The following is a 253,591-nucleotide window of genomic DNA, read 5'->3' as shown; positions in this document are numbered from 1 at the left end:
CTTCAAGCTCCATCCATACTGTAGAATGTATCAAGACTTCATTTCTCCTACTGGCTGAGTAGTATTCCATTGAACGTATGCACCACATTCTGTTTATCCGTTCAGCTCTTAATGGGCATTTAGGTTGTTTCCACCTTTTGGCTCTTATGAATAGCACTGCAGTGAACACTGGTGTACAGGTCTCTTTTGGAGTCTCTGCTTTCACATCTTTTGGGTATACCCAGGAGTGGAATTGCCAGATTATATGGTAGTTATATGTATAAGTTTTTTGGGGAACTGCCACACTGTTTTCCACAACGGCTGTACCATTTTGCATTCCCACCAGCAGTGGATAAGGGTTCCAATTTCCCCACATCCTCACCAACACTTGTTATTTTCTGTTTTTCTTATCTTAGCCATCCTCGTGGGTGTGAAATGGTATCTCACTGTGGTTTTCATTTGCACCTCTCTGATGGCTAGTGATGCTGAACATCTTTTCATGTGTTTGGGGGCCATTTGAATGTCCTCTTCAGTGAAATGTCTATTCAAGTCCTTTGCCCATTTTATATTGGGTTATTTGTCTTTTTGTTGTCAAGTTGTTGAAATTTTATATATATTTTGGTTATTAGATTCTTGTCAGATACATGGTTTCCAAAGATATTCTTCTAGTTAGTAGCTTGTCTTTACACTTTTTTGTAAAGTCTTTTGATGAACAAAAGTTTTTAATTTTTATGAGGTCCCATTTATTTATTTTGTCTTTTACTGTTTGTGCTTCTGTTATTATATTAGAAACCATATTTTTACACAAATAATGTCTGCCTCCTATGTTTATTTGCCAGCCATACCCTCCCCCTGTGAGGTATTTTCTTAAGCACGCTATGCTAATTGTTTTATAGCAATATGTGAAAAAAAAGTTGGCATAGCTGTGCTTATGAAAATACCTTGAGGGGAGGGCACGGCACACAGTAGGAGGCACTCATTATTTGCGTAAAATATGGTAATCCATTTTGAAAGCTAGGCCTGACTGAATTTCCCCTGCTTGTTCTTCTAAGAGTTTTATGGTTTTAGTTTGCACATTTAGGTCCTTAAGCCATCTTGAATTTGTTTTTGTGTATGGTGTGAGGCATGAACCCTGTTTCATTTTTCTGCACGTAGGAATCCACTTTTCCCAGCACCATTCATTAAAGAGACTCTTCTTCCCCCATCTAATGGACTTAGAACCTTGTCAAAATTATTTGACCATGGATGTGTGGGTTTATTTCTGGGCTCTAAATTCTATTTCATTGGTTTATATGTCTACTGTGCCAGTACCAGGCTGTTTTGATTACTATAGCTGTATTAAAAAAAAAAAAAAAAAACCCATTGCAGCTGAGTCGATTGTGACTCATAGTGACCCTATAAGACAAGGTAGAACTGCCCCATAGGGTTTCTAAGGCACGCCTGGTGTATTCAAACTGCTGACCTTTTGGTTAGCAGCTGTAGCTCTTAACCACTATGCCACAGTATGTTTTAAAATCAGGAAGTGTGAGTTTTTCTACTCTGTTCTTCTCTTTCAACATTGTTTTAGCTATTTGGGGCCTCTTGCCATTCCATATAAAGTTGAAGATTGATTTTTCTATTTCTGTAAAGATGGCTATTGGAATTTTGATCGGGATGGCGTTGATTCTACAGATCGATTTGAGTAGTATTGACATCTTAACAATGTTAAGTCTTCCAATCCATGAACATGGAACATATTTCCATTTATTTAAGTCTTCTTTAATCTCTTTCAGTAGTGTTTTATAGTTTTTATTTTATAAGTCCTTCGCATACCTGGTTAGATTTATTCCTTGGTGTTTTGTTGTCTTATATGCTATTATAAATGGAATTGTTTCTCTAATTTCCTTTTCAGATTTCTCATTGCTGGTGTATAGAAACCCAACTGATTTTGTTTGTTGACCGTGTACCCTGCAACTTTGCTAAATTCCTCTATTAGCTCTAGTAGTTTTCTTGTGGACTCTTTGGGGTTTTCTATACACAGGATCATATCATCCACCAATAGAGAAAATTTTACTTCTTCTTTTCCAATCTGCATACCTTTTCTTTCTTTTTCTTGTCTTATTGCTCTGGCTAGGACTTGTAATACAATATTGAATAGAAGTGGTAAGAGTGTGCACCCTTGTCTTGTTCTCAATTTCAAGGGGAAAGCTCTCAGTCTGTCTCCATTAAGTGTAACATTGGCTGTTGGCTTTTCATGTATTCCCTGAATCATATTGAGGAATTCCCCTTCTATGCCAATCTTCTTCAGGGTTTTCATCAAGAAAGGGCTTTGGATTTTATCAAATGCTTTTTCTGCATCCATAGAGATGATCACGTGGTTCTTTTCCTTTGTTCTATTGATGTGGTGTATCATGCTGCTTTATATTCTAATTTTGAACCATCCCTGTATTCCTGGAATAAATCCCATTTGTTCATGGTGTATGACTCTCTTAATATGCTGTTGGATTCTGTTCACCAGTATTTTGTTGAGGATTTTTGCATCTATATTCATGAGAGATATTGGCCTGTAGTTTTCTTTTCTTGTGGTGTCTTTGTCTGGTTTGGGTATCAGGGTTATGTTTACTTCATAGAATGAATTAAGGACTATTCCTTCCTTCTCTATCTTTTGAAAGAGTTTAAACAGTATTGGTGTCGGTTCTACTCTAAATGTTTGGTAGAATTCCCCAGTGAAGCCATCTGGTCCAGGACTTTCTTTTTTTGTTGGGGGGTTTTTGATCACTGATTTGATCTCTTCACTTGTTATGGGTCTGTTAAGACTTTCTATTTCCCCTTGAGTCAGTTTGGGTGGGTCGTGTGCTTCTAAGAATTTGTCCATTTCATCTAGGTTATCCAGTTTATTGCCATACACTTGGTCATAATATTCTGTCATAATTCTCTTCATTTCTTTTGGGTCAATTGTAATGTTCCCTCTTTCATTTTTTATGGTGGCTATTCACATCTCTTCTTTGTCAGTCTAGCTAAATGTTTTTCAGTTTTATTGATCTTTTCAAAGAACCAACTTCTGGTTTTATTGATTCTTTCTATCGTTTTTCTGTTTTTGATTTTATTTATTTTGGCTCTAATCTTTTATTTCCTTTCTTCTGGTAGGTTTAGGCTTAGCTTGTTCTTCTCTTTCTATCTCCTGGAGTTGTTGAGCTAGGCTGTCGGCTGGCATTTTTGGACAGACTGTCGTAATCACAACATGTCTTGACTTGTCAATCCTCACCGCCCCTAGAGATTGGAGAAGTGTTTTGTGAGTCATGTTAAGTTGTTTCCTTCTGGAGAAGTCATTTAACCTGTTCCTTGTTCAGTTTTCCCATTTACATGCATATGGGTTATAGAGATGGTTGTAAGATTTTTTTGACATTATTGGTTGAAGGGTGATCATTTATAATAATTAGAAATTTTCATTGGAAAATACAAAAAAACATGATTTGCTCTTATCTTCTTGGGTGATGTGTATTATTTCTCCCTGTCTTACCCATTAATTTTCCACAAAAAGCAAAAGATGACAGATGTATTCTACTCATTTCTGTATATTTAATAGGAGTCCCTGGGTGGCGTGAAAAGTTAAGCAGCATGCTACTAACCAAAAAGTTGGCAGTTTGAGCCCACCTGGAGATGTCTTGGAAGAAAGGCCTGGTGATCTGCTTCTGAAAGGTCATGGCCTTGAAAACCCTATGGAGCGGTTCTATTCCGAAACACATGGGCCTGCTGTGAGCTGGAATCCGCCATGAGTTGGAATCGAGTATATGGCAACTTTTTCTTTGGATATATCTGATGCTTGGCACATATGAGGTCTCAGTGTATGTGGAAGTGCATTTTTAAGTTGTAGCCTAGAAATTGTGGTTTGTGAACTGCAAACCATTTTATGACTTCTTTCTGGCAATTTAATAAAAAGGAAAAGAAAACAAACCCATGATTTCTTTTCAACAACAGTACATTCATTTCAGGACGAAGAAAATAATTTTAAAAAAGAAGTACAGAATGTTCATCTTCTTTCCCATTCTGACTATGGCCTGAGAAATTCAGTCCCTTAAGGGACATATTTTCAACCAGAATTTACTGTTGTTAGTAGTTTAAAAAATAATTTAGTCTTTTAAACATCTGCTTTGCTAAAAATAGTATTCCGTAGTTATTGAAAAGACGATGCAAAAGTTAGAGATTTTTTTCCCTCCTCTATCAACTAAGCAAAAGAAGTGATTATCTTTAGTTCTATTTTTGATCATTTTATGGGATGTAAAATTTATTATAGAATATTTTTATGAATTATGTCCCCCCAAAAATGTGTTTCAACTCTACGAGGCCATGATTCCCAGTATTATGAGATTTTATCAGGTGATGTGATTTTCCTATGTGTTGCGAATCCTACCTTTATGATGATAATGAGGCAGGATTAGAGGTAGTTATGTTAATGAGGCAGGACTCAATCTACAAGATTAGATTGTGTTTTAAGCCAATCTCTTTTGAGATATAAAAGAGAAAAGTAAACAGAGAGACAGGGGGACCTCGTTCCACCAAGAAACAAGAGCAGGAGACTAGCTTGTCCTTTGGACCCAGGGTTCCTGTGCTGAGAAGCTCTTTAACTGGAGAAGGTTGATGACAAGGACCTTCCCCCAGAGCCGACAGAGAGAGAAAGCCTTCCCCTGGACCTGGAACCCTGAATTTGGACTTCTAGCCTCCTAGACTGTGAGAGAATGAACTTCTCTTTGTTAAAGCCGCCCACTTGTGGTATTTCTGTTAGAGCTGCCCTAGATGACTAAGACAAATATCATTCATTCATTCACTGTTTCAAAAAGGAATATATCATACCCGTGCTGTGTCTCTGGGCACTCTCACCATGACCTTATAGAGAGCAGGCTGTTCCTGTGCCACCTTCGTGATTGCTGGTATGTCTGAGTTCACTGTTATGGCTATTGTGCCAATCCATCTCATCGAGGGTTTCCTTTGGCCCTCTACTTTACCAAACATGATGTCCTTTCCTAGTAATTGGTCTTTCCTGATGACATGTTCAGAGTAAGCTAGTCAAAGTCTCTCCATCCTTCCATCTAAGGAACATTCTGGTCATGCTTTTTCTAAGACTGATTTCTTCATTTTTTGGAAGTCCATGGTATATTCAGTATTCTCCACCAACACCATATTTCAAATGCATCAATTCTTCCGTCTTCCCTTTTCACTATCCAAATTTTGCATGCATATGAGGCAATTGAAAAGATCATGGTTGGGCCAGATGTACCTTAGCCATCAAAGTGACATCTTTGCTTTTTAAAACCTTAAAGAGGTCTTTTACAGCATATTCATCCAATGCAATATGTCGTTTGATTTCTTAAACACCCTATGCATCATAACAGATATATAAATATGTATTTCTGAAACCATGAGAGAGGCACAATGATAGAGATATGCACAGGGCATTATTGGGACATGCATGTGGAGAAAGCATCTAATTCAGCCTGGAATAGTGAGGGGAGGCTTCCTGGAGTTGGTCTTGAGCTTGGTCTTAGAGGATGAGTATGAACTGATCAAACAAATGGAAATAAAGTTGAGTGAGGTAGGCATTCCAGATAGAGGAGACAGCAGGAACAATGGAGTTGTTGTTGTTAGGTGCCGTCAACTTGTTTCTGACTTGTAGCAACCCTATGTACGACAGAATGAAGCACTGGCTGGTCCTGTACCATCTTTATAATCGTTGCTGTGGTTGAGCCCATTGTTGTAGCCACCGTGTCAGTTCATCTCATTGAGGGTCCTCCTCTTTTTCTTTGACCCTCTACTTTACCAAACATGATGTCTTTCTCCAGGGACAGGCCCCCTCCTGATAACATATTCAAAACACACGAGACGAAGTCTTGCCAGGCTTGCCTCTAAGGAACATTCTGGCTACATGTATTTCTTCCAGGCCAGATTTGTTTGTTCTTCTGGTATATTCAGTAATCTTTGCCAACACCATAATTCAAATTCATTAATTCTTCTTCAGTCTTCCTTATTCATTGTCCAGGTTCCACATACATAGGAGGCGATTGAAAATACCATGGCTTGGGTGAGGTGCACCTCAATCCTCAAAGTGACATCTTTGCTTTTTAACACTTTAAAGAGGCCTTTTGCAGCAGATTTGCCCAATGCAACGCGTCTTTTGATTTCTTGACTGCTGCTTCCCTAAGTGTTGATTGTGGATCCAAGTAAAATGAAATCCTTTACAACTTCAATATTTTCTTTGTTTATCATGATGTTGCTTACTGGTCCAGTTGTGAGAATTTTTGTTTTCTTTATGTTGAGGTGTAATCCATACTGAAGGCTGTGGTCTTTGATCTTCATCAGTAAGTGCTTCAAGTCCTCTTCACTTTTAGCGAGGAAGGTTGTGTCATCTGCATATCACAGGTTATTAATGAGTCTTCCTCCCATTCTGATGCCCTGTTCTTCTTCATATAGTCCAGCTTCTTGGATTATTTGCACAGCATACAGATTGAATAGGTATGGTGAAAGAATGCAACCCTGATGCACACCTTTCCTGACTTTAAAACACACAGTATCCCCTTGTTCTCTTCGAATGACTGTCTCTTAGCCCGTGTACAGGTTCCTCATGAGCACAGTGGGGTCGAGGAAAGGAACAGAATGGGTGTGGTGTTGTCAATGAACAGAACGAAAGGCAGGAAGTGAGGAAAGTTGGAGCTAGAGAGGTAGGCAGGGGCCAGATTGCAGAGGGCTCTGCCTGCCTTGTTAGAACTCTTGGGCTTGCTCTGAAGTGATGGAAGCCGTGAAGAGCTGTAAGCAGGGGAATGACATGGTGACATTGTGCTGTAGGTAGACATCTCTCAGGGAGTGGATAGATGGATGGCAGAAGGCAGAAGACAAGTTAGGAGGATGCTGTGGTTTTCAGGTAGGAGGTAATGGACACAGGACTAGGAGAGTGAGAGCTGGGATGGTGAGGAGGGGATGGATTTGAGACTTGTTTGGGAGGCAGGCACTGCAGGACTTGGCTATCGATTGTTAGATGGATGCAAGAGATGAGCAAGGGAAGCCCCAAGAAGGATTTTCAAGGTCCTAGTTTAGGTGAATGAAGCAATGAATATCTGATTGAATGGCTGAGGACTAGAATCTCTTTGTTCCAAGGCAAGCCTTGCTTTCACTGGTTTTAGGACCAAGAACAGAACAAACTCTGTTTCCCCTGACCCCGGGAAGATTGCCCATATTGCTGGAAGGACTTCTTCCCAATTGCCCAGGCCTGCCCAGCGGAAGAGGCAAGAACTCTAATTAGAAAAACATTCAGAAGGGATTTTCTCTTCTTGCCCTCACCTATCTGATCCATCTTGAATAAGATGGGTTTTCTCTGCCGGTGGTTATAGCACCCTGAAACACAGCCCTGCACATGCTCATTTTCACATGCCTTAAAAAAGCTATGTATTACATGTATTTATGAGTAGTATATCTCACTATGAATAAGATGTAACAAACTTTCTTTTAAACAAATAACCAAAGGGCACAATTACCTAAAACTAACAGGTGAACGAACGTGTGTTGAAATTGGTGATCGCATATAATAATATAAATATTACTTTTTTTTTAACCATCCGGTTAGTACCCCCTTCCTGTTAGCCCCCGATCTGGAAGAATGCCTCACTGTGTACAGCCTTGGTGGAAGGTAGTGCTCACTTCCCAATAATACAGGACCTAAAAGGGCCAGATCTTCTCACTTGCTCCCTGGTCCATCCAGGAGCAGCTGTGTGTCTTAGGTTGGATGGAGCACACACTCCCCTTGGGAGCAATGGAAGGAGGTTGGTGATTCAGTGTTGGAGGGTCAGCCTCAGTGGAGGGGTGCTGAGCCAATGGTTCCTACTGTGCTAGCTTTGCTATGGTCCTTGCGCCTGATCCTCTAGGGCTTTCTCAGTTCCTGCCTGTTTTCTAAGCCTGTTTCTTCAACCTCTTGTTGCTGGTGTGGACCCTGCTCAAAACAAAACAAAACAAAACTTGTTGTCACAGAGTTGATTCTGATTCGTGGTAACCCCGTGTGTTAGGGAATAGAACTGCTCCATAGGATTTTCTTGGCTGCAATCTTTATGGAAACAGATCGCCAGGCCTTTCTTCCATGGCACCACTGGGTGAGTTTGAACCACCAACCTTTAGGCTAGTAGTTGAGTGCAAACCAGTTGCACCACCCATGGACCCTGATAGTTGCCCGATAAGATCTTTGTGCTTAAGAAAGCCAGGGTTGATTTCTGTTGCTTGCAAACAATAAGCCTGCCGGTACAGAACTTCCATGCAGGAGAGGTGTTCAGAGATGGAGTTGCACACAAAAGTAAACCCTCTGCTCCCCCATAACTCCTCTACCCCACTCCAGGCTTAAGTGCTTATGCATGTACCTGGGCCAAGGGTTGAATTAGGCCAGAGGGGATGTTTTGTAAGTGTGAAGATTCACCAAAAGAAATCATCTGCTGAAAAAACTGGACTCAAGCCCAGAGAAGGAATTGTGGCGTGCGTAAAACTGGCAGATTTAGAAATATTGGAAAAGAGAAGGAGAATGTTGAGCAGTCCATGCGTGAAAGTAAAAGACGGGGACCGAAAAGCATAGAGCTGTAGATTTTTCTTATAAATTCATGGCGTGAACACTGTCAGGGCAGCAAGGCTGAGTCCAGAGAAATTCCATCTGGTGAAATTTTTAAAATTTGCCTAAGGTACCTGTTTTGTTACAAACATTTTCTAAAATGCTTCAGATGTGGAATTTTGCTTGAAGGCAGGAGGAAGGGAGTGATATTTTTTGTGTGCCTGACTCTTTAGCTGTAATGCTAACATTGGTTTATTTAATTCACCCAAAGCCTCTAAAAGTAGGTATTATTATCCCTATTTTATTCATAAGGAGACTGTGTGTTAGGTGCCTTGCTCAGGATCGTACAGCAAAATCTGCGAGTGCCAGAGCTGGGATTTGAATTCAGGACTTTTTGACGCCAAAGCTCATGAGCCTCCTATAACACCATTCTGCCCCCAGAGGTTGCATGAGGACTGCTGGACCTTAGAAGGAAATTCCTTCTCCACAAGAACTAGAATCAAGGCAGAAGACACAGCTGACTGGTTTTTAACACTGGCTGCCATTGTGTTGGAGCCTCTGGTTGGTTGGGTGATGCAAATGGTTAACAAGCTCGGCTACTAATCGAAAGGTTGGAGGTTGGAGTCCACCCAGAGGAGCCTTTGGAGAAAGGCCGGGAAATCTACTTCTGAAAAACCAGCCATTGAAAACCCCGTGGTACACAGCTCTACTCTGACGCGTATGGAGTCTCCGTAAGTGAACTGACTCATTGGCAACTGGTACTGGTGAGTGTTACGTTACATGAAGGGACCTTGATTGTCTTGGTCTCCTGTGAAATGTCACCTCTAGATAGCCAAGGAAGTTTTTGTGGCAAAATAAGTGAGCCAATGGGCCTTTATTGACAACATTGACTGATATTACTGTGTAACCAATCGCATCGAAACTTGATAGAACCAGAGAATAGCCTTCTAAAGACCAGCTGAAAATAACACCCTGAAAGTTTGGGAGTACTGTCCTACAGGGTGTGGTAAGTACAGTGTTTTCTCCCTATCCAGAAAGCATGGTCCTGGAACCAAGGTGGGGAATTGGGACTAAACCCATCACACTTTTAGACTGTTAAATCTATTCACATAAAAAAAAAAAAAAAAATACAGCATTTTGACTTCCTATTCCCACACACACACAAAAAAAAATTATTATTATTTTTTATATTCCCACAACATTGGGTTGGTAGGTTTGGAGGTCCTGGTTTTTACCAGAGAACACAGACAAATTTCCATCAGATTGGAAACTAACCCCCACCACAGCCATTTGAGTCTCCTCGTGCCACTGAACCAACAGGCAGAGAAGAGAGTCACTGTAATGACTGGTGTGATGGATCCTCATTGTCAAGGGAAATTAGGTTACCAATACCCAAACAAAGACAAGAAAAACCATATCCAGAGCCTAGTAGATTCAGCGGGTTACATCTTAGCATTTCCATATTGAATAATAATGTTTTGTGGAAAACTGTCACAGCCCAATAAATACAGGATTGGTCAGGCCTCGGATCCTGTGGAAATGAAGGTTGCCTTTTCACTGGTTTCTGTCCTTTGCAACCAAACCCCTCCTGACTAACCAGACATGGACAGTTTAGGAGACAGGAGCATTTGTGTGGCTTGGACTAGGGCACTAAAGCCTTCCAGTCCTGCTTGGTTTTCCCATCTTTAAAATCAGGTCTTGGAACCAGAAGGGGCGGGTGGAAACAAACCCATCTCACTTTTAGACTATGCCACCTCTTAACACGATTTTCACATTCTCTTTCAGCCCCATAAAGTGTATATGAATGTGCATTGGTCCAGTCTTGACAATTTCCCTTCTCTCTTTATGTCATTGAAAAAAAAGAAAAAGGAAAAGCCGGCTGTACCGGGCATTCCAAGATGTAAGCAGTGTGCTTGAGCTGATGTTATCGTCTCTGAGCACAGCTTTACCCAGATGAAACCAGGGACTATTAAAATTTCTGCTTGTGACTTTTATGTGAGAGGGGAGCTGGAACACTAGGCATGAAATGCTATTTATTGTACTCATGATACTAGGCAGCCAGGGAGTCTTCAGGAATCAGGCAAGTTGCTCCATCCACAGCCCTGGGGGTTGAGCTTCCATTGGGCGACCAGCAGCAGGTGTTTTAAAGTCACAGCTCTCCAGAGCAGAAGGGAGCTTGTCTGGTAGTCAGGATTCCTGGGTCCCCTGGAGAAGAGCATGTGTGCTCAGTGCTTTAGAGTTGATGATGCATTTTAAAGGATATTGTCTCCTCTGAGGTATACTGTTTGCCTCAGGGGGTGGTGGTTCTGTTAGCTGCTGTCGAGTCAGTGCCCCGACTCATGGCGACCCCATGTACAGATAGAACCATTGTGACCCATAGGGTTTTCATTGGCTGATTTTCGGATATAGATTGCCAGGACTTTCTTCTTAGTCTGTCTTAGTCTGGAAGCTCTGCTGAAATCTGTCCAGCATCACAGCAACACACAAGCCTCCAGTGACAGACAGTTGGCTGTGCGTGAGGTGCACTGGCCGGGAGTGGAAGCCAGGTCTCCCACATGGAAGGTGAGAACTCTACACTGAAACACCAATGCTCCCGCTTCCTCAAGTACAGGGTTTCATTTCACTAGCTTCTACTTATTCTCCAGGTCTTACCTTAAATATCCTTGGGGAGGTTTTTCTGCTGCCTCTAGAAAGGACTTGGTTTCTGTAGTGATCTTGGTGAATTGAAATAGATAGTCGTTTCGCAGAATATTTTGTCATCCCTCCTTTTTGGTACAGCCCCCTTCTTTCTTTGGGGAGAGGGTGTCCCCTTTCCATGTGGTTCTGGCGGGGCTGTTAATCACAGTGCCCTCCTCCCTACCCATAGGGGTTGCCAGGTAACCAAGCTGAGCCAATCAGTGTCCCTACTCTCTGGCACAGTGATTGGTCCATAGACGAGCATATGACCTAAGCAGGGCCAATCAGAATCTTCCCTGGAACGGCCTCAGGAGACCTCCAGAGATATAGGGCCTCTAATGATGAGGCTACTAAACCAGAAGGGGGTGCGTCCAGGGATACCAGAGGCTATCTTTCTTAGCAGCATTGAGGAAAACCATCAGAGAAGCAGTGATGAGAAATGGAGTAAGAGTAAGAGCCCTGAATTTCATTGTATCTTGTACTTTTTCATAGAACTTTTGTTTGAGATACAATCCACACACCATAAAAATTCACCCTTTAAAAGGTACAGTTCAGTGGTTTGTAGTATATTCACAGGTTTGAGCAACCACTAATTCCAGAACATTGTCATCAACCCCAAAAGAAATCCTATTCTCTTTATCTGTCACTCCCCACTTTTCCCCTCCCCCAACTTTTGGCAGCCACTAATCTCCTTTCTGTCTCTATAGAGTTTCCTATTCCGGACATTTCATATAGATGAAATCATGCAAGATGTGGCCTTTTATGTCTGGCTTCTCACTTAGCATAATGCTTTCAAAGTTCATCCATGTTGCAGCCTGTGTCAGTACTTCATTCCTTTTTATGATTGGATAATATTCCATTGCATGTATGTACAACATTTGGCTTATCCATTCATCAGTTGATGGGCATTTGGGTTGTTTTTGGCTATTATAAATAATGTTGCTATGAATTTTTCATAGAACTTTACACAATTTTAATGGATTATTTCTGTGATGATTTGTTTAATGTCTACGAGTGCAGGAGGCAGTAGACAATATGTAGCACCCAGCAGGTGTTCAGTGATACATATTTGTTAAATAAATAAATGAAAGACATAGAGTACGATCCCCATTTTACAGACAAGAAAGTTGATGTCAGAGAGATTAAGTCATTTGCTCTAGACACAAATAGTACATCCATCAGATTCACAGATCATAAGCAACAGAAACCAACTCTGCCTGACTTAAGAGGGAAAGGGATTAATTGAAAGACTATGGGGTTGCTCACAGAATCACCAGGAAGACCCAGGCTTGGAGAATGAGCCGGACCAAGAGAGGCAAGATGGCAGCCAGGACCAAGGCCAAAAGAGTACCTGAGAAGCAGTCTAGTGGGGACATTACAGAGTGCACTCTGTCGCCATCACTGCCCCTGTGGTCCCTGCTGCCCTGGACATCAGACATGGCTGCTGCTTCTACTGGCCTCACCCAGAATGCCTTTTCCCTTGGCCCTGCTTCTTTGGATCATTGGCTTCTGATTAAAAATCAGGAACGAATGTTGTGTGATCCCACTTACGTGAAATATCTAGAATAGGCATCCGTCTTTTTATTGCACTGCGGTGGCTTGCGTGTTGCTTTGCTGCTGGAAGCTGTCACCAGTATTTCAAGTACCATCAGGGTCACCCACGGTAGACAGGTTTTAGTGGAGCTTCCAGATCAAGACAGACCAGGAAGAAGGACCTGGTGGTCTACTGTTGAAAAAATTGGCCAGTGAAAACCTTATGAATAGCAGTGGAACATTGTCTGGTATAGCGTGAGAAGATAAGCCCCTCAGGTTGGAAGGCAACAATGGACTCAAGCATGCCAGTGATCATGCGAGTGTCACAGGACTGGGAGCATGTTCTATTTTACATGGGGTTGCCTTGAGTTGAAGGTGACTAGACGGCAACTAATAACAACAACAGACTAGGCAAAGATATAGAGGCCAAAGTTTATTAGTGGTTCCCCGGAGTAAAAGGGCCCGGGCGGGGGAAGAAGGAGTCGGTCCTTACGAAGCACTGAGTTTCTGTTAAGGGCGATGGAAAAATTTGGAGATGGGTAGCGGTGATGGTTGCACAACACGATGAAAGTAATTAATGTCACTGAATTGTACATGTAAAAAATGTTGAAACAGCAAATGTTTTGTTATAAATACTTTTATTACTATTAAAACTAAACAAAAAAAAGTCAGGGATGGGTCCATGTGATTAACAGTACCTAGCTGCAAGGGAAGCCGGGGAATTGAGTACCTAGCCTTTGAGGCTTCTTTAGCAGAGGTCACCTCTGCCTTACCCCAGGACTCATATGGGGGAATTCTCTAAAGCAGAAAGGTTTAGTGCTGGGAAGAAAGATAGTGTTCACTCAACCAGCAGGTGAAAAGCCATGGCTCAGACCTGGGTCTTCTGGCTCCATATTTAATACATCGTCATTGTTTGATAGCTTCTGATGAAATGCCCAGTTTTCTGAACCTTTGGAGCACTCAAAGCTTCACGCCTTATTTACTCCCCATTCTCCATCATGTACTCAAGAGGACTATTAATTTCTTATCTATCCCCTACCTTTTATTTAAAAAACAAATCCTGCCAGAACACCGTGCCCTTTTCAATGTGAGCAGAATTGATTGCCTTAAAAAAAAAGAAAGAAAACCTACAAAAAAAAAAAAAATAAGAGAGGGCCCTAAGCTGTGATCTCCATGCATGTGTGATTGGGGAGTTTCCCTGCTGCTTTGAGCTTTGAGACGAGAGGATGATGGCTGTGCCCATCTCCTGTCCTCTGTGTTGTTGTTGTTAGGTGCTGTCAAGCTGACTCTGACTCATAGTGACCCCATGTACAACAGAACGAAATGTTGCCTGGTCTTGCGCCACCCTCACAATAGTTTGAGCCCGTCGTTGCAACCACTGTGTCAGTCCATCTTGTTGAGGCCTTCCCCTTTTTCGCCAACCCTCTACTTTACCAAGCATGATGTCTTTCTCCAGGGATTGATCCCTCCTGATAACGTGTCCAGAGTAAGCGAGACCAAATCTCACCATCCTCCTTTCTAAGGAGCGTTCTGGCTGCACTTCCTCCAAGACAGATTTGCTCATTCTTCTGGCAGTCCATGGTATATTCAGTATTCTTCGCCAACACCATAATTCAAATACGTCAGTTCTCCTTTGGTCTTCCTTATTTATTGTCCAGCTTTCACATGCATATGAGGTAATGGAAAAGACCATCCATCTCTGTACTAAAAGGGGATGATGTATTGAGAGACACTGGCCTTTTCCTTAGTGCTCCCAGAGTTTTTCACAAGTAGACTCCCTGTGTCACTTCCTCAACATCAACCTAAGGGAAGCCTTCCTGGGACCATCTACCCAATGCTGGTGGAAACAGAGATGTTGCACCATTTTGAAGCTTTATCCTGAACTGAGTAGTCTTTGATTAGATCAGTGTAAAAATACACCCACTCTCTCTGCCCTCAGGCACATGGATAATTAAGCCACAAAATCATTCACAACCAGCAAGGATATGCCAAATCCCCTGTATTTAAGCCAAGAGATCTCAGGTTTGCCAGGCCATAGAGGAAGGACATTCCAGAGAAGAAGGCACCTCTCTTTATTATCTTGGGTATTTGAGCTGGAGGGATCTTAGAGGGAATCTAGTTTCCACCCTCCCATTCTACAGAATTGGAAATTGCTTAGTAAATCGCCTGCTCAAGGTTAACCAGTTGCCGTTGAGTTGACGCTGACTCGTGGCGACCCCATGTGTGTCAGAGTGGAACTGTGCTCCATGGGGTTTTCGATGGCTGATTTTTCAGAAGTAGATCTCCAGGCCTTTCTTCCAAGGTGCCTCTGGGTGGACATAAGCCTCCAACCTTTTGGTTAGCAGTCAAGTGCATTAACCCGTTTGAACCACTCAGGCTCCTCTCAAGGTTACAGAGCTCACTAGTGGCAGGGCCAAGGCGAAACTTTGATTCTACATCTCTGAAATGGAGTTGATAAAATCTTAAAATATTCACCCGTGAATCACAAGCTTGTTATGATACCAAATGCCAAAGTATTTGTGTAAGCACTGTCTATATAAACATTAAGTAAATTTACCAGAGCTTGGGCAAGTGCTTAATCTCTCAGTGCCTCGATTTCATCATCTGTGAAACGGGAATAACAGTCCACCTTCATCAGTTGTGTCAGGATTAAATCAGTTAAAATGTGTAAATTCCTTGGGACAGACAGGACTTGGCATATTGTGTGCGTTCAATGAACGTTAGCTATTATTGTCGGTCAACTGAACCCAATACTCAAAGGAACCTTCGATTAGGTCCTGCTACTTAAAGGATTCATTAAAAAGTTAAGTGATTAACTTACTCTCTTCCAAATTTTCTTGCTGGAAATCTCTCCAAAATATAAAGTGTCATAGTCTGTTCTTAATGAGGCCCCCGGAACAGCAGGGAAGGCCGCTGCAGAGATTAAGGGGCTTAGTAGAGTTGCCTTTCTGAACACGCAGCCTCTGAGTACAGCCCTGCAGGGACTGTTTCAGATAAATCATTTCCAATCCTGGCTGCACTGGTTGCTGGCTGTGTGCTTGCCAAGGTGGACCCCTTCCTGTCTTTGGGCATCCACTCCCTCGACTGTAAAAAGAGGCAAATAGGATCCGTTCAGCTCTGGATCTGCAGAAGGTGTAGGCATTGGACCTGAAATGATCAATTTCTTGGAACAGTACAAGGTAAGCGTGTGGGCTCTGGAGTCAGAGCCCTGGGTTCAAGGGCTGTCTTCTGTGACCCCAGGACATTTATTTAACCACTCTAAGCCTCAGTTTTGTCATGTTGGAAATGGGGATGCCAACAGTAGTTCTATCAAGGGTTGTTGCAAGGATTAAATGAGATAGTGCATATAAGTTACTTAGCCTGGTATCTGGCTCCTAGTAAGTTTTGGCATAATAATCACAACCCCTGGAAAGTTTTCGTTTCTAAAGCTAAAGCTAAAAACACCAGCTGCCATCAAGTTGATTCTGAGTCATGGCGACCCCATGTGTGTCAGAGTAGAACTGTGCTGCATAGAGTTTTCAAAGCTGGTTTTTCACAAGCGGATCACCAGCCCTTTCTTCTGAGGTGCCTCTGGGTAGATTCAAACCGCCAACCTTTTGCTTAACCATTTGCATACCCTAATCTCCCGATATTAGCTCCTTTGTTCTATGTTCTTAGTCTTTTTTCTGAAGCCAAGAACACATTTTTGGTAACCGAGAATCCTGGTTGGTTGAATGCTGGTTAATCAAGTGTTGGCTCCTCTCCCATTTCATCATTCACGTATGTTTATGGACAGAGTTTGCGAGGGCCTGCTGGGCATCAGGTGGCGCTTGTCTTGGAGCACATTCGTTCTGAGGGAAGGGGATAGATGTAGGTTCCCACGCAATGGCTACCACCCTGAAACCGTGAAGGCAAGCCAGCCGCTGGGAGTTCCCGGCTAGATGGTATCTTACCAGAAGTAGAAGCAACTTCTTCAGAAAAAGACAGGCATATCTGATATCACATTTTGTCCGAGTACATCAGAGAAGATATTTTTCTTGGAGATAAATAAAAAAGAAGCAAGCTCCCTGTCCACACACCAGTAATAAATAGTAATAAAATCTCCTGTAAACAGTCACTTTTTAGTAACCTGGGCCCAGAGGATATGGGTTCAAAGTCACGGGTAGAATGATATTGGATGTATCACATAAAAACTAAAAGAACGTGGAGAACATGGTTATAGTTTATGACATGTTTACGAGGCTGAATATTTGCTTTTTAAGAGCCTCCTTCCCATGACTATGCAAGGAAGCCAGCTCTTGGGAGTGTTCCTACCCAGCATCCTGGAAAGCAATGGCGGGAGGGGCGGGTAGGAGGCAGAGGGGCTGTTTATCTGCAGAAGGTTGTGCACGTGAACTTGCTCAGGGGTCTCCTCCCCTTTGCATAAGACATTAACTCAAGGGTCTTGGTGTCAGGCAAGCATCTGGGCAAGTGGCCCTACTGGAAGGGAGGCTGTAGAGGAGGTTCTGTCTGCAGCTAGCTCTTGGGTTCTAGGCAGGGACAGGCTGACCAGTAAGCAAGGTACGCACAGGTTTACAGTAAGCAAGGTCCACTCGGGATTAACTGTGTTTACTTACTAAAATCTGTAGTGCACAGTTCCAGAGGTCAAAGATGTGGTGACACCCATGTGAAACTGTGCACTCCAGATTAGTAAGTAAGCACAAGTAAGCCTGTGCCTACCTCGCTTACTGGATAATCAGTCCCTGGTTCTAGGCCTTGGAGTCCTTAGTGTGATTTGTCTTGTTGGCTCTTTGTTCTCCTTTCATAGCCCCGGCCCATTCTGTAACCTCCCTGCACTCAAACCTCGATGGCTGGTGACCTCTGCCCTTGCTGGCCATTCAGCCCCCTTACAACACCCTTCCCCAGGCCTTCTTTCAGTGGGTTCTCTGTCCACATGATCCTCCTCCCATTTGTTGAGCCTGTTGCTGTGTCCCGGATCAACCAGTTATAATAAACTTGCTACTGATAATGCCATGTGTGAGCACTTACTACCTACTCACTGCTAGCTTCTTTACAAATAGTGTCTAAAATCCTTACAGAACTCCAGAGATGTGGGGATTCCTTGCTCTATTTTTTGTGTGAGAACACTGAAACTCACCTTGGCTAATTGATCCAATGTTGCACAGCTAGTTAGAGACAGAGACAGAATTTAATGCCATGCCCTCCCTCTCCAAGATATGGGCTCTTTCTACAACCCCAGGGGTCCACAAACTATGTGAACAACATGACCACATGAATACAGTCATATAGAAGATAAATAAAGGTGTGTGCTGGGGTGGGGGATCTCTATTGTATGTTTGCAATTAGTCATTCGTTTTGAGTTAACTGCTAGGTAAATTTTGTCAATTAATTCGATGGGATTGAGTTGTTCTTGAGCCCTTAGCTTAGCTTCTTGTTGTGAGACCCTGGGCAACTAACGTATCCTTTCTGGATTTATAAAATGGTGCTGCTGACCCCAGAGGGCATCTTTGTTTTAATTGTACTTTAGATGAAAGCTTACAGAACAAACGAGTTTCTCATTGAACAGTTAGTACACATATTGTTTTGTGACATTGGTTAACAACCCTACAACATGTCAACGCTATTCCTTCTCTACCTTGAGTTCCCTATTAGCAGCTTTCCTATCCTCTCCTGCCTTCTAGTCCTTGCCCCTGGACTGGTATGCCCCTTTAGTCCTGTTTTGTTTTATGGGCCTGTCTAATCTTTGGATGAGGGGTGAACCTCAGAGGTGACTTCATTACTAAGCTAAAAGGGTGTACGGGGGCCACGCTCTTGGGGTTTCTCCAGTCTATTTCAGGCCAGTAAGTCTGGTCTATTTTGTGAGTTAGAATTTTGTTCCACATTTTTCTCCAGCTCTGTCCAGGACCCTCTATTGTGATCCCTGTCAGAGCAGTCAGTGGCATTAGCCAGGCACCATGTAATTGCACTGGACTCAGTCTGGTGGAGGCTGGGGTAGTTGTGGTCCTTTAGTCCTTTGGACTAATCTTTCTCTTGTATCTTTAGTTTTCTTCATTCTCTCTTGCTCCTGAAGGGGTGAGACCAGTGGAATATCTTAGATGGCCACTCACAGGCTTTTAAGACCCCAGATGCTACTCACCAAAGTAGAATATAGAACTTTTTCTTTATAAACTATGTTATGCCAATTGATCTAGATGTTCCCCGAGACCATGGTCCCCACAGCCCAGAGGGCACGTTTTACAGGTTTGGCTACACAACCCACGACTACTACCACAATGTGGATCCCAAGGAGAGGTGGGCTGGTTCCTTGGTAGGAGTCCCCAGGCAGTCAAATGATTAACATACTCAGCTGCTAACTGAAAAACTGGGGGTTCGAGTCCACCCAGAGGCACCTCAGAAGAAAGGTCTGGTGATCAGCCACTGAACACCTAATGGAGCACAGTTCTACTCTGACACACATGTGGTCACCTGGAGTTGACTTGATGGCAACTGGAAAAAGCCTTTCTGGTAGGTTGTTGTAAGGTTTAGAGGAAGAACTAGTGTGAAGTGCCTGGAACATTGCAGACACTCCATAAATGGCAGTTATTATTATTTCACTCTTGTTTTTAGTCAAAATACCAAGATTATAAGGCAGAATTTCCCAGTTAACGACTGGTCTTAAGAAGTTATCGGTTTCCTTAAAGCCATCAGAATCCAGGTGGGCCTTCTAGGTTCTCCAGCTCTCTACTGGAGGTGTCTAGAGCACAAGGCTCCCGCCCCGGTGGGCCTTCTAGGTTCTCCAGCTCTCTACTGGAGGTGTCTAGAGCACAAGGCTCCCGCCCCGGTGGGCCTTCTAGGTTCTCCAGCTCTCTACTGGAGGTGTCTAGAGCACAAGGCTCCCGCCCCGGTGGGCCTTCTAGGTTCTCCAGCTCTCTACTGGAGGTGTCTAGAGCACAAGGCTCCCGCCCCGGTGGGCCTTCTAGGTTCTCCAGCTCTCTACTGGAGGTGTCTAGAGGACAAGGCTCCCGCCCCGGTGGGCCTTCTAGGTTCTCCAGCTCTCTACTGGAGGTGTCTAGAGCACAAGGCTCCCGCCCCGGTGGGCCTTCTAGGTTCTCCAGCTCTCTACTGGAGGTGTCTAGAGCACAAGGCTCCCGCCCTGGTGGGCCTTCTAGGTTCTCCAGCTCTCTACTGGAGGTGTCTAGAGGACAAGGCTCCCGCCCCTGGAGAAAGGACAGCGTGCTGCTGGAGGTTTAGCAATCAGGAAGCGACCAACACATTGGCTGTCAGGAACCAGGCACACCACTAGCAGAAATCTGAAACGGGACTCTTACATGAGAAAAGCAGCTTCCCAGGTGCTTTGTAAAATTCTCCAGTTCTGTTGTCTTTCGTGACAGCTCAGAGGGACTCTGATTCTGACACCCACCTGGTCAGTGGACAGCTTGGTATTGCTCATCTCCCCTAACTTTCTTCCTCAATGGCTGAATTCCCTGAAGGTAATACCCCAATCTTGTTTCAAGCTACATTTCAAGGAGTGTCTTTCACCTGGAACAGAGCCAAGAGCTGGGCTGCAGAGAGGGACTCAGCCTGGACAAGCCGTGCTAGGGGTGGGGGTGGGGGAGCAGAGAAACACTGCACTCTCTTGCAGCTGCTGCAGTTCTGTCCTTAGATCTTCTCCTTCTCCAGCTGCCACTGGTGTCCATTTGGAAGTCCTGCCAGAGCCATGGAGGTCTCCAGTGACCCCAGAGTATGTGTAGTGTTTCAAGCAGATGCATAAGGAGAAGAGAAGTCTAGTTGTCAGGAAGAGCCTCTGGTTACAGGAGGCATTTTCCGTGCAGAGTAAGTGACTTGGGGAAGAAGGCATATGCCTTTGGGCTGAGCTGGGCCAAGTGAGGCCAAGGATGTTTAAATGTATTGTTGTTGTTAGCTGCTGTCGAGTTGGCCCCAGGCCCATGGCTACCCCATGCAAAATTGAAGGAAGTGTCGCCTAGTCCTATGCATATCCATGATTTGTTTTTGGATCAGACCGTTGTGGTCCATCGGGTTTTTATTGGCTAATTTTCACAAGTAGATGGCCAAGCCTTTATTCCTTGCTCATCTCTTAGCTCTGCTGAAACCTGTTCAGCACCACAACAACACGTAAGCCTCCCCTGACAGGTGAGTGGTTGCTGCACATGAGATGCATTGGCCAGGAATCGAACCTTGGTCTTTTGCATGGAAGGTGAGAATTCTATCAGTGAACCACCAATGCGCCCATAAACGTCTGTTAAATCAAAACCAAACCTATTGCTTTTGAGTTGATTCCAACTCTCATGGTGACCCCATGTGTTACAGAATAGAACTGAGCTCCACAGGGTTTCCTTGGTTGTAATCTTTATGGAAGCAGATGGCCAGGTCCTTTCTTCTGTGGTGCTGCTGGGTGGGTTTGAACCACCAACCTTTAGGTTCGTAGATGAGCACAAACCATTTGTGCCACCCAGAGACTTTATAAATATCTATTGGGGCATATAAAAACAGGAAGAGTCTCGAGGGTCCTGATCACTGATTTAGAATTGGAGCATTTTAGAGCTGGAATTTAGGAGACACTCCAGGGCTCAGGGAGGTTATGACTTGCTCCAACAGGTATTTCTTGAGTGTACTAGTCAAGGAACTTGGCTTCAAGTGCAAGAAACTCAAATTAATTTAAGGAAAAATAAAAGGGTGGCGAGAACTTATTGGCACATGCTCTTGAAAAGCCCAGGAGTGGATCTTGGAGATCTCTGGCTGTCTGTCTGCAGCTGTATTTCTTTCTCTCTCCTGTATTTCTTTCTCTCTCCTGTATCTCTGCACTGGCCTCCACTCCACAGGCTTCTCTCAGTGGTGACAAAATGCCACTGGCCCCTCTCAGCTTACCTCGTCCTCAGAACTGAGGATTCTAGAAAAAAGGGAGTGTATCATTTCTGAAATTTCAGCCCAAGTACCAGGAATGACACAATTGCCTGGTTTGGGTCACATACCTGTTTCCTGAAGCAATTGCTCTGTGCAAGAGAATTCTGATAAGCACCAGCTGAAGCTGAGAGGGTGGGCCACGTGGCACCTGAATCACTTGGACTGCACACGGTTGAGGGGATCCCTCAGCAACACTGGGCAGACAAGGGGCAGACCCCCTTTACAAAGAGCATCTCCCACTCCATCTGCACAGCAGAGCTGGAGAGGTCGTGCCACTTGCTGAGAGATCAGAGCCACACTGAGGAGTGTGGTGTGTGTCCTTCTGCCCCTTCTTCTACAGTGATGGAATTTTTAGCCTTAACAGAATCATGACCCCAAAAGATGTCCATGTTCTCATTCCTGGAACCTGTGGATGTGTTAGGTTACATGGTAAAAAGGAATTAACTTTGCAGATAGAATTAAAGTTACTAGTCAGCTGACTTGATTGTTGTTAGGTGCCGTTGACTTGATTCCAACCCACAGCGATGCTGTAAGACAAGTAGAACTGCCCCATAAAGCTTCCTAGACTGTAAATCTTCTTCTTCTTTTTTTTACAAGTAAAAACAAACAAAACCCGTTGCCATCAAGTCGATTCTGACTCATAGCTACCCTATAGGACAGAGTATAACCTCCCCATAGGGTTTCCAAGGAGCGGCTGGTGGATTTGAACTGCTGACATTTTGGTTAGCAGCTGAGCTCTTAACCACTGCGCCACTAGGACTCCTTTTTACAAATAAGTATCTTTAATGATAAACTTAGGACATATATTCCAAACACACTATTTCCATAGGGATACAGTCCAAAGAACTGGTAATAATCATGAACTGTTAACAGTCTAAGAATCAGAGGTATTTATGTTCCAAGTCTACAAAGATGTTCCAGTTTGTCATTTTAGGTATTTTCTTTCTTTTTTTGACAGGATGCAGTCTTACCACTTTTCTAACACTTGTTTCATTAAAATATTTTATTGTGCTTTGGGTGAAGGTTTACAGAGCAAGAGTTACCCATTCAACCATTTGTGCATAGAATGTTCCAAGACATTGGTCTCAGTCCCCTCAATGTGACAGCATTCTCTCCATTCCTGTCCTGGGTTCCCAGTTACCTTTCGTCCAGTTTTCCTACCCCTCCCTGCCTTCTAGTCTTTGCTTTTGGGCAGATTTTGCCCTTTTGGGCTCATGTAATTAATCTTTCTAAGGAGCTCGTTCCTGTCAGATGTTATTGTTTATTTTGTAGGCCTGCCTATTGTTTGGCTGAAAAGCGGTCTCCGGGAATGGAAGTAGTTCCATGTTAGAAGGGTGTCTTAGGGCCATAGTCTCGGGGGTTTCTCCAGTCTCCAACAGACCAGTAAGTCTGGTCTTTTTTATGGACTTGATTTTTGTTCTATGTTTTTTCCCCCACTCTAACTGGAACCCTCTATTGTGATCCCAGTCAGAGTGGTTGGTAGTGGTAGCCAGGCACTATCTAGTTCTTCTGGTCTTGGGGTCATGTAAACTGTGATCCATGTGGTCCATTGGTTCTTTAGACTAATTGTTTCCTTGAGTCTTTGGTTTTCCCCACTCGTCTTTGCTCTGGATGGGAAGAGACCAATAGCTGCATTTTAGATGGCTGCTTGCAAGCTTTTGAGACCCCAGACGCTATTCACCAAAGCAGGATTTAGAACATTGCCTCTATGAACTATGTTATGCGAATTGATGTAGTTGTTCCCTGAGTCTATGGTCCTCAGCCTTCAAGCCTAGTAACTTCACCGCTTGAGGTGTTTGGTTATGTCTAGAAAGTTTCCATGACTACACCCCTTGTGTGTTCTATTGTCTATATTAATATACATGTAGCATCTACAAATGTGTATGTAGTAATGTCCACAACCAAACCTGTATCTGCAGGTAAGTGTGTTCCTTTGCACCCTCTAACTCCTCTTTAGCATTCTTTTCTCCCTATATATCCATTCACGGATTATTATTTATTAACACTATTGTTGTAGGGTTGTCTATGTTATGGTAATTACCGTGATTAACCTTTATTCTTATATTCCTCTGAGCGTCTTCCTTTGCTTTGGTCCTGTTGTGCTGATTTCCCCCTATTGTCTAATGTCTTTCCCTTCACCAATAGTAACATGTGTCTTCTTTTTTGTTGGTGATTTTCCCTCCCTCCCCCTCCATCTCTGGTAACCATCAAAGAATTTTTTTTGCGTGTGTAGGTAACTCTTTTCTTGATTTTTTTTTTATAGTAGTGGTCTCATATAATATTTATCTTTTTGTAATTGACTTATTTCACTCAGCATAATGTCTTCCAAGTTCATCCATGTTGTGAGTTCCATAGATTCATCATTGTTCTTTATCATTACATAGTATTCCATTGTGTGTATGTACCACAGTATAGGTGTGCATGTGTCTATTCATGTCACGGCTCTTATTTGCCTGGGGTCTATACCTAGGGGTGGGATTGCTGGATCATATGGTATTTCTAGTTCTAACTTTTTAAGGAAGCGCCACACTGTTTTCCATTGTGGTTGTACCATTTTACATTCCTACCAGTGGTGTATAAGAGTTCCAATCTCTCCACAGCCTCGCCAATATTTGTTGTTTTCTGTCTTCTTGATTAGTGCCATTTTTGTCCGGGTAAGATGATATCTCATTGTACTTTTGATTTGCATCTCTCTGATGGCTAATGATTGTGAGCATTTCTTTATGTGTTTGTTTGCCACCTGAATGTCTTCTTCGGTGAAGTACCTATTCATATCTTTCGCTCACTTCCTAATTGGATTGTTTGTCTTTTTGATGTTGAGGTGTTGAAGTTTTCTATACATTTTAGAGATTAGACCCTTGTTGGATATATCATAGATAAATTTTTTTTCCCCATAGACTATAAATCTTTACCTGAGCAGATTGCCAGGTTTTCTCTTCCTTGGAGTTACTGGGTGGGTTCAAACCACCAACCTTTCAGTCAGCAGCCAAGCACTTAACCATTATGCCACCAGGGCTCCTTCACTGACTTAAAGATTTGGAAATTATCCTGTATTATCCAGGTGGGTCCACTATAATCACAAGGATCCTTAAATGGGGAAGAAGGAGACAGAAGAGTGAGAACCAGAGAGATGACATCATGAGATGGTGAGAAAGACTCAACTGGCCACTGCTGGCTTTGAAGATGGAAGAGGAGAGCAAGCCCAGGACTGTAGGCAGTCTCCATGAGCTGGAAAAGAAAAAGAAAGTGATTTTCCACTAGACCCTTCAGAAGGGAATGCAGCTCTGCCAACACCTTGATTTTAGCCCTGTGAGACCCACTTCAGACTTCTGACCTCCAGGACTGATAATGGATTTGTGTTGTTTCAGCGACTACATTTGTGATAATTAGTTACAGCAACAATGGGAAACTGGTAGCTAGATAGCTGCCATTAAGTTGGCTCCGATTCATGGTGACATTATATACAACGGAACAAAATATTGCCAGTCCTGTGTCATCCTCGTGATCACCAACATGTTCAAGTCCATCGTTGCAACTATTGTGCTAATCCACCTCTCCAAGGGTCTCCCTCAATCTCACTGGCCCTCTATTTCACCAAATACAGTGTCCTCCTTCAGCTATTGATCTCTCCTGATGACATGTCCAAAGCAAGTGAGTTGGATAATACTCTGTTGTGATCTGTAGAGGTTTTATTGGCTAATTTTTGGAAGTAGATTACCAGGCCTTTCTTCCTAATCTGTCGTAGTCTGGAAGCTCTGCTGAAACCTGCCCACCATGGTGACCCTGCTGGTATTTGAAATACTGGTGGCATAGCTTCCAGCATCACAGCAACACGCAAGCCACCACACTATAACAGACTGACAGACAGGTGGCGGAGGAAATTAGTACACTGTCTCAAATAAAAAGAACATTGCTGAGTCTTCCTTGGATCCAGGTGTGGCCATGATTAAGCTCTGGACAGGTGGAACGCTTGTGCGACAGCTCCTGGGAATCTTAGATGCCACCCTTCTTCATCCCACGGATGCCAACTGGGCCATGGGGATAAGGGCCTTACCTTTTGGATGGCAGAGGCGTGAGCTGGAAGGAGCTGAGGTCCTTGATGGTTCATGGAATAGAGCCACAAGCCCAGCCTTGGAATTCCTGCATCCGTGCTTTGACTTGAGAGAGAAATAAACTCCTATCTTGTTTAAGCCACTGTTATTTTTTATGTTTTCATAACTCACAGCTGGAGCCAATCCTAATTATCATAGACAGAAAAGGCTTTAACACTGGCCTTTAAGGTGACTCAAGGCACCCGGTCTCCACACACCCCTGAGAGCATCCTGAGAGTGTCCCAGGGCTGGTTCAGGAGCTCCTCCTGGATCCTTGACTCTCCATCCTTTGGATGCTGCAGTTTGGGCTTCGCAGCTTCATGCCACTGTCTCTCGTCTTTGCTGCTGCTGTTGTTAGGTGCCATTGAGTTGATTTTGACTCATTTGCCTTTGCAGTTGGTGTCTATTCGTGGGCAGCAACCTAACATCCCCCATTCAGTGGGACCCTCTGGTTTTGTGAATCCGAGCATCCTGATCTAGGTCTGGCCTTGTGGAACTTGCCCCCACCCTGGCTGCTTGCCCCCCACATCACACCCAGAGAAAGCCAAATACAAATATGAGAGATAATTAGCAATCTGCGACCTTGTCTTTCGGGCTCTGTGGGTGCCTTCGGAGGAAACCATAGTTATAATACCAGATGCTGTCGAGTCGATTCCAGCTCATGGTGACCACCTGTGTTACAGAGTAGAACTGTATTCCATGAGGTTTTCTTGACTGTAATCTTTACAGAAGCTAATTTCCAGGTCTTTCATCTGCAGCGCTGCTGGATGGGTTCTAGCCACCCACCTTTTAGGTTAGTAGTTGGGTGCTAACCATCTATTCTACCCAGGGACCATATAATTATAATAGCTAATACTATCGGGGAAACCCTGGTGGTGTAGTGGTTAAGTGCTATGGCTGCTAACCAATGGGTCGGCAGTTCAAATCTGCCACGTGCTCCTTGGAAACTCTATGGGGCAGCTCTACCCTGTCCTATAGGGTCGCTATGAGTTGGAATCGACTCGACGGCCCTGGGTTTGGTTTTTTTGGTTTAATACTATTGAGCAGTTAACATGGGACAGAAACTTGAATAAGTGCTTTTGTTTTTTACCTTCATTTAATCCTCACAAGACTAGGAGATAGGGACTAGTGTTATCCCACTTTACGGGTGAGGAAACTGTAAGGAGTTAAATAATTTGCCCAAGGTCACTCAGCTGCTAAGTGGCAAAGCCAGTGTGTAAACCAGATAGCCCTATTCCAGAGTTCACGCTGTGAGTTATTATGGTACTGCCTCCCAAACTCAGTGACCTTCATCTTTTGAGTAACACTTCAACCAACAAAATGTTTAGACTATCATGACAATGGCTGAAGGCACCAGATAGGGCTGCCATGAACGGTTGTGTGGACTGCACACTGCGTAACTCAGGGGTTGCCATTCACATTGTCCTCTATGCTAATTGTATCCCTTGGAGTTGTGCGGTACACAACCTGCCCAACTATATGTGGCTACTCCCAGGCCTTGGGGAGTAGTGGGAGGTCACATGAAAATGCCAAGAGCTCAGTTGGTGAGCTATTAAAAACTGTGGTTGGGAGTTGGTGTTGAAGATTAGGAGTCAGGGAAACAAGCCAAGGTAATGGGAGACCGGAACACAGAGGCTGCTTGCTGGGGCAATCTGACAAAACCTGTGGATGCTGTCTTCTATACCCAGACCTGCATTAGATGACTCTTTAAAAAACATGGGGGGTGGAGGGGGACTCTAATAGAGACTTGTACACCAGTGCTCACTGCAGCACTATTCATAATAGCCAAAAAGTGGAAACAATCTAAATGCACATTGACAGCTGAATGGATAAACAAAATGTGGCACAATATATACAATGGAATACTACTCAGCCAGCAGGAGAAATGAAGTCTTGATACCTGCTACAGTATGGATGGAGCTTGGAGGCATTATGCTGAGTGAAATAAGTCAATCACAAAAGGACAAATATTGTATGACCTCACTTATGTAAAAAGACAAGGAAAGGTAAATGTACAGAGAACAAAGTTTATTAGTGGTTACCAGGGGTGGGAGGGAGGGAAAAAGAGAGGTTAACAATGATGGAGATATCGCATTGATTAAGGGTAGGGTTGCACAGCCGATTGTTATAATTGCTGTCAATAAGTTGTACACCTGTAAAAAGTTGAATTGACAAAAGTCATGTGATAGGTATATTAACAACAAAAAAGCAGCTGTGGAGCCTGCTTATGTACAACCAAAAACCTCATGGGATTTGGTTTCTTGGTTTGAAGGTTTAACATCATGGTTTCATGGGACATTCCAGTTAATTGGCCTAATAACATGTTTAGTGCTTCTGTTCCATCTCCTAGTTCGTTGCATAGTGCCTGGGGTCTTAAAAACTTGCAAGCGACCATCCAAGGCACAAGTATTGGTCTCTATTCACCTGGAGCAACAGAGGAAGGAGAGCCAGGAATAGGAGGAAGCTATGGAATGTGTGACTAATTGCCTCCATGAACAACTGCCTCCTTTCCCATGAGACCAGAAGAACTGGATGGTGCCCGGCTACCATTACTGAACATTTCAATCAAAGATTCTATAGAAGAATCCTGATCAAAAGGGAGAAAATGCAGAACAGAATTTCAAATTCTTACGGATGCCAGACTGCCTGGAACCGTGGAGGGTAGATGAACTCCTGAAACTATTGCCCTGAGATAATCTTTAAACCTTAAACCAAAAATATCCCCGAAGTCTTTTTAAAACCAAACGATAGTTTAGCTTAACTAGTAAAAAATGCTTGCCTTCAGCTTATGCTCTTTTAAGAACTATCTGTGTGGTATCGCATTGACAATAGCAACCCGAAAGATTGGATAGGAGCCTGGGGGAGGGGGAGTGAATTTATGTTAATGGAGGAGGAACAACTCAGAAAAAGAAGATGAGAATGGTTACACAACTTAAAGAATGTAATCAATGTTACTAAATGGCACGTGTAGAAACTGTTGAATTGGTGTACGTTTCAACAACAAAAACAAAATAAATAAAATTTAAAAAAGAGGGGGCATAGTTTTGTTTTTGTATCATAAAAGTAATACATGTTTATCAGAGGTCATTTAGGAAATATAGAAAAGTTTAGGAAAATAGCAGTCACCCATTGTCCCATGACCCAGAGAAAACCACTGCTAGTATTTTATTGTATTTCTTTCGGGCTATATATTTAAAGTGTTAAAAAGCAAAGATATCACTTGATTTCTAGGGTGTGCCTGACCTAAGCCATGGTGTTTTCAATCACCTCATAGGCATACGGAAGCTGGACAATGAATAAGGATGGCCGAAGATTTGATGCATTTGAATTATGGTGTTGGCAAAGAATACTGAATATACCACGTACTACCAGGAGAACAAACAAATCTGTCTTGGAAGAAGTACAGCCAGAATGCTTCTTAGAAGTGAGAACGAGACTTTGCCTCATGTACTTTGGACATGTTATCAGGGGACTAGTCCTTGGAGAAGGACATCATGCTTAGTAAAGTAGAGGGTGAGTGAAAAAAAGGAAGACCCTTAACGAGATGGATTGACACAGTGGCTGCAACAATGGGCTCAAACATAGCAATGATTGTGAGGATGGTGCAGGACCAGGCAGTGTTTCGTTCTGTTGTACATAGGGTCGCTATGAGCTGGAACCGATGGCACCTAACAACATCAACAATATATTTATATATCTATGTCCCTGAGTGGTACAAGTGGTTAACATACTTGGCTGCTAACTGAAAGGTTGGAGGTTTGAGTTCATCCAGAGGCACCTTGGAGGAAAGGCCTGGTGATCTACTACTGAAAAATCAGCCACTAGAAGCCTGCAGAGTGCAGTTCTAACTCTGACACACATGGGGTTGCCATGAGCCAGAGTCAACTCAAGGGCAACTATATTTGTCTTCTTCATTTATGTATATTCCCATTTCCATCTATCTGTCTATCATCTCTCTCTCTCTATTGTTGATTGTGTTAAAAATATTAGCTTATGTTATTTGTACAGTTTCCGCCCAGCCCTTTAGAAATGGCCAGGTGGGTTTGTGTTGACTCTTCCTGCTCTGGAGCATCCTGAAGGCTTTACCTGGCCACTAACACAGGCTACTGAGATTCTTTCAAGAACTCGTAGGGTGTAGAATGGAAGGACTGTTAATAGGACTGAAGGAGAGGAGTGGGATTGAGAATGCATCACGGCCGTCCTAGGGACCTTGGTGTGTTGAGAGGTCACTGAAACGTGTGGGCAGCGCAGACAGCCAGGACCTTGCTGATGAACCAGGGTGCAGGGTGACCTCATAGATGATAAAACAACCTGCCTGAGAAAGACCTTTGAGATGAAGTAGTCCAGGTTCTTCTGGCCTCTTGTTGCCTTCCTGCCCCACCTTGACAGCACAGACACATTTTCTAGATGAGGGAACTAAGACCTAGGGAAGTAACCTGACCTGCTTAAGGTCATGCAGTAAGCTAGTGATATATGGGAGCTGAACTCGGGATTCCTGACTTCTTACCAAGAATGCAGCATGTCCAGAAATGTGTTCTGTGGAAGGTGAGACTTAGGATATGCTCTGGAATATTGTACTGTTCCATGGTCAGAGACACGTAGTGTCTTAGTCATCTAGTGCTGCTGTTAATAGAAATACCACAAGTGGATGGCTTTAACAAACAGAAATTTATTCTTTCACAGTTTAGGAAGCTAGAAGTCCGAATTCAGGGTGCCAGCTCCAGGGGAAGGCCTTCTCTCTCTGTCAGCCCTGGGGGAATGTCCTTGTCATCAACCTTCCCCTGGTCTACATGCGTCTCAGCGCAGGGACCCTGGGTCTAAAGGACGCGCTCTGCTCCTGGCCCTTCTTTCTTGGTGATAGGAGGTCCGTCTCCTCTCTGCTCGCTTCTCTCTTTTACATCTCAAAAGAGATTGACTCAAGATACAATTGAATCCTGTAGATTGAGTCCTGCCTCAATATAACTGCCCCTAATCCTGCCTCATTAACCTCATAGAGGTTAGGATTTATAACACATAGGATAATCACATCAGATCACAAAATGGTGGACAACCACACAATACTGGGAATCATAGCCTAGCCAAATTGGAACTCATTTTTGGGGGACACCATTCAATCCATAACACATGAGGAGGGCTGCACACTGTGCTCCTCTGTTGGAGACTTACAAGCACTTTAGCTTACTGAAGGCTTTGAGAAGTCCTGCAGAAAAGAAACCTATTTTATGTGGTTCAATCCATTGTTTCATGAATTTATGTGGACCCTTTTCTCTCTGATCATCCAGTCACGTCCTGAGGAACATCCTTTGGGAAAAACAGGCTGTGTTATGCCATGCCACCTCTCTAGTTTAGCTGGAAAGGATACCTGAGGACATAAGAAATGTCACACTGGGTCAGAGCCACAGTATTCTAGCCCAGGAATTTGCTGTCTGAAATGGCCACCAAGAAGAGTGTCGCAAGAGCTGGTAGCTGCCCTCTGCTGAGGCCAAGCTTCAAGACTAAAGACCTGGTTTTCCTTAATGACGAATAGTTAATATGAAAACTTTGTCCCCAAATGGATTTAAACTTTTGAAAATTTCAAGTAGCTTGCACTAAAATAAACTCCATGAGGGCAGATTCTTGTGTGTCTTTTTATCCTTGTATCCTCAGTGCCTAGACCAGTGCCTGGTAGAGAGTAAAAAAACAGAAGACCAAATCCATTGGCATTGAGTTGATTTCAACCATCGTGACCCCACATGTTTCAAAGTAGAGTTGTGCTCCATAGGGTTTGCAGTGGCTATGATCTTACAGAAGTAGGTTGCCAGGGTTTCCTTCTGCAGCACTGCTGGGTGGGTTTGAACTGCCAATCTTTTGGTTAGTCGTTGAGCGCAAGCTGTTTGCACCATAGGCAATGGGTAAAGACTTATTGAATGAATGCAATTAAATTTTCAATTACTTTTGGAAATTTAAAGAGTTCAAGGTTTTGGGGTTAAAGAGTTTCAAAAGTAATTTTCCTCTGGGTGACATAAAATCTGTAACTTCTCTCTTCCAGGCTCTGAGATTTACAAATTAGGATTGGGATTTAACAAATGTTTATTGAGGGCTTAATGTGTGCCAAGCCCTGTGCTAGACAGGTTCCATGTGCTCTTTTAGTCCCACTGACCCTATAAAGTGCTATAATCCCAATTTTCTGGGTAAGGAGGCCGAGGCTTAGAGGTGTTAGGTGATTTGCCCAAGGTCATGGTCTTAATAAGCGGCAAAGCCGAGATTTCGGCCCAGGCTTCCTGACCTCACCGCCGAAGACAAATGAAATTTATTAATGGAGCTTGAGTGCTCACCTGGGATGATAAAAGCAGACTAGAGATGAATCATGGGGGCAGTGGTCATTCAGTGGTAGAATTCTCACCTTCTGTCTGGGAGACCTGGGTTCAATTCCTGGCTAACGCACCTCACGGGCCGCCACCACCCATTGGTCACTGGTGGCTTGTGGGTTGCTATGATGCTGAATAGGTTTCAGCAGAGCTTCCAGACAAAGATGGACCAGGCAGAAAGGCCTGGTGATCTGCTTTCGAAAATCAGTCAGCGAAAACTCTATGGCTCACAGAGGTCCAACCTGCAGCCAATCACGGTGATGGCACGGGACTGGGCAGCGTTTCCTCCCATTGCCTTTGGGTTACCATGATTCGGGGGCTGACGCAAAGGCAGGTAACAACAACAACAAAGACATGAAGCAATGGGAGGCAGGCCCCAGACAGTGTCTCTTCCACGTTATAAAGGAAGACATTTCCTCGTCTGAAAAGTTGTCTGCAGCAAGGACTGATCATTTTGGCTGAATGGGGACCCTAGGCCGCCTGTCATGTGTCTTTGTGGAAACTAATTCGGCCTAAGACATGGTTACTCTGCGAACTGAGAAACAGGAATAGCTCGCAGCCAAAGAACAGCTGAGGCACTAAGCCTTGGTTACAGCAACACAGAGCAAACACAACAGTGAGACTTCAAATGCCCCATCCCCTCAGCAGATTGACGTTTTTATTTTTCACCCAGCCCTTTGAATGCCAGGCGTTGATCTCATTAGTGGTAAAGTAACTCACACCTGGCTGCTCCCTGAAACAGTGTCTGTTCCTTTGAGCCAGTACACAGAGTGCTGCTAATTACCCCGTGTTCAAGAGAGTGTTTGGCTGGCAGGACTCATTGATGGAAGGTTATATTTCACTAGATTCCCAGGATGTTGGAGTTAGGAGGAGCTCTGAGATTATCCGGTCTCCTGTCTTACAGAGGAGGAAACCGAGGCTCTGAGAAGTGACTTGCCCAGGGTCACACAGCTAGTGGCTGGCAAAGCTGGGCTTCAAACCCAAGTCTCTTGATTCTTAGCACAGTTTTCTTTAATCTACAAACCCCTGCTGTATTGAATACAATCTTGCTTCATCCCTCATGCTGTGTGACCTTTCGGGAAGTATTTAACCTCTCTGTTCTTTGCTCATCTGTAAAATGCAGGCAATCATAGTTACCTACCTTCTAGAGTTATGGTAAGGAATAAAAAAAATTGCCTATAAAGTGCTTTCCTGAGTACCTGGCGTACATAATTACACAGTCAATTAGAGTTTTAAAAATTCTTTGACATTATTCTTTTCTCTCTACATTCCAGGACAGTATAATCTCCCTAGTTGGGAGAAAGGGCTGATGGGAAGGACAAAGCCCCTGTGTCAGCCTGCCCCTTGTACCTTGGGGATGTGGCGAGGGCACACCAGTGATGTTTAAATTTGGGCTTTCCTGCATGCTTCTTTCCATGCTTTGCTGGGCGTATGTTCTTGTGAGACCCTGGGCATTGAGAAAAGTAATCTGATAAACCAACTCACATTAAGGTGACAATGGTAATGTTTTACTCCTCTCAGATAGACTGGAAGATGATAATGTAAAGTAATTCATTCCTGATGACAGAAATTTACATAAATCGAAGTGTGTACTCAAAATCTTTTCAGTCGTAAGGGTGTATAAACAAAATGTTTAGAGGCTGCTGCTCCTTGCTGCACTCAGGGAACCCTCTTCAACTCGCAAACATGGTCACGTCCCTCAGAGATGCGTACCCTTCAACGGATTCCCGTTGCTCTCCTGGAAAGCTCTACAAGGCCCCACCCATGGCTCTTGCCTCACTCTCCCTCTTGCTTTCTCTGCTCTGGACCCAGTGCAAACTTATAGGGCAAGATGCCCGAGTTCTCCCTATCCCAAGGCCTTTGTATATTCTCTCTCCTCTGCTTCCCATCTGAGCTCCAGCTCTACTCCCTTAGAGAAGCCTCTGCTTTTTTCTAGACCAGGCTGGATTTCCTGAATGTCACCTATTCTCATGGAATTGAGTTCTTTTCTCTTAGTGCACGTGTCTCAGTCTGTAAGTATAGACTCATTTGAGTGATGGCTAATGTCTTTCACTCTAGACTGTGATCTTCAAGAAAGCTACCTCCCCAAGGTCTCATGCAGTGCTCAGCACATAGCAGGCATTCAACAAATTATAGACTAAATGAAAGCCAAATGATGGTACAACCAGTTGCCAGTGAGTCGATTCCAACTCATATGGTACAAATAGTTAAGGCACTTGGCTGCTAACCAAAAGGTTGGAGGTTTGAGTCCACCCAGAGGTGCCTTGGAAGAAAGGCCTGGTGATCTACTTCTAAAGAATCAGCCATTAAAAATCCTATGGAGCACAGTTCTGCTCTGACACACGTAGAGTTGTCATAAGTCTGAGCTGACTTGATGGCAACTGGTTTGGTTTTTTATATTATAGTCCAAGGTTAAAAGAGCAGAAGGGTAAGATGTGATCCCTGTCAACCAGTTGGTAGATGAATCATCATTGCACGAGAAGGTCAACGTTGGAAGAGATAAAGAACAATACAAAGCAAGAATTCAAGTTCATGGGCGGTGTGTGGTTAATTGCCAAACAAGCACAGTGAATGTCAGTCAGGTTCAAAGAGATAACATTCCCTGTGGGGTGGGCCGGACTGTTTCACACTATATTATTTTTTGCAATATAAAAGCCACACATGCACATGTGAGCAAACACCTAGTGATGTCTTGAAATTATACTGAAAGTATAATTTAATTTTGTTTTATAAGAGTCTCCAATTCAACCCTGAAGTCATAATGATAATGTCTTCTTCTCAGATCCTTCCAGCATGAATAAAAGCTGCCTCTTTCTCAGGCCCTGCACCCATTACAGCCCTGATGACGGAGCTGCAGTTTATCAGCAATAACATCTTTCCTTAGGTCTTGTTGCAGTTCTTCCCAGTTCGACTTCTGCCTGGGCTTATCCTGTGCTGGTTGTTTTTTTTTTTTTTCCTGTGGTTTTGTAATAAAGGGACTTGTTTTTATATGACCTGGTAAATAGAGAACCAACTCTTGGTATTAGTGTAGAAGGTGGTAGGCTGATTTGTGAAGATCAGTCTGCCATTAATATGATCTGAGCTTGTTTTTGCTGTTTGCATCTGGTTTAGTTTCAACGCACACCTGTTTATTTTACTGGTTTATTACTTGTCTCCCTCCATTAGAATCTAAGCTTCATGAGAGCAAGGGTTTTAACCGTCTTGTTCTTCATAACTTTGGCACCGAGGACCTGGCACCGAGGACCTGGCACCGAGCAGGTGTGCAATCAATATTTGCTGAATGAATGATGTGCAGGGTAACATTCAGAAGGAACGTGGAGCTCACGGTTGTGTTTCCAGGCACATGGGCCAGAAGGTCCTGAACCATTATTTCAAGATCTCTCAGGGTGGTAAGTAACTTGAAGGCAGATGACAAGTTTTATTTTCTTAAAAAAAAAAAATCTCCGGGTTTTCTATGATATTGCCTAGCACCAGATACTTGTTCATAGTAGGTGCTGAGAGGACATTGATTAAATGGAATTGAGAATTCTGGATAGCCATTTAAGTCAGAAGCGACTCAGTAGCAACGAACAATAACATCAGCAACAATGGAGAAGAAGGAGAAGCAGGTGGGGGAGGATTGGCTTGATAATGAGAGGACCTAGAGCGGGGTCCCAGTTCTCATTCACTGAGCAACCTTGGGTGAATCACTGGACTTCTCAGCCTCGGTTTATACATCTGTATAATGGGGATGTGAACAACAATAGTTCTCAGCCAAGGGCTCTTGCCAGACATCCTGTCTGGGAAGGGCTCTGTAAACAGGGAAATGTCAAGGGATGTGAATCGTGGTGGACTCAGGCCAAGGCAGTTAGGAAGTGCTGGGGATTTCCATAGGGCTGTTGGCAGTGTCCTTGGCCTTCAGATGGACACTGAGCTCAGACGCTGAACTTACTGGGTTCCAGATTTCCAGGTCTTTGCCTCCATAAGCCTCTCTTGTCATCACCTGCCTCTTTCCCCTCCCCCTCCTGTAACTTTGCCCCCCTCCCTCCTCCTAGTTTCTCTTTATGCTGGCTCATCCAGCCCATTGGGATTGCCAGATGAAATGCAACTCAATACCCTGAGTAATCAAGAATTACATTCCAAAAACAACTCTGCATTTCCTCTGGGGAGGAAGGAAAACAGGGACAGGGGCACAAGAGGGCACAGAGGACACACCAGCCACATTCTACCTTTTCCTTTGTACAATTTGCCATATACTTTTCTAAACAATTTTCTCCCACCAGTGCCAGACCTGAATGTAGAATAAGGAGGCTCCTATTGGGTGTGATTTAAGGGGGATTAGAAAACCCCACCCCAACCTCTCTCTCTCTCTGTTTTTGTGTTATATGTACATATATTTTTAAGGACTCCTGCTGGTGCAGTGGTTAAAGTGAATGACTGCTAAACAAAGGTTGGTAGTTCAAAACCACCAGCTGTTCCGTGGAAGGAAGATGTGGCAATCAGCCTCCATAGAGATTTACAGGCTTGGAAACCCTATGGAGTCTCTATGACTCAGAATCAACTCAATGGCAGTGGGTTATATATATTTTTTACAACAACGGAGATAATTAAAAAGAAACAGTCTCGGGGGCATCTAGCTCACTTGGCATAACATAGTTTATAAAGAAAATGTTCTACATCCTACTGTGGCGAATAGCATCTGGAGTCTTAAAAGCTTGTGAACAGCTATCTAAGATACTCCACTGGTCCTACCCCAGCAAGGGAGAATGAAGAAAACCAAAGAAAAAAGGGAAAGATTAGTTCAAAGGACTAATGGACCACAAGTACCACAGCCTCCTCCAGATTGAGTCTAGCACAACTAGATAATGACCGGCTACCACCACCGACTGCTCTAACAGGGATCACAATAGAGAGTCTTGGACAGAGCTGGAGAAAAACATAGAACAAAATTCAAATTAACAAAAAAGGACCATACTTACTGGCCTGAGAGAGACTGGAGAAATCCTGAGAGTATGGCCACCAGACACTCTTTCAACTCAGTACTGAGGTCACTCCTGAGGTTCACCTTTCAGCCTAAGATTAGACAGGCCCATAAAATAAACAATACTACAAGTAACCCAACCACGTATGCAAGGCTAAATGGGCACAGCAGCCCTGGGGCAAGGACAAGAAGGCAGGAGGGGACAGGAAAGCTGGACAAGTGGAAATGGTTGAGAAGAAGAGAGTGTTGACATATCACGGGGCTGGCAACCAATGTCATAAAACAATATGTGTATTAATTGTTTAATAAGAAACTAATTTGCTCTGTAAACCTTCATCTAAAGCACACACACACACACAAAATTAAAAAGAAACAGGTGGGGAAAAAAGTTTCTTCATCTTTGCTTTAAAGTAATAATTGACTATTTGGTCTCATATAGGTGATTTTATATACGTGTGTGGGAAAGAAGTCTAAGCTGCACTGAAGGCATTGGCAAGAAGGAGTTGTTGGAATACCAATTGAGATGTTTCGACAAAGAGGTGCAGCGTTGGAAGTGCTCACTCGTCTATGCCAAGAAAATTGGAAGGCAGCTTCCTGGCCAACTGATTGGAAGAGTTCCATATTTATGCCTATTCCAAAGAAAGGTGATCCACCAAATGAGAAAATAATCAAACAATATCTTTAATATCACACACAAGTAAAATTTTGCTGAAGATCATTCAGAAGCAGTTGCAGCAGTACATTGACAGGGAACTGCCAGAAGTTCAAGCTGGATTCAGAAAATGACGTGGAACCATGGATATCATTATTGATGTCAGATGGATCTTGGCTGAAAGCAGGGAATACCAGAAAGATGTTTACCTGTGTTTTATTGACTATGCAAAGGCATTTTACCGTGTGGATCATAACAGATTATAGATAACGTTGTGAAGAATGAGAATTCCAGAGCACTTAATTGTGCTTATGAGGAACCTGTACATTCATCAAGAGGCAGTTGTTCGAACAGAACAAAGGGATACATGTATTAAAGTCAAGAAAGGTGTGCGTCAGGTTTGTATTCTTTCACTACTCCTATTTAATCTGTATGCTGAGCAAATAATCTGAGAAGCTGGACTGTATGAAGAAGAACGGGGCGTCCAGATTGGAGGAAGACTCATTAACAACCTGTGGTATGCTGATGACACAACCTTGCTTGTTGAAAGTGAAGAGGACTTGAAGCACATACTGATGAAGATTAAAGACTACAGCCTACAGTATGGATTACATCTCAACATAAAGTAAACAAAAACCCTTACAACTGGACCAATGAGCAACATCATGATAAACAGGGAAAAGACTGAAGTTATCAAGGATTTCATTTTACTCAAATCTACAATCAACTGCCATGGAAGCAACAGTCAAGAAATCAAACAATGCATCGCATTGGGCAAGTCAGCTGCAAAAGAGCTCTTTAAAGTGTTAAAAAGCAAAGCTGTCACTTTAAGGACTAAGGTGTGCCTGACTCAAGCCATGGTGTTTTCAATAGCCTCATATGTGTGTGAAAACTGGAGAGTGTATAAGGAAGACCGAAGAAGAATTGACATACTTGAATTATGGTGTTGGTGGAGAGAATATTGAATATACCATGAATTGCCAGAAGGATGAACAAATCTGTCTTGGAGGAAGTCCTGCCAGAATGCTCCTTAGAAGCAAGGATGGCGAGACTTCATCTTACTTTGGACGTGTTATCAGGAGGGATCAATCCCTGGAGAAGGACATCATGCTTAGTAGAGAGTCATCGAAGAAGAGGAAGATCCTCAATGAGATGGATTGACAGTGGCTGCAACAATGGGCTCAAGCATAAGGATTGTGAGGATGGCAGAGGACCACGTAGTGTTTTCTTTCCGCATAGGGTCACTATGAGTAGAAATCAACTTGACGGCATCTAACAACAACAGCAACAACAACAAACTTTAGGTGAAAGTTTACAGTGCAAATTAGTTTCTCATTCAAAAATTTACACACAAATCGTTTTGTGACATTGGTTGCATTCCTGCAATGTGTCAGCACTCTCCCTATTTCTCTTTCAACCCTGGGTTCCCTGTGTCCATTTGTCTAGGTTTCCTATCCCTTCCTGCCTTCTCGTCTTTTTTTGGTCTCGTATACTTGATTGAACTAAGAAGCACATTCCTCATGTGTGTTATTGTTTGTATTATAGGCCTGTCTAATCTTTGGCTGAAAGGTCGACTTCAGGAGTGGCTTCAGTTCTGAGTTAGCAGGGTGTCTGGGGGCCATAGTCTTGGGGCAGTTTCTATCAGAGCAGTAAGTCTGGTCTTTTTTGTGAATTTGAATTTTGTTCTACATTTTTCTCCTGCTCTGTCCAGGACCCTCTATTGTGATCCCTGTCAGAGCAATTGGTGGTGGTAGCCAGCCACTATCTAGTTCTTTTGGGTTCAGGCTGGTGGAGGCTGAATCTCTTCTGCTGGCCTGAAATTCTCATGCTACCTGCACCTTTGGCTTCAAAGACAATGCTTTACCACTGACAATCATTTTTAACCATTATCATCTGAGATCCAGTTAGGTTAATCTCAGACTGTGGACCTGAAAAGCAGAAGAGGTAAGCCTTGATAGCAATGACAGAGTCAGGAAAGTATCACCTTGAAAACACATCATGGGAGGGAATACAGGGTGGTTGTGTGCTGTCAAGTAATTCCAGCTCATAGCGACTCCATGTGATAGAGCAGAAACTGCTCCGTAGGGTTTTGTAGGCTATAATCTTTACAGGAGCAGAGTGCCGGCTCTTTTCTCCCTTGGAGCTACTGTTGGCTTCAAACTACCGACCTTTCGGATGGCAGCTGGGCTCTTAACTATGGCGGGACCAGGGAGTCCCGGTTAGCTTGGGGCATATGGATACTCAAGAATTGAGCTAGGGAAAAAGGACAGAAAAATTGAGATGGGGCAGTTGGAGAAAGGGGTGGAGGTACTTATAAAATTAACTGATGTCTTCACAGACCTGCACAGAGTAACTCTATTCTGCCTTTAAAATTTTAAGCCTCAATTAACCAATTAATTATTAATTGTTATTGTTAGTTGCCTTTGAGTTGGCTCCTACTCATGGTGACCCCACGTACAACAGAACAAAACCTTACTTGGTGCTGGGCCATCTTCACACAATCGATGGTATGCCCAGGTCCATTGCTGAGTGTCTTCCAGCCTAGGGAGCTCATCTTCTAGCACTATATTGGACAATATTCTGTCATGATTCATGGAGTTTTCATTGGCTAATTTTCTGAAGTAGATAACCAGGCCTTTCTTCCGACTCTGTATTAGTCTGGAAGCTCTGCTAAAATCTGCCCATCATGGTGACCCTGGTGGTATTTGAAAAACCAGTGGCATAACTTCCAGCATCATAGTTACATGCAAGTTACCACAGTATGACAAATTGACCGATTGGTGGTGGAATTACCAATTAAGTAGTTATTATTAATTAAGGTTGGTGGCTGTTGATTGATGTTGACCGTGGATCCAAGTAAAATGAAGTCCTTGACAACTAAGGTGCGCCTGACCCAAGCCATGGTGTTTTCAATTGCCTCATATGCATGTGAAAGCTGAAGGATGAATAAGGAAGACCGAAGAAGAAATGACGCCTTTGAATTGCAGTGTTGGTGAAGAATATTGAATATATCATGGACTGCCAAAAGAACAAATGAATGTGTCTTGAAAGAAGTACAGCCAGAATGCTCCATCTCATGTACTTTGGACGGGTTATCAGGATGGACCCCGCCACAGAGAAGGACACCATGCTTGGTGAAGTAGACAGTCAGTGAAGAAGAAGACCCTCAACTAGAGGAACTGACACAGTGGCTGCAACAATGGGTTCAAGCATAACAACAATTGTGAGGATGGCGCAGGACCGGGCAATGTCTCGTTTTGTAGTACTTAGAGTTGCTATGAGTCGGAACTGACTGGACGGCACCTAACAGCAACAACAACAACAATTTGTGGAAGACCCAATGTCCTCCCTGTTGACTGTTGGTTTTGCATTCCTGTGGTCACATCTGCCCCTGAAATCCTGCCTCTGCTTCATTGGTTTATTTAGGAATCATTGTCCCATCCCATGGATGCATCTGTTTCATAACTTCATGCAGTGGCACTGCCTTGGGGAAGCTTTCCTTGATTTTGCAGGCAAGGTCAGGTCCCCCTGTTATATGATTTTTAGCACCCTTTACTTTTTGTCGTAGCACTTAAATCAGTTTGTGGTTATATATTTACTTTTGTGCTTATTTGATTAATTGAATTGTATGATCTATGAAAGCAAGGATAATGTCTGTTTTTTTCCCATCACTTTGACTAATCACCTAGACCCTGGTGCATGGAAGTAACAGGTGCTCAAGGGGTAATTGTTGAATTTTGAAGAAGTGTCTCTGGGAAAAAATGAGGCTGGGTCTCAGGAAGGGGGTGTGACCTTCTCTCTTAGCTGACCAGCTTCCTGGTCTGCTTGTAGGTAGGAGTAGGCCACCATAACCCAGTGCCGTCAAGTCAATTCTGACTCATAGCGACCCTATAGGACAGAGTAGAACTGCCCCATAGAGTTTCCAAGGACCACCATACAACTCCTTAATTCACATCACCTCCATTTAAGGGGCTAATTCAGACTGAACTAGACTATCTTGGTTCTAATTCCTAGGTGAGAGAATATTGGCTGAAGTTGGTTCAGGCGTTCAATCCTGGTCCAGTCAACACTGACCAAGGGGCAGGGCCATGAGGTAAAAATATGGATGCCAGGAGCCCACCTTTGTGGGTAAGAGGTACACCTAAGGTGTCATAGTAAACTTGGTAGATGCTCCCGAAGATGTTCACTGTAGCCTACACACAGAGTCACTGTTTAGAATGGAAACTCATCTACATATGGTGATAAAGGACTGAGAGAATGGGAGTGAGGAGACAGGTGGGCCCATTGCAAGGTGAAAGCAAAGAACCCACCTATCCAGAGAGGAATGGGTTGTTAGCTGTCTCTCTGGGTTAGATTTTTACATTTTAATCCCAAGGGCCTGGAAGGCCAAACATTCCCAAGACTGATTTCCTGGCTGCCTTTGGACCTCTTGAGCCAGTGGAGGGGAGAAAGTCAGATGGACCGGTGCCCAGTCTGCAGAGAGAATCTGGCTGGCTCAAAAGGAATGGGTTGGCATCATCCAGACTCAAGCAACTAACATGGAGTTGTTGACAGTGGAGGAGGGTAGAAATCCCTAAGAGAGAGCGCCATAAGAGGCCTGGAGCTCTTGGAGTGAGTCTGCTGCGAAATAAACATCCTAGGCAGTGAGCTTCTCTACCACAACTGGAGCCCTGAGAAGGCAGAATCTGGACCTATTTATGATTCTGTAAAATAACAGTTTATTCAGTGTGTGTTCAGGCCAGGGGGAAAATGGTGGTTCAGGGTAGAATTCTTGCCTTCCACTTGGGAGACCCATGTTCAATTTCTGAAAAATCTACCTCATGCATAGCCACCAGCGCCTGTCAGTGGTGGATTGCATGTTGCCATGATGCTGAACAGACTAGGAAGAAAGGCTTGGCAATTTACTTCTGAAAATCAACCAGTGAAAACCCTATGGATCACAATGGTTTGATCCCCAACCCATCGTGGCATGGCACAGGACTGGGCAGCATTTTGTTCCTCGTGCATGGGGTTGCCATGAGTTGGGGGCCAACTCGATGGCAACTAACAACAACAACAACAACAACATTCAGGCCAGAGGATATAACAGCAAATAAACCATAGCCTCTGCCATCATGGAACATAGTCTAATGGGGGAGACAGAAACACAATCAGGTGATTATAGGGTAACGTGATTGCTGAGTGCTGTAAGAGAGGCATCAAGTGCCAAAGAGCCACATGGATGGGGCATCAACCCATGGGTGTCAGAGAAGGCTTCTTGGAGGAGGTGATATTTAAGTTGGGACAAAAGAAATAGGACTTAGCAAGGTAGGGAGAGGAATGAGGAGTAGGATCTCAGGTAGAGGGAATGGTATTTACAAATGTCTACAGATGAAAAAGAGCATGTTGTAGTCCAGAACTTACAACTTGTTCAAAAGGCTAGAGCATTGACAGCCAGTCCTAGTGGGGATGCTGGGCATGTTGTTTCATGGATAAGAATCTTGTGTTCCCCACAAATGGAAGGCCTCCCCAAATTCATGGACTTACTTCATGGACTTCATGAGAGCAGGACATGAGGGAATCACAACATATGTTTTAGCCTCTTTGGGCTTTGGTCATTTCCTCTGTAGACTGTAGTCTAGATTAGGAATGGGAAAGCAATTTGCAAATGGAAGGTGGTATCACCACTAATCTTGGGTCCCCCATAGGTCTGCATTTGCGGCTATAACATCAAAACTTATGATGGTTAATTTTATATGTCAACTTGGCTATGGTGCCCAGTTGTTTGGTAAAACAGCAGTCTAGATGTTGCTCTGAAGGTATTTTATAGATGTGATTAACACTTATAATCAGTTAACTTTAAACTGTAGAGGAGATTACCCTCAATAATGTGGGTGGACCTCATCCAATCAGTTGAAAGCCTTAAGATAAAACACACACACACACACACACACACACACACGTATACATTTATTGAGCCCTGGTGGCACAGTGTTAAGAGCTTGGCTGCTAACCAGAAGGTCAGCAGTTTGAATTCACCAGCTGCGACTTGGAAACCCTATGGGCAGTTCCACTCTGTCCTCTAGAGTCGCTCTGAGTTGGAACTGACTTGATGACAATGTTTTTTTTTTTTTTTTATATACATAACACACATATATACATATACATACATGTAGTTGTTGTGTGCTGTCGAGCTGATTCCAGTTCATAGCAACCCTATAGGACAGAGCAAAACTGCCCCATAGGGTTTCCAAGGCTGTAATCTTTACAGAAGCAGACTGCCACATCTTTCTCTCGCAGAGTGGCTAGTGGGTTCAAACTGCCCCTTTTGGTTAGCAGCTGAGTGCTTAACCACTGTGCCACATACAAAAATGGCTAAAATGACAAATGTTTTGTTACATATATTTTACTACAATAAAATAAAAAAATAAGAAGAAGGTTTGAAGGAAAAGAGATGGGAGCAAGAAAATAATGTAGGGTTCCAAAAGATATTGAAACGAGATTTATGAAATCCTCCCTGAAACCTCAGAAGTGTTTGTGGTAGATTGAATTAGTCTCAGAAATTTCTAGGCTTATTCCAGCACCTGGGATTCCACTAATTTCACAAAACTGACAAGTGCAGCTCAGAATTTCTTGAGTTCTTCCACTCCAACCCATGTTTTTGCTTTCTCTTATGCTTCCATAAGTCCGCTGCATCTTACAATTGTCATTCTTGATAAATGCTTTAAATAGGTCATTATTGAAACGTACTTCTATATTTAAAATTTCTCCCAACATTGAAAAAGGAAATCTCTTAAACAAGAGAAGATAAAATCCCAAGGAAGTCTGATTCAGAAATAGAAACTCCCATGCTTTTTTTTTTTTGGTCCTTATTTCTTTCCCGGTAAGAGAAATTTCTTTTAAAAAATCTCAGGAGCCTATATTGCTTGAAATCAAAACAAACACCTCATCGCCTTAACTGGAATTCTGCTGAGGAGACAGCTAACGTGTTGTTCATCATTCCCTTGTTGATGTTGTCTCCTGAGTTTATTGTTGTCAGCTGGCGTCGAGCGGGCCCCTGACTCACGGCCCCCATGCACAGTAGGATCTGACCACTATGATCCATAGGATTTACATTGGCTGATTTTTGGGAAGTAGAAAGACAGGCCTTTCTTCTTAGTCCCTCTTAGTCTGGAAGCTCTGCCGAAACCTGTTCAGCACCACAGCAACACGCAAGCCTCCACAGCTGAGTGGTGGCTGCACATAAGGTGTGTTGGCCAGGAATCAAACCTAGGTCTGCCACGTGACAGAGGAGCATTCTACCACTGACCCACCAGTGACCTCACTATTGTGTGTGTTAGCCATTATTATTACTGAGACAATGAACACCAGCAGTATAATTTATATACAATTCAGAACAAGCTGGAGCAGACCTGGGGATTATTTGAACTTGGCTGGATAGCTGTTTAGTGACAAGAGTATTTAGATTATTTACTTCAATTTTAGATTATTTATTTGAACTTCACTCAAACACTTACCATTATGTTTATTTATGAGGTTGATGGAAGAAGAAACTGAGATTAATAAAGAAGTTGCACTATTTACTTAGTAAGGACAACTCTATATTTGGCTAGACCATGCGTTAATCCAGCGACAGAACGCATATAGTGTGTCTGTGTTAGACGTGCTAAGGTGCTGGAACAATTCACAGGTACCACTGTTCACCTGGTGAGCAAAGTTCAGACACAGAACCTAGACACAGAGTCTCAGTAAGTCATGGATTGTCATCCCAAACTTTTCAAACACGTCCCACATATTCTGTTCACTGGGTATGAATTATTTTGTCATGTCCCTTCTAGATGATGCGGCCACCTAAGAGTAGCTCCTTGAAAGAATTAGCACCTATGGTTCAAGTGTGATGAGTCTAGGCTAGGAGGTGGTAGAGGATTTGGGGTGAGGTGGGGGAAAGGTGGGAACCCATGGGGGAAAGGAAGAGTCCTCGAAGCCTGGGGGCAGAGGGGAGCAGAACCTGCATTTCTAATCCCACCTGGGAAGGAAGGAGGCAGGTGAAAGGCAAAGTGACTGCAGCCGGAAAGGAGCCTCAGACTCAACCAAAAGGGCTGTAGGTTCAAAAACAAAACACGGGAGCTCCTATGCTAGCTGGCATCCATTAGCCAATTTGCATTGTTGCATTTTCGTTTTCTTGATCAACAAAGTAATACTGACTCACTGTAGAAAGTCATAGAAAAGTTACAGAAACAGAAAAAAAAATAAAATCTCATAATCCTACCATGTAGAGATTATGTGTTTACCCCTGTTAACACTTTGATACTTCTTTCCAACCTCTGTTCTAATCTAGATTTTTAAAATTTGTTTGAGCTCAAGCTCTGTACACATGGTTTTGTGTGTACCTTGTCTTTTTGGCATGACAATAAAAAAAAAAAAAAAACCCGTTGCTGTTGAGTCGATTCTGACTCAAAGCGACCCTATATGACAGGGTAGAACTGCCCCATAGAGTTTCCAAGGAGTGCCACTACACAACCAGGGTTTCCTGCATGACATTACATCACCTCATTTCCCCCTAACGTTACGACTTCTTGGTGAACACTAGTTTTGATGGGTGTGTAATATTCTATTGTATCATTGAGCCATGTTTTACTTAGTAATTTTTTGAATGTTGGACATTTAAGTTGTTTCCTGTTTTTTTCTGGTCATAAATAACACTATCATGACTATTTTACACAGAAACAATTGTCCATATTTCTGATGGCTTTTATAACATAGATGCTTAGAGGAGGAATTACTAAGTTCAGAAGGAAGGCCAGAGCGATTTTGGAGAACTTAAACTTATATATACTCTCAGCTGCCTTTTATAAGCATGGGAGTTTCGCAGGCTCCATTACTGTGCCTTCCCAAACCCTCCGCTCATTATTTCATCTCTCCCTCCATAACCACTCAGACTCTATGTCTTAGTTATCTAGTGCTGCTAAAACAGAAATACCGCAAATGAGTGGCTTTAACAAACAGAAATTAATTTTCTCACAGTTTAGAAGGCTAGAAGTCCGAATTCAGGGTACCAGCTCTAGGGGCAGGCTTTCTTTCTCCTGTGGGCTCTGGAGGAAAGTCTTTCTGTCTTTGGTATCTCAAGAGACTGACTGGAGATACACCCTGCACTAATCCTGTCTCATTAACATAACAAAGACAACCCATTTCCAAAAAGGATTTTAACCACAAGAATAGAGGTTAGGATTTACAACACATACGTATATATATTTTTAATTTAAAAATTTTTTGTTTTACTTTAGATGAAGGTTTACAGAGCAAAGTTGCTTCTCATTAAGCAGTTAATACACATATTGTTTTTTGACAATGGTTGCCAACCCCACGACATGTCAACACTCTCCCTTTCTGTTCCCCATTACCAGCTTTCCTATCCCTTCCTGCTTTCTCGTCCTTGTCCCTGAGCTGGTGTGCCCATTTAGTCTCATTTTGTTTTATGGGCCTGTCTAATCTTTGGCTGAAAGGTGAACCTCAGGAACGACTTCATTACGGAGCTGAAAGGGTGTCTGGGGGCCATACTCTTGGGATTTCTCCAGTCTCTGTCAGATCAGTAAGTCTCATGTTTTTCTTTTTTTGTGAGTTAGAATTTTGTTTTACGTTTTTCTCCATCTCTGTCCGGGACCCTCTGTTGTGATCCCAGTCAGATCAGTTGGTGGTGGCGGTGGGGCACCATTGAGGTGTGCTGGACTCAGTCTGGTGGAGGCCATGGTTGTTATGGTCCATTAGTCCTTTGGACTAATCTTTCCCTTGTGTCTTTGGTTTTCTTCATTCTTCCTTGCTCCAGATAGGGCGAGACCGATGGAGTATCTTTGATGGCCACCCACAAGCTTTGAAGACCCCAGACGCTATTCACCGAAGTAGAATGTAGAACATTTTCTTTATGAACTATGTTATGCCAATTGATCTAGATGTTCCCCAAGACCATGGTTTCTACAGCCCTCAGCCCAGGAATTTGGTCCCTCAGGGAATTTGGATGTATCTGTGGAGCTTCCATGGCCTTGCCTTGGACAAGTTGTGTTGGCTTCCCCAGTATTGTGTTCTCTCTTACACTTCACCAAACTTACCACTTATCTATTGTCTATTTAGTGTTTGGGGGACATAATTCAATCCATAATACCCTGCTCCTTTCTTCCCTCACTTTTCCTAGTCATGACTGGAAGTCTTGGAGTAATGTCAGCCTGGAAAACAAAGCTTGCTCATCAATTACTGCCTGCAGAGTATTGAATACTAGTGATTTCTAAGGGCTGGGGAAAGCACATTTTCTCACCCTCCTCAAGGACTCCAAGACGCAGCCAGTGAAGAAGGAGGTGGTTCCTAGTACTAAAAAAGACCTGATGCCCACCTGCATACCATGGATTTGATTCTGACTCATGGCGACCCCATGTGTGCCAGAGTAGAACAGTCTTTTATAGGGTTTGCAATGGCTGATTTTTCAGAAGGAGATTGCCAGGCTTTTCTTCTGGGGTTCCCTTGGGTGGACTCAAACCTCCAACCTTTCGGTTAGCAGCCAAATGCCTTAACTGTTTACACCACCCAAGGATTCTGTTGTGTTAAAGTAGAGGCACAAGAAGGTCCTAGGGGCCTCCAGGGACCAGCTGGTGTGGAGCAGGCTCTTTCAAGTCACTGTGTTCCTCGAATGGATGTGAATACCAGGCTATTCCCTGCTGCCCTCCCTCCTTTCTCCTCTTCCCAGAATTGTGTTTTTAGAGATGGTCTTCTGGTCTCCTCTGCAGCAGATGCTCTGTGATGTAGCAACACCTCATCAATCTGCTGTGAAGAATGACTTCCTGCCTCTGGGATGACGACATCGTAACACGGTGAGAAGCTGGTACATCCTGACAGAGCTGGTCAAGCTGGTGGAATGTGAAGCTGTCTCCAGCGCTGAGGCATAACCATCCATTTTTGATTTCCACTTGGCTGTGTTCTTATCAATTTATCTCTCTCCATACCCCACAGTACTTGGTGTACCACTTCTGGAACTACTGGTATTTATTGCTGTGTGAGCAGGCTCATTGCACAAGTCTTCTTGAAAGAGGACATTGTCCTGTCCACTTTGGCAGCTCTGCCACGAGGAGCTGCAGGCTGAGAAATGGGCCTTACCTTCTCCTCTGCTGCCATTCAGACTCTTGGCACCTTAGAACTGGAAAGGAGCTTGGGGGACATCTAGTCCAGCCCCCTGTGGGTCCAGGGAGGCCCAGACACTTGGCTAGCATCATTCAGCAATTTAGTGGTAGGCCAGCATGAAAAGCAAGTCTCCCGGCTCCAGCCCTGTGTTCTTTCCATTTCACCACTCACTGGAGTATCTCTCCATTGGGAATGGGCAGAAACCTAGCACGTGGTGAGATTGTTCATTGCTTTGGTACCAAATAAAGGTGAGTCCCACCACAGCATCACTGAGATGTGTTGGACCGGTTTGCCGATAAAGCTGCAGCGTACCTTTCAGAGGAGTACTCTGTTGGGAAGACGGATGTGTCTTTCTGGATCCTCCAGCTTGGTAGCTCAGTTAGAATTTCAGGAAAGTGAGAAGCTGAAACCCGAGAATGTTTTCCTGGAATGCATGCCTTTAATCAAGCCATAAATCCCACTGCAGTATGTATCACATTGTGTCCCTTGTCCCCAAGGGGAATTTTACAGATGGGTATAGCACCTGACATGTACCTCAATAAATACCTGTTGGATGATGAAGAATATAAAACTTGTGTTGACTCTTAAAACAGGTTGGGAAAGTAGGGTGTGATTCTTTACCATGGCCTTGACTCATCTTCTGAATGGTCAGTCTAAGTACTGCCTCTTTTTCCACTCAACCTATTCAGACACCTGCTCACCTACAAAAACATGCTTCTTGACCTGCTACCAGGTCAGAAAGAATCCTAATCTCTTAAGTCACAAAGGGTGAGTGGGCTTAGAAGTACAGGGCCTTTCTGTTCTTTTGTGGTACAGCTGAATTTAGAAGTGACAGTAACTGTGTTATATAATGATTATGATCATAATGATACTAATAAAAAAACCCATTGCTATTGAGTCGATTCTGACTCATAGTGATCCTATAGGACAGAGCAGAGCTGTCCCATAGGGTTTCCAAGGAGTGGCTGGTGGATTTGAACTGCTGACCTTTTGGTTAACAGCCATATCTCTTAACTACTGTGCCACTAGGCACCAGCCACTGTGCTAAGTGTTTTCTATGCATTTAACCTCATGTTCAGATCCCTCCTCTGCCCTCATGGGCAAGTGTGAAACCTGGTTTTCAGAATCAGGGGAAGTTTTCCCACTGAAGCACAGCAGAATGTCCTGGAAACAACCTGGAATGGTGTTAATACAACATATGGGATGTGACATGTCGGGCTGGCCAAGGTGGCTATAAATACGGTGTTGTACTGTTATCTCCAAGATGCATTTTGTGAACCCTGCAGGGCTAAGGGACTCTCATTTGCTGAGGGCCCTTTGTAGAGGAGGCCTTCATAGAAAATCATAGAGGGGTTGGACTTTACAGTGAACGGCTGGTGGAGACTAATGCCCTTCACAAAGCCCCTTTCAGTACTCACAGATGTTGTTCCCTGCTCCAAGTCATGGAAGGAGCAGCGATGGAAGCTTGGTGTGAACAATAATGATAGATAACATCAGTGAATCAGTTAAGGATGCTTTGGGCTGTGAGTGATGGAAAACCTGATTAACAGTGGCTGACACACTCAAATATTTATTATCTCACTTAAAAACTCTGGAGGTTGGTTCGTCAGGATCAAGGATCCTGGGCCATTCTTCATTTCTGCTTCTTTATCCCTACCTTTAACTTATTGCCCTCGTGCTTCCACTTCATGGTCACAGTATGGCTACTGCAGCTCCGTACACTGCATCTGAATTCAAAGAAGAAAGATGAGAGAAAGGATGTGTGTGTGTGTGTGTGTGTGCAGGACCTCTTATATGTATCATCTCATGCCCCTCTTCTTTACAGGGAATCAAAACACTTCCCAGAAGCTTCCTAACCACTTTCCCTAACCTCTTCCTTTAACCCAGCCAGAGCAAGGTCAAATGGCTATCCTTAGCCTTAAAGGAGGCTGGGCAAGCGAGTATCTGATGGAGAGGAATAGGGTTGTCATGACTCTATCAGATACATCTTAATTCATAGTGTAGGGCAGGGGTGTGGTGTTTTCCTGAATGAATTGGGGTTCTGATACCAAGGAAGAAGGGTGTCTATGTGGTGGTGTCTTAAATAATTGCATGTAATATTATGTGATTAAATCCTCCCAATAATTCATGCATTGGGAATTATTATCATCCCCATTTCACACTGAGGAAATGGAGGCTGAGAATGGTGAAGTGACTTGCCTGGGGTCACACAGGCTATTGAGATGTGGAGATGGACGGCCAGGCCACATATTTCTGTGTGCTCCCCCTTAGTGCCTATGTAACTTGGCAAACTCTCCTTCAAAACTTGCCGGTTGAAGGAATGAATGATGGTGCATCTATTTAAGCAGAGGGTCACGTATCGGACCCTCTTTTGGGAATAAGGGATCAGCAGATCCTTGTTTCACTGGGTAGAGAAGTTGCTTCCCTGAAGGAAGATTCCCAGCCCCCCATGGAAATAGCATTAGAGGAAAAGACCTCCCTTAGGCAGAGGCTTCAGCGGTAAGGAGACTCCAGGACAGGCTCAATGGACCAGGGCTATTCTGGATTAGCCTGCTGCTGACACCCCACAGTCCCAGTGAGGTGAAGAGGGGATGGTCTCCTGTGGTGACTGATGACTCCAGAGCAGGGTCCTGTACAACTGGGAGGAAACTGTTACATGGCAGGGGGAGGGGACTTCCTCAGGGTCCTTCCCAAGAGCAGAACCAGAACAAATGATTGACTTTATCAGGAAGAAGAGTGCTTTACTGGGTAAAATGTAGAGATTTGGAGGCAGAAAGATCTGGTTTCAATTTCTGTTATTGTGAAGATTAAGTGAAATAACACACATAAGGTGCTTAGAACAGTGCCAAGAACATAAATGCTTCCTGGCTGGACTCAAATTAAGATTATCCCACTGTGGACTAGAACGCCAATGAGTTTAAGACTTCTTATCACTGCCGTATTCAACCATTTAACCTGTTTTTCGGGGTTGAATAACTCAACGGCAATTGTACCATCACCACCAATCGAAAACAGCAAATGCTTACAGAACATTTACTCTAAATGGCTATTAGAAACAAAAACAAAAACAAACCTGTTGCAGTCGAGTTGATTCTGACTCATAACGACCCTTTAGGACAGGGTAGAACTGCCCCATAAGGTTTCCAAGGAGGGACAGGTGGATTCGAACTGCCGACCTTTTGGTTAGCAGCCAAGCTCTTAACCACTGTGCCAGCAGGGCTCCTTAAGTGGCTATAATGATCTTTTACTAAGCGTGTATTACGTTGTCAGGTACCTTGCTAATATTTTACACAAATATTCTTATTTAATCCTTACAGGTACTGTAGAAGGTAGGTGCTATTGTTACCACTATTATATGGGTGAGAAAACTGAGGTCAAAAGAAGCTGAGAAACCTGGCCAAAGTCAGTGATGATGGAGATCGGGTTTGAGACCAGGTCTGTCTCTCGCCTTGGCCTGTGTTGTGAATTGCCATCACACATGGTTCCTGTGAAATGTGTCCCTACTTGGGGGAAGATTGCATGAGATTAGTGGTTCCCAGGCTTTCCCATGTCTTATCAGTTATTCTGTCAAGAAACCAGGGGCTCATTATCACAGATTCGAAAAGCCCACTTTTCCCAAGGACTTTTATATCTTTATAGGCATTAAAAAAATAAGTTCTAAAAGCAGATAAAATACTAAGTCTCGGTCATTTCATCTTGTCCCATGGCTTGAGATACCTTCCATGACTCTCAGATTTAATCTCCAATTCCAACATCGCCCTAAACTCTAGACTCACTTACCCAACTGTCTACTCGATATCTCTATGTGGAGGTCTAAAGACACTGTTATAGCCAAAATGGACTCTTGATATCCTTCCCAACCCCTCAAAGCTGTTCTTTTCCTGTATTCCGTATCTTAGTAATGGAACCACCTTGTAATGGATTGAATTGTGTCCCCCCAAAATATGTGTCAACTTGGTTAGGCCATGTGTGGTTGTCCTTCACTTTGTGATTTTCCTATGTGTTAAGAATCATGATCTCTACCAGTGGTTAAAGAGGATTAGAGTGGGATGAACACCCTTGCTCAGGCCATGTCACTGATTCAATGTAAAGGGAGTTTTCCTGGGGTGTGGTCTGAACCACCATTTATCTTACAAGAGATAAAAGGAAAGGGAGGTAAGCAGAGAGTTGGGGACCTCATACCACCAAGAAAGCAGTGCCGGGAGCAGAGCACATCCTTTGGACCTGAGGTTCCTTTGCTGAGATGCTCCCAGACCAAGGGAAGACTGATAACAAGGACCTTCCTCCGGAGCCAACAGAGAAAGGCTTCCCCTGGAGCCAGCGCCCTGAATTTGGACTTCTAGCCTACTGGACTGTGATAGAATAAACTTCTCTTTGTTAAAGCCATCCACTTCTGTTATAGCAGCACTAGGTGACTAAGACACCACCATTCAGGCTAAAGAAATGTTTCACGTCACTTTCTCATATACCCAACATTGAACCCATATGCAAATCCCATTTGGTCTAAATTCAAAATATATCCAGAATCTAACCATGCTCACCAATCCACCACTATGACCTCGATCCAAGCCACCATCATTTTTCATCTGTAATATGGCAGCAGCCTCCTACCTCTCCTCCCAGCTTCCCCTCTTGCATCCCTACCAACTATTTCACATACCAGCGAAAGTAATCTTTTAAAAACATAAGTCAGTTCAGTTACATCAATACTCCAAGCTGCCTAACACCTTCCCATCTTACTCAGAATAAAATCCAAAGTCTCTGCCACGGCCTTCCAGGTCCTATCTGATGTGGTCCTTCTGATCTCTCTCAGATTTCGTCTCCTGCAGCCATCTCCTCACATAAAGTGACCACCTGTGAACTCCCTTTGTGGATCCAGCCTCTTTGCTCCTTCTAGACTTGCTTGCACACTACCACCTCAGGCCCTTTGCACCGGCTGTTCCTTTGCCTGGAATGCTTCCCCCCCAGATGTTTGTATGGCTCACTCCCTCTTTTCATTCAGGTCTCTGATCAAATGTTACCTTCACAGAGATGCTTCCCATCTAATAGAACCTCCCGTCCAAGTCCCATTACTATCCTTTTATCTTGCATCATAGCATGACCTGAAAAACTATATATACATATTATTTTTTCTTGCATGATTGTTTATCGTCTGCCTCTTGTCCATGAGGTCAGGGTCTTTGATTTGTTCGCCATTGTATCCCCAAGGTCTAGCACAGTGTTTGGCACATAGTGGACAATAAATACTTGTTGAATGAAGGGAGTGAATGAACCATTTGTGAACCATATAACATGCATTTTAAAAGTAATTTTAGTATTATAGCCTAGGGGTTAGAAGCTTGGCATCTGGGGCAGACAGACTTGGGTTTGAATTTATGTTCTACTTTCTTAACAGCGTGATCTCGGGTAAGTTATTCAGCTTCTGCCATCTAAGGTATTACACTAGATACACATGCAAAGTGCTTAGCTTGGTGCCTGGTTTGGACTAATAGTGAACAAATGGTCTTGACCATCAGTTTGAATGTATTAGCAAGTTAGGCTGGTAGGCAGAGGCTGGTGTGCAGGTGGACTGGGCGACTGAGGGGGGTGACTGCTGGCGAAAACCAGCTTAGGTACCTGCTATGCGCGCACGGAGGCAGTGTGTTCCTTTGGAAAGAGCGTGAGCTGTGGATGTAGAGACCAGCCTCCTGATTTTACTCCATCGCTCAGGGGTGACCTTGGACAAATTACTTCAAATGTATTCAATTTACTCCTTTTCCTCATAGGAGTCCCTGGGTGGCGCAAATAGTTAAGCACTCGACTACTAGCCAAAAAGTTGGTGGGTCAAACCCACCCCAGAGGTCCCTCACAAGGAAGACCTGACAGTCTGTTTCTGAAGGGCCACAGCCACCAAAACCCTATGGATCAGTGCTACCCTGCACACATGGGGTCGCCATGAGTTGAAATTGACTTTCTACTCTGCACACGTGGGGTCGCCATGAGTTGAAATTGACTCGACAGCAACTAACAACAAGGAGACGTACCTCATAGGACTACTTTGATGATCAAAAGAAATACTGCATTTTATTTTATTGAAAAGCGTTGCATTGTATAAAGTGTCAAATAAAAGGAAATTCGTATATAGTACTTAGGATCCACCAGGCACTGTGCAAAGTGCTTTCCCTATATTGGCTCACAGTAACCCAGGAGATAAGTGCTATGATGTCCCCATTTTGTAGATGCAGAAACTAAGACATAGAGACCGGAGCCAGGGTTCAAATCCAAGCTGCCTGACTCCAAAATCTGTGCCCTTCACTGTTACAGATTGTCGCCTTTCTAATGCTGCGGGAACGTCAAGTATTAGTACTCATCGGGCTGAGAGGGAAAGAAAACAGCCAGGAGCAGACGGATGAAAAGATCCACTGTGAGGAACAAAGCACGTTTTTCCTGACTTCACAGAAGATAAACATTAAGACATTTTCGAAAGCACCTATGCTGAGTTCCAGGTGGCTCTTTATTCTCTTAGTTGAAGAAAGTAAAAAGGTTAAGTGAGAGCGATCAAGATGGTCAGAACTGGGCAGCGTGTTGGGAGTCACAGTGAAAAGTGTGCGCTGAGGTCGTCTAGATATCTCCCTATTTGTTCCAGCATCGATGTTGTGTGAGTCTGTGGCTGTGGTCATAGAAAGGCTGCCAAGGGAGAATCTCAGCCCGACAGCAGTGACTCAGCACTCCTAGCTCTCTCTCCCGGCCTCCACTGGCACCCTGCCCCCACCAAAAATGACACTAAAATACAAAACAGCTTCAGATGGGAAAAGAGTGGAGATGCAGGGATCCTGAGGAGGGAGGCATTGGCATCAGAGGAAGTAACTTAACAAGAACCCTTTTGGAAAGTATTTCACTCCAAATAATGTAATAAACCTTAATATCTCCCAAAGGAGCCCTGGTGGTGCAATGGTTAAGCATTCAGCTACTAACTGAAAGGTTGGCAGTTTGAACCCACCCAGCAGCTCTGCCGGAGAAAGATCTGGGTTCTGCTCGTGTAAAGATTACAGCCCAGAAACCCCTAAGGGGCAGTTCTACGCTGAGTCTGAACTGACTTGACAGCACCTAACAACAACATCTCCCGGAGCATAAACTTGCCTGCTTCACAATGATGGATTAGTGCAATGGAAATGTTGCTGGGAAATCTAAAAAAAAAAAAGCATGCCGTGGGTTCAGAAGGACAGCCCTGAGACACAATCACGGATAGTAAACTCAGGCCCCATCAGGCTGCTCAGAGGCTCATGGTAGGGCTCTAGCTAGCTGTGTTCTTGCTGGTTAAGAATCTTTCTTTTCTCCTTCCAAAGCTTGTTACTGTTAAAAAAAAAAAACTGCTGTCAAGTCAGCCTGGACTCTTGGAGACCCCATGCACAATGGAATACAGTGCTGCCTGTTCCAGTACCATCCCCAAGGTTGGTTGTTGGTCGGACCATCATGATCCAGAGGGTTTTCGTTAGCTGATTTTTGGAGGTACATCACCAGGCCTTTCTTCCTGGTCCATCTTAGTCTGGAAACCCGTTTGCCGTTGAGTCAATTCAGACTCATAGTGACCCTACAGCGACCTTATAGGACAGAGTAGAACTGCCCCATAGGGTTTCCAAGGAGCGCCTGGTGGATTCGAACTGCTGACCTTTTGGTTAACAGCTGAGCTCTTAACCACTATGCTACCAGGGCCCTCTTAATCTGGAAGCTTCACTGAAACCTGTTCAGCATGACAGCAAAATGCAAGCTTCCACTGACAGATGGGTGGTGGCTGTGCATAGGTGCATTGGCCAGGAATTGAACCTGGGTCTCCTACGTGAGAGCAGAGAATTCTACCGCTCAACCACCATTGCCCTCAGTTTTCAAAGCCTACCACTCCTGTATTCTCTTCCTCTAGGTCGTGTTCTTTGTTCATGTCATAATAGATGCATTTAGTCATTCGATCATTTATTTACAAAATACACAGAGTGCCTGTAATGTGCCAGGCACTGTCCTAGATGCCAGGAATAAAAAGGTGAATCAGACGTAGACCCCACACACAAAGAAAGCACAGTCCAATGAGAAGACAGACATACGCACCTGCCATTTTGTTGCAGTGTGATAAATGCCAGGACAGTGACATGCACATGACAGCCTTTGCATACGGAGGAGGGGGGCAGGTGTCACAGAGGGTTTTCTAGAAGAGGTCAACCCCTAGCTGAGACTTAAAAGATGACAAAGACTCAGTAAGGCAGAATGCGTGGCAGAGGGAGGCAGATGAGACCGAGTGCAGGAATAGCCAAGAAGTTAGAAACTGCAGAGACAGTCTGGGGTTACTGGATCTTGAAAGTTCAAGGCAGGTGGTAAAGGCAAGAGAGGAGGGTGGAGCTGTGGTAGATGCCAGAGGCCAGACAGCCTGGCTTACCACGTTAAGGAGCTTGACTTTATGTGGTAGATCAGAGCACCAGGTGTGTCATGTAAATTGGTGAAGACCGAGGGCACTTGGGCACACCTGCCTTGCCTAAGGGGCCCTCCTGCCCGATCTAATACTTCCTTGCTATTCTTTAGACAACTATGGAGGTGGTGGTTCTAGCTTGAAGGTGTAAGCTGTGTTTTCTGTTAATTGTAGACATGTCTGGCCTTGTCCACAGATCAGTAAGGCCAGCCTTCCAGGGGCCTGTGAGCAGGCAGGGCTGAGGAGCCCCTTGGGAATAACTGAGAATGGAGGTGGAGGTACCTAAACAGTTGGTCCAAAGGCCATGGGTTGCTGTTAGAAGGAAGGAGGCTTTTGAGTGCAGCAGAAGTGAGCGGCACTGGAGCTTTCTCTCTCTGTCTCTCCTCTCTATCTTGGTCCTTTGACCCAGGGGAGAGGGGGTGGCTACACTGACCACCAGAATCAAACTCCGTGAAGGACACCGAGTACAAAAGCCATAACACTCCGTGAAGGAGGACTCCACGGAGCATGGACAGAGGTATGGGTGAGAGGACGTTATGCATCTGAGATACAACAGGTGAGGGACACATGGCCTGAGCAGGGAGCCCGACCAGCCTGTGTCAGGAAGGAGTAAGAGCTGTGGGGCCATCACTGTGGCAGGAGACAGACTCCATGCGAGAGCCCAGAAGACAGCGTTCTCTAGCACATGTGAGCATCCTTTTGGGAACAGCCTGAAAGAGGTGGGGGGAGCTGGTGGTATTAGGGTGGTCACAAGTTCCCAGAAAAATTCTGTGTCATTGCTGTCATTGGGATTCTGTTGTACCCTCAGGCAGATATGGTTGGGCAAATACAAGTGACACTTGTGTGTTGGGCTCTGGACATAATGTTGGTAAATATGGTTGACTCCTGGCCTACTATTCTATGATGTGAGGAGAAGTCACCTGTAGCCAGGACTCAAAGAGATGGCTGTTATCTTGGCCTGGGCTCCTGAAAAATGCTAGTTGCCCACTTGAGACAATTGGGTACCTAAGGGACATTAGTAGACACCAACAGGCTGACCCCAAGGCTCTCAGGCTCAGAAAAAGGGCTTTCATGCAGGAAAGGAGAGCCTAGGCGTTGGCATGTTTGGTGAGTGCCCCCTCAGGAATGAAAGCAGATCACCGGAGCTTAAAGGGGTTTCCAGAGTCCTTGGGGAGTGCAAATGGATAATGCTCTTGGCGATTAACCAAAAGGTTGGTGGTTCAAGTCCACCCAGAGGCACCTTAGAAGAAAGGCCTCACGATCTACTTCCGAAAAATCAGCCACTGAAAGCCCTATGGAGCACAGTTTTTCTCTGACTCACACGGGGTTGCCATGAGTTGGAACTGACTTGATGACAAATGTTTTTTTTTAAAGGGGCTTCTAGGGGCAATCTCAGAGAGGAGTTAGGATGAGATGTCAAGAGCTTTGTGGCATGCTGTATAGTTTGGAAGATTATCTGTTATGATTATCTGTTACTGTCTGTCGCTTAGTAAGGCTGTGGGCTTGTCCTTGGGGCAGCATGGGGTTGGGACACAAAGTCACACTCAGGAGGAGTGTCTAAAGTTTGCTGTGTAGCAGCAGCCTGGAAGAAGGAAGCCTCTGGGTCTGGGGAGGAAACACTAGGTCAGGCAAAGAACTGAACGTGAGGCTTCTTCTTTGCAGAAGAAGGGCTGTGTGGGTCTGTAACAACTCGATTAGGTTTGGAGCCCCCATATCTGCTCCCAGCCTATTAATTCCAATTATTTATGCCATCTTGGTCAAAGACATCACCATCTCCTGGTATCTTGGGCTAGGAAGCTGAGCCACTTTTTTGATGTGCCCTTCATGTGCTGTGCCAGAGTGAAGAAACTTGTACTGAGGGTCAAATGTGCTATGCACTGTGTTGGGTGCTTCACAGATACATTTGCATTAAATCCTCACAATGATTCTGCCAAACGGGTGTTATACTCTTATTTTACAAAGGGCAAAACTGAGATTAAGGAACTGATTCAAACTCAGAACGGGGATGTCTGATGTCAGAAGTCACATTCTCTCCCCAACCCTGTGTTGCCACTGCTTAGCGTTCTTGGTCTTTATCATCCTACGAGATCAAAATACCTGCGTCAGAATCACCTGGGCAGCTTGCTAGGCTGAGTCCTGGACCCAACCCCAAAGCCCAGATGCACTCAATTGAGCCCTCTGGGTGTGGAGCCCACCTTTGCACCTGTATCAAGCTTTGCAGGAGATTCTGATGTCATTCATGTTTAAGATGCGTTCCTGTAGCTAGTGGGCATCTCTAAGTGAGGTCCAGTTTCTAGAATTGATCATCTTGAAGTTATAGCCACCAGCTCTGTACCCTGTTGAATGAAACATGAGAAGATGAGCCCTGAGCAACACTTCATGGAAGAATAGTCAGAACTGGACCTGCAGGGTCCAGTAATAGTGCAGAAACACCAGGGCGGTGGGCCCTGTGCCCTCTGGAGACCATTCTTGTTAACCATTGTCACTATTTGGAACCCTGGTGGCGCAGTGGTAAAGAGCTCAGCTGCTAACCAAAAGATCAGCCAGTTCAAATCCACCAGCTACTCCTTGGAAACCCTATGGGACACTTCTACTCTGTCCTATAGGGTCACTATGAGTCAGAATCGACTTGACAACAAGAAGTTTTTTTTTGGTTTGTTCACTATTTAGAAAAGATATTACTCATGCTCAGGTTGGACCTTGGGGCCATTTCAGAGTACACCCTGGGCCACAGATTGGGCAATTAAAAGCGGTCACCATTTATTGTCTCCTCTTTGTCAGGTGCTGTGTGATCACAAAGTGTTTGGTGTGTATTATTGAACAGTCCTGTGAGGAAGTGTTGATATTATTCCCATTTGGCTGATACAGAAATCGAGGCTTAGAGAAAAGATTGAGTCTCTTGCTTAAGGTCACATAGCTAGTAAGATTGGAGCCAGAATTCAAACCCAGCCCATGGTCCAAGGTAACTAACTGTCTTCTGATATTTTTGACTGAATGTATCGACCAATCCTTCAATCAATCTGCAATTATATTTGATTGAGCTTGAGACTGCTAGAATCTGTGGGGACTCCCACAGGGAGAGAGGACGTACCTGTCCCCAGAAAATCATGGTGTAACTGTGAATACAACTTATATGCAAGAAACTGTAAGAACTCAAATGAGCTTGCCGGGATTTTTGTTCCATGGGCCTGGGCGAATGTGAATGTGCGTGCTGAGTGTGTGAGTGTCAGTGTCAGGGTATGAGTGTGAGTGAGTGTGAGTGAGCGTAAGAGTGTGTGAGTGACTGTGTATGAGTGTGAGAGTGTGTGCATGCGATTGCTTGTGTGTGCATGTGAGAGTGTACATGTGAGAGGATGTGAGTGTGTGTGTGTTGTGTGTATGTGTGAGTGTGTACATGTGAGAGTATTACGTGAGAGTGTTGTGTGTGTGTATGTGTGAGTATGTGCATGTGAGAGGATGTGAGTGTGTGTGTTGTGTGTATGTGTGAGTGTGTACATGTGAGAGTATTACGTGAGTGTGTCGTGTGTGTGTGTGTGAGTGTGTGCATGTGAGAGTATGTGTGTGTGTGAGTGTGTGCTGTGTGTGTGTAATGGAGGAAAGGATGAGGGAAAAGAAGAAGGCAGCATCAAGTGGACGGGGGTCGGGGGAGCTGATGTGGCTTCCAGGACCAGGTTCTCAGGCCTGGGGAACTCAGATGTTGGTTCTCATAGGGAGTCAGGGTCCTGCCTGGCTGGTGGGGTAAGAGGATTCCATGTGGAAGGTGATGCTTGGTCAAGTGGGCGTCACATTAGACCATCTGGGGACATTTGAAAAACACCCATGCCTGGGCCTTAGCTAGAGATACTGAGCCAGGCTGGGGCTGGGTATAGGGGAGTATTTTTAGAAGCACTCTGTGGAATTCTAATGGGTGTCGGGACTGAGAACCACTGGGCAAATGTATGTTTTTTCAGCATCTCCCTCAGCCCCACCGTCTTGAATCCCAGCCACAGATCTTTCAACAGACTTCTTGGTCTTGGGCCTCTTTGTTGTCTTTTCCATGTGACTGAGAGGCTGGATGACCACCTACATGCCTGCTCAGAGAGGCGACCACCTGTTGCTGTAAATCTGGTGCAGTTTCGTCATCTCTTTGCCCCACATATTTTCAGTATCTTATAACTACATCCAGATGAGCTGTTGTTTTCTGCTCTGTAGCCACCTGCATGGTCACAAGGAAACATGTGCTACGATGCCTTTGAGGTTTTTGCCCTGTAAATATAGGCAGGGTGTGTTTATTTATAGGCAATTGGGATGGTTACCTTTGATTGTTATTGACCAGGGCAGGTTTTCACATGGCCCATCTTTCCTTCATTTGTGGTTGGAGGAATACTTGCAAACAAATCACTTTTGAATTGGCAAATGTTGTGTCTTCTATATTTTTGCAACAATTAAAAAAAAAAAAAGGGAAAGAAAAAAATCACTTTTGTAAAGGCCAAGTGAATCTGAACCACTTCAGAGAAATTCTCCCTACGTGGGGCTTCTGTGAGGCCCAGACTAGAGGAGTGATCAGGCATCGCCCCACAGGAATTAGAAAGATGGAAAACCTGAGAGAGAAGAGCTCTGTAGATGTATTCAGTGATGTGTTAAGGCAGTACTTCTCAAACTTGGCTACATATTCGAATCTTCTGGGGAGCTTGTGCGTGCACATGTAACCAGATCCCAGACTGCACCTTGGAATAATTAAATAAGAGTCTCTGGGGGCGTCGGACCGAGCATCAGTATTTTGAAAGCTCCTCTGATGATTCTGGTGTGCAGCCAAGGTCAAGGGCCACTGCATTAAGAGATAAGAGAAGCTTTAAAGATGAGAAAGCTTCCCAATACGTTGCAAGGAAGAAAGCAGAACAGGAAGGCAAGGTTCAGGGACAGTAATGGACAGCAGCTTTGGAACGTAATAGTTAAGTCTAGCCAGTTCCAAGAACTCTGCTTAGCCTTAAACCGATGGCTGATCTCCAAACATCCTCGCAATGCCCAGCTCTGAAGCCATTTGCATCACGCGGCCCAGGGTGCATGTGAGGGCTGATAAGGACAGCAGGACGCTCCGCTTCTTCTGGTCTTCTCAGCCCAGGAGGTAGGGAGAGGGGGCTTCAAGATCACCCTGGCTCTCCACACAGTCAGTGATCCAAACGAAGAACCGCCAAGGAGGATTAGGGACATTCTGGGGGTGAGGAGGTTGGGGTAGTTCTCCAGGGGACAGGCTAAGAGAGCCCAGCTTCTGCACTTGTGGTTCTCCAAGGGGAGCACACAGATAAAGGACAAGACAGAAGTCCACCAGCCGAGATTTGGGTGAACAGGTATGGGCTGTTTTGTTGGGATGTCAACAATCAGCTGGGGAAACTTTTAAAACACCTTTTATTTTGCAATAATTTTAAACTTGCTGAAGAGTCAAGAACAGTACAAAGAACACTCATATCATTTGCCAAGATCTCGCTGTTGATCGTGACCTTCTTACCACGTGTGCTTAATTACTCCCTCCCTCTTTCCATATGTTGTTGTTAGGTGCCATTGAGTCAATTTCGACTCATGGTGACCCAGTGTGACCAAGGAGAACTGCCCCATAGTGTTCCCTAGGCTGTAATCTTTATGGGAGCAGATCGCCAGGTCTTTTTCCCTCAGAGCCACTGGATGGGTTCAAACCACCAACCTTTCGTTAGCAGCTGAGCACTTAACCATTGTGCCACCAGGGCTCTTTTCTTTCCTTATGTGTTTATATTTTTTCCAGGACCATCTGAGAGTTAAAGGCAGACGTCTTGCCCTTTTACTCCCAAACAAGTCAATGTGTATTTCCTATGAACAACACCGTCTCTTACATGACCGTAGTACAAGGATCACATTCAGATGTAACTTTGATATAACGTTATTATTTGATATGCACTCCGTATTCAAATTTTGCCAAATGCCCCAGTGATTTCCCTTATGGAATTTTTTTTTTTTTTTGCCTGGCCCAAGATGCAATCCAAGTCATGCATTGCGTTTACTGGTCATGTCTCTTGAATCCGGAACATTCTCCAGCCTTCGTTTATCTTTCTCGACACTGATGTTTTTGAAGGGAACGGGCCAGTTGTTTGTGGCGGGTGACCTCTTGAAGACACACATATATCCTAGCCGACTGTGGAAATGTGTTCAGTGGGAGAGCCCCTCAGGCCTTGCCTTACACCCTGTCCCAGGGACTCTGGGAATTGTTTGGGTTTATGCAGCTCAGGTAACCGGATAACTGGCCCTTCATCGAGGACATGGAAAGTCACACCCACATGTAGGGCAAGGAGAGGTCTGGGAACAGAATGTGGTACCCACGGTCATGTCCTTTAGCAGCTAATCCTTCACAAGCCCAAGGCAGTTTGTGAAATATGTTTTGGTTCCATTCGTGGAAATATGTTCTCTCAGCAGCTCAGCCTCTCTCTGCCTTTTACATATACGGACACTGGTTTTTGTTTTTCCTCCTCCTTACTGCTCCTCTCTGCCTCCTCCCCACTCCAGTTCCCTGTCTTTACAAAGATGACAGAAACATCTTCCGGGCACTGAGTGGAGAGGGCCGGGTGTCGTTCCCATAGGACATGGGGCAGCGGTAGCCATTTGTCCCAGATGATTGAAATTGCCCTGTTCTTTAAGAATGTCAGGGAACCTGAGAAAGTTTCTTTTGGGGTTTGAATGGCTTTTGGGGCAGGCTTAGTGCACTAAAAACCCTACATCCCTCAGCAACTCTGAGCCACTGTCGAAGAGCAATTTCTGGATCTGTCAACAGCCTGGTTTGAAGTTAATATCCTCTCTATCCTCATCCCTCTTAATACCCTGAGCAATACCAAGTTTTATTTATGGGGGATTGAGCTAAAATAAGTTTGCTGTGAGCAGTGGTTAAGATTATGGGCTTTGGAGTCAGATTACCTGGCTTAAATCTCATCTTTGCTATTTAACCCTGGGTCCCTGGGCAAACTGCTTTACCTCAGGTTCCTCAGCAGTGAAATGGAGACACTATTAGCTGTTTTGTAGGGTTTTAGTGAGGATTAAATGCCATGATAAGTGATGGCATTTAACAAGGTACGTGGCAAATAATAAGCCCACACTTAATGTTAAGAAAGTTAAAACTCTTTTGCTAAGCCTCATTTTTTTGGTGGCCACGGTGGAAAGAGTGTGGGTTTTGATGTCACCCAGAAGTGGACTTGAATTCTGGCTTTGCTCCTCACTGGCTGGGTGAGGCTGAGCAAGTGACATACCTTCTTGGAGCCTCAATGCCCCTCCTCTGTCAAATGGAAATGGTAATACCTTCTTTGCAAATTTGTCATGAGAACCAGACTTGAAAATCCAAATCATGCACCTAACACAGTGCCCCGTGTAAAGTGGATGCCTAATCAACAGTGCCAGCGTTAGTTGCAGTCAGTTCGCATTATTCACGGTAGTTATGTTCTATGAAGGAGCCCTGGTGGCGCAGTGGTTAAGTGCTCAGCTGATAACTGAAAGTTCAGCAGTTCGAACCTACCAGCTGCTCTGCAGGAGAAAGATGTGGCAATTTGACTTCCTTAAGGATTATAGCCTTGGAAACCCTATGTGGCAATTGTACTCTGTCCTATAAAAACAAAACAAAACAAACTCGTGCCCACTGAGTGGATTCCAACTCATAGAGACCCTATAGGACGGAGTAGAACTGCCCCATAGAGTTTCCAAGGAGCGCCTGGTGGATTTGATCTGCTGACCCTTTCGTTAGCAACTGTAGCACTTAACCACTACGCCACCAGGTTTCCATAGGATCACTGTAAGTCAGAATCAGCTCAACGGCAACAGCTTATGTTCTATGAAGTTGCTGCAATCACTGAATTAGTGAATACTGAACCACTGCTCCTTAGGGAAATACAGGGTTAGGTTCCTGCGAGCCTCTGGTCACAACATTTTTATCATCGGATCCCAATACGTAACCTCGTTTTATGTGTGTTTCTATTTAAAGACACCTTATTAAATCTGTATTGTCGATTAACATTAAACTCACAACCAACAGCACTATAACTCCTGTGTGAGCAAAGCTTATCTAGCACACATATTTTCTCCATGAGGCACATCACAGCTTTCTTGCACTTAGGAACACTAGACAGCACTTTAGCACTACGCTTGGGGGCCATTATAAGCAGCAAACTCTTCAACAAAACACAGAAAAATGTGAAAAACATGGCACTAAATAGAGCGTGGAAAGGACACCTATGTGCTGTATGAGAGCTGCAACAAGAAGGCAGAGCGTCATCGTCTTCTAGCTCAGCTGGGAACCTGTGCACTGGGCAACTTGAACTTTCCACCACTCTGCGAATGGCCAAGAATGATTGTAATGATTTTGGGATCACAGACACATTTTTGTGAGTAGAAGAATTTGCAGATACAGGATCCACAAATAATGAGGATCAGCTGTACTATTTCCTTCTTGCATCCCTCTCCCCACACCAGCCCCTCCTGGCCCCACATCAGTTGAGTCTCATTTCTCCAACAGGAGAGCAGCTATGGTGCCGTGTGTCAGGGCGCTGCTGAGTTTGCTGTTGAGCTCCTCATGGAATCAGAATTTCTTAGGATTGTTATCACTGTAGTGGTTTACCATTTAAGGAGCTCTCACCAGGGCAGGCTCCTTGCAGTTTCTCTTTAGGCTCAGCCAAGGAAAAAGTGAAATGGAAAAAATTAGTTTTTAATGCTTTGTCCCTTCTGCTCTTTCCTTTTGGTGCCTCCAAACTTGGGGTCCGGGGCCTTGTGCTTCCTCCTGGTCTATCAGGGTCCCCGCCAGATTCCTCTTCTCCCTTGGGAGTGCCTCATCCTCCAGCTCTCCCCCCTCCATAGCACCCCATTTAAGTTTCTGATCTTCAGTGGCATCTTTCAGGACATATATTGTGTTTTCAATAGAGGCCTTCAGTCTTGGAATCTTAGATATCCTAGGGTGAAGAGAATTTCTGAGGTTTCCACTTCTCATTTTCCAGCTAAGGACACTGAGGCTCAAGCACCCATGGTTAGCAGTAGAACCTGGGTTAGAAGTCTGGTTTTCTGACTTTCAGCCCAGATTTCTTCCTGTGAAAACAATGAGTAGTGATGGGAATGTCAGGTTCCAAGGTGGATGAGTTGGGAAAACAGCTTTGGTCAGATGGACAAACTTAGTACCTTATTCTCTGGAATGAGCCTGGGGCAAAGTCTGTGGGTCTTTTTTGTAAACCACTCACCCAGATGTGCCACAGAAACAGATAGTCATGGCTTGGGAGGGTGAGTTCCAGATTTCCATTTCTGACTTTATTTTTGAAGTGGTTTTACTTCCCAGGTGTCGTGGATTGAATTGTGTCCCTCCAAAATATCTGTCAACTTGGTTGAGCCATGATTCCCAGTTTTGTGTGATTGTCCACCATTCTGTCATCTGATGTGATTTTCCCATGTGTTGTAAATCCTATCTCTATAATGCTGATGAGATAGGATTAGTGGTAGTTGTATTAACGAGGCAGGACTCAATCTACAAGATTGGGTTGCGTCTTGAGCCAATCTTTTTTGAGATATAAAAAGGAGAAGCCAGCAGAGAGACATGGGGACCTCATACCACCAAAAAACAAGATCCAGGAGAATAGCATGTCCTTTGGACCCAGGGTTCCTGTGTTGAGAAGCTCCTCGACCTGGGGAAGATTGAGAACAAGGACCTTCCTCCAGAGCCCTCAGAAAGAGAAAGCCTTCCCCTGGAGCTGACACCCTGAATTTGGATTTGTAGCCTACTAGATTGTGAAAGAATAAAATTCTCTTTGTTAAAGCCATCCACTTGTGATATTTCTGCTGTGGCAGCATTAGAAAACTAAGATACCAGGCTAAACAAAAAAACCAAACCCAGTGCCGTCGAGTCGATTCCGACTCATAGCGATCCTATAAAAAAGCTGTGTTAATTTGGACAGGGAAGAATAAATCCATGCTAAGTTACAGGAGAAAACCCTGGTGTTGTAGTGGTTAAGTGCTATGGCTGCTAACCAAAAGGTCAGCAGTTCAAATCCACCAGGTGCTCCTTGGAAACTCTATGGGGCAGTTCTACTCTGTCCTATAGGGTCATTGAGTCAGAACTGACTCGACGGCAATGGGTTTGGTTTTTTGGTTTAAGTTACAGAAGGGGTCCCTGCATGGTGCCTTGGAAGAAAGGCCTTGTGATCTACTATGGAAAAATCAGCTGCTGAAAATCTTATGGACCACAGTTCTACTCTGAGACACATGGGGTCACCATGAGTTGGAGTTGAATGCATGGCAACTGGTTTACCAGTTTTAAGTTACAAGAAAGGTCATTTTAATTCCCAAATCCTGAGCTATTCAATTACACCTGCATTAAGAACTAGCTCTCAGCTCCTCTCAGGTACTGGAGAGAGAGTGCCTGGGCTACTCTGGGCCTCTAAGGATGCCTGGTGACAAGAAGGGGTCATGCATCACTTTAAATGCTCCCATCTCATGCCAGCGTGCATTGGGCTTCCACTACGAGTCAGGATGAGAAATGGCCTCTGTGAGGCCCCTATTAAATTGTTAACATGGGACCTGAACGAAAATAATCAAATTATCACCTGTTAGTGCTACGGAAAGAGTTAGTCATCAGATTGGTTAGGTGTGAGAAGATTTCAGAGAGAATAGGACTTGGGAAGGGTATGCGTTGATGGACGGAGTGTGTGTGTTGATTACACAAAAATTGAGGAGAGGGGAGAAAACATTTCCCAGTGCTAAGTTAAAAATGGAGCCCTGGTGGTACAGTGGTTAAGAGCTTGGCTGCTAACCAAAAGGTTGGCAGTTCAAATTCACCAGCCGCTCCTTGAAACCCTATGGGGGCAGCTCTACTCTTTCCTGTGGGTCGAAATCAACTTGATGACAATGAGTTTTGTTTTTTAAGTCAAAAACCAGTTGCCGTTGAGTGGACTCTGACTTATGGCGACTCCATATGTGTCAGAACAGAACTATGCTCCGTAGGTTTTCAATAGCTGATTTTTTGGAAGTAGGTCTTCAGGCCTTTCTCCAGAGTTGCCTCTGGGTAGATTTGAACCTCCTAACTTTCAGATGGCAGCTAAGCCAGTTAACCATTTGTGCCACCCAGAAACACCAAGTTACGTCCCAAGTAAGCCACCTCTAGGTGGGGAACAACTGATGAACAGAATGGTAATATGACAATAGAAGGCAAATCCAGGAGAGAGGTGTTACTAAAATCAGAGTTGAGAGGCAGGTTGCTGAAGTGCATTTCACGTACTTTATGAGTTTGCTAGCGTTGCCTCCACATCTGATGACTTCAGTGCGTGACTTTGAGACTTATGAAACGTCCACTTCAGAAGTGATTGCCTCTTTGGACTGGCCGTGGAAAGAGGTGAAAAGTTCACCAGCTCGTTTTCATAGTTTTTTTTTTTTTTCTCCTTTTCTTTTTGTCGTTCTCAAATAAACCTTCAAACAGGAAAGAACACACAGACCCTGAGCCGATTCATGTCTGATGAAAGCAGGACTGTGGGATCCAGGGTCTGTAAATCAGGTTTCCTATCTGAGCGCCACAAAGAATATCTTTCCCAAAGGCAATTGGCCTCAGCCAGAGTCCACACACACTGACCTGCCCCTTGAAATTTGGCCTGCAGATAATGGCAGAGTTACAGCTGGCCTGTCTTATTGAGAGAATCCTGTCATCTGTGATGTAATCCAGAAGAATCCCCAAGGTGTCTGATGAGATTTGCCTTTTGGAAGAGAAAATATAACAAGGATTATAATATATTTGTTTTTTCCAAGATTAGGAAGGTGATCAAGTCTTCAAGTTTAATTTAGAGTGAGCTGTAAGTTAATGGGAGCCCTGGTGGCACACTGGTTAAGAGCTTGGCTCATAGTTGTAAGGCCAGCAGTTTGAATCCACCAGCCACTCCTTAGAAACCCTAGGGGGCAGTTCTCCTCTGTCCTATAGGGTTGCTTTGAATCAGAATCGACTCGAAGGCAATGCATTTGGCTTTTGGTTTTGGTGGGTTAATGAGGACTCAGCTACCACCACTTCATTTGCTGAGTTTTTCATTGATCCAGGCTTTTCTTAAACATGAGGTTGAACCAGATTTTAGGATGCAGATAGCTGAGACTGGACTGTCAGGGATTCAAGTCAAGACTAGTCTGGGGATACAGGTGAGGGAAAGCCTGAATGTTTGTGTGTTGGTTTGTTAAGTTGTGTTTTCAACTCATAGTTTTAGTCCATGATGTCAGAATCATCTGGAATGCTTCCTTAAAATATTCCTGGGCTCTACCCTCATCTGACTGGATCAGCGATTCTAGGGGTGGGAGCTTAGAACTTCACATTTTAATCAATTTTCTCATGTGATCCTAATACACACCAAGGGTTGCTTTTCATAAGTCTCAGCTACTAAAATTTCCAGTATTTGGTTGTTTCTCTCTAACCCAAATTTCAAATTCTTGGGATAGAAAGGCTCTCTGACTGGCTTCATGTTCCAAATGCCCATTGCTGAAAAACAAACTACCCCAACATGTAGTCGCTTAAAACAACAATTTTATTGCATCTCATGATTTATGGGCCAGGAATTTGGGCAGGGCTCAGCTGGATGGCTCATCACTGCTTCATACAACATCAGCTGGGACTGTTAAACTGGAACTGCAGGATCTACTTCCAAGGTGGTGTGCTCACATGACTGGTAAATTGGTGCTGGCTGTCAGCTGGGAGCTCAGCCGGGCCATCAGTAGGGGAGCTTCAACTGCTCTCCATATGAACTTCTACATGCTTGAGTTTCCTTATATCACAGCATCTGGATTCCAAAAGTTAGTGGTCCAAGAGACTAAGATGGAAGCTGCAAAGCTTCTTCTGATCTAGCCTCAGAAGTCATGCAGCCTCACTTCTGCCACATTCCATTCATCAAGAAAATCACTAAACCAGCCCAGATTCAAGGGTAAGCAAAATAGGCTTCACTTCTTGAAGGGAGGAGTAGCATGTGCATAGAGGAGGAAAGGAATCGATGGGGGACATTTTTGGAAGCTTTCTACCTCTACCTTCTTTGGGTCAGCTGTCTACCCCTGGGAACAGGGATGGGAATATAGTACATGTTTAGCCACTGGAGGCTCAAATCTGGCATATTGGAGAGGGCACCCATTGAAGGAAGAGTTGTTGTAAATCTTGCAGGCACCCCAGGAGTTCTTTAATGATTATAGAATTTTCTAGATCATCTGCTCAGAGCTCTTATCAATTTAGAAACTGCCCTGGGGAATTGGTTATCCATCTTTGCTGGATAAACTTTGCTTTTCTAGCCTTTTCATGAGGCAGCTTGCTCCATTTTCAGACAGTTAACCAAAACCAAACCAAGCCCATTGCCATAGAGTTGATTCTGACTCATAGTGACCCTATAGGACAGAGCAGAATTGCCCCATAGGGTTTCTAAGGAGAGGCTGGTGAATTCGAACTGTCAACTTTTTGGTTAGCAGCCGTAGCTCTTAACCACTGTGCCACCAGGGCTCCTTCAGACAATTACAACTGTTCAAATCTGATTCCGTCTCTCTGTAACACCCACTTATCCATTACAGTAATGCTCAACTATGGGCTGTTTTTCTAGACTATAAGTTTTTCACCAGGCATAAACTCTTTGTGTATCCAGTCTCAGTCCCTGGCACTTAATAGGTGCTAAGCAAATTGACTCAACGACAACAGGCTTTTTATATATACCAAATGTATGTATGTAGGTTGTTGTTGTGTGCTGTCAAGTTGGTTCCAACTCATAGTGACCCCATGTGACAGAGTAGAAGTTCCCTCATAGAGTTACCTACGCTGTAATCATTACAGTAGAAGATCACCAGGTCTTTCCTTCTTTGGAGTGGCTGGTAGGTTTGAACCATCAACCTTTAGGTTAGCAGCCAAGTGCTTAACCACTGCACCACCAGGGGTCATTTATATAATGTATAAATACATGTAAATACATATATTTTAAATACAAGAATATATATACGTATTCTTCCATTGGATGGAAGAAAGAATAGATGACTAGGAGTGGAAGGCATGGTCTCTCAGTCAGGGTTCTTAGTCTGCAAGCAATAGAAACCAACTCTGGCCAACTTACATACAAAAAAGGAATTTGTTGGAAGGATTAGGGTAACTCCTAGACCCTATGGGCAAGATGTAGATCCAGACCTCAGAAAGTACCAGGACAGGGCAGCTGTCATCAATGAGCTTCTTCAGGGGACCACCACTGGCACCCCTCAGCTCTAACTGTTGTCGGTCCTTGGGCAATTCATCCCTGTACCCAATTTCAAGGGAGATTAAGAGTCTGGTTAGCTTACCTCAGGCCATGTGCCCTCCCCTTGCCCAGGGCAAGTGGACGCACCGAGACTGTAAGCAGTATGTTAGGAGTGGGTTTTCAAAGAAAAACAGGCGCTGTTACAAAAAGACAGGGACGTGGTTGGCCAAAGAGTGGCTGTCCTGGGTTATAGTTCTAGTTTTAAACTATTTACCTATGTGGACTCAAGTCATTTAACTTCTTCTCTGAGCCTCTGCTTATTCATTTGTTAAACGGCAACAATACTGCTTGCCCTAGGTTGTTGTGAAGATATAGTAAGATAAGTGAAGAATTATAGGTTCACCGTCCTTATTTGAAATCTTAGGGGCAAGGTGTGTTTTGAAATTAAGAATTTTCCAACTTTTATAAAAGCAATAGGCTGCATAACATGCTGTATATTATGTAATACATCATTGGGGGGCTGAGTCAGCAAGCCCTTCATAATCAGACATTAATACTCCTGCGTCAGCTGTATAAGTATTCACGCGAAGTGGGATAAACAAAGACTACAAGTAGCCTCATGTCAGCTTTTGCTGTCAGGCTTAGCTGCCAAAAGAATTTGCTGCATGTATACAAAAACAAACAAAAAACTTGGTTTTCAAAGCTTTTTGAATTTCGAGATTTTGATAGGGAGCTGTGGATCTGTGTGGTTTTTATCATCCCACGTTGGCAATTTCTTACCGAACACTAGCTTCCTGTCATATCTAGTTGATCTCTGGTTTTCTCTTTCCATTTTTTTGAATTGATCAGGAAGAAGGCAACATAGCCTCTATCATTCTTTGCAAACCCAAAGAGAAATAGGTTGATGGACTAGAGAAGCCAGATTTCCAACTAGAGAATTTCTCCCCTTATGAATTTCGTTCTTATTTCTGGGTCAGCACCTGACAGTCATGACCCCAGAGGAGACCAGTGAATCATCCAGTCATGGGGTTTGGAGATGATTCAGCAAGATCGAAGTGGTGTCAGGAGTACTTTTGGCCGAAGTTCTCTAGTGTACCGATTACACATTCAATTATGCAACTGGCCCTGAGGCTTGTATTGTGGTACAACCTGATTTTCACCCAAACTAATCATGGGAGATAGAGCCCTCACCTGGTAGGCCATGATCTCCTGGTAGATCGTGGGCTCTTGGAATCTAGGGAACTTGTTCCTGCCAAAATGGTTCCCCATCCTCTATTTCTGTATTCAGAGGAGCCAACCTTGTCCATATTTACCTTCTCAGCATTGTCCCCTTTCTCTGAACCAAAGTCAGGGACCATAAGGGGAAACTGGAAGCAATTTCCAGTTAGGAAAAGGTGGAGTTCCCCATGCCGTATCCTCTTGGTATGTTGGCTCTCTTCATGGTATGATGGGGGATTTCTCCAGGATGATTCAATTCCTAATGTCCAACATTCAACAATTAGAAATTCATTCTGCTGAAATTAAATTTTGTCCCCTGTTCTTGTAGGTAGTGTAGTATACTAGGGCTACAAATCATTGGCTTGGCTTCAAATCCCATTTCTGCTGCTGATCATGAACTTGCCCAAGTCACTGCATCTTTCTGAACTTTATTTTTTTTATCATTGGAAGGGGGCAAAAAAATGGAGGGTAATCCGCTAGTTTTAAATATTCTACAATTAGCTTTGAGAAGGCTAATGATGAATCTCTTCCCCTTAGCTGTCCCTTTATTCAGCAAATATGTATTGAATCCTTACTGTCTGCACTGTTCTAGGCACTGAAGATATAGACATGGCCTCTGCTTTTAAGGAGCTTATATTCTAGTATGGTGAGGCAGGAAATAAATAAGTACATTTTCAAAAAGGAGAGGGAGGCTGTGGTAAGTGCTAAAAGGAAAATAAAGCAAGATAAAGGTCTGGAGAGTGAATGTGGGGTAATGAAGATGGAGTCAGCATGACTACACCTCGTGGTCAGGGTAGTATCCTCTGAGGGAGGTGATGTTTAAGATGAAACACGATAACCCCTCAATAATATTTGTCGAGTGTATGAATGAACAAGGAGTCAGTCATGGGAGTATCTGCAGGAAGGGCATGCCAGGCAGAGGAAAAAGCAAATGTAAAGGTCCTGAATAGGGAACAAGTTGGTTGTATTTGAAGACTATAAAGAAGGCCAGTGTGGCTGAAGCATGGTGAGTAGTGGAGAGAGTGGTCAGAGAGAAAGTCAGAGACGATCAAGACCTTGTAGGTCAGGTTAATGAGTTGGGTTTTATTCTAAGTGGCCAGGGAAATCATTGACAGAGTAATATAATCTGATTTACCCTTTAGAAATATCATTCTGCAATGTGATACTACTTCCCACTCACCAATTGGCTAAAATGAAAATACCAAGGTAATATCAAGTATTGTGAATGTGGAGCAACTGGAACTCTCATGCGCTGCTGGTGGGAGTAGAGATTAGTCCAAACACTTTGGGAAACTGATGGAGAGTATTTATAAAGCTGAACTTACAAGCACCCTATGATCCAGCAACACCATTCTTAGGCATATAACCAACAGATATGCATATATATGTTCACCAAATGATATGCGCAAGAATATTCATAATAGCATCAAAGGGGAAACAATACAAATGACCATTAAGAGTAGAACAGATACATGAATTGTGGTATAGTTATATAGTTGAATACTGTAATATTTTACAAGAATGACAAGAATGAACAAACTTCAGCTACACGCAACGTGGATGAATTTCCCAAACTTAGTGTTGAGCAAAAGAAGCCAGGCAGAAGAGTTCAAACTAGCTAGCTCTATTTATACGAAGTTCATAAATATGTACACCTAATCTAAAGTGTTGGAGGTTAGCATAGTGGTTACCTTTAGAAAGTCTAAAAGGTGATGTGAAGGGGCCTTGTGGGATGCTATAATATCCCTTTTCTTGATCTGGATGCTATTGACATGAGTGTGTTGAGTGAAGTTCATCCATTTACCCTTGCCTCCCCAGGCCAAATGGGCCTTGAGCCTGGAGAGATGGGGTGAAGAATGTGGGAGAATGCTTATCCCTGGCCACCACAGAGCACAGTTGACTCTCTGATTGCACTTTTACTATCTCAATTCCCTGGAGTGTGTTGGCAGATGAGATGAATCCCACTTTACAGACAACAGCATCGTCATAGCTCAGTGACCTGCCCAAGGTCCCATGCCGGAACAAGGAGACCCAGAGCTCACATGAAGGTGCTTCCATTTGTCCATGCTGTCTCTCTGGTCTCTCATGTCTTCTAGCTCCATGACTTGGAAATGCCACATTTGCATTTGAGAACTTGAGCCTTGAACTAATCTAAGAAACTACAGTGCTTTGACAATTGTTTTCATTTATACAGTCTTATCTCTAATTATATGTATTTTAAAAGCCATGTTTTTGATTAAGGTGATAAAAATATTATAAGTTAAAGAAAACAGGTTGGAGGGCCATTTAACTCTGTGGGGGAAGGGGATAGTGGTTTTCATCGTCAGACTTTCTCAGCCCCATTTCATGGACAAATGGAATTGCGTGTCACACATTTTTGCTATAACCGCGAAATTTCATGGATTTTTAGGCACTGAATAATGAAAGAAATCATCATTCCAGATGAAAAGAAGGGGGCAATTTTGACGGCAAAAGCTTTTCTTTAGAAACCTTTTGAGAAAATAAGTCCTTAGCCACATTCCCTGGGGTCTGAGCTGTAATGGGTTGGATGTCTTGTACCTTTGGGGTGGGAGAGCGGGCCACTGTGTCTCTAGAGTGCGAGGAGCTGGTGGCCAAGTTCTGAGATCTACTTAGTCTCTGTTTCTGTATATTCACAGCAATGATAATTGGAGCCCTGCTGACACAATGGTTAAGAACTTGGCTGCTAACCAAAAGGTTGGCAGTTCGAATCCACCAGCCCCTCCTTGGGAACCCTATAGGGCAATTCTACTCTGTCCTATAGGGTTGCTATGAGTCAGAAGTAACTTGGCAGCAATGAGTTTTTTGGGTTTTATAACTAACGAATAGCTAGGTGTCCCTGGGTTGTACAGTTAAGCAGTGACCTATTAACTGGAAGATTGGTGGTTCAAGCCCACCCAGGGGCTCCTCGGGAGAAAGCCTGGTGATCTGCTTCCAAAAGGTCACAGTCATGAAATCCCTGTGGAGTGCAGTTCTACCCTGAAACACATGGGGCTGCCATGAGTTGGAATAGACTCCACGGCACTGAAAAACCCCAACTAGGCCTGTCGCTGTAGAATCAGTTGTGACTCGTGGCAATCCCCACGTTTCAGGGTAGATCTGCTCCATAGGATTTTCTTGGCTGTAAAGCAGATCATCGGGCCTTTTCTTCAAGGTGCCTCTGGCGGGGGGTTTGAACCACCAACCTTTAGTAGTCCAGGGCAAACGTTTGCACTCTCCAGGGACCTCCTACTGAAACACAAAAAAACACAGAATAACTAATAGCTAAGCATTGTTTGTTAATAGGCAAACAAGAGAGTTCTCTTTGGCCAGTTCAAGAGCACAGGCAGTGTGGAGGCAACAGGGAAAGCAGCATTCGCTGAGCGCCTGTTGGGGGCCCTTGGCTAGCATTTTATTTGTTATCTGATCAAGTGGAGGCCGTTTATTCTTCTGCACGTAAAAGATCCCAGGGATCTGGAAGTGGAGCCAAAATCCTTCCAGGTGGGAAACCATTAAGGGGATTTAAGCAAGGAAGAGATCTGGCCAGATTCGTCTTTTAGAAAAATGTTGTCATTATTAGTTGTCATCAGGTTAGCTCCAGCTTGTGGCAACTTTACATATAACAGAAGGAAAACTTGCTGGGTCCTGCTCCATCGTCATGTTCGTTGGTATGCTTAAGTCCATTCCTCTACATGCCAGCCCATAAATATACCTTCTCTCACATTTTTGCTACATCCTAGATGCCTGGAATGCCATTCATGCATGCATTCACTCATTCAAGAAATATTTGTTGATTGCCTACTCTGTGTCAAAAAAAAAAAAAAAAAACCATCGCCATTGAGTCAACTTTGACTTACAGCAACCCTATAGGACAGAGTAGAGCTGCCCCACAGAGTTTCCAAGGAGTGCCTGGTGGATTTGAACCGCCAACCTTTTGGTTAGTAGCCATAACTCTTAACCACTGTGACAGTCAGGTACCTGGGAAACAGGTGCAAAAAAGGCAGGCACGTTCTTAGTCCTTGCGGAGCTTCCATTCTGGTGAGAGTGCCAACTAAATAAACTCAAGTAACTACACAAACAGGTTAAAATTCACCCAGAGGGGCCTCAAAAGAAAGGCCTGGCAATCTACTTCTGCAAAATCAGCCACTGAAAACCCTATGGAGTCCAGTTCTACTCTGACACGAAGGAGTCTTTGTGAGTAGGAATGGACTCAACAGCAACGGGTTTTGTTTTGTTTTGTTTTAAACTACATAAAACAACAAATAAATTTGATAAAATGCATGAGGGGAAGAGACAAGAGGTAAGAGAATAATACAACGGATGGGGTGGGGGCTACATTAGACAACGTGGTCAGGAAAGGGTGTTGGGGAGGTTCGAGAAGTTTCTGTGATAACTGAGCGATGTAACATAGGTAAGCACTTAGCATGATGCCTGACGCAGAGTGGACGGGGAATACATCTTAGCCATTATCATTCATTGATTCATTCATTCAGCAAACTTTTTGGAGGGCTAATTGATACACCCTTGTGCATCTCTGTCTCAGTGGAGAATTTTCTGGGCCCCAAAAGCCCGTTAGCATTATTAGGTTTGCCCTTCAGATAAGTAAGCCAAATAAATCCATACCCAAAGTGGGAATTAATTCTGTTTTCTTTTTGAAATGCCAAAAAGATAAACCTCTCAGAGGCCCTGTGAATGAAGTCCACTCTTTTTTTCCCTGGTCTTATCTCGAGCACTAATGTGGCCACATGGCTTCCCTTACAGCCCCTTTCAGAGGGTTTTCACTTTGCAGTTGCCCTGAGGTGGCCTTCTTGCCTATGAATGTGGGTAGGGCTGACACAAAGACAGCTCCGGTTTTGAGTAGGACAGACCTCTCTGTGTCCGTGTCTTCGTAACTGGTAAACACTTCGGGGTTTTGAATCCACGTCTGTGCCCTGAAAGCACCATTTTCTGGACCATTGTTGGCTTGTTATGGGGTGGTTACTGGGGAATTTTGAATCACAAGCCCTGGCATCCTAATTAAATGAAACAAGTGAAATGAAGAGGAAAAAAGACTCTTGATATCTTTAGGGAAAACAAAACCCAAATCCCCCACATGTAGAGAATGACGTGACATTTGAACGGGAGCCGAGAATTCCTGTAAGATTACACGAGAGCTGACATTTCAGAAAACAGGCCCCCCACCTCCCATCACCCTCCGCATTGGATTCTGCTTTAATATGTGGCCTCTCCTGACGTCACCCCAAAGCTTATGTTGGCAGGATGGAGAAGAGGACATTGCCGGTGACCCTGTGCTAACAGATTAGCTCTCTTAGAGAAGTTCTCATGCCCGATCCTGAGCATTTCCTTGAGGACCCTAATTCCTTCTCGTTGGCGTTTGGCAAGTGTTGCTCACCTTGGTCTTTCGGGAAGCTGTTCGTAAGCTGTGCTTGTACACGCTCGCCTTTTAGTCCTCCGGGTCCATTGAAATATTCCTCCACAAAAAACCCACTGCTTGAAATATTCCTAGTCCTTGTAAAATAATTTGTTGAAATATTCCTAGTCCTTGTAAAATGATTTGTTGTTGTTGTTAGCTGCCATCAGCCTCCAACTCATGGTGACCTGATGCACAATGGAACAAAACGCTGCCTGGTTCTGCACCGTCCCCAAGATGGACTGGGAATTGGACCACCATGACTTATGAGGTTTTCATTGGCTGATTTTTGGAAGTAGATCGCCAGGCCTTTCTTCCTAGTCTGTCCTAGTCTGAAAGCTCCACTGAAACCTGTTCAGCATCATAGCGATATGCAAATCTCAACTGATAGACTGATGGTGGCTGTGATGAGGTGCATTGGCTAGGAGTCAAACCTGGGCCTCCTGCATGGGAGGTGAGAATTCTACCACTGAGCCATCGGTGCCAGACCCTGTGCTAGGAGTAGAGGATACAGAGATGAAAAGACATTATTCCTGCCCATGAGATGCCCTGAAGAGGCACAAGGCAGGGCCATGGTGACTGGCCTGGGGCAGACTGGGGTGAGGAAGGGTCATCAAGGATGCCTTCTTGGGGGAGGTGACATCTGAGCTGAGTTCCTAAAAACAGCTCTCAGAGTCTTGCCACTTGACTCCCCACCCCCTTTCCTGTTTGAACACCCCAAGATGGAAACTCCGCTGGCCTGCAAAACCCTTGAAGGCGGAGCCTCATTCTCCTCCTCACTCACTGTGTAACCCCCACACCTAGCACAACGCCTGGCACATAGGAGTTCTGGTCAATATTTGTTGAATGAATGAATGAGTGTCAGAATAAATGAATGAAGAGAACAGCAGTGCTATCCAAGGTGGACTAGTCAGCAAGCTGCAGGAAGTGGATCCTAGTGCTCAAAGCCATGGCAGCTGAAGTGGAGGTGGGCCATTCCTTGGAAAGAGCTAGAAACAACCCAAATGTCCACCAATAGATGAAGGATAAACAAAATGTGGTCTATCCATACAATGGAAAAACATTCAGCCACAAAGAGAAATGAAGTTCTGATATATTCTACTACATGGATGAACCTTGAAAACATTATGCCGAGTCAGAAATTGTTGTTGTTGTTGTTAGGTGCCGTCGAGTTGGTTCCAACTCATAGCAACCCTATGTACCACAGGACAAAACACTGCCTGGTCCTGAGCCATCCTTATAATACTTGTCATGCTTGAGCCCGTTGTTGCAGCCACTGTGTCAATCCATCTCATTGAGGGTCTTCTTCTTTTCCGCTGACCCTGTGTTTTACCAAACATGATGTCCTTCTCCAGGGACTGATCCCTCCTGACAATATGTCCAAAGTAGGTAAGACGCAGTATCGCCATCCTTGCTTCTAAGGAGCATTCTGGTTGTACTTCTTCCAAGACAGATTTGTTCCTTCTTTTGGCAGTCCATGGTATATTCAATATTCTTCGCCAACACCACAATTCAAAGGTGTCACTTCTTCAGTGTTCCTTATTCGTTGTCCAGCTTTCACATGCATATGATGCAATTGACAGCGCCATGGCTTGGGTCACCTTAGTCTTCAAGGTGACATCTTTGCTTTTCAATACTTTAAAGATGTCCTCTGCAGCAAATTTGCCCAGTGCAATGCATCTTTTGATTTCTTGACTGCTGCTTCCATGGGTATTTGTCCTTTTGTGTCTGACTTTTCTGACTCAATGTTCCAATGAATAGCAGTGGAACACTGAGTCAGAAAATCAGACACAAATGGACAAATATATGAAATATCTAGAATGGGCACATGCATAGAGATCAACATTTATTAGTGGTTACTAGAGGCTGGGGGGAGGAGGGAAGAAGGAATTATTGCTTAAGGGGTACTGAGTTTCTGTTTAGGGCAATGGAAAACATTCGGAAAGAGTGGTGATGGTTATACACATGGAGAATGTAATTAACGCCAGTGAATTGTACATTTCAAAATGGTTCAGATGACAAATATTTTGTTATATATATTCTACCACAGTAACAAAAAGTTGGTATTTTGGACAGTTTTTCACTGGGTATATGCAGGTTAGCCAGTAATAGAGACAGGGAGAAGGACTGTATAGGGAGGAGGAGCAGAGAATGTGGCTGTGTCCATTGCCCACTCTGTGCCAGGCAGCGTGCTGAGTACATTTATGTCCATTATCCTTCTTGGCCTCCTCAAAACAACCCCTCAGGTAGATAAGCATTCCCCAGTTTTCCAGATGTGGAAACTGAGGCTCAGAGAGGTGGAGTAATTGTCTAAACTGCCAGTTAGTGAGCAAACTGGAATTCGACTGCAGGTCTCTTCTGCTCCCAAGTTTGTGTTCCTTGCAGTTCAATGTGCTGCTTTACTAATAAGCACTTGGTGGGAAGGGAAGGTAGTTGGTGTCTCCCAGGAAGGCCCCTGAGGCTGAAAAAGGCTTTAATGCTTTCCACGTTCAGACAATGGAGGGGACCATGGCCTGGAAAACGGTCCAAGAAGGTAGAGTGCTAAGGAGCTCTGGGATTCGGATCACCTGATGGCAGGCATGCATGGTTTTCTGGCTGGCAGTAGGTAGGGCCTCAGGGTAGATATCAGTGTCATCCTCTTCCTTCCCTGCATTTTCTACTACTCCAGGCTAGAGTTGTTCTTTGTTCTCAGATCTTCAGTAACACCCAATTTTAAAGGTTAGATACCATCTGGTTACCTACCTGACTTCAACCACAATTTGTCTGAACAAATAATTGTTTTCACCAAGAGCAGCCTTAACTCTCAAATGGCGAATAAGATCGATTCACTATGCATCCTCTCCTTCGTTGCACAAACGTGGTAGCATTGGCTGTGTGCCAAGTACTGACTGAGCTGTGGCTGGGGCTCAAAGGACACCAAGACTCTGTCTCTGCCTCCTTGAAGAGCTCCTGTTCCAGCTCGATTAAACAAGTCCCTATGGTGTTATGAGGAGTCCCTGGGTGGCGCAAATGGCTAACACACTTGGCTGCTAACTGAAAGGTTGGAGTTCACATCTACCCGGAGGTGCCTTGGAAGAAAGTCCTGATTATCTACTTCTCTGAAATCAGCCACTGAAAACTCTAAGGAGCACAGTTCTACTCCGACACATGTGGGGTTTCCATGAATTGGAATCTACTTGACAGCAATTAGTATTTGTTTTTACGGTGTTATGATGTGATCCAACAGTATGAGAAAATTATCAAATAATACCATTAATATTAAACACAAGTAAAATTTTACTGAAGATCATTTGAAAGTGAGTGCAGCAGTACATTGACAGGGAGCTGCCAGAAATTCAAGCCAGATCCTGAAGAGGATGTGGAATGAGGGATATCATTGCTGATGTCAGGTGGATCTTGGCTGAAAGTAGAGACTACAAGAAAGATGTTTACCTGTGTTTTATTGACTATGCAAAGACATTTAATTGTGTGAATCATAACAAATTATGGATAACATTGTGAAGAATTGGAAGTCCAGAGCACTTAATTGTGTTCATGAGGAACCCGTACTTAGACCAAGAGACAGTTGTTCGAACAGAACAAGGGGATACTGATTGGTTTAAAGTCAGGAAAGGTGTGTGTCAGGGTTGTATTCTTCTGCCATTCCTATTTAATCTGTATGCTGAGCAAATAATTCAGGAAGCTGGACTATATGAAGAAGAAAGGGGTTTCAAGATTGGAGGAAGACTCATCAACAACCTGTGTTATTCTGATGACACAACCTTGCTTTCTGAAAGTGAAGAGAACTTGAAGTACTTACTGTATGGATTACATCTTCAGCATAAAGAAAACAAAAATCCTTACAACTGGACCAATGAGCAACATCATGATAAATGGAGAAAATATTGAAGTTGTCAAGGATTTAGTTTTACTTGGATCCACAATCAATGTCCATGGAAGCAGTAGTTAAGAAATCAGATGACACATGGCATTGGACAAATCTGCTGCAAAAGATCTTTTTAAAGTGTTAAAAAGCAAAGATGTCACTTTGAGGACTAAGGTAAGCCTGGCTCAAGTCGTGATATTTTCAATCACCTCATATGCATGCGAAAGCTGGACAATGAATTAGGAAGACCAAAGAAGAATTGTTGTCTATGAATTATGGTGTTGGTGAAGAATACCGAATATACCCTGGACTGCAGAAGAATAAGGGAGTCTGTCTTGGAAGAAGTACAGCCAGAGTGAACCTTGGAAGCGAGGATGGCGAGACTTTGTCTCTTATACTGTGGACATGTTATCAGGAGGGGCTAGTTCCCTGGAGAAGGACATCATGCTTGATAAACTAGAAAACAAAACAAAACCGAACCTGTTGCCATCGAGTTGATTCCAACTCATAGGACAGAGTAGAACTGCCCCATAGGGTTTCCAAGGAGCACCTGGTGGATTCGAATTGCTGACCTTTTGGTTAGCAGCAGTAGCACTTCACCACTATGCCACTAGGGTCAGCAAAAAAAAGGAAGACCTTCAATGAGATGGCTTGACACAGTGGCTGCAACAATGGGCTCAAGCATAACAATGATTGTGAGGATGGGGCAGGACCAGGCAGGATTTTGTTCTGTTGTACATGGGTCACTATGAGTCCGAACCAACTTGACAGTACGTAACAACAACGACATGATATGAAAGATGCTGGAATAAAGGGAGAAGAGGGGAGCGAACCTGTTTAGAAAGGTTGGAGAAGGTTCCACAGAGGAGGTGAAGTCAGAGTAAGAGTTTACTGGGAAGGGTGGAGAAAGGCATCACAGCAGAGGGAATAGCATGTGAAAAGGCACAGAGACATGGAAGTGCATGGCTTGTTGAAGACTGAGGAAGGGTCAGGTATCCTGAGAAGAATGAAGACTTTGAGTAACACCAGTCTTAGTCCTTGCCCTCTGGGCTGTTACAGATTTTCATTATATGTGTCTGTCTTAGTTATCTAGTGCTGCTATAACAGAAATACCACAAATGGGTGGCTTTAACAAACAGAAATTTATTTTCTCACAGTTTGGGAGACTAAAAGTCCAAATTCAGGGGGCTGGCTCTAAGGAAAGGCTTTCTTTTTCTGTGGCTCTGGAGGAAGTTCCTTGTCTCTTTGAGCCTGTGCTCCGGGGCAATCTTGACGGGGGTTGGCATCTCTCTTCCCCTGTCTCTCCTCTTCTTGCTTGCTTAATCTGTTTTATACCTCAAAAGAGATTGACTCAAAATATAAGCTACACTAATCTTGTCTCATTAGGAAAAACAAAGACAACCCATTCCCAAATGGGATTATAATCACAGGCAGAGAAGTTAGGAATTACAACACATATTTTGGGGGGATACAATCCAGAGCAGTGGAGAAGGTAAATTCAGCCAACTTTGGGACTTTGGTTTTGAGATGTGCATACTCAGACATTTCTGTTGTTTAGCAGAGAAAGTGGCTGCGGGAGAGGCTAAGGCAGATATTAAGGAGGGGATCACTTGAAAGAGGAAGTGGTTGTCCCAGGCCAGGACTGGTTCACCTTTGGAGCCACCACTGCCTACGGGGAGAGAGTCAGGAAGAGTCTGAGTGAGGTGGAGCCAGGATGCCAGTGGCTCCACCCTGCTGGGATCATGTTGCTCTCTTGGGGCACTGCCCAATGCAGTGTCTGGCTTGGCCATGTCCTGGTCAGCATATGGTCTAATGGTGGCCTTAGTAGAACCAGGCCTTCTTTCAAGATGCCTTCTGCACATTTGGGCTGGGGTGGGTTTTTTCAGTGCTGAAGACATGCAGCCTCCCCTGGGCACCCTGCTCCCCACATCCAATTCTTCCTGCTCTAGTTTCTTCCCTCCATTGCTATTTTCTCTGCTGGCTCCTTCTCTTTCTCCCTACCCACTGTTTTATGTTAGAATGGGGTGTTTGATATTTTGTTAATGTTTTTTTGTTTAGGCCTTGCTCCAGTTCATGTTTTCCTTCGCCTTATTGCCTGCTGAGATGACTAGTCAGACGATTTCACATTTTTTTACTTGAAACTTTTCAGTTTAACTGCTGTTAGCTAAATATATTTTGACCTCAGCTATGGGCTGTGACTCTTTGCTCAGCCAGCGAGGCCAAGGAAGCCTTGTGCCAAAACCATCTCTCTCTTTCTTTTTGGACTGGAATTATCCTAAACAGATTGGAAAGAAGCCCTCTTATTTGGAGGGTTGTTTGCAACCCCATTAAGATACGGAGTTTGGCCACGGGGATGTCCAGGTGTGTGAGTTCATCTGCCACAGAGGCATCTCATTTCACACACAGAGTTGGCTTGCGAGGTGTGTACAAATGTGCTTGGCCCTGGTGCCACCTTTCTATATAAATCCCCAGGGGCAATTTACATAGTTCTTCAGGGCCTCCAGGGAGACTTGGATAAGCTTTGAGTAGCCACAAACCCTGACAGGTAATTAATTACAGGACTGAGAGGAAAGAAAAAGAAAGGCAGGGTGTTAGCTAGTCTAGGACATAAGGATTTTTGGAGGCCACATGAGTTTATAGATGGCAATGCTCCCACTTCTAATTCTAAGCAAATAGGGTCCTCCAGACAAAGCCCTTCACCCTTGAGGCTTGGCCAAGGTAGGCCATGCCGCTTCTTACCTCACATAGACTTTCCAAATTCTATCTAGGGCAGAGAAGGGGAAGGGAAAGAGGCAAAGACAGAGCGACTTGAGAAACTGAATGAAAGGTGTTGCCCCTTTCCAGAATGGAGAAGCTTATGGGAAGAGTAGTTTGGTGCATTGAAGAAAGATTTTTTTTTTTTAAAGAAACTGAAGTTTATTTAATAACAATTTGTAAATCAGGGCAACATTTCCAAATGTAGAAAGTCAAAATGTTCCCAAAGAAAGGGAGGTTTTGAACATGCTTAGTTTGAGATATCGTTTTAACATCAAATTGGAGATGTAGAGCAAGCAGTTGGATATATGAGTCTGGAATCAGAGAAAATTTGAAAGTCATCAGCATTTGGATGGTATTTAAAGCCATGGGGCTGAGTGAGCTCCCTCACCTAGGGAGTGAGAGGAGAAACAAAAAAGACCTAAGGACTGAGCCTGGGGCTCACCAGTATTCCATCTGTCAGGAAAATGAGGAGGCAAGAATGGACTGCAGGGAGGAAGAAGGAGAACCATTAGGAGTGGTGTTCTAGAGACTAAGTAAGGAAGGCATTTCAAGATGAGGGGGGGATTTTTGGATTATTTGCTGCTGATAGGTCGGGGAAGATGAGAAATTAAAATTTATTGCCAATTTTGGCATCTTATGAATAATTGGCTACCTTTACTAGCACAGTTTCAGGGAGAGGTGGGAGCGAGTGCCTGAACAGAAAGGTTCAAAGAAAGTAGACTGGAGTAAGATGCCAGCTAACAGATGAAGGGGCAGTGTCCAGGCCCAGGAGGAGGGGCTAACAATCTGGGCAGCATCCTTGGACCACAGCCGAGTGGTCTAGGGAGCAGGGCAGAGATTTAGGCTCCAGCAGGAGAAGCTGAAGTCCAAAAAATATGAACTAGGCAGAAAGGCAAGTCCAAAACATGAACCTGCAAAGCCATATGGGCAGGAAGGCTATACAGCTCAGGGGCACTTTGGCGCCAGGCTCCAGGCAGCAAGCCTCATTCCAGAGGCTTCCATTGGTAGGGAGACGATTTTGTATAGATACACTATGGGGCTTGGGCAGAACTGGCCCCAGACTGGATGGAGCCAATATATGCAGGTGCCCACTGCTGAGCAGCGCAGGAGTGGGAAGAGAATGAAGAGAAAAATCTTTAGACTGGTGGTGCTTGGCTCTGCATATTATATTCATCTTAGAAGCTTTTCAGAAATACAGAGCTCTGGGCCCCACCTCTGAGAATTCATGTCAACCTTTCTGGAATGGGGCTCAGCCCTGTTTTAAAACATCTTCCTAGGTAATTCTTACTGCTGTACGCTTCAGTTTATTCCTGAGCTTGCGACTGAGCTGGGGTGAGGGACACTGAATAGGAATAGTCAACACTGGCATCAGAAAGGCAACGATTGCTACAATCACTGAAGAAATTCGTCGATTTCCCCTCTGATGGTTAAGGTTGTGTGTCAGCTTGGCTGGGCCATGGTTTTCAGGGGTTTGGCAGTTGTATGATGTTGTGATCACTTCCACGATGAGATTTGATATAAGGTGATCACTTCCACGATAGGATCTGCTGTGAGTAGCCAATCAGTTGAAAGGGAGTTTCCTCGGACATGTGGCCTGCATCGAATATAAGTGGACATTCTGGCAAGGCTCTCAGGCCTTTGCTTGCTCTGGATCCTGCAGCTGGCTCCTGTTTGTCTTCTAGTTCTTGGGTCTTGAGCTAGCAGTTTACCTGTGGTGTTGCCTGCTGATCTTGGGGTTCGTCCATCTTTGCAGACTGTGAGCAAGAGCCCTGCTCTCTGATCTGCCAATCTTGGGTTCACCAGCCCCTGAGGGTATGTGAATCAGGAGAAGGCTCTACTCTGACCCATGGACTTGGGACATTCCAGCCTCTACAACTGCGTGAGCCATTTCCTTGATATAAAGCTCTCTCTATATATTTATAAGCTTTACTGGTTTTGCATCTCTGGAGAACCCGGCCTAAGACACCCTCCAAAAAGCAGCTCTCATAACATTTACCAAAATGAAAATCCTGATTAATTCTGCAGATTTAAAGCTCCCCAGGGGCTGGAGAAAAAACATCATTGGCACCAGAAACAAACTTTATTCTGGCAGCACAGGATACTTTTCAAACACCAGATACTGAATTGCATGTACTTTCCTGTAATTTCAATGTACTCCATCCACAGAGTACAGAGACGGACAGTAATGGCACATTTCTGCTGCTGCCACAGGGACCAGGTTCTCCCAGGACCCTTCTGGGTCTCTTAGTCCTTTTGTTCTGATTTCAGTAGTATCCTAGGCAGATGCAGTTTGTGTCAGCCCAGCATTTCTTCCTTTGAGGGAATTGTTTTTATTCTATTATGTGCAGTTTGAAGAGCTGTCATTCAAAATAGTTAATCCCATCTCTGCCCATATGGACATGATCCAGGACTACTCAATTATAGTACCCAATCCCTGGCAACAGAGTCCCTGAGTGGTAGAAACAGTTAACACACTTGGCTGCTAACTGAAGGGCAGGAGGTTCAGTCCACCCAGAGGCACCTTGAAAGAAAGGCCTAGTGATCTGCTCCCCAAAAACCAGTCACTGAAAACTCTACGGAGCACAGTTCTGCTCTGACAAATATGGGGTCACCATGAGTCAGAATTGAATTGATGGCAACTAGCTAATTAGTTAATCCCTGGGAACAGTGATTAGTTCAAGAGGTAGGTGTGGGATCAAAAAGGGCCAATCACTGTCAGTTTTTGGGATTCATCTGTGGACAATGGTACCGAAAGCTGACTCCTGAAGATGCAAAGCAGGAGAAAGAGGAATCTGGGTTCATCGGTTGCAATGGTTTTTTTTTTTTTTTTTGCAGAATGAAACCTAATATAGATGAGTCTGGGGGGGGAGGGGACAGGCAGAGGGAAAGAGAGAAAGAGAGATTTCTGGCAACAATATACCTGGTTCCAGGACTCTAGGCTCTGGTACCTCATCTTGTGAGCTCTCCGTGAATCCTTTTAAATCTCAGCTATTTGTAGTTGGGTTTCTGTCACTTAACGTCCCTGGGTGGCACAAATGGTTTGCTCTCAGCTACAAACCTAAAGGTTGGCAGTTCAAACCCACCCAGCGGCACCATGAAAGAAAGTCTTTGGAATCCGCTCTGTAAAGATTACAGCCAAGAAAATTCTATGGAGCACAGTTCTACTCTGTAACACGTGGGGTCGTCATGAGTCAGAATCGACTTGATGGCAACGGGTTTGGTTTCTTTTTTTGGTTTTCTGTTACTTGCAACAGCAAACATTTTGACTAAGATGGAAGGGTTTGCGTCCACCTCAGGGGAAGGCAGACCTGTGGGGTATGCACTGCAGAGTGAGGCAGGCATGGTCAAAGAGTTTGTGAGGCAGCTGTCCCTGGGATGTCCATGTGTCTGTCTCGGGGTCGTAGCAGTCAAAGGCGTCCGAGTCCTCAATGCTGCAGTCCACGGTCAGCCTCCGCCCACCTGTCACGTAGAGCTTGTTCCCAATCACCGTGGCCCCGTGGTGCATCCTCCGGTCTTTCATGTCCGCACACTTGACAAACTTGTTGGACTGAGGGTCGTAAGCAAGAATCCTCCGTGTGTAACCTGGAAACCAAGCGGTACATTGGCAGGCTCAGCCTTGTTCATTTGGGCTGGAGGGCAGTGGTCCTGGGTACTGTCCGATCCTGCCATTGCCTAACCCTGAGGCTGGAACTCAGAGGAAATGAAAGCTTAGTGTTTAAGCACTTGCCCAAGGTCACACAGCTGGTACTTGTCAGAGCTGAGGTTCGAACCTAGGTCTGTGTGCTCTGGCCCCTGTGTACTCAACTCCAAATTAAGGCAGCATGTAAACCCTTCTTAAATTGGAGTGCAGCCTCCTCATTCCAGTAGCTTCCTTAGCCTTGTTAGCTTTTTCATCTCTGTCATATGCCCGTCTAGGAACTATAACCATCCAAGAAAGTGTTTTTGGGAGCTGAGGGCTGAGGTAGGTACTTTTATGATCCCCACTTTCCAGATAAGGAAACTAGGCAACAGAGATTAAGAATTTGCCAGAGTATACAGCCAGTTAGTGGCAGAGCTGAGATTTGAACTCAGGTCTAACTGAACCCCCAAACCAGTCCTCTTAACTGTGACACTATGCTTCTCTGACTGAGAATTGACCACTTAATAGCTAAAATTATTCACAGTAGCAAATATTTTATTAATACTACCAAACAATTTTTGAGCATTTACCATGTGTCTGGGACAGTGCTAAGTGTTTTAGATACACGAGTGTATTTAATTGCCACAACGTATCTTTGAAATAGGTATTATTTTATCCTTTGTTTACAGATAGAGGCACAGAGAAACTTCAGGACGAGGAAAGAGCTTTGCCAGGTTGTTCACATTCCCCTGGTTGGATGGATGTGCTTTTTCAAAAAGACCAACTTGTAGGACAACATCTGTCTGTTATTGACCCTTTTTCCACAGGAGATGCCAAGTTTGTGTCCAGCCTAGCGATACTCTGTTTAAACTCACCTCCCACGATGACAATCCGTTCCCCAAGCACCACTGCAGGGGCACACACATTCTTGATCATTCTTGTCTCCATTTTGAACCATGTGTTTCTGGAAATGTGATAAACCTGAGGGAGAAATATTATAATCACCCAGGGCCCCATTATAATCATGGCTATAATCACCCAGGGCCCCATTATAATCATGGCACTGCATTTTAAAGTTAGCTAGATGATAGATAAATACATAGATACCTATAGATAGACAGTAATAATAATTAGGATGCTGAAATTTGAGTGATTTTTTTTTTTTTTACTTTTTTCCACTTTTTAATATTGCAGGTATATTACTTTCACTAAACAATACACTATTCAATAACAGAAAGGAGATTATTAGCAACTGGTCTTTATGTGACCCCATGCGACCAGTGGCTGGATTTCTATAGAACGGGCCAAGGGCTCTGCACTGTAGAATGCATTTGTTTTTCTTCCTTGGGACATTTTCTATTTTAGTGAGAAATGGAGCAACTTGGGTATTGATAAGACAAATGAGTTTTCAATTGCTTTGCTCTCTAAGCTCATGTTTAAGTTTCTCAATGTTCCAATGTGTCCTGGGTTTGAGAGGGTCCTAGAATCATGAGTCAGTCTGGAGTTGGATGGGGTAGGTTTTTGAACAGTTCATGCCTGACAGTCAACAGAGTCCCAGAAAAAAGAAAGAATAAGAAAAGGAAGAAAGGAGAAAGAGGAGGGGGCAGGGCGGAGGGGGATCTTCTATCCCCAGGCTGTCCTTTGATGTGCTCTGAAATAGTGAAGCAAATCGTGGTTCCCTACATCATGACTCCCTCCTGTTAATTCCCTCAGCTTGAAATCCAAATGTCAAACGTAAATTAGTTCCTTACAGGCAAAATTATCACAAACATATAGGATGGACTTCATAGATAAGAAAAGAAGGAAGGAAAACACTTATTTACAGACGAAAATGGGGCAGTCCCCTTCACTGGAAGTTCTTTCAGTATGAAATATAATTTCCAACATTATTAACGGCCACCACACATCTGTCAGTTTGTCATACCATGGTGGCTTGCATGTTGCTGTGATGGTGGAAGCTAAGCCCCCGCTGTTTCAAATACTAGCAGGGTTACCTATGGTGGACAGGTTTCAGCAGAGCTTCCAGACTGGGACAGACTAGGAAGAAGGACGTAGCAGTCTACTTCTGAAAAAATTGACCCGTGAAAACCTTATGAATAGCAGTGGAACATTGTCTGATATAGTGCTGAAAGATGAGCCCCTCAGGTTGGAAGGCACTCAAAATACGGCTATGGAACAGCTGCCTCCTCAAAGTGGAGCCGACCTTGATGACATGGATGAAATCAAGCTTTTGAGACCTTCATTTGCTGATGTGGCATGATTCAAAATGAGAAAAAAGAGCTGCAAATATCCATTAATAATCAGAACGTGGAATGTATGAAGTATCAATCTAGGAAAATTGGAAGTTGTCAAAAATGAAATGGAATGCATAAAGATCAATATCCTAAGCTTTATCTGTTGCCTTAGAGTTGATTCCCACTCATAGCGACCCTCTAGGACAGGGTAGAACTGCCCTGTAGGGTTTCCAAGGAGCAGCTGGTGGATTTGAACTGCTGACCTTTTGGCTATCAGTTGGTCTATTAACTGCTGTGCCACTAGGGCCCCATCCTAGGCATTAGTGAGCTGAAATGGACAGGTATTGGCCATTTTGAACCAGACAATCATATGCTCTACTATGCTGGGAGGAACAAATTGAAGAGGAATGATGTCACATTTCTTGTCAAAAAGAACATTTCAAGAATCTATCCTGAAATATGCTAAGGAAATAATCCGAGATGCTGGGCTATATGAAGAACAAGGCGTCAGGATTGGTGGAAGACTCATTAACAACCTGCATTATGCAGATGACGTACCCTTGCTTGCTGAAAGCAAAGAGGACTTGAAGTACTTACTGATGAAGATCAAAGACCATAGCTTTCAGTATGGATTGCACCTCAACATAAAAAAAAAAAAAAAACCTCATAACTGGACCAGTAATCAACATCATGATAAATGGAGAAAATATTGAAGTTGTCAAGGATTTCATTTTATTTGGGTCCACAATCAATGCCCATAGAAGCAGCAGTAAAGAAATCAAAAGACCATTACATTGTGCAAATCTGCAGCAAAAGGCCTCTTTAAAGGGTTAAAAAGTAAAGATATCACTTTGAGGACTAAGGTACATCTGACCCAAGCCAAAGTATTGATTATACCATGGACTGCCAAAAGAAGGAACAAAACCATCTTGGAGGAGGTACACCCAGAATGCTCCTTAGAAGCAAGGATGGCAAGATTTTGTCTTATGTACTTTGGACATGTTATCAGGAGGGACCAGTCCTTGGAGAAGGACATCATTCTTGGTAAGGTAGAGGGTCTCGAAAAAGAGGAAGACCTCAATGAGATGGATTGACACAGTGGCTGCAACAATGGGCTCAAAGACACCAACGATTGTGAGAATGGCGCAGGACCAGGCGGTGTTTTGTTCTGCAGTACCTAGGGTTGCTATGAGTTGGAACTGAGTCTACAGCACCTAGCAACAACAACAACAACAATATTATTAAGGGCTTTAGGTTGTTCATTTTATTGGACTTAATCATCATAACCATCCTATTAGGTACTTACTATTACTTCTTCCCATTTTTCAGATTAGACCATTGAGGCTTAGAGAGGTTAAGCACATACCCGAGGTCTCACAGCTAGAGTGAGTGGAAGAGCTAGTCTGGTTGAGCCTAGAGTTCGTGCTCTCAACTACCACACCCATGGCTCTGTCTGGGACCATGTCAGTGTGGCTTTTCCTGAGGGAGGTTTTTGAGACTGGAGACCACTTGAGGTCTCTGCGAGTCCCTCGAGTTGGTGAAGCACAGAAGTTCTAGAGACAGGGGGAACCAGACAACTATGAAGCCTCACGGTTTCATCTGCACATAAGTAGATGGCAAAACTCCTTGGAAAAATGCAGTGGACTCCTTGGAAGAAAAGCAAACACTGGTTGCATTTTACTCAAGTGAGTAATTACCTCCTGGCCTTCTGTTTTCTATCAGCTTTGCGTATGGTATCAAAAACAGATTAAACATTTGTTCACAATCCTCATAATACCCCAGAGAGGCTGGGGCCAGGATAACAAGGGAGGATCTTTGACCAATGGAGCAAGGGACACTTCGCTATGGTGAAGGATTTTCCAGAAATAGAGGTAGAAAGAAGGCCAGGTAGCAAGGTACACGTACACACACAATTTGCTCAGTAGCCCTGCTGCAGTATAAATTCTTGAAAGAATGCATGCAGATGAACCATCCTAGGAAGAAAACTCAGAGCCCATGTCTAAAAACCCATCAAGTAACCCCAAGCATTCATTTTAAACTATAATTGAATGAGTGAAATTTCCATTTCAATGCTAGTCCTAAATGGGTAAGAAAAACATCCAAATTAATGTTTTTACCCAATGTCAAGGGTCATACTATCTGTTTAAAAAAAAAATTTTTTTTTGGCTCTGCAAGGAGCTCATTTGATTGCACTACGCATTTCTTGATATGCTAATTTAGAGCTTTGCGTTTTTGTCTTAGGAAGTTGGTGACAATTTTGCAGTGTGAAATCCTCCGTATATTTGTTGACCTGAGTTTGAAAAATAGTCAAGAAAGAAGAAGGGGCTCTAGCTTTACATAGAGGCCCTTCATTATATCTGCATCCTGTGGTCAGAGCTTGAAGGGAAGCAGAGAGCATCACTGGAAAGATTAAGAATCCACCTTGATAGTCTGAGAGGAGCAACCAAAAATATGGGCTGCAGAAGTGAAGATGAGAAAAAACGGAAAAAGACTTAAGTCACTTTTCTCCAGCCCCACTGACACTGACCTAGTCCAAGCCATCATCATCCCTTGCCTGGACCTCAAGAAGAGCCCTCCCCCAACCCACCTCCCTTTGCCCACTGAACCCCCCTTCAACCCATTCTCCACAGGCACCTAGAGGAAAATTCTGGAAATGCAAATTAGAATTCCTCACCCTTTAATGATGTCCCATTACTCTCAGGCTATAGGCCCAATTCCTTGTCAAGGCCTACAAAGCCCTGCCAGACCATCCTCATCTCCCAACACACCCCTTTCCAGAATTTCTACCTAGGAGGGGCTTAGGGGCAGCAGCCTGGGCGGAGGGGGTTGCTCTGGTAGCTTGGGAAGGGGGCTGATGGAGATTATTTAGGAAACTAACACCCCTGCCCTCGGTGGTGCAAAGGGTTAATGCAGTCACTTGCTAACCAAAAGGTTGGAGATTCAACTTCACTCAGAAGTACCTTGGAAGAAAGGCCTGGGGATCAACTTCCAAAAAATCAGCTACTGTAAGCCCTGTGGAGCCCAGTTCTCCTGTGACACACATGGGGTCGCCATGAGTCAGAATCAATTTGATGGCGACTGGTGGTTACTGGTTAACAGCCCCTGCCCCAGCTACTCCTTGGCACAATACCTTTCTCCTTGCTCTGTGTTGCGACCACATTGCTCATTCTTTCAGCTCCTCAAGGCAATGGGCTGTGCCCCTTTCTGCTTCAGAGCCTTTGTACAAGCTGTTCCCTTACCCAGGAACACTCCTCCTCCCTCAGTAGATAACTCGACTCCTCCTTCAGATGGCAGATTCAACATCTGCTCAGAGGAGCTTCCTTGCCTCCTTCCATATGTCAGATCCTTCTATTCTGGGCTCTCTTGACATCCACTCTACATGTCCACAGGCATCCAGAGGGAAATTCTGGAAATGCAAAGCTTCTTTGCTCCTCATCTTTACCTGCCATTTATCCTCTGTACCTCTCTGGTGGTGCGGTGGTTAAAGCTCTTGGCTGCTAACAGAAAGGTCGGCGGTTCAAACCCACCAGCTGCTCTGCAGGAGAAAGACGTGGCAGTCTGCTTCTGTAAAAATTTGCAACCTTGGAAACCCTATGGGGTCACTATGATTCATAATCCACTCAATTGTAGTAGGTATTGGGGTTGACCTCTCTGTTCAAGTCAGCTTAAGCCGACCTCACAGGGTTCCGTCCAAAGTTCCTGAAACTTAAAGCCCCCTGACTCCCACTAAACTGGTTTTGGGCACCCCCTTATGCTCTTAGAACACCCCTGTATTGCAGCATCTGAACTGTAATTGTCTCGTAAGCTCCTTGAGGGCAACTGGAATTTGCTGCACATGCTTGTGTCTTCAGGGCCCTCACAGTGGTTGGCACTCAACATAACTCTTCCTTAGAAAGGAACAAAGCAAATCTCATGTGGTCTCCCTCAGGATCTTTAAAGATAGGCTTGTTACTCAGGTTTTCCACATCATTAGATGAGCTGCAGATGACCAGAACTTGCATAAAACTGGAAAATATCATACTATTCTGAAATTTTGATCTTTTATGAATCCTACTTTTCTGAGAGCTTCTGAGTGAAAATAATATCTACCTGTCATTTAAGGCAGGGGTTCCCCAACCTGGCTGCACCTTATAATCTTCCGGAAATAGTAAATGTCTGGACCCTACACAAAGAGACTGTGATTGCGTAGCGCTGAGATGGAGTTGAGGGGATTAGGTAATAAGCAGTCTGTGAATCAGTGCTTGGGAATCTTCTTCTAAGCCCATACTTATTTGGGTTAGAAACATCTGCTAAACTCCTGTAGAACTTCAGCATCTGATATTAAGTGTGTTCTAGCTTGAATTGTTAGATTTTTTTCTCAAATAAACTCTTTGTGGAAAGGGATTGTATCTCATGTGCTTTTGTGTGTATTGAATTTACACAAAAAGGACACATAAATTGATGAAATCTTGCTGAAAAATTCCTTCCTTCCTTCCTTCCTTCCTTCCTTCCTTCCTTCCTTCCTTCCTTCCTTCCTTCCTTCCTTCCTTCCTTCCTTCCTTCCTTCCTTCCTTCCTTCCTTCCTTCCTTCCTTCCTTCCTTCCTTCCTTCCTTCCCTCCCTCCCTCCCTCCCTCCCTCCCTCCCTCCCTCCCTCCCTCCCTCCCTCCCTCCCTCCCTCCCTCCCTCCCTCCCTCCCTCCCTTCCATCCATCCTGCATAAATGAGAAATGGGTGGGTGGGTGTGTGTAGGGGGTACATTCATGCGCTTACAAGACGTAAGGACCAGCCATTTACCTGAATAAGGCGCACAGGGTTCTGCATGATGTCCTCTCCCCCAAAGAGGTAGAGTCTTTGGTCTTTCACAGCAACTGCAGGGTGGAGAACACCCACTGGCATTCTGGCCATACTCTCCCAGACATTGCAGATGCTGTCATATCTCTCCATGGAGCCTATGACCTCCTGCCTGTCTCCAAGCCCCCCGATGGAGAAGATGAAGTTCTTATGGGCAGCGCTTCTGTGAGAGTAGCGGGCCACCAGCATAGGTTCCCCTAGCCGCCACTGATTGAGTTTTAGGGAGAAGATGTAAACGTTGGGGCTGGCTAGACTCTTCTGTGACCTGATGGCCATGCCCCCGATGACGTAGACACTGCGGTGCAAGGTGACGGCTGAGGCCTTGTACAGCCGGGTCGGGAGTTTGGCAAGGTCCTGCCATTGGTCGGTCTGTCCGTTGTAGAGCAGAACATCCCTGGTGGTCTGCTGGTTGTCCTTCCTTCCACCCAAGAGGATGAGGAAATCTTGGTAAGACTTTCTTGGAGGGACATGACACAGGGGTTTGAGGTCTGGGGCAGTGGTGCCATACAAAGAAAACACCTGCCTCTTGGCTGTCTCCAAGATGGCCTGGCATGCAGGTGAGGTTTGAAGGAGGGCGTCGCTGGCTATGAAATGGTAGAAGAAGGCCGGGTGGACATACTGAAGCCTGACCTGCTTGAACAGTTCCTGCACATAGCGTTTCCGGGCCTCGAGGTCATGCTTGATCCAAACCATGAGAGCCTCAAACACCTTTTCCTCCTCCCCACAGAGCCCATCGTCTCCGAGGTAATCTTTCAACTCCAAAGCACAGAGCTCTTTCAGGTCGGCCGATGAGGCCACCTCTGGGAAATACTTTAGGGCCACCTCCCTCGCTTTCTTCTTGAGGGTCTCACAACTTAAGATTTCAGAGAGTCTGATCATGCCCAGGCAATTGCTGGGGGTCAGCTGGCTCTGGAGGTACGAAGAGCAGGCCTCAAAGAGCTTGGGATATTGCAACATGGAAGCTGCCTCCATCAAGGGGAGAGCTCTCTCAGCTGTGATGTGCACCTTGCCGGTATAGACATACAGGATGATCTGGTCCAGAGTGGTGGGGTCGATGCCTTTCAGCTGAACTTTGGACTCACTGCTCTCCCTGAAGTTGCTGCAGAACATGGCCCTGAAGTAGGGGCTGCTGGAGGCCAGCACGTTTCGGTGGCAGGGCACCACCCAGGTACCCACACAGATGCTCACATCTGTCAGGATCCCATCTTGTCTTAAGCCATTGAGTTGCCTCAGCAAGTCAGAAGAGAAGTCAAGGTCTTTGAAGAGCAGCCCATCTGGCGACTCCTCGTCCATCCTACAAAGAGGGAAGGAAGCCCCAAGAGGGAGTGAGAATCAAGTTTTTCTTAGAATGTGCTGGAGGGTTTAGCTGTGGGGGAGAGTCAAGTCTTAGAATGTGCTGGAGGGTTTAGCTGTGGTGGCTCTGAGATGTGAAGCATTTATGTCTGTTCACCTAGATACTTCTGGTGTGGCCAAGGGCATCATTTAATGAAGGTTGGAAAGGGAGGCCACCCGCACCCCAGATCTCAAAGCCGACACCTCCGTTTTTGGTTGATTATTCTCCAAAGTAACATGCACATGGGATCTCTGGCTAGTCAGAAGGGGAAAAAAGGTTGTTGGAAGTTTCTGGACTATCAGGGGCTTGATGTAAGATAATATTCAATGTACGTGGCTAGAAGAAGTATGTAAGCCTTTCTCCAGATTCTCAGCATATCTGTTGTTAAGTAAATGCATCTAAATGTCTCTTTCTGCGAGTTTGTCCTTCCCCAGGGATGTCATTCTGGGGGCGTGGCCCTCTGGTAACTAGACCGAAATGAACCACGAAAATGGGTCTTTGCAATTTTTTTTGAAACGTGACTTTACTGAGTCTTTTCGGTTTCATTTTTAAGATGGGATAAATAGAAAGCAGAAACCAAACAACACCCTGGACAGGGTTTACTGGGTGACATCTGGCGGTCTCCCAGCAGAAGAAGCCAGCATTGGGGACATTTACCTTGTTTTGCTGCAGTGACATCCACCGATGCCTGGTCCCCCTTGTCTCCCCGGAAAGTTTCGACCTCCGGCTTCAAGGGAAACCATAAACCCAGGCCTTTCCTTCAGTTGGCAAATGGTCTGTCCTGGAAGATTTCTGGATTTGTTTATGCTGAAGGCACTTTCACAGTTTTCTAGAGCTTTGTGAAAGAGCTGCTGGGCAGGAGACAGTGTATACATTCCAGGGCTAAGAATAGTCGCATATGTACTTTCCACTGTTATGACATGTGACTTTCCAGTTGCCTTTTGCAGCCACCCTCGGGCCTGCAGGGCTGGCGCATGCCCACACGCCTTGTTTCTTTGGCATGTGTTTACAGCAGCATAAATAGATCCAGAGGAACAGCTTCTCTGGAAGAAGACCTTGCTGCCCACTTGGAAACATCCTGATTCTCTTGTCCTAAAAGTGCCTGGGAATTCTAGATGTCTGTAAACAGGTTGCCATGACCTGTGGAGAGTCACTGAAGATAGCGCTGGGCCCTGACGAAGGTGGCAGGTGGTCACAAAGGAAGCCAGGACATGGGCTCATGGGCTCTGCTCATTGGGTCTCTATTTCTCACCATCTGCCTGGCAGGGTCATTGGAGAAGGCTGTGATTTCCTCCTCTAGGTTCCAAGGTGACAGAATCTGTGACAAAGATTGCTTTTTAATATCTATTGAGCACCCTGGAGTTTCCAGACTCAGGAAAACAAACCTTTGTTGGGCCTCCTTGCCCACAAGCTCTGACCACTCTTTATGGTCAGGTCTCTGCTAATCCATGTCATACCTGCCTGTCACGGACACATACGAGTGGTTCTTCAGTTAGGTTTTACAGTTTAGGTTTTTTTTTCTGTTTTACTTTTCCATATTCATCCATCTGGTAGGTTTGAGAAAGAGGTCAGGAGGTAAGTCATATTGTTCCAGGATAAAGGTGTACCAGCGAGACAGAGAAAGAGAGAGGGAAGGGAAGGAGGGGGAGAGGAGTAGAGGTGAAAAGAGGAAAGGTTGAGAGAAGAGGAGAAAAGTGGAAAGAGGAGGAGGAAAAGGTCCAAAGAAGTCCAGAGGGTCAAGGTCAGGGATCCTTGTCATTGGGTCAAGGGTCTGGAGGCCAAAATTTGGAGCAGAGGGCCTGATCCAAGGAGATCAGAGACCCATGGAGATATAGGCAAGGAGCTGGAAAGAGAAGCTGTTTGTACCGATATCAGAAAAAAAACAAAAACAAAAAATAAGCTCATTGCCATCGAGTTGATTCCAACTCATAGCAACCCTATAGGACAGAGTAGAACTGCCCCATAGAGTTTCCAAGGAGTTCCTGGTGGATTCGAACAACCGATCTTTTGGTTAGCACCCGTAGCTTTTAACCACTACACTACTGGGGTTTCTGATATCAGAGTTGGTGGCTATTCCTGAGCTTCTGAGTGATGCTGGTGATATAACAGGTGAATAGGCAGCCAAGTTTCTAAAAGGACCGAGACAGAAAGATAGACGGTGAGACAGACAGCTGCCCTGGAGTCCGCTCCGGCTTATGGATGGCCCTATGTAGAACAGAATGAAATATGACCCAGTCCTTTGTCATCCTCATGATCACTGGCGTGTTTGAGTCCATTATTGTGACTATTAAGTCAATCCATCTCACTGAGGGTCTCTCTCGCCCCTCGCTGGCTCTCTGCATCACCAGACATGATGTCCTTCTCCATCCATTGATCCCTCCTGTTGATGCAGCCAAAGCAAGTGAGTTGGACAATGTTCTGATGTGATCCATAGGGTTTCTACTGAGGTTTCTAATTTTTGGAAGTTGATTGCCAGGCCTTTCTTCCTAGTCTGTCTTAGTCTTGTGGCAAAGCTTTCAGAATCACAGGAACAAGGAAGCCATCACAGTATGACAAATGGACAGATGGGCGGTGATTAAAGGGCCTAAGGTCCAGCTATTTCTGCTTCTGAGCCTTTGCACGTGCTTTCTTTTGGCAGTTCCTCCATTTCCACGGCTGAACTTCTATTCACCCTTCAGAACTTAGTTTGTATATCAGCTTCTCTGCAAGTTTTCCTTGGCCCTCTCAGACAATTCATTTCTCACTTCTCTGTACTGTTCTCATTCCCTCCGTGTACTTCTAACACATTGCATGCCTCATGCCTCGTTGCAACTATGTTTACTTGCCTGTGACTCTCCTATTAGAATGTAAGTGTCTGGATGGCAGGAGCCTTATCTTACTGTCTCGGGTGCCTAGTACAGTGCCTGGCATAGTGGGTAAATTATATATAGTTGCTGAATTGGGCTGTAGTAGAAAGGAGAACTGAGAAGGGAGAAAGAGAGGGAACCTCGTTGAGTGGCCTTCATGCCCTCTTCTGCTATGTAAGTTTACCAGGGTTGTCAAGTACAGCTTGGTGTGTAGAAAACCTGTTGCCATCGAGTCGATTCCTACACAGTAGAACTGCCCCATAGAGTTTCCAAGAAGAAGCTGGTGGACTCAAACTGCCGACGTTTTGGTTAGCAGCTGAATGCTTAACCACTGTACCACCAGGGCTCCTTGGTGTGTAGAGTATAATATAAATGGTGCCTTGGAATGACCCTGGGTGTCCCTCATTTTATTCAAATCCAATACTGTGATGAAATGAAAAGTAAAGCCATTATTTTGTACAGTAGAGCAAGAGTTATGTTGAAGGTCAGGAACTGAACTGGGATCCTCCCAACTCTAAAGCTAGAGCTTTAGTCCTTGGCTTCGGAGTCAGCACAATGGAAAAGGACCCCCCTTAGTGCTCTGAAACAATGCCTTTCTTACTTTTCCTCCAGCCCAGGCTTTGCTGTGAGAGTCATAGGGATTCCTGGGGCGAACTTACATGGCACCATCCACTAGCAGAGATCTTGGAGTTTCCCCTAATGAGACCTTTTGGAGCCCAGCTCTGTCCAGTGTTCCAGTGAACCCTGGGGTGCAGTGTCAATGTCCGACTGGAGTTAACAAATGCTCTGGATTCTAAAGGTTAGAAAAAACAGACCCTGTTCTGTTGACCTGGCCAGCTAGGGGAATTCTGGCTCTACATTAAATGTCAGAAAAGACACAAAGAGAATCTAAGTGTTTACCTTCTAAGTAAACACACACATATAACCCCAGCCAAAGACTTCTCTTACCATCCAGATATAACGCCAACCAGCTTGTGTTCTGTTCATTAATCCGTTTCTCTTAGAGGGCTTTATACGTTTGTCTTAACTTTATCTAGAAGATGTCTTAGTTTCTGCCACCACCACCGGTTGCTGTCAGTTGACTTTGATTCATGGAGACCCCATGTGTGTCAGAGTAGAACTGCGCTCTGTAGGGGTTTCGGTCACTGAGTTTTTGGAAGTAGAGTGCCAGGATTTCCTTCTGAGGCACGTCTGGGTGGACCAGAACCTTGAACTTTTCCTTTAGCAGCCAAACACATTAGCCGTTTGTACCACCCAGGGCCTCCATGTCTTAGTATAAAAACAACAAAACCCACTGCCCTCGAGTCGATTCCGACTCACAGCGATCCTATAGGACTGAGTAGAACTGCCCCATAGAGTTTCAAAGGAGCGCCTGGTGGATTTGAACTGCCGACCTCTTGGTTAGCAGCTGTAGCACTTAGCCACTACCCCACCAGGGTTTCCATGTCTTAGTATAAAAACAAAAAAAGAAAATTTTTTTTTTTTTTTTTAGGGAACCTAAAATAAATGGAAATATTTACCTCCTTGCCCCTCCTTTTGTTGAAAGCCAGTATATGATGAGTCAAGGCCCAGGTTTGGGGGCAGAAAGACTTGGGGACAATCTTGGTATTTCCCTTAGTATCTGTGTGGTCTTGGCAAGTTACTTATATTTTTCCAGCCTCAGCTTCTCTCTCTGTGAAATGGGAATAACCATCCTTGTCTCAGAGAAATAATGTATGTGAAACACCCCATACAGTACCTGGCACAGTGGAAGCTCACAGTAAATTACGATGGTATTACATTAATACTCTGAAATAGCCTCATTAGCTCCCAGTGGGTCTTCATGCCCAGTTTAATCTGACCTCTCACTCACTGTAGATAATTCCTTTATCTTGAGCAATTGCTGTGTTCCTCATTATTCACTTTCATCCAGGAGTCCTGGATTCAACTCCTGACTCTGCCATAGACTGGCTGTGTATCTTGGGACATGTCACTTAAACCCTCTATACTTCACATCCTCACCTATGAAAATGTAGACCTGGTGACCTCTGAGCCCACCCCTTCCAGCTCACCCTTCTGTGGCTTGTGTTCTCTGCAGGCTGTGGTCTGGAGATAGACCTGAAGGATGGGCTGAGCATCGGTGAGGAGGCCTCCTCAGCCCGTCTCCGGTCTGACGCCATGCACAGAGAAGAAATGCCAGGCAAGCTGCCAGCTGGGGTTCTGTAGTACTTTGTTCTTTTAAGTAAATTCAAAAAGGCTTCTTTTTCCTTGCAGAATTTTTGATTGGCATTAGATTGGCTCGCGAGGCTTCCATGTCTTTCCTGTCTGTGTGTGCTGGGCCCGGATTTCCAAAGAAAGGGCTGGCTAGTTCAGATCAGTGATGGGTTGACAGCTTCAGGCATGGAAGGTCAAAAAACATGCTGTCCCGTGCACGTTCGTCCTCTTCTGCACCCAGTGACATTCACACTCACAGGGAACCATGGCTGTGTACCAAGGAGGTGGATTTCCTGGATGTACAAACTGCAGGTGAAGACCCCATGGAGGCTACTCTCTAACTGGAAGTCCACTCCCTCTTGGCATGGGAGTATCTGCTGTTCCCATAGTAGGCAAGCAGAGGAGAAACATGAGGAGCAGGCAAATAAGGTTTCAATTAACCAGATCTTTAAAGGCTGTAGGAAGGACCTTGGCTCTTGATATTTTTTTTTTTTTTTTTGCTGTTGAGTTGTTTCCAACTCAGGGCAACCCCACATATGCACAGTAGAGCTGCTCCACAGAGTTTTGACCTTTTAGAAGCAGATGGCCAGGCCTTTTTTCCAAGGTGCCCCTAGGTGGGTTTGAGCTGCCGATCTTTCCACTAGTAGTTGAGCGCTTAACATTTTGCGCCACCCAGGGACTCCTGGCTATTGATACCAAAACCAAAAACCTATTGCTGTCGAGTCAATTCCAACTCGTAGCAACCCTATAGGACAGAGCTCAACTGCCCCACAGGGTTTTCAAGGAGCAGCTGGTGGAGTGGATTCCAACTGTCAACTTTGAGGTTAGCAGCCAGGTTCTTAACCACTGCTCCACCAGAGCTCTTGACAGGTAATTAAAAAATTTCTCTATGTATGTGAGTGCCTGTCTGTGTCTATACCAACCTAGTTGAATGTTTTTTTTAACCAACTCATGAAAGCTGAACAAGGGCTTTGTATTCCAGACAATACCGGAAAGTGGCCCTGTTCCTGTATTCTAGGCGTTGCCATGACTACCTTCCTTTGCGAGCTAGGAACCCAAGGCCATTTTTATTAGGCCAATAGTACCAAAAAGTCTGTATTCCCAACTCTTCCTGCACCCAGCACCCCCACCAGAAAATATCCTTACATCTTTTCCGCCTGGGGAGGGCAAGGCTGACAAGGATGACGTTAGGACGGTTAGTGGACTGTTGGTATAACCCGACTGCCTGGCCCCCTTCTCCCCGCAAACTGAAGTCTGACCTCATACATCATTTATGCCACAGATCAGCTTTCTGGGCTCTGAATCAAACTGGGGAAGAAAGAAATAATGTGATCAAGGATGCTTTCTTACTCTCCTGTTTTAGTGCTGTGAGTCACAAAGAATAATACAGTGCCCTGGCCTCTCTGCTCCCCAGGGGCCAGGCACTCCCTGATGGCAAGATAGGAGCCAACTCCTCAGGCCACTTAGGGGTGGTTTAGAAAGTTGCTGCTGTGGTATAGAAGGTGATTGACCTGCAGAAGGAGATTTCACTGGGCGGGTGAACTTCCCTACTTCAGAAGTGGGATTAACTAGAATCTCTACAGGAAATGGAAATTGAGCAAGGTGATACAAATAGAAAGCTTGCTGCTAATTGAAAGGTTGTCTGACAGTAGAAAGGCTGGCAGTTCGAGTCCATCCAGAGACACCTTGGAAGAAAGGCCTGGTGGTCATCTTCTGAAAAACCAGCAGTTGAAAACCCTGTGGAGCATGGCTCTACTCTGACACACACAGGATTACCGTGAGTTGGAACTGACTCTATTGCAACTGTTTATTTTTTATTTTTTAAGGATCTGATTAACTAAGATCCATCCATCCAGCCAGCCAGCCATCCGTTGAATAAAACACTGGAGAGACAGACAAGATCCCTGCCCTCATAGAGCTTACAGTCTGGTAGAGAAGACAAATAACCTCATGTTGTCAGTATTCAGAAAGGAAACCTTCCTCAACCTCCCTCCTCTCCCCCTCCCCCTGTGAATTCTGGGTCCCAACAGAAAGAGAATGTTATAGGTGTATCTTCGTAAAATTCTCACGGGGCTGAGTTTTAATCATGTGTTTCCATCTCTCTCTGCTATTTTAGATTGTGAACTCCTTGAGGGCAGGGATAAGTTTTACCTACCCCCACCCCTTGTTTGGAAAGACAGGGAAGAAGCATAATGGAATTTGTTAGCAGAAACCGGCACTGCAGGCTGCTTTCTTTTGCCTTTTCCAGATTTATATTTTTACTAGTGGCTCCCTCTTAAGTTTTTCTAAAACGCTTTTTAACTTACTTTTTTCTTTTTTGTATGTTTTAGGTGAAAGTTTACAGAGCAAATTAGTTTCTCATTAAACAGTTAATGCCCAAATTGTTTTGTGACATTTGTTGCCAACCCAGGATGTGTCAACACTCTCCCCTTCTCCACCCCAGGTTCCCTGTTTCCATTCATTCAGTTTTCCTGTCTGTTGCCGCCTTCCCGCCTTTGCTTTTTGGCTGGTGTGCCAATAAGTCTCGTTTATGTGACTGAACTATGAAGCGTGCCCCTCACCTGTGTTATTTTTGGCCCTATAGACCTGTCTAATCTTTGGCTGAAGGATGAACATCAAGAGTGACTTCAGTACTGAGTTAAAAGGGTGTCTGAGGGCCATACTCTTGGGGTTTCTCCAGCCTCTGTCAGATCAGCAAGTCTTTTTTTGTGTGTGTGTGAATTTGAATTTTATTCCGCATTTTTCTCCCCCTCTGTCAAAAAAAAAAAAAAATTTTTTTTTTTTTTTTTTCTGTGCTGGAATCTCTATTGTGATCCTTGCCAGAACAGTTGGTCGTAGTAGCTGGGCACCATCTAGTTGCTCTGGGTTCAGTCTGGTGGAAGTTGTAATAGTAGTGGTCCGTTAGTCCTTTGGATGAATCTTTCCCTTGTGCCTTTGGCCTTCTTCATTCTCCTTGGTCCAGCCGGGATGGGATCAGTAAGTGTGTCTCAGATGGCTGCTCACAGGCTTTTAAGGCCTCAGTTGCTACTCACCACAGTCAGATGTAGAACATTTTCTATTAATACTGATGTTTTTGAGAAAATGTCCTCTAGACAGACTTTTGAGTCTTCCGAATGATGTTCCCTTTCCTTGTCTTGCAGTATTTTTTCATAGTTTGCTTTTTTCTCTATTTCTTCAGCTTTAAATGAGATTTATCCAGAACCAGCGATAGCCAACCAACAGACTGTGTAGCTTGCCACTGGAATCACTGGCTGTCCCCCTGGACACTACTTGAATATCCTTCTTATAACCACAATTGGAGGAATGGCTGGTGTTCTTCCCAATTCCTAGTTCCATTCCCAGGGGCCCATCTGGCATTCGTATAATTTGGACTTGAGGGGCTGAGGTGTGCTTTTCTTCAATTTCTAGCTCTTGAAGAACTATAACTGCCAACTATCCAGCAATACCCTCCAACAGCCTCTTCTTGTCTTCCTCACAGCTTTCAAAACTTTACTTATGCTGAACTGACACTCCAGGATGCAAAGGGGCTCTGTCAGGGACACTCTCCGCCATCTTGCCCTGTTGTTTGTTTGAGAATTTCAGTCTCTGAAAGGATATGGAAAGATTCTGTGCGGTGTGTGTGTCTATATATAAAATTGTACCCTGGCTGCCTCAAAAGGTATCACCCATGCAGTAGAAGAATAATTGGCCAGTTTTAAGATTGGTCTATTCTTTGGGTCTCTGAGTCAGGGAGCAGGAATGTGGGAGAAGGGAACTCTTTCCCTATTCACTTTCAGAGAACTGGACCTCCTGTCTTTCAGGAGGCAAAGCAGGGTGGTTACTCACTATTTCTCTCAAGTCAACTGCATCTACTTTGTCATCATTCAAGTGACCCCCAGATTCTGCTATCAGGTTGTTTATCAGCCCTAATTTTCTGAAGGGTGGTGAGTATTCACCATTCCTTAGAAGTCATTTTTGGTGGACAGTCGTGGTTCAGTGGTATAATTCTTGCCTTCCATATGGGAGACCCAGGTTCTGTTCCCGGTCAGTGCACCTCACGCACGGACAGCCTCTACCCATCTGTCAGTGGCAGCTTTGTGTTGCTATGATGCTGAACAGACTAAGGCACATGAGGATGAAAGACCTGGTGATCTACTTCCAAAATTCAGCCAATAAAAATCTACAGATCACAATGGTTCAATCCATGATGGATCATAGGAATGGTACGGGACCACGCAGCATTTGTTCCCCTGTGCATGGGGTCACTATGAGTCGGGGCTGAGAAAATGGCAGCTAACAACAATAAGAACAAGACAGATGCTATTTTGTATTAGAACACCAGTTTGAAATATTGTTGAGGTTCAGTCCTCAGAACCTATCATGAGTTCAGGAGCTCCTAGGATAAAGGCTTCCCTTGTCATCTCTTTACTTTCTCCTACACCTGAATAATCAAATGTAGGAAAGAGTGGGTAAAGGCAAACATAGATGATTTGGTAATTCCCATTCCTGGGGAACTTCGCCAAGTCCCCAGGCCTTTGAGTAAGGAAGTAGGCAGTATCTTGTGTTTACCATTCCAGTGGGCAGGCCAGCACAGGCCATGGAGTTTCAGACATGAGCTGGAGGTCAGAAAGCCTGCTATTTAAACTCTTCATAACACCCAGTGCATTGTTCGTTGCCCAAAGGTGTTGTACAATATTGATAATAATAATGGGAACCAGGGATCAGCTTTTCCACCTGAAGGTGTGCACATTCTTCCCATTGTCATCTCCTTAACTGTCTTGAACACAAATGCCTAAGCAACACTTTCTCTGCGATTTCCAAAGTAGAACATGTATGGCGAAAGGATGTCCCTCCAGAAACGATGGTATAAGAAACCGTAATAAGGATGATATTCCCTGAAATTAGGAGAGCCAGGGCATACTGATTATCTCATTCTAATATAAAATTGGAAACCCTGGTGGCGTAGTGGTTAGGTGCTTCAGCTGCTAACCAAAAGGTCAGCAGTTCAAATCCGCCAGGCACTCCTTGGAAACACTATGGGGCAGTTCTACTCTGCCCTATAGGGCCGCTATGAGTCAGAATCGACTCCACGGCAGCGGGTTTTTTAATATAAAATTATTGAATACCTACTATATACCTAGTCCACTACCCATCAGTCAGTTTGTTGTTCTGTGGTGGCTTGTGTGTTGCTATGACGCTGCAAACAAGGCCACTGGTATTTCAAATACCAGCAGGGTCACTTATGGTAGACAGGCTTCAGAGGAACTTCCAGAATAAGACAGACTAGGAAGAAAGGCCTGGTGATCTATTTCCAAAAATTAGCCTATGAAAACCCTATGGATCACAACAGAATATTGTCCAGGATGGTGCTGGCAGGTGAGCCCCCTAGGTTGGAAGACACTCAAATTACACAGTGGCCACACAACAAAGGACTTGAGTATACCAATAATTGTGAATGTGGTTCAGGACTGGGCAGCGTTTTGTTTTGTTGTACATGGGGTCGCCATGAGTCAGAATCGAGTAGACGGCAACTAACAATAACACACACCTACTATGTCCACTGCCTGTGGAATGTATTTGGAGAAACACTCAAAGATCCTGTTTTTACCGGGTCAGACAACAGCTCCTTCTACTTGGCAAGCACTCTTTCCACCAACTAGAGCAGGTGATGATCCTGGCAACAGTGGGAAGGAAAGTGCAGGAAAGAAGGAAAAGAGACTATTTCCAGAAGGTGCTGTGAAAATGTGAAGTATTCCTAGTCCTGTGATTAGTTTGTCAGTGCTGGTGGGTCTCTGAGAAGGGGCACCTTGGACAGGCAAATAGAGTGGTACCAAACATGCGGTGGTGGTAGTGCATTGAGGGGGTGCTTTTCTTAGGATGGTGTCTCTGATGCCTGGGGAATGCTGGGCAGGGAGTAAGGTCAGTGTAACTACGGAAAGGACAGAGGAAAGGGTGTTGAAGACAAACTTGTCTGCTTCACCACTCCACCTGAGGTTCTCTAGGGACCCTTGCAAACATTTCCTTCTTCCCCAGTCCATCCGGCCAGGTGCCCAGTTGTTCTGATTTAAGCAGAACAGGCCTTTCCCACTTGACATTTTTGCACCAACTTTTTCATGTGGCCTTTCCCTAGGCCCTGTTCCCCCACTATCTCCCCATCTCATTTACTTCTCTTGCCCAGCCAAATTATTTTGTTTGTAAAACCATTATCCTGTTATCTCTTCTATTTTCACTTCTCGTGAAGAACCTTTCTGGACCTGACTGTCTTGGTCGGCTAGATTCCATTCCCCTCTTCTTTCCTTAGGTACACTTACTCCTCCCAAATGGCGTGGCTTTGTAAACTAGGCCACTTTCTCTAGTTATATCTCTGGGTGGAAGCTGCCTCTAGCCAAGTCAAGATGTCTCAAGAAAAAAGTAAAGGACTTGCTAGGGAGAAAAAAACCTTTTCTGGAGATAAGGAGAGAGCACAGAGCCTTGGGTATTGAGGGAATCCATGTTTTCTCAAGGAAAATTTTTTATTGAACAGCGAGGAACTATTCCACGAGGGTCATATTTCTGGCCTCTATGAGAGTTCCTTTTAGACTGTTATATAAAGGAAGAAAAGCGATCTTTGAACAGACCCAGGTGCAGCCAAGCACTGCCACGTACTAGTCAGGTAACCATGAGCAACTTTACATTCAATATATTGTTTAACCCTCATGCTACTCTTTTTTTTTTTTTTTTTAACCTTTAAATATTTTATTATGGAAAATTTCAAACATATACCAAAGCAGACAAAAAGTATAATGAACCTCAAAATACCCATTACCCAACTCCATCTACCATCAACCAGTCTTGCTTCATCTACCGTCCACCTATTTTTCCTTCCACCTCCCACATGGATACAGCACATTCCAGACATCATATCATCTGTAGATACTAAAATATAAAAATATTTTGAAAAAACCCCACGATATCATTATTGCATCTTCTTAAAACCCCAGTAATTCCTTCATGCCATCTAATATCCAGTCGTTGTTCATATTCTCTGGTTGTCTCTTAATTTATCCTTTATCATTGATTTGTTCAAGTTCAGTTCATGCATCGCACTTGTTGATACGACTTTCAAATCTCTTTTCATCTGTGGGTTCTCCTTCCCCAACCCTTTATTTTCTTGACATGGGTTTGTTGAAGAAACTGGGTCATTGGTCTGTAGAAGTTCTCTTCATTCTGATTTTGCTGATGGCTTTGCCGTGGAATTCTCTAATATGTTCATCTGTTCCCCTTATTTCCTACAAATTAGAAGTTTGGTCTAGAGAGGCTTGGTAAGATTCCGGTTCTTCTTTGCAAAAATGTGTCATGGATGGTGCTGCATACTTTCCATTGGAGGTACCTCAAGATACTCTGGTAGAAAACATTTCACTAAGCTAGGGTTTTTAGTATATGTCCCAAATATTGCATGCAATATACTTATACTAAATGTTTTTCATTGTTATCTGAAATTAAAATTTAACTGTGCATCCTGTGTTGTTATTTGCTAAATCTGGCAACTCTTGCCTATAGTACAGATGAGATTAAGTAACTTGCTGAGGGTACTTGACAAATATTAGCTTCTTGCTGTGGCCTTCCTTATCTCCACTGTTCAAGCAGCCAAAAGAGTGTTTTAGTTATCTTGTGCTGCCGCAACACAAATACCACAAATGGTTGGCTTTAAAGACAGAAATTTATTTTCTCACAGTTCAGGAGGCTAGAAGTCTGAATTCAGGACATGGCTATAGCAGGAGGTCATTTCTAGTCTATTTCAGCTTTTAGTAGCTGCCAGTAATCCTTGTCATACATCTGTCTCCATTGTCTGTCTTCCTCTTTTCCCTGTGTGTGTCTTCGTGTCTGTTCTGCTCTTTTTATAACTCAGAGGTGATTATATTTAGAACCCACCCTATTTGGGTAAAAAAAAAAAACCAAACCTGTTTCCATTGAGTCGATTCTGACTCATGGTAACCCTAAAGGACAGAGTAGAACTGCCCCATAGGGTTTCCAAGGCTGTAATCTTTACAGAAGCAGACTGCTGCATCTTTTTCCCACTGAGTAAACAGCTGGTGAGTTCGAACTACTGACCTTTTGCTTAGCAGCAGCCAAGGGCTTAGCCACCAATTAACGTAACAGGGAGAATTCTTTTTCCAAACTAGATCATATTTAAAGGTATAGGGGTCAAGATTTCAACATACATTTTTTGGGGCACAATTCAATCCATAACAGAGAGGGAGGGAGAAAGAACGAGAAAGAGAAAACCTTACCTACACTGAATGAAAATGCTCTGGCCTTCCTCTCATCTACTGTTTCATTAGACCCTTTCATCTGTTGTTAGGAGCTCCCTGGCAGCACTTACATTTAGTAGAGGGCACAGTGATTATTTGATCCTTTGGCTGAATCCTGACCAGAATTTTGACCTTTCTGAGGATGTGACAGAGTGGAGAGCCCAGAAGCCTTGGCATCCACAGCTGGGAATGCCCACTCTGGCTTTGACACTAACTCAATTCATAAGCCAGACTACCTGTTAGCTTTTTTATGAGTTTTAATTTCTTTATTGAAAAACAGAGAATGGGAATACTGATCTCCATTCTTAACGGGGCCATGTCATGCAATGTGGGGAAACATCTGATAGCAGACAGACCTAGGTTTAAATCCCAACTCTGCCACTTATCAGCTGTGCAGCCTTGGGCAAGTTACCTAATCTATCTGTGCCTATGCTTCCACCTCTATAAAATGGAGATGATGATAGTACAGAACAGAATGAAGGCTGTGTGGTTTGGGAGAAGAGTTTACTAACGAATTCTTTCATTCAAACAAGCACTCATTGACAACCTAGTCAATTCTTACTATAAACAGTTCTGTTCAAGGGCTGTGAATGAATGCCTGGCTCTGTTCTAGGAACAATCGAGGCTACCAAGGAAGCAGACCAGCAATCCCATAGGAGGAGACATTGCACCCAGGTGAAACAACATGACAATAAAATCAAGGGCGTTGATGATTCAAAGTACATTCCGGCATGTTGCTGAATTCAGGAATGAGTAGTAGCAATCAAGTCTTAGGCTTTTATACCCATTGAAATTGTCCAAGGGCACTCACGGATATTTGAGGCAAAGTAAGGAGTGGCCAGAATGAGAAAGGGCTGACCATGGGAAGCTTCTTAGAGGATGGGGTTCTTTTTTAAAATTTTTATTTTGTTGTTGTTGAGAATATATACAGCAAAACATATACCAATTCAACGGATTCTACATTTATCATTTAGTGACACTGATAATATTCTTCGAGTTGTGCAACCATACTCACCCTCCTTTCCTGAGTTGTTACTCCTTCATTAATATAAACTCACTGTCCCCTAAGGTTCCTCTCTAATCTCTTAAATTGCTGTTGTCAATCTGATCCCATATAGATAGTTCTTAAAAAAGCATAATGCTCAAGGCAGACATTTTTTACTAGTTAAACTAAACTATTGTTTAGATTTAAGAAGACTTCTGGGGATATTTTTTGGTTTTAGGTTTAAAGATTATCTCAGGGCAATAGTTTCAGGGATTCATCCAGCTCTTTTGGCTCCAGAAAGCCTAGAGTCCACGAGAATTTGAAATTGTGTTGTATATTTTCCCCCTTTTGATAAGGATTCTTCTACAGAATCTTTGATCAAAATGTTCAGTGATGGTAGCTGAGGGGTGGGGTTCTTGAAGGAAGTGATGGGTTTGGATTGGAGGTTCGCACCTCAGATGGGACAAATCCAAAGTGCAAAGGCAAGGGAGCCAGTGACACCACCATGGCAGTGGAGGGGTTGAAGTGGGTCTGCGAGGAGACTGAGGCTGGAGCCTTTGCATTTACTCTTTCCTCTGCCTTTAATGCTCTTCCCTCAGATATTCCCGTGGCTGGATCCTCCACTTTCAGGATTCAGCTGAGATGTCATTGCATCAAACATTCCTTCCTTGACCAGCTGAAGGTGTGCACACCCCCACCTGTCTATATCACATAAGCCTGCTTTATTTTTTTATTGTAATTTCATTAAAAAAAAATTGTTCTATTTTTAGTGTTTTTTGTTTTGTTTAATCTCGGTCTCCCCTAATAGAATGAAAGATTTATGAGAACAAAAACATTGGCTCATCGTAGGTGCTTAATGAGTATTTGTTGGAGGAATATATTAGTAGGTAGGTAGAAGCCTCAGAATGCTAGCCTAAGGAATTAGGATGTCATAGCAAATTATGAGGGCCTCAGTAAAATCTGAGTGTCACTGAGTGAAGATGGAGCCTGAGTTTTGGAGCTTTCTCAGTCTGAGTTGTTCTTAACCCTGGCTTCATATGAAAGTCTCTTGGGAGATTTTTAAATTCCCATTCGCAGACAGAAACCCAGTCCAAGTCCAATTAAATCCAAATCTCCAGGGATGAGGCCCAGACATCAGCTTCCTGGGTGATTCTACTATGCAGCAAAATCGGGAACCGCTGTGCTAGATGCCACCAATGTCTCTAACGGACTGGAGGCGTGATGAAGATAGGGCATATCTTACCCACAGTACGAGATAAAAGAAAAGCCAACGACTTCTCATCTGGTCTTCTTCACAGAGACCCTGCCCAAGTGTGAAGTGCAGCCAGCTAAGTTCTTGGGTGCTCCTCTGTATTTGATAAACTGTTTGGAATTAGCCCCAAGTTTCCCTCAACTGGGATGGCCCAGTCCTAGCCAGGCCTTGAATGCTACCTTGAACACACATTATTTTGGGGCTGCTTTTTTGTTAGCAGCCCTGAGCTGGCTGCTGTTCTTTTGGCTGCATCAGCCTGGCTCAGTACCGGCCTCCACTTTCACTGCCCTTGTGGCTGCCACACCGCCCAACTTCTATTTATCACGTCTTCGGCTGTGACTTAATACGGTTGATATTATTTACATGATGCACGGGAAATGCCAACCCAATGTCTCCAGCAAATTTCACCTCTCCGCTCCTCAGCTGACCCAGATTGAGGGCCCTGTAGAAGGCAGGTGAACTGAGTTCTCTTTCTTGGAAAGGGGCTGTTTGAATCACCTTCTACTCTTCTTGAAACTTGTCCCCTTCCCTATCCCCATTGTCTGCACATCAATATCCACCTTAATCTTCTTGGGCTTTATGTGCAGTCTGATCTCTGATGAAATGGAATACCTGAGCTATTGTCTATAGACCTGTTTCTAATTGAATTAATTGGGATAGAATTAGTAGAGCTGCAAAGACCTATGGCTCCTGTCTGGGCTCTCAGTACCAAAACAAAAGAAGCAGCCAGTCAGTAACTCAGGCGGTAGATGCCCTGGAGCCGTTCAAGACACACGTCGCTCATTAGCCAAATCTCTACTTGCCCTCTTCCTCCCCCAACATGTGCTTCAGAATGTGATTTTCATGAATCATGTCCATGTGTCCTGTTTTGGAAACCATGAGTAAGTGCTGTAAACACAGCCTTGAATCTCCTGCTTTTAGGGTAACCTGAGGTTTGTAGTGCTCATGGTGGCCAATAGATTAATTATTCTCTACTTACCAAACACACTGAGTGAGTCATTTGTAAATAAATCTTTATTGAGCACCTGCTATGTCTCATCCACTGCTCTAGGCACTAGGGTAAGAGTGGGGGAGAAAGCTAAAAGATAGAAGAACAAATGAATCAATTGTTGCTGTTGTTCAGTGCCATCGAGTCAGTTCTTACTTATACCGGCCCTGTGCACAACAGAAGGAAACACTTTTTGGTCCTATGACATCCTCACGATCGATAATATGTTTGAGTCCATTGTTCCACCACTGTGTCAATCCATCTCGTCGAGAATCTTTCTCTTTTTCACTGACCCTCTGCTTTACAAATCCCTTCTCCAGGGGTTGGTTCCTTCTGATAACTTGTCCAGAGTATTTGAGACTAAGTCTTGCCATCCTCACTCCCAAGGAGCACTCTGGCTGTGCTTCTTCCAAGACAGACTTGTTCATTCTTCTGGCAGTCCACAGTATATTCAATGTTCTTCATCAACACCATAATTCAAAGGCATCAATTCTTCTTCAGTCTTCCTTATTCATCGTCCTGCTTTCGCGTGCATATGAGGCAACTGAAAATATCATGGCTTGGGTCAGGTGCACCTTAGTCCTCAAAGTGACATCTCTGCTTTTCAACACTTGAAAGAGGTCTTTTGCTGCAGATTTGCCCAATGAAATACATCGTTTGATTTCTTGACTGCTGCTTCCATGGACATTGATTGTGGACCCAAGTAAAATGAAATCTTTGACAACTTCAGTATTTTCTCCCTTTATCATGATGTTGTTTTATTTTCTTGTGAGGAATTTTATTTTCTTTATGTTAAGGTGTAATCCATACCGATGGCTGTAGTCTTTGCTTTCAGCAAGCAAGTTTGTGTCATCTGCCTATTGCAGATTATTAATGACTCTTCCATCAATCCTGATGCCATGTTCTTCTTCATATTGTCCAGCTTCTCAGATTATTTGCTCTGCATACAGATTGAATAAGTGCGGTGAAAGGATACAACCCTGATGCATACCTTTTCAGACTTTAAACCAGACAGTATCCCTTTGTTCCATTTGAACACCCGTCTCTTGGTCTATGTACAGGGTCCCCACTTGCATGATTAAGTGCTGTAGAATTTCCGTTCTTCGCAATGTTATCCGTAATTCGTTGTGATCCACACAGTCGATTGCCTTTGCATAGTCAATAAAACACATGTAAGTATCTTTCTGGTATTCTCTGCTTTCGGCCAAGATCCATCTGACATCAGCAAAGATATCCTTCATTCCACATTCTCTTCTGAATCTGGCTTGAATTTCTGGCAGTTCCCTGCCAATGTACTGCTGCAACCACTTTTGAATGATCTTCAGCAAAATTTTATCTGCATGTGATATTAATGATATCGTTTGATAATTTCCACATTCTGTTGGATCACCTTTCTATGGAATGGGCACAGACACGGTTTCTTCCAGTTGGTTGGCCAGGTTGCTGTCTTCCAAATTTCTTTGCATAGATGAGTGAGCACTTCCAGTGTTGCATCTGTTTGTTGAAACATCTCAATTGGTGTTGTGTCAATTCCTGGAGACTTGTGTTTTGCCAATGCCCTAGTGCAGCTTGTACCTCTTCCTTCAGTACCATCAGTTCTTGATCATATGCTACCTCCTGAAGTTGTTGAAAGTCAACCAATTCTTTTTGGTACAGTGACTCCGTGTATTCCTTCCAACTTCTTTTGAAGCTTCCTTCATCGTTCAATAATAATTTGCATATAAAAACCAAAAACTCACTGCCATCAAGTCAATTCTGACTCATAGTGACCCTATAGGACAGAGTAGAACTGCCTGATAGAGTTTCCAAGGAGCACCTGGTGGATTTGAACTGCTGACCTCTTCGTTAGCAGCTGTAGCACTTAAACACTATGCCACCAGGGTTTCCATAGAATCCTTCAAAGTTGCAACTCGAGACTTGAATATTTTCTTCAGTTCTTTCAGCTTGAGGAATGCCAAGCGCATTCTTCCTTTTTAGTTTTCTAACTCCATCTTTGCACATTTCACTAATGAATCAATAAATAGAGAAAATATGACTTGAGATGGTGATAAGTGCTATAATGGTGGCACTGTGATAAAGAAGGGGCCATTTTAGATCTAATGGCCAGGGAAGGTGAGGAGGTCAGGGATACGGAGAACTTCTATGTGCATTGCGACTGGAGGGCTGAGTAAGACCTTGGCCTCACAGAGTTCCCAGTCTAGTTGGAGATATGGATAAAAAGAATGATGCAGAAGAAGGAGAAGTGCTCTGATGAAGTGTAAAAAGGAGAACACAGAGGGAGTGATTAACTATAGGGGGTGGTGGAAAGGCAAGATTTGCCTTCTAAGGGACTGTGAGGCTTGATCTACAATTGAAAGGAAAAGTGGAAGTCAAGGGACAAAGTTTTCTGAGGAAAGGGAAAAAGGGCTTTGTGTTTGTGTTAGGTGTTCATCCATTCCATCAAACAACCAAATTTTACTGAGCACCTACTATATGCCAGGCATTGTTCTAGGTGCTGGGGTTACAGTGATGAATGAGAGAGAATAAGTCCCTGACCTCCTAGAGTTTACAGTCCAAAGGTGGGGTGGGGTTAGGTAGACAATGAATAAGTAAAGAAATAAGATAATTTCTGATGGCAACCACTGTGAAGATAATGTAGGATAATGTTAAAGGGAAAGTGTGGGTGTGTTCTAAGGGCAGTGGTGGGGATGGGACTTGATATGGCACCCAGGGTAAGCCTCTAGAGAAGGTATGTTGAGATTGGATGATGAGGTGGTCTGGGAGAAGAAAAGTTCTAGGCAGAGGGAATTGCAAGTGTAATAGTCATGAGGCAGAAACAAACTTGACATGTTTGAGGGATAGAAAAACCAGTGTGGCCAGTGTGTGCTGAGTGAGGAGAAAGTGGTTCCAGAGAGGTCAGAAAGGTAGGTAGGGCCTCCTTGGCCAAAGCACGAGTTTGGATCTTTATTTTGGGCATTACAGGAATCAGTAGAGGATTTTAGGGCTTCTCTGTGAGAATAGAAGCAACCATGGAAGAAGGGGCCCCTTATGTACCGTTACAGGGATCCAGGTGGAGAAGATGGTGGTTCGGCCTGGGTGATGGCTGTGGAGAAGATGAATCTCAGGAACTTTTTTTTTTTTTTTTTTGATTAACTTTTATTGAGCTTCAAGTGAATGTTTACAAATCAAGTCAGACTGTCACATATAAGTTTATATACACCTTACTCCGTATTCCCACTTGCTCTCCCCTAATGAGTCAGCCCTTCTGGTCTCTCCTTTCATGACAATTTTGCCAGCTTCCAACTCACTCCTGTCCCCCCTCCAGACAGGAGATGCCAACACAGTCTCAAGTGTCCACCTGATATAATTAGCTCACTCTTCAACAGCATCTCTCTCCTACCCACTGTCCAGTCCCTTTCATGTCTGATGAGTTGTCTTAGGGAATGGTTCCTGTCCTGTGCCAATAGAAGGTTTGGGGACCATGACCGCCGGGATTCCTCTAGTCCCAGTCAGACCATTAAGTCTGGTCTTTTTATGAGAATTTGGGGTCTGCATCCCACTGATCTCCTGCTCCCTCAGGGGTTCTCTGTTGTGCTCCCTGTCAGGGCAGTCATCGATTGTGGCTGGGCACCAACTAGTTCTTCTGGTCTCAGGATGATGTAGGTCTCTGGTTCATGTGGCCCTTTCTGTCTCTTGGGCTCTTAGTTATCGTGTGACCTTGATGTTCTTCATTCTCCTTTGATCCAGGTGGGTTGAGACCAAGTGATGCATCTTAGATGACCGCTTGTTAGCATTTAAGACCCCAGACGCCACATTTCACAGTGGGATGCAGAATGTTTTCATAATAGAATTATTTTGCCAATTGACTTACAAGTCCCCTTAAACCATGGTCCCCAATCCCCCGCCATTGCTCCGCTGACCTTTGAAGCCTTCATTTTATCCCAGAAGCTTCTTTGCTTTTGGTCCAGTCCAGTTGAGCTGACCTTCCATGTATTGAGTATTGTCCATCCCTTCACCTAAAGCAGTTCTTATCTACTAATTAATCAGTAAAAAACCTTCTCCCACCCTCCCTCCTTCCCCCACTCATAACCACAAAAGTATGTGTTCTTCTCAGTTTATACTATTTCTCGAGATCTTATAATAGTGGTCTTATACAATATTTGTCCTTTTGCCTCTGACTGATTTCGCTCAGCATAATGCCTTCCAGGTTCCTCCATGTTATGAAATGTTTCACAGATTCGTCACTGTTCTTTATCGATGCGTAGTATTCCATTGTGTGAATATACCACAATTTATTTAACCATTCATCCGTTGATGGACACCTTGGTTGCTTCCAGCTTTTTGCTATTGTAAACAGAGCTGCAATAAACATGGGTGTGCATATATCTGTTTGTATGAAGGCTCTTATTTCTCTAGGGTATATTCCGAGGAGTGGGATTTGAATCTCAGGAACTTTTAAGAGATATTGAGAAATAGAACGAATGGGACTTCTGATGCATAGTCCTTGAGGATTAAGGGATAGGGAGGAATAAAAAATGACTTGTATGTGTTTAACTTGACCAATTGGATGGATGGGGTAGGTTACTGAGATGGGGAAGACCTGGAAAGGGTCTGGTTTTGTGGGAATAATCAGTTGTTTTGGACATATCTAGTATGAGATACTAACTGGACATCCCAGTGGAAAGGAAGCTGCTCTTATAAAAAGACTTGAGATGTAAGAGTGTCCCCACAGGCATCTGGTGACAGTGAGCAAGAGAGCTCAGGTGAGAAAGGCGCTGGGAGCAAAGGGTTAGGAAATACCTGGGGAGGCAGATGACCAGGTGGGGAGGTAGATGACCGGGTGGGGAGATCACACTGGTCTATCACATTAGAGCAGGTGGGAAAGGGTGAGGGCCTGACTCCACCCAGCATCTGAGCCTCGGGTTTGCCTCCTTGTGCAGGACACTGCTCCATGTTTCCACTTCCATTGGCCACCGGCATAGTGGACAGCGTGACTTGGTTAGATAAATGGTGTAGTCCGTATGCCTGGGCCCATCACCGTGCTAAGGGCCCGGATGCTTTGTTGTTGTGTCGTTAGCTGTCGTAGAGTCGATTCGGACTTACGGCAACCCCGCGTGTTACAGAGTAGACCTGCTCCTAAGGGTTTTCAAGGCTGTAATTTTTATGGGAGCAGATCACCAGGCTTTTCTTTGCGGTACTTCTGGGTGGGTTCCAAATGCCAACCTTTAGGTTACTAGTGGAGTAGAAACAATTTGCATCACCTAGGGACCTTTTGGATACTTTATCTCATTTAATTCACACGAAGATCCTAAGGGCCAGTACAGCTCCTCCATTTGTGCATAAAGATAATTGTTGTTGCTCTTGTTTTTGGTAAGCTCACAATTACACTGAATAACCCGTTGCCGTTGAGTCGATTCCTACTCAGAGCGACCCTTTAGGACAGAGTAGAACTGCCGCGTAGGGTTTTCAAGGCTGTGACCTTTATGGAAGCAGACTACCACATCTTTCTCCAGTGGAGTGGTTGGTAGGTTCGAACTGCTGACCCTTTGGTTAGCAACTGAGCATCTACCCCTTTGTGCCACCAGGGCTCCTTAAAATAAATATTCATAATTTTATTTTTCATATGAAATATTCAAATGTGTATTGATTTACTGAGAACTTTTCTTTGAGTCTGAACCATGTATGGGCTTTTGGATTGTTGTTTATATATATTTTTTAATTCAACACATTTTATCTAGTCTTTCCAAAGCATTCAGTTCAGCTTTCATAGAAACAAGCAGTCTTTCTTTTTGCCCTTATTGTTGATCAGCTTACTTAATAATATTGAGTTAAATTATGTGATTACAATAGTAAGTACAACACATACAAACAGGTTTGGGAACAAACACAATGGACTCTTGCAAAGCACACGATCTGCCAGAAGAGAGAGCACTTCCTACCTGGTAGCCCACTGGCTGGGAGCCTTCAGAGCGCCCAGGGCACCCACCAACAGGTTATTCAGAGGGAAGGAGGCAAATTGATTAAGTGAGATTCAATTCAGAGAGCTCCTACTGATAAAATACCACACAGCACATAAATGTAAGTGATAGGCACTAGAAGTGAATGAAATACTTGTGTGGATATGAACTTGCTTTTCTGATTTTTTTTTTTTTTTCTTCTGGCTCAATGTTTTCTAAAGACTGGCTCTAATTTGCACTAGGATTTTAAAAGCAACTTTGATTTTGTTTTCAGTGCAGTAAAAAAAATTAATGCTCGTGTTGGGTTCAGAGTTCAGCCAATTAGTGTGGTCCATTTTGGTCTGTAAATCTTATTATTCTGGTCCTCGTTACTCACAGTGAGGAATGCTTCAAAACCAGTGCTTTATTTCTTCTGGCTCAGAGTCTAAAAGGGCCCCAGGCCTCTTTTGTCCTGAGCCACCTTGTTCTATACAGGCCTGGAGTGGCACTTCCTGGGTGACCAACCAAGCATTGCTAACAGGAAGACACAGACATAACCCACCCCCCGCCCCTTGGTTCTGATGCTGAAGATGGTCCTCACACTGCTGGGTAGACAGCCCATGTAGATCTATAACCCTTCTCACTCAAGCCCTCACAAAACAGGAGTGTCCTTGACAGCGGTGGGCCTGTTTCCTAGGAAAAGGCCCAACTCCATCTCGGATGCTGTGCAAACTCTCCCAGGGACTAGTCAGGCTCTAGGTGCCTTAGTCTCCCCGGTCTGTACTCATATTTCTCACATTTTCTTCCTTTCTCCTTCCTTTGTATGGTATCAGTATCAACTGAATGCATTTTGAACTCCTACAAAGTTGGTTACGTTAGAACAGAAGACATCAGTATTTCTGGTTTAGCCACAAAGAAGCCAGGGAGCATTCTCTTCAAAGCTGGAGAACAATTCCTTGAGTACCTGGTAGTGGAGGTCTGAAGACCCCCTCAACGATGGCCTGCCCTCTCCCCAATCCCTGGACACACACTCTGCCATCCAGAATGGAAGCACAAGTATGGCATACCTAGAGCGCTGCACGCTTGTGTTGATTATTCCCATGGCCCCTCTCAATATGAGCTGCCCTCCACTGTCTTGTGTCCTTCTGTGGTGTTCAAGATGTCAAAACCCCCCTTCTGGGGAAGACTAGAAGGAACCATGAGGTCCTAAATGAAAGTCAAAAAGGTCAGTATAAACTCAAGTTTAGCTTAATGCAGATACAGACGGATCATCTGTCTCTGTCTCTGTCTCCATCTCTATCCCTGGTCGTGCAATAATTTGCAGCGCCCCTCACTAAGAGGCAGGCATGACCACTTTCTGTATTAAACATGGCAGCTCTTCCTTGTTGGCAAGGGGAGTTGAATACTATTTCTGGTTTCTGGCACACTTATTTCTGTGGCTGATCTAGTTTCTGGGGGCTTATCTGAGGCATTTTTACTGGCTGTCGTAACGGGGTTCGAGACACAGTTTGCTTGCAATGCGAACAAGCCCTGTGCACGGGCCTCTTGCTGCTGGAGAAACCAGACTCCACCCTGCCAGGCGAGGGATTCGCTGCCGCCCTGGGAAAGGACAGCAGGCTCTGCTGGGCTGTCACATCTGTCTCTGACTGTGCTGATGCTTATCCGAAGCTAGCCATCTATCCTTCTTCATCCCTGGGTTCCTTGTGCTTCTTCACCAGCAATCTCCTGGTGTATGTGTTTCAACCTCTGTCCCATTTTCTGGTCCATTATTTTCATCTTCTTCTTCCTCTTTTATCTTCGCATTCAAACACTCTTCTGGGGATGCATTTACAAGGATTGATTATATGGTTATGTGTTGCCCAGAGGGGCAGAAGAGTCCCTGGGTGGTGCAGTTAACACACTCAGCTGCTAATCAAAAGGTTGGAGGTTCGAATCCACACAAAAGTCTAGCGACCTACTCCTGAAAAATCAACCACTGAAAAAGCTATGGAGTGCAGTTCTACTCTGACACACATGGGGTCGCCATGAATCGGAATCCACTCCACAGCAACTGGTTAAAAAAAAAGAAGCAGAACTTAACATTTTTAGAATAAGAAGCTGGTAACAAGGCATTTTGTCCAGGAAAGAGTCTCTTGACTGCTCCCTCGTCAGTAAAACAGATTACTCACAATTCTAGAACCAGCCCACTGGGAGCCCATATCGTACCTCTGTGTAAGTTAACAGAAGGTGCCCTCCCTAGGCAAGATGTAGCCCTGCAGATAAAGTCTTGGTGTGGGAGCTAGGTCCCAAACATCCACTCAGCCAGGCAACCTTGTGCAGTAGACAACCTATACAACCATTTACTGTGACCCTGAAATGTATGGTGGGTAGCAACCCATTGCCCTGGGGGAAAATTGTTCAGGATAATCACTTATTTCTATGCTGGTACCTGGGGAGAGGTTGCAAATTACATTGGGAGTCCTCTGGGAGAAATGGGATTGAGACCTAGACCCAGTAGAGTGCTGGAGCCAGCTTGATTGGATTGTGAGAGCCAGTTGTTACATTTTCAGGAATTTAGTGAGCTGGTTGTTAAACACAACCATTAATAAAAATTAAATTATATAAACTTATAATTAAAAGGAGCTCTGGTGGTGCAGTGTTAAGAGCTCAGCTGCTAACCGTAAAGGACAGCAGTTCGAATCCACCAGCCGCTCCTTGTAAACCTTATGGGGTAGTTCTATTCTGTCCTATAGGGTCGCTATGAGCTGAACTTGACTCAATAGCAATGGGTAATGTGTATAATTAAATAAATTATACTTATAACAAATACTCAAAATTTATCACTTCCCAATTATTTACTGCATTTTGCTATTACCTGTGTTCTTGAAATTAGGTCTATAGTATGTTGATGGTGGAAATACTATACAAGACTGTATAATGTGCAATTGCACATCTCTTCTCAATTCCATGTTCAGTGACATCGTGTTTCTAGAATCCCTCTGATACATTCAGATGGTCCTGAGGTCAGCCTGTGGGAAAGGACACCAAAGTCCTCAAAGAAGAACTCACTAGGAGGAGAGGAAGGGGCGGGCTGGGAACCATGGCTGAACCTGGAGCTGCAGACCACAAGAGGTGGCTAGTGTGATTATGAGCACAGGCATCAGAGTTGGAAGGACTTGGGTTTGAGTTCTGACGCTGGCATTTCCTGTGTGTGACCTTGGGCAAGAGACTTAACCTTATTCAGCCTGTTGCTTCACCTGTGAAATGGGTTGTTATGGAGATACTGGTATGGAGATACTGGTGTGATGGGATGCTGGTATGGAGCTGTGAAGTTCTTGGCATTGTGCTTGGCACAGAGCAAATGCCCAATAAAAGATAGCCATTACTAGTTAGGTTTTCTCTAGCTGAACACGTACATAGGAAATAGCCTCTCTATCTTCTCTGGGTGAATTACAGCCATCCACACTCTCAGATTATGCGTGTTTTTAACAGATCTCTTTTCATTCTGTTGGTTTCTCTGTCCTTACTATGAGCTCAGATCTCAAGAACCAATTGCTTTTGTTTCTGTTTTTAAAAACAAAGACCAGCTTTGGCTACAAATAAGTAAACATGAGTGTATTTTATTACTGAGTTTGGCTTTCAACAGCCATTTTATGTGTCAAAGCTCATAATGAAGACAACAACTGTTAGGGAGACAAACCAGTATGTTGAAGACATGAATGTTAACAAAACTGTTTAGTCTGTCCATCAATGTTTTATAGCCACTAAAAGACGGACCATGACATAGATGCTCATACTGAGTGTTTTGGCTAGTTGCTACATGTTGATTGTACCACCAAAGTGATTACCTAAGGCCCAAATCTGATCATGTCCCTCACTCATTTAAAAATCTCCAATGATTGTCATTGCCCAAAGGACCAATCCAAAGCTTGGCAGGCAAAACCGTTGCTAATATGATCCAGACAGACTTTTCAGCAGCCTCACCGCCTGCCTCCCCAATGCTCTCCTTCCTTTCACCACAACTATGCCCCAGGAGAATGGATTTCACCACTTCTTGAACACATCCTGCCCATTCATGCTTCTGAGCCTCTGTCCATACCTTTCCACCTTTATTGCTCTGAAGAGTTTCTACTCCTTCTTCAAAACCCCAGAACAAATGCATCTCTGTGAGTTTTCTCTTTTGCTCATGCCTTTATTAATGCCCTTTACATGGCTTTATTAATGTACTTACTGCATTCTGTTGAATATGGAGATATCTGTCTCCATTTCTGGCCTGGTCACAAACTGCCCAAGGTGTAGTCAGCAACCTGCTTATCTGCGTATCCCTAGACCACAGCACAATGCTTGGCAGATAGTAGGGAGTTAAGCAGGTGAAAGAATACAGACCCCAAAGCCAAACCTGTTACCATCAAGTCGATTCTGACTCATGGCAACCCCATTACCATGTATTTTGAGTTATTTTTTTCCAGTCCTTGTTTCAAATCCCAGTTTTATCACTTCCAAATGAATTTAGCTGTCTTACTTAATGTCTCCGTTTCTTCAACTACTAAACGAGAGTAAGATTAACCTCACAGAGTTGTTGGGAGGGTTAAATATGAAGTTATGCTACTTAGCAGTGCCAGGCACACATAAGCATTCAATGAACAATAACAATAATCATTGGACCAAAGTATCCACGTTCTCTCGGCTGACCCCTGTACGTCTAGCAACACGTGGCTATGAGACAAACATCTTGGAACAGATTTGATTGGTGTGGAACCAATCCACTTGAGAGTCAGATTGTTGACTTTGATTCTCTTGGCATTGTGCTCTGCCTAATTGTATTTGGGAAATCTGATGGAAGACTCAAGTGGGTCAGATGTCTAGAGAAGCAAGAAAAACTAAACCAGGTAGCAGATGAGTGACTATTCTCACTAGTTATATTTCACATAGACAAGCCAATAGTTTCCTTGTGGTCAGCCTTGATTACTGTCCTTGACGATTACTAAAAATTTAACTGCATTTCCCAAGTAGGTTTGAATTTCACAAGTCATATATTTCCAGTCCAAGAGTCAAAACGAATCAACCTAGTCTTTAGAAAAGCAGCTGATGGGGGGCATAATCCACGACTTTAATTAACATTTAGGCTTTGACGTTGAACACACCGAAGGAAAATTAATGAATTGGTTTATTTGTCTTTCCTGTGACTTAACCATTCAGTCTCCATCTAGAACATACACACTCCTGTGAGATGCATATTCTAAAAATTTGATGACAAATGCATGTTTGTTTGTTTTTTTTCCCATCAACTTCTGATCTCATTTGTGCTTCATTTGTGTTAGAAAATATGCAGTTACCACCCTAAAGGAAAGGGAAGGGACAGCCCAGATACTTGCTAAGCCAGTGAGACACTTGCTAAGATACTAGATACTTCCTAAGCTTCTTGAGGATGCTGTTCTTAACCTAAACAGCTTGGTCTGACTGCACTGATTAAACTGGCAAGAATATAAACCAGGAATCTTGAGGGGTTTTGGTCTTGGAGTTCCGCTTGCAAGTCTGGTATGGGAAGTGCTTTTGACAAAAGGAGGTTCCTCGCTGTTCTCCCATTTCTCTGGCTTGGCTCAGTGCAAGAGGGCCACCAGAAGTTTCTGGAAGTCCCCGGAGGTGTCAGAGCGAACCATGTCAGACAGAGACTTCTGGTACTTCTCTTGGAACTTTGCTTTTATCCCCTGAAGGTCAACCTGTAGGAGAGAGAACAGCAGCGAGGAGGACAATATTTATGGAATGCTCACCATTGACAGAAGACATTGTTCAAAGAACTTGATACTCATTTGCTCATTTATACCTCAAAACAGTCCTTTGAAGCAGGAGCAATTGTTATTCCTGTTTTGCAGATGAGGAAGGGAAAGCCAAGTTCAGGTCTCCAAAGGCCACAGAGCCGTCTATGCGTGTGTGCGTGCGTGCGTGCGTGTGTGCATGTGTGTGTGTTCCGGTAAAACTTTATATGTGGACACTGAAACTTGAATTTCATATAGGTTTTACATGTTGTGAAATATTATTCTTTTTTTGAGTTTTTCCCCCAACTATTTGAAAATGAGAAGTCCCGGGGTAGTACAAATGGTTAAAAGCACTTGACTACTAGCCAAACCCAGCCAGTTGGCAGTTCGAACTCACCCAGAGGCACCTCGGAAGACAGGCCTGGCAATCTGCTTCTGAAAGGTCAGAGCCTTAAAAATCCTATGGATTAGCTCTATTCTGCACACATGGGGTTGCCATGAATCAAAATTGACTCGATAGTAACTAGCAACAACAGCATTTAAAAATGAGTCCTTTCTTAGATAGCAGGGCTGTACAAGGACAGGTGGTGGGCCAGATTTTACCTGCAGGCTGCAGTTTGTTGACCCTTGGTGTAAGGTTAAGAAAGTTGTCAACACAGGGATTTGCAATTAAGCATTTTTTTCTTGTACCCAGATCAGCAAGGATATTAGTGCCAATCAACAAAATTCCAATCAACGTCAATTTGGAGGGCTTATGTTGAATTTAATTCAGTGGAAGCTTGGCTCTGGAGATGGAGTGAGGACTCAGAAGGAAAACAAATAAGAAGATTACTCTACCTTAAAGAATATTAGAACCTAGTAAGGGAGTCACTCTTACACCAGGAAAGGTATAGTTCCAGATGGCAAGCATACCAGCTGCTGTTGAGTCGATTCTGGTGCATGGTGACCTGGACTTGAATAACCGTTTACACTACCCAGGGAGCCTATAGTCCCAGAGAGAACATAGGAAGTCTCACTAAAGAAGCACAGAGCTGTCTTTAAGCAGGAATGTTTTTGGTTTAGATTCTACCTTGCACTCTAGACCCAGAAACTGTGGCTCAGGTGTCTGGTTCTTTTCTTTCTCTCCTGTCCCAATTAGAGGGCTGAACTGAGAGAGGGAAGATGAGAACAGGAGAAGGCAGAAGAATGGGGGATTGTCCTAGGTAGATGGTGATCAGAAGGACAGAAGCCACAGGCAGCCAGTGGTCTAAGTCCCTCCTCTCTCCTGGCTTGTACCTGCCTGGCTTCTTGCCCCGGGGCCAGGGGAGAGGCAGGAAGATGGGGTCAGTGCAGGGACTATTCTAGTACCCTGTGGCTTTAGGAGCTTAGGAGAATTGGCCAAACTATATCTGGCTGGGGGTCCCTGGGCAGTGGAAACACTTAATAGGCTTGGCTGCAAACCAAAAGGTTAGAGGTTTGAGTCCACCCAGAGGGGCCTTGGAAGAAAGGTCTGGTGATCTGCTTCTGAAAAGCCAGCCATTGAAAACCCTGTGGAGCACAGTTCTACTCTGACACATATGGGGTCACTATGAGTTGGAGTTGACTCGATAGCGACTGCTATATCTGGCTGGGCCTGAAGCCTACTGAGGAAATGGTCCCAATCTGGAGATGACCCAAGGCCTTGGTCAATATTGAGATGGGTCAGAGTGTCTTGGAATAAAACACCCCATGGCCCACGTTGGCGTGAACGTGAAATCCCGAAGTGCCCTTCAGATCGATCCAATCTCCCTGGAGATCTTTTGGAATGCTTGGTTTGCTCTGCTGCCAACCTGTCTCCTTTGGGTCCCTCAAGACTTCTCATGAGTTTGGCTGTGGGTTGAGTTGCTAAGAGACAGCAGAGAGGCCATGACCTGGAGAGTGGAGGGAAAGAGACAGGTCCAGAGACAGGGAGGAGAGAAAGAGAAGCTGCAGGAGATTAGCAGAGAGACTGGCAAAGGGAAAGAGGGGCTTTAAGAGAGAAAGAAAAAGATGAGTAGTAGAAGAAGAAGGAAAGGGGAGGAGAAATTCCAGGAATAGAAATAAAAACCAAAGAACTCTCTTCTTGCTGAGTTATATTTAAAAACAGTGTCAGATGTTAAGTCTTATTTGTCAAAAAGCTGTGGATCGCAATTTGCGTTGGTATCTTTATCCTTTTGACAGTTTTTGGAGGGAAGATGTCTGTGGTCTTCAAGTGCTAGTTCTCCTTTGTTCTCCAAGGCTTCCTGACTGCAACAAAAGGCCATTCACCCCTTATTTTATAACCCTGTGGCTTTACATATTCCAAAGCACTAGCTGTAAACCTTGACAGCTGCTGCCAAGCGTCTGGCTACTCATCTCCCTGCCCCTTCCTCTTATTATACTCATGCATTCTCAACGGGGATGATATTGTTGCCAGGAGGCAAAAATTGGGTCTTGGAGGGCAGAAAACTCTTAATCTTTTTTATGCATTGTTACAGATTGAATTGTATACCCCCAAGATACATATTGAAGCCCTGGCTCCTATATCTGTGGATGTGATCCTGTTTGGAAATAGGGCGTTTCTGATACTATGCTAATGAGGTCATACCAGAGCAAACCCCAAAAAACCCAAACTCGTTGCCATCGAGTTGACAGTGACTCATAGTGACCCTATAAGACAGAGCAGAACTGCCCCATAGGGTTTCCAAGGAGCAGCTGGTAGATTCAAACTGCTGACCTTTTAGTTAACAGCCAAGCTCTTAACCACGGTGCCACCAGGTGGGTCCTAAACCTAATCACTTCTGAGTTATAAAAAGAGCAGAATAGACACAGAGACACACTGCGGGGAGACAGATGATGGAATTAAGGAAGCATTTTTCTTTTGTACCCTTATCAGCAAGGATATTAGTGCCAATCAACAAAATTCAAATCAATGTCATCTCTAATCCCAGGAATGCCAAGGATTGCTGACCGATACCAGAAACTAGAAGAGACGTGCACAGAAAGAATTGATATGGCCAACAGCCTGATTTGGACTTTTAGCCTCCAGAACTGTGAAAAAATAAGTTTCTGTTCTTTGAAGCCACTCACTTGTAGTATTTTTTGCATGGCAGCACTAGGTAACTAAGACACATACCCCGTTGCCATTGAGTCCATTCCGACTCATAGCTACCCTATAGGACATGGTAGAACTGCCCCATAGGGTTTCCAAGGCTGTAAATCTTTATGGAAGCAGACTGCCACATCTTTCTCTTGCAGAGTGGCTGGTGGATTCAAATCACTGACCTTTCAGTTAGCAGCCAAGTGCTTAATCACAGCACCACCAAGGCTCCAAGACACATAAAAAGCACAGATATACATAGAATACATAAACAGATATATGGTATATCTGTGGTGATAAAATTTCTTGGCAGGAGGCAATTAGGAAAAATTCTAAAAAGGGTCCTTAGGGGGAGACGAACATGAAAAAGAGATAGAGAAACACTGTATTCTAGATATACTGATGTACAGACAGTGTTTCTCAACCTCTTTTGGTGCAGTGGTTAAGAGCTTGGCTGCTTAGCAAAAGATTGGCAGTTCGAATCCACCAGTCACTCCTTGGAAACCCTATGGGACAGTTCTACTCTGTCATATAGAGTCGCTATGAGTTGGAATCAACTTGATGGCAACGAGTTTTATATTGATGTGTTTCTTGTATAAAATTGTGCTTCTGCAGTGTGTTCAATGAAGTAAAAGCCTAGCTCAGGAGTCTCACTGTCTCTGCTGCTGGGTGACTTTGTCAGTAGCCAACCTATTAGCGTCTCTGTTTTGTCTTCCTTAAAATGGAGCCGAACACAACAGCTCCACCAGATCCCCTCTGCACGCCGCCTTGAGCTCTGGAGCCCCAGATGACAAAAACAGAAACAATTACCATGATTGTATTTTTGTAAAAAGAAACAGATTGAAGTCTAGCACAATGTCTTCTACAAACTCTGGGAAGGCAAGGACCATCTCTGTTTTACTTTCTCTGTAAATAGGCCCTTAATAAAAACTATTTGTTGATGATACCAGAAGTGGAGGAAAGAGGAGCTCCATCCCACCGTTCGGGAGTTTGGTGCATCTTACCTCAGCCCTCGTCAAGATGATCCGGATTAGCGTCTCCTCATCAGTGCCCGTACCTTCCATGGACTTGTACAGACACTCAGCGAAGTAGCCCTCACGGTCCCGGGCACACCTCACTTGGCAGGCAGAGGGAAAAGAGAACACAAGGCTTTTCTGTTTTGTTGAATAACATGGAGACCCTCAGAAGGAACAAAGCTGGGTCCAAGTGTCACCTAGCTGCCCCTGGAGCTGACTTAATTGTGAGGCAAATGTTTGAAATGAGCCAACTTCATGCTGTTGTGTAATGGGGTCTGGAAGATTCTCCCGGGTCAGGGCACCAGAGCTCTTTAACCAGAGCCCAGTCAAAACTACTGTAAACAAGTAAGACCCTATCTTAGTCTTGAAGACCCTCTGGAGGACAAGAGCTGTGGCCAGCCTCAGACTCTCCCTACAAGTTCATGATTCCCACCAGCAGAAAAACCTTCTAGTATCTAAGTATATCTCCGATGCTGGAGTTGGGTTCTGAGTGGAAACACAGATTTGGCTGGCCGGCAACTTTACTGTAATAAAACTTCATAGCCTTGAAGATTTACTCAGTTGAACTGTGGCCGGTTTTCCTGTGCTAAACAACCTGGCTATCCTTTGTTTTTCCTCATTGGGTTTGTTTTCTGAGCCTCATCTCTGAATCTTTTCCATGTTCCCCACAATCTTCCTAGTTTGGGATGTGGGCCTGAGGAAATGTTCAATCCTTTCTACTGATTGTGAGTCCCTGGGTGATTCAAATGCTTAAGTGCTTGACTGCTAACTGAAAGGTTGGTGGTTCAAATCCACACAGAGGTGCTCAGAAGAAAGGCCTGGAGATCTACTTCCAAAAGATCACAGTCATTGAAAACCTTCCGGAGCGTCATTCTATTCTGACACACATGGGGTCGCCATGAGTTGGAATCAATTCAATAGCAACTGGTTTGTTATTATTTTTTCCTGCAGATCAGCTTCCTATATGATGCCGGTATTTGCTCTTTTCTGCCCTCCCTGCCCCTCCTCCTGCCCCTTTGCTGGCCAACTGAATCCACAGATTAATGAAGCATAGTTTCCACTCATCATCCAGGTGATAGGAACCATCTCTGCTCCTGGGGAGAAGTGATTATCCCTCTGCCCCTCCACCCAGGCTCATATTGGGCCATCATGACTAACTCTGGGGGAAACATCATTTACTCTTTAGGTTGTGGATAATTCTCTAGAACTCTTAAAATGATTCGATGTTGGTGATTACTCATAAGCAATGAATTCAGCATTAGTGTGGAGCGTGCATCCTTAATATATCCTTTGATGGAGACCCTTGTTTCCTGGGTAATTGCGTATATGATTGATCCTCATAAGCAGGGGAGAGGAGCATCTCCTAGACCCAAGTGTATGAGCTCTTTAGCCTGAGAGAACAATCCAGAAGCCGCTCTATGGGGTAGGGGGATCCATGCATTTGGGGAGTAGCGTATTTGAGACTCACTGTGATCCCCAGGGAGTCCCTGGGTGGTGCAAACAGTGAATGCAATCGACTGCTAACCGAAAGGTTGGAGGTTCAAGTCAACCCAGAGGTGCCTTGGAAAAAAGTCCTGGTGCTCTGTTTCCAAAAAATCAACTGATGAAAATCCTGTTGCTCCAACAGTCCAGTCCTGCTCCCGTTGCATACGGGGTTGCCATGAGCTAGGGGGCAACTAGATGGCAGCTAGCAACACCGGTAACCAATTGATTGGTGTGTATCTGCCATGAACTTGAAGTTTCTTGAGAACAAGAATTGGGTCTTATTTGCTTGTGATCCCCACACCTAGCACAACCCCTGGGTCCAGACAAAAAAAACAAAATCCAAGCCTGTTGCCATTGAGTCAATTCCAACTCATAGCGATCCTATAGGACAGAGTAGAACTGCCCCATAGAGTTTCCAAGGAGCGCCTGGTGGATTTGAACTGCTGGCCTTTTGGTTAGCAGCCGTAGCACTTAACCACTACACTACCTGGGTCCAGACAGGTGCTGAGTAAACGTTAAATAAGTGAGTGGTTTTATCACCATCTTCCGACGGCATTCTGGCGTCTTCTCCTCTACCATGGCAAGTACAGAACAGGGTTGGAGCCTCAGAGTCAGGCCATGAGCAGATGCCACCCCCCCCATCTAATCAAGACTCTTCCTTTGAGTCCTAAGGACGGTTGTCCATTTAAGGGCTCTTGCGTTTACAGTGTGGGTCAGGGGTCACACTAGGGGTGTTCAGGCCTCTGTATGTCACGGCAGAGGTCCTGTGCATCTGAACTCAAAGTAAGGATAGATGAAAAAAATCAATTCCTGACATTGTCTCCCCCTCCCCCGCAAAAATAGTTGGGCAACTGAAGCACATTTTTTGACTTCCAAGGCTGCTTTTTCAGTTCTTTCTCTTCTTCTGGGGATACACCTCTCCATTTCTTGTGCCATCTGGGACAGTGCCCTGGACTCCTCGCCGCAGGAGCGTGGACAATGGACAATGCCTTTTTATTCCAGGGCTTGCAAAAAGAAGAAAATGAGCCTGCCAGGCACAGCCCCGTGGCCATCTCTCTGCTATTTCCTGTCTGTAGGCAAAACCTGGAGAGAAGGTCCTGGCATTTGCTTGGCACGGTCAAGATCTGGTCTTCCTTCCCTTTCTTTTTAAACAGACCTCATTCTTGCCAGGTGTTGAAAGAACCAAACGGAAAAGGAAACCCTCGAGCCATCAGGCATATAAATAATCTTGTTCATGGACCCTGAGCTTGGGTATTTTGGGGTGTGCGTGTCATATGAATCTCATGCCGCTGGCTGAGACTAGACAATGGTCCCAGGCTGTTGACAGATGCTCCCAGAGACCCATGGTCTTAGTGGGACTGTAGTGGATCCTACGGTACACCGCCCAGATGCCTCTCCCCAGGTGTCACCAGCTGACTTTTCACCACTGAGGCTCTTCCCAGGGATTACCCCCTACAGGAGGGAGCTACCTCGCCCAAGGTTACAAATGTTTCCTGGGTGCAGCCAGTGGCCAGTGACTGGTTGATGTAGGTGTGGGTGTCCCCTTGGCTCCACATTGGACACCCCATCTTCCGAGTTCCTGTGGAGCCCATACAGCCTCTGTCACAACTGCATTCATCCTCTCCCTTGCCCAGTGCCGCTTAGAGGTGTTGGTCCAAAAACCACTCCTTTAAAACTTCCTGCACACGAACCACTGTCTCTGAGTTTGCTGCTAGGGAGCCCAACCCAAGACAGGGACTGTCTTCTGTTTACTTTACCAATAGTTAAATAGGCTTTCTTCAGATTCCCTGAAGTTTCTTCTTCAATAGCCTCTTCGATGTCTTTGCCAATGAGCTAGAAGACAAACAAAGTTCAACTATTAATCCAGGTTTTGCTTTTGACCTTGGTGCTCTTAAGATTGTTCCTCTACAGAAAGCCCCTAATTCTTCCTGACTTAGTCATGTGGCTATAGGGAACTCTTATACTGCCTAGTACCTTGTAGGGACGGTGTGGTTGCTACCCATTAGAAAGGGGGCTCTCGTCACTGAGGAGCTGGTCCAGATTTGACCCCTAGTGGACTTGACCCTAGTCAATGCCACTGTCTCAACCTCAATGTCCTCATCTGTAAAATTGGGGAGTTGAAGAACAACAAATAGATACCATAATGATAATTCTTTAAATTTATATAGCACTTTAGTTTCCCAGGAGCCCTGGTGGCGCAGTGGTTAAGCATTCGACTGCTCATTAATAGGTAAGCAATTCAAATCCACGAGCTGCTCCTTGGAAACCCTACAGGGCAGTTCTACTGTGTCCTATAGTGTCATTATGAGTCGGAATTGACTCGATGGCAATGAGTTTTTTGGTTAGTTTTCTAAGTGTTTTTCATCACTCTCAGTTCCAATTTTTTAGGAGGCTGTGGTTATAATAAGAACCTTTGGGCAGTGCAAATGGCTAAGCGATCAGCTTCTAATCAAAAGGTTGGCAGTTTGAAGCCACCCAGAGGCACCTCAGAAGAAAGTCCTGACAATCTAAAAAATCAGCCATTGAAAACTCTATGGAGTTCTACTCTGACACACATGGGGTCACCACGAGTCAAAGACGACTTGATGGCAACTGGTGATTACAATAATCTTACCCACCCCTCTCTTGTGTCCTTTGTCCTGGGACTGGGGGACTCAGCCACGTACAGTGGGGGCGAGATAAGTGGAGGCTGTGAAGTTAGTGATGAAGCAATGGTGTAGCTTTCCTCTGTCTTTCCCTGATAAAGTGGGGGAACCTGGGCTGGGAGCTGGGAGCCTGAGCATGTCAAAACGCTACTTTTCTCCACTCTGGGGTGATTCCAGATGATCATATATTCCCCACTGGCTCATGTATTGTTCTGTATGGCATTACACATTAGGTTTCTTTCCAAATATTTACAGAAGCTGAAGTTCAGAGTAAATTGTGACTGTGCTTAACACAAATACTGCCTGCGACGACCTCAGGGCAGACAAATAAAGAGGAAGGAGAGCTGTTCGCTGGGTCTGGGGAAATGTAATGAAACAACAGAAATACTGAAACTTCTTTCTTAGAAATTACCTTTTGAGGAGATGACACAATGGATTCTATAAATAACTGGAGCCTTTGTGTACAAATCAGAGGAGTATATGTGGTTTATTTTGAAAACACACAGACAAAATATTCTTTGCAATGCAAGCACAATATATGTGGGGTCGGGGGAGAAGGGTCCAGACTAATGAAACTTGACCTCCTAGTAATAGCTAGAGACCTAGGTGTGTGGTCAGGGGGCCTAGATTTGAAGGGGCTTGTAAGGGGGGCGGCTTTCAATCCTTAGCTGCCCCCAGCCTTTCTTGGGTTTGAGGTGGGGAGTTAGGATTTCAGGAGGGACTGGTATTACTTTCCCATAAACAGGGTTCTTGTTCTGTAGACTGAGATTCTGTTTCAAGAGGACATCTCGTTCACACGAGTCTGCGTTTACTAAAGACCCTCTATTGAGCTACTTTCTGTTTCTATTGTTAACGCTGGGCCAATGTTTTTCTTTTCTTTCTTTCTTTTTTTTGTGGCATCTCAGCCTACAAAACAGGTAAAGGCACAAAAGCAGAGCTGTCTGAGAGGCAGGGGATGAGCTCCAAATCCGAACCCTGGGCATTAATGCCATGTCTCTGCCCTCTCAGGGCCTCCTCTTTGCACAACACTGGGGGCACTATTGACACAATCCAACATGACCTGTGCTTGCTGGAGTTTGGCAACAGAGGGTATTGCCCTTCTTCTCTGCCTACCTTCTGCCCCCATCACCCTCCTGGTAGTTACCAAGGCACCTCCAGGGGCCACAGAGAGCACAATTTGGAAACAATTGACTGGCCGGAGCTATCATGGCTCTCATCTCTCTTCTCTCATCTGAGGAGAGTGGTAGGCTTTTCACTTCAGTTACTAGAACAATTAATTCTTAGGGTGTTCTTTGGACAGAACCAGATTTTCTGATCTCAGTACAAAAGCACATTGCCAGGGTAGGTTCCAAACACGCCTCCAAAGCTAAACAGATTGCAATGCCTAGGGAGGTTGGATCCCTGGTGGCGCAGTGGTTAAGAGCTCGGCTGCTAACCAAAAGGTTGGCAGTTCGAATCCACTGGCCACTCCTTGGAAACACTATGGAGCAGTTCTAAGCTGCCTGTAGGGTAACTATGAGTTGGAATCAACTCGACGGCAATGGGTTTGTTTTATTTTTTATAGAGAGGTATAAATGGTTACCGTGCTTGGTTGCTAACCTAAAGGTTGGAGGGTCGAGTCTACCCCGAGGTACCTCAGAAGAAAGTCCTGGTGACCTACTTCTGAAAAATCAGCTGTTGAAAACCCTATGGAGCACCCTACTCTGACACACATGGGGTCGCCATGAGTTGAAATCTGCTTTACAGCAACTGGCAACAACACAACGGAGGCTATTAGAAGAACACCGGAGACATTTCTTTCTTTTGAAATGGATTCTTCCAAATTGGCAGCATGCCCGCAGCAGAGCCTTACACTGTCTGGCTTTGCCAACAGCAGTCAAGGGGTGGAAGCTCTGGAATGGGCTTAGGACACACAAAGGTGGTGGGGAGAAGCAGCGAGGAGGGCGATGGGTCAGGGCGAGGCTGGGCTCTGGGTATGTGTACCTATGATTTATGTTGACCCCTGTTTTGGGAACTTACTTTGGCTTTACAAGGGTGACTTGTGTACTTTCATATTTGGTAAAATTTAGGAGTGTAATAATCTTACATGAAGCAGTGGATTTGGGAGAGATCTATTGCCTGGGCTGGGATGGCTGAGAGTGTCAGTAGTTAAGACTCAGGTCAGGAGGGCAAACAAAAGGCAAAAGCCTGAGTTTTGGGCCAAAAATTCAAATTTGACCCCATGCCAGGACAGCCTATGTCACATAATATACTGCAGTGCTCTCATGCTAGGATTTTAGTGCTTTTAGCCAGAGAGCCTCAGGAAACTGATAGAACCGGGGCCCCTAAAGCAGGATGAGCTCTGAAATCAATGATGAAGAGCAAGATGAACCACCTTAGAGCAAGCTGTTCGGAACAGATGAATAGGTAATACTTTAGGGCTGGTTTCATGTAAAGAACAATCAAATCGATAGATGACCTTGTCCATCTGGGCTTTAGCTTCGATTGTTGACACTGTTGGTTCACATAGGGAAATTCTAATAATAACAGCTAAGGCTTACAGAGCCCTCGTGGTGCAGTGGTTAAGAGCCCAGCTGCTAACCACGAGGTCAGCAGTTTGAATCCACCAGCTGCTCCTTGGAAACCCTATGGGGCAGCTCTACTCTGCCCTGTCGGGTTGCCATGAGTTGGAATCGACTTGGCGGCAATGGGTTTAGTTTTGATTTAATGCTTACCGAGCGCCTACTGCATGCCAGGTAGTGCCTAAGTGTTTTACATCCGTTAATTCATTCAATCCTTGTTATGATGCTATGAAAAAAAAAATTTTTTTTTCTTTTTTTCCTGATGCTATGAAGTAGATACTATTATCATCCTTGTTTTGCTGGTGGGGAAACCGAGGCACAGAGCCCTTAATAACTTATCCAAGGTCATATAGCTAATAGCCTAGGGCTCACTTAAACTTTCACATGTATCAGAATCACCTGGAAGGCTTGTTAAAACACAGATAAACCAGAAAAAAACAGTTGCCGTCGAGCCGATTCTGACTCATGGCGACCCCATGTGTTGCAGAGTAGAACTGTGCTCTACAGAGTTTTCAATGGCTGTGATCTTTTGGAAGTAGATCACCAGGCCATTCTTCCAAGGCACTCTGGGTGGTCTTGAACCACTAACCTTTTGGTTAGTAGCCAAGTGCTTAACTATTTGTGCCACCCAAACCCAAACCCAAACCAAACCTAGTGCCGTCGAGTTGATTGTGACTCATAGTGACCCTACAGGACAGAGTAGAACTGCCCCATAGAGTTTCCAAGGAGCACCTGGTGGATTCAAACTGCCGACCCCTTGGTTAGCACCCATAGCACTTAACCACTGCGCCACCAGGGTTTCCTTGTGCCACCCAGGAGGCCTAAAACACAAATAGCAGGACCCCAACCCCATGGAATCTGATCCCATAGGTCTACGGGGAAGCTGAGAATTTTGCACTTCTAACACGTTCTCAGGTGGTGCTGTGATGCTGCTTTGGGGGATTAACTTTGAGAACTATTGACCTAGAAAACACACACACGCCTACTCACATATATGTGTGCTTCAATAGTGATCACCAATGACAGCCATCCCCCAAAACTCCAAATTCCAGCCGTGGCCCCAGTCACGTGGGAAAAGGACCTGGTCGTGGAGCAGGCCTCCAGCTCAGAAGCTCCACAGCTTCAGGCATGGTGGGGTGGGGGCGGGAGGAGAGTGTGGGGTCAGCTGCCTTTGATCATGACTCTGGGCATGATTTGAAAGTGCAGGGCCTTCAAGGCTTATATACAGTCATGATAAAATTCCAAAGCTTTATTGTCTTTTCATCTGCTGGCAACTCAGAGGGAACGCTATTTCGAGTGAGGAGCGGCCAGCTCCAGTGAGGTAGGAGCTCAGGCTGGGGGATCTTGAAGTCCTCATCCAGTTTCTGCTACTGACTTGCTGTGTGGTCCTGATAAGTTACAGCTGGCTTCTCACTCATCACAGACTTTCCTTGTGCAGTTCTGCATAATAATAGCTGTTTATCCTCCTATGTGGTTACGGCATTGTTGTGAAGATAAAATGAGATACAAGACCTAGAAGTGCTTCCAATCCTTAAAAGCACTCTACAAAAAAAAAAAAAAAAAAACCAAACCCATTGCTGTGGAGTCAATTCCAACTCATAGTGACCCTATATGACAGAGTAGAACTACCCCGTAGTTTCCAAAGAGCGGCTGGTGGATTTGAACTGCCGACCTTTTGGTTAGCTGCCATAGCTGTTAACTACTGTGCCAAAATAGGAGATGAAAAAAACCAAAAATCTGATACTCCATAAAAGGCTTCTTGAAACTAAAAACTGCTTTTCATGGAAGGGCTGGCCACAAAGTGCTTTCTAATAGCTAACTCACCTAGTTGGCTTAAAAACATTAGACTAAAAATAACAATAATGATGTATACATATCCTTCCAGGAGTGGATCTCTGAGGTATATCCCACCTGTCTTGAGGGTGGTGGGCACTGTTTGCCCAACTGTAAATTGGAATAATAACCATCGCAAATATTTGTTGTTTACCACACGCCAGATACTGTTCAGCCTTTTACAGTTATTTTAACTCTTACTATGACCCCAGGAGTGTATGATGATGATGATCATGGTCCCTGTTTTACAAACGGGGAAACTAAGGCATGGAGAGGCTGCATCCCTGGCCAGTGGTAGAACCAGGACTTGAACCTGGATCCTTTGACTCCAAGGGCTCTGCTCCTCTACACGACACTCGTGTCTCCCCAGTCTGTACTGTAAAGCAGGGTTCCTCAACCTCAGTGGCACTAGTCTTTGTTTTGGGGAGCGGTCTCAGCACTACTGACATTTTGGATGGATAATTCTTTGTTGTGGGGGCTGTCCTGTGTATCGTAGGGTGTTTAGCAGCATTCCTGGCCTCTACCCACAAGATGCCAGCATCGTTCCCCCTCAAGTTGAGGTAATAAAAAAATGTCTCCTGACATGATCAAACATCCCTTGGGGGGCAAAGTCGCCCTCGATTGAGAACCACTGTGGTAAAGAAGCCCCCCACTTCCCATATCACTGATCTTGGCTCCTTTTGGAAGTAGCTAGAGACCAGTTTCAGTGTGTGCTCTGCTGCTCCAGTCCTTTATTACTTACAATTTGATAGGCTTGGAAGGTGGCTTGTAACTGGTTGAGGCTCCTCCTGGCTAGGACTTCATTGAAGGCAAGCTCTTCAGTGCCCCAGCGGCCTTCCCCTGCCTCGAGGACCAAATGCGAGCATTTTGAAAAAACCTTTTGCGAACGGACTGAATATACAGTGCTGTATTTCCCATCATGCCTCACAGGAAGCCATTAAAATATGTACTAAATAGACGTCAGATCAATGGGTTAGGCGCTTGAAGCTTCTCACCCACAAACATACCTATTTATTTATATTATATCTTCCCACGTTCCAAAATGGATCTGAGGGGCTTAACCTCAGAGTATAAGAGTAGGAGCAATTCTTTTAGGGTAATGGACTATGTGTATGAAAAGTATTTTAAAGAACTAAGCATATCTTCAGTTCTTAAAGATAAAACTTACTTCCCAAGTAACTCCAAACAGCATGAAATAAAGAGAAACTTGTTGAAAATGATGCTAATGAAATAACAGTAACAATAATAAGTACTTGCTGAGGCTGGCACACCCCCGCACTTACATCATACAGGTCTTTGGCATCCTGGCCAGCTAGGTCTTTGTCGATGTTATCACCTTCATCACGGCTAGCCTAGAAAAATCGACACATTGTTATTAACTCGAGTTGCTGCCTGACCACAGAAGACAAATAGAGAAAGTTGTGGAAGGCTGGGGAAGCTTCAGGGGGGCTGCCCATATGAAGTTCAATTCAGCCTGGCAAAGCCAATGCCTGCTCTTTGCTGCCATCTGTTGGGCACGACTGATAAACAGAGGCAGCTTCCATGGCAACTTTTTTTTTTTCTTTTTCTGTTTTTGGTAGAAAGGAGGGTTATTTGCAAACCCCATTAGCCCCTGAGCAGGCTGAAAGGAACTGATAGTGTCTCCTAGAGTAAGGCCATCGGAAAGCAATGAATCTTCCCTTCAAAATATCAATTTCTTCACCCAGGCTCCCAGTGCAGAAGAACTCTGAGTCAGCCATGAAAAGCTCTCCTGCTGGCTCATCCAAGTCCTTAGTGTAGGCAGAATTCTAAGATGATTCGCCAATGACCCACACCTTTGTATAATGTCTTCCCCTTGAGCATGGTTGAGACCTGTAAAAATGTTAGGATATCACTGCTTCAATCATGTTATGTTACATGGCAAAAGGGATTTTTTGCAGATGTAATTAAGGTCCCTAATCAGTTGAATTAATCAAAGGGGAGAATATCCTGGGTGGGTCTGACCTAATCAGGTGAGGCCTTCAAAGAAGAGATGGAAGAAGTCAGAGAGTTGAGCTTCTTGTTGGACTGAAAGAAACCAGACATCTATGTTGTGAAGTGCCTGTGGGGGCCAGGGGGCAGGGAACTGCAGATTGCCTCTGGGAGCTGACAGTGGTCTCTGGTTGACTGCTAGCAAGAAAACAGGGACTTCAGTCAGACATCCACAAGGAAATGAATATGTCAATAACCAGTGAACTTGGAAGAAGACTCTGAGACTCAGACGAGAGTTCCAGCCTCGGCCAACACCTTGATTTCATCCTAGTGACACCCTAAGTGAAAACACAGCTAACTTGTACCCAGACCTGTACCCATGAAAGCTGCAAATCGGTTTTGCCTTAAACCATTAAGTTTGAGGAATTTCTTATGCAGCAGTAGGAAACTACTGCATCCTTCCTGTTGCCGTTGAAGCCTATTCTTTTGTTCTGTGCTGTCCACTTGGCCACAGTGGGAGAAATGAAGCAGAGGAAACACACAAAGCCCATGAAGATGCTGTCCAGGTGGAGACTCAGGGCTGGCGTCCTAGCAGGGCCAATCCTGAATGTCCTGCTCTCCTGGCTGAGCTCCTGCATCCATTCTTACAGACCTACACCCAGGGTGAAGCCAGGAAGTAAGTGCAGAGTAGTGTTGTAAAAAGGCCCTGCTTGGGGTCAGAAGGTCTGGTTCTTAATCCTTAGCGGAGTAAACCTGGGAGAGTTACTCACCCTCCCCAGGCCCTAATTTCCTCGTTGGCAAAGGGGGTGGTGATGTTTAATGAGTTACTCCATTAACAAAAAGGGATTGCAAACTGCAAATGGCCAGGCAGATTTTTATTACAGGTGAAATCCCAATAGAGTAACTTCACAATAGTTGGGCTGAAGGAACATGGGTTGATAATCCCTCAATAATGTTTTTAGTAAAAGAAGGAAACGTCTACACTCATTTGCCATTTTCATCATGGTGCCATGTTGCCAAAGGATGGTTCCCAAGACCATGAAGTGGGTGAGACCACTTTACTCTTACCTGTAACAGGGCCAGCAGAATTTTTCTTAGGTTCCCACTTGTATCACCTTTGATATCTGACTCAAGGCTCCTGTCAAATACTTTCAAGGAAGAAAAAAGGAGGGGAGAAAGTAGATTTATTTTCCTAGAAGTATTGTGAAATGAACCTTCTTTTTTTCATTGTGGTAAATCATTTGCCTTTTCAACATTCTTCACAAGTACAGTTTGGTGACATTAAGTGCATTGCTGTCAGGTCAATTCGGACTTGTAGCTACCCTATAGGACAGAGTAGAACTGCCCCAGAGTTTCCAAAGAGCAGCTGGTGGATTCGAACTGCTGGCCTTTTGGTTAACAGGTATAGCTCTTAGCCACAATACCATCAAGATTTCCTTGGTGACATTAGTTATGTTTATCATGTTGTTCTGCCATTACCGTTACCATTATCCTTTCCAATTTTCCCACCATTCTTAACACAAGCTCAGTGTCTCCTAAGCAATAAGTCTCCCTTTCCCTCTCCCTCCCACCTACCCTTACCAAAAACCCACCGCAGTGGAGTTGATTCCGACTCATAGGGACCCTATAGGATAAAGAAGAACTGCCCCACAGGGTTTCCAAGGAGTAGCTGGTGGATTCGAACTGCCAATCTTTTGGTTAACAGCCACACTCTTAACCACCGCACCACTAGGGCTTCCCACCTACCCTGGTCACACTAATAAACTTTGGGAAATGAACGTTCTTTATCTAAAGTCAGAACAAAAGGTCACTTACGCTTTTGGTAAGCCTCTTTAATGGCGATGATTTCCTAGGGAAGGTAATAAATAAAATCAATAGTCCAAGGTGGGTAAATTGATAAGAGACACAGAGATATATAGAGGGAAGAGGCAGGAGCCTCTCTGGGTACAGGCTGCATTGCTTACTTCCTCCTAAGAAGGCCTTCCCTATGGGTCAGGGCTAGGCCTGGAGCACATCCCTGGAGGTGTAAAGGGACCCTCTCCTTGCAGACATTTCAACCTACATGGTGACGTTTGCATACCTCCTCCTTATTTAAAAATGGAAGCTTTACAGCTAAGCTAACACCTCCTTCCACCACCTCCCCACCCTGTCTCACCCCCTCTCTACTTCTCCCCAACCCTTGCTTGGCAGCCAGTGTTGAAATTTCAGGGTATTACCTTCCCAAGGTTTTTTTTTTTTTTTTTTTGCATTTGAATACATATGTATGTACTGCTGAAAATATATAGAATTGTTTTGTGTATATGTTCAAAATCAAACCAAACCCAGTGCCGTTGAGTTGATTCTGACTCATAGCAACACTATAGGACAGACTAGAACTGTCCCATAGAGTTTCTAAGGAGCGCCTGGTGGATTCAAACTGCCGACCCTTTGGTTAGCAGCTGTAGCACTTAACCACTACGCCACCAGGGGTTTCCATGTATGTGTTAGGTGCTTAAAAAGTGGAATACTGCACATATTATCCTTTGGCTTATTTTTTCACTCAATAATATGTCTTGGAGACCCAGCTAGGCTTGTGCATAGATAGTCACCTGGTGTTTTTTAAACCTATACAAAATGTTCCATCCTACAAGAAGCCTCAGTTTGTTTAGCTGGCCTCCTATTGATGGACATTTAGGTTGTTTCCACAAAGCTTCTCTCAATAAGCAACCTGCTTCTGCAGGAGTTCGGGCTTCTCTCTAGGGTGTGTTGTTTGTTATGGGTGTAGCTGCTGTTGAGTTGGCTTCCGGCTCGTGGCAATCCCATGCACCATGGAATAAAATGCTGTCCAGTCATGTGCCATTCCCGTGATCAGTGACCGATCTGGCCCTGGTGCTCCGTAGGGTTTACACTGGCTGATTTTCAGAAGTAGATCTCCAGGTCTTTCTTCCTAGTTTGTCTTAGTCTGGAAGCTCTGCTAAAACCTGCTCAGCATCATAGCAACACATGAGCCTCCACTGCCAGGCTGGGGTGGGGATGCATGACGTGCACTGGCTGGGAACTGAACCCAGGTCTCTGGCATGGAAGTTGAGAATTCTACCACTGAACCACCATTGGGATGAACTGCTTTACATTTCAAGGGTGCATACCAAGTTGCCCATGTCAGGAGCTGCCTCAGTTTACACTTGAACCAGCAGTGTATAACAGCAGGTGATTCTCCACTGCATAGCCTGCAAGCTGGTTAAAGGGAAAGTCAGTGGGCAGCAGCAGGGAGGAGAAGGCCGTGGGGAGCTATGGAAGGTCAGGAGCCTGGCTGCTTTGCTTTGCTGAGTAGGAGGAAGGGGGAAGGCCAGCAGGGGACGACCACTTGTGTTTTTCCAGCTCCCTCCCCTTTCTCCTCCTTCCTGCCTACTACAAGGATCTGCTTAACTGGGGCCGGCTCTCTCCCTGTTCTTCTCTTTACTATCGGATCTATTTGACTGAAAAAAAGCCATGTTTGTTGGTTGAGGCTAGGAAATGGGAACAAAAGAAACTAAGCAAAGGGGGAAAAATCTGTGGGCAAATATTAGAAAAATAATGATGCAATTAACCTTCTTGCCAAGAACCACCAGTTGCCATGCACTTCAACTCCTGGTGGCCCATGTGCGTCAGAGTAGAACTGTGCTCCATAGGGTTTTCAATGGCTGATTTATTGGAAGTAGATTGCCAGGCCTTTCTTCCAAGGCACCTCTTGGTGGACTCGAACCTCCAACCTTTGAATTAGTAGTGGAACATGCCCCCTGCCATGGGAGGCCTCAATCCCGGGGCCCCAGTGCATCCAGGAAGGGTGAGCATTGAGTGGGGAAAGCTGAGTGTCTGCTGGACTGGACTGACCCATTGGTGTGTCTGTGCTAATCCTCAGTTGAGGCAGAACCTCAGCCTGGAACTCCTTGAGATGAAGCCTGTTTTCATTGTCTTGTGGGAAGATGAGGAGCCCAGGGTGTTCAGGAAAGGGCTTGGGGGCTGTAGCCGGATTGCGTGGCACTTTGGGAAGCGTGGCCTAACAGCGCAGGCTGAGCAGAGCGGAGTGAACTGCCCCGGGACGGCAGCACGTGAGGCTTGAAGAATCATTTTAGCAGCAGAATTCTGTTTTACAGGCTTTCCTCACTGCCTGCCCCAACCGCTGCTTTGGTTTTTAATGGGGGCCTCAAGAATGTCAGGGTTTTCTGGCATTTTCCTCACTGGGCCTCCCATTCTGCTGTGAAAGGTGGTTGTGGAGGAGAGAAGGGGTCTCATATTAATGATATGTGGACCCTCTTTACTCTTGACAAATCCCTTCGGCCTCGTGACTTCCAGAACCTAAGGCGAATGCACTTCTACTGGGAACTTAACAAATGTTCTTTCCAGCTCCTGAAACGGAGGGACAAGGGGAGCGGTCTGCTGATAGATGGATGCAGAAGGCTCCAGAGAGGGGCTGGCTACCACTGGCGTGCTCACCGGAGCCTCTCTGCACCCCTGCCTCCCTGGCCCGTTACAGTCTTTTTTGCACTTTGCACTAGATGACAGCCATGGGTGAGGAAGCTACACAGATGTGCTTGGACTACCGAATGCGTCATTCCTGCCAGAAAACCAGCAAAATCAGGCTGGGAGGGATGGAGAAGAATCCTGCCTCCTGCATATAAACTGTGCATCAGTTTGGAAAGACAAGAACTAGATGGATAGACACAACTCTTTTGGAAAGACCAAGACTGACCTTTGGGAAGCTAGAAGAGGTATCCGTCCTGTGTGTGGGCCTTGCAGACTTGCTTCTTCCCAGACACTTGCCCATCCCATGGGTAGAATCCAGGGGAGCAGACTACCTTCTGCCTGCAGCAACCCTCACTCATGGGTGTATGGACACTCTGCTGGGGGCTGAGGGCTCGGCTGGGACTAACCTTATTGGATCTCGTGCACAGGACCTCGATGAGCACTGTCTCATCTGTGCCCAGACCCTTCATGGCCTTCTGCAGCTGCCGGGCAGCGTACTCGTTGGGGTGGTCCAGAAGGGCCAAGGCTGTCTTCTCAAAGTTTCCGCTCAGCTCATTCTTGAGTACCTCCTCCAGGTCCTGTAGGGGCACAGTAAGAGACCAGATTGGGAATGGCCCAAGAGGACAGGGACAGGTGTCTGCTTTTCCTGCTGCATGACCTCAGGGTCCACAGGAAAACTGCCACGGACACACAGGGAGAAATCTCAACAGGAGCTCTACAAGTAAGAGTGACCTGCTCTTGAGGACAGTCACCATGACTGCTCATCAGGCCTGGAGACCCCAGAGAGGGACTCATAGTAACAATCATCATTTATGTGCATAACACTGTAGGGTTTACAGAACTTTCTCAGTTGGTCCTCATGACAGCCTTGTGAAGCTGACAGGAGATGCCCGTTTACTGAACCTGGGAAAGGTGAAGGACTTGCCCCCAAACACTCAGCTAGAAAGACCTGAAAAACAAGTCTGTTATCTCTAGGGTGACCAGATAATTTACCATCCAACTTTGGATGCTTTAGAGAGTGAAAGAGGGCACTATTAATCATTGCAGAGGGACAACAGAAATAAACAGGGACTACTCTGGGCAAGGAGCCCTGGTTGCACAGCAGTTAAGAGCTTGGCAGCTGACCAAGAGGTCATCAGTTCAAGTTCACCAGCTGATCCTTGGAAATCCTATGGGGCAGTTCTACTCTGCCCTATAGGGTCACTATGAGATGGAATCGACTTAAATGGCAAAGGGTTTTTAATTTTTTTGGTTCTGGGCAAAGTGGGATGTATAGTGCCTTTAGTTATCTTGTTAACTCCTGAAAGGGGCACAGGTGAGAAAGAACTCAGGTAGGAGAAAGGGAAAGGGAAGCAGGTGAAGTTTTCATTGACACCCTCTTTTTGACAAGCATCCTTCTTCATCTTTTCTTTGAGCAGCCTCTTAGCACAAGTGATCTGCCATCTCCCACCTCTCTCCCTCTGGTTTAATAAGGAAAGCGTCAAGAGCAGGCTTTCTGTCTAACTGGGTCATCCATGCCCCAACTTAAATGAAGAATCTCAAAGCAGGTATATCACGCAGCGACAGCCATTGGACAGACACAATGTGGGCAGCTGGCATTCAGGGCCCTCAGATTACATACCATAGGAAAGGCCTGGCTACTCAGCAGTGTAGGCTGGTGGCTGGGAACACAGGTCATGGTAGCTCTGTGACCTTGGGAGTGTACTTAAAGTCACCAAGTGTCAGTTTTCTCCTCTAAAAAATGGGGATAATGACAGGACTTGCCTCATGGGGTTGTTGGGAGAATTAAATGAGACAATCCATGAAAACACTGGGCCCCGTGCCTGGCACATTTTAAATGTTCAGTTAGTGTTGTTGTTGTTATTATTATTATTATCATCTCATGCTGAAGCCAGAAACCCGTTGCTTTTGGGTTGATTTCATAGTGACCTTATAGGACAGAGTAGAACTGCCCCATAGGGTTTCCAAGGAGAGGCTGGTGGATTCGAACTGCCAACCTTTTGGTTAGCAGCTGAGCTCTTAACTACTATGTCACCAGGGTTCCTCTCATGCTGTTAGGGACTTCAAATGAGGAAAAACACAGAAGTTTTTTGTTTGAGGCCCTGGATCTGCAGTTTTAAAAGGTGGTTGTAATAGTATTGCCTTGATCCCTTAGAGGAACCCTGTTAGCACAGTGGTTAAAGCGCTCAGCTGCTAACTGAAGGGTTGGTGGTTCAAACTCACCAACTGCTCCATGGGAGGAAGATGTGGCTGTCTGCTTCTATAAAGATTACAACCCTGGAAACCCTCTGGGGCAGTTCTATTATGTCCTACAGGGTCGCTATGAGTCCGAATCAACTCGACGGCAATGGGTTGGGTCAGGTCCCTCAGCAGCTGCTACAGCTAACACCGTATCCTGTGAAGCCTTTGGTCTGAACTCCGTGATCTGTATCCACCCACAGATGAGAAATATTTTTTGGGTCAGGTGAGCATTACATAAAACTACAGAGAAGAGAAACCCCAACTGCCTGCTCTTATAAGTGGCAGACGTGGCAGCAAATCCTTGTGTGTTTATGTTGATAGAGAAGCAGGCTGAGGGTACCTCCTTCTAGTCCTGTTTTTCTGCTAACGAGCTGCGCTACCTAGGAAGGGCACTCTCTTTGGAGCGGAATGCGTCCCCTCGGATACAGGGACTTGGTCTCGGTCATCTCTAACATTTTCTGGTTTTGTGGTTCTAAGCCATCTCTCTGGCAATCAGTCATCTGAAATATAGCTGAGTTCAAGGCCTAAAGAGATCCTTACCTGCCCAATGATAAGGAAGTGGGGAAATCCCTCTCTCTCTCTATATATATAGTGATTGAAATTGTAAATGAATTAGAATGCAGCATAATTGATATTCATTTTGCATAGCAATAATCCGTATGACATTAAGAAAAAGTTAAATTGTAATCATTATATATTAATAAGGAAAAAAAAAGCCTAATGCATACTTAAAAATTTCTGTACATAACAGAAAAAAAAAAGCAAGCAAGAAAGAAAAGAGGTTTTGATGCTTAATGAAATGGAGGTGTTCCAATTTTCTGTAACAGTCACTTGTGAAGAACATCTCATTCCTGAAGACTGCTGAATAAGCGAAGACTTCTGCATATTTTAAGACCCACCTGTGGGGACTGATTTTCAAATCACTGGCCTATCTGTAAATTGATATGTGGAATTAGTCCAAATTGAGTGGAAAAAAATGATTCAAGGTATAATGGAAAAATGAAGTTAATTTTTAAAATAATGAGTTAAAGAATATAGATTTTACAGGCTATTAAGTTAACAAAGCAACTTCAGCTTTTCTGAAGTCAATTAAATTTTAAATGGTTGTTTCATTACTTTTCCCAGACTAACTCAATAAAGCTTTAAAGACACCATCCCCGCCTTGAGAAGCAGAGGAAGCAGAGGGGTCAAGGTCAAGACCGTGCGCACGGCGGCAGAGACCCCTGGGAATCACCTTGCCATACGTTGCCTTGTACTTGTTCTTTATTTGTAGCCGCTCATCTGATGTCCTGCTTGATAAGACTTCAATGATGGCTGCTTCATCGGTTCCTAGAGTGTACAGGAGAAAGCAACAAAGCCTCGGTGAACAAGAAACAAGATGGAGGCTTGTTAAGACCAGGGAAGCCAGGGCTCACAGATTACAACGCCAAAGGCTCAGGTTGAACCTAGATGGATCCTTTGGCACTAATGTGATGAAGTAGTCTCTTCACTCACTCAGAACAAATATCCATTGAGCCCCCACCTTCCACGAAGCATGGTGCTGGGCATTGTGGTTGAAAGAGGGCTGAGTATGGCCTGTCCCTTAATTCCACTCCTATATATATATATATATACACCCTGGTGGTGTAGTGGTTAAGTGCTACGGCTGCTAACCAAAAGGTCAGCAGTTGGAATCAACCAGGTGCTCCATGGAAACTCTATGGGGCAGTTCTACTCTGCCCTATAGGGTCGCTATGAATCAGAATCGACTCAATGGCAACGGGTTTGGTTGGTTTCACATATATATATATATACATACATATATATATATATACATACATATATATATACATACATATATATACATACATATATATATACATACATATATATACATACATATATATATACATACATATATATATACATACATATATATATACATACATATATATGCATATAGGCATGTGTGTGTCTGTGTATATATATATACACACAGATACACACACACATATGCACATATATGTGTGTCTCTAAGAAAAATGAAAAATGAGCCCTGGTGGCACAAAGTGCTTGGCTGCTAACTGTGAAAGGTTGGCAGTTTTAACCTACCTAGAGGCTCCACGGGAGAGATCTGGCAACCTGCTTTCATAAAGGTTAATCCATTGCCCTCGAGTCGATCTTGAGTCATAGTGACCCTATAGCACTCTGTAGAACTGCCCCATAGGGTTTCCAAGGCTCTAATCTTTATAGAAGCAGACTGCCACATCTTTCTCCTATGGAGTGACGGGTGGGTTCTAGCCGCTGACCTTTTGGTTAGCAGCCCAGCGAGTAAGCACTGTGCCATCAGGGCTCCTTTCTGTAAAGAAAACCCTACAGGGAAGTTCCACTCCGTCACATGGGTCTCTACGAGTCGGAATTGACTCAACAGCATCCAAAAACAACAAGAAAAATGAAAACATCTGTCCACACAAGATCATGTACACAGAAGTTCACAACAGCATTTTTTCATAATAACCAAAAAAGTAGAAACAACACAAATGTCCATCAACCGATGAAGATACCAAACCAAGTCAAACCCATTGCCACTGCGTCGATTTAGACTCACTGTACCCTGGTGGTGCAATGGTTAAGCACTCAGCTGCTAACCCAAAGGTCAGTGGTTTGGATCCGCCAGCTACTCTGCAGGAGAAAGATGTGGAAGTCTGCTTCCATAAAGATGTACAGACTTGGAAACCCTATGGGACTCTTCTACTCTGCCTTATAGGGTGGCTATGTATGAGTCGGAACTGATGAAGAGCTAAACAAAATGTGGTATTAGCCATATGAGGCAATATTATTTAGCCATAAAAAAGAATGAAGCTCCAACATATGCTACAATGTAAATGAAGGTGGAAAACGTTATGCTAAGTGAAAGGAATCAGTCACAAAAGACCACATATTACATGACTCCGTCCATAGGAAAGCCCAGGATAGGGAAATCTATAGAGACAGAAGGTAGACTAATGCTTGCTTAGGGCTGGAGGTAGGGCCGTGGTGGGTGATAGCTAAAGAGTATGGGCTTCTTCCTGAGGTGACAGAAATGGTCCAGATTAACTGTAGTGTTGGTTGCACATATCCTTGAATATATTAAAAACCATGAAATTGTACACTTTAAATGGGTGAGTGGGATGGTATATGAATTTTATCTCAATAAAGCCGTCAAAAAAAAAAAAAGCGTGGCCTGTTTCTTGACCCACCAGGTGTTTACAATTGAGTGGAGATCAAGATACAGGCCCTGACAAGGACAAGAAGGAAGGAGGGGACAGCAAAGCTGGATGAATTGAAATGAGGAACCTGGGGTAGAGAAGGAGAGAGTGTTGACATGTCGCGGGATTGGCAACCAATGTCACAAAGCGGTATGTGTGTTAATTGTTTAATGAGAAACCAATTTGCTCTGTAAATCATCACCTAAAGCGCGCGCGTGCGTGCGCGCGCGCACACACACACACACACACACAAACACAAAAGATATAGGCCTTGAGTCATATCTGGGAAGACAGTGCGAGGACTAAGTGACCACTGACCTAGGTGTTCAGAGACCCGTGTTCTGGTCCTGGCGCTACATCTAGCTCTGTGTCCTTGGACCAGTCACTTAAGCTTAAGAATCATGTCCACCTCCAAAATTCTGGAAAGCTTTAGCTATTTGATTCCAGCCGGAGAATGAGCTCACTTGCATAAATAGCAGGAGTTAATTAGTTACCTCCTTCAGATTCTGTTCCAACACTGTTATTTACATTGTTCCTCTTCGTTTCCTCCTGAAGCTTCACCGACGTAATGTGGATCCAATTACTTCCTCTGTGTCATTATCTTTTTTCAACTTCTGAGTGCCAGAAGTCTCACCTCAAAAGGAGTGTCTTTTCTTGCAAGTGTCTCTCGAATCGCCCCTTTCTTTACATTCTGGGTGCTCCTGCCCAGGTCCAGGGCCTCCACACCCTGGCCTGGATCCTTGCTGTCGTTGTCTCCCCTGGAATGCCCACTGCATTCTGCCAGCCAGGACTCTGGGCTTATCCCTGGCTCCTTCACCCTACATCCAATCAGCCACACTTGTTGGATTGTTGTTAGCTGCCTTGAGTTGATTCCCACTCATGATGACCCCATGTGGTGCTAACAGTTTTCACTCAATGACTAACACAAAGGTTGGTAGTTCGAAGCCACCGAGTAGTACTGAGAAGAAAAGACCTAGTTATCTTCTTCCTTAAAGATTATAGCCCAGAAAATCCTATGGGGCAGTTCTACTCTGTGTACATGGGGTCATTATGATTAGCCACATTAAGACCTCTTTATTCTCCTTTCTTCTTGTTGTTATTAGGTGCTGTTGAGCCGGTTCCAACTCATAGTGACCCTTTGAACAACAGAACAAAACACCGCCTGGTCCTGTGCCATCGTTGCTATGCTTGAGCCCATTGTTGCAGAATCTGTGTAAATCCATCTCACTGAGGGTCTTCCTTTTTTTCACAGACCCTCTACTTTGCCAAGCATGATGTCCTTCTCTAGGGATTGGTCCCTTCTGATAACATGTCCAAAGTATATGAGACAAAGTCTTGCCATCCCTGCTTCCAAGGAGCATTCTGGGCGTACTTCTTCCAAGAAAGGTTTGTTCATTCTTCTGGCAGTCCATGGCATATTCAGTATTTTTCACCAACATCGTAATTTAAAGGCGTCAATTCTTCTTCGGTCTTTTTTATTCATTGTCCAGCCTTCACGTGCATATGAGGTGATTGAAAATATCATGGCTTCGATTAGGCACACCTCAGTCCTTAAAGTGACACCTTTATCCTCCCTTCTTAATATGTCTCAAATCCACCCCTTTCTCTCTGTCCTCCACCACATCTCTCAGCTGAGCTACTGATATCACCCCACCTGGTTCCTGCCTTACTCTCACCATTTCCAGTCAGCATCCCCACTGTGGTCAGAACCACCTTTCTGAAGTGCTAAACAGGCAGTCACTCCTCTGCATCCAACCTTTCAATACAACTCGGTTGCCCCGTAGAGTCGATCCTGACTCATAGTGACCCTATAGGACAGAGTAGAACTGCCCATAGGGTTTTCAAGGCTCTAAATCTTTACGGAAACAGCTGCTACATCTTCCTCCCGTGGAGCTGCGCATGAGTTCAAACCGTTGACCTTTCAGTTAGTAGCCGCGCGCTTAACCACTCTGTTACCAAGTTCCTTTTAATATAACCCTGTTGCCTTCAAGTCAATTTCGACTCAAAGTGACCCCATGTGACAGAGCAGAACCGTCCCATAGGACCTCCAAGGAGCGGCTGGTGAATTTGAACTGCTGACCTTTTGGTTAGTAGCCCTAGCTCTTAACCACTGTACCACCAGGGCTCGCTTTTTTAATGTAGAGCCCTTCAAATCCAGAAGAAAGTCTCGGCTCTTTAGTAGGGCACATGTGGGCCCGTTGGAGTGTTTCCTACTTCCCTCTCAAAGTCTCACCTATTCACCCTCCCCCAGGCCTCCTTTTAATCAACTCCATAAATTACTTGTAGTTCCAGAAAAAAACGATACTTTTGTTCTCACCTTTGGGTCTATGTGTGGGCTGTTCCTTCTACCTGGAACACTTTTATCCCTAATTCTCACCTTCACTCCTGCTCCTCCTCCTTTAGGTCTCAACTCACTGGACTTTTCCAGGCCAGGTGCAGCCTTCGTCCCTCTGTGCCCCTTGTGTTGTCATTTCTCCTTCCTGTCTCTCCCGCTACACTACAAGGTCGGTGGGAGCAGGGGGTTTTATCTACTGATACAGCCACGTAGAAGGCCCTCAATATTTATCAGATGACTGGTTGAATGAATGGATGTTCCAATGCATGCAAACCCGCGTAAATGAAAGAATGAATGGATGGATGGAGACATTTGCACATCATTATGGTGGAACCTTCTCTCTGCATTTTTGCAAAGCTGCATGCTGCCATACTCAGATACTCAGAAACCAATAGAAAACCCTCTCTAATGTCACAGCCAAAAACCAAACCCAAACCCGTTGCTGTGGAGTTGATTTGACTTATAGCGACTCTATATGACAGAGTAGAACTGCCCCAAAGGGTTTCCAAGAAGCGCCTGGTAGATTCAAACTGCCGACATATTTGATTACCAGTGGTAGCTCTTAACCACTTTGTCACTCGGGTTTCCACATAGTCCACTACTGTATGGGCAATTCAGGAAAATCAAACTAATACACATATAAAAAAGTGTGTTCTAGGCTTTCCCATCCTGAAATGCTTTAGAAAAGAGACCAGAGAGCTCAGCAACAGCCTGGAGCTGAGAAGAGGGCATGCACGCGACCCCTAGAGTTCCCTCAAGTCAGCTGGATCTCAGGTTTATCCCAGAACTGTTTCCTCGGCCCAACCAAGACATGACTGACAGAGCAGTGACCTCATTTCGCATTTCACAACGTGCGTGTCATATAAGCAGTCGAGCTGCTGAAGAATTTCCTGTAAACACTTACAGTGGTTTGAGACACTGGGGCCAGTCCCCAGTAGTTCTGGGAAAGATTGAAAAAAGAGAAAAGAAACCTCAGTCCTAACTGTGCTTTGGACACAGCGGAGTAATTACGGGTAGAGGTCAGAACAGGGTGATGGTCAGCCTTAGGATTGCCTCAGGGCCTCCTCGGTTTTGCTTTGCCCACAGTTTTCTGAGACGATACCAAGACTAAACCAATTATGCTGCTGTGGAGTCAATTTCAACTCAAAGCGGCCCTATAGGACCAAGTAGAACTGCTCCATAGGTTTTTCCAAGCCTGTAAATCTTAACAGAAGCTGACTGCCACATCTTTCTGGTGGGTTCAAACTGCCCACCTTTGGGTTAGCAGCCAAGTGCTTAACCACTGTGCCAGCAGGGCTCCTTTTCTGAGAAGATACTAAGTCATATTTTAGCAGATAGCGGTCACTGGGTGGGAAAGTCCCCAGGGACCCATGAGCCAGATACAGGCTTCTAACAGCAAGCGGAAGGAGCCCCGATGGCGCGATGGGTTAAGCGCTTGGCTGCTAACTGAAAGGTTGTTGGTTCAAACCCACCAGTGGCATTTCAGGAGGAAGACCTGGTGATTTGCTTCCATAAAGACTACAGCCTAGAAAACCCTATGGGGCAGTTCTACTCTGTCACGAGGGGTTGCTATGAGTCAAGATCCACTGGAAGGCACCTCTCAACAACAGCAAGAGGGTGGCAAGAGAGTTCACCTTCCTCTCAGGCTTCAAACGTAGCCACAGCCTACCCTGTGGAGCTGAGGGGCTCAGCCCTGTCTCAGGATTAGGGTGTTCCAAGGCCAGTCTTTCCACTAACACACTGGGCTTCGCACTCCCTGTTTTTCCTTTGTGAATGGGGGTGCAGGGCAGATGGATGAGGTAACTAATGGGGAGAATCTTGCCTTCTGGATTGCAAAGACTTAGCGTAAAAAAAGGAATGTAAAATATCCCATTGATAAATTTTATATTGATTACCTATTGAAATTATATTTTTGATAAGGTATTGGGCTGGGTTAACCGAGAACAGGGGGAATAGATACTCTCCAAGGCAGTGTTTACTGCTGAGAGCCTACGTTTCCGTAGTCCTAGGAGAGAGGATGACAAACATCCCTTTATGTTTCAGAGGGAATAAATGGACATTGGGGCCCACACGGTCCCGGGACTAAGGCATTCTCTTCAGAACAAGAGTGCTGGGAGGGCCCCAAAGGAGGCAGACCTGGGTGGAGGCTGGTGGTAAGGAACCTGGGAGCTGGGGTGGGGTGGGAGAGGGTGCCTGAGCCCAAAGGGGGAGATGACAAGAAGCATCAGTGATAGGTGGGGGCCATTCTGGGTTACCCAATATGCAGACCAAACACGCATTTAGGACGCCAGGAAATCAGCACCCCCCCCACCAAAAAAAAACTGAGGAAATGTAAGCTTTGTGTCATTTTGAAAAATAAAATATTTTATGGTATAAAACCACACACACACACACACACACACACACACACACACAAAAAAAAAAAAAACAGTTGCTATGGAGTTGAATCAGACTCATGGCAAACCCATGTGTGTCAGAGCAGAGCAGTGCTCCATAGGGTTTTCAAGGCTTTTGGAAGCAGATTGCCAAACCTTTCTTCTGAGGAACCTCTGGGTAGACTTGAACCTCCAACTTTTTGGTTAGCAATGGAGCCCACCAGGGACTCCCAATGTATATTACTTTCCACCTTAAACGGCTCATGAAAAAAATTCTTTGCAAAGTATTTCTTTGAAAAATGTCATCAAAAGCCTCTTTTTCCTCTAACAACCTGAACTTTTGTGGGTTTCATACACCAGAGTTTACGAAGGAAGATGTGACTTATTCCATGACTTCGTAGTAAAGAATCAATTTGAGAGAGTTGAGGTAATTCTCCAGATGATGCAAACAGACAAGCTACATGAGTTACTGAGGACACTGCAGGTTGGGGCGGAGGGTAACAAATAGCATTACTATGCAGACCAATTTGATGGAGATCACCCTTCCCTTACCAGGGTTCCATGCATACCATCCTGCCACTCCCTCGTCTTCCCCTAGACCCACCCACCTCACCTGCCCTCTTCATTTCACCTGGCCAGTGTCAGAAAAAGTGAGAGTTAGATGTCTGAAGCCTACGTGATGGCCCGAGGGGCTCCATTCCCTAGTATCTCTTATCCAAAATAAGTGAAATAAATGGTCTAATTCATCGTATGCGTGGGTAGAATGCCAACATTTGACCTTAGCAAGCCACAGTGAGTGGTTGGGAATACCTGACTATAAAAAAACCCCCACTAAAGTATGGCTTTTTAGAAAGTGATAGAATCAGATCCCTACAGCATTTCGAAGTATTGTTAATTCCAAACATTTTTCTCTGTTCAAGTCACTCTCTGTATAACTTTTTTTTGCAACCATCATCACTATTTGTCTCCCCAAAACTTTCTCTATACCCATTTAGCATAACACCCTGTCCCCTTTAACTTGGAGACCTTTTATAAAGTGATCCTTAGAAATGGTCAACTTAGATTAGCTTAGTATACACAAAACAAGTGGGAGGTCATGTTCCTAAAATCGTGGGAAAGTTCGGCTTGAGATCAAGTTCACATAATTAACTTAAAGTATATATTAGCAAACAAAATATCTTTCATACCCATTCCTTTGCAGGCTTTGTGTAGCTTTTTGACATCTCGGTCCACATCAAAACGCTGATGACTTTTTGCTTTGGCCTGGAAAAAATAATTGAAAAGGTGAGTGGATAGTATTCGTTGCTGTTGTTAGCTACCGCTGAGTTGACTCCAACTCATGGGGACCTTACGTACAGCAGAACAAAATGTTGCCCAGTCCTGAGCCACCCCACAATTGCTGACATGTTCGAATCCATTGTTGTGTCTATTGGGTCAATCCATCTCACCAAGGATCTCCCATGCCCTCACTGGCCCTCTACTTCATCAAACATAATGTCTTCCTTTAGCAATTGATCCCTTCTGATGACTTGCCCAAAGCAAGTGAATTGGACAATGTTAGGTTGTGACCCATAAGGTTTTCCTTGTCTGGTTTTCAGAAATTATTTCTGGCTGAAATTGGCTAACTGGAAGACCAAGTGGTCATCCACACCAGGGACCAGCTGCTACTTTACATGTGGATATGTGCGGAAATCAGTACTGGAAACTCTGGCCCCCGAGATGGCTGGTACTCCTTGGGCCAGCTGGCCTTGGATGACCACGGGAGAATGGTCCCCTCTATTCTCAAGGACAATCACCCTGGCTCCCTCCAGGACAAGCGATTTTCACATCAACTCCACCTTTGTGTGTCTCTCTCTGAAACAGAGAATACAGTAGGCCCACATCTTGAAGTGCTGGCTATACGCAAGTGTATCTAGGGAATTGGTTTGCCAGCCAGAAGCTGAGGGTTCTAGGATCTTACTGCAAATCCACTTGGTGACCTGGGCTAAAGCTTTGAGAATTAGAAATAACATTTAGTTGTCAGAGATAAGTGAATAATGGTTTGTTTAATACAGAAAAAATATTTAGTTGTTAGGTAGACCAACAAGAGCACAGTGTTTGGTTTTTTGCTCCTTGGGGAGAGAAAATTCCTGTTTCTGTACTAACTGTTTGTTTCTCAGACTCAGTCCTCAGCATACTCCACCAGCAAATTAGTCCACAGCTACCCGTGTCTATATTATTATTATTCACTTATTTTTCTTTCAACTGACCTACTTCGTTTTTCCTTAAATGAAGCTGTTTTAAAGAGGAAACTTTTTATAGGCACTAAGATGGGAAACCAATATCACTTGTATAAATAAAAAGTACCATAAAAATAAATGTATCACTATTAAAAAATCTTAAATGTGAGGTTAATTGTAATTAAGCAGCTAGTAGCTTCTTGGGCATGTACCTTGCCACTGTGGCAACTGTGATTGTTTTAGGAGTGGGGATCTCAGCAGGATCCATTAGAGTTTTCCCTTTGATTAGTCTATAGATATCAAAAGAGAGAGGTGTTTCTCCCTACTGGACTTGCTAAGCTGAGAGAGTGTGAATCTAGGGCTGTTGGTGGCCATCTTGCCCACTATATTAAAGACTGTAGAGTTCAGAATGAAACAAAGAAGAGATAAAAAGAGTGCAAATACCAGGGATGAGAGTGTGGGGAGGGCAGTGGAGACAGAGGGAGAATGAATAACATTGTTTAAATCCTTGGATATAGCAGTGCCTGGAACTAGCTCTGTTCTTGAACCTCTCAGTTATATAAGAAACTCCCACTTTGCCAAAGCTAGTAGGAGTTGGGTTTCTGCCCTTGCAAACAAACATGTCTTAACTAATATCCACGGCCTGGAGGAGGGCTGGTTTCTGTTGTTTCTGTTGTGTGCTGTCCAACTCATAGCGACCCCATGTGATGGAGTACAAACTGCCCCAGAGGATTTTCTAGGCTGTAATTTTTATGGAAGCAGATTGCCAGGTCTTTTGTCCCACAGAGCCACTGGTGGGTTCGAGCTGCTGACCTTTCAGTTAGCAGCCAAGAACTTAACGGTTGTGCCACCAGGGCTCCTTGGCTGGCTTCTAGGCCTTGGTGATGGAAAATCATGGAATCCTAGAGCCAAACGGATCCTCAGGGCCACCTATCACCCCATTGCTCTTTTAAATGTGAGTGTGTGGCCCATTGTGAAGCATATATTCCTGAAACACAACAGTGGCCAGGGGAGACCGGCGTTGGTTGAACACCTACCACGTGCCAGGCAATTTACGGACCTTTCTTCATTACTAATAGGAAAGAGTAGGCGTTATCACTCTTACTTCACAGAGAAGGAAACCTGGGTTCAGACAGGTTAGGGAATTTGTCTGAGGTTTTGCAACCAGCTCTATTTGTTCCTAAAACCCGTGTTCAGCCTGGTCTTACACTCTGTGACTGTGGTCTTCATGTTTGGGCACAGGGTGACACATCACATTTTCCTTATTCAAATCTTTCGAGAAGAGTAAGAAAACAACTGGTTACTCCTGATAGACTCCCACGAGGTGCAGTGTGATAGATCACTTTTGTGTGTGGCCTGTCTAGCCCTTATCTTGTAACTCCCACCTGAGTGATTAGGCAGGACTGTGTGATAGGGTAACTAAGGCCCACTAAAGGTATTGGTCAGTTTTGCCATCCTGCTGGGTTTGAAATGAGCCATTCTAGAGGCAGGAAAGGAGAAGATACCACCACTGCCAAGAAAGCACAAGCAGGAGTCAGCACATCCTTCGGACCCAGGATCCCTGAGCTGAGAAGTTCCAGAACCAGGAGATAGAGAGCTGGAGAAGCAGTGGCAGAGACCCGGCATCAGGAGACGGCATGGTGAGCTTCCTGGCCCATGAAGAGAGAAAGCTGAGTGCCTTTGGGGAGAGGCCTAGGGCAAAGGAGAAGCATGCCTGCGAGCATGGCTGGGAACAGGCTGTCCCGGTGGAAGAACTGTATCCTGAGTGTTCCTGAGCCTGAATTGTAACCGTTACTTCCCTGATAAACCCCTTCATCATGAGTATGGTCTGTGAGTTCTGTGTGGCCATTGCAATGAATTACCGAACCCAGCAGAGAAGTAGAGAGTGCTGTGGAAGGGACGGTTGGTGTCAGAGCTGGTAAAGATTGCAGAGAGAAGAGGCACGTCTGACCTCCGCCTCACAGAAATCAGCATTGGGCTATTGATACTGACTCTGCTTCCCCCTTGAGAAGTTAAAGGAGGTAAACATAGCCCCCAATCCATCTTTATACTAGGTTACATACAAATGGAGGCTAGTTGACAGAACCAATGACTTAATTTGTGGGATTGGGTGCAAAAGGAAAATGTGGGCTATTTACTAAAAAAGTATTAAAAATTTTAAGATGGTGACATAGAAGCGTTAAACCAATTGCAAGCCCTTTCTGAGCATGGGGCCCTCTGCTACTGCAGAGGTCACATGCCCAGGAAGCTGACTCTGTTTATCGTCAAAACCTAGAACAGGTGGTTCTCTGAGCTTAGGAGGGTAGGAAAGTCGAGATCTCAAAGGAGTAAATGGTGCCTTTTGTTTTCATTAGATGACTCTGTGGAGGACTCTGGGCAGTGAGGTGGAATTGAGCCAGGTCTCATCAGTGCAGAGAATTTGGTGGACCATCTGTTATCTGTCCCATTTCATAGCTGATCAATTGAAACAGAGACCAGGGGCTGCTGTGGATGGCTGTGCAGGTTATGCCCTGCCTGAGAGCCCCGGCCGAGGGGTGGTGGGGGCTGGAATTCAGCAGGGGTTGCATTTGCCAAGCCCTGTGCTGGCACGGCTGCCACCCTGAGGGGAGGCACCTTTTCTCATTTGCACAACAAAGTGGTGTGGGCTTGCTAAGGCCGTGTGGAGACTTGTTTAAGGTCACCTGGCCAGGCAGCGGCCTAGTCAATTAGAGCTAGAACTAGACTTTCTGTCTCTGTCAGGTGGGAGATGGTACCCCTGACTGTGTTGCTTTCCTGTTTTAGTAAAGTCATTCCATGATACAAATATCATAGAGCTATGGAGCTGGGTGGTGTAAACTGTTAACGTGCTCAGGTTGGCAGTTCGAGTCCATCCAGAGATGCCTCAGAAGAAGGCCTGGGGATCTACTTCAAAAAAATCAGCCGTTAAAAACCCTATAGAGCATAGTTCTACTCTGACACACATAGGATCGTCACAAATGGAATCGACTTGACGGCAACTGGTGGTTTACAGGAGTTGAGGGGTGGGAAAGGAACCCTCTGAATGTGTCCAGGTTGTTTATCCAAGGCCAAAAAATAAGTAAATGAGTATCACCTGGTCTAAAATAACAGGGATACTTGGGGGTCACAGTGGGAGAGTGTTGAGCTGTGTGTTAGGAATAAAGATGATGACATTGGGACTTCATTTTTTCTTTTTTGCTTAGTAACAAATAATTCCAAAAGTTTACATCAGAGGAACAACAATCAGAAAGGTAGGTCAGAATCGCAGTCCCGTGGCTCCCTGTAGGAACTTCTCTTAGCCATCTTGGTTATTTTTCCCAATCCTTCCTGAGAAGATAATTCAGTCTTATTCCTCCTAAGTGCAGAATATTTGATGTCAGAGTGAAGAAATCATGTGATATGATTTAAAAAAAAAACGCAGAAAGAAAACAGTTGGTTTGGAATTTTTCCCTTTGTATGGCTGGCTCCCCAACAATGGCCGTATTCATCAGGGACACCCAATGTTTGTGCAAGGAGCGTCCTATGGCTTGTTCCGATGGGCTGGTAAAGGACTTCTCTGGAATGTATACAGTTCTGACATTCCACCCACACTGTTCATTGTTTGTGGGGCAGGAAGCTGACTTTGGAGCCTCTGGCCAGTTTGCCAGTCAGAAGTTTTAGTGTTTGAAACCTGGATCTCATGAGCAGGACTTTCAAATAAAGCAGGTCTGCTGGTATGCAAGTCAGATCAAAATGGACGGGAAGTGGGCTCCAGAAGGGGTCAGGAATGTGGCTGAGGGTTAGGTGGGCATGTATCTATACTCAGATATTATGTTGTTAGCTGCTGTTGAGTTCGCTCCAACTCATGGTGACTCCATGTATAACAGAAGGAAACGTTGCCCAGTCCTCCTCCACCTTCATGATCATTGGTATGCTCAAGCCCACTGTTGTGGCCTCTGTGAATTTTGAGTGCTATCCAACTGGGGGCCTATCTTCCAGCACTGTTTTGGACAATGTTTTATTTTGATCCATAGCGTTTTTATTGGCTAATATTCAGAAATAGATCTCTAGGTCTTTCTTCTTAATCTGTCTCAGTGTGAAAATTCTGCTGAAACCTGACCACCATGGATGACCCTGCAGGTATTTGAAATACTGGTGGCATAGTTTCCAGCATCACAGCAACCTGTAAGCCACCATAGTATGACAAACTGACAGACAGGTGGTGGGCATGGATATTAAACTTATTTCAACTATGAGGCATTATAGAGGTAGAGCAACAGTGCTGTTTTGTTTGTTTGTTTTTTAAAAAACAGTGCTTAAACACTGCCATTCAAGAAACACACACAAGAGACAACAGAAGTAAGACGATAGGAGATATTGATAAAAATGATTTCTAAAGTCTGAGCTTTGAGCCCACCTGAATCTGCCCCTTAGCATCCACATGAACTTGGGTCATTAACCTCTAAGCTCCCATTAACCTCTAAGATGTGCAAAATGGGGACAGCGTCTATTTTGCAAGGTTTGGGGCTAACGTGAGATAACATTTCAAGTGCCAGATATATAGAGGAGCTACGTAAATGCTAATCTTCCCCCTGTTCTTTGAGGTACAGCTTGTAATGATTTTTAGGTTTTCACGTCTACATATTTTGATTCAACAAGTTTGGAAGATATATATGCATATATTTTATATCTTATTTGTGTATATAAGAGATGAGTGTAGATACATAGATGTAGATATGCCCCAAACAATATCATGCTCATAATAGGTGGCTGTTAAGGTTATGGAACCCCTGAGTGATGCAAATGGTTAAAGCACTTGGCAGCTAACTGAGAGTTTGGAATAAGCTGGTGACTTTCAAGTCTTGGCTTTTCTTCCTTCTGACATGTCTACGTGTCACGTCTCTGTGTCTCTATATTCTTTCATCTAAAACAAGGAAATGGATGATATATTTTTCTTGAGGGAGGAGACATAGAAAGTAAACTTAGATGCTATGAGTGGTGTCACACGGGCAGAAAGAATGCTGAAAACACCTGCTCTGTGAAATGACTCATGGACGTCCTTGCTCCAGCTCATCCCTCACCCGCAAGAAAGGTCAGCTCTTGTATCAAGTTCCTGATACTCAGCCAGAAGGACCAGAATGGAAAAACAGACACTCCATCGAAAGCCTCTGTTCCACTCCAATTCAAAGAGGTCTTATCTCTTATCATGGAACATTCTTGGAAAGCTTTCCTCCAGGTTGCAGCAAATTCTGGGGATGGAGCTTCTGAAGGAGTATAGTAACCAGTAACCACATCCTCAAGTCAATTCCAACTCATGGTGACCCCGTGTATGTCAGAGTAGAACTGTGCTCCATAGGATTTTCAATGGCTGATTTTTCAGAAGTAGATCATCACCAGACCTTTCTTCTGAGGTACCTCTGAATGGATTTGAACCTCCAACCTTTCATTTAGAAGCATTCTGAAGGAGCTGGCTGAAGGATATGGTTTACAAATAGGTTGCTCATAGTAACTAGGATTGTTCAAGACACAGCCTTACGTGAAGCCATGTTCCATTTCTCTAATGTCCTGATTTTCTGTTTGGATGACATCAAGACTAGGAATTAAGAATATACTGTCTCATGAAAAAAAAATGTGAATTAATTAAAAAGAAATATGCAGCAGACAAATTAGGCTCCCACCGAATGATGCTCCTTCCCCTCCTTCCTCTCCTGACTTCTCCCCCCCTTTCCTCTCCCTCCTCCCTTCTCTCCCCTCTCCTCTTCCTTCCCTCAACACACAAGCATTGACATCTATTGTATGCCAAGCACTACGCCAGGTGAGGGGGTCACAATGTCTATGAAGCACAGTCCTTGTCCCCAAGGAAGTAGACTCATAAATAGATAAATGACAATTGCATTATGTTATGGTAACGACTTTGGGTGCAAATAGCTGGGAGGAGAAGGGGAATTTTCATGGTGAGGTTGACATTTGTGCCAAAAGATGAGTGGGAGTCAGGCAAGTACAAAGGGGGGGGTGGTGATGAAGGTTGGGGAGGACATTCCAGAGGGAAATCAGACAAAATGCTTACTTACTAAGTCTGTGTACCTGTGTGCTTGCTATAACCCAGCACTGTGCTTCTGCACACAAACATAATAAATGTGGTATGATGGTTAATGTTATGTATCAACTTGGCTAGGCTGTGATCCTCAGTGGTTTGGCAGAAGCTGGACTGCTTGCTCTTACATAATGTAATATAATGTAATCACCTTCCGTGATGTGATCTGATATGATTGGCCAATCAGTTGAAAGGGGAGTTTCCTTGGAGGCGTGGCCTGCCTCCAGTATATAAATGGATGTTCTGGCAAAGCTCTCTCTGTCTCAACCCTGCACTCTTCTCATGGCCTGGCCTTCAGTTCCTGGAATGTAAGCCACAGAAACAAGCCCATGACAGCCAAAGTATGACCTTGAGTATATCCCACCTGAATTTAGAGACCAACTCAGGGATAGATTTGACACACTGAACACTAATGACTGGAGACTAGATGAGTTGTGGGATGACATCAAGGACATCATACATGAAGAAAACAAAAGGTCATTAAAAAGTCAATAAAGAAAGAAAGGAAAAAAATAGATTCAGAAGAGACTCTGAAACTTGCTCTTGAATGTAGAGTAGCTAAAGCAAATGGAAGAAATGATGAAGTAAAAGAGCTGAACAGAGGATTTCAAAGGTCAGCTAGAGAAGACAAAGTAAAGTATTATAATGAAATGTGCAAAGACTTGGAGTTAGAAAACCAAAAGGGAAGCCCTTGTCCATCACTTCTCAAGTTGAAAGAGCTGAAGAAGAAATTCAAGTTGCAATATGGAAGGATTCTATGGGCAAAAAAGTGAATGACGCAGGAAACATCAAAAGAAGATGGAAAGGATACACTGAACTAAAAAGAATTGGTTGACGTTAACCATTTCAGGGGTTGCATACGATCAAGAACCGATGGTACTAAAGGAAGGAATCCAAGCTGTACTGAAGGCATTGGCAGAAAACAAGGCTCCAAGGATTGACTGAATACCAATTGGGATGTTACAACAAATGGAGGCAGTGCTAGAATCACTCATTTGTCTATGCCAAGAAATTTGGAAGACAGCTACCTGGCCGACTGACTGGAAGAGATCCATATTTGTGCACATTCCGAAGGAAGGTGGTCAATTGGAATGCAGAAATTATTGAACAATATCATTAATATTACATGCAAGTAAAATTTTGCTGAAGATAATTCAAAAACGGTTGCAGCAGAGCATCAACAGGGCACTGCCAGAAGTTCAAGCCAGATTCAGAAGAGGAAAGAGGGATATCATTGCTGGTGTCAGATGAATCTTGGCCGAAAGCAGAGAATACCAGAAAGATGTTTCCCTGTGTTCTGTTGACTACACAAAGGCATTCTACTCTGTGGATCATAACAAATTATGGATGACATTGCAAAGAATGGGAATTCCAGAACACTTAATTGTGCTCATGTGGAACCTATACATAGACCAAGAGGCAGTCATTCAAACAGAACAAGGGCACGCTGCATGTTTTTTTTTTTTTTAATAACTTTTATTAAACTTCAAGTGAACGTTTACAAATCCAATCAGTCTGTCACATATAAGTTTACATACATCTCACTCCCTACTCCCACTTACTCTCCCCCTCTTGAGTCAGCCCTTTCAGTCTCTCCTTTCTTGACAATTTTGCCTGCTTCCCTCTCTCTCTATCCTCCCATCCCCCCTCCAGACAAGAGTTGCCAACACAATCTCAAGTGTCCACCTGATATAATTAGCTCACTCTTCATCAGCATCTCTCTCCCACCCGCTGACCAGTCCCTTTCATGTCTGATGAGTTGTCTTCGGGGATGGTTCCTGTCCTGTGTCAACAGAAGGTCTGGGGAGCATGGCCGCCGGGATTCCTCCAGTCTCAGTCAGACCATTAAGTTTGGTCTTTTTATGAGAATTTGGGGTCTGCATCCCACTGATCTCCTGCTCCCTCAGGGGTCCTCTGCTGTGCTCCCTGTCAGGGCAGTCATCGATTGTGGCCGGGCACCAACTAGTTCTTCTGGTCTCAGGATGATGTAGGTCTCTGGTTCATGTGGCCCTTTCTGTCTCTTGGGCTCTTAGTTGTCGTGTGGCCTTGGTGTTCTTCATTTTCCTTTGCTCCAGGTGGGTTGAGACCAATTGCTGCATCTTAGATGGCCGCTTGTTAGCATTTAAGACCCCAGACACCACATTTCAAAGTGGGATGCAGAATGATTTCATAATAGAATTATTTTGCCAATTGACTCAGAAGTCCCCGCAAACCATGTTCCCCAGACCCCCGCGCTTGCTCCGCTGACCTTTGAAGCATTCATTTTATCCCGGAAACTTCTTTGCTTTTGGTCCAGTCCAATTGAGCTGACCTTCCATGTATTGAGTGTTGTCTTTCCCTTCACCTAAAGCAGTTCTTATCTACTGATTAATCAATAAAAAACCCTCTCCCACCCTCCCTCCCTCCCCCCCTCGTAACCACAAAAGTATGTGTTCTTCTCAGGTTTACTATTTCTCAAGATTTTATAATAGTGGTCTTATACAATATTTGTCCTTTTGCCTCTGACTAATTTCGCTCAGCATAATGCCTTCCAGGTTCCTCCATGTTATGAAATGTTTCAGAGATTCGTCACTGTTCTTTATCGATGCGTAGTATTCCATTGTGTGAATATACCACAATTTATTTACCCATTCATCCGTCGATGGACACCTTGGTTGCTTCCAACTTTTTGCTATTGTAAACAGAGCTGCAATAAACATGGGTGTGCATATATCTGTTTGTATGAAGGCTCTTGTATCTCTAGGGTATATTCCGAGGAGTGGGATTTCTGGGTTGTATGGTAGTTCTATTTCTAACTGTTTAAGATAACGCCAGATAGATTTCCAAAGTGGTTGTACCATTTTACATTCCCACCAGCAGTGTATGAGAGTTCCAATCTCTCCGCAGCCTCTCCAACATTTATTATTTTGTGTTTTTTGGATTAATGCCAGCCTTGCTGGTGTGAGATGGAATCTCATCGTAGTTTTAATTTGCATTTCTCTAATGGCTAATGATCGAGAGCATTTTCTCATGTATCTGTTGGCTGCCTGAATATCTTCTTTAGTGAAATGTGTGTTCATATCCTTTGCCCACTTCTTGATTGGGTTGTTTGTCTTTTTGTGGTTGAGTTTTGACAGAATCATGTAGATTTTAGAGATCAGGCGCTGGTCGGAGATGTCATAGCTGAAAATTCTTTCCCAGTCTGTAGGTGGTCTTTTCACTCTTTTGGTGAAGTCTTTAGATGAGCATAGGTGTTTGATTTTTAGGAGCTCCCAGTTATCGGGTTTCTCTTCATCATTTTTGGTAATGTTTTGTATTCTGTTTATACCTTGTATTAGGGCTCCTAGGGTTGTCCCAATTTTTTCTTCCATGATCTTTATCGTTTTAGTCTTTATGTTTAGGTCTTTGATCCACTTGGAGTTAGTTTTTGTGCATGGTGTGAGGTATGGGTCCTGTTTCATTTTTTTGCAAATGGATATCCAGTTATGCCAGCACCATTTGTTAAAAAGGCTATCTTTTCCCCAGTTAATTGACACTGGTCCTTTGTCAAATATCAGCTGCTCATACGTGGATGGATCTATGTCTCGGTTCTCAATTCTGTTCCATTGGTCTATGTGTCTGTTGTTGCACCAATACCAGGCTGTTTTGACTACTGTGGCTGTATAATAGGTTCTGAAGTCAGGTAAGGTGAGGCCTCCCAATTTCTTCTTCTTTTTCAGTAGTGCTTTGCTTATCCGGGGCTTCTTTCCCTTCCATATGAAATTGGTGATTTGTTTCTCTATCCCCTTAAAATATGACATTGGAATTTGGATCGGAAGTGCATTAAATGTATAGATGGCTTTTGGTAGAATAGACATTTTTACTATGTTAAGTCTTCCTATCCATGAGCAGGGTATGTTTTTCCACTTAAGTATGTCCTTTTGAATTTCTTGTAGTAGAGCTTTGTAGTTTTCTTTGTATAGGTCTTTTACATCCTTGGTAAGATTTATTCCTAAGTATCTTATCTTCTTGGGGGCTACTGTGAATGGTATTGATTTGGTTATTTTCTCTTCGGTGTTCTTTTTGTAGATGTAGAGGAATCCAAGTGATTTTTGTATGTTTATTTTATAACCTGAGACTCTGCCAAACTCTTCTATTAGTTTTAGTAGTTTTCTGGAGGATTCCTTAGGGTTTTCTGTGTATATAATCATGTCATCTGCAAATAGTGATAACTTTACTTCTTCCTTGCCAATCCGGATACCTTTTATTTCTTTGTCTAGCCTAATTGCCCTGGCTAAGTCTTCCAACACGATGTTGAATAAGAGCGGTGATAAAGGGCATCCTTGTCTGGTTCCCGTTCTCAAGGGAAATGCTTTCAGGTTCTCTCCATTTAGAGTGATATTGGCTGTTGGCTTTGCATAGATGCCCTTTATTATGTTGAGGAATTTTCCTTCAATTCCTATTTTGGTAAGAGTTTTTATCATGAATGGGTGTTGGACTTTGTCAAATGCCTTTTCTGCATCAATTGATAAGATCATGTGGTTTTTGTCTTTTGTTTTATTTATGTGATGGATTACATTAATGGTTTTTCTGATATTAAACCAGCCTTGCATACCTGGTATAAATCCCACTTGATCAGGGTGAATTATTTTTTTGATGTGTTGTTGGATTCTATTGGCTAGAATTTTGTTGAGGATTTTTGCATCAATGTTCATGAGGGATATAGGTCTATAATTTTCTTTTTTTGTAATGTCTTTACCTGGTTTTGGTATCAGGGAGATGGTGGCTTCATAGAATGAGTTGGGTAGTATTCCGTCATTTTCTATGCTTTGGAATACCTTTAGTAGTAGTGGTGTTAACTCTTCTCTGAAAGTTTGGTAGAACTCTGCAGTGAAGCCGTCCGGGCCAGGGCTTTTTTTTGTTGGGAGTTTTTTGATTACCGTTTCAATCTCTTTTTTTGTTATGGGTCTATTTAGTTGTTCTACTTCTGAATGTGTTAGTTTAGGTAGGTAGTGTTTTTCCAGGAATTCATCCATTTCTTCTAGGTTTTCAAATTTGTTAGAGTACAATTTTTCATAATAATCTGAAATGATTCTTTTAATTTCATTTGGTTCTGTTGTGATGTGGTCCTTCTCATTTCTTATTCGGGTTATTTGTTTCCTTTCCTGTATTTCTTTAGTCAGTCTAGCCAATGGTTTATCAATTTTGTTAATTTTTTCAAAGAACCAGCTTTTGGCTTTGTTAATTCTTTCGATTGTTTTTCTGTTCTCTAATTCATTTAGTTCAGCTCTAATTTTTATTATTTGTTTTCTTCTGGTGCCTGATGGATTCTTTTGTTGCTCAGTTTCTATTTGTTCAAGTTGTAGCGACAGTTCTCTGATTTTGGCTTGCTCTTCTTTTTGTATGTGTGCATTTATTGATATAAATTGGCCTCTGAGCACTGCTTTTGCTGTGTCCCAGAGGTTTTGATAGGAAGTATTTTCATTCTCGTTGCTTTCTATGAATTTCCTTATTCCCTCCTTGATGTCTTCTATAACCCAGTCTTTTTTCAGGAGGGTATTGTTCATTTTCCAAGTATTTGATTTCTTTTCCCTAGTTTTTCTGTTATTGATCTCTAGTTTTATTGCCTTGTGGTCTGAGAAGATGCTTTGTAATATTTCGATGTTTTGGACTCTGCAAAGGTTTGTTTTATGACCTAATACGTGGTCTATTCTAGAGAATGTTCCATGTGCGCTAAAAAAAAAAGTATATTTTGCAGCAGTTGGGTGGAGAGTTCTGTATAAGTCAATGAGGTCAAGTTGGTTGATTGTTGTAATTAGATCTTCCGTGTCTCTGTTGAGCTTCTTACTGGATGTCCTGTCCTTCTCCGAAAGTGGTGTGTTGAAGTCTCCTACTATAATTGTGGAGGTATCTATCTCGCTTTTCAATTCTGTTAAAATTTGATTTATGTATCTTGCAGCCCTGTCATTGGGTGCGTAAATATTTAATATGGTTATGTCTTCCTGATCAATTGTCCCTTTTATCATTATATAGTGTCCTTCTTTATCCTTTGTGGTGGATTTAAGTCTAAAATCTATTTTGTCAGAAATTAATATTGCTACTCCTCTTCTTTTTTGCTTATTGTTTGCTTGATATATTTTTTTCCATCCTTTGAGTTTTAGTTTGTTTGTGTCTCTAAGTCTAAGGTGTGTCTCTTGTAGGCAGCATATAGATGGATCGTGTTTCTTTATCCAGTCTGTGACTCTCTGTCTCTTTATTGGTGCATTTAGTCCATTTACATTCAGGGTAATTATAGATAAATAAGTTTTTAGTGCTGTCATTTTGATGCCTTTTTATGTGTGTTGTTGACAATTTCATTTTTCCACATACTTTTTTGTGCTGAGGTGTTTTTCTTAGTAAATTGTGAGATCCTCATTTTCATAGTGCTTGACTTTATGTTAGTTGAGTCCTTACGTTTTTCTTGGTTTTTATCTTGAGTTATAGAGTTGTTATACCTTTTTGTGGTTACCTTATTATTTACCCCTATTTTTCTAAGTAAAAACCTAACTTGTATTGTTCTATATCGCCTTGTATCACTCTCCATATGGCAGTTCAATGTCTCCTGTATTTAGTCCCTCTTTTTGATTATTGTGATCTTTTACCTATTGACTTCCATGATTCCCTGTTATGTGTATTTTTTTTTTTTAATTAATCTTAATTTGTTTGTTTTTGTGATTTCCCTATTTGAGTTGATATCAGGACGTTCTGTTTTGTGACCTTGTGTTGTGCTGATATCTGATATTATTGGTTCTCTGACCAAACAATATCCTTTAGTATTTCTTGTAGCTTTGGTTTGGTTTTTGCAAATTCTCTAAACTTGTGTTTGTCTGTAAATATCTTAATTTCGCCTTCATATTTCAGAGAGAGTTTTGCTGGATATATGATCCTTGGCTGGCAGTTTTTCTCCTTCAGTGTTCTGTATATGTCGTCCCATTCCCTTCTTGCCTGCATGGTTTCTGCTGAGTAGTCAGAACATATTCTTATTGATTCTCCCTTGAAGGAAACCTTTCTTTTCTCCCTGGCTGCTTTTAAAATTTTCTGTTTATCTTTGGTTTTGGTGAGTTTGATGATAATATATCTTGGTGTTTTTCTTTTTGTATCAGTCTTGAATGGGGTTTGATGAGCATCTTGGATAGCTATCCTTTCGTCTTTCATGATGTCAGGGAAGTTTTCTGTCAGGAGTTCTTCAACTATTTTCTCTGTGTTTTCTGTCCCCCCTCCCTGTTCTGGGACTCCAATCACTCGCAGGTTATACTTCTTGATAGAGTCCCACATAATTCTTAGGGTTTCTTCATTTTTTTTAATTCTTTTATCCGATTTTTTTTCAGCTATGTTGGTGTTGATTCCCTGGTCCTCCAGATGTCCCAGTCTGCATTCTAATTGCTCGAGTCTGCTCCTCTGACTTCCTAGTCCGTTGTCTAATTCTGTTATTTTATTGTTAATCTTTTGGATTTCTACACGTTGTCTCTCTATGGATTCTTGCAACTTATTAATTTTTCCAGTATGTTCTTGAATAATCTTTTTGAGTTCTTCAACAGTTTTATCAGTGTGTTCCTTGGCTTTTTCTGCAGTTATCCTAATTTCATTTGTGATATCATTAAGCATTCTGTAAATTAGTTTTTTATATTCTGTATCTGATAATTCCAAGATTGTATCTTCATTTGGGAAAGGTTTTGATTCTTTTGTTTGGGGGGTTGGAGAAGCTGTCACGGTCTGCTTCTTTAAGTGGTTTGATATGGATTGTTGTCTCCGAGCCATCACTGGGAAACTAGTTTTTCCAGAAAATCCGCTAAAAAATAAATGCAGTCAGATCCCTATCAGAGTTCTCCCTCTGGCTCAGGCTATTCAGATGTTAATGAAGCCGCCTGGGGAGGGTGGGGGCGGGATCAGAGAGATAGGAGAGTAGCACCTCAGAATATAGCCAGAGTTGCTTGTCTTGCTTGGAATGACTATTATATCTGAGACTCCCGCGGGCAAGTCGCCTATGTGTGCTGGCTGTGTGGAGATTGCTCCCGGGGGGTCTGGCCCGCTGGAGTCACGGTCAGATCCTCCGCTTCCAGCCCCACGCCCAGCGTCAAGGCTCCCCTACTGGGACGGTGCACTCTCGAGTCCAAAATCAGTCGCTGCCTCCCGGGGACTTCTCGTCCCTCCAGCCGCGTGGCCGTGCTGCCCCCGAGAACCAGTTGGACCACCTCCCGGGGTTAGTTCAGATGGGTGGACCAGGTCCCCGTGCTTGTGCCGTGACTGAGTGTCCCGGCTGGGACGCTGTTCTCCCCGCTCCAATACCAGTCGCTGCCTCCCGGGGACTTCTCCTACCGGCTGCATCCCACGCCGCCTGCGCGACCCGGCTGGTCCCCTTCCCGGGGTTAGTTCAGGGGGGTGGAGCAACTCTCCATGTTTATGGCGTACCTGCATCCAGTCCAAATCCCTGCGGGACGGTTCCCCGGCTCGGATGCTGCTCTTTCTGCTCCAAGACCAGTCACTGCCTCCCGGGGACTTCTCCTACCAGTTGCGTCCCACGCCGCCCGTGGAACCGGCTGGTCCCCCTCCCGGGGTTAGTTCAGGAGGGTGGAGCAGGTCTCTGTGCTTGTGCCGTACCTGACTGGTACACTGGCTCCAGGCTCTGGAAACAATCGCTGCTTCCCCGTATTAGTTCGTTCTCCGTCTCTAAATCTGTGTTTGTTGTTCAGGGTTCGTAGATTGTTATGTATGTGATCGATTCACTTGTTTTTCCGTGTCTTTGTTGTAAGAGGGATCCGAGGTAGCGTCTGCCTAGTCCGCCATCTTGGCTCCGCCCCCACACTGCATGTTTTAAAACAAAACAAGGTGTGCATCCAGATTGTATGCTTACACCATATTTACTCAATCTATATGCTGAGCAAATAATCCAAGAAGCTGTATTCTATGAAGAAGAATGCAGCATGAGTATTGGAGGAAGAGTCATTAACAACCTGTGATATGCAGATGACACAACCTTGGCTGCTGAAGGTGAAGAGGACTTGAAGCACTTCCTGATGAAGATCAAAGACTACAGCCTTCAGTATTACACCTTTACATAAAGAAAACAAAAATCCTTACAACTGCATCAGTAAACAGGATCACAGTAAATGGAGAAAAGATTGAAGTTGTCAAGGATTTCATTTTACTTGGATCCATAATCAAAGTCCATGGAAGCAGCAGTCAAGAACTCGAATGATGTATCGCATTGGGCAAATCTGCTGCAAAAGATCTCTTTAAAGTGTTAAAAAACAAAGATATCACTTTGAGGACTAAGTTACGCCTGACTCAAACCATGGTATTTTCAATCACCCCATGTGGATGTGAAAGATAGGCAATGAATAAAGAAGACCAAAGAAGAATTTATGCATTTGAATTATGGTGTTGGCAAAGAATATGGGCTGCCAGAAGAATGAACAAATCTGTTTTAGAAGTACAGCCAGAATGCTCCTTAGAAGCAAGGATGGCAAGACTTTGCCACACTTAATTTGGATGTGTTATTAGGAGAGATCAGTCCCTGGAGAAGGACATCATGCTTGGTAAAGTAGAGGGTCAGTGAAAAAGAGGAAGACTGTCAATGAGATGGATTGACACAGTGGCTGCAACAGTGGGCTCAAACATAGCAACAATTATGAGAATGGCAGCGTTTGGTTCTGTTGGACATAGGGTTGCTATGAGTTGGAACCAATTTGATAACACCTAACAACAACAAGCCACATCCCTAGACCAAGACAGTTGGCATAATGACATGGTGTGGATTGTGGACTCAAATCTACAATGTTTAATCTAGCTTTGCCTCTCATTAGTTGCGTGGTCCCAGGAAAGCTGATCAATCTCTCTGAGCCTTAGTTGCCTCATCTGTAAAGTGGTGACGCACTTACTTATGGGGTAGTGCGCGGTTTAGATGTCATCGTGCTGGGATGGAGCAGCACAGAGCTGAGTCACAGTAAGCACTCTCTTGGTAGCACGTAAGAGGTGGGATGCTCGATGGCATAAAGATCTAAGGGTCATTTGTAAATTCTGAAGTCTTATCAAAATGTAAAGGGAATGGTATTATGACTGTTTCCTATTTCCAGTGCATCTCCTCAGAAGCCCTGGCTTGCTGCACTCTGCTCAGTAAATATTTCAAAGTGGTTGCTTGGTATCCAGGCTCTGGCCCAGCAGGGCTCTTAAGGAGTGCTGGGTGCAGAGAGCAAAGGGCTCGCTGAACACTGATCTAAAGCAGGCTGCTGTTTGCGCTGGCATGAAACAAGGAGGAGGCCGAAAAGATAAAAGCAAGGGCCAGGATTAAAACCAGGCAGAGGCTGATAAAAAAAAGCAGGAGCCAAATGGAGGCCAATGAAGACTGGTGGAGAAGCCTCAGAGTCCCTGAAGGCTCCTGTAAGCGATTGCCAGTGCCATTGTTGGTTCACCGGATCTGCAATCAATGGTGATGCTTTTGGCTAAACATACCTTGTGTGATTATAGACTTGGGGAAACTGTAGTCCACCATCCGTCCCCGCCCCCCACCCTCAGAAATTTACCTTTGAGCATGTCATGATGCCATGTTTCTCTTCTTATCCTATGGAGATAGGTTCCTGGGTAGCCCAAACAGTTTCCCCTGGACTACCGTATTTTTATGCAATTAACACGTGTGTTATACTTTTTATTTTTTGCCAACCATGCCCTCCCACCCCAGGTATTTTCGTAAACACTCTATGCTGCCTTTTATATGTTGCTATTAAAAAAAGAAAAAATTAGCACAGTACACACAGAAATGCCTGGGGGAGGGGGGAGGGAAGGTTGCCTCCCCCCCAAAAAGTATAATGTGCTTTATTTCCTTAAAATTCAGTACCAACCAAATGGTTGGCTGTTCGAACTCACCCAGCAGCACTACAGAAGAAAGGTGTGGGAATTTGTTTCCATTAAGATTACCGTCAAGGAAACCCTATGGGGCAGCTCTACTCTGTAACTCATGGGGTGAAAATGAGTCAAGAATTGACTTGATGGCAATAGGCATCCTAAGTCTCTGTTTTCCCACCTGGAAGACGGTAAATACAGTACCTACCTCTTACAGGTTGTTATAAGAATATGTGTCAAAAGCTCTTGGCACATGGTGAGTGCTCAATTTTATTTTTATTATTTCTTTCCATCTTCACCTGATTCCCATTGAGTGTTGGATGAGTCCCTTACATGGTACTTTGTGTGAAGCCTTTAAAATAAGGATATAAAGTTAACTCAAAACAACTGATTGTATAATTTTATCTTAAGTCAGAAATCATTTTATATTTATACAGACAAGTAGTTGCACAGACTAAACATCTAAGAGAAATTTATGGGACAAAAACTTAAAATTAGAATGGTGGCAAAATATAAAGCACTTAGTATGTTCCAGGCACTAGTCCAAGCAATTTATACACAATAACTCATTTAAACCTCACAACAACCCTGTGAGGTAGGCATTAAACCAAAACCCTTAGCCATCAAGTTGATTCTAACTCACAGCAACCCTAGAGGACCGAGTAGAAATGCCCCACAGTGCTTCCAAGGCTATAATCTTTATGGAAGCAGATTACCATATCTTTGTCCCATGGAGCAGCTGGTGGGTTCAAATAGCCAACCTTTCAGTTAGCAGCCAAGTGCTTAACCACTGTGTTACTAGGGCTCCTTGAGGAAGGTGTTACTGCTTTAATATATTTTGCAGATGGAAAATCAAGACACGGAGAGGTTAATATCTCGCCCAAGGTCACACAGCTTTTAAGTAGCGGAACAGGGACTTAAACCCACACAGTCTGGCTCTAGAGACTCTAGTATTGACTTCTCAGTAATTAGTTGTCTTTTTTTTTTTTTTCCTGTCCCTATAAAAGTTACTTTTAAAAAACCCTACTCAGCCCAACTTTCAGAATGCTGGTATTTTAGAGAAACACCAGTTGAGACCTGTGACTTTTCTGTGGCCCAGGGAAGCCAAGAACCTCTTGCATAGGTTTGAGATCAATAAGTGTTCTTGTTGATGAGATAGCAGGAAATGAAATGAAAATGAAGGCTGGGTACCACTATTGACCAGGCAAAACAGACAGCCATCTCCTGTATGCAGGAGAGGTGCTACTGTCAAATTCTGCCCATGGTGTCCCTTCTGATTCAAATGGAGTTGTGTTTTATGCTTCTCATCTGTAAACGGGATTAACCACTGCCCTATCCCACAAAATCTTGGGAGGATCAAATAAGACAACGTGAGAAAGCTAGGCACCACTTGACGGGGCGGGGGGGGCGCCACTGAGCAGTTTCTATTAGCCTGCTATGGCCCAACGTCCTTCCTCGAGCACAGTAGACACAGAGGCATGGGGGGAGGGGGAGGCAAGGGACACTTGCCCCTGGACACAAGTCCAAGTGCGTGCCAGACGAGGCATGGAATGACATTCTGAAACACTGCAGATATGAAACACGCCTGACTGAGGCAGCCAGACAAGAGGGAAGAAAGTGTTTCTGCTGACCCATTGCTGCAACCAACGTTTATTCATCCTGAAATGGAGGGGAGCGGTGCAACTCAGAGATTGACCCTGGGTGCTCCTTATGCCCCCTCTGCCCCTGCAGGGGTGCAACTTCAGTGCTTGCCATAGGTGCTATTTTCTGTAGATATAACTCTACTGAGGAGGCTTCGTTATCAGATGACTCCGAGCTGGCAGTGAAGAATTGGCCTTTCTGTACCATCTCCAACAGGCTCTCAAGGCTCTTCTTCTTCTTCTCCCCATCTTACCCCAAACTTTTCATTCCCCCTTTCCTAAAGCAACTCGCCCTCAGAGTAGTGGGAGGATCACCCAAACCAAAAAACCAAATCCGTTTCTTTTGAATTGGTTACAACCCATGGAGACCCCACGTGTTGCAGATTTGCAAAACAGAACGTCAGTCCATAGGGTTTTCAAGACTTGACCTTTTGGAAGCAGATCACAAGGACTTTCTTCCGAGGCACCTCTAGGTGGGTTCAAACCACCAACTTTTAGGTTTGTAGTTGAGAATTCTACCACTGAACTACCACTGCCCCAAAATATAGACTAGTAGCTTTCCTACCCTGATGCACACCAGAATCATTTGGGATGCATACAAATGACACAGAAGAAAACATTCTTTGATGGTTACAAGGGTGGGGAAAGAGAGAGAGGGGAATTCACTAACTAGAGAGTAGACAATAATCATCTTGTGTAAAGTGAAGGACAACACAGAATACATGGGAAGTCAGTACAACTGGACTAAACCAAAAGCTGAGAAATGTCTTGAACACAACTAAGCATTTTGAGGGACAGAGTAGCTGGGGCTGGGGTCTGGGATCCATGGTTTCGGGGGACATCTAGGTCAAATGGCATAAAAAAGTTTATTAAGAAAATTGTTTAGCATCCCACTTTGGTGAGTGATGTCTGGGGTCCTAAAAACTTGTGAGCGGCCACCTAAGATACGTCAATTTATCCCAACCCACATGGAGCAAAGGAGATTGAAGAACACCAAAGACACAAGGAAAATATTAGCCCAAGAGACAAAAGGGCCACATAAACCAAAGACTCCGTCAGTCTGAGACCAGAGCTAGATGGTGCCCGGCTACCACCAGTGACCGCCCTGACAGGGAATACAACAGAGAGTCCCTGACGGAGCAGGAGAAAAGTATAGAACAGAACTCAAATTCACATAAAAAGACCAGACTTAATGGTCTGACTGAAACTGGAGGAACCCCTGAAGCCATGGCTGCCGGACACTATGTTAACTCAAAACTAAAACCATTCCGGAAGCCCACTCTTTAGACAAAGATTAGGCTGGACTACACAACATAAAATAACACTCACGAAAAGTTTGCTTCTTAGTTCAAGCAGATGCACGAGATTAAATGGGCGGCTCCTTTCCAGAAGCAGGATGAGAAGGCAGGAAGAGACAGGAGCTGGTTGGATGGACACAGGAAACCCCAGGGTGGGAAGGGGGAGCATGCCGTCACATTGTGGGGATTGCGACTAGTTTCACACGACAATATGTGTACAAAATTTTGTGTGAGAGATTAACTCGAGCTGTAATCTTTCATCTAAAGCACAGTAAAACAAATAAACAAAAAAAACATACAAATGACTGAGTCCCACTCTAGTTATATTAAATCAGAATCTCTGAGAATAGGGCTCAGGTTTGGTTCATTTAAAAAAACTCTCCAGATGAGTCTAATGTGCAACCAGGGTTGAGAGCCACTGGGCTGACAAAGACTGGAAACTTGCCACATGGACATCCCGATGAGTAAGAAAGACAACTTAAAAATGTACCGAGGGACCGTGTAGGTAAAAGATGCTGAACCTTATCAAAGGGGCAAAAGATACATGAAAAGGGAAGAGGCTCATCATAGAATCTTAGAATAAAAATCCAACCCATGGTTGTCCCAAATAAGTGACATGGAAAACCACTGGTCAGAGCTGGTTTTTTGTGTTGCCCTGAGAAGGCGTTGAAGCCCGTTGGATCTCTACTTGGGAAAGAAATTCCTTTTAAAATTCTCTCTCAATTCTTCTGATTGAGTCAGTCTACCTGGTGATAGTGTATCTGTCCCACTCTTCTAACCCAGGGGTTGTCAAACTACAGATTATGGGCCAAATCTGGCCCATCACCTGTTTCTGTAAATAAAGCTTTATTGGAAAACAGCCACGCCCGTTCATTTACACTTGATCAATGGCTGCTTTCACAATATGATGGTAGAGTTGAATGGTTGCAACAGAGACTGTGTGACCCACAAAGCCTCAAATAATTACTTTGCTGACTCCTGCCATATCCCATGGTAATGGGTCTTTTTATCGGAACGAGACAACAGGTGACAGGATCTGAGGCATCAGCTGGCAGCAGTATTTAGTTAGAATTTAATATATTCTTTTTGCTTTTATTTACCTACAATATCAGTTAGTTGATACTTACTTTAGATTTATGGTACTAATATAAACTTCCTTTTAAGACATTGATTTAGGCCAAAAAGGTGAGCGAATTTAAAGAAAATATTGATAGTTAATATTCCAGGTAGCACATGTATTTGGCAACAATCATGAAGGATGTACTTACGCCAAAAGTTTGGGGAAGATCAAACACATCCAATCACCTTATTTTGCAAATAAAGAAACAGACGCCTAGATGTTAAATCACCTGCCCAAGGTCACCTACCTGCTTGTGGAACCTGGACTCCTTCCTCTCTCTCTCAGGACAATAATCTTTCACCTCTAACTGGTTGCTCATTTGTACTTTGAGGCCAGTCACTATGGATGCAAAGAGTTGTAATTTTAAAGTTCATGAATTCAGAGCCAGAAAATATTCTGGTCTTATGTCCACAGACGTCTTTATTAGAGAGTGACGGGCCATTTGAAACAGAAGAGAGGGGCCATTGACATCTGTAAGCACAAGTCCCGTGTGATAAGTCACATAGTAGTTTTATTAAGCTGATCATTTCTTGGGCATGGTTTCCCTGGGACAATAAATTTGATAAAGTCTTGCCTTTTTTTTTTTTTTTGGTATAAATCAAAATCTATTTAAATGCTTGCCAAAGCAAAAAATAAATAAATGAAAGTACTCAATAGAGAAAATATATACTTTGTAGGGTACTCTGTTGGGTACATTTAAGCAGAGTTTGAATCTTATAAGAATGTTTGGTATTTCACCATCTAGTTATTGCTCCATTTTAAACAGGATTCTCTCTTAGATCCTCTTCCCACTTGGACCCTCATTGCGTTCCTTTGCAATCAAGGGGACAAACCAGACAGCTAGGAACGTGTATTTAGAAGCCTGAGCTCTGCCCAGCCCTATGTGGGTGCTTGGAACATGCGAGGCTGTTTGGTGCTGTTCATCCATCCTTTCCGAGACACAATTTTGAAGAGGCGTGTGTGGCTACTGTTTGTGGCCATAATTCTAAAAGGGTCGAGACGTTTGCTTCATTTGGCAAATAAAGCTGAAAGTGGAAAAAAACCCATTTGGGTCAAATCTTAGCATGCTTTATTTACATATGCTGACTGTATGTTCTGAAAGGTGAGTGAGCTTTCTTAGGTTAAAAAAACAAACAGTCACGAAAGGAGAGACTGGAAGGAGGGAGCGGGCTGACTCATTAGGGGGAGAGTAAGTGGGAGTATGGAGTAAGGTGTACATAAGCTTATATGTGACAGACTGACTTATTTGTAAACGTTCACTTAAAGCTCAATAAAAATTATTAAAAACAAACAAACAAGCTTTCTCTGCAATTGAGGGTTATTTATATGTTGGCATTTTAAGAACATCTTTTAATGAAGATTGGTGTTACTAAGTCATTTTTCAGAAAGACAAGCTTTTTTAGGCCATGCCCTTTGGGTTATACATGTTGATGTGATCTTTACCTATAAAAGGTGGCTGTGGGGCTGGGGAGGGGCAAGGAGATCTGACCTTAAGGCCGTAGGAACATCTGGCAGCCTGAGGCGGTGGGCGCCACTGTTTCTGAAGGTGTACACGCAGGAGTGTCCGCCACATGACTGCCTGCCACGTGCTGAGCTCTGGCACAGGGCGACTGAGTGGGCCAGACTATTTGGGTTAGCACCCAAACAGAGAGGAAAAAAAATCAGTTGCTGTCAATTTTGATGATCTCATGAGTAGAACTCTGCTCCCCAGGGTTTTCAATGGCTGGTTTTTCAGAAGTAGATTGTCAAAACCTTTCTTCAGAGCTGCTGGGTAGACTTGAACCACCAACTTTTTGGTTAGCAGCCATTTGCACCACCCAAGGACTCCCATAAAACAGAGGATTGGTGAGCAAGTCAACCCATGACTGTTTTGCTCAATAGCTGCCCATATTAAATGTGGACGTTTCTCATCTAGGCAGGGAAACAGCAGTTCAGCAGCCTCATTACTAAGTGCACCTGCAGTGGAGCCCTTCCTACCCTGCCTTCAGAAGTTACTAGGGGCTAACAGCCTTTTGGGGAAAAATTGCTGCCCCCAGCTGCTGCTGTCATCAACAGTAGGACAAAGGTCAGTCTTCAAGATGAGCTGGCTTTTACCCTGTGATAAGAGAGGAATTAGTGTATGTGGGAAGACTTGGGTTAGAGGGGCAAGAAATGGTTCTGGTGGAGAGCCAGCCAGATAAAGACAGGGCTGTGTTCTGTACCTGCCTTATAGCCTTGCTGTTCCATCTAAGGTCTGTGTCTAATGCAGGGTTTTTTGTTTGTTTGCTATTTTTATTATCTCCCAGATGATGTCTGCAATATTTGGAGACATTTTTGATTGACTTGGGGGGCCAGGGTGGTAATACTGGAGGACAGTCCCCTGCAACAAAGAATCATCCGGCCCCAAACGTCAATAAAAAAACCCCAAATCCATTGCTGTTGAGTCGATCCTGACTCATAGTGACCCTATAGGACAGAGTAGAACTGCCCCACAGGGTTTCGGAGGCTGTAATCTTTACGGAAGCAGACTGCTACATCTTTCTTCCTCAGAGAGGCTGCTGGGTTTGAACCACCAACCTTTTGGTTAACAGTTGGTCATTTTACTCAGTGTGCCACCAGGGCTCCTAAAACCAAACGCATTGCCATGAAGTCAATTCCAACTCATAGCGAGTCCATAAGACAGAGTAGAACTGCCTCGTAGGGTTTCCACAGAGTGGCTGGTGGATTTGAACTGCAACCTTTTCATTAGCAGCCAGAGCTCTTAACCACTGAAGCACCAGGGCTCCTTGTCTATAGACAGATTGAAAAATATTGGCCTCATGGTTGTAACAATTCTGTCAACATGTTACTTTAAAAGATGTTGAGAAGGCAGAGCTTCTGATGGCAAATGTTATTCATGAACCAACTAAAGCAAGGCCTCTAATCACCAAGAGTGAATTGCTATGGTTACAAAAAGGGAAGATTAGAAGTGGTCCATGATGTCTTCCTTGGTTTCAGTTTTTTTTTTGGAAAGTAACTCAAGTGACAAATCTGGAAGATGGCTACTGGCATGGGGTAACTAGAAGGAAGAGTTTGAGTTAAGATAAGTTCAAAGAAGTAAGAAGCTTGTCATCAACGCCGCCCTCTTTCCCCAGCCACTTTGTCTGCATCATGATTGTTGTATCATGGAGCTCTTTAACATCCCTGTTGGCTCATTCTTAGGGGCATTTTGTACCATGTTGGGCTGGAGAACTTGGAGTTTCTGGTAGAGGTGGAATAACATTCATTGTCTGAAAACCAGATTTTGTGTCCTGGGAAAAATGATTGTCTGCCCTGAGGTTGCCCACAGATTGTTTTGGGACTTAAAGACCTCTGAAGAGTGGTAAACTTCCAGACATCCAATCACTGCTGTATTATATCAACAAAATTGAGCTTGGGGGATAAGGCGATTGTGGGAAAATGGTGGCTATTTCTCAACCATGAATGAAACCATGCCTTCAAGGGTTATGAAAAATGAAGCAATTTTCTCATTAGAAAATAATTACTCATTTCCTTCTTCTATTGCCAAAGACTGTTTTCTGACAATTCAATGAGAGTATAAATTTGAGATTCATTGCTTGCAGAAAAAAATACAGGAGGCCAGTGTACTCTGGGATTCTTAAGAGTGAATGGTGGGTGGGCAGACAGAACAGAAGAGAGAAAAAGACTAGAGGCTGAGCTGGGCCATCACAGCATCCAATGGTGCTGTGTTGCAGGACATAGTCAACAGTATATGAACAAGTTCTGACTTGCTGAAAAAGAAACTAGGTGAAACAGCTATATTTGCTTTGAGAAAAATTTCTATCTCAATCATTATCAAAAAAATGAATGCTAAGAAAGTTTAAATTTATAGTGGATCTAACTTGCTGATTCTTTCTTTAAAATTCTTTCTAATAGTTTATCTTCCTTTACATTCCCAGTACAACCATCCAAGCCCCCATCACCTGAAGGGCAAATTATTTTATTGCCTTTCTATCCTGTCTTCAGGACTTCATTTTCTTTCTACTTCAGTCTATCCAGTAGTAGTAGTAAAAATAATAGTCATAACAAAGCAGCAATGATAAAATAGTATCCCTAGCCCCCAAGCATAAGGCCAACCTTGGCCACAGTGATGGCCCGAGGGTTAGGTACCTGACCCAAGCCAATCAGAATTCTTCCTTGACATTTTATATATAGATGCCTAGAGAATGAAGCTCTTTTCCTTGAGGTTGCTAAGCTGGAGCTATGTGGGACCATGGAACTCTCTGTGGCACCCAGTCAGTCTGTGACCTTGTCTCCTCATTTACCAGTCCTTTTCACCTCCCACGTCATTGAAAAGAAAAAGTTCATTTTAAGTAGGAAAGAATGAGGCCAACGCATAGAAAGAAGGAGAGAGAGAGAGGGAGCTGACAAGATGATTTCAGCCATTGGATTCAACTTTGCTATGCACTTTAGTCAGGTTGAGTTGGATTTCTGTCACTTCCACCTAAAAAATCTATCATCAACCCTGTTTACTTCTCCATCCTCTCTCCCTAAGAGACCTTATTAAGTCCCAAGATTTTAATCATTACCTCCAGTAGATGCCATTGGTTGCCTACCCAACAATGGAGCCCTTCTTCCTCCATTACAGAACTTCAGTTTTTCCAGCCCCTGAGATGAATCATGAATTCATGGATATCCTATTTCTCTTTGCCAGAGATTGGATATTTGCCCAGTCTGGCCAATGAGATAGAAAGGGATATCTGCTTGGAACTTCTGAGAAAGATTTTCCTCACTGATAGGAGAGTGGTACATGAGGAGAACTACACCCTTTTTCCTCTACCCTTTTTCTTCTCATTTGTAATTCCATCTTGTGAGGACATTAACTTACACATGACCCTTATCTTGCACTGATGAGGGGAGACATCACCAATATATCAGGATGACGGAATGGAAATATAGATGTAGCCTGGGTCCTTAATGATGTAACTATTCTGCTGCACCAACAGTGTACTCATCTCCTTTCAGACTTCCTACTAAGGCTGATAATTAAATGTCTTTATTACGCAAATCACCGTTAGTCTGGTGGTCTGCTATTTGTGATCAAACACATACTAATTATGAAGAAAAACAATAACAACAACAAACTATGAATTCATACCTCCCAAACTTACCTGAAGCTCAGACTTTGCTCTTGAGTTTCAGATCCAGCTACCTGTTGGGTATCGTACCTGGGTGTACCACAAATATCTCAAATTTAACAGATTCCCAAACCAAATTCTTTCTCTCGCCTTGCAAACTTCCCCTTTGCCTTGTATCCCCCAGATGCACCACCATCCACCTGGGTACATAAGTCACCATACACGGGGTATCCCTTTCTAGTATTCCTTCTTCTTTACCTCCCATATTCAATCAATCAATGAGTTTTGTTGATTTGTCCCTCCTATCTGCCCTCTTCTCTCCAATTCTATTATCGCTACTTTGGTTGGTGGTAGGGAGAGAAGGCCTTATCATCTCTCTATCACGGCCACTATCTCTCAAGTGCTTTACTTGCTTCTGGCCACATTTCTCTCCAAACCATTTCCACCAGCTTCCTGTACAGCTCTGACTTGCTATCCCTTGCCTGAAATCCGTTACCACTACCAGTTGCCATCAAGTCATTTCTTTCTTTTGTTTGCTTGATAAATATTAGTTCTTTTCTTCAAGTCATTTCTGACCCATGGTGACCCCTTGTGTGTCAGAGCAGAACTGTGCTCCATAGGGTTTTCTTTGGCTAATTTTTCTCAGGTAGATTGCCAGGCCTCTTCCAAAGTACCTCTGGTGGACTTTAACCACCAATCTTTCGATTAGCAGTGGAACCTGTTAACTGTTTTCACGACCTGGGGACTGAGATCATTACCTCTTCCCTGTCGCTTAAGGCAGGGATTCTCAAAGTGTGGTACTGGACTAGCAACTTCTTAACAACTTGTTAGAAATGCAAATTTTTGAGCCTCACCCCTGACATTCTGGAGCCGTGGTGGTGTAGTTGTTAAGATCTCAGGTTGCTAACCAAAAGGCTGATAGTTTGAATTCACCAGCAGTTCCTTGGAAATCCTGTGGATCAGTTCTACGCTATCTTATAGGGTTGCTATGAGTTGGAATCGACTTGACAACAATGGGCTACCCCAGACATTCTAAGGTAGAATCCAGGTCTCTGTTTTAACAAGCCCTCTAAGGGAATCTGATTTGTAAGTTTTAAAAACCACTACTAGCCTAAGGAAGCCCTGGTGGTGTAGTGGTTAAAAGCTATGACTGCTAACCAAAAGGTCAGCAGTTCAAATCCACCAGGCACTCCTTGGAAACTCTATGGGGCAGTTCTATTCTGCCCTATAGGGTTGCTAAGAGTCAGAATTGACTTGACAGTAATTGGTTTGGTTTACTAGCCTAAGCAGGAATTGACTTGAGGGCAACTAACAATGACTAGCCTAAAGTAATAAAACCCAGGTTCCTCAGTACAGCAAACAAGGGTCTTTGGGTCTCACCTTGTACCCCTGTCTAATCTCATCTCTTGTCACTGCTCCCTGTTCATTGATCCATCTATCAAAAATATTTACAGAACACCATTCTATAGAATAGAGCAGTAAGAAGACACAATATCTACCTGCAGAAGCTGCCTTTTTTCTTCCTCTTTAACATGATGTTTTAAATCTACTATCGACAAGAAATCCAAATGACCAAGACTGTGTAGTTGTGTCTAAAATGTAACTAGACTTTGAATGCGAGACTTGTCTTTCAATAAAAAAGAGTGTCATGTTTTGATATCAGAGGCCCTTTTTCTTCCCCCCTATATTTGTGTTAGGAAACCCTGGTGGCATAGTGGTTAAGTGCTACGGCTGCTAACCAAAAGGCTGGCAGATCCAATCTACCAGCCACTCCTTGGGAACTCTAAGGGGCAGCTCTGCTCTGCACCATGGGGTTGCTATGAGTCCGAATAGACTCAACAGCAATGTGTTTGGTTTTTATATTCATGTGTCAGTAAAAACGAGGGAAACCCTCAATGAGATGGATTGATACAATAGCCACAGAAATGGACTCAAGCATACTAACAATCAAGAGGATGGCATAGGACCAGGAAAAAGTTCGTTCTGTTCTATGTAATGTCACCATGAGTTGGAGTTGCCATGATGGCAACTAACAACAAAAACATACTCAGTGATATTTTGATGTAGTGACTTTCCAGGATAAAAAATTTTCTGAGGAGGGAGTTGTGATTACATGGTCTAGACTGTTTATTGTTTGAGGTTCACTATGTCTCTTTCAAGTTTGGGGATCACAGTGTAATGAACATCCTTTGATAAACCCATACTTGCTTTCATCCCAGATACCCAGTTTTGTTTTTACCTTCTTCCAGAGCTACCTTTCTCTTCGGAGGAATCTGGCCATATCCCGCACCTGTCATGTAGCAGCCAGGTATTCTCCCTAATCCACCTTCACGCCTGGTATCCACCTACTACAAGTCCCAAACTACTTTTCATTTTAGACAATGTTTATGTTGGCTAAATATTGGCACAAGCAGATGTTTTCACATTTACATGCTGGTTTTCATTTATGGCTCTTCAGAATGACACCTGCCTTCGCTGGCAGTGTGCTGAAGTGTACTTGTAAGGGTAATGGAATGCTCCAGTTCAGAGTTTCTCATCCTCTGCTGCCCACTAGAATCACATGGGGAGCGTTTACAAATCCTGATGCCCAGGCCATCTACCAACGCAATTAAGTCAGACTCTCTAGGGGATGGAAACCCTGGTGGTGTAGCAGTTAAGAGCTACAGCTGCTAACCAAAAGTTTAGCAGTTCGAATCCACCAGACACTTTTTGGAAACCCTATGGGGCAGTTCTACTCTGTCCTCGTAGGGTCACTATTAGTTGTAATTGACTCGACAGCAACGGATTTGGTCTCTGCGGGCTGGGGCCCAAGCAGCAGTGTTCCTTAGAACTCCCCTGTGATTTCAATGTGCTCTAGTCCAGCGCTCCTCAAGCTTCTATGTGCATGAGAATCAGGTAACCCAAACAAAAACCCAGTGCCCTCAAGTCGATTCCGACTCATAGCGACCCTATAGGACAGAGGAGAACTGCCCCATAGAGAATCATGTAAGGATATTGTTAAAATACAGATCCTGATTCAATAGGGCTGAGAGTCTGCGTTTCTCGCAAGCACTCAGGCACTGTGGCTGTTGCTGCTAGTCCAAGGAGCACAGTTTGAGTAGCAAGGCGGTAGTCTTTCTAGTGCTTGTTAATCAGCCTTGCAAATAATTGTCCAGAAATCATTAGTCCTCTTGAGCCTGTGACTGTTTCCGCATTTATCAGTCCTGCTCTCGTCTGTCTCCTCACTGTACAGCCACGCTCTGATGGTAAAGTTATCCCAGTGCTAATCTCAACTCTCTGGTCTCATCTAGTTAGTGATGCCCTTGAAAACAGCCACAATATAATAGAAGAGCCATCTAGTTAAATCTAAACTGATTTTTCTGTGAATCTGATTTTTCTACATGCACCTGCCTGAAGCTCACTGAACACAAAGACATGCCCTCCGGCCTAAGGCAACCCTTTGAATGGTGCTGCTCCAAATAGGTTAGTCACAGACACTGGGTCTTCAGTTCAAAAACAGTCACTAATGATGAAAAAGAACTGGGGGAAACACAAAGCAAAAAGTAACTTTCAGTTTACAGGCTTGGCTAATGATATCACAGTATCTTGGAAAATGTCCTGGCTCATATCCTATTGGCTTTAGAGCAATGCTTTTTTCGAATAGTTGTCTGTGGACCCTGGTCTGTGAACGTATTCTCAAGGATTCAAAACTGTTCTATAAGGCTTTTAAAACAGTGCACTGCATGCTGATAATAACTTAAATAATTAACAATAGGAAAACCAGATGCTCGAGATGACCGAGTGCTGGCATACGATTTCAATGCCTGCATTTGTGTTTATATTTGTGATTGTACATATGCCAAACAGCCTCACTTTAATCTCTGTAGGCTAATGATAAAAGAACAGAGAACGGACAGAGCCTTAATGTAAAAAGCATGCATTTGAGTCAAGAGAAGGCCAACGGCATTACAGAGAGTCAGATAAACAAAAGTTCCTCAGTAGGCTGAACAGAGAAGTATGATAGGAGGACTAAGAAGAAATCAGACCCCACATCCTATTTTAAGTCATGCTGAAACTAAAAAACAGACCAAAAAAAAAAAAAATGATAGCAATCAGGATCATTTTTTACATCAAATGCAGCTATTTAATCACAGCAAAATAACACTATCTTACTAAATTAATAACATCCATTTGGATACCGTTGACTTGTATTTTGCTTGTGTTTAATTTATAAATTTGTTTTGGTTGTGTAGTTCCTTCAAAATTACAAGCATCCTACTTTCAAGTTTATACACGTTCAAGTAACTTTCTAATGCAAATAATTGCAGGCATCACTGGGATGATTTTTTGTCCTTTAAAAGGGTTCTGTATTTACTCATTTAGAAAGACAGTTTTAGAATGTATATTCAGTCCTCGTGCATGTATTTTAAATGCCCTTACTATTTTTCTGAGATGTCACAGTGGCCACGGTGTAGCTTCATGCTCTCAGTTCTAGTAATGCTATTACAGGAACACTGCTGGGAATATAAGCTGAGCTTCTAGAAGCTTTGAATCAGACTGTTATGATCCATAGGGTTTCCGTTGGCTGATTTTGAAGTAGATCGCCAGGTTTTTCTTCCTAGCTGGAAGTTCTGCTGAAACCTGTTCAGCATCATAGCGACATGCAAGCCTCCACAGACAGATGGTGGTGGCTGCACGTGAGGTGCGTTGACTGGGGTCAAGCCCAGGTCTCCCACATGGGAGGTGAAAGAATTCTACCACTGAACCATAAAATGTCCTCTCTGGAAGTTTATATTCTTACACGGTTGTTGTTGTTAGGTGCCGTCAAGTTGGTTCTGACTCAGGGCTGCTCTATGTACGACAAAACGAAACACTGCCCAGTCCTGCGTCATGGTCACCAGCATTGTTATGATTAAGCCCGCTGTTGCTTGTCCAGGGTCCTCCTCTTTTCCGATGACCCTCTACTTTACCAGGAAACCCTGGTGGTGTAGTGGTTAAGTGCTATGGCTGCCAACCAAAGGGTCAGCAGTTCAAATCTGCCAGGCACTCCTTGGAAACTCTATGGGGCAGTTCTACTCTGTCCTTTAGGGTCGCTATAAGTCAGAATCGACTCGATGGCAATGGTTTTTTTTTTTTTTTTTTTTTTTCCTACTTTACCAAGCCTGTAATGTATTGTAACATATTTTCCAGGGGAAAATTTCCCTGCTCGGAAGTAATGCCTGATGAGGAAATGTTCAGACTGGAGGATTGAGGGGCCAACATGACAGGTCTTTAGTAAGTAACATGGGGCCCATAAGCGAGCCTGGTCATGCCTGTAATTTGGAGGGAAAATAAAGTGCTTACGGGCTGTTGGGGCTTTGGCTCTCCACTCTCTGATGGGTGGCTGGGAGGCTGCACTTCTGGGAGCTGGGTGTCCCTTCTGGGTGACTGCTGACTGCCTTCTGAGAGGGAGTAAGACTGGCTCTGAGGATTTAAAACAGAAATACATAAAAATGCCGGCCCACTCTCTGAGACCAGCTGCCCCCAGAGGTTGACTTTCCAAAGATGGACTTGGCCCCCTAAGCTGCCAATGAGTGTAGGGGGAAAATTGTTATTCCCATCCTTTGAAGCTTTCAGAAGTATTTTAAAAGTAGGCTTCTGTTTCTATCAAAGATACCCTAAGTGTATGGCTCATAATCTTGCCTAGTACAAAAATGCTGTTTACAAATGATTTTTAAAATATTACCTCTTTGAAGACAATGACTGTAGGTTTGCAAACAGCTAAGTGCTGATTTAATATACAGTGTAGATAAAACCTTATAAATAAAGTTACGTTGTTAGCTGCTATCAAGTCGATTCGGACTCATGGTGACCCCATGTGTGACAGAGTAGAACTGCTCCTTAGGGTTTTCTTGGCTGTAATCTTTATGGGAGTAGTCCGCCAGGGCTTTTTTTCATGGAGCAGCTGCGTGGGCTCGAACAGCCCACCTTAGGGTTAGCAGCCAATTGCAAACCACTTAGGCCACCCAGGCCTCTTAACCAAGTTATAGTTCACAGAAAATTTTTGAAGTTTCATGTTTCACTCCTAAATGTGCACACGATAAATCATTATTACAGGGGGAAGCTATACTAGGTGCAGCAAAATCTAATTAAAATTCTTATTGCAACAACTCTAAATTTACGTTTTTCAGTATGAAAAACCCAGATTCAACTCTGGTCTGTCTTGTCTGTAGCTGGTTCTAAATGGTAACGTTTTCGTCAGCTTTTAGTCATTAACAGTTTACGGACAGGACATGCTGTTTACAAGAACCTAGCTATTTTGGAAGAAAAGTAAAATATTAAGTCCACATGTTGGATATTTCCATATATCTAAATGTTTGATACTTTTTAGAAATGATGCTGCAATTATTTCCATGTTTCAGTGCAAGTTATACAGACTCATTCCAGTATTTCTATCTTGGTCTACTGCTATTTGCAACATGACCCTGTCTTTCCCATAAAACTCTGAATAGGCATAGTCTATGAAGTTTTGTGCAACTTTGCTACAAACTAACAGTTTTGGTCTACATTCCACAAACACATATTAACCATCTGCTCTCGGCAAGGCACAATTTACTTGTTTTAAGCACACATCTCTTTTGCCCCTCCTAGGAGCTTTTTGGCTGATGGGGAGAAAAGTATTGCCGATTGATTTTAAAAGTATGGTATGCTATGGTTAAAACCAACAATAACAGTAAACATAGTAATAAAGTATAATAGTATCAATTGTGATTTCATAGTTTAAATTTCTCTACATGTAAACCACAATTAAAATTTTGACTGTTTGGTTCCCCGAGGTAATGCATACTTACGTGACGGTTGCCCATTTTCGTTTTTCTAGATAGTTGTTCTGTATTTCATTAAGAGCTCAGTCCTCCTGCTGGCAAAGTTTATACTGGTTTTCCCAAGGCATTGTATCTCTTGGGTTTAATAAGTAACTTTTGGCATTGAATTTGAATACACTGTTGGGGATGGGTAGACAGCTTAAACTGCCCAAGCTGCCTTGAACAGGCCATGCTTTAAAATAAAATATTGATTAATAAGTAAAGTTTAGGCATTTTTAAAGTTGAATAACGTTTCCGCCACTAAAGGGCTAACTCTGCTTCACTTCTGAATTGTGGAAAGAGTCATTTTTTATATTTTAGGAGTTCATTTAAAGCTATGCCTTGTGATAACAAAGGCATTAAGCAAATAAACTGGAAAAACTTACTGTTTTAATAATATTACTATGACTGTTACATAGACTCTCCTTGGGGGTTGCATTGAGTTATGCTAACATTATCTTTTTATAATTTGACTAGTTTTTAAATTAGAAAAGTAATATGTGCAGATTTTTTTCTAGTAATACAAAAGGATACCAGGAAAAACAAGCCTACAAGACCTCCCAGTCCCTTTTCCAAGAGGTTTTTTGTGAGTTATTCTAGAAATGGTCTATGCATGTACAAACATGTTGTTCTGTTTATTTCTCTTTGTCTGTCTGTCTAGCTCTCTCTCTTTCTAGACTATTGTTTCAGTAAATGGGTTTGGATACAGTCTCTTCCATGCCTAGTTGTATGTTTCATATACTAAAGAGACATGCAATATTGACATCTTTCTTTTCAGTGGTCACATGGTATTCCATCACACGTATGAACCAAACCTTATTTAATCAGTCCACTTTCGAAGGTCATATGAGTTATTTCTGGTCTTTTGCTTTTAGAATAATGATGAAGTGAATATCTCCATCTACACATTTTGTTTATGCATGTGTGTATATCTGAAGAATAAAATCTTAGAATGAAATTGCTGGATCTAAGACTATGTACATGTAGAGTTCTGATACATATTGCCAAGTCGTCCTCCTCAGAGCCTGTTCCAGTTTACCCCCACCCCCCCCCAGAATATTTCAGTGTTCGTTTGCCCACATAATGGCCAACACTACATATTACGAAAATTTTTCATCTTTGCCAATTCCAAATGGGAAAATTATCTCATTGGTTTAATTTATATGCCTTTCACTTTGATATCCTTGAAATTGTGTATTCCATTCATGTCCTTAAAAGCTATTTGTATGATTGTTGTGTGTGTGTGTATGTGTGATCTGTCAGTTCATTCCCCTTATTTATTATTCTTTTGGGTTATTAATCTTTTCATTGTTGATTTATACCAACACAGTTTTTAAAAATAAAATCCAGGCATTTGTCAAGTGTGGCAATTATTTTTCCCCAACTGGCTATTTGTCTTTTGTCTCTGTGTATGTTTTGAGTGTGTTTGTGTATGCGAAGAAAGTGTTAGGTTTTATGTGTTCAAATATATCATTCTATTCTTTTTTTGACTTGCTTAGAAAATGGATTTCTACATTTAGATGATTAAAACTTCTTATACATTTTCTGCAAGCTCTTTTAACGGCTTCCTTTTTTTAAGTGTGCTTTAGATGAAGGTTTACAGAGCAAATTAGTTTCTCATTAAACAATTAATCTACATATTGCTTTGTGACATTGGTTGCCAACCCCTGGATGTGTCAACACTCTCACCTTCTCAACCTTGGGTTCTCCATTTGCATTTGTACAGCTTTCCCATCCCCCTCCTGCCTTCTCATCCTTGCCCGTGGGCTGGTGTGCCCATTTAGTCTAGTATACGTGGTTGAGCTACGAGAATTATTGTTTGTTTTATGGGCCTGTCTAATCTTTGGCTGAAGAGTAAACCTCAGGACTAACTTCAGTACTAAGTTAAAAGGGTATCCGGGAGCCATGCTCTTGGGGTTTTTCCAGTCTCTGTCAGACCAGTAAGTCTGGTCCTTTTTTTGAATTTGAATTTTGTTCTACATTTTTCTCCAGCTCTGTCCAGGACCCTCTATTGTGATCCTTGTCACAGCAGTTGGTGGTGGTAGCTAGGCACCATCTAGTTGTGCTAGACTCAGTCTGATGGAGGCTATGGTAGTTGTGGTCCATTAGTCCTTTGGACTGATCTTTCCCTTGTGTTTTTGGTTTTCTTCAGTCTCCCTTGCTCCAGGCGGGGTGGGACCAGTGGAGTATTTTAGATGGCTGTTCACAAGCTTTTAAGACTCCAGATGCTACTCACCAAAGTGGGATGCAGAACATTTTCTTTATAAATTATGTTATGCCAATTGAGCCAGATGTCCCCCAAAATAAGAGTTTCCTTTCTTAAGGCTTACATCTTAGATCCATTTGAAATTTATTTTGATATAAAAAGTAAAAAAGGAAGGGAGAGATTCAGCTTTAGTTTTGGTCATTCAGTTAATCCTAGGTAATTATTAAATAATGCGTCTTTCCTCTCTGATCAAATATGCTACCTTTATTATATATTAAACCCCCATATAACAGAGAATTAAAATTATGTAGAAGTTTACTAAATTCTGATTGTATATATTCACTTTTTTATTTTTTCAGCCTTTATCTATTGAGCGCCTTGGATGTGCTAACTGATCAATTACAACAGTGAACAAGATGGGTATGGATTTTCTCTTCCTACAACTTCTAGTCAAGTGGTAGAGATACACAAGAAACAAACAAACAGTTACAAACTGTCATAGTACTATGAAGAAAATAAATAAGATGCCGAACCAGAGACTAACTTGTGCGTGTGTGTATAATTTCTTTTAAATAGAATTAAGTTTCCTCAAGGAGCTACCATTTAAGCTGCGAACTAAAGGATAAGAAGGAATCTGCCATTTGGAAAGAGAGAATGTTCTTAGCTTTTGCTCAGGCTCAGAAATAGAAAAGAGCTTTGCAAATTGGAGGAAATGAAAGATGGCCAAAGAAACTGGAGTCTGTTGCTGCTGGGAGGAGCACTGGGCGCAGGCAACACAGTGGTGCACAAGACAAGATCTCTTTCCTCCAGGAATTGACAGTGGAATGAGGGAGAAGGCAAGAAGACCTGAGTTAACCATCGGCACTTTGACCATTCACTGTTATTTTTTTCTCTAGTGTCTAATTTCTGCTTTATATTCCATTGTGTCCTCTGCTAGCCCCAAACTTCTGCTCAGGGCCGAGCCCTCTCTGCCCCACCTCTGCGCTGGCTTTGGAGCCAACCTCTGCGTCACTAGCCCCTCCTAGGAAACTATGATCAGTAATGTTCCCTCCTTCCCTCTTCCACACCAAGCTTTTGAAGCTCAAAGGTCAGGAGGAACAGGGCAATTTCACGTGCAGTGCTCATTGCAGAGATGAGTTCTGTTCAAGGGTGCTGAGTTGCTGTGCGCAGGAAATACCTAGGTAAGAAGGGATAGAGTTTATGACTGCAGAGAGGGGAAAGATAGACAGCTGAGAGGTCAAGGCCTAGAAGTAGGAGACTGAAATATTTAAAAATGCCTTAACTTAATGTAGTCTTTTTGGCAGAAAAACCTTAGCGCTGAGAGAGAAAACACCTGGGTTTTAGGCTAGTCTCTGCTTAGGGGCGTGATCATATTAGAGTAATTCACTCTCCCCAGTTTTCAGGTTTCTACTATGTAAATATAAGGGTTGGACTTTACATCTGCACTTACTTCCACATCTGAAATATTATGAACAACTTGGATTTAGGAAGGTATATCAGGTAGGACTCTCTGGTTACAAATGACTAAAAACCTAACACACAATAACTTAAGCAAACAGTTAATGGCTCACATAATTGGAAAATGTATGGGTAGTTGGCTTCAGGCATAGCTGGATCCAGCTACTCAATGACTAGATGAGGTCCACCCATATTATCTCTACTACTTAAAATCAACTGATTGTGTTAATCACATTTACAAAATACCGTCTCAGTAACACCTGGATTAGTGTTTGACCAAACAACTGGACAGCATTATCTAGCCAAGTTGACACATAAAATTCTCCATCATAGGCAGTCATTCATATAGGGATATGTTGGAATCTCAAGAGGGTTGAATGTGCTGTGGTGGAGCATGTAAGAGAACAGAAGGCTGAGGACAGTGTCTTGGAAAGCATATTAGGAGGGTGGTGGGCAGAAAGGTGCCTTCAAAGAAGTCAGAACACTCAACAGAAAAAGGTGATACCACAAAAGCAAGACAAAACAACACAAACATGCAGCATATGGTATGAGGCTGCCTCGCACCAGGCTGGTCCTGATACCCCTGTATTGTCTTTACTTGCTTCTCTGGTTGCAGATGCTTGTCCCGGACTGGGACTCCCCAGGGGCAAAGGCTGTGTCCTCATTGCCTTTCTGTATCTGGAGCCTTGTATAGTGCTTGTCACACAGAAATGGCAGCAGCAGACTTATAATAAGTCTCTGTTGAAAAAGTCACTGAAAGCAATAGGATTCTTTAGAAAGCTGCCTGTCACAGGTCAGATGTTGTTATGACAAACTCCAAGGGATACAAAAAAATTTTGAGCAAGATTTTGAATCATGCAAATACTCCTTAAGTAAATAGGTAATTTGGCTGGAAAAAGCATGTGTGTGTGTGTGTGTGTACGTATGCAGTTTTCTCATTCTAAACCAATGCAGGGTAGGAAGAGTGGGATTCTTATCTGTACGCCCCCCACAAAGTACATGTGTGTAAGTGATTTTGTAATTCTTAAATTGTTTCCCATTAGCATTCTTTTGGAGCTCCTCGGTGATACAAATGGCTAACACAATTGGCAGCTTTCCAAGGGTTGGATGTTCAAGTCCACCCAGAGGCACCTCAGAAGAAAGGCCTGGCAATCTACTTCTAAAAATAATAATAATAACCAGCCGTTGAAAACCCTCTGGAGCACAGTTCTACGGTGACACACATGGGATTGCCATGAGTCAGAGTCAACTCCATGGTAACTGGAAAGAAGATTCCTTAGCACATTCTAACCCCATTACTTCATTGATTAAACAGATAATTTATTGAGTGTCTACTATGTGCCAGGCCCTGTACTAGACCCTGGGAATTTGGTGGTGATGAGTCAGAATTAACTTCAAGGCAACAAACAAAAACAAGACCAAGTCTGTGCCCACATGGAACTCATATTTCTAATGGGGGAAACATAAAAATGTACACAAATGCGTGCAACATAATTACAGGTTGTGGAAAATGTGATGATATAGTGGAAATAACCAGGGTGGTATGAAGGTGAGCAATTGGGGAGGCCAGTTGTAATCAGAGTGGGAATGAGAGGCCTGTGAGAGGAGCTGGCTAAGGAGCCGAGACCTCAATGACAGGAATGATGCAGCCACTGGGAGAATTACCAGTTGCTCTGCCAAGTTGATTCCTATTCATGAAGATCGCATGTGTGTCAGAGTAGAACTGTACTCTGCAGGGTTTTCGTGGCTGATTTTTTGGAAGTAGATAGTAATTCGAGATGCCTCTGAGTGGACTTGAGCCTCCAAACTTTCGGTTAGCAGCTGAGTGCGTTAACCATTTGTACCACTCAGGGACTCCATTGGAAGAACTAAAAAAACCAAATCTGTTGCTGTCGAGTTGATTTCATCTCATAGTGACCCTATAGGACAGGGTAGAATTGTCCCCATAGGGTTCCCAGGGCTGTAAATCTTTACAGGAGCAGGCTGCCACATTTCTCCCACAGAGTTGCTGTTGAGTTCGAACCGCTGACCTTTTGGTTAGCAGCCGAGTGCTTAACCACTGTTCCCTTGCTGGAATAATAACCTGCTGCCATGGAGTCAATTCCAACTCGTAACAACACTACAGGACAGAGTAGAACTGCCCCATAGGGTTTCCAAGGAGTGGCTGGTGGATTCAAACTGAAGATCTTTTGGTTAGCAGCCAAGCTCTTAACCACTGTGCCACTAGGGATCCAGTGTTAAAGATTACTCGGGCTTTGTATAAAGTAACTGTGAGTTGGAATCGGCTCAACAGCAATGGGTATATAGATGATGGATTACAGTGGGGCAGAGAAGAGACACATTAGGGGTTTTGTGATAGACTAGGTGAGAGATGCAGGTGGCTTGGACTAGAGAGGTGGGGCTTAGAGGTGGAGACAGATTTGGAAGTGGAAGCAAGAGGATTTGCTGGTGGTTTAGATGGGGAGGTAGGGCATAAAGCAGACTCTAGGATGCCCACCTCCCCCATCTAGGGCTCAAGCACCTGGGTGGAAGGTAAGAACATTAATCGAGGTAAGGAAGACTGGGAAAAAATTATTGAGCAGGGGGATAAAGAGTTTGGCACTGATCATGTTAGGTTTGAGATGTTTATTGGACACCCAGGTGGAGATGTTAAACCAGCAGCTGGGGTATGGATGTTGCCTGGGCTAGAGACGTACATTTGGAAGTCATTAGCATATGTGTAAGTCATAGGGCAGGTTGAGATTACTGATGGAGAGTGTGAGAATGGAGAAGAGAAGAGATGGGAAGAGACGAGATAGAAAGGGAAGAGAAGAGGGCCCAGGACTGAGCCTCAGGCATTCCAACACTGACCTGCTGGATTGAGAAAGAGAAGCAAACAGCAAAGGAGACAAAAAAGAAGAAGCTAGTAAGAGCAGAGGAAAATTGGGAGAATGTGCGGTCTAGAAAGACAAAATAAGAGAGTCTCAAGAAGGAAAGTGATTACGTTGAATACTCCTGAGAGTAATATGAGGAAAGCAAAGTGTCCAAAATGTATTTTATTTAAAAAATTAACTCACCGGTTTTTAAGAACGTATGTATCACATGAACAGAAGCAGTATTTTCTCATATAATTTTATTTCTTGATTTAATTAATTTGTGTAGAGAGATTTGACTAGAATCAGAGTCAGCCTGATTTGGATGAGATAGGCAGATGGCTGTCCACAGGGTGACTCAAGGGACTTCTGCGTGTCACCCTGGCCACCTCACCCACAAGGTGCTACACATCACGCTGCTTCTTTGTAATTAGCTGGATGGCTATGAGCACGTCACTTCCTCTTTATGGGCTTCCATTTTTATAACTTAAAAGTGAGGGGGTTAGACCAGATAGTTTATAAAGCCCCTTCCATCTTAAGAATAACTTGATTCTATGGTTCCAACTAGGAGCATTATCTAGACCTTGATTAATATCTTCATATTAATACATTAATGTATTAAAATGTATTGACGTACAAAAAAAAAAAACAAACCTTTCCTTATTCCAAAAATTGCCTAAGGTGAGCACTGTCTGTGTTAACATGCTATGAATGTTAAGGTTGTGTGTCAGCTTGGCTGGGCCATGATTCTCAGTGGTTTGGCAGTTAGGATGTAGTTTGGCAGTCGTATAATGATGTAATCACTTCCATGAAGAGATCTGGTATAAAGAGATCAACTCCATGATGGGATCTGCTGTGAGTAGCCCATCAGTTGAAAGGGAGTTTCCTTGGCCTGCATCCAATGTAGGTGGACTTGCTGGCAAGGCTTGGGGGCTTCTGCTTGCTCTGGATCCTGCAGCTGGCTCCTGTTCACCTGATTTCTGGTTCTTGGAACTTTAGCTAGCAGCTTACCTGCCAATCTTGGGATTCATCAGCCTCTGCAGCCTGTGAGCCAGAGGCCTATTGTCTGACCTGCTGATCTTGGGTTCCCAGCCCCTGCAGCTACATGAGTCAGGAGAAGCCTCTGGCCTAACCCATGGACTTGAGACTTTCCAGCATCTACAGCCACATGAGCCATTTGCTTGATATAAATCTTTCTCTCTGTGTCTCATAGAGAGAGCCTCTTCAATGGTTTTGCCTCTCTAGAGAACCCAGCCTAAGACACATGTGAAAGAATATTTTTATTTCTGACTTTTCATTTTATGATCCTGGGTAGAGCATTGTGAGTAGCAATATGCGAGATCCTCATTTTCAGATTCTTATTACTTTTACGGTGTCTTGAAGTCTGTTCCATGTTATAAACTAAATTTTTCTTTACAAGGGTCCAGTATGCCTAGCACGCCTAAGGTAAGAGTTCCTTGTCTTTTGAACCTCCCCATATTTTGGCTCTACTTGCTGACCTCAAGACCTGAAGTTTCTATAAAGACCTGAAGTTTCTATAAAGAAGGTCCTATAAAGACCTGAAGTTTCTATAAAGAAGGTCCTATAAAGACCTGAAGTTTCTATAAAGAAGGTCCATGTTTAAAATTATTTCTTCTGAGACCATTTGCTCTTCCAAGGACCACAGCATGTGTGGGCTCTACTTATGGAGCCTAATCTTTATTTGGTTATTTATATATGGCAAAAGGTAAAGATCAAGTAACACAGTTTCATAGATATCTTTCTCCAGCCTGTTGCAGATCTCATGAGTATTCCTAAACTATCTTTTTAAATGGAGGCTGTAGAAAATTGTAATATGTCAACATAATGATAGCAGATAAGTAATTAACAGAACTGAAACGTAATAAATCACCTGCTGACTAATAAGTACAGGGAAAATGTAGTTGCCAAGGGGTGATGTGCTGAAGGCTACATATTACTTTTTAATAGATAACTATGGTTTCGTAGCCTTTCCTGATAGCCAGGACTACTTTTAGAGACAGAATCCTCAAAAGTAAAAAAATGAGATCAAGCTTTACTAGGAATTTCATTAGTAGTTTAGATACAGCGAATCATTTTATTTCCAAGAATTGATTTTTTTCATCCCGCTTTTATCCTACTTCTATGCTTCTTAGCCCCCTGAGAAGGGCAAAGTTGAAGGTTTTGCATCTTACTTTGGGGTGCAGGTTAAGTGACTAGAAAACATGAATCCTTTTAAGTTATTAGTGCCTGCAGATACCTAGCCTGGTGTATCCAGTAGATGCTTAATAGATAGATGAGAAAATAAGCAAATATGCAGACAAAAAACCAATTGTATCCTAAGTGGATGCACAAAACGAACACTGATAGGAAATTGAAATTAGCTCTCTTTTTCTTAGCAAATGCAACAATCTCATATGGATGGGGGACTCCTTTTCTATATAAAAATATTCACTTATTTTTAATTCAGCGTCATCGGGGGAATTCTGGGGCTGGGGGGGAACCCTCTGGGAGAAGTGTAAAAGGAATTAGTACAACACAGACCATTAAAAGGAACATTCTTGTCTGGTTAAAAAGATACACAAAAACCATCTTGCAGAAAAATCCAACTGCATTGTATAGGCACGTGAACATCACTGAACGTCGACAGTATTAAAACAGCAGGTCCCTAATTACAGGTATTATGTATACTGCTAAATCTTTAATCTGGTGAAATTAATTAATTAATTTGGTTTTTATCAACCTTACGCAATAGTTACCACTATTTAACCAATGAGGAACCTGAGGCACAAAAGGGTTAAACAACCAGAGGTCCTTAAGGTAGTAAATAGTCAAGAGAGGATTTGAATTCAGGCTACTGCCTTCTACCTGAAAACCCTGGTGATGTAGAGGTTAAGTGCTACAGCTGCTAACCAAAAGATCAGCAGTTCAAAGCCAGGTGCTCCTTGGAAACTCTATGGGGCAGTTCTACTCTGATCTGTACAATTGATTGATGGTAACGGGTTATGGGCCCTCTATCTGAAAACTGCGTGATTAGGATGAGTGTGAGTTCCTAAAATTTTCAGAACTGGTTTGGAATTTGGGGTCAGAAATTTGGGGGCCAATGCTTTTCAGACTACTCATTTTCATGCCACGTGGTTTGTAGTCTGGAGCAGAGTTTCTCAACCTCAGCACGATTGACGTTTGGAGACAGATAATTCTTTCTTGTGGGGGGCTGTTCTGTGCAATATAGGATGTGTCACCCTGGGCCAGTGCCCGCTAGATTCCAGTAGCACCCTCCTCAGCGTGACAATCAAAAGTGGCTCCAGACATCGCCAAATGTTCCCTGGGGACAAAAGTGCTCCTAGTTGAGAACTACTGGACTAGAGAATTCTTAAGTATCTTTATGAGGAGCCCAGTGGTAACTGCTAGCACGATGACACTGTGTGACTAAGCAGCCCTGGTCGGGTTTCCTGGGTATTCTCCAATATCATGTCATTATTTGTTAATAGCAGGTGTGTTTAGTGTCTCATATCAGAAATAAATACTTGGTACCAGCTCGTACCAGTTATTGATTTTTAATGCAACATATGGTCAATCTTTAACTTTATGGCTGCGCAACCAACTTCTCATTTTTCTAGAATCCAGCGGCTGTACACTTGGCAAGAGACTACAAGTGACCTCAGTCTCTTTAAATATTTAAACCAGTCCACATTTCTTTACTTGACTTGGTGTTTGGTCACATTAAGAATTTTTATTTTGTTCTATGTAAAAATAGGACATTGTAAAACAGGTCTATTTTCTATATTTGCATAGGTGCATTGGGATTTTAAGTACAAAAATCAATGTTATGATCATGAAGTATTAACACATCATAAAATATTGAAGAGCTAACAAAAGGACAAGGAGCTTTCTGGTCATTAAATTTTTCTAGCAAAAGCACCACTCTATTCTTTTTATTTTAGTGTGCCCTGGCCTCCATGGCTTCACCCATACCATGGCCTGCCAGGGAAAGCACCTTCCTCTCCAATCCCTTTGATTCTATCCAAGCTGTAAAGCCAAGCAGAAGAGCCACTTTTTCCATGATTGCTTCCAGAATCCTTAATCAGAAGAGCTATTTCCTTCTACTCGACCCATTTAGCCTCTTGTACCCATCACTACATTCTTATTCATGTTCCACTGGATTATGTACCTGGATTCTCATCCCTACTAGATTGTAAATTATTTAAGGCTAAGGACCATGCCTTACTCATCTTTGTATTCCCTAATACTTAGCATAGTACCTTGCACACAGAAAGCATTTAGTACACATATGTTAAAAGAATGTATCCTTTTGTTAAATTAATCCTTCTCTCTAGAATCAGAACTAAATATTTAGCGGTAAGACAGAATCGGTTGCTAACACTGTTTCTGTTGTTAGGTTCCAAGGATCAAAACCGTGGGGCCTAGGTGCCCAGTCTTTCCGTCTCTTCTTCTATTTCTAGAGCGTGTGGTTTTCCTCTGGGTTTGTTCGTTTTTGTTTTAGCTTCAAGTATTAACTGCCCATGTTTCTTTCACGTCTGGGAGTTAATGGTACTCTTCTGTGTTCAGTTCCTTGATAGAGTCCCCGGAGCCATCTTGGCCCCTACACTCTTCGTAGCCTGGGCCAGGATTATCTTCCTAATCCCACAGTAATTTTTATCCTTTGAGGGATCCCCAGCGCCCTTCAGACACAGGCCCTTCAGTAAATCAAATTTTAGATCCTCTTAGTTACTCCTTTTTCTGAGTGGTCCTGGGAAACCTGCCTTCCGTCCCCTCTTGACAGGCTGTTGTTTGGAGACTGATGCTATTTTAGGAGGCAGATGGTGAGGGATTATCACTCCAATTCAGTCTTGCTCCTTATCTCCCATATGCAGAAATTACATTTTAGCTTGGAGTAAAGCTAGCAATTGTTTTGGGGTTGACTATTAACATAAACAAAGACAACGTAGCTGCTTTATTTTCTAAGGCAGACTTAATCCTCCTCACATTCACACCCAACTGGGTAATGGGGGAGAGGTGGAGTCTTAAATCTTCCAATTGAGATACCCTTAATTTGGCCTTTTCTTGTTTAAATAAAGTTATCTCATGGGGCAATGGTTTCATCTTTCTCCTCTGTTTCTCCTCAAGATAGGCCAGTGGGAGCTACAAGAATTAAGAAAACCTTTCTCAGCAAAGCCTGGCTTTCAAGACTACTTTCTTGCTGAAACTCAAAGATCCTATTTTGAATTTCAAAAGCTGAACCTTGACTTTCTCTTAGCCTTTCTTTGTAATAATTCTTGTCTTTTCAAAGGCAAATGGATGTCTCTGGATTCTTGATTAATTTTTTCCTGACTTTTGCATCTCTGGGCCTATCTCTTACCAGGTGCACATGCTGGTAGACCTTCTATAATCTTGAAAAAAAAAAAAAAAAGGTAAGATGTTGTCACTAACTACTTATAACCAAATCTGCACAAATTCTGAAAGAAAGAGAGCTCTCCATTTCTGTAAAGCGAAAGAACAAATGCTTAAGTAGACCTGGGTCAAGACATAACGGGTTTACATTTTCCCAGCATTAGTTGCAGTTGTAGCCGAGAAAATATCCTTTCACTCAGATCTCATTTATAGAGGCAACAAAGCCGTTCTACTATACTTGAATTCAATCCCTGATCGCAGTTTACATTAGTAGACAAACTCGTATTTCTTGTTAGACAGTTAAGAGATTAAGTGTTGCTAAAGGTGTAGAGTTTGAATGACATAATGTAGAAGGGAACAAAAAATACTTCATTTCAGACAAGTGCTAAGCCACTGTGACAATATACCCAAAATAAGCTAAAAAGATCTAAGATGGATCCATGCCATACGTGTAACACAGACTGGAATACTTTCCATATTAGTCCAACAGTACGCAATTCTTTATTGCTCTACAGATTGTTATCAAGGGGTGAAGAAATTACTTCCTGCTCTACATGAACGTTGAGTTGATGCCTGCTTTGTTTCTCACACTAGAAGGCCTACATCAGGGAGGCTATTTTGCATATGCAATAAAATATATTTTAGTTGGTCATGGAATTATTGAGTTGTACAGTGAAAATAGACATTAGAAGTCACCTTTGTTCAATCTCATTTTACAAATGTATTTCGACAAATGCTCATTGAGCACCTGAGGACCAAAAGAAAAAAAAACTTGGTAAGTGCGTGTCAATCTTTTTTTCATATTGGAATCACCTGGAGATATTTTAAAACTGTGCAATACCCGGGCCCTAACCCCAGGAATTGTAATATAATTGACCTGGTGTGAGGTCTGGATAGTTTAAAAAACTTCTCAGGTGATTCTGATACTCCTAGGACTCCCTGACACACACACACACACACACACACACACCCTTTTCTTTAAAACTGGCATTAAAGATTTTTATTTTGTATTTCATCCCCTCAAGATTACCCATCTATTTAAATTACCTAATGATGGGAATTCCAGAACACTTAACTGTGCACATGAGGAATCTTTACATAGATCAAGAGGCAGTTGTTCGGACAGAACAAGGTGATACTGATTGGTTTAAAGTTAGGAAAGGTGTGCATCAGGGTTGTGTTCTTTCACCATACCTATTTAGCCTGTATGCTGAGCAAATAATCCGAAAAGCTGGACTATATGAAGAATGGGGCATCAGGATTAGAGGAAGATTCATTAACAACCTGCGTTATGCAGGTGACACAACCTTGCTTGCTGAAAGTGAAGAAGACTTGAAGCACTTCCTAATGAAGATCAAAGACTACAGCCTTCAGTACGGATTACACCTCAACATAAAGAAAACAAAAATCCTTACAACTGGACCAATGAGCAACATCATGATAAATGGAGAAAAGATGGAAGTTGTCAAGGATTTCATTTTACTTGGATCCACAATCAACAGCCATGGAAGCAGCAGTCAAGAAATTAAAAGACTCATTGCATTGGGCAAATCTGCTGCAAAGGACCTCTTCAAAGTGTTGAAGAGCAAAGATGTCACCCTGAAGACTAAGGTGCGCCTGACCCAAGCCATGGTATTTTCAATCACATCACATGCACGTGAAAGCTGGACAATGAATAAGGAAGACCGAAGAAGAGTTGATGCCTTTGAATTGTGGTGTTGGTGAAGAATACTGAGTATACCGCAGACTGCCAAAAGAATGAACAAATCTGTCTTAGAAGAAGTACAGCCAGAATGCCCCTTAGAGGCAAGGATGGTGAGACTGCATCTTACATACTTTGGACATGTTGTCAGGAGGGATCAGTCCCTGGAGAAGGACATCATGCTTGGCACAGCACAGGGTCAGCGGAAAAGAGGAAGACCCTCAATGAGGTGGATTGACACAGTGGCTGCAACAATGAGCTCAAGCATAACAATGATTTTAAGGATGGCTCAGGATCGGGCAGTGTTTCGTTCTGTTGTGCATAGGGTTGCTATGAGTCGGAACTGACTCCACGGCACCTAACAACAACATAACAACAATGATAAGCAAACGAACAAATGGGAAAAGAATATTACAGGAACTCAATTTTCCTTCTTTCTTGCTTCTATTGGCTTTCAGAGCCTCATCCCTTTTCCCCCTTTGCTTACTCCTCCAGCTAGTCTTTTAAAAAATAAAGTTGAATACCAACCTTGGAATACTCCCCTATTCACTTAAAATTTGATTTTACTCCTTATCATGAATGCTGTGAAAATAGTTACAGTCAAGGACAGATCAGGCTTTGTAGCGACCTGAGCTAGACCACTTGCTGTCAAGTCATTTCCGACTCGTGGTGAGAGGCACCTCTGGGTGGACTTAAAACTTCAATTTTCAAAGGTAGCAACTCTCTGCACCACCCAGGGACTCCCTACCTGAGTCGCCAAGACTCCATGATGACCTCAGCTGAACCAGTGCTGGTGGGCCTAGGTGCAAACATTTTGAAGAAAGAATTGACGGTGTTTGATTTTATTATATTCTGGAGACAAATCTGAGAAAGAATTTCAGGAACTTTAAGGCTGGAGAGAATGATTTGGATAAAAGTCAATAGTCAGATATGGGGAAGAGGTTTTGAGCATAGAAATATTGTGTGAGATCAGCCCCTAGTGGTCGGTGTAACTATTACAATTATTCAGCGTTTGCATTCAGAGGCTGAGGCTTGATATTGCCATTGCCAGCTGAGTCAATTCTGATTGATAGTGACCCTATCGGACAGTATAGAACTGCTGCCTAGGGTTTCCAAGGAGCGACTGGTGGATTTGAACTGCTGATCTTTTGGTTAGCAACCTGAGCTCTTAACTACTACGCTACCAGGGCTCGAGGCTTGATATAGCAATGTTCATTTCCACATCAGGGCACCAATGAACGCTGTCAGCGTAAATGACTTCAGATGGCAGAAATGTAAGGTTACAAATTACCCCAAACCAAACTCACTGCCATTGGGTCGATTCCGACTCATAGTGACCTCTTAGGGTTTCCAAGGCTGTAAATCTTCACAGAAGCAGACTGCCACATTATTCTCCCATGGAGCCACTGTTGGTTTTGAACTGCTGACCTTTTGGTTAGCAGTCGAGCACTTTAACCACTGCACCAAGGCTCCTTATCTATATTACACAGAAACATATAATATTAATCTTTTGAAGGCTCTATGGCAGAGCATCTCTTCGCCTTTCTATAAAATAGGCGTGGAACTGCATAGTTGCATTCTATTGTTTTTAGATAAAAATCCTAGAAACCCCTTACATAACAAAAAAAGGTCCACATTATGTTGTTCCTGCCAACCTTTCCGTTTTCCTCCTGATTCTTCAATTCCACTAAAAACGTCAGGATGAGAAGTTTTCAAAGAAGTAGGGAAAGGCATTCCAGAGACAGAAACTCTGTGCAAAGACCCAAAGGAATAAAACAATATGGCAAGTTTAGGGAATTACAAATGCCTTAGTATTCCTGAAGTGTGTGATGCAAGAGAGGCTAGGCAACCAGGCTTGTTGTCTAACTTTCATTTACCTCATTCTCAACAGAGACAAAGGTTCAGAAATATTTCTCTACTCAAAATAAACAAAGTGCAAGTATGGTGACTTTCACAACTGGCAGCCTCTGTAACAGGGAGTCAGTAGGGAGTAGTGGAGTCTATGGCTCACTGGGAACCTATATTCTGTCTAAGTGAGGCAGTCTCTCCCCAGCTCCGCTGACTGTAGTGGGTCCAATGCTGCAAGATTTTCAGAAATTTCAAAAGACTCCCCAAATCTGGATTTTTATGATAATTCTGCTGGGCTTTCTACACAACATGCATCCATTCGTTCAATATTTATTAAGTGGTCGCTATATGTTGTTGGGAAACCCTGGTGGCTAAGTGCTACAGCTGCTAACCAAAAGATTGGCAGTTTGAATCCACCAGGGGCTCCTTGGATACTCTATGGGGACAGTTCTACTTTGTCCTATGGGGTCGCTATGAGTCGGAATTGACTCAATGGCAACAGGTTTGGTTTTTTATATGTTGTTGTAAGGCTGGGGACATAGCAGAGAACAAAACAGACAAAAGCTCCTGCCTTCAGGGAGCTTCCAGTCTAATGGGGGGAGGGAGGACAAATAATTTTAAATAGTAAGTATATTAGAGAGTCCACCATGTGTCTGTTGGTTTGTCATACTGTGGTGTCTTTTGCGTTGTTGTGATGCTGGAAGCTATGCCCCCTGTGTTTCAAATACAGCAGGGTCACCCATGGTGGACAGGTTTCAGTGGAGCTTCCAGAGTAAGACAGACTAGGAAGAAGGACCTGGTAATCTACTTCTGAAAAAATTGGCCAGTGAAAACCTTGTGAATAGAAGCAGAACATTGTCTGATATAATACTGGAAGGTGAGCCTTCAGGTTGGAAGGCACTCAAAGTATGACTGGGGAAGAGCTGCCTCCTCAAAGGAGAGTTGACCTTAATGACATGGATGGAGTCAAGCTTTCGCGATCTTCATTTGCTGATGTAGCATGACTCAAAATGAGAAGAAACAGCTGCAAAATCCATTAATAATTGGAACCTGGACTGTACAAATTATGAATCTAAGAAAATTGGAATTCATCAAAAATGAAATGGAACACATAAACATCAATACCCTACGCATTAGTGAGCTGAAATGGACTGGTATTGGCCATTTTGAATCGGACGATCATTCTGGGAATGACAAATTGAAGAAGAATGGCATTGCGTTATCATCAAAAAGAACATCTCAAGATCTATCCTGAAGTACAACGCTGTCAGTGGTAGGATAATAGCCATACACGTACAAGGAAGACCAGTTAATATGACTATTATTCAACGTATACATCTACCACTAATGTCAAAGTTGAGAAAATTGAAGATTTTTATACCAACTATTGCAATCTGAAATTGATCAAACATGCAATCAAGATGCATTGGTAATTACTGGTGATTGGAATATGGAAGTCAAGGGGAAAAAAAAGGATCAGTGGTTGGAAGCAGCAGTCAAGAAACTGAACAATGTATTGCATCGGGCAACTCTGCTGCAGAATGCCTTCTAAAGTGCTGAAAAGCAAAGATGTCCCCTTGAAGACTAAGGTGCACCTGATTCAAGCCACGGTGTTTTCATTCACCTCATATGTATGCAAAAGCTGGACAATGGATAAGTTAGACCGAAGAAGAATTGATGCGTTTGAATTATGGTATTGGGAAAAAATATTGAACATACTTCATGGACTGCCAGAAGAATGAACAAGTCTGTCTTGGAGGAAGTACAGCCAGATGCGCCTTGGAAGCGAGAATGGTGAGGCTTCATCTAACATACTTTGCACATGTTATCAGGAGTGACTAGTCCCTGGAGAAGGATATCATGCTAGGTAAGGTAGGAGGTCATTGAAAAAAAGGGAGACCCTCAACTAGGTGGATTGACACAGTGGCTGCAACAATGGGCTCAAACATAGAAAAGATTGCGAGGGTGGTGTAGGATCAGGCAGTGTTTCGTTCTGTGGTTTATAGGGTCGTTAGGAGTCAATGACAACCTACCAACAACAATAACAGCATATTAGTAATAAGTGCTATGGAAAAAATAAAGCAGGAGAGGGGGACAAGGAGTGGTGGAGATGGGTTATAATTTTGAATAGATGGTCAAGGAAGGCTTAACTGAGAAGGTGACATTTGAGAGCTCAGATATCGCATAACTAGTTCATTTATTCATTTATTAAAAAACCTCAGTGGTATGGAACTGGAGCTAGAGTGATGCATAAGACAGACGAAGACCTTCCTTCGATGAAGGAGGGAACAAGTTAGGTCATGGTGTCCAGTGTCAGGGAGATGAACTGGTTCATGGAACACAGCCAAATATATATGGCATGGAAACCCATGACAGAGGTCAAGCCCAGGCAAAAGTGTAAAATAGAGAATGTACATAGTCACTTCCTGTCCTTTCTTCCTTCATTTCTTTCTTTCCTCCTTCCCTCCCTCCCTCTGTCCTTTCCTCCTTCCTTTCAAGACACCAGTTCTTCTATAGGTGTTTCCCTTACGTCATTTAACCCCTAATCTCTTTCCTTTTCAATCTTGCTCTCAGAAAGAGATGTGACAGTTTGTGAATAATATACTAAAAGAAAATAAATAAGTCTAAAAAAGTATTATTCCCCTTAAGGGCATTTACATTTTAATTGCAGACTATGACTCTGGTGATGAAATTTGAGACACTAGCTTTTGGGGTGTTGGAACTATTTTATTTGGTTGGGGGCATGTAGGGCGTGACATTCTAGAGCCTGTGAAATTAGACAACCAGGCAAGCTCCCTACTTTCAAGTCGCTTCTGCTCATTATTTCTGCTGGAATTTTAGGAATGAAATAGTTCGGTAGTTTTTCTGAAGGGCATATTGCCCAAGCCACTTGGGTAATTTTCCTCGGTCCTGGATGATAAAACCAGATAAGATTTAATCTCATTGCACACGTATCTTTGAACATATGACTTATCCACAAGACTAAACTGGATGGCAGCTTCTGGGATTGGGGCTTCTGACACTCTGCAGTTTCTGACCTCTCTGGAATCTGAAAAGGCAAAGGTCTAACTTCTCTGGAATCTGAAAAGGCAAAGGTCTAGTGAGGTGGAAATAGGTAGCAGTGGCCTGATTCAGGGACCCTAAAAGGTTGTACATTACTATTTAAAAAAAAAAACAAAACTGTGATAATGTAATAAGTACTATACTTGCACTCCAATGAGCAGGAGTTGTTTTCAGCTTGCTGGCGCTTGGGAGTAGTCCTTGGGTGGTACAAATAGTTAATATACTTGGTTGCTAGCCAAAAGGTTGGTGGTTTGAGTCCACCCAGAGTTGCCTCAGAAGAAAGGCCTGGCAATCGACTTGCAAAAAATCAACCATTGAAAACTGTATGGAGCACAGTTCTATTCTGACAAGCATGGGATCACCATGAGTTGTAATATACTCCAAGGCAACCGGTTTGGGTGGTTGGGAAGCAGTCCTACTCCTGAACTTCCCAGCACAGGGGGCCGTTGAGTCCTGTGCGTTAATCTGGGATCTCTCTGAATTGCTTTGTTTCCAATCCTCCAAAGACTGGTAGGTCACCTTGGGGAAAATGAAGCAGATCAGCACTTTAATTAGCACCTCGTATTTCATAAGCCAAACTCTGTCACCAGTTCCTACTCTGAAGGGCCTGTTATCTGGATTCTTTCTGTCCATGTACTTTTGACTCATCACCATTTCCTCCTTCAAATTTCTGCTTTTCTTAGCCACTTACTGAGTTAGAATATTTCCTGTTTACTATGGTCAAAGTTTTCAAAGGTCTGTGCCTTCTTGATTTAGTGAGTTTAAGTTCACTTCTACGATCCTGTCTACTTTTGTAGTTTTAGCTGTGTCCACGCTATACTCAGTACTTGCTGATAAAAAAAGTTTAGTAGTCATTCTCTTGCTTAACTGCTCTAATTCAACAGAACACACATTTTATCTTAGCTAAAGTAATGGTTTACAGAGATTTTAAAACTGAGTTGACTTTAATTTTCATTGTTACTTATATTGCATTAAATCGAAGTGAGGTTTTGGAAGAATATGGATTCTTCCACACTTACAATCGTTAAAAAATATTCTGGGTGAATTTGTGTTGTTGGCTTTAACTGAACATTGTCTAAATTGTAACAGGAGGTAGAAGAGTTGAATGACTGAGAGCCTCCGTCCTGAAGCTAAAAGGATGGCTCTGGAATTAGACAGCCTTGGGATCTATCCAATTTGGCTCAGTCATTACTATCTGTGTGATCTTGTGAGCAGGTCATGCAATCCTGCCAAACCTCAGTTTCCTCCTTATTAGATCAGGATGGTAACAGTGGTACTCTTCCACAGGGCTGTGAGGGACAACAACGTATTGCAAGTCAAGGGCTTAATATATAGCAGGCATTCAATAAATACTTGTTGAACGAATGGCTCATGATTAAAACTTAGCTAACTTTAGCTATGATGATGAGTGTCTGTTATCACAGGATTCAAAGCTAAAATAGCTGCATACCACCACCTGTCAGTTTGTTGTACTGTGATGGTTTGCACGTTGCTTTGATGCCGAAAGCTATGCCACTAGTATTTCCGACACCAGCAGTGTCACCCATGGTGGACAGGATTCACCAGAGCTTTCAGACTAAGACAGACAAGGAAGAAAGGCCTGATGATCTACTTCCAAAAATCAACAATGAAAATCCTATGGATAACAACTGAACCTTGTCCAACTTGCTTGCTTTGAACACATCATCAGCAGGGATCAATCCCTGGAGGAAGAAATGATGTTTGGTGAAGCAGAGGGCCACTGAGGCCAAGGGAGTCCTTCAGTGAGATGGACTGGTACAATAGCTGCAGCGATGGACTTGAACATGCTGGGCATCGTGAGGACGATGCAGTACCAGACAACTTTCATTTCTGTCATACGTAAGGTCATTATGAGTCAGAGTCAACTTGATGGCAGCGATCTATCTCTATCTACAGTTGGATAACATTAAGACCAATGTACCTATGCAAGGACAGTGCACCAGATTTGTTTCAATTCTTCAAACCTATTGGGGTTCCTGCTATGTGTCAGACTGGCCAGCTGCTATGGCATAGGCTGTTGTTGTTAGGTGCCGTTCAGTTGGTTCCAACTCGTAGTGACGCTGTGCACAGCATAATGAAACACTGCCAAGTCCTGTGCCACCCTCACAGTTGTCGCTATGCTTATGCCCATTGTTGCAGCCACTGTGTCAGTCCATCTCATTGAGGGTCTTCCTCTTTTTGGCTGACCCTCTACTTTACCAAGCATGATGTCCTTCTCCAGGGCTGGATCCCTACTGATAACACATCCAAAGTATGTGACACATAGTCTCACCATCCTTGCTTCTAAGGAGCATTCTGGTTGTACTTCTTCCAAGATATACTTGTTCACTCTTTTGGTAGTCTATGGTATATTCAATATTCTTCACCAACACCACAATTCAAAGGCATCAATTCTTCTTTGGTCTTCCTTATTCATTGTCCAGCTTTCACACGCACGTGAGGTTATTGAAAACACCATGGTTTGGGTCAGGCGCACGTTAGTCCTCAAGGTAACATCTTTGCTTTTCAAAAAGGTCCTTTGCAGCAGATTTGCCCAATGCAATGCGTCTTTTGATTTCTTGACTGCTGCTTCCAAGGCTGTTGGTTGTGGATCCAAGTAAAATGAAAACCTTGACAACTTCAATCTTTTCTCCATTTATTATGATGTTGCTCATTGGTCCAGTTGTGAGGATTTTTGTTTTATGTTGACGTGTAATCCACACTGAAGGGTGTGATCTTTGATATTCATCAGTAAGTGCTTCAAGTCCTCTTCACCTTCAGCAAGCAAGGTTGTATCATCCGCATAACACAGGTTGTTAATAAGCCTTCCTCCAATCCTGATGCCCCATTTTTCTTCATAGAGTCCAGTTTCTTGGATTATTTGCTCAGCATACAGATTGAATAGGTATGGTGAAAGGATACAACCCTGACGCACACCTTTCCTGACTTAAAACCATGCAATATCTGCTTGTTCTGTTTGAATGACTGCCTCTTAATTCATGTACAGGTTCCTCATGAGCACAATTAAGTGTTCTGGAATTCCCATTTTCCACAATGTTATCCATAATTTGTTTATGATCCACACAGTCAAACGCCTTAGCATAGTCAATAAAACACAGGTAAATATCTTTCTGGTATTCTCTGCTTTCCTCCAGGATCCATCTGACATCAGCAATGGTATCCCTGGTTCCACGTCCTCTTCTGAATCTGGCTTGAATTTCTGGCAGTTCACTGTCAATATACTGCTGCAGCTGTTTTTGAATGATCTTCACCAAAATTTTGCTGGCATATGATATCAATGATATTGTTCTATAATTTCTGTATTCCGTTGGATCACCTTTCTTGGGGAATAGGCATAATTTTCCAAGAAATTTGGAAGACAGCTACCTGGCCAGTCTGTTGCCAAATTTCTTGGCATAGATGAGTGAGCACTTCCAGCACTGCATCCTTTTTGCCATGGGCTAGGAGTCTTATAAAAAGTTTTGAGTATACATCGGTCATCTTATAAAAAAACATTATTTAAAACCATTGTATGAGACTTAAAAATTGGTACAAAAATACTAATGTTATCCCTGGTAGCTGCCAGTAACAAGGGTCAGGGGTTTGCTAAGACAGTGTAACAAAGTCTGGAAGACATTGTTTCTAAAGAAATTGTTCTCACTGGGGCTGAAATTAGATAGGCTGGATTTACTCCTTCAAAAAGGCACTCTGCAGACATTTGTGTGGAGCCGAAGAAAGCATAACCCGAGAGGCTCCGTGTCAAAGGTCGGCAAAGGTCTTTTTCTCTTCGATACCCTTTGGGCTGCCCTCTTGTCAGCTCCCTGAATCCCTACATTGTTCAGAATTTGGACTTCAGAAGTAGAGCCCAAAATTCCCCTCGTACAAGATGCAGCAACTCCTCAGGGCTCGCGCCACCACTCCCCATGACTTCTTGCTGGATTGGGAGAAAGCACCGACTTAAAAATTCTTTGCTCGCGGGCCTGGACAGCCCATCCACCTGGCCCCAGGTCGGGGTTGATTTGCGGAGAACCCTTAGTGGGCTCATTGTTCTTCCACTGAAAACAGTTATGGAAACAGCACCCTTCCCAAATTTCTCCTTCTCAGATAACCAACTGCACTGCCTGTAACTGCCTGCCCTCGGGCCTGGTACGCGTTTATGGGAAACGAGGTCATCCAACAATGGCTACACAGACCCAAGCGACTATTTTATTTCATCCAGATACTGGATGAGTGAGACGAAGCAGGTACAGAGGTCTGTACCCGGGTGCCTCCAGGTACCTCCAGGTGCCACCTGGTTGGCGGCCCTCCAAAATGTAGGGGGCGGGGCAGGAGCCCAGCCGGTGCCCCGCCCCCGGCCCCGTAGCAGTGGGCGGAAGTGACGCAAGCCCACAGCCATTTCCGGCGGGCCGAAACTAGGAAGAAACTTGGAGCTGCCAAGGGGCCCGTGCCGCCGATCGCTGCTTCTTGGTGCCCCGTGGCCGGGGCCGCGCCGAGCTGTCGGGAGCCCTGGCCATGGGGCAGCCCGAGGCTTCCGCTGTGTGAGGCGCGGGGCCTCCCGCGGGCTCCCCCGACAGGCCGAGGGCGGGCGGGCGGGAGGCTTCGCCTCAGCCGCGGCCGCCGCCGGCCCCGACTCCCGGCGTCATGAACATAGACGTGGAGTTCCACATCCGGCACAACTACCCCTGGAGCAAGTTGCCGGCCAACGTGAGGCAGGTACGGCCGGCACCGGGGATGGGGCCCGGGCCAGCTTGGCGCCGCCCCGCCGGCACCTGCTTGCATCGCGCGCGGGCCCCGGCTGGCTCCTTGCAGCCGACTCCCAGCCTCCCGCCGCCACGGTCTCGGGAAAGCCGACCTACAGCCCAGGGGTGGGGTGGGGAGGGGAGGGGAGGGTCCCGGGGCCGCGGGGGCAGGATGGGCCCGGTGCTGCGTGAGACGGAGTGGTGTCAACGCGACTCACCTGGCGCCTTTGCCTGCAGCCTCCGTTCAGCCAGGCAGTGGCTAGGAGCCTGCGATACAGAGATTGAAAACACAGCCCATCGTTGATCTCCTGAACTTCAGGACGGTGGGAAAGAGACGGGAAGCAAAGGAATGCGATACAGGGTGATAGCAGCGCATACTCCGTTATGTTATGTATGGCGGGCATAGGGGAGGGGTAAGAAGTTGTCCAGGAAAAATCGGGAGGATGTGTAGAGGACGCATTGAAATCGGGCTTTGAAGAATGAGCTAGGTCGATAAGAGGGAAAAAAGGTTTTCTAGGGAGAGGGGAAGTCATTTTAAAAAGCTTGGAAGAGTGAAAGCATGTCTCAAGAGTAGCGAGCGGTTTTAATATCGCAGGAGTTTGGAGGTGTATGTATGTATTGATGTGTTTGGGGGTGGAGTGTTGTGGGTGTGTGCAGGGTGGTAGCGGAAGAGGCTGGAAAAACAGCCAGGGCCAGATTTTGATGGGGGCTTGCATGCTTTGTTTTGTTGGACTTTATCCTCTAGAAAAGATGGGTTTTTTTCAGAATGTTTTAATGCAAGTGACATGAAGTTTGCTTGAGAGTTATTTTCAAGTGTTTGAGTGTCACTTTTACTCAATTAACAGGTAGTTATTGGGCAGCCACTACATGGTATGCCTTGTTCTGTTGTTGTTAGTTGCCATCAAGTTGGCTCATCTCATAGCTTATGTATAACAGAACAAATTGTTGCCTGGTCCTCTGCCATCTTCATGATCATTGGTATGTTTGAGTCCATTGTGATGGAGTGCCTTCCAACGTAAGGGGGTCATTTTTCAACAGTATATCAGGTATCATTCTGTTGCGAGCCATAAGGTTTTTATCGGTGATTTTCGGAAGTAGATTGCCAAGCCTTTCTTCCTAGTCTGTCTTAGTCTGGAAGTTCCACTGAAACCACAGGTGACCCTAGGTGCGGGTATTACAGCAGTCAACAAAACAAAGATGCTGCCTTCATGGTGCTTACATTTTAGCACGGATATATAGACGATAAACAAATAAATGAATACATAACATGACAAACCAAAAAGCCAAACCTGTTGCCGTCGAGTTGATTCCAAATCATAGTGACCCTTAGACGACAGAGTATAACTGCCACTTAGGGTTTCCAAAGCTGTAATCATTATGGAAGCAGACTGCCACATCTTTCCCCCGTGGAGCAGCTGGTGGGTTCGAACCATGGGCCTTTCGGTTAGCAGTTGAGTGCTTAACCACTGTGCCATCAGGGCTCCTTTGTACACGGCAAGTGGTGTTAAATCTTACAAAGGCAGTAATAATTGCTACATATGAGATCATAGATAGGCCTTCAAGTTCCTCCCATTCTATCTGGTTAAGAGTGAGATTGTGTTGTCCGTTGGTGTTGAGTCCGTTGGTATTTTTGGAGAATTTGACATGGCGGTGGTGATGGTATAAAGATTATTGTAGTTTACTTTGCCTCCTCCCAGTGTGGGGGCTTAGTTCAAGGAAATGGATAATTTAAGGTTGAAGGAGCTCACTATGTGACAAAGAAAACGCTTTCACTTTAAGATACCAACAACAACAACAGAAAAGATGGGAAAGATAAATGTAAGGAGCTTAGAGTTCTTGGGTGTGCCCATGTGGCATTTGTCTTTAACCAGAAGAACAAAGCTTTAAATCTGAAGGAATAAGTTTCTCCTTTTAAGCTTTAATAAGAGCTTTGGTGGACACTTAGGGTTTTATGGCCTATCCAAGTAGACAGCTGCAAGAACCAGCAATTCTTTCTTTTCTTTGTGTTTCCATTCTTTATCTACTCTCCTTTTCACCAAAATAAATGTAACATAATGAAAGAAAGATGAATGATTTGTCTAGGTCCAACATGAATAACCCAAATCCAAGTCCACTGCCACTGACTCATGGCGACCCTGTAGGACAGAGTAGAAATGCCCCATAGGGTTTCCAAGGAGCGGCTGGTAGACTCCAACTGCCAGCTTTTTGGTTAGCAGCTGAACGCTTAACCACTGCGCTGTCAGGGCTCCCCAGCGCGGAGAGTTGACCTTAATTAATTAGTACTGGCAGTCGGGTTTCTAAAACTTAGTTGTGATCTTTAATTACAGGACAGTATTAAAATTAGGTTTAAACGTGAAACTAAATTTTTTTAAAAATTGTAAGATTGTCTAAAACAATGACTGTTTTAGCTTAGGATCAGCTTGATCACTTGTAGGAGGTATTGTAAAACCTGCCGAGTTTACCCTCCTGGACTTTGTCTAGCTTTGCGACTGTTTGCCTAGGTCAGACCTTTACTTTAGATTACTGTCAGCTTTCTACCTGGTCCTGGGCCCTTACACCAGAACTCTCCAATGCATTCTTCACACTGCACTGTGGTGAGTTTTTTTAAAATTACTTGTAGCTTCTTTTTGACTCTCATTCAGGTGTTAACTTCCAGAGGAAGGTTTCCTGACCTAAACCTGGAGCCCCTGACCCTCTGTTGCACTGTTTCTCACTCAGGGCACTTACCTGTCTGGCATTTTCTGTTTCTGTTACTTGTTTTGCCTTTGTATCCCAGACATCTGTCACATAGTTGGCTTTTAGTAAATATTTTTTGGGTGAATGAATGATGGCATCAGTCAGATTTTTCTCGGGGAGCTATAAAACAAATCAAACCCATTGCCATTGAGTCAGTTCTGACTCAGAGTGACCCTATAGCTAAAAAAAAAAAGTTTTAAAAGTGGGGAATAGTCCTTGTATGGAAGAATTTATTTTTTGATATTGTAGATACTAAGTACTTTGATGTAGTTTCCTGTATATTTTCATAGGTTTAATTTTGAAAGCTGGGGGGAGGTGATTCAGATTTAAAAAATACATATATAGAAAGAACACCAACATTTTTTTTTAATATGAATGAGATGAAATATTTTTATGTGATATGGGCCATGTTAGACTTAAAAAAAAATCTTAAAGTTGTGGATAGGGCTATTACTTCAGAATTTTTACTATAGTTCACCATTAGCATCTATTCATTGTCCAAAGCAATTCATAATTGTTTTATTTTAAGGGAAATTTTATGGTAAAGTGCTGTGTAATCCAAAATATGTCATTTTATTAAAAAAAATTTTTTTAAGTACATATTGGGGCTGGGGTTTGTAGGAGTGAAGACTTTAGAAATTCTTTGTGCCTTTATCATAATCTGATGCACTCTGGATGTCTTATAACCAGTACCTTATTCCTGTATCACCCTTTTATCTGTTTTAGTTCCTTTTATAGGCAGCCCAACCTCATTCGTCAGACTCAGTCAGTATTTCTGCAAGGGCAGCATTGTCTCAGAGTAAAATGACCTTTCCTCAGTCACGTCCCATAGTAGCAACAGTGTTTTACAGTGTGGATGGTGGGAGACTGGTGTGGGAGTGGGAGGGTGGCCAAAGAATCTCTGTGAAGAAAGCAGTTAGATTTTACAGACTTGGCTAGTGAAGGACAAAATCAGCTTTTAACGTAGCTTTTAGATATTCGTGTGCACACGTGTATTGATTCATCAGGAGCAGCCATTGCTTAATGCCTGACACAAAGGCATTTAATAGGTATTAAGTGATCCGATGATGCTTGTAAGTAATGGAGGCTTATATTTTGTATTAGGGACATGATTCGTACTTTTTATTCCTGAGTTACCAGGAATGGAATTTGAAAGGCAGACAGTGGTTGTAAAATGGGGTAAATTAAGGGATTTATTTTGAAACCAAGCCAAGCCAAACCCAGTGCCATCAAGTTGGTTCTGACTCCTAGCGACCTGATAGAGTAGAACTATCCCATATCATCTCCAGGGCTGTAAATCTTTACAGAAGCAGACTGCCACTTCTTTCTCCTGTGGAGTGGCTGATGGGTTTGAATTGCTGACCTTTTGGTTAGCAGTCAAGTGCTTTAACCACTGCGCTACCAGGGCTCCCTTATCTTGGAACAGAAGAGCAGAAACTCAATTTTGGTAGGTGCTAAGATTTTAGCAGAGTCGTGTGCTTATGTGATTGCGCATGTATGTGTGCTTTATATTCCCTAAGACAGACTTTAATTTGGCAGTAGATCTAGAAGACACCCTTTAAAGCTTTACAAGAAGCCTAATATCCCCTAAATATATTTAATACTGACCCTGGTTTTGTTGCTACGTAGAGGATGGTAGAATGCATATCTTTACAGTGAACTGCTGCTAATTACTTGTAATGTTAAAACAGATAAAAATAATATCAGTGTGCCTTCTGGCAGTCACGTAAGTACTGGTTTAACCTGTGGTTTAAAACAAAAACCTGTTGCCTTCAAGTCAGTTCTGACTCATGGTGACCCCACGTGTGTCAGAGTAGAACTGTGCTCCGCAGGATTTTCAGTGGCTGATTTTTCAGAAGTAGATCACCGGGCCTTTCTTCCAGGTGCCTCTGGGTGGACTCAAACCTCCACCGTTTTGGTTAGCAGCCAAGCACATTGACCATTTGTATCACGCAGGGACTCCTTAACCTGTGATAAACTATTAACCTGGATGCAGGAAGAAAAATACCTACTTTTCTCACATGAAGTCCCCTTTTCCCAAATGCTACCCGTCATTGGATCCTGTTATGTAGCAGTTATTAAGATGTGTGTTTTATCTGTCCTGTTTTGTGAAGGTATGTGTTTAGGCATTTGCCTTGGTTTTCCAAAGCTTTTGAGTAAGAAATACAGTGAACTGATCCTCTGATCTTTCAGTCATTACTCTCCTGTCTAATTTCATTTTATAGTGCATTGGAAAGACTATATACCTAGTAATTAGAAGGTGGATGGCAGTCATATTTTATTAAATTAAGTTTATGATCACGTATTGAATATACTGTTGACTATAATTAAGCAGTCTTACTGATTCTTTGACTTCCTGAGAACTTTGCACTTAAACCACTAAATACAAAGCTAGAAAGTTTTTACTTCTTAAAAAATACATCAGAAATCTAAAATTGTCTACATATTTTCTAATGGTGTTTGAGGCCATAAAGAGATATTACTTTGAAGAAGTGATCTTATGATTTAGAGGTACATTTAAAATGTACATTCTTCAGAAATTTTAATCTTCAATAATCATAGCTCTCAGCTAGGCATGATTATTAGAAACAGCCACCTGCTTCTAGTTGCCTTTCTTAAATAAATGGAGCGGCAAGAAGCCATCTATTCATCCATTTATTCAACACACACGAATTGGGGGTAGTCAGAAAAGAAATCTTTGTAAGTAAGACTTAAAGTTTTTTGTTAACTTAAGTGAAGCTGTCTCTCAGTTGCTCTTTTATTTGATATTAAATATTTTAGATAATTTTAGTAAATCTTTTAAAAAGGCATACTGAAAATGAACACACTCGTCTGTCAGTTTGTTATATTGTGGTGGTGGCTTGTGTGTTGCTGTAATATTGGAAGCTGTGTCACCAGTTTGCAAATGCCAACAGTATCACTCATGGTGGACAAGTTTCAGCAGAGCTTTCAGACTAAGACTAGAAGGAACTGGTGATCAACTTCTGAGAAAATTGGCAGGTGAAACCTTATGAATAGCAGAGGAACAGTGTCTGATATAGTGCCACAAGATGAGCCCCTCAGGTTAGAAGGCACTCAAAATACAACTGGAGAAGAGCTGGCTTGTCAAAGTAGAGCCGACCTTAATGATGTGGGTGGAGTCAGGTTTTCGGGACCTTCATTTGCTGATATGACATGACTCAAAATGAGAAGAAACAGCTCCAAACATCCATTCCTAATTGAAATGTGGAATGTACGAAGTATGAATCTAGGAAAATTTGGAAGCCATCAAAAATGAAATGAAACACTTGATGATCGATATGCTAGGCATTAGTGAGATGAAATGGACTGGTATTGGCCATTTTCAGTCAGACAATCCTATGGTCTACTGTGCTGGGAATAACAAATTGAAGAGGAATGGCATTGCGTTCATTGTCAAAAAGAACATTTCAAGATGTATCCTGAAGTACAATGCTATCAGTGATAGGATAATATCCATGCACCTACAAGGAAGACCGATAAATACAACTTATTATTCAAATTTACACACCAACCACTAATGCCAAAAAAAAAAAAGATGAGGAAGTTGAAGATTTTTACCATGTTCTGCAGTCTGAAATTGATCAAACTGGCAACCAAGATACATTGATAATTACTGGTGTTTGGAATGTGAAAGTTGGAAAAAAAGAAGGATTGGTAGTTGGAAAATACAGCCTGGTGATAGCTGCAGATTGCATGATAGAATTTTGCAAGACCAATGACCTATTCATTGGAAATACCTTTTTTCAACAACATAAACTGTGACTATACATATGGACCTTGCTGTATGAAATACACAGGAATCAAATCGACTACATATCTGGAAAGAGATGATGGAGAAGCTCAACATCAGCAGTCAGAACAAGGCCAGGGGCCGACTGTGGAACAGACCATCAATTGCTCATATGCAAGTTCAAGTTTAATCTGAAGAAAACGAAAGCAAGCTCACAAGAGCCAAAGTACAACCATGAGTACGTCCCACATGAATTTAGAGACCATCTCAAGAATAGATTTGGCCCATTGAGCACTAATGACCAAAGACCGGACGAGTTGTGGGATGACATCAATGACATCATATGTGAAGAAAGCGAAAAGTCATTAAAAAGGCAAGGAAGAAGAAGAAGACCAAAATGGTTGTCACAAGAGACTCTGAAACTTGCTCTTGAACATAGAGTAGTTAAAGCAAATGGAAGAAATGATGAAGTTAGAACTGAACAGAAGATTTCAAAGGGCAGCTTGAGAAGACAGAGTAAAGTATTATAATGAAATATGCAAAGACCTGGAGTTAGAAAACCAAAAGGGAAGAATATGCTCAGCATTTCTCAAGCTGAAAGAACCGAAGAAAAATTCAAGCCTTGAGTTGCTATTTTGAAGGATTCTATGGGCAAAATATTGAAAGACTCAGGAAGCACCAAAAGAAGAGGAAAGGAATACACAGAGAATTGGTCAGTGTTCAACCATTTCAGGAGGTTGCATATGATCAAGAAGATCAAGCCGCACTTGAAGGAAGAAGTCCAAACCACACTGAAGGCTTTGGTGAAAAACAAGGCTCCAGGAATTGGTGGAATACCAATTGAGATGTTTCAAGAAATGGATGCCATGTTGGGAGCACTTACTCATCTATGCCAAGAAATTTGGAAGACAGCTTACTGGAAGAGATCCATATTTATGCCTATTCCAAAGAAAGATGACCCAACAGAATGTGAAAATTATTGAACAATATCACTAAAATCAGACACATGTAAAATTTTGCTGAAGATAATTCAAAAAATGGATGCAGTAGTAAATTGACAGGGAACTGCCAGATTCAGGCTGATTCAGAAGAGGACATGGAATGAGGGATATCATTGCTGGTGTCAGATGGATCTTGGCTGAAAGCAGAAAATACCAGATAGATGTTCACCTGTGTTTTATTGACTATGCAAAGATATTCTGCTGAGTGGGTGATAACAAATTATGGATAATATGAAGAATGGGAAATCCAGAACACTTAGTTGTGCTCATGCAGAACCTGTACATAGACCAAGAGGCAGTCATTCAAACATAACAAGGGAATGCTGCATGGTTTAAAATCCAGAAAGGTGTATATCAGGATTGTATCCTTTCAGCATGCATATTCAATCTGTATGTTGTTGTTGTTAGGTGCCGTCGAGTCGATTCCGACTCATAGCGACGCCATGCGCAACAGAATGAAACACTGCCCGGTCCTGAGCCATCCTTAAAATCGTTACGCTTGAGTTCATCATTGCAGCCACTCTGTCAATCCACCTCGTTGAGGGTCTTCCTCTTTTCTGCTGACCCTGTACTCTGCCAAGCATGATGTCTTTCTCCAGGGACTGATCCCTCCTGACAACATGTCCAAAGTATATAAGATGCAGTCTTGCCATTCTTGCCTCTAAGGAGCATCCTGGCTGTACCTCTTCTAAGACAGACTTGTTCGTTCTTTTGGGAGCCCATGGTATATTTGATATTCTTCGCCAGCATCACAATTCAAAGGTGTCAGTTCTTCAGGCTTCCTTATTCATTGCTGAACTTTCACATGCATATGATGCGATTGAAAATACCGTGGCTTGGGTCAGGCGCACCTTAGTCTTCAAGGTGACACCTTTGCTTTTCAACACTTTGAAGAGGTCCTTTGCAGCAGATTTACACAATGCAGTGCGTCTTTTGATTTCTTGACTGCTGCTTCCATGGCTGTTGATTGTGGATCCAAGTAAAATGAAATCCTTGACAACTTCAGTCTTTTCTCCGTTTATCATGATGTTGCTCATTGGTGCGGTTGTGAGGATTTTTGTTTTCTTTATGTTGAGGTGTAATCCATACTGAAGGCTGTGATCTTTGATCTTCCTTAGTAAGTGCTTCAAGTCTTCTTCACCTTCAGCAAGCAAGGTTGTGTCATCTGCGTAATGTAGGTTGTTAATGAATCTTTCTCCAATCCTGATGCTCTGTTCTTCCTCATACAGTCCTGCTTCTCGGATTATTTGCTGAGCATACAGATTGAATAGGTAATGGTGAAAGAATACAACCCTGATGCACACCTTTCATGACTTTAAACCAATTGGTATTTCCTTGTTCTGTCCGAGCAACTGCCTCTTGATCTATGTAAAGGTTTCTCATGAGCACAATTAAGTGTTCTGGAATTCCCATTCTTCGCAATGTTATCCATAATTTATTATGATCCACACAGTCGAATGCCTTTGCATAGTCAATAAAACACAGGTAAACATCCTTCTGGTATTCTCTGCTTTCAGCCAGCATCCATCTGACATCAGTGATGATATCCCTGGTTCCACGTCCTCTTCTGAAACCTGCCTGAATTTCTGGCCGTTCCCTGTCGATATACTGCTGCAGCCGTTTTTGAATGATCTTCAGCAAAATTTTGCTTGCATGTGATATTAATGATATTGTTTTATAATTTCCACATTCAGTTGGATCACCTTTCTTGGGAATAGGCATAAATATGGATCTCTTCCAGTCAGTTGGCCAGGAAGCTGTCTTCCATATTTCTTGGCATAGACGAGTGAGCACCTCCAGCGCTGCATCTGTTTGTTGAAACATCTCAATTGATATTCCATCAATTCCTGGAGCCTTGTTTTTGCCAGTGCCTTCAGAGCAGCTTGGACTTCTTCCTTCAGTACCATCGGTTCCTGATCATATGCCACCTCTTGAAATGGTTGAACATTGACTAATTCTTTTTGGTATAATGACTCTTTGTATTCCTTCCATCTTCTTTTGATGGTTTCCTGTGTCATTTAATATTTTCCCCATAAAATCCTTCACTATTGCAACTCGAGGCTTTAATTTTTTCTTCAGTTCTTTCAGCTCAAGGAACGCCGAGCGTGTTCTTCCCTTTTGGTTTTCCATCTCCAGCTCTTTGCACATGTCATTATAATGCTTTGTCTTCTCAAGATGCCCTTTGAAATCTTCAGTTCTTTTACTTCATCAATTCTTCCTTTTTCTTTAGCTGCACGACGTTTGAGGGCAAGTTTCAGAGTCTCCTCTGACATCCATCTTGGTCTTCTTTCTTTCATGTCTTTTCAATGACCTCTTGCTTTCTTCATGTATGATGTCCTTGATATCATGCCACAACTCCTCTGGTCTTCGGTCACTGGTGTTCAGTGCATCAAATCTGTTCTTCAGATGGTCTCTAAATTCAGGTGGGATATACTCAAGGTCATATTTTGGCTTTCTTGGACTTGCTCTGATTTTCTTCAGTTTCAACTTGAACTTGCATATGAGCAATTGATGGCCTGTTCCACAGTCGGCCCCTGGACTTGTTCTGACTGATGATGTTGAGCTTTTCCATTGTCTCTTTCCACAGATGTAGTCAATTTGATTTCTCTGTGTTCCGCCTGGCCAGGTCCATGTGTATAAAAAAAAAAAAATGTGTATAGTCGCCGTTTATGTTGGTGAAAGAAGGTATTTGCAATGAAGACGTCGTTGGTCTTGAAAAATTCTATCATTTGACCTCCGGCGTTGTTGCTGTCACCAAGGTCGTATTTTCCAACTACTGATCCTTCTTTGTTTCCAACTTTTGCATTCCAATCGCCAGTAATTGTCAATGCATCTTGATTGCATCTTTGATCAATTTCAGACTGCAGCAGCTGATAAGAATCTTCTATTTCTTCATCTTTGGCCCTAGTGGTTGGTGCGTAAATTTGAATAATAGTCTTATTAACTGGTCTTCCTTGTAGGCGTATGGATATTATCCTATCACTGACAGCATTGTACTTCAGGATAGATCTTGAAATATTCTTTTTGACGATGAATGCGACACCATTCCTCTTCAAGTTGTCATTCCCAGCATAGTAGACTATATCATTGTCTGATTCAAAATGGCCAATACCAGTCCATTTCAGCTCACTAATGCCTAGGATATCGATGTTTATGCATTCCATTTCATTTTTGACAATTTCCAATTTTCCTAGATTCATACTTTGTACATTCCAGGTTCTGACTATTAATGGATGTTTGCAGCTGTTTTTTCTCATTTTGAGTCGTGCCACATCAGCAAATGAAGGCCCCGAAAGCTTTACTCCATCCACGTCATTAAGGTGAACTCCACTTTGAGGAGGCAGCTCTTCCCCAGTCATGTTTTGAGTGTCTTCCAACCTGGGGGGCTCATCTTCCAGCACTATATCAGACAGTGTTCCTCTGCTATTCATAAGGTTTTCACTGGCTAATACTTTTCAGAAGTAGAATGCCAGATCCTTCTTCCTAGTCTGTCTTAGTCTGGAAGCTCAGTTGAAACCTGGCCTCCATGGGTGACCCTGGTGGTATCTGAATACCGGTGGCATAGCTTCCAGCATCACAGCAACACACAAGCCCCCACAGTACAACAAACTGACAGGCACGTATACTGAGCAAATAATCCAAGAAGCTGGACTACATGAAGAATAATGCAGCATCAGGATTGGAGGAGACTCATTAACAACTTGCGATATGCCAACGACAGAACCTTGCTTGCTGAAAGTGAAGAGGAAAGACTACAGCCTTCAGTGTGGATTACACCTCAACATAAAGACAATAAAAATTCTCACAACTGCACTGCTAAGCAACAGCATGATAAACAGAGAAAAGATTGAAGTGGTCAGTGATTTCCTCTTACCTGAACCACAATTAATGCCCCTGGAAGCAGCAATCAAGAAGTCAGATTACTTGTTATGTTGTGCATATCTGCTACAATAGACCTCTTTGAAGTGTTAAAGCAGAGGTGTTAGTCTGAGGACTTAGGTGCATCTGAATGAAGCCTTGGTACTTTCATTTGCCTCATAGGCATGTGAGAACTGGACAACGAATAAGGGATACTGAAGAAGAATTGGTGCCTATGGTATTGACGAAGAATATTGAATATTCCATGAACTGCCAGAAGAATGAACAAATCTGTCTTGGAAGAAGTACAGCCTGAATGCTCCTTGGAAGGGAGGATGGTGAGACTTCGCTTTATGTACTTTAGTCATGTTATTAGGAGGGACCGGTCCCTGGAGAAGGACGTCATGCTTGGTAAAGTAGAGGGTCTACGTAAAAGAGGAAGACCCTCAACGAGATGGATCGACACAGTGGCTGCAACAGTGGACTCGAACATAGCAACGATTGTGAGGATAGCACAGGACTAGTCAGTATCTTGTTCTGTTGCGCATAAGGTCACTCTGAGTTGGAACCGACTTGATGACAGCTAACAACATCAATTTATTTCTGGAAATTAGAGATGTCAGGCTAAAGTTGGGGTCATGGTTTTGAAATTTTATGGGAAAAAAAGGGAATATCGTTTAGTTTAGAAACTATTTAAAGCCTATTTGAATTTTTTTTTTTTTTAGAGTCTTGGAAATTCTCAGAGAGAATATGAAAAGCAAGTTGTCCTGTACAGTATCCGCAATCAGTTACGATACAGAAATAACCTAGGTAAGTAAAGACATTTTTTTTTTCCATTGAGATGGAAATGACTTGCTGGTTTATCATTTTCATAAATCTGTCTTGTTTTTTCAATTTATATTTTGTAGTACTGAAACCCTGGTGGCGTAGTGGTTAAGAGTTCAGCTGGTAATCAAAAGATCGGAAGTTCAAATCCACCAGGTGCTCCTTGGAAACTCTATGGAGCAGTTCTTCTCTGTTCTGTAGGGTTGCTATGAGTCGGAATTGACTCGACAGCAACAGGTTTAGTACTGAAATTATTCTATCTAGAGCCTTTGAAAAGACTACATACTCCTTTTTAAAAAATGTTTGCTTTATATTTCTGTCTGATTCCTTTGATTAGCCTATTGACCTGCTAGCCTTTCCCCTCCATGTATCACTCTAACTTTAAGCCTAATATATCAGAGTTACTTTGTCTGTTTAAATGTATTCCATGGAAGTCCGAAGGCTTTTTACATTTAAAAAACATAAGAAAAAAACACAGAATGTTTCTAAAAAGTGGACTTGACTCCATTGAAAACACATTCAGTTTGGCTGCCTTGGAAAGCAGTGCTGTGTAGGGAGGGGCCTGGGGCGTCGCAGCCTCTGCCTTGCACCTTTTTCGGGGGCATGCTTCTGGTTCCACGCTTCCTTTCTGATTTGGTAAGAATTGTTTCTCTACTTACCTTTCCTTTATGCATTCTACTTACTTACTCTGAAGTCTGTTTCTTGCAGTATAATTGTTTTTTTGTTCCAACTTATAATATTTTATTTGTTCTTTTCCAACTTATACACTTTTCTTTTTATTTAATGTTGGCCTGTAATATATGTCCTTTTACATTTATAACTGATATGTAACTGTAAGAAATCTGGAAGAAAACAAACTAGACAATTTCTTGTTTTCCCTAGTTAAGCATGTCAAGAAAGATGAACGCAAATACTATGAAGAACTGCTGAAGTACAGCCGAGATCATCTCATGCTATACCCTTACCATTTATCAGATATAATGGTAAAGGGCCTGAGGATAACACCATTTTCATATTATGCTGGGATTATGGAGGTGAGTGGGCAGTAGAACTGAACCATTAGGAAGGGGCTGGGGCTGCGTGTCAGGGGCACTTTGCAGACGATGACCAGCTCTGTAGTGCTGAAACACAGCAGACATGGCTTCTGCGCTCATAGTGTAAAAGGGACTGTTGGTTAGAGTTAACCCTGTTAGCCACACCTGAACAAAGTAGTTGTCATTATCAGTGTTTTCACATTGGAAAGGTACCTATTTATTTTCTGTGTTCTTGACCCTGTTTTTGACTTTTTGTGCTATTGTATTTTTTTAGCATTAATCAGTCATTTATGTTAGCAGAGGTTATATGAAATTTACTACTTTTAATACATGATTAAAGATAGAAATGTGAGCGAATTGGACATTCAACTCAGAGAAACTTAATGTATTTAAGTATTTACTAACGGTAGAAAGAACAAATGATGATGTAGACCAGACAGAAAAAGAGAAATGTGTTAGTTGTCCTGCCTGCTCATCTCTTTCTGCAATTTTTAACTTCAGATGTTACCTTTTTCCAAAAGCAGTTTTTAGGCCTCTGTTAATAACCATGAATATCAGTTATATATATTATTTTTAAATGAGCTTTATGTGAAGATTGACAGTATTTATCTAGTATTCATGTACTACTTAATTATGTTTAAGCACTACTGCTTTGGTTCACTAGTCACATTAAGGGCAGAGAGAAGGCTAGAACTAAAAGAGGGTGGGAACCTGCAGTAACAGTGAGGGTAACTAGGTGGGCTGCCTTTATGGTCTGGCTCCCTTTGCTTCGAGTTCCCTTTTCCTATTTCCTTAAACCCCTTCCTCACAGGTACATCTACAGCCCCATGTTTCATGTTTTCCTATTTTTGAGAAAATCCCAGAGTAAAGTCTGAGGCCTGACAGCCCAGGTTTCTGTCGGTCTCTTTTCCCTAGAACTGGGCAGCATATTGTAGGTGACAGCTAATTGGTAAATAGAATAGTTGTTGCTATCTTATAATTTTTCAGATGTTGTCCACAGGCTTGGGGGGAGATCGGAAAATTTTGCCCTGTTTACCACCTTTCAATTAAATCCATGTGCTTGTTGCTCTCTGGTTTCCATTCTCATACCCTTTTGTAGAGCTCCTAGGCTGAAAATGGGTCTCATCCCCACAGTAAGCAGTTAGTTGGTTTATTATTGGAGAAACAGATTGGAGTTGAAAGAAACTGTACCCTGAATTTAACTCTTGCTGATTGGTACCTGTAGGAGCAAAGAGCAATAAGTAGTTAAGATCTTTGCTAGTAGCACGTGGGTGGAGCTGTGGACACGTTGTTTGGCCTTCTGTCGGGGTAGGAGTCTAGGATCAGGTGTGAAGTGTGGAGATGCTGGAACCTGAGGTCTAATAGAGGTATTCCTTGCATAGGCCCCGCAGGGCAGAGGTTACAGGGCAACTGTCTGGGGCATCCACAGTGCTTTGAGAAACCCAGACCTGAAAGTCTGACCTTTAATTACTAGGTTGGGACCATGTGGTAAATGCCACACTGTGGCATGTGTGCTTCAGGTTGACAAACCGTGATCTTAGTGCTTCATGTAGTAATTGTTGTTTTTCTGTTTGGCTGTAGCAATATATGCTTATACTATGTGTGCTTTTATCAAAGGAGATTTTACGTTTACAAATTTTTAACTTGTTTTTTTCTTTTTAAAGGACATTATGAATAGTGAGAAAAGTTACGATTCATTGCCCAATTTTACTGCTGCTGATTGTAAGTATTTGTGATGAAGGAGGTCGTGTTTGGTGTGTCTTTGTGCACTTGTCTGTTAGTGTCTTAATGTGTTCTTAACCTGCAACACTTTGGGAAGGTGAGAACAGCAAGTGAGATTATCGGTGGGAGTTTTATCATGTGGTACAAGCCAAGTGTAGGTTTAATTTAAACGTCTAAGAGAGGAATATTGTGGAGTAGTATAATCAGAAAAATGGAACTCATATATGTATTTCTAGAGAATGATGTTTTTTCCGATGCTTGGCTGTGCCGGATAGCAGATGAGGGAAGAAAACCTGCGCGCAGTATGTTTGCAGCGTGACACACAGCTGAGTTTTTACTAACAGAATCTGCTGGTGTGTTATGTTTGTTCTAATGAAGCACATATTTGAGATGTGGCGTAGTTCTGTTGTATAAGAGGAAACTTGCTGAGAATACACTCTGACTTCTTGAAACTGGAAGGACTTCTGCTTTTGAAACTTTTTCTTACTAAGCATTGTCAAAAATGTCAGAGTTTGCATTCATCTCTCCCAAAAGTTTAGCTTTCTTTTGTACTTTATTTGAAGAATTCCTTTAATATGATACTGATTGACCGGGAAAAGATAAATAAAAACTGAAAGTTTTTCCTGAAAGGTTTGCGAGTGTATTGACATTTCAAGACATGTTAAGTGTTCTTTAAGAAAAGGCTCTTTCTTTCAGGCCTGAGGCTTCTTGGCATAGGAAGAAACCAGTACATCGATCTCATGAATCAGTGTAGATCGTCAAAAGTAAGTCCATAGTTTCCCCCTTTCCCCGCTTCTTTTAATAGGAGACATAATGAGTTCTTTCTTTGATAAGATATGCTTAATACAGAAACATAAATACAAAAATAACTGCTCAGTATTCTCTAGGTTATAGCTTAAGTGATTATTGAATTAAACAATATTTAAGGCATATATGTTGAGTTTATATTTAAAAATTAGTTTTACTCTGCTGGTCTTTATTCTTTTACTTGTTCGTTTGACTCCTGGGTTTTGCTTAATTGATAAAATAAGTACAGAAAGTATACATGTTCCAAATGCATTTTTTACCTCCCAGTTTCATTTGATTTTCTGGATTTAGGGTCGATTAATGTTTTGAAATAATTTAAGAATTAATGACTTTCTCCATTCAATGTATCTAGAATATTTAAGATTGTAAAACATGAGAGTTTAAAAAAGGTATTTAGCCTGTTAGAAACGTTCTCATTATGTAATGGATAAAAGAAGAAAGTGGTAATTTTAGGTTGACTGCAGATTAAAAGGTTTTATCTCACATGGTTTGTACCGTTGCAGAAATTTTTCAGAAGGAAAACAGCTCGTGATCTTCTACCGGTAAAGCCAGTGGAGATTACCATAGAGGCGTGGTGGGTGGTACAGGCTGGTTATATCACAGAAGATGACATAAAGGTATATATTTTTTAAAGTTCATCTTTTTGTTTTTAAATTTATTTTATAATTTTTAATTATAATTCTATAACTTAAAAAAAAAACAACCACCACTATTTGGTTTTCCTGAAGAAAAATTAAACTTAAATCCACAACTTAAAATGATCTTATTAGGCTAGAATATTGATGGGTTTCCAAGATTAGCTTTAACAGTGAGAGGGACTTGGCCTGGGTTCACGTGACAGTGATTTAGGGTTGTTTATTAGATGGAAGCTGATGCCGCAGCCACTAACAACAGCAGTAATATTGGCTAACGGTTTTTGAGCACTTGCTGTGGGCCAGAAGTGCCAGGCATTATTCCAAGTGCTTTTATATTGTTTCATTTAATTCTCAGAACCACCTCAGAGGTACGTGATATTCGCTATTTGTACCTCCATTTCACATGTGAGGAAAGTAAGCATGGAGGGGTTAAGTTACTGTTGAAATAATAGTAAAGACCCGGGCTTTGAACCCAGGTAGTTTGCCTTGATGGGTTAAACTGCTATATTGAAGTAGCAGGTGCTTTGATAGGATGATAGTGTCAAGATCAAGGGAAATGGTATTCCTGATGGTCAGGTGACATTAGATATAAGCTTCATACGTTTAGAAGGGATGATGATTTAGAGGGGAGGGTAGAGTGGTGAGGGGTCTAGGGACCATGTCATATCTGCGTGAAGCTGAAGGAACGTATGTGAGCATGTGGGCTTTTTTTAGTCTGCATTTTGTTCTCCAGAGGACAAATTAAATCCAGCTGGTGGAGTGCTTGGAAAACAGATTTTGCTTCAGCATAAGTACTTCCTAACAGCTGCCAAATGGTGTCATAAGATACTGAACTTCCTGTTACTGAAAGTAATAATGTGGAGTTTGAATAAAGTGCTGATTTGAGAGACTCAGAATCAGCAGATGAGCCTGATTGCACTTTGAGAAAAGGGTAACTGTCGGGATTTATCAGTAAACACTTATTACTTACGAGTAAACCTTGGTACTTAAGCTCCTTGGGTCTCTACATTCTGTCGTTAACTTACTTGGGCACCTTAATTGATGGTAATATGCATTTTTGGGGGGGGGTGTTGTTTGAATTCTAGAGTGATAAATGAAAGTCACATGTAGTCAGGTGCCTGGGTAGTTGGCGCTCCCTAACTGCTGATCTCAGGGTGGTGGCTGGAGCCCTCCCACAGACGATCTGCCTCCGTAAAGACCGCAGCCCAAAAAACCCTGTGGAGCAGTTCTACTCTGCAGCATGAGGAGTCGCCGCGAGTTGGAATCGACAGCAACTTCTTTTTTAATGTGTAGTTCATTTGAGTAATTACGTATAATCATTGGTTTAAACGTGAATAGGGTTCAGGAGACTTACGAATAAATTAATTTGGACAGACCATAACTGAAAGTTTTTTGCTTTTCTTAGATATGCACTTTGCCTGAGAAATGCGCTGTTGATAAGATCATCGATTCAGGCCCTCAGCTCTCTGGATCACTAGATTACAATGTAGTACATAGTAAGTGGTTAGTAGAAATGATCTTTTGTCACCATAAAAACTTGCTTTTAACCACCAGTAATTAATAGCAATTATGTATCAATTAATCAATTAGGTATGGATAATACTGTTTCCTAAGGCATGTTCGGAAACCCTGGTGGCGTAGTGGTTAAGTGCTTCGGCTGCTAGCCAAAAGGTTGGCAGTTTGAATCCACCAGGTGCTCCTTGGGAACCTTATGGGGCAGTTCTACTCTCTACTATAGGGTCACTATGAGTTGGAATCGACTCGACGGCACTGGGTTTGGTTTGGTTTTAAGGCATGTTATTATTTGAAATGTGACCTCAGTTCATTGTTTTCCTGTATGACTCAGTCCCATACGCTAGAAATTTATGCAAATGAATGGTAAGAAAGATTTTATGTAGGAAACTGAAACTTGAAAGCCTTAGTGTAATTCTTTTCCTCTTCTATTTTACTTTTTTTTTCTTCACATGGCATTCAGTTGTAAGAGTTTTTACAGAAAGCCAGAAATCAGAATTTTTTTTAAATAGTATTTTAAGTATTACATCTAACACAAGATACTTTTGCTTCTCTAGGTTTGTATAACAAAGGATTCATTTATCTGGATGTACCAATATCAGATGACAGTTGTATAGCAGGTACATACATGTTAACATTTTTCAGCATTTTTAAAATGTCTCCAGACTTTTTGTAGGATGTGTGTTCTGCTATCAGTGCCCTCTTGTGTAGGTATGGTGTATATGGTCTTAACTTTGGGGGTTTTAGGAACATCACCATAATTCATTAGACACAAATCGTTCTAGAGATTTAGATATTAGCATATTTCAAAGAAAAACATTTCTTCATTATATTTTAATACCACTGAGATGGTTTTATTTGAATTCCTTCTTTTCATCTTTGTGTTATTTTGGTGTACACACTCTTTTATAAATAATAGAAATCCAAGATAAATCAGACAGCCAGTGCTTTCTGTCTCCCAGGCTTTTGTATAGCATACAGCTCTTTCTTATAGGCCTTTTGCTTTTTTGTTTTTGCTCCTTTACCCCTCCTGCCTGTGAGGCATCAGAAGCACATTTTTTGCAGGCTTTCCCATTCCGAAAAAGCCCCAGTTCCCTTACCTTTCTACCAGGTCCACGTTCTCCAGCATTTCCTCTGCCTCAGTGAACTCTTACAGAGTTCCATGGTGAACTCCATAGCTCTTTGTAGGATGTGTGCTCTGCTCTCGGTGCCCTCTCTGTGCCGGCATGGTGTTTATGGTCTTCACGTTGGCAGTTTTAGAAAATTTGCTATGAAGTGGATAAAATAAACCCAAAGTAGAGATTTTTCATAATTCAGTTCATAAGCTAGAGGTTTCTCTTTTTGAATAGGTATTTGGATTATGCGTTCTCATTTTATAAAATTGCATCACTGAGAAAAGTCTTTATTTATTTTAGTTCCTCCTCTTGAAGGTTTCGTGATGAACCGAGTGCAGGGTGATTATTTTGAAACTCTACTCTATAAAATATTTGTTTCAATTGATGAACATACTAATGTTGCAGAGGTAAGTGTGATGACATCTTATGGAAGAATTTAATCTCAAAATTGTAAACTCTGTTTATATAACATAGGTAAGTGGCTAGCCCTGGTGGTGTAAATGGTTAAGCGCTCAGCCATTAGCCGAAAGATTGATGGTTTGAACCCACAGGAGAAAGACCTGGTGATCTGCTCCCATAAAGGTTACAGCCAGGAAAGCCCTGTGGGCAGGTCCTACTCTGCCGTATGGGCCGCTGTAAGCCAGAGTAGACTCTGTGGCTCTGAACAACAACAAAGTAGGTGAAATTATTTAATGACACAGTGAAATTGTTCTCAGACTCTGTACATGAGCAGATGGTAGACCATTAGTATACTCCAATGTCACCATTCTTCAGTTAACTTCTGCATAGGTGTGTGAAAGTTTTTTAAAGTTAATTGCTTATGATATGGTTAAGTAACTTTTCATATGACTCTTTATGGAGCCCTTGTGGTGCAGTGGTTAAGAGCTATGGCTGCTAACCAGAATGTTGGCAGTTCAGATCTACCAGCTGCTCCTTGGAAATGCTGTGGGCAGTTCTGCTCTGTCCTATAGTCGCTATTAGTCGGAATTAACTTAACAGCAACGGGTTTTTTTTGATCTTATGATAAAAGGATTATAGACTACATTGATCTATCTAGGAATTTTCTTATTTTAAATGAGTCAGAATTGAAGAGTAAGGAATGTTATGGTCATTACCAGAATTAGCACTATTGAGATATAGAAAGAAAAAATTTCTGAATTCAAAATGTACTTAATCTTTCAATTATTTAAAATTATGTTAATTGGTATTAAATTTATATCTGTTACAGCTGTGTAATATGCTGATAATTCTAAGAACCTAAAAGTAATTTTAATTTTATTTTCCAGCTTTCAAATGTCCTTGAGATAGACTTATCCCTGGTGAAGGTATGTTATTTTTATAGTCTTCACCTTGTAGTGTGAATACTGAATGGATTTTACTAATATATTTTTATCTTAATAAGCTACTGAGAAACTGAGGCATTGAGATGCTTATTAGCTCTCCGACACTACTGGAGACCATATTCGTAGAGCCCTGAAGTCCCGTAGAATGCTCTGGACTTAGGGAACGGGTTGACCAAGCTCTCTTGAACTTTCTGAGACATTCTTCCTGTGATTCTCCTGGCCCCCTTAGCTTTTAGATTGCTGTTGTTGTTAGGCATATTGGTGGACTTTTGATGGTATTTGGCAAGGGGACCTAGGACTTTTTGACTCTTGTATTTCCAATTATCTCGTCTCCTTTAAGTTCCTGGTGAAAGAACTGACACGTAGGAATGATAGCAAACATGAAACAGACTCACTACCTGGACCCATGCTCAGTGATTGTTAATGTTGAATTCTGATAAAGTTGGACTGGAGACTTAGCAATTATGAATGAGCACTAAATAGTGCCTCCTATCCATCCTTAACCCTGAATTCACATCTTGGGGTCCTATTGGCTATATACTACAGGAATCCATGGCATCGATTGCCATAGTAGGGGTGCTTGCAGAGATGGAAAAGAGTACGATAAGGGTCCCTGAATTAGTATCCCAACACATGGAGTGAAAGAACACGCACACTTCCTTGTGTACCAGGAAGCACCCTGGTCAGGATCTTGTAATGAGGTCAGTTGGACAGTCAGTTTCTGCTTTGTCGGGGGCAGACCAGGGAGGGCAAAGCCAGAGAGTTGGAAGCAGTCTCCCCCGTACATATTCAACGACCTTCGGGGAAGAACAGGTCTACGGAAAGTGGGTTTTTCTAGTTATGGGATGGAAACGTATGAGAATCACTACAAGCATAGCCTATTACAGCACTTTTTCACCACACATACTCCGATGTCTCTTTTTCTTTCAATGTTAATTTCCGTCATATTCCTTTCAGAACGCTGTTTCAATGTATTGCCGACTGGGCTTCGCCCATAAGAAGGGACAAGTAATAAACCTGGATCAGCTTCACTCATCGTGGCGGAATGTTCCATCTGTGAACAGATTAAAGTAACTCATTTATTCAGTATGAGATACTAGAGTGTCCTGTTGAAAAAAATATAAGAAAATTTATTTACTCGACCTGTCAGTTGACTCTTCTTTGTGTGATGGATCTTTCTAAAAGCTGATGAAAGTTAAGAACCCTCTTCCCAGAAAAAGGCACATAGAATATTTTACATATAATTTTGATGGGTTCTTAAATTCCCTGAAGCCTATCCATGTGCGTGGGCGGAGGGTCTTTGGGCCTATCTCAAGTTTAGGCTTGAATGTAAGACTAGCTTTATATGATTGCCCGTAATTTAAGTACAGATAGTCCCTGGGTTAATGTACAACCCGTAGTTTCAAAACAACCTACATAAAGCCTATTGTATTAAAAATTTGAGGTACATACAGTGGTTTGTAATAACAAATGGGTGTTACTTTGAGACATGCATCAAAACATTATTATTGTTGTTGTTAGGTGCCATCCAGTTGGTTCCGACTCATAGTGACCCTGTGTACAACAGAACAAAACACCGCCCGGTCCTGGGCCATCCTCATAATTGTTGTTATGCCTGAGCTCATTGTTGCAGTCACTGTGTCAGTCCATCTTGTCGAGGGCCTTCCTCTTTTTCACTGGCCCTCTACTTTACTGAGCATGATGTCCTTCTCCAGGCGCTGGTCCCTCCTTGATAACATGTCCAAAGTATGTGAGACATAGTCTTGCCATCCTTGCTTCTAAGGAGCATTCTGGCTGTACTTCTAAGTCAGATTAATTTGTTACATTATTCGATATTATTATTATTACTGTATTATTATGCTAAAGATGTTTTAGTGTATTTAGAAGTATTTAATGTGTTTTATGCATAGGAAGGTACACTGTGTACTCTACACTAAGACAAACATTTGACTAACTGACTTTAGATACGAATCATACCTAACTGTTCCGACCTTACTTACAGATTCGACTTAAAGACAGACTTAGGAACAGAGCTTATTCATAGTTCAGGGACTGCCTATACTGATTTCAGTAACTATTTTTATAAGATCATTTATATAAGTTTTAAAAAGTGAATTTATTCTTCACTGATAGGAGTACGTTAGATCCACAAAAGATGCTTCTGTCATGGGATGGCGGGGAAAGTCGAAGTCCTGTACAAGAAGCTTCGTCGGCTACGGATACGGATACAAACAGCCAAGAAGATGCAGGTTAGCGGTAGCTCATTTCCATTTAGAGTCTGTCTCTGGGTGCTGCGTATGTCTTCATAAAGAGCTTGCTCTCCAGGCTTAAAGTTACTTTATAGGCTTGTTCTGGATTTCATTTATTCCGTGTGCAGTCATTGAATACTTCACCATACTTTGGACACCACTAAGTCTTAGGGTATAAAATTGACAAGAATATGGTACCTTCTTTCTAAGAATTAGTGGTGTAGGGAGAGAAGGCAGTGCAACGAAAAAAACTACAATGACGGAAGAAGTGTTGTGGTGCTTGTGGGGAGCAAAGAGGAACAGGCGAGACCTTTTACTGCCTAGAAAGTTAAAGGAGCTATCATGGAGAAGAAATATTTCGGGAGGCTCAAAGGGAGACAGAGCATGGTGGGCTAAGGAGTTGACGTGGTTTAATGTGGGGGGAGAGGAGGAGAACAGCATAGACTTTCTCTCATTCTACCCAGATTTGCTCAGTTACCTGAAGTCATTAGGGTAGGTAGTCTCGTTCATCTGAGTTATCAAGTCTTATTTACAATCGCTTTTGAAGAAATGTACTATAAAATAAATATTAAAATTAAAAAAAAATTTCTGTTGCCTGCAGGACAGGTTGGACCGGGACCTCTTAAGGCTAAAATGTTGCTTATATTTAATTACGTATTTGCTGGAGATACTCTCTCATTATAAGTGATAGCAAAAAATAATTGTCACTTGAGTTTAAATTATGGTGTTTTTCTTTTAGCTGACACAGCCAGTGTAAGCAGTTTAAGTCTGTCTACAGGATATACCAAACGTATTGCATTCCTATTTGATTCAACTCTCACTGCCTTTTTAATGATGGGAAATCTTTCACCAGTAAGTCAGGTTTTTTTTTTTTAATATGAAAATATTTAAAATTAAGATTGGATATAAAATAATTCATTGCTTTTATATCTTTTTTTAAGTACTAGATTTATTCCTGAAAATCCAACTGATTTTGGTTTACATTCCTTCCAAACCAAACCCGTTGCCATTGAGTCAAATTCCGACTCATAGCGACCCTATAAAAAAACCAAAGCCAAACCCGTTGCCATTGAGTAGATTCCAATTCATAGCGACTCTATAGGACAGGGTAGAACTGCCCCATAGAGTTTCCAAGGAGTGCCTGGTGGATTCAAACTGCTGACCTTTTGGTTAGCAGCTGTAGCACTTAACCACCACACCACCAGGGTTTCTAGCACCCCTGTAGGACAGAGCAGAACTGCCCCGTATGGTTTCCAAAGCTGTAAGTCTTTACAGAAGCAGACTGCCATGTCTTTCTCATGTGGAGCGGCTGGGGGTTTGAACCACCAAACTTTCAGTTTGCAGCCAAGTGCCTAACCACTGTACCACTAGGGCTTCTCATTACATTTGTTAGTGGCGTGTAGTAACTTTTTAGTGAGGGTTACTTTTGGAATTTGAAGGATCAGCCCCTCACCTCATGTACCCTTAAGTTTAAATATATTGCAAAGTATAATACAAGTACAAGGTGTTATTCTTCACATAGAAAGGGAAAATTAAAACTTTAATGATAGACTTGGATAAGGGAAATTTTTATTTTATGTTTGTTTTCTTTATTGCAGAACTTGAAAAGTCATGCAGTCACTATGTTCGAAGTTGGCAAGCTCTCAGATGAGTCTCTGGACAGCTTTCTTGTGGAACTGGAAAAGGTAAATCTAGATTGCATGTTGTGGGACATCAGTTAAAACATCAGTGAGCCTTTCTGTTGATTGTGATGGGTTTCTGGTATATTCTTGCTCAGTCCTACCCCCTTCCCCACCTTGATACTGTGGCAGTATTTAGGCTTAAACATATTGAGTAGATGAACGAATTTTCTGAGTTTATAGTGATATGTCTACCTGATCTAATTCACTGTAATTTAATGTAGCCATGAATAAATGGGAAACCCTGGTGGTGTAGTGGTTAAGTGCTATGGTTGCTAACCAAAAGGTCAGCAGCTCGAAACCAGCAGGTGCTCCATGGAAACTCTATGGGGCAGTTCTACTCTGTCCTATAGGGTCGCTGCCAGTCGGAATTGACTCGATGGCAGTGGGTTTGGTTTTGTTTTTTTAATGGAGAAATGATTTACAGAAACCTTAGTCTTTGTGTAACTTTTAAAAACAAATTTTTCTCAAGTAGCCTTTCCTCTTTATCTGGTATAACTCTCTAAGATCATCTCTTAAGCAGTTTTATTTGAAGTTTTTCTCCCACTTATTTTAAGTCTGGAACAATGTCACCAGGTGTCATAGTTATTTATGTCTACTTGTCCCTTTTAACATCTTGAGGACTTCAGCCATATTTGCCCTTAAACATCTTTTCCCCTGTGAGTACAGTCCTGCTTTGCCTTAGCTCTAAATCTTAATTGCCCTTCTTGGTGTTTTTCGTTCCCTTGTATTTCCTTCTGTCATACTCTTCCTCTTTGTATGCAGGCAGCCTGTGCACCTCACCGGTTCCTTGACTGATCAACTTTGGTGCCTTTTGTGCTTTAGTGATGAGCTTTTAGTAACATGATGTGTGGAGAATTTGTGATGACTCTGTAATTCCTTTATTTCTTTAAAAAAAAAAAAAAAGACATTTTTTATTCATTCTTCCTAGAATTTTCACTTTATTAATGCAAAAATTGATTTGAAATGTCTTATTATTAATTGGTCTGTTTCTTATTGTGCATCATCTCTTGCCAATGAATTTCTTACTATGTTCTAGCACATTTTAAGTTCTGGCTTTTCTGATTTTTATTTTCTCAATGTCTTTTATCAAGAGTAGGAAATTGTAAGACTACAAGATGGTTTTTTACACGTTCATGTATTAGCACTCCTTTTTTCTACATATCATTCTTGGAAAAGCCTTGTAATCTGGAGTTTAGTTTTTGAAAAAGGTTTCTTACCTATTTTTTAAGAAGCCTGATCTTGATTAAACACAATTGTTGATGTTGTTAACTCAGGCAAATTTAATTCCGCTCTTGTCCCTCCGCTCCACGATGGACTTTCCTTCGATTTCCGTGTTGTTTCTGGAATGTATGTGCTTTTACCTGTAAAACAGGTGACTGACTGTGAGGAGAGCGTGCTTGAGGATGTGAGCCCATGAAAGCAGGGGTTTTGTCCATTTTGTCCTCTGCCCTGTCCTTATCTCTTGGACAGGTTGTGGCCCATAGTAGGCACTCAGTAAATCCTTGTTGAAAGAATTAAAGCTGTGTTCCCAGGAATGGTTGGTTGAATAACTTTGGTGAATCACAGACTCCAGTATCCCTTGTGACTAACCCATTGCCAAAATCTATTGCCATTGAGTCAATTCTGTCTCATTCCAACCCTGTAGGACAGAGTAGAACTGTCCCATAGGGTTTCCAAGGTTGTAATTTTTAGAGGCAGGCTGCCACATCGTTCTCCTGTGGACCAGCTGGTGGGTTCGAACCGCCGACCTTTTGGTTAGCAGCCAAGCGGTTAACCACTGTGCCACCAGGGCTCCGTGTTCCTTGTGGTAGTGAATGATACAAAATTGAGGCCAGGATATTCAGAATTAGAGATATAATCAGTGACCATAGATTGGAGTACTTTTCTTAATGAAGCAGAGTATGGGTCTTAGAGGTTTTTTTAATCACCCTCTTTGAATCGCGTATGGGACATATGTAAATGGTATAATTTATGTGCTATAAGTGGTAGAGTTTAGCATTATTCAGTTTTAAAATTATTAGTTTTGCTTGTTGGAATAATTTCTCCCATCTTCATAGATGTAATAGAATTGGAAACTCATTTGAAATTGAGGTTAGCTATTTATTTCTTTATTTTTAACGTCTTACTATCTCTGCATTGTAAAGCTACTTATCAGAGTGACTGACATGAGAGTGGCATCTGCTGCATAACTTGTTTTCTTTTGGTTTAGGTTCAGAGCACTGGTGAAGGAGAAGCACAGAGATATTTTGATCATGCTCTTACTCTGAGAAACACAATACTGTTTTTGCGTCATAATAAGGACCTAGTCGCACAAACTGCACAGCCAGACCAACCCAACTATGGTATGATATGATGAATAGATGGAATTTTGAGGACATGGTTTTATGAAGTGTCTTTCTATGGAATTAAATGGGTTGTGCTCACTTATTTAATCATCATTTCTTTGATACATTTTGTATAGACAGCATATTGAGTTGATAACCAGAGGCATGTTTTGTGATATTTTTTGCTTGTCAACTGTTTCTTACCTTATTTTCCCTTTTCGTCTCATGTGCCACTCAAATCTGTAGTATTTAAATCGGTCTAGTACCTACAAAAAAGCTTGGCGTGTTAATTTTTTTAAATAGCTGGATGGAATTGAGAATAGGCTTTAGTTCTGAGTGGGTGAACAAATGTCTGAGTTTACTTAATTTAAAAAGCAAAAAATTCAAGGAATAAAGATTCTATCATATGAAAATGTTCAGATACTGCTGTAATATTTACTGAAATATTTCACTTTTAAAAAATAAAGAGGAGAGAAGATCATTTCCTTTTAAAGGGTGAAAGAAGCAATAGCAATTTGAATGTACCGATCGATGAACTGTCATGTGGTTGTTACTCTAGCAGGCACTTCCGGTTTATGGTAGGTTGTTGTCAGTGGATGCTGTCAAGTGAGTTCCTACTCGTGGTGACGCCACGTGACAGCGTAGACCTGCCTCATGGGATTTTCTGGGCTGTAGTCTTTACAGAAGCTGATCACCAGGTCTCTCTCCTGTGGAGCTGCTGGGTGGGTTCGGACTGCCAGCCTTTTAATTATCAGTTGAGTGCTTAACCAGGCGTCACTATGGTAGGTAGGGATTCCTGAACTTCAGTGGGGCTGATGGTATATCAGAATTTCCCCCCGAGATTCTGATTCAGTGGGTCTAGAGGTCTGGAATGGCAACCCAGAAATATGTATATTTTAGAAAGATTATTTTAATGCTTAGCCAGTAATTGGAAATTGAGGGAGAGAAGGACACAGTTTTCTTGTGGCACTTAGGCTTTCAGAGTATGCCACCATCGTGGAGTGGTTGGGAATGAAGAGAGAGTCAGGTATACAACAAGCCCATTTTTGCCTTTTTAAAGTGAGAAGTAGCCTGAAGACTCAGTGGCAGGCACTGTTACCCTTCTAGACCAGAAAATAGAGATTGTCAGTTTTAGATCTCAAAGTTCCTATGTGATCTTCTTAGGAAATTTGGCACTTCTTAATAGACTAACTTTTAAAAGAATTTAAAATCTCGAAGCAGTTACCAGCATTTTGATTTAGACATTTTTGTTTCACATTATCAGTCTTTCAGTCTGTGTGTATGCTTGTTAATAATTCAGGTCTTCCTCTGGATCTCTTACGCTGTGAAAGCCTTCTTGGTTTGGACCCTGCGACTTGCAGCCGAGTTCTGAACAAAAATTACACTCTGCTTGTTTCCATGGCTCCACTCACCAATGAAATCCGGCCCATTAGCAGCTGCACCCCTCAGGTGAAGACCCACGTGGCAGATCAGTACTGCCTTAATGTCATTTTCTCCCATGGTGACTGGGAAAAGTGGTTTCAGAGTCCTGTTTCATTAATTATCGATTTGTGGATACCAGATTCTAAAATTACCGACTCAGAGAACAATTTTGTATTTTACGCTGTTTTAAGATGAGATTATGTTCAATTTCTGGGATTATAATTGGCATATTTTATTTATGTATCATCTAGTGACTTGTGACACATCAGATTAAAATTTTATCCATAGATGCAATATTTTAAGGGGAATATTCTTGGATGCTCTAAGAAGGAAGCCTAGATTGTGTTAAGGGATGAGATAAATTTTATTCGGAAAATTGTTTTAGAAATGCTATTTGATGCTAAATAAGCTGAAAAGAAAATACTGTGCTTTAAAGCTAGAACTCTAGTTATCCACCTATAGAATTTATATGTAAAAATTGCTTCTCATCTTCTACTTTTTAAAAATAAATTAAACCCTCCAAAAAACCCATTGCTGTCAAGTCGATTCCGACTCCCCCAAAAAATCCATTGCCGTCCAGTCAATTCCGACTCATAGCGACTCTATAGCACAGAGTAGAACTGCCCCATATCGTTTCCACGGAGCAGCTGGTGGATTTGAACTGCCAACCTTTTGGTTAGCAGCTGCAACACTTAACCACTACATGACCAGAGTTCCCAAAAAAAGATTAGTTGCATTTAAAACTAATTTAGTTGCATTAAGTGTGTATACTTAGCAAGAAAGTTGAAGCCTATATTGTTTTCAGAGCGAGTGAGGGCAATGTTGCTGTTCTTCGGTACTCCATGCCGCCTGCTTTCCTAGACATGTGCAGGGTTTGATAGTGCAGAGAAAGGAAGGGACCATTGCAATGGTGGCTCACCTTGCTGTCTGTGCTGAACTAGCTGCCTCAGCGAGCAGCCTCTCTCCACTCTCGTTTTGTCCTCGGTATTCAACAAGAGTGTTTGTAGATTTACACTTACCAACCTTTTTTTTAAATGATTTTTTGTCCCCACCCTTTCTTCCCCACCTTCCTTCTTTTCTTTGACACAACCTGTAGGCATAGTGGGAATCCATTGTTTAAATGAATGGTAAGAACAATGGTTGGATTGATAGGTGGTCCCTTTTATGAAAAATTGTATGTCATTAATCATAGTAATAACCAGTGGTAGTACAGAGCTTATATGCCAACTACGATTTTAGGCCTTTCTGAACAACCTTGCAGTGCCCTTACTCGGTAGACATTTTATAGCCATTTTACAGCTGAGCAAAATGAGGCACAGAGAGATTAAGTTACCTTCTTAAGGTGATATGGCTGAGGTAGTGGGGTCAGGATTCAAACCTAGGCCACCTGCTCCACAGTCTGTGCTCCTGACAGCATTGATAAGACATGCTTTCTTAATTTCAGTATAAAATGGTAACTATTTAGAGCATTTAAAATTTATTTTCATAAGGATCATAGAAGTTACCATTGGCACAAGGCATTAACTGGTTACGTAAGACTATGCCTGGTAACTTGTGAAATTTGACTACTTTAGATAAGTATTACTACTTTATCTTACCTGTTTTCTAATTGTAGCATATTGGACCAGCTATCCCAGAAGTCAGTTCTGTCTGGTTTAAACTGTACATTTACCATATCACTGGGCAAGGACCACCGTCTCTCTTACTGTCCAAAGGTACAAGACTTCGAAAACTGCCAGATATATTCCAGGTATGATGGGTCAGGTTTTTTTTTTCTTTCTTTTTGAGGAGGGTAGAAATTGGTGAACAGTATTACAGATTATTTTCTTAATTGATTTCTTATTTCCGAATGCCGTTTATGTCTGATTTCTTTCTTCCCCATAGGGTTATGATCGATTACTAATAACATCTTGGGGTCATGATCCCGGGGTAGTTCCTACTTCTAACGTGCTCACAATGTTGAATGATGCTTTAACACATTCTGCAGTTTTAATTCAGGTACTGTTACCTTATTTTAATAAACTGGATTTTATTTTTTAGAGTACAATTTGTCTAGTAATTTGAAATTTATAAAGCTGAAACGTAAGGAATCAGAGATCTGGGTTTTACTTCTGGCCCTTTTTCTAGCAGTAGTGAAGGGTGGTAGAAACAGCATGGAGCGTGAAGTTAGAACCAGGTTTGAATTCCAACCTCGCCTTTTGCTAGCTCTGTGATGATTAAACAAAAAAATGTTTTATTGAGATATAATTCACATACCATGTAATTCACTCCTTTAATGTGTACAGAGTCAGTGGTTTTTAGTGTATTCACAGATACTGTGAACATTTTCGTAACCTTAAGAAGAAACCCTTTAGCTATTACTCTCTTACTCTCCTCTCCCCGTAGCTCTAAACAGTTACTAATCTATTTTCTGCTCCTCTAGAACTGCCCGTTGTGAACATTTCATGGAAGTTTTAGGGGCTCAGTCTTTAACATATAGGACATGGCAACCATGAGAGGGTGCCAAGCAGAGTATTAACGTGTCAGTTGTGTTTTAGGAACATCAGTTTGGGCACTGTGTTGAGAATGGGTGGGAGAGCAGGTAGATGCCTGAGGCAAGAGGGCGATTAAGATTCAGATAAGAGATAAGTTCAGATAAGAGATGTGGGGACATCCCAGATTAGGGAAGTGGTAAGAAGAATCAAAAAGATGGATTTAAGAAATCCTGTGAATGTTTTCGCAGCTGCATTAACAAATTATGTACCATAATTTATTTAGCCAGTCTACTATTGATGAGCATCTTGTTGTTTGTTATTATAACGGTCCAGCAAATAACTCGGTATACGTTTCATTTCAGTGCAGGTTTTTGAGTTTTGCATTCTTAGTCCATGGCATGCTGTGTGACTATGGGATTCTTCCACCACTTTTCTCTTAGAACCATAGCTGACCCTTGTGCAGGTGCACAGGGACATCACCCAGCCTTCACGTGGCCAAGTGATTTCCCTGGCAAATCACCTCCTTCTTTTTCCTTAGCGCTTGACTCACTGAGAAACACTGTCCTACAGGTTAATATACATATAGATGTCTTTGCTTGCTGTGGAAAAGTAGAAAGTTGTTGAAAGCATTTTGATGGAGTATGAATTATGCAGTCCTTCTCATTTTTTGAATATCAGTTATTGGAAATGCAGGTTTTTCTTAATACCTTTCAACTTTTGTTTCTTTATGTCTAGGGGCATGGCTTGCATGGGATAGGAGAAACTATCCATATACCGTTTCCGTTTGATGAAACAGAACTACAAGGAGGTACCTTACTTTTGAATTGTATCCATTGGGACTTTTTTTTTTTGTCATTAATCATGGCAACAATTTGGTGGAAAACAGAGCAGGAAGTGACTCCTTAAAATCTGCTATTAAAGCATACTGGTAAAAGGTAGTTTTCTGTCATGTGCTTTTTCCCGCAAAAACGGAGAGAATGACAAGACGTAGCTAGGATCTTTGGAAGAATACTAGTCTGTCTGTCTTAGAGATGAGGCGACTAAGTGGACATCTGCCTAGATGGAAGACTAGATTTTCTGTATGTTTACCCTTTTACTTTCCGTTGTTTATATGGGAGTTGGAGAAAAGACAAGTCATAGGAAAAATTTTATGCCTAGAAAGTTAATTTTTTTCCTGCCACTACATACTGTTTTTTGGGGGTTGGGGTTTTAAAGTATCCAAAGCAAAGTTTGCCTCGTCATTCTACAGATTAATCAGCCTGCATATGTGAACAATATATGCATGTAGACTGCTGCTAGAATCTTAATGGTCTCATATTTTAATTTTTTAGTCGTTTTTTTTTTTTTTTTAATTCAGAACTGGGTGCTAGTGAATATTTCTATATTACCTTGCCATTTACAGAGCACTTACATGTATTTCCTATTTCAGCATTTATTTTTGCTGTTAAATTTTTCTTTTGCTGTTAGAATTTGAGTGGATGCAGGATTTTGAGTTATGATTAAATTAGCTAGAATCAAGGTGGGGCAGGGAGCCCTGTTTAATATTTTCTCTTTTTAGAAGTGGATGTGAGCTAACCTACCTTTGATGAAAGATAGAATGTCTGTAAAAGCAAACTCATTTTCCTTTTACTAATAACTTTTCACAGTTGAATATCAAGAAATTGTTTTTGGAAGAAAAATACTATCTGATTCAAACTTATGTGTATTTAATAGCACTTCTGTTGCTCCGTGAAAACGGCCGTACTGTAACCTAATTTTCTGGTCTCATGGATTTTAGAGAGCAGCAAATGGTTCAAGTAATTTAACATATGTTAATTCATAAAAGAACTTACTGTTTTTCCCAAATATTAGCCATCACTGTCCCCTGCCCCAAAGTAGAGAAAGGAAGAAAAATTTTATAAATTTCATTTGCACAAGGCTGCAAAAGCCTTATGTTTGTATTTAAGATTCTTTCTTCTGCTTGTTATGAATAAATATGAACAGAGAGTTTTCTCTTCCAAAGAGTAGCCCCTATTCAGAAATAAGTGTTTTTCTGAAACAAAACCTTACCATTTATTCCTATAATACTTTATAAATTCTACAGAAAAAAATCATTATCTACCTGAAAATATAGATAGTGGTCACAGGATCTTAAAATTTATAAAACCTCAAGAACTGATTAATGGATTCCTTACCTTGGGAGATTAAAAAAAAAAGAGAGAGAGACTAGATATTACAAAAAAGAGGTATCTTCATATATAGATATAGGACATCTGTATAACTTCACACATTTATAAGAACTTGAGCTAATATCTACTTAATTAGAGATATGGTTGCAAGTATATTATTAGCTTTAGTTTCAGTAAGAATAATTTTACTTTCTGAAATTAAAAAAATATAGAAGCTCTCCAAGTAGGTATTTGAGGCAGACTAGAAACATACAGAGAAGCCAGGAGAATTACCTCTGACTGGCCCTGTTTGTTTACATAAAAGCAAGTAATTTGATCTGATGACAACAAATGCCTCCTGAAGACTGATTGTGTTGTATGTATACCACATCCTTCTGCACTCACAGGTATTCACTGAAGTGGATCTTGTTAGATAAAAGTATAAATAAGTATAAATGTAGTCCTAAGAATTATTTAATAGAAGAAAAGCGTATTTAAGTTTTTTTTTTTTTGGTGTTCCATTATAAGACTCCTCACTTACAATGTGGTGTCAACTCTTTGTTAGAGTTTACTCGTGTCAACATGGGTGTTCATAAAGCGTTGCAAATACTGAGGAGCAAGGTGGACTTGCAGCATTTCTGTGGATATGTCACCATGCTCAATGCTTCTAGTCAGCTTGCAAACAGAAAACTCAGTGATGCTTCTGATGAGAGAGGTTAGTAATAGCTGGGTTCTTTGAATGGAAATAAGTGGTTTTGGGTTTAACATAATCTTAATCTGACTGTGTGGATTTCCATGGGGATGATAGTGTGGAGGAGACATAGAAGCAGTTTGAACAGAAACTGGGAGGTCAGCTAAGAGGCTTTAGTAATGATCTAAGCAAAAGTTTAAGCTTGTGTTCTGCCTTTTCAATCTTGGTTGCCTTAGGCCAGGGTTTCTTAGTCTTGGCACTGTTGACGTTTTGAGTGGGATGATTCTTTGTTATGGGAGGATGTCCCATGCATTGTAGAATATTCAGTATTCCTAGATACCAGTGGAGCCCTAGTGGTGCAGTGGTTAAGAGCTCGGCTGCTAACCAAAAGGTCGGCAGTTTGAATCCCCTAGCTGCTCCTTGGAAACCCTATGGGGCAGTTCTCCTCTGTCCTACAGGATCTCTATGAGTCGAAATCGACTCAACAGTACTTAACGACAACAACAGATACCAGTAGCATTCCATTCCCCCAGTCATGATGACCAAACGTGTCTCCAGATGTTGCCAACTGTCCCATGGGGAACAAAATTGCTCCAGTCAAGAACCACACCTTTAGGCCAGACTATTTTTTTCCGTTGTCATTACTATTGCCTGAAGCCCTCATTATGTTAGGCTTAAGACGGATTTATTGGCAATTTATGCTGACTACTAGAATCCTGATGTTGTATGTGTCCTTTGAATTATAAGGAGAACCTGATTTGGCTTCTGGCTCAGATGTAAATGGGAGCACAGAGTCATTTGAAATGGTCATTGAGGAAGTGACTGTGGATTCAACAACAAAACAAAGCTCTGGTAAGGCTTTAAAAATGGCTCGTACTTTTATTAAACTGATTTCTGAATTTTAACTTTTCAGTTAAGTAATTTGGATGTCATTTGTCTTTAGTATCCATAGTGGACCTTTTAATAGGTATTTTCTTAGAAATGTTTTATATATTCAGAAAAGTATTATAAAAATACTACCTGAAAGTAATGACTTAAGTTGTATTATTCCTGTGTTAAATATTTTAGTCCATTCTCTCATCCTGTAGATGTCTCGCAATATCCTTTCTGGGCAAAACACCACTTTCAACATCTGTTGAAAGCAATGTACCTTCTCCCCAGAAACATGTACATACTCAAAAAACATCATGTTTCAGAGATTTAGTGGCCTCCAAGGCCCCATCCCCTGGCAAACCCATTGATGGTTATCACTTGGTCAGGAGGAATCTCTGGACCTCAGGTTAAGAAACCCGGTCGGTCACGTAATATGTATGTGTGGTTAAAATAAGGAGCTGATGTATCTGTCCTTTTGTAGTTGCCACAACAGAAGCAGATTGGGTTCCTCTTGAATTGTGCTTTGGAATTCCTCTGTTCAGTTCTGAGTTAAATCGGAAAGTTTGTAGGAAGATTGCTGCACATGGCCTTTGCAGACAAGAGAGGTGAGCGTTTGTGTTCATTGTCATCTTTTCATCCACTAGTTTTGTAAACTCACTAATTACTTTCCCTGCTTGCTTTTATTCCACACAGGAACAGAGCAATTCCCTGTATGTATTTTTTGATTGAATAAAAATTGCTAGTTTAAAGGATTTGACCTTTAGTAGATCAGAAATTAGGAACACAGAAACATTTTGGGCACGTGTTTTAGATGATCATAATTAACGGTATATTTACTTAGTTACCCAGTTTCGGTGAGGGTGAGATGAAATAGGCGTGCTTATGGGGAATATGATCCTAGTTTTTTAAATATATAACTGTGTATAGAAAATTTCTCTTGTGTATTTTTCTCTCTCCTTTTTTTAATTTTATTAATTTTGTTGTTTAGAATACACATAGCAAAACATATACCAATTCAGCAGTTTCCACATGTACAGTTCAGGGACAATTGATTACATTCTTTTAGTTGTGTAACCATTCTCACCCTCCTTTTCTGAGCTGTTCCCCATTAATGTAGCTTCACTGCCCCCTCAGGTTCCTACCTAATCTTTCAAGTTGCTATGGTCCTTTAGATCCCATATAGCGAGCTCTTAGAAGAGCATAATGCTCAAGGCAGACAATCTGTATTAGTTCCGATAAACTGTTTGGTTTTAAGAACACTTCAAGTGATATTTTTGTTTCAAGGTTTACAGATCATCTCAGGGCAATAGTTTCAGGGGTTCAGCCAACCATCACGTCTCCAGGAATTCTGGAGCCAATGAGAATTTGAAATTCTGTTCTGCATTTTTCTTCTCTTGATCAGGATTCTCCTGTAGAATCTGATTGAAACGTTCAGTGATGGTAACCAAGCGCTAGCTAGCTCTTCTGGTCTCATGGCAAAGGAGGCGGTTGTTCAGGAGGCTGCTAGCCGCATGTGCTTAAGTTATTAGTGATTGTCTCTTGTGGTTGAGTTAGGGTTGACTTTCCAAATTTTATTTACTTTCCTCATTTTCAAAAACAAGCATGTATTATCAGAGGTGACATGTAGGTTTTATTTCATGTGCCAATTCTGATCCGTTGGGAGTGGCTGCTAAGAGGCAATGTTGTAAAGGTTCTGAGACTATTTGGGGTAGCAGAAAAGAATAGCATTGAATCTGATTGTCATTGGAATGGTGTGGAGGGACGATTTAGGTGGCTTATACTAGAAAATTAAGTCCTCAATTGACAAATAATTTTAATACCTATCCTCTGAAAAATAACATACGGGGACACTTTTAGAAAAGTGGAAGTGCTACAGAGTTTTAAAGCTCACCATTATAATCATTAACAACTTACATATTTTCAAATTAAAAGACTTAATTTAGGTGAGGAGATGTATGTGAAATTTTGTCAGGTTGTATTTTTAAATTGATTTGGGTATTTGAGGTTTGTATGGTGGCTGTGGTTCCTCAAAGTGCCTGAGTCTTCATTTTAAAAGTTTTCTTTCATTTAACATTTCTATCTACTAATAATTTAAACTTTTCTTAAACAATGTCTTTTCTACTTTGGCTATACATGATGTTTCATTTCATTGATGCGTTATATTATTATTAAACCATGCAGAAATTTCATTGATCCAGAAGCATTGGAATTGTTTTTCAGAAAATTGGGATTTAGTAGGATATGTATATGTATATAAATGAATTTAAATTGCTAAAATTAAACTGTTGGGAGATATCAGTTCTTGTCATATTTATTTTTACCTCCTTCTCCCCTTTTTTTCAGCCTTCAGAACCTCTTACATTCCAGTAGAAAACTCTCTCTACAAGTCCTTAACTTTGTTCACTCATTCCAGGTAACAAAAAAACAAATTGGTGTTTTATAACACTTTATAGTATGTAAGACATTTCCATGTTTGCTTTTGAGACTCCACAACAGCAAGACATGAAAGAAACATTTTCTTCATTTTATAAATGAAGTTTCTGGGATTCAAACAAGTTGATTGACTTGCACATGATGTCACTGGCCAGCTCTTCTGAGTCTAAAGTTTGGGCTCTTTGTTCTCTGCCAGTGCTTTATTCAACAGAAATGTGTTAGGCATCTACCGTGGCCACACCATACTGGGCGTTGGTTCTCAGGTATGGCACACTTCCATTTATAAAACTATAGTCAATCTCCACTGGGAGTTGTTCGCTACTGCAGTGAAGGCCAGTGCTCAGTACTTTTGTTCCCCCCGCCCCCCGGAGGAAAGAAAGGATGCTCTAGACTTGATATATAGATAGGCTATTCAAATGGAACATTCTGTTCAGAATCTCCGATCCAACACTAGAAAATCTGTATTCTGGAGTTTTGTTTCATTCACCATTCATTAAATATGTGAGTCGCTACTCTGTGCCAGGCCCTGTGCCGGGCGCTAGGGAAACAGTGGTGTGTAAGACACTGATGGAGCTGATAGTGTTGTCTGAGAGAGACAATAATCAAGTCACAATTCAAATATGGAAATGATAGCAGATTTCCATAAGTGCACTGAAGGAGCCAAACTGTGATGGCAAATCCAAAGGCAGACCTAATTTAAATAGGTGTGAAAGTGGAGATGATATATAAGCTAAAACCTAAAGGGTAGAAAAAAGTGTTCCAGGCCAGGCTGGGTAGGTGCAGAGGTCCTGTGTCAGGAAGCGTTCTGTATATGAGGAAGCAAGAGAATGCCAGCGTGGCGGAAACCTCGTGAAAGAGGGGTGGTGGCGAGAGTGAGGTTGAAGAGGAGGGCAGGGCCTTGTGGAGTGTATTAAAGAGTATGTTTTATGCTGAGTGCAGAGAGAAGCTATTAAAGGCATTTAAGCAGGAGAGTCACATGACTTCTGACTATCTGAAAACATGACTGTAGTTACTGTTTGGGGAATAGATTAGAAAGGGGCAAGAGTGGAAGCAAGATCAGTTAGGAGGCTCTTCTAATAGTCGAGTGAGAGATGTTGGTAGCAGAACACTCTTTTCTATTAAAAAATTGTGTATCCCTAATGAAAGTGTATTTATTACTTCTACACTGTTGTACCGGTAAATTATGTATATTTGAAAAATTAACAAAAATAGAAATTTTATAAGAATGCAATAAAGGAAAAAAAAAAAATCTGATACTTTTTTCATTGCCATCTAAATGATCCCCCGGAACCTAAGTGGGTCATATAGGGAAGTGTCATTTCTCAGGTCATCAGACTCCACTTTTCTCATTAGTTATATTAAATAGTTTTACTCAAGTGTTGACTATAGAATTTTCTCACGTCTCTTGATCTTTTAGGAAGGTGCTTCAATGCTGGATATTCACACAGAGGTCAGTTTTCCAAGTTTGTTTCCACAGTCGTCGTATGCCGATACGGGAGTTCCACTTCCTGCAAAGAACTTAGTATTTAAAGATGGAATCCTGTCAGAATGGAGTGGACGGTCACCTTCCTCACTTCGTATTGCTAACCTCCATTCGCAATAATTGGGTTCCAGCATTTGTTGCTCGCCCGCCCTGCCTTTTTCTTTCTTAGCTTTAGCTCTGTAGGGCCAGCCACTGAAGAGCTTCCTGCTGCTGCTGTGCAGTTCATGCTTAAATGGTGTTCAGAGCTTGGGGAACATGGTCGTGTTTTCTGAAGTTTGTTCATTATTGCACATCCCAAGGCAACAATGAGCTTCTTAGCAGGCAGCGCTGTGTTTTTTACCTTGAGACAATCTGCGTTTCTTTTATAAAACTGAAGATATACTTTATGATGACTGTTACGTTTATAAGCAGTCACTATGAATAATATTGCAATGGTGATTTTATATGTTAGATTATCAGACATAAATCTTGTTTAATTTTATATTTTGTTACCTATGCTCTAGGGGATCATGGGAAGAGATGGAACTCTTCCCCTGAAAAAGGCTTCTTGATACTTAAAGTAGCAAAACTGTAAAACCATAAACATACAGTATTGAGAGATGATATGATGGGGCATTAAGAATACCTGTGGATGTCTGTAAATTATGTATATCAGCTAGACAATGTTGAAGGTATATAAATCAGCAGAGTCATGTATAACTTAACCTTGATTTATAAGGTCTTAACGATTCATTGACATCTCACAAAAAGCTTTGGAAAACATTCTATTTTTAAATGATGTTTCTATGTGGACTTCTGTTGTCATTTCCTTTGGGCTTTATATTTTTCATAGAGTCTTTATGGAAAAATGGAATTTTTTTTTTCCCACTCTCGTAGCTGTGGCTGCTGCACGTTTTCACCCTGATTTTTGTTTGGTCGCTGTACCAGTGAATTGTTATGACATTGAATTTGATGTTTTCAAACCCAGGATTCTGATTTAGGCTAAAAGTACATGTTAGAAGCACTAAGGCTATGTCTTCTGATCAGAACACTCTAGCGATAAGCCTCCTTTGAAGATACGTTCTTAAGAATCTGGATCTTAAATTTACCTGCATAGTTTTGGAGGAACATGATAAAGAAAAATTGTGTAATTTCTAAGTGTTTCTTGGCTCTTTGGTTCTTTTACTGTCTCAAATGTTAATTAGAATAATTGGAATCACTCAATTTTTCAAGTTACCTTCCTTAGGAAGTTTGTGCAGTGTTACAGTTTAGTTTAACTCCTCCGTAATGATTGTTTGCTAGTTTAAAACTGTAACCAAACTAACTGGTCAAGCAACATGTATCTAAAACACTTAAAGCATTAGAGAATCTGGGAATGTTATCCTAGACACTTTGGCTGATAGTTTTTTGTTGTTTCTGGAACAGATATTTGTGTATTTAATATGTTCTGGAAATGTATGCCTCTCCTAAAGCTGTTAACGTAAGTAACCATGCATTCAACGCCACGACCTGTCCATAGAATCGACTGTTTTGGACCAGGCTACCTGTGGCACAGCCACTGCTGCATTCCGGGTAAACGCAGCAACGTTTAGTTTTCTACTCTGTCTTCTATGAGGTAGAAACCAAGTATATGCTATAAATGTCTGTAAAAGGAAAAATGCATACTAATATTAAAATAATTTCTTATGACTGTGAATCACTCACTTATTTTTCCAGTAATTGGTATTGTACATTCCTAGTGCTGTTAAGTATGTATGTGACTTTTATGGTTTTTCAGCTGAAAGTTGTAAAGTGCGTCGTTTGATCAGGGCCCTTTAATCTCGTTTTCATTTGCTTTGTTCAGGTTAGCTGTAGTTATTTATTCATGTACTAACAATCTAAAGTCTAATGGAATGACATGTACACTAATAAAGAATGAGTGTAGCTGTTGGCAGTGAACCCAGTTGTTGGTGATTTAAAGCTTAAAATATGAGAGTGATTTGCTGCTGTATCTCCTTTGAGAGATAATGGAGGAAAAAAATAGAGCCTAATACGATCATGAATTTTAGAGAAAGCATTAAAAAATGTGGTCAACTCTGGTTTTTGCCTGGTTTCCAGCTGAAGCCCTCTCATCTGCATAAGGAGGGAGAGTCTGCGTTTGAGAGCTGTTAGCAGAGTGTGAAATGCTGCTCTGTTGATGCTTGGCTTTGTGAATTTGTCTTTATTTCATTCATACAGCAACTCCTGTAAAATGCATCTCTTAAATCTTAAAAGTGTTGATCCAGTTCAATGAAAAGGTAAATTAAAAATATAAACTTTGTTATTTGCCAAAGAAGATTTGTTAAATAATTTGTATCCAGTTTGTTTTTGCAAATGTTTAAAATGATTTCATTTGACTTTGTGCCCCTTCTCCCAGCCCCCCATCTCCCGCCTTGTGTAGCTTAAACCGTGGCACACATTCTTTGGAAACCAGAGAAAGAAGAACAAATATCAGAAAGGACAGGGAAGTTAGTGTGCTACGATTTCACCTCTCAAGTGGGTCTAAAGAAATGCTCCTTTATGGCAGTTTTAAAAAAATGTGGTCATTTGACTTCCTTCATTCTTTCTTTTTTTAAAATATGTGATCAGATGATTTTGCATTTCTTTTGAGGGTGAATGTTGGTTTCTATTTCTTGATGTTTATGATTTTCTGTGCCACTCATGTCTTTTTGTTTTATGTTCAGTGTTTCAAATACAGTTTGTATTTAAAGATTTTAAAGTACCAAAACTGTAACCAAGTACAGTGAATTGTTTTCTGGTATGATGTTAATATTATACAATGAAGTGTATACAAGTGTTGTCAATTTGATTATTGACACATATAACATGTTTACAAATAAACTGTGGTGTTGATCAGCTTACTATGAAAATGTGTACAATCTTCTGTAAGTCCGTTTTAAAACTAAGAACAGCCATAGTTTCAGTGCTATGTTTTTCATATATATATATATGAAAATATAAACTGTATTAAAGATACATAAATATTATATAAAATAAATATAATCTTTTTATATTGG

General features: G+C 43.0%; 3 protein-coding genes across 5 annotated transcripts; 1 reads left to right on the top strand and 2 right to left on the bottom strand.

Annotated features, from left to right (window-relative positions):
- Window positions 1-50,471: 50,471 nt before the first annotated feature.
- Window positions 50,472-97,531, bottom strand: KLHL38 (kelch like family member 38). Of its 3 annotated transcripts, none has more exons than XM_049854253.1 (4): window positions 97,355-97,531; window positions 95,308-96,658; window positions 89,176-89,281; window positions 50,472-50,541 (listed from the first exon to the last, which is right to left on the bottom strand). In XM_049854253.1, exons 1-4 carry the CDS (start codon window positions 97,438-97,440, stop codon window positions 50,507-50,509), a joined length of 1,578 nt encoding a protein of 525 aa, XP_049710210.1. In that variant the 5' UTR covers window positions 97,441-97,531; the 3' UTR covers window positions 50,472-50,506. The 3 variants fall into 3 exon arrangements, with proteins under 3 accessions (XP_049710210.1, XP_049710209.1, XP_049710211.1); XM_049854252.1 differs by lacking the exon at window positions 50,472-50,541 and adding an exon at window positions 85,831-88,263; XM_049854254.1 differs by lacking the exons at window positions 50,472-50,541; window positions 89,176-89,281 and adding an exon at window positions 88,115-88,263.
- Window positions 97,532-124,725: 27,194 nt separating this feature from the next.
- ANXA13 (annexin A13) lies at window positions 124,726-189,207 on the bottom strand. Its single transcript, XM_049853805.1, has 12 exons — window positions 189,193-189,207; window positions 187,706-187,825; window positions 155,295-155,370; window positions 147,405-147,499; window positions 144,337-144,507; window positions 141,263-141,296; window positions 140,516-140,595; window positions 138,781-138,849; window positions 138,240-138,341; window positions 132,216-132,291; window positions 128,962-129,074; window positions 124,726-124,845 (listed from the first exon to the last, which is right to left on the bottom strand). The coding sequence occupies exons 1-12, from the start codon at window positions 189,205-189,207 to the stop codon at window positions 124,726-124,728; spliced, it is 1,071 nt and encodes a 356-aa protein (XP_049709762.1).
- Window positions 189,208-212,125: 22,918 nt separating this feature from the next.
- Window positions 212,126-251,485, top strand: FAM91A1 (family with sequence similarity 91 member A1). Its single transcript, XM_049853804.1, has 24 exons — window positions 212,126-212,434; window positions 224,532-224,616; window positions 225,514-225,665; window positions 227,330-227,387; window positions 228,084-228,151; window positions 228,698-228,811; window positions 230,235-230,325; window positions 230,899-230,961; window positions 231,757-231,863; window positions 232,743-232,781; window positions 233,757-233,869; window positions 234,933-235,048; window positions 235,788-235,900; window positions 236,647-236,733; window positions 238,940-239,072; window positions 240,355-240,503; window positions 242,092-242,226; window positions 242,361-242,474; window positions 243,686-243,758; window positions 245,663-245,812; window positions 246,536-246,640; window positions 247,143-247,266; window positions 249,005-249,074; window positions 250,512-251,485. Exons 1-24 carry the CDS (start codon window positions 212,363-212,365, stop codon window positions 250,695-250,697), a joined length of 2,517 nt encoding a protein of 838 aa, XP_049709761.1. The 5' UTR covers window positions 212,126-212,362; the 3' UTR covers window positions 250,698-251,485.
- The last annotated feature ends 2,106 nt before the right edge of the window (window positions 251,486-253,591 follow it).

This window comes from Elephas maximus, chromosome 15, assembly GCF_024166365.1.
Source record: "Elephas maximus indicus isolate mEleMax1 chromosome 15, mEleMax1 primary haplotype, whole genome shotgun sequence".
In the NCBI taxonomy this organism is placed as follows: domain Eukaryota; kingdom Metazoa; phylum Chordata; class Mammalia; order Proboscidea; family Elephantidae; genus Elephas; species Elephas maximus.
This window is presented reverse-complemented; position numbering and strand designations above follow the sequence as displayed.

Bases quoted from the DNA above. Each gene is read 5' to 3' on its own strand.
- KLHL38 (XM_049854252.1), bottom strand. From the start codon at position 97,440: ATGGTTTCCCTTGAAGCCGGAGGTCGAAACTTTCCGGGGAGACAAGGG. The intron at 89,282-95,307 runs GTAAATGGCTGG...TTTCTCCCTCAG, and splicing joins ACCCTGTGCGCCTTATTCAG to GTTTATCACATTTCCAGAAA. The intron at 88,264-89,175 runs GTGAGTTTAAAC...CTTGGTTTCCAG, and splicing joins ACGGATTGTCATCGTGGGAG to GTTACACACGGAGGATTCTT.
- ANXA13 (XM_049853805.1), bottom strand. The intron at 138,850-140,515 runs GTAAGAGTAAAG...CGATTTTTCTAG, and splicing joins TTCTGCTGGCCCTGTTACAG to GCTAGCCGTGATGAAGGTGA. The intron at 129,075-132,215 runs GTAAAGTAAACA...CTGCCTGCCAAG, and splicing joins GAAAGCCTATTTAACTATTG to TGAGGTGTGCCCGGGACCGT.
- FAM91A1 (XM_049853804.1), top strand. From the start codon at position 212,363: ATGAACATAGACGTGGAGTTCCACATCCGGCACAACTACCCCTGGAGC. The intron at 228,152-228,697 runs GTAAGTCCATAG...GTACCGTTGCAG, and splicing joins ATCAGTGTAGATCGTCAAAA to AAATTTTTCAGAAGGAAAAC. The intron at 235,049-235,787 runs GTTAGCGGTAGC...TTTTTCTTTTAG, and splicing joins AAACAGCCAAGAAGATGCAG to CTGACACAGCCAGTGTAAGC.